The 259,704-nt window shown below is 41.2% G+C and overlaps 1 protein-coding gene across 23 annotated transcripts; it reads right to left on the bottom strand.

Moving 5' to 3' along the window:
* Positions 1-27,380: 27,380 nt before the first annotated feature.
* On the bottom strand, positions 27,381-236,097 carry EPB41L3 (erythrocyte membrane protein band 4.1 like 3). Of its 23 annotated transcripts, none has more exons than XM_045003927.1 (26): positions 162,145-162,296; positions 160,836-160,940; positions 119,072-119,277; positions 110,936-111,133; positions 83,329-83,433; positions 80,898-80,940; positions 76,434-76,509; positions 72,956-73,174; positions 72,571-72,658; positions 68,995-69,147; positions 65,398-65,495; positions 62,287-62,462; positions 58,243-58,460; positions 49,522-49,575; positions 47,188-47,223; positions 46,323-46,514; positions 39,022-39,096; positions 38,513-38,614; positions 36,893-37,618; positions 36,258-36,380; positions 35,368-35,757; positions 33,771-33,905; positions 32,657-32,755; positions 31,603-31,683; positions 31,228-31,345; positions 27,381-29,955 (listed from the first exon to the last, which is right to left on the bottom strand). In XM_045003927.1, exons 3-25 carry the CDS (start codon positions 119,264-119,266, stop codon positions 31,235-31,237), a joined length of 3,693 nt encoding a protein of 1,230 aa, XP_044859862.1. In that variant the 5' UTR covers positions 119,267-119,277; positions 160,836-160,940; positions 162,145-162,296; the 3' UTR covers positions 27,381-29,955; positions 31,228-31,234. The 23 variants fall into 23 exon arrangements, with proteins under 23 accessions (XP_044859862.1, XP_044859871.1, XP_044859881.1 ...); XM_045003936.1 differs by lacking the exon at positions 162,145-162,296 and adding an exon at positions 161,223-161,381 and having other exon boundaries at positions 58,243-58,406; XM_045003946.1 differs by lacking the exon at positions 162,145-162,296 and adding an exon at positions 161,223-161,381 and having other exon boundaries at positions 33,771-33,902.
* Between the last annotated feature and the right edge of the window lie 23,607 nt (positions 236,098-259,704).

Below are 259,704 nucleotides of genomic sequence, written 5' to 3' on the forward strand. Positions count from 1 at the left end.
ATCCACCCATCCACCCCAGGTGGGGGACAAGCTTGAAAACTCATGCTGGCTCTGAGTAGGGAGCTCAGCTGCTGCTGAAACCTGGCCTGGATTCTCAGCTGCTGGATCTGGAGCCCGAACTGTGCTTTGTTCAGAGTTACGGACAACCTCAGTTCCCGAGATGTCCATAACTTTGAGGTTCTATTGCTGTACATGGTATTAAAGGCTGTAGCTAGGGTGACCAGACAGCAAGTGTGAAAAATCAGGACAGGGGGTGGGGGGTAATAGGAGCCTATATAAGAAAAAGACCCAAAAATCAGGACTGTCCCTATAAAATCAGGACATCTGGTCACCCTAGCTGTAGCATGTGGTTGGATACACTAGGAACACAACATGAAATATCCTAACATTAACGAGATTTGGTACAGTGATCATCTGAGAGTCATGCTTATGATATAATTTCTATATCAAATATGTGCAGATATTATACATTAATATGGGCTACCTGGAAGCATCTAAAAATAACATTGGCCAGATCCCAATGGAGCTACACTGACTTCCATGAGCTGAGAATCTGGTCCCATCAATTTATGGTTTGCTTTGTTAATGTCAGAGATACAAATATTTAATTTTAAAATTTTAAATGGAGTATTAGAAAAATAATTTACAGTATGCAGAAAGTCACCCACTGTAGCAATATCATGAATGGTACTTCCTTTGCACTGGTTACTGGTGTACAATTTATTCCAATTTTTCAAAGAGAGAGCTGTACATTAAAATTCTTCATGGCATAGTCATGAAACTTAGAACATAAAAGAGCAGCTTTATAAACAGAACACCTGATCATATTTCAAACAGGTGTTCTGAAATGTTACCTCTCCAGTGGTGGTGGGGGTTATACCACATACATTAATCCACAAATAGGCAAGCTGTGACTATTTCCAAAGCCTAATTTTTATAACAATTCCTTAAAACCAAAAGCAAATATGCAAATTATAACCAAGTGGATATATTTCACACATTCACAGTTATGGGTGCGATTCTCCAGGAGACCAACAGGGGCAGCCCTTACTTAGGTCACTGGTTGTAAGTACTGTATCCATTTATGAAAATGTTGACTATAGAATGTAGATCACAGTATCTCAAGACAATAACACTGCTCTGTGTTTACTTTGATTTTGATTCTGTACCTACATATTGAAGAGAGCACTAATATTTCACGCACTGTGGAGCAGAAGTCAGAAACATATCAGTAGTAATGTTTACTGAGTTTAATAATGTACCACTAGTCACCCAATGTAGCACATAGCTGCTATTTCTATTACCTTTTGATTAATATGTTGCATACTGTTCACAGTATTCATAGTTTGCCATCACAATTACAAGAGCTGCATGGTTCTATGTAGTCAGCTTAGCACGCACATGTGTAGATATTATATCAAACAGGGCTTATTATTCCAATATTCTTTGATAAGCATTACTTATCCTGCAATGGCCCCAAAGTACCTATCAATACGAATTCTTTAAAGGGAAAAAACAAAACCATAAATCTTGGTCATGCAATACGGTTACTTGCCCTGAAATGTGCCATGTGTTGCTTACAGTAGTCCATGAAAACAATAATACAAGTGAGGCTTATTGAGTTCTTATTGGACACTCATCACAGACACTGAATTATTTAACCATGATTTTAGGGCTAAAATGTAGTAATACTATGATAAATGACAGAACTCGAGAACCACAAAACACACATGGTATCCCAATTATACATTGTAATTAGCAATGGTAGGCTACAGTAAGCATGTAGAAACATCAGGCCTGTTCTCGTTTATGCTGGCAGAGTAGGGGGGCCTTAAAGTGTAATTCATGCCCACTTTAAGGCTCCATTACACTACCAGAGTGGTGCTAAGGGACCCAAGCACAAATGAGAATCAAGTGCACTGTTTATTTCTTCCACAATCTCTCAGTCACCCCGACTGAGTCTTGGCATTTTTTGTTCCCCCTTTTTTGCTTGGTGTGTGGATACTGTATGTATCCAATGACAGTGGCTGTATCTTTTCCATCAAATCCCTTGGAAAGTTCTTTATTTCTGCAGCTACCATAATGTAGAGTTTGCTCCCATTTTCTTGGTCACTGAGCTGTAGATGGTCTGGTAGCTGTTTCTTCATTTTAACAGTGTTTCAAGCCAGTAGCACAGGTGGGGATTCAGGGCTCCACCTCCGTGAATTTGTTCAAGGATTTATTGATATTTGTAATTCATTTGTTTTGATTAAAAATCATTTTGTTAAGCAGACTTTGTTAGCCTGACATCTTTTCTAATACTGCGTTTTGCTGCTTTGCTTCAATTTCACAGCAGTGGGTATATTTCTTCTCAACCTCTTCTGGTTTTCCTCCTACCTCTCTAATTGCTTCTTCAAAGTGTCCCTTGAAGGATCCTCCTCATGCGCCCTCCAACTTTCTGCAGGAGTTCCACAGGGCTCTGTCCCTGGTCCCCTTCTCCACCTTATCTCTGAGTAATCTCATCCACAAACACATATTCAACTACCATTTCTATGTTGGCAACTTACAGCTCTACCCTCTACTCCAGATCTGTCTTTTGTCTTAACCAAAAATCTCAGCCTCTTTCCCTGACATCTCCTTGTGGACATCTAGCTGTTGGCTCAAGATCAACATGGCTAAAAAGACAGCTCTTAATCTCTCCCTCCTCCTAAAGTCCTCCCTACTACCTCCTTTCTTGATCATTGTGGACACCACCATCCTGCCAGTCATGCAAGCACATAACCTGAGTGTCATCTTTGACTCAGATCTGTGTCTGTGCTCACATCCAGACTATGTCTAAATCTTACAGATATTTTCTGCATAATCTCTCTAAGATATGGCCTCTCTTATCAAGCGACACAGCCAAAATTCTCATCCAGGCGCTCATCAGGTCATGTCTCAATTACTGCAACATCCTTCTCTCTGGCCTTGACAAATGCAATCTTGCCCTGCTCACACCCATTCAGCGTGCTGCTGCAAACATCATCTTTCTAGCCTGTTGCTGTGACCATGTGATCCGTACTTTGCATCCCCGCACTAGCTCCCCTTCTCTACCACATCAAACATAAACTACTTGTCTTCCCTTTCAAGACCCTTCATGGCATATCCCCACCCTACTATCATCTCTCATTCACTATCAAGATGTCGCCCACTGCCTCTGAGCGGACCATTGTGCCAGCCTCCAGTGCCCATTTGTTAAATTGTCAAACACCTTCATGCTTTCATCCAGGTAGCCCTTCACGTTTAGAAGGAGCTCCTTGCCTGCAAAGCTACCTCATTATCATCCTTCAAACCCTCCCCCAAACTCCCCTTTTCTGGGATGCCTACAAAAAACTTGACAACAGTTAGGCTGCTAGTGTGCTGGTACCACTATCATGCTATTTAATATTGTCTCATTGTTTTCTTGTATACCCTGGTCTATCTGTCTGTGTCCACCTGTTGTCTCGTTCCATACTTAATTATAAATTCAATGGGGCAGAAACCATCTTTTTGTTCTGTGTTTAGACAGCAGTTAGGACAATGGGTCATAGACCAGGGCCCTAAGCACGACAGTAATACAAATGCCTCAACAAATACCTTTGGCCCATCATCATTTCCAGCTTGGGTCAGGCAGTCCCTGCTTCACTTGTAGGTTTTGGGTTGCAGTGAGTGTTAGCAACGCTCTGCTGGGGTGTGCCAGGAATTCTGGAACAGCATCATGTGTTTCAGTTAATTCTGTATTAGTTTCTCCCCCCTCCTGCAGGTTTTCTGACATGTTTCCAGCATAATTATTTCCACAGGATATTGACATAGCACACATGATGTACAACATCTATTTCAATACATTTTCCTGATTTTCCTGAATCTGATACCAGGATTTTCTGGACAGTGTGTTTTCTTTGTTTCTCCTGCGGGGGAAAAAAGAGGCACTGCAGTTCAAAACATATGCATATTTGCCATATGAATTACCGTCACATGCTGGGAACAACCCCTCATCCCAGAACATCTGCTGTCTTATGGTTGTACTTGCTTTGTTTATGTTTGGTGTCTGTATTAATGAGGCAGCCATAATATTGTAGTTCTAATAATTGCTTTGGGCTTTTTTCCAGGTCTGGGGCAGAAAAAATCAGTGTGTCAAAAATATTGGTCTCATAATCTATATTGGTGACACAAGATCATTCTCCAGGAATGCCTTAAATTGAGCAATTTTAAGAGGACTTTGGAGACCACAGGTTGGAAGAGCAAAGCAGACGTTTCCAAGTTGTAACTAGTAGAACTGTTGTTACAAAAGTGTGTACACGTCACTGTTATCAGATGCCTGAAATTATGACTATCCAAAACATATGTAATAATTAAAGTGACTTACTAGAAATATATTTAAGAGGTTAAACTGGGCTTTTTTTTAATGGTCCTATTACATTGTTTACTAACAAATTTTGCTGCTTCCCAAAAAGTTTTATTCAAAAGTCAAAATAAAATCCTTGGCTCCTTCCAACCCAAACAGTAACAATCAGATCTTTACTGCATTTACATTGATCCCTAAGTGGGGTCCTCTCCCTTAACTGTATCTTATGGCTTGTTTTGGTCCCAAACTTTAAGTTCCTTTTGGTGGTACTGATTTGGGCCTTCAGCTCCAGCTCGTCAATGGAACCATCTTTCTCCAAACTAAACCATACCTTTCCTATGAGAAGTCTTTTTACTCTTACCCCTCTAATTGAGGCAGGGGCTGTATTTTCCTCCAGTTCTACCTCCACTGCACACATGTAAGTTAGCAAGGGTACATGCATTCCATCACACATGCGTTTCTCAGTAGTGCTATCCCAGGTAGCTAAAACTCACCATGGTTTCTTCAATTCCCATTGTCTTGTCCCTTGTGTAGTTATTGACAGCGATGGAAAGAGAATGTGAACTGATACCCAGTCAAAATGGTTGGGTTTTTCCACCTACTTGGCACGGGTTTAAGTGACTACATACAGCAAAAGGCAATGATATATCAGGTCCCTGGCTTGTAGAGCAGTTGTGTCCACACAGTGGGCTTCTCTGCTATGATCTGTACACCATTTAACTCTCAAATCAGTCTCGCTGGCTTAAATTTGGCTTTTTAGAGCCATGTCCAGAGGATTTTTGCTGCAAAGCCCACAACTGCTGCTGGACTTGAATGCACTTAAATATGTTTTAGTCATAAGAAATATGCTGTGATTACAGTTATTATAAGAATGTAGAAGCAAGTGTGGCTGTACATCGTTATTCCCAATAAAGGGGGACTCATATCCCTATTTATTTGTGGGTGGAGTCAATTAATTACTTATTGAGTTTTGATTGGCAGGCCATGTGACTGCAACAATTCTGGATTGGTGTAGCTGCTGTGATGAAAGACTTTATGTCAAACTACTAACCACTAATGTTGCATGTTAGATTTGTTTGCTTTGATGAAATGAAAGGCAGGAAATGTAGTGATAGTCTTGCCTAGTTCTTAATGTCCCGCAAAATGAAATTTACACCACATTGAGGTTTAATCCATAGACTCATACACTTAGTGACTTGCAGGTATCGGCAAAGTGTAGCTAGTTTAGCATTCAATGATTGTCATTTATTGCCATTAAACTATTTGTTTCATATTGTTAGTTGTACATTGTGGAGAATGAAGCTATCATCTGTATTTTGTATGAACAGCAAATGCATTTCAGTTTATCTGCTTATTATCCTGCTTGACTGCAAGGAATTGTATCAGAGGGGGATGTTGGGTTGCGGATGGGGGCACAAACAGGAAATGAAACTATGAATAATAAAATAAAGTACAGCTAGAGAGAATACCAAGGGTCCTTGAGGAAACAATGGGGATACAGTTAATTGGGGAATGTCCCTGTCTGGCTCCATCCGGGATAGCCTGGTTTAGTCTCCCCAAACCTAGGGGTTACATTATAAAATTTCATAGGTTCCAAGGCTAGAAGAGACCTTTGTGATCATCTAAAGATCCTGGCCTAGGGACGACGGGTGCATCTGTGCAGCAGCGTCTAGGGAGAAGTCTCTGACAAAGAGAGCAAGAGGATGCTGCAGGGCATTCTCTATCACTCCCAGCCCAGGCATATGGAAGGCTGGACTCAGTAGAATTTACCCAACACAGGCAAGGCATGAATATAGTGTAGGTATGACCCAGGCATAGAGGTCTTCATAGTTTTAACACTTGTCTCCGATTGCTATGTATCTTTTGGTAAACAAATAAATAATGCTTTGTTTTGAAGATGCTGTTTTTCAGTAACTTTAATCAGCTTCTTGTCACAGTTCCTTGGAGTGAAAGGGCTTATGCACGCCAAAATCCATTGGGTCTGTTGTATTAACATGGTTGGGAAACAGCCTAGAGACCCTTGAACTGCTTGGTTCCATCCTTGAAAGATGAAGAAGACCAGGCCTGCCACCTGAAGAGTGCCTTCAAGAGAGACAAGAAAGGGTCTAAAGCACAGCTCACCCTGTAACAGTGACAGAGATTAAATGAGGATCTCAGTTAGCCAGCAAAACTGCAGTGTTTTCACTAATGCTGAATTGCATTGCATTATTAATAGGTGTGCAAGTGCCAAGGAGCAATTAGATGGTAGTATAGAAAGTCACCAGTGATGGAGGCTATAAATATGCATCCAATTTGTATCTATGGCTACACTAATAGCACGTTTTGAAAGACATGGAAGTAGAAGGCTGTCTTGGAAAGCCCCAGAATAGGATTCTAAACATGACTAATCATGAGACTATTAGGAGATTTTATCTAGACAAGTCTTCTATTATTGGCATTTTGAACTTACTCTGAGCAATGATCAAGCAGTACTATGGCAGTTCTAGTAGCTGTAACATTTCATCACATAATAGCTGGGGTAGCTGGCCTCAGTCATTAGTTTTACATTGCACGGTAGCCCTTGCCAATGTATTAGATATAAATATTGCTGGTTCTATCATTTTCCCATGTACACCTGCAGCCATACCAGTGATAGAAGATGTTTCTTTAGGTTACAGCTACTTTCCCCAATGTACTTGATGCTATAGATGGATGGCACAACCCAGTGCGCAGTCTGCCCAGTAACCGAGACATATATCAATAGGAAAAATGTCCAGGGCAAGAAGGTTCTGGGTGTGTGTAACATCATTAGAAATATTCATGCTAATTAATTAGGCTTCCCGTTATGACTCTGATGGGAGCTCTATGCAAGGAGACTGTGCTTTGTGGTCTGCAGGGACACGGTGGCTAATAGGTGAGGAAAGGGTTGTGCACTTCAGCCACTTAGGCTTGGGGCAGCCAGCACAAAACCCCCAGAGCAGGGGATATTCTGAAGCAAGGCTGGGGGTGCAGAGGAGGCAGTGGGCCAAGACAGAGTGTGGCCATGGTTTACAATTCCCCAGAGGCATAAACCATAAAATTATGGCACCAAGAAAATTAAGATACAGCATCCCCATGATAGCCCTAGCTTGTGCTTTGGCCACAGCAGAAATAGCACTAGGGTTGAATCTTGCCAAGGAGTTGAAATTCATCCCTGCAGCAGGCCACCAGAAGCCCCAAGAAACTTTTAATTGCTAGTTTGAGGGCTTGTGTATGATTGAAGATGTGCAGAGCTAGTCTGGTGCTGGCCTTCTGCCAAGAAGTGAATTTCATCCTCACAGCGCTGCTTGTGTAAATAAAGATAACTAGCTGTGCATCAGAACTATGTGCAGCAGATGCATCCTTTGTCTTAGGAAACGCAAGATGGTATTTTTTTCAATAGCACAGTGATCATGTTTAGTTATAATCTGTCTAAATTCTCCTGAGCATGCTGCATCTAGTTGAAGACAGTAGGATGTGTACGCCAGGCTGAGTGTAACAGAACCTTGTGAATGAGGTGGTAATGGTGAATAAGCAAGCTACATGGAATGTTGTGATACATAGCATTTTTCTTTCTGGCAAACGTGATCCTATGCCCCTGCCCATACCAGACTGACACCGGATTCTTCAGTCTGAATTCTAGTTTATTTTAATTTTCAGCTACTGATTTCCCTTACCTTAGAACCCAAAGCCCAGTGTTAAGTCATTTGATGTCAGTGGATGCTTTAAGAATTGTTTGTGATACACCAAGTTATGAAAACAGGAGTAGTATGCAAATTGCCAATGGGATAGCATGGCAATTTGTGCATTAAGTATTTATTATAGAGAGGAAGGGCAGTCCAGTAGTTAGGATGCTACCCTGGGATTTTGCAGACCTGTTCCCAGTTCAATTCCCTATTCTGCCACAGACTTTTTGAGTGACCTTAGGCAAGTCCCTTCCGTCTCTCTGATCCCCGTCTGTAAAATGGGGATAATAGCATTTCCTTACCTCACCGAGGTTTTGTGAGGATAAATACGTTGAAGATTGTGAGGCACTCAGCTACTTTGGTAATAGCAGCTGTACAAGTTCCTAAGACAGGTATTTGTGTTGTGGTAGCACCTAGGGGCCATGGACATGAATCAGGGCACCAGTGTGCCAGGTGCTCTCCAAACACAGAACAAAAAGATCACCTCTGGTCCAAAGAGCTTACAGACTACACACTGTAATCAATGACATGTGGCTGGTGTGTATGGTTGGTAATTGTGAATGCACATAATAGTGATATGATCCGTATCTCTACGTATTTATCTGTAAGCCCTGAGAGAGCAGGGCAGGGAAATGAGCATAAGCTCCGTGAATATTTTTTGTTCAGCAATAAACAATAAGAAGGTATCCATATATTGCAGTCAGTGTATTTTTATAAAGCAAATCCAATTATTTATTGCTTTCATTTGTGCTCTATTCAGCTAGTGTTTCACTGTGAATTTTCACCTACCAGGGCCTTGAGCTTAGGACAATTTGTCCAAATATTATTTTGAAGTATTGTTTGACCAGGTTTGTTTTTAACTGCAGATATTAGCTGGGAGCAATGCTGAGCATGTTTGTGTGACATGAACTAAATGATAACAATGGGTGTGGTATCCAATGCATTAACTGCGGCAGATGGATAAACTAAATGTAGTGCACTGAAGGGGTACTGTGCTATTTATGATCATATGGTTTCAACATGACAGAAAATGATCAGCACCTTAATGTTCTGTCATTGCAGGAGATGTGGAAGAGAAAGTCCATCTGTATTTACTTACACTGTTCTGGTGCCAGTCAACTCTCGCAGAAGCAGCTTATATTTCCCATTGCAAAACATGATGAGTAATAGGAATGAGAAAGTCTGTTTGGGATAATGAGGATGTACTTTCACGGCTTTCACCACTCTGTGACAGAGTGATAGAACCCAGGAAGGCTTACTGACTGGCTGTGTAGTTGAAGAGCCACTTTGCACAACTTTGAGGGGCCGAGAACTCTGCCCTTGAATGAGGATGATACTGTTGATGCAGATAGCTTTGACAAGGAGGACAATGACCTTTCTGAAGATGAGGGTGGACAGTCCCTTGTTCCTTGTGGTTTCTGCCTCTGGCTTCACAGGAGTCTATGAAGAATTGATACTACTTCCTACAACCCAACACTCGTTCAAAGAGCTCATTCTGGGACTTGAACTGGAGCTGTGTGAAGGTCATTTCCACACTCAGCTCCTTCTTACACCTGGGGGAGGAAGGTCTGGATGGCAGCTGAGAACTGCCTGATACCAGCAATATTTCTGAAGAGAATAATCTCCATACCAGACTTGGAGATGACCAGCTCCTTGCACAATGTGTCCCAGAACTCAAAACCGTGAAGGTATCTTTGTGCTCTTCATTATTATGGCTATAATCCCTCTCTCCAGCTTCCCCAAAAATCCCAGTCTCTCTGCAGCAATCGATCCAGGTCTTGACAATCTCTTCATTGTTGTCAATGTATTTCACACAGTCATTGAAGTTCATCTAGTCCAGAAGCTTCTTCTGCATGATGAATTTAAAGACGCTCTGGCTGCTGGATTTGATGGACTCTCTGCAGCAGAAAAAAATCATTCCTGTTTTTCTATCCTGAGTGTCATCATACAGTCCCGCAGGGTAGGTTGCAGACATTGGTTGCAGAAATCAAAGGCCCTCTTCTGGCAGGCATCCTTCTTTTAGTAAAGGTCTCTGAAGGTGGAGCAATACTGAGGTCTCAGCTCCTTCAGGTGATGAAGACATTTGTTCTTTGAAAAGTCTTCATGCATCTTCTGGAAGGCACTGGCAGCCTCCTCTGGATTATGAAGCTTCAGGTCGACTTGGAAGGAAGCACTGGTGTGAAGTTTCCCATGGTCCTCCTGTTGAAGCCTCTCACTGATTATCTACAGCAATTCCCTGCAGTAATCCCCAAATAAGTGGACCTTCTGCCCAAGATGCCTATTCCTCTAGAGACGTAGCAAACTCACTTTACACTAACATTCCTGCATTACAAACTCTATGACCATATTGTACCATGCCAGGTCCAGATACCCCTTCACGTGGAAGGGTTTTCTTTGGTAGCTCAGCTAGCTCCTAGTATGAAGCATTTACTTGACCAGACTCCTTCTGTGCTCCAGGTCCCTATATGGCTGGTGATGGACATCTTTGTGGATTTGGAGCTGGGGTAAGCTCTCCAGTGGCAGCCCTGTTAAGGTTTCCTTCCACATTTTTTGCAAACTCCCATTCCACCTCCTTGGGTTTCAGCAGTATCTTCATCTCTATCCTGTCCTGCATGAGTCTGCCCACCTTCCCTTCAATGGCTTTCATGTACCCAGCCAGCAGATGGTCTAACTTGTGCTGGCCTTTCTGGATATCAATGGCCTCTTCAGACTTGCAGATAGCTCTCCAGCCCACCTGGAGCAGTAGCGTAGCTAGGGGGGGAGCAGCCCCTCCCCACTGAGCATATTCCCCCAAAGTGGCGCCTTTTTAATTTTTACACTTACCCCTGCAGTCCGGATCTTCGTCGGCAGGTCCTTCAGCCGCTCCGGGTCTTCGACGGCAATTTCGGTGGCGGGTCCTTCAGCCACTCTGGGTCTTTGGTGGCAAGTCCTTCAGTCTTCAGCGGCAAGATTTGGGTTTTTCTTTTTTTTTTTCTTCGCTGCTTCGGCGCCTTTTTTATGTGTTTGCTCCCCCTGCTGGTATAACCTGACTACACCACTGACCGGTAATGGGACTGAGGTCATTTGAGGACTGGTTCTGAAGTGTGGTTTCTGCATTGGATGCCCAGAGATGCAGAGGCTGGCTGCTATTGAGTTGTGCCTTCCATTGTATAAGAATCCTTGACTGCTGAGATAATTTTTTTTCCCAAATTGTGTATCCCCTGAGACACATTGTCATTAATCAAGTTCAGTGTAACAGGCTGATAACATTACCTGATGTTTCATGAGAGGTCTTTTCCAACTCAGTAGAGCTGTGAACTTTGTCCTGCTGAGGCACTAGCTGGTTTCTCTTACTCTGCAGTGTTAGATGTCAGCGATCCACAATGATGAAAAGCCCACTCCACACCAGAGAGGACAGTGTCAGCCCTCAATGACTGACTTGTCTTCCTGGTCAAAAGTGAGTATGTAGTTCTATGCAATTTGAGCAAGGAACCAACTTCCATGGGGTTTGCTACCATCATCTGGGCACTAATTAGGTTTTGTTTCTGAAGGGATTGATCTATAATGCATGTGACACAGGCTGTAGGACTTCTGAACAAGTAGGTGTCAATTCATTGATGATGTAATTAATTTATTCCATTACACTAGTAGGTAGCGTATTACATAGTAGTCATTGCATACTGCCTTCATGTATGGTCAAGAAATTGCCAAGGATGATTCTGGCATGAAGAAAGGCAACTTATTTGTCCATTATGGGGAAGCATCATGAAATAATGGATATTCAGTCATGTCTTTGCAGACATATATGTAGTTGATTATTAGCAAAATATGAGGCAACATGACTTCATACAAATTGCAGCAATTGTGTAAGGGGAATCCTCCAAAATTAAATTCCTAGGTTTGCTCAGAAGTCTGATTGGAACTGCAACAAGTTACCAAATCTTTAGGACAGGCATAAATTCTGAAAACTGTATGTATTGGCAACTTGACAGTGGCTTCAAAAGAAAGTTACGCTGACCTTCTTATTTCCCCACAAAGGGATTCAAGCAACCTTTCCATGAATGTACGTTCCTAGTGTAAAGGCACATGGAAAGTCCAGATTAATTTGTCAAGGAAGTAGAAGGAAGGAGAGTGTTGCTGTCCTTACCCCACAGAGTCCACTTATACAGGAGAATGCTAAAAACACTGTACATCAGCACATTACAACTGTCTTGTGACAGTAATGCCAGAGGTATGTGCTTAGCGTTAACCATCTATAAGTTTTCCATATGTAATTATGACTTAAGTGATTGTCTGTCTATTCCAAGGATGACATAAAGGAAGCACTGTTTTGCCTGAAGCTGCACCACAGTCAGTTTCAGTACTGTGCTGCAGGTTAGTATCACTGACAGGTGTTGGCATTGGAGCTATGACCATGGTGCACATGTATGTGTTTCATCAGTAGCTAGGGAACCAGGAGGTGCTAAGTGCTAGTGGGTAGATTAACAACACCCCCTCCCGCTGTGTAACAAGATTTACACTTGTGTGAATTATGTGCCGGCTGTGGTCTAGATCAATGGAATAAATGCCTGTAGAACTAGGCCCCTATTGGCTTAAAAGTCCCTGCAAGAAGGGCACTTAGCTGAGAGAAGCACTACTTGTGCTATTTCCACTCCTTGTGGCAGGGATGAGCATAGTGTTTGGCCTGACTCCTCCTACTGGAAGAGGTTTTGGAGACTCATGGACATTTTGATTTTGTACTTTCACATTTTATTTTTCTTCCCTTCAATGTCAAATCACTTCCTTCGACCCCATTCTACTGGAAGAATTTGGATACTGTGTATATTCATCCTCTGGGTCCTTTCATGTGTTTTATCTAAGCTTTATCTTTGGGACTATCATCACCCTGAGAAATAAGACTGGACCTTATCCTGGAAAAAAACATTCTGTCAGTGCTTAATAATAAATAAATAAATAAATAAATAAATAAAGACTGGCTTAGAATACAAAGTGAACTTTAATCCAGCCATGTTGAAAAGTACAGTACAATTTGTGATTCAGAAGCAACTTTAGAACCAGTAAAATGTTCTAGAGTCCAGACAGAATTTTGGAAAGCAGAATAGTACTGAGGCTGGCACCACTGTTGGGGTATGTTTGTGTGAGTGAATGGAGGAGCTCTTGTATCATTTCCTGCTAAATAGCAGAGCAATTTCTTAAAATAAAATAAAAAAAATCATGGTACATCTTGAGAGGCAGAAGTGTTCTCTGAACATAAAGTGGCTGTTAGCTAAGCTATTGTACTGGAGAAAACAGACCTGATAGAGCTTTCTAAAGATAAAAGTAAAATAGTAATGAGGCTAGAAGTGTTGCTGTCATCTTCAATTATTTTCCTTTAAGACACTCTCTCCAGTATAGCCATTAATCCTAATTATGTGGAATGGTGATTATGTTACAGACTGGAATGAGGGAATCAGACTATAATGGTGAGATCTGAACTCTGGTCCGTGAGATGAAAGGAGAGGGGGTACTGTGGATTACATATAAGCAGATCAGTCTTCTTTCAAACTAGTATTTTTAAATCCTGGAGCCAACAGTCTGAGAAGCATGACTGTGCACTCGAATAGGAGCAGGGAAAGGGAAACAAATCAGATATGAAGAAGCATAAAGGATATTTAACAAAATTACTAAGTGGTTACTATTACTTCCAATAAAATGTACTATTTAGTCTTCAAAATAATGAATACAGTATTTTGTGGTTGCTTGGTAAGAATAAGCAGTGTCACACCTACTGCTTACCTCCACTTAAATCTCTACTTTGAGATGGAACTACAAGATGCATAGGTTGTAATGGTGTCACTAGCTATCCGATAAACTACTTATTCCTAGATTAGAAAGTCTAATCATGTTTTCCACTGGGTTACTGGAAGGAACCTGGAGCAAGCCAGCCACAAATGATAGTTACTCTCCTTCTTGTAACTGTTATTCTTCGAGATGTGTTGTTCACATCCATTCCAATCAGGTGTGTGTGCGCTGCGTGCACAGTCATCGGAAACTTTTTCCCTTAGCAGCTCCCGTTGGGTTTGCTAGGGAGGCCCCTGGAGTGGCACTCTCATGGCGCTCAATATATGACCCTGCCAACATGACTCCCCCTTTAGTTCCTTCTTGCCGGCTACTCCGATAGAAGGAAGGAGGGTGGGTATTGGAATGGACGTGAACAACACATCCCGAAGAGCAACAGTTACAAGAAGGCAAGTAACCGTCTTTTCTTCTTCGAGTGCTTGTTCACGTCGATTCCAGTCAGGTGACTCCCAAGCTCTCCTCCAGGGGTGGGGTAAAAGTTAAGGGATCAGATTGGATTGGAGAACAACCCTGCCGAAAGCTGTGTCCTCTCTAGCATGCTGGGTGATGGCATAGTGGGTGGTAAATGTGTGCATCGAAGACCAGGTTGCCGCTCTGCAAATCTCCTGGATGGGCACCTGGGCCAGGAAAGTGGTGGACGAGGCTTGAGCTCGTGTTGAGTGGGCCGTAATAGCTGGGGCTGGGACCTTGGTGAGTTCGTAGCAGGTACGGATGCAGTCCGCGATCCAGGAAGAAATGCATTGTGAGGAGACCGGAAGCCCCCTCATCTGGTCTGCCACTGCTACAAACAGTTGGTTTGACTTTCTGAAAGGCTTCATACGCTCAATTAGAATGCTAGCGCACGCCGGACATCTAGCGAGTGAAGCCTCTGCTCCTGTGCATTAGCATGTGGCTTGGGATAGAAGAGTGGTAGAAAAATGTCTTGGCCAATGTGCAATTGGGATACCACGTTGGGCAGGAAGGCCAGGTGTGACTTGAGTTGTACTTTGTCCTTATGGAAGACTGTGGAGGGGAAGGGGGTTAGAGGTTAACGCTTTTGACTCTGATATCCTCCTGGCTGATGTGATGGCAATCAGAAATATTACCTTACATGAGAGATACAGTAGGGAGCATGTAGCCAGTGGTACAAATGGGGCCCCCATTAGCCTAGAGAGGACCAGATTGAGATCCCAAGCAGGTACCGGCAGTCGTGACTGTGGATATAGCCTTTCCATACCTTTCAGGAAATGGCCCACCATAGAGTTGGCAAATACTGAGCACCACAACTGCCTGGGTGGAACGCCAAGATGGCCACGAAGTGTACTTTGATGGTTAATCCAGCCAAACCTTTCTGCTTCAGATGCAGTAAATACTTCAGGATGGATGGTCTAGATGCCTGAAGTGGAGGTACACGACTCTGCTCACACCAGCACAAGAATCTTTTCCACTTAGTTAGGTAAGTGGTCCTGGTGGAAGGTTTCTTGCTACCAAGCAGCACCTCCCTCACCAATTCCGTGCATTGGAGCTCCATTGGGTTTAACCATGAAGCTTCCAAGCCATGAGATGGAGGGACTGGAGGTCTGGGTGAAGGAGGTGACTGTGGTCCTGTGTGATCAGGGTGTCCACTGACAGCTCCAGAAGCATGGTGTACCAATGTTGGTGTGGCCATGCAGGTGCTAGCAGAATTACCTCTGCCTTGTCTCTGTGGCACCCTGTGGACGAATGGTATATGCGGGAAGGCATACATTGGACGGTCTCCCCAGGGTAGCATGAATAGTGATGTCCCAAGGCCACTGACCTAGAAGCCCTTGAAGGGGTGCCTTGGCCCTGATGGTAAGCCCAGGGGATCCAGAAGGGCCATTGTGCAATGAGTGGCCACTGTGGCTGCCAGGCCGCTTGCACGTCTCTTCGGCACTTAGCAGATCTATGTCTACTGCGCCTTGAGTAATATGAGTCAGCCTCTGAGTCCGAAGAGCCTGAGGGCAAACAACCACGGTGGTGCCGACAACCTCTGCGCTGGCGGTCAGTGCCATGAAGAGGAGGTCAGGGATTGGTGGGGTAACAATCACGTTGAGGATCAGTGTGCGACATTGCAGTCTATATGATCTTATAAAAATATGCTAATGAGTGAATATAATGTAACTAGAATATGCTTCATGCAAAAAGGTCTCTTGTAAGGTATCATTACAAAGCTTATAATCTACTGAGTGTGATCATCCTATTTGTATAAATGTACCACTCTTGTATCTAAAACTAAAAATATGAACTATAACTCTGAGGTTCTATTGTAATTATGCAAAGTGTGGGCCATTAATGGTGGTTATAACCTTGATAACGCCCATTGCGGACAATTGACCACAAATGGCTCTATTTTACCTGTAAGTCTTCCTGTTGTGATACAGCATGGCCAGAAGGCAGCAGGAGAGGGTTAGAAGGGAGCCTTATTCCCTGTAAGGGGAAGAAAGTTTGCTATAGATTAACTAGAGCACTTGACGCCAATTAGAGCACCTGAAGCCAGTCACATGATAAAAACCCCTGCTTCAATCAGACAGTGTGGGAGTTGGAGCAGAAAGAATTGATGTTGGAGCAGAGAACAGTTTGAAGGGAAGCAGAGAACAGTTTGGAGAAGTGCTGCGGTGGGCTAAGAAGTCCTAGACCCTAGATAAGGGGCACCTGGCTTGTGCAGAGGGAGGCAGGAAGCCCCCCCCACAAGCTGAAGGGCAGGAGAGGGAAGTAGCCCAGGGGAAGGAACCGTCAGTTCAAGTGGTTCACCGTTATCCTCAGGGACCCTGGGCTGGGACCTGGAGTAGAGAGTGGGCCCAGGTCCCTCCCTCTCCACTCCCCTCCTCTAGGACAGTAGTGGGGCAATTAATATTCCAATTTAGGGGCAAGAAATGGCGCCCTGAACCCCCCCCCCAAAGAAGAGAAAGCGCGAGACCCATCATAATAGTGCCAGCAATTTGCCACACGTGGTGTTAGCGGTGGGATTTGCGCGCTGGGGACTTAAACCAGGGTTAGCCAAACCCCTCCCGTCCTTAATATGGACGACGTGGTCACGGCCCTAATACAAGCCACCGCAGCCCAGCAGGAGGCTACCCAGGTCCAAGCAACCGCCCAACAGGAGGTGACTCAGATGCAGCAGGAGACTAATCATCTGATGATGAGTCAGGCTGCCCAGGACCGGGCCCTGCTGAAAGACCTGGTGAACCAGATGAAGGCCCTTATGGAACTGAACCGCAACTGTGAAGGGACCCGGACCATACGGGCCAGCCACTGCCTACAGAAAATGACACGGGAGGATGATGTGGAGGCATACCTCCTGGCTTTTGAAAGAGCAGCCCTGTGGGAGGCCTGGCCCCGAGATCAGTGGTCTGGTATCCTTGCCCCATTCCTGTGTGGGGAGGCCCAGAAGGTCTACTACGATATGGCTGCAGAGACTGCAGCAGATTATCCCCATCTGAAGGCAGAGATCCTAGCCAGATCCAGAGTAATGACGGCACTGCGAGCCCAGAGGTTCCATGAGTGGCAGTATACGGAGGACAAGACACCCCGATCACAACTGTTTGACCTGATCCACCTGACCCGGAAATGGCTGCGCCCTGAGGCCCTCAGCTCTGAGAAGATGATGGAGGTCTTGGTACTGGACCGGTATATGAGGGGGCTACCACCAGGACTCCGGTCTTAGGTTGGCCAGAATGACCCCTCCACCTATGATGAGTTGGTCTCCCTTGTGGAAAGACAGCTGGCAGCCCGTGAACTGTTCCAGACCCCAGGCAGGGAGACACAGCAATCCAGGAAGCCAACCCCAAACCCAAGACCCTGGACTGTCGAGAACTACAGGACAACTGTAACAGGTAGGAAAGACACTGAGGAATGGGCCTAAGGCCAAGAAGGGACCTGGGGGGTTGGGAAGAGAGGTAGGGGGCCGGCCAAATAGCCCCAGGCAGAGGGTGACAACCGGAATAAGGGGGCGGTGTTATGAGTGTGGGGAATTGGGGCATATAGCAGCCCAATGCCCCAACAGGGAAGAACCTATGCAGCGTAATCTGGGGAATTACGGGGATCAATGTGTCCTAATCAGCTTGGTAGGGGTCACAATGACCTCACATGGGTATACAAGATCAGTAAAAATGAATGGTATTAAGACCATAGCATTAATAGATTCTGGGAGTGCTGTCATGCTGGTCTTGGGGAAGTTGGTGGGGCGAGACCAACTAACCCGGGCCAAAAACACAGGGGTAACGTGCATTCATGGCACCGTGAATTTCTACCCCACAGTCCCAGTACGGATTGAGATCCATTGGAATACTACCAGGGTGACTGCAGGGGTTGTCCCCAAGCTCCCCTACCCTGTCTTAATTGGTAGGGACTTCCCCGGGTTTGAGAGCTTACTCCCAGGCAGCAACCCCCAGGCTGAGACAGAGGTGCCTACAGATAGCCTCACCCCAACGTTTGCCGAATTTGCTCCAGAGTTATTCTCATCCCCTGGGAAACCCCGAAAGTCTAGGCGGGAAAGGAGGGCGGATAAAAGATTAGGGACCAGTATTCTAGCAGAGAATCAAAAAACTTCCCTTGTGGGTAGGCAAACCCATTCAGGAGGCCAGGAGATAATTCAGGCCAGGGAGGACTCGGAGGAGGTTCCTAGCCCAAGTAGGAGCAACCCAGGGGGAAGAGTAGAAGTAGGCCCCCTAGAATTAGGTCAGATCGGTACCGCACGTGAGAATTTCGGGCAGGACCAGGCCAATGATCCGCTATATGCGAATGTGAGGGAGGAGGTAGTGGAAGTAAATGGCATACCTGTGGAAGGAAAGATCAAAGGCCCAAGGCCATATTATGTGCTCAAACGCGATCTCTTTTACAGGATAGAGCAAATACGAGGGGAAGAAGTAGAGCAACTCTTAGTCCCACGGAAACACACAAGGGCAATATTAGAGTTAGCTCACACTCATCTATTTGGGGGACATCTAGGAGTAGACAAGTCACTGAACAGAGTCCTAAGAAGGTTTTATTGGCCAGGGATACGTGCAGAAGTCCAGCGCTATTGTGCCTCTTGCCCTGAATGCCAGTTGCATAGCCCCCGACCTTACTTGCGGGCCCCATTAGTACCTTTGCCTATTATTGAAGTCCCTTTCGAGAGGATAGCCATGGACATAGTGGGCCCACTGGAAAGATCGGCACGGGGCCACCGAAACGTACTAGTCATTCTTGACTACGCCACGCTATATCCAGAAGCCATTCCTTTAAGAAACCTCACATCCAAGGCAATAGCAAAAGAACGACTACAGGTTTTTGCCAGAGTGGGCATCCCTAAGGAGATCCTGATAGACCAAGGAACCCCTTTCATGTCAAAATTAATGAAGGACTTGTGTGCCCTTCTCCACATCCGGGCCACATGGACCTCAGTCTACCATCCACAAATAGATGGACTGGTTGAGCGTTTTAATCATACCCTTAAAAGTATGATCCGGAAGGTGGTAGAACAGGATGGAAAAAACTGGGATACCCTTCTACCATATCTAATGTTTGCTATACGGGAAGTCCCCCAGGCGTCCACTGGTTTCTCTCCCTTTGAACTACTATACGGACGCCACCCACGTGGGATATTAGATATCGCCAAGGAAGATTGGGAAGAACAACCCAACCCAGGAAAGAATGTCATTGAGCACGTGACACAGATGAAAGAGCGAATAACTCGAGTAACCCCTATAGTACGAGAACATTTGGAAAAAGCACAAGAGGCCCAGCGGACATATTACAACCGTCGGGCGAAAGTACGGAGATTTCAGCCGGGGGAACAGGTGATGGTGCTAGTGCTGACAGCAGAAAGCAAACTCCTAGCCAGCTGGCATGGACCATATGAGATAGTGGAAGCCATTGGGGAGGTGGACTATAAGGTCAGACAACCAGACCGCCGAAAGCCAGAGCAAATCTACCACGTCAACTTACTGAAGCCCTGGCGTGACCGAGAGACGTGTCTGGCCATTCGAGGAGCTCCACCCCAGACAGATGACCCACAGGGGCAGGTAAAGATATCTCCTGAATTAACCCCAGAACAATGAACAGAGGTCATTGAGATGATCCACTGGAACCAGGATGTGTTCTGTACACAACCGGGCTGTACGACTGGTCCAACATCATATTGTCACCAGCCCTGGAGTAAGGGTGACGATAAGACCGTACCGAATACCGGAAGCTAAAAGGGAAGAAATTAGGATGGAAGTGAAGATGATGCTGGAACTTGGGGTAATTGAAGAATCCCACAGTCAGTGGTCCAGCACCATCGTCCTAGTCCCCAAGCCTGATGGCACCCTGAGGTTTTGCAACAACTTCCGGAAATTGAATGAAGTATCCCAATTCGATGCCTATCTGATACCATGCATTGATGAGCTAGTTGATCAGTTAGGCAAGGCCTGATACCTAACCACTCTGGATCTGACCAAAGGATATTGGCAAATTCCCCTGGCCAAGAATGCCAAGGAAAAGACTGCTTTCTCTACACCCGATGTTTCAATACACTGTCCTCCCTTTCAGACTCCATGGGGCCCCTGCAACATTCCAACGACTTATGGATAAGTTACTGCGACCCCATGCCAAGTATGCCACCACCTATCTAGACGACAGTCATCCATAGCCCTGACTGGGAAACGCACCTAGGAAAAGTAGAAGCAGTGCTAGACGCCCTGTGGAAGGCCGGCCTCACTGCTAACCCTCTCAAGTGCATGATAGGACTAGCTGAGGCCAGATACCTTGGGTATGTAGTAGGGAGAGGTTTGGTGAAATCCCAATGGAACAAAGTGGAGGCAATACAAGGTTGGCCTCGACCAGTCTGCAAAAAGCAAGTCAGAGCATTTCTAGGGATGGTAAGATACTATCGGAGATTCATCCCTCATTTCGCCACAAGAGCAGGGCCATTGACGGATCTGATAAAAGCTCGGGGCCCCGAGATAGTAAAGTGGACCGATATGACAGAAGAAGCATTTGCAGATTTAAGGACAGCCCTATGCTGCCATCCAGTACTCATAGCCCCAGACTTCGAGAAGGAATTCATCCTACAAACAGACGCCTCAGAGGTAGGGCTAGGAGCTGTCCTTTCACAGATTGTAGGGGAGGAGGAACACCCAATCTTGTACCTCAGCCGGAAACTCCTCCCCAAGGAACAAAAGTACACTGTCGTTGAAAAGGAATGTCTGGTGGTAAAATGGGCTTTGGAGACTCTCCGCTACTATCTACTGGGGCGGCGGTTTACGCTCGTGACAGACCACGCCCCGCTCCAGTGGATGCACAGAAACAAGGAGAAGAACGCAAGAGTGACTAGGTGGTTCCTATCCCTGCAGCCCTTCCATTTCCGGGTACAGCATAGGGCTGGAAGCCAACATGGCAACGCTGATGGCCTATCGTGACAACACTGCCTCTCGTCCCAAGTAGCCCAACCCCATGGTGTTGAGTGTGCGGGGGGGAGGGATATGTGATACAGCATGGCCAGAGGGCAGCAGGAGAGGGTTAGAAGGGAGCCTTATTCCCTGTAAGGGGAAGAAAGTTTGCTATAGATTAACTAGAGCACCTGATGCCAATTAGAGCATCTGAAGCCAGTCACATGATAAAAACCCCTGCTTCAATCAGACAGTGTGGGAGTTGGAGCAGAAAGGATTGGTATTGGAGCAGAGCACAGTTTGAAGAGAAGCAGAAGACAGTTTGGAGAAGTGCTGTGGTGAGCTAAGAAGTCCTAGACCCTAGGTAAGGGGCACCTGGCTTGTGCAGAGGGAAGGCAAGAAGCCTCCCCCCCCACAAGCTGAAGGGCAGCAGAGGGAAGTAGCTCAGGGGAAGGAACTGTCAGTTCAAGTGGTTCACCACTATCCTCAGGGCCCCTGGGCTGGGACCTGGAGTAGAGGGTGGGCCCAGGTCCCTCCCTCTCCACTCCTCTACTCTAGGACACTAGTGGGGCAATTAATATTCCAATTTAGGGGCAAGAAATGGCGCCCTGAACCCCCCCCCAAAAGAACAGAAAGCATGAGTTCCATCATAATAGTGCTGGCAATTTGCCACACTGTATACAAGTGGGTAATGAAGTCTTGCAGTGACATATAATCATGTCACCTGAACTGGACTCCATCTTTAACCTGTTGTCTTTCTATTGAGATGGAGGGGCTGGGAACCCAGAGAGGGACAAAGGATTCCCGCCTTATGCAAAAGATATATAAAGGGGTGGAACAGAACAAAGAGGGAGCGGAGCCATCAAGAAGGATCCTCTAGCTACCACCTGAGCTGGAACAAGAGCCATACCAGGGGAAAGAGTTGTGCCCAGGCCTGGAAGGTGTCCAGTCTGAGGAAAAAACTTACTGCAGCATCTCTAAGGGTGAGATTATCTGAATTCAGTTTGATTAGACATAGATTTGCGTGTTTTTATTTTATTTTGCTTGGTGACTTAATTTGTTGTCTGTTACTACTTGGAACCACTTAAAGTCTACTTTCTGTATTTAATAAAATCACTTTTTACTTATTAACTCAGAGTATGTGTTAATACCTGGGTGGGCAAACAGCTGTGCATATCTCTCTATCAGTGTTATAGAGGGCAAACAATTTATGAGTTTACCCTGTATAAACTTATACAGGGTAAAATGCATTTATTTGGGTTTAAACCCCATTGGGACTTGGGCATCTGAGTGTTAAAGACAAGAACATTTCCATTATCTGCTTTCAGGTAAGCGTACAGCTGTATGTGATTCAGACCTGAGTCTGGGTTTGCAGCAGGCTAGCGAGTCTGACTCAAACCAGGCAAGGCACTGAAGTCCTAACCTGACAGGGCAGGAAAGCAGGGGCAGAAATAGACTTGACACATCAGGTGGCAGCTCCCAAGGCGGGTTCTGTGATCCAACCTGTCACAGTGGCGTAGTCAGCAGGATCTGTGCACAGCTGATTGCTTTGAGATACTGGTAGTGATTTTGAGTGAGTTTTAAGTGTGGTGGCTGGAGAACAGACAAAGTGGTTACTGGTTTGTTATTTTCTGTTTGCTTATTTTGGGTAAGGGAAGTAGGGACAGAAAAGGAAGCAAAATAAGTAAGAATGAAGATCAGAAGAAGCTAGAACTACACAAGTTTCAAATTGCCCAGAAAGGCTGAACACTGGGCGCTGGGAAAGTCTCTGTTAACTAAGAAGCCCCTAAACCGAGTGCATCCCAGTTTCAGTGAACTGTAGACAGGTGTGGCCCAACCTCTGTGTCTATGCTGAAGCTGACTGGAGTGTCTAATTTAGCAAGACAGGAGGGGAGGGGATTCTCTGTGATATCCCAGCTCATCGAGTGACGGTCTCAAGGGAAGACAAATGGAAATTGATGTACAATTTGCCCAGGAAAAGGCTGCCCACCAGCCTGGACTTAAAAGACAAAGCTATTAAGACCCAGAAGCATGAACTGGCTGTAATGGAGTGGAAGAGGTGCACAGAGACTTGTATCCTGAGCTGGAAGTTGGGGTCCTGGTGACTGCTAAGGTGGGAAAAAACCTCAAGGACTCTAGCTGGAAGCAAACCTAACCTGAGTGAAGGGGAGGGGGATTTTGCTGGCCAGTGAAAGGTCTGTCATAGCTGGTAGCTATGAGCCTACAGCTGGATCAGGGTCTCTTTCCCTTTTGGGGGATACAGGAGTGTCTGCCCCATAGGGGAGCCCAAAACCATGTGTGCTGGCAAGTGGGTAATGAAGTCTTGCAATGACATGTGTGTGATGGGTTGGATCACAGAACCCCCCTGGGAGCTGCCACCTGATGTGCCAAGACTACTACTACCCCTGCCTTCCCTGCCAGCTTGGGACCCCAGCACCCTGTCTTGCTGAGCCAGACACTCCCATCTGCTCCAACAAAGACCCAGGATCTGAATTACTTGCCCCAAAGCTGCAGGTTTACCTGAAAGCAGCTAACAGACATGTTCTTGTCTTTAACACCCAGATGCCCAAGTCCCAATGGGGTCTAAACCCAAATAAATCTGTTTTACCCTATATAAAGCTTATACAGGGTAAACTCATAAATAGTTTGCCCCCTATAACACGGATAGAGAGATGTACGGTTGTTTGCTCCACCAGGTATTAATACATACTCTGAGTTAATTAATAAGTAAAAAGTATCAGAGGGGTAGCCGTGTTAGTCTGGATCTGTAAAAGCAGCAAAGAGTCTTGTGGCATCCTTTAGACTAACAGACGTTTTGGAGCATGAGCTTTTGTGGGTGAATACCCACTTCGTCGGATGCATCCGACGAAGTGGGTATTCACCCACGAAAGCTCATGCTCCAAAACGTCTGTTAGTCTAAAGGATGCCACAAGACTCTTTGCTGCTTTTAAATAAAAAGTGATTTTATTAAATACAGAAAGTGGGATTTAAGTGGTTCCAAGTAGTAACAGACAGAACAAAGTAAGTCACCAAGCAAAATGGTCCACACTTTGCATAATTACAATAGGCCCTCAGAGTTGTATTTCATATTTCTAGTTTCAGATACAAGAGTGGTAAATTTATACAAATAGGACCACACTCAGTAGATTATAAGCTTTGTAATGATACCTTACAAGAGACCTTTTGCATGAAGCATATTCTAGTTACATTATATTCAATCATTAGCATATTTTTATAAACAAATTGTGGGGCACCAAAGTTGTGGAGCGGTGCTGGGGCCCTGCTCCTTGCTGCAGTGCCAGGGATCTTCGGTGCCAAGGTTCTCTCACGCCAGCATCCTTCCTCGGCATTGATTCATGGACCGACGCTGGGGTGCTCCGCACCAGGCCCTGGCAGTCAGGACGGAGCATGGCTTCCATTGTTTTAAATGGAAGTCACGCTCCTTTCTAGTTCTAGGCTTGAAAGCCTTACAAATGTTGCAGTGCTCAGACTGATGCACCTTCCCTAGACACCTCAGGCATGAGTCGTGGGGATCGCTATTAGGCATAGACTTTCGGCATACACTGTAATACTTAAACCCTTGGGCTTGAGGCATGCCCTGAAGCCCAAGGCAGGGTAAGAGGATAGGAACGATCCCACTCACCAATTTCTATACTAACTATAAACAACAATACACTATCTACTAAAACAAGAAACTGGGTAGGACTAGGTACTAGGCTAAGGGAACACTTGCAAGCAAGCAAAATGCAGTTCCAATGTCGCCACAGACGGTAAGAAGGAACTGAAGGGGGGGGGAGATCAGGTTGGCAGGGTCATATATACGAGGGTGCCACTCCAGGGGGCTCCCTAGCCGACCCTACAGGAGCTGCTAAGGGAAAAAGTTTCCTACAACCATGCACACGGCATGCACACACCAGATTGGAATCAATGTGAGCAAGCACTCGAAGAAGAATCTCTGGTTTCTGAGTGTCACAAACTTTAGTGATAAAGGTGCTTCCTCTGTGCACTCAACTCAAGCAGCATTTGCACCTGGAGAATGATGCCCTCTTTGGGAGTTACTGAATTAATACAATCCCTCATTTTCTTTTTCACATAGAAATTATATGATAGAATGAACCCTCATCTTGGCACTCATATTTAGTAAATATTTGCAACTAAGCCTGGTGGTCCACAGAGCACTTCAAGGTATTCTATGTAGTTTCTTCTGTCACAGTGGAACCCTTTGTCTTATTCAAGCAGCTGTGCTTCTTGCTACTAGCTGCAGTTCAATCCCAAACTCCCAGGGTTTCCAGAGGTTTTGTTTTCATCAGATAAACTCAAAGAAACAAGCATCTCACTGAACAACTGCTTTTTTGTCCCTCTTCTTTGGGAGTTTCTTTGGTATATATTCGGCTGTGGTCAAATTTATGGACACCACCAAAACTGGAGACCTATAAAACATACAGAGGGGCACAATTAAACTGCAAAGGGATCTTGAGAGAGATTAGAGCAGTAAGGGCTGCAGACAACATGAAGAGATTCAATATTAATGAACAAAAAACCTCTGCCCAAAGAGATGCAACCAAGTAGCTTGTTTTCATTATAGCTCCTTAATATTGGCCTGATATATTACACTTTTACTTCACATAACCAGGCACTATAGTTGCTGCAGGGATGACATGGATTCAAAACTGTGAGGTGGGGAGGGAAGGGGTGTCCACAATATGAAAAAGGTTGAGACCACTCTTCCAGTCCAATCCCCCTTATATGGTTTGGGACTTGCTTGCCTTAGATGCTGCCTTTTTTCCTTATGTTTCACTGCAATGGTTGAAATCAGCTAAAGACCTCTCGTTAGTATTAACAGACCTCTGAAGAATGAAGGTATAGGGTCTTTTGTATAGGGTCGCTGATAGTAACCCAGGCTTTGGCAGACTATCAAAGCATGATGCAAGGTAACTTTGATCAAACATTTGGGGGACAGATAGCTCAGTGGTTTGAGCATTGGCTTGCTAAACCCAGGACTGTGAGCTCAATCCTTGAGGGGGCCATTTAGGGATCTGGGGCAAAATCGGTACTTGGTCTTGCTAGTGAAGGCAGGGGACTGGACTCAATGTCCCTTCCAGTTCTCTGAGATAGGTCTATCTCCATATATTATTATTAACTGTGCACTGTTGTTATGGTTCTTTATGACAGGCAAGGGTAATCTGAAGTGTTGTCTACTGCTGGCAGCTTCAATATTTTATATATAACATATGCCATGTGCCCAGATGTTATAACAATGGGTGTATAAACAAAATATTTACAGAAGTTGAAGTAGCACTCAAGTTGAAGAAAGGTTGAGGCATGGGAGTAGGATTCAGAAGATCAGGGTTGAGTTCTGTCCAGATTTCCTGAGCAAGTCATATAGCCCCTCTGTGCATTCAATCTCCATCTATATAATGGGGATACTAATATCTCACCACTAGTGCTTGTGAATTGGGAAGATTCTATGGTTCACGACTACATGGAAAAGCCAATAAATGAAATACTGAAATTCGGATTGTGTCCCACAATCTTTTATGAGATAACAGAGGAAATCGGTATCAGATTTTCCTGAATTACAAGTTGGTTGCAAGACTGAAGCACGGCCTCATTGTCTAATTTATCTGAAAATGTGCTAACAAGGAACAATATCTGAATGAGAGCTGACCAAGTGAATATTTGTCACCCTCCCACCCTTCTTCCAGCTGAACAAATCTTGTCTGTTTGAAGAATATGGGTGAAGACATCGGTTCAGGTTCTGATCTAATTTCCGAATATGGAGGCCTATCAGAAAATTCCTGTAATGCTTGAACTTGCTATTATTACATTAATAAGTAATGTTGACCCTCAAAAAGCTTAAGAAAGATCAATGCTGATTCCTAAGGACAGTATTTGTTTTTAATGATTATCAGATTATTGTATTTATACTTTCTGTATCTAGAATGGTGATACCTGCTACGTTTCTTTTTAACCTACACATCAGGATCCCGTATCTTAATGATGCAGAACAGCCCGTTCAGACAGTGCTGTATTGTCAGGAATTATTATTCCAGCTGTAATGAGTGAGATTTCTCTCTGTATTGGTCTGTGTTAGTAATGGTGCAGGTCTTGTGACAGTTTGTTTGTAGGGACTGTCATACGGCTCAGAGATGGACAAGTGAGAAGAGACTGAGACAAAAGCATCTGGTAGAAACAGGAAAGTGTTCTTTATTTCATGTGGCACAGCATTAGGCAGACAACCCAAGAAACAGTCACTAACAAAAATCAAAACTATTATTCCCAGGAACCATCCCGAGGAATTACCCCAAACAAAGGTCTGCTGCTAACAATGACTGAGATGTCATTGCCGATCCACTCTAATCTTCTCTTACTCTGTACATGCTTAGGCCATACCCTAGCTTTTTAAGGAGACTAACCTCAAAGATACAGTATCTTCAGACAGCATACATACTGTACATAATCACTATAGTACATTTCCCTCAAGCCATGCTACAATATAATGCTAAGGGTAACTCTGGACAGAAGGCAGTATAGTAGCCACTCACATCTCTGAGGTAACATAATGCTGTTTCTTAGCTGACAAGGTAAGGGCCACCTGAGGGAAGATCAATATGGCTTCAGAGTCTATTTTTAAACTCTTGATGCAGAAGCAAGAGCCTGGAATGTAGTCTGCTGAGAAACAGGGTAGATACCTCTTCTCTCTGTAGCTGACGGGGGGAGGAAAGAAATCCTATTCTAGGAAGGAATAGAATTTATAGACACATTCTGTTATATTAGGAAGAGGGTCAGGAAGAGAACTCCAAAAATATGGACATAAGAACACAATCTTTGCATTATTCATTAGGTAATAGGTGAGAGATGACTGATGTGCTAGAAGGGCAGATACATAAAGGGAGGTCTTAAACAACAAAGACATGAAGAATGGCTGATTGAAAACATCATTTTAGAGATACAGAGTAGAGCAGTCAAAACCTCAGGAGATTTCTTTTTAATTATTAACTACAGATTCTTCTCTTGATATATTCTCTTTTCTTTCTTTCTAAATTAAGAAAATAAATACTTGTAACAAATCTGTGGGCCAAATCCTGCCCTCCACTGAAGTCACCTCCATTGAAGTCAATGAGAGGGAGCTCTGTGTACACAAGTTCACTTGTATTTATTTCTTGCATCCTACCAGGGTTTATGGATTGACGGGTGAGTTAGCCTCTACAAATTCATCTTAAATCACCAAGGGAATGCCAGCCAAGTGTGGTCAAGGAGCAAGCAACAGCAAACAGAAAACTAAGGATTCTCTTAAATAGATAATTCATCCATGATTCAGAGCAAATATATAAAAGAAAACAGATCTTGAGCCAATGCTACATTTTCATTATAATTTTGTTAGCCAAACACAAATAATTTCCATTTAACTTAACTGAAACACAGTACACCGCTATAGAAAAAAGAAGCATAATGTTCTTTTTCCTTTGCTAACATCATTTTACCCAAAGGAGTACATTTTCATATTATTATCCCGTAGGCTCCCCTGCAAACTCCAGTTGTCTGCACAGCATACTGTGGTCTATTGTAAGACAGGACACACCTACTATGCAGATGAATAAAGCCTTTGATATCATACAGATATTACTTGGGTTTTGAATATAAAAACACTGGATTCTTTTAGACACAGAACAATACAATTTTGGATGCATTTACCACTTTTATTTCACTATGCAGAAACATACATTCACCATGTGTTGTGACGCAGCTGAGAGTGTAATGGAGACTATATCCCTTCAGTGGATATTATAACGGAATACTAATGAGTTTTCGGTGGATGTTCTGTACATTTTAAGGCTTGGCTCTGAACTAGATCATAAATGGTGCTGACCAGATTCTGAAATGAAACATTTTTTTCTCTGAGAACAAAAGGGAAGTCAATAAAAAAAAATCAACGTTATTTCAGAGTAATAATTTTGTAACACTTTAAACTAAGGAAAATACAGACTTTCTCCAAAATAACTACATATAATTTACAGGGTTAGAACTTCTGAAGGGTGACTGGAAACTTTCTGTCTTTAACTCTGAACAAAGCTGACAAAAAATCTTAAAGTCAAGTAAATGTGCTGAAATCTTTACTACCTCACAAGGTATTAAATCAGGTATGCAAAGCACATTTTGTAAGAATTTAAATATTTTGATAAGGTTAGAGATTCATCTTTTTTTTTAATCAGGCAACAGTAATAAAACCAGATAAAACAAATACAAGATTCAAATTGTTTCCTGAATAAACTGTGTTATTGGCACATCTAATGTGTGATAAAACATTATACATAGTACCTATACAGCTTCTAGCAGTTTAGGGTAATCTTCAGTTACAGTATCCATAAACAAAAGGTTTGCCACCTAACAAATTTTAGTATGTTTAGATTTAATAAAATGTGAAAGGCATGAACTGTTTATGTGTTACATTAGATCACTGTTTATATTGTTTATGAACGTGCAGGTATAGCTGAAAACTTAGATATAATGAAAATTTAAAATGCTGCTTTTCTGTAAATTTATCTTTGCTTCATGCAATATTGTTTTACTGATGTTGATTCAGATTGCTTTATACGGGAAAATATCTCTGCCAGTGTCTTTATTAGCATTTACGACCAATTCTTCGGTACTGAAATTTTCCATGGACAGATACAAGTCAGTCAGGTTAGAACTGAGACTCCATATAGGCTCTGGTATTCCTAAGGGTGTGCATGACTGGATTCGTATGCAAGCTAAATTATTCCTGCAGGAAAGAGAACCGAGTTAATTATTTGAAACAACTGAGTTTCTCTCTCTCTCAAATCAAGGGTGAAAAGGGGCTCATGTTGCATACTTCAGCTGACAACAATATTATAACCACATGATTCCAGTATAAGTAACTGCCAACCTTGGGCCTGATCCAAGGTGCATTGGAAAGACCCCCATTGATTTCAGTGGGCTTTGGATCAGGCCACTTTACTGTTTTCTCTGAATTGATTAGCAGAAGACCATAACTGTTATTGGTGCTCATTCCTTAAGGACTGGCGCCATTTTCCAAAGTAAGTAATAGTGGTCTTACTCACATTTGCTTTAGGCATTCATATTTCCTCATCCAAAGCAGGAAAGTAGTAAACTTTCAAGAGATGCTGCACATCATACTATGTTACTTATACCAAATGCTAGGGAATACATAGTGCTTCAAGAATATGATGCTGCTATCATTTCAGACAAATTAGACAACAGCCTCTTTTTGTGAGTGCATACAGCATTCAAAGCAGCCTATGGATGATGCTGTCATTAAGAGCTCTTGCATAGCAGGTTAGTATGCATGATATGTTTCTGCACATACAGTAAATACAATATTATCAAGATGACTGTTTAGCCAAACTTAGTTGGAAAGCATGCCTTTACTGAAGACAGCTTGACACAAGAAAAGCTGCATTATTATCTCATCCTGAGAAACAATGCCACTTTCAAACACAAAATATCCTTACAAAACACGAGGAAGTCAAGACATCCAAATATTGACACAACAATTAATTTGGGTTTAATAAAAGTAAATTGGACCACAAAGCTTTACAAGTTTGAACTAAAATCCTAAATTGTGCCATATTTGTGCCTAAAATAGGGTAAGTAGCTATAATTATTTCCCTCAGCATTTTAAAAGAAATTAAAATTGTACCTTTAAGAACAAAATGCTTTTGTTCTTAAGTCACATATATAAACAGACAACAGATTTTTGATCGCAGAGTTAGAAATTTTTGGAATACATCAAAGCATGGATGAGTAACATCCAGAGAGCCAACAAAAGCAAATTTCCATTTCTCTAACTGGCACTATTAAACAAAGAAAAATACATAGACCTAAATGTGTATAATTTACATCTGAAGTAAATTCCAGAATTAATACTTGGCTCACATGGTTTTTGAAAATGCCAGTGAGAGAAATAAGGAGTTAGAGGTGAATTATGGAAGGAGAATGTCTTAGCTGCATGCCAGCCCAGTGAGTGCCTAGGAAAATCATCTATTCCTCTTACCTGTGGGTCAATCCTCCCCATCTTCTGGTGTGATTTCTGTCTCTTTATGTACCACTACTTTGGTCACTGACATGTCAGGGTGCTGCTCTTTGGCCTCTTTAATTGCCTGAGCCAGCGCCTAGCCCAAGGAAACCACAGAAGGGCAAAAACAAAAAGGAGGTGGAACATGCATGATCAGTAGCAAGGTGGAGAGATTCATGAGAAATTACACAATTTACAAATGAGGAAAAATGATTAAAATATACTATCATTGATTTAAATACTAATCCAGTTTAAGGCATGCCAGTATGAACAGTGTTTTAAAGCTTAAGGTTAAATATACCCTCTTTGGTAGTTTTCAGTTCAGGGCAGCTTTTTGTAGCTTATATACTCTACCTGATCATGGTCAATATCTGCATCTCCTGTGATGACTATTCGTTTTTCAATTCTTGTCTCTGAAATGCCTCCTTTCACAGTCTAAAAGTGAGAGGAACAAATACAAATAAACACTCATTTAAAAGTGGTGCTGCTTATTCAAAGAAACAGTTCCAGAATCTGAAGATAAATGAGCAGGAACAGTTCACCTAGCAAGAGTTTCAGAAAAGATGGTTATATAGTGCATATATCAGAATGGTTGACATCAACTGCATATCCAACATATGAAAGAAAAGCATGGTTATACAGCATATCTACATGCACAACAGGAGAAACACAAAGCCTCTGCTCCCACTTAAGTCCTATTGTGAGGGCTCTTAAGTGGGGTGTGACCTTGTGTGACTCCTTTGCCCAGAGATGAATTTTACCCAGATAGGCTTAAATTCTGGCCCCAGTAGGTATGTCTGCACAGCAACTAGACACACATAGCTGGCCTGTGCCACCTGGCGCGGGCTTGCGCTGTGGGGCTGTTTTATTGCTGTGTAGACTTCTGGGTTTGGGCTCGAGCCTGAGGTCTGGGACCTCCCATCCCACAGGGTCCTAGAGCCCAGACCCCATCCTGAACAGCAATCAAACTACCCCTCAACCTGAGTCGGCTGGCATGGGCCAGCTGTAGGTCTTCCTTTGCTGTGTAGACATAATCTGTGAAGGTAATGGGAGTTATGCTTAGGGAGAAAAGATGGTCCGGGGGTTGGGGTGCTAGCCTGGGACTTGGAAGACCCAGATTCAATAGCCTGCTCTGCCACAGACTTACTGGGTGACCTTGGGCAAGCCACCTAATCTCTTTGTGCCTCGTGTGTAAAATGGAGATAACAATTGCCTACCTCACAGGGATGTTGTTGTGAGGTGCTCAGACACTACTGCCATAGGGACTACATAAGTATATACACTAGATAGGATTTCACACAGAAAATATTAGCATACATCCATATTCTGAAATAAATATTGATTTATATAGTCAGGTCAAAGTTCTGAAAATACATCTATTCAAGGACTGAACCCCTCATTTTCTTACTTTCGTGATATGTGTAGTAGTTGTAGTACTGGTAGTTTCAGATGTGATGGTCTGTGCACTCATCAACACACCTGGCTCTGAGTCAGCACCAGAATCTGCCTAAATAGCCAAAAGAAAAAAAAATGCCACAAATAGTTCGTGAAAAATGGAGATATTGGCTGAGCTTTCCTGTCTCTAGACTTCTGCATAAAGAATGTGGTTGATGATATAAACTACTTGCTGCTGGGATGTTCCTTTATAGCTGACAGGCTAGTCCATTTGACTGAAACAGCAGCATTTCTATTATGCCTGGTGGTGTTCAAAGTGCTTTGCAAATAGTTCCTATTGTGGCTACTTCTAGAGTGGAATGCAGCAGCTGCTTAACAATAAACATCAACAGTTGGAACATGAAGTGAAGAATTCTACATGCAACTGGAACTGCCTGGAGAATTCAGAGGTAGAAGGTAATTGCTTGAGTTGGTATTTCATCTGAACACCAAAATTAATATCTTATTGTATTAAGAATATCTTAATATTCTTTTTGTAATACCCTTACAAAAAGAATGATGTGGTTCTTTAATGGCCAAGAGTGGTCAGACCCGTGTTAGATGTTATTTCATTACTTACGTTTCTACTTCAGAATTTTGCATCACCTCATAAGTTTACAAGAGTACTTTTGTTTATAATAATAATAGGAGATATACCTATCTCCTAGAACTGGAAGGGACCTTGAAAGGTCATCGAGTCCAGCCCCCTGCCTTCACTAGCAGGACCAAGTACTGATTTTTGCCCCAGATCCCTAAGTGGCCCCCTCAAGCATTGAACTCAACCCTGGGTTTAGCAGGCCAATGCTCAAACCACTGAGCTATCCCTCCCCCACTTGTATGTGTCTCATACTGTTTTTTAAGGATATACATCAAAGTCCTGTAGTCTAAGCAGTGTTCACAAAAGACCGCATACTGGTACAAATAAGAGTGCCTTCAGATAAACATACATATTTATATAGTCCTTCTGTTTAGTATAGACTTACTATGGGTGATATTACTATTTAATACTGTAACATATTTAAAGCAGCTGACAGGTATTTTTTTTAGCCCTTGGTAAATTAGGTCCTGGGTCTTGCAGAGTTTCTTACCTGTGATGATTCATATGTAATGGTTTTTGTTTCTGTATGAACTATGGGAACTTCCTTGGTAGACATTTCAAGCTTCTCCCCACCTGGAGAAACACTGCCAAAGCTGATGGTTTCAGTCTTCACAACTGGTGACTGCTTCAATGGAAAAGTAATTGGAGCATTTATTAAAGCTTTTGGATTTCTCAGAGATGTTTTTTTTGTTGGGGAATGGAAAAAAATAAAATAAATGTGCTCTGCATTACAGGAAGGAAAAAAATGTCAGCATAATGGTCCATACATGTATATATGTTAACAATATTCCAAGGTGTTTTTTATATCTAATGCTAAGTTGTACTTCAAGAAAGTCGACTTTAGAAAAGATGCAAATATTAAAAATTTGCTTATTTTAAAATACAATAGAACAGATTGACATTACAAGTTTATTTTCTTGTAATTACCTCTCTGAAAGAGAAGCAAAACAATATGAAGGTTTTTAACACCTTAGTACAAATAGGTTTAGAAATCCTGTTAATGAAGCTAAAATGAGAAAACTTAGTAGTTTAAAACAAGGTAAATTATTTACAATCGAGACAAACAGAGAAGAATGTATTATTTTCTGTTCCTTTTGGACAAGTGAACTCTATAAATCTTAATGAACTTTCCACAGGCAGTGGACACTGAATCCTTATGATCAGTTACATAAAAGGCATCAGTCTTCAGCACTGCACACTCCTTTAGGTAAAATATACATTGCATGTTGTCCAGGACCGGCCTTACTGGTGGGCGACCTGGGTGATGGCCCAGGGTTCTGTTGTCCAGGGGGATGCCATGCTCAAAAGGAAAGGAGTGGGGCAGGCCTGGGGTGTGAGGCTGCAGAAGGGAGCTCAGGGCAATGAGGAAGAAAACAGCAGGGTCTGGGGGCGATGGAGGGTTGGGGAGCCCAGGTAAGCAGCAGGGGCCAGTGGCGCCAAAATACGAGTTTGGTCAGGGCACCGTTTTCCCTAAGGCCGGCCCTGATGTTGTTGATAATGGAAACCAGCAACAAGCCTCAGAACTGCCATGCAAGAAAGAAATAAGAGGAGAAACAAACTGCCCACTATAAAGATGTGATAATGTAATCTACTACCTGTGTATATTTTATTTAACTCTTCATCAGTGGAGTTAATTTAGTCCAATATTGTATACATTATACCAGTGATAATCAAACCTCAGCGGGTCAGGAACCAAATTAGCAATCATCATTAGCCAAAAGAGCCACAGTAGTGTAAATTCATTGTTTATATATATGTGTGTGTGTGTATATATATATATATATATATACACACACACACACACACACACGCAAGTCTGTGTGTGTCTATAAACATACATATATATATATATATATTTTTTTTTTCCTCACAGCAAAATGATTGACCAAGTATTCTACAATTGGTTAATAATATAGCAAAAATATCCTGATTGGTTAATAATTAAATCACATGGTGTTTTAATATCATGTGCTGCAAAGAGCTGCAGGAGACTCATTAAAGAGCCACATGCAGCTCCCGAGCCTCAGTCTGAGTATCACTGCCTTATACTTCAATGCAGAAAGAACTGATTATTAATAACTAGTTACCTCAAAATGAGGTTTTCTTTCCAATGTATCGGAAACGTGGACTGTTGCACTCTGCTCCTCCTCTTGCTGATGAGAAGCAGCAGCAATTTCTTCCCGCTTGGTTACAGCTTTAGCAGCCTCCTCCCTTTTTTCCTCTTTAGCCCCCTCAGTCACAGCTGAACCCTCCTTTCCTTTCATACTAGAAGCAACAGCAGATACTGCCTGTGCCATAGCATCCAGCTGATCTCCAGCCAATTTAACAGCATCCCCACTTGCATGCACATTCGTCACATATCTCTCCTCGACCAGTACAGTCTCCTGCACAACCTTCTTCACTGAATCCTGATATGGCTGAATCTCTTCCTTCATTTCGCTGACACTTATCTCCTGGCTGGTCTTTGTTTCCGTTTTCTGTAGGGAAATGGATCTAAATGTCAGAAGTGAAAAATAAAACTTAACCCAGTTACTAATGCCAATGTACTGTAAATATAAGTAACAAATGATATTAAAGTTTGCCATTTTGTTTCTCCTGAGTTGCTTAAGTTTTTACTTTAAGGTAATTATTATACAAACACAAAACACACCATGAATCAGCATTTAAAAAGGGGAGAAGAAATGTCATACTATCCTTTTTGTTTGTATCAATGCCCTAGCATTCTAAAAGCAAATAAAATATCCTGTAAAATGACAAAAGAAAAAAAAAAGGAATAGAACTTGATTTTCTTGTGAGGTTTCTAGCTGTGATCTAGCTTAGGAAGTAAAAGGCACACCAAGCATTTGCATTAATATTAACCATGCAGATTCTGAAATATCTATAAGTCAAACACACTTATGTGCAAATATAGGGAACAAAAGAAAAAAAATCAGTAGTGTGCAGTTATAAAACTTAATAGATGGAATCAAATGGCCACCTGAGCCCTGCTATGTGAAGTAGAAGTAACCTCTCCTATGAACTCAGTTGGTTTTCTTGCAGACTCTAATAAACTGAAGATATCTGAACCATCCAAGGTTTTTTCACTGGAGGACTGTTTAGTCTAAGTGGACAAAGAAATGCAGAGTCATACACAAAAGAGAGACAGACACACACACACAGATATGTTAACTGACAAAACTCTAGGCTGAGACAGAGGAGAGAAGGATAAGGTTGCAAGGACACAGACAGGTTGAAAACAGGAAAAGAATGGGAAAATAAATGAGCACAAATCTGTAATGACTATAAGCAGTAATTTAAAAGCATACTTGTTAGCACTGGGATTTTACTGGTTCAAGCAAACCCTTCCCCCCCCCTCCCCCCCCATTACAAGCCCCAGCAGCAATACTACATTTCAGCAACATGGATCTCTAAATAAATTTGAAAAGTTTAAAGCATTATATAATGCCTGCTTTGGACTGTGGTACTGACTTAAATCATGAGAAAAAAAATAAACTGGGTTGGCTATTGTCAACATAAAGCCAAGCAGCAAGGTAGGGTAGTGTGAGGGTATTGCCTGAAAAATGTCATGCTTTAATCTTTAAATTGTGGCACAAAGTCAAAGCCACTTGTTACCACTACTCTTGATGCAGACGACTCAGAAACATAGTGAGCAGTAGCAATGGTAAATGGCTGTTCTCTGGAATATCTCCACTCGGACAGGCTCTTATCTTTCCGACCAAATGCCCCTGCTTTCAGAGCTTCACTGTCAAGGTGTTTTTCAGCTCTGCCAAACTGCAGGCTTCCCAGTGCACCATGAAAATCCTGGTCCATCTTTTGTGCTTTCTTCAAACTTTCCTCTTCAGGACTATGCAACTGAGACTCTGCTTCCTTTATAGGTGTCAAAGATTCGGACAGCTTTCTTTTTGTACTCTGTACATCGGATCCCCTCCTTGCTTTTTCGTCTGTGATGGGCTCTAGAATTTCATATTCAGCCACTACTGGAATGATTTTCACAGATTCTGGCATTCCCCTCTCCATTTTTTGAAATGCTTCTAGTGATGACTGCACTGTTTTCTCTCCCTCTTTAGCTTTACTTGTCATGGTTACAATTTTCCCGGATACAGTGTCATAGGACTTTCCTAAGGTGTACATTTTCTGTTTATTCTCCTCTTTTGATTGTATTTCATTTTCCAAGTCCTCAAAGCTTTGCATTTCAATGGTACTGGATTTTAATATCTCAGGTGGAATGTCACCAGTTTTACTGCGCACAGTCATTACTTTGTATGTCACAATTTTTTTCGATTCACCATCAACTACCTCAGTAGGTATTTTGTCTACAATAACCCAATCCTCAGTGCCCTATATTTGAAATATAAAAGCTACATTAGATTATCCAATTGCTTATTTTTGTTTTAGGAACACTAAAATATTAAAACTTAAGAAATTTGACGTAGCTATTTTGAGAACATGTAATAGCTGTACCAGGCACAGCAGCAATTAAACTTATAAACAGCATCACTGTTTGCAACGTCAAATCTGCAAAAAGTTTCTTTTGTGACCCCCATTTGAGGCCATTTATAATTCACTTTAGGCACAGTCTTACTCTGATAACTTGCAGCTGAGTAGCATTTTAAAAAAATAAAAAACACATCTGACTGGCTGTTTTTGAGTAATCTTGGCTGGCTATAAGCTCATGCACCATAACAATGACCTTTATTTTAAAGAAATAGGGTAAGTTATAAAAATAGGATAATTAGCCCATTCAGTCACCCCCCCACTCCCATGCAAATATTATTTTGTGAAAGTATTTTGAGGTCTCAGGACAGCACATGTTTGTATATGCAGAGTCTTAACTGAGTTTCCTTGCTTTTATGGGAATAAATCAGACTCCCTTAGCATTATTTAAATTTAGCTATGCAGTATATTAAATATCCTGAGTATTGTGGATTTTGTTTGAACATAATGCAAAATATACTAATGCAATGTGCCCGTATACACATACAAGTATGCTACGTGATTTAGTTTCAATTAGGGTGACCAGATAGCAAGTGTGAAAAATCAGGAGTGTGTGTGTGTATAAAATAGGAGCCTATATAAGAAAAAGACCCAAAAATTGGGACTGTCCCTCTAAAATTGGGACATCTGGTCACCCCAGTTTCATTGTACACAGTGTCCAATTATTTATCCCTACAATAGTTTAATTTATTCAACTAAACCAATGCACTGGTTTAAATAAAATTAATTAAAAATAACCTCTAAGGATGATGGAACACTTTTCTGGAAAATGATTTGATGAGAAGTAACAACAGTGCCAGCAGATTCTCCTTCCTGCAGCTTCTTCTCTATCTCCCTTGGCTAATGGAAAAACCAGTAAGAATTCAAACTTCATCATCAAGATAATCTGAATTCACTTGACACCATAAAGGAAATTCATTCTAATGACAACAGTGCCTCATACACTGTAACATTTTCAGTGAGACTTCTGTATTCTGCAAATGCATGCACAGTTAGAGAACTTTCCCCTCCCCCAAATCCATTCACCCAAGGCTGTTAATCACAGGGAAACAAATCTCTAGTAGGTAGACAAAATCTTTGGAGGTACTTGTTCTCCGTCCGCAGCATTCTGCCCACAATAACATACCTACTTGTGGAGCATTTTTTTTTACATAAAGTTGTGGCTTTGAAAAGGAAAACGATAGCAAAAGAGTAACTCTGTGCCAGTCTATTTGATTGCATTTTAAGAAAGTATGTTTTGTTTTTACCTGCGACTCCAGGAATGTAGTACTTCCCTTCTGCAAAAATATAAGTTTTTCAGATTTTTCTCTCTCTTCTTTGGTCTAATGAATAAGAGAGGGCCGGGGAGTAGACAGTTTTAATAACTGAAATGCATTCTTATTCCATACCATATACAAACTTATCTATGTTTCATACATTTCTAATGTACAAGCAAGCCATTCATTGCCAGACTATTTCATGTGAGAAACTAGCAAACAGAATTAAACAGGAATGATTGTAGCAAAGAACTTTCCAAGCAATAATAAATAAATAAATAAAATAAAATAAAAAAAAAAAATCCAGGAGTACCTCTTTGCTCAGGACATACAGGTGAATGAAAGATAGACACTGGGATGGATTTTAAGCAGCAGGCTACAACTTTATTAACTTACAACTGGGTATGGATGGTATATAACCACCCCATCTCATATACCAGACATTTAACGGAGTCTACTGTGGGGTTACAGGGCTCCCACCATATAACCAAAAACAACTTGTTCCACAGGGCCCAGCCCACTTCTGAGTCCTCTCACCCACTCCCCATGACGGGGATAGAGGTTACAAATGGGGGATCTCGGTCTGTGTAAACTTAGGCCTCATTTACCACTGGTAGCTGGCCCTTTTAACCTTTATGCACACTGGACACAGGCTGTAAATTGTGATAAACTAAAGATTCCTAAATAATCCCTTACTAACAGACTTCCAAATCCTATTCTTCTGTTCCTGAACTGTGCCTCCACAATGATGCAAGGAAAGTGAAAAACCCTTTGGAAACTAATCGTTTGGCCCAGTGTGGGGAAAAAATCCTCATCCCCCAAAAGAGTGATTGGTCAGACCCATCCCTTCCTATCCAGCATTCTGGAAACAAAACTCACTGTGGTTACAGCTAAAGGCAGGGAGGGGAGAGCAGATGAAGAGGCAAGAGGCTTGTGAAGTCCAGGGGAAAGTTTAAATTGTTGGGCAGGGTGTGGATGGACCAATCAACTCCCATTCCCCCCACACCCCAAAGCCAGCCAATGGGAGGCAAGAACCTCAGGAGGCGGGACACGGCTTCTGCATCTTTGCACATGGGTTTTACTCCATCCATACCTTCTAGGTGGGGTCCATCCCCTTTTCTGATCCAACCAACATCCCACGATCTCACTTGTTGAGACGGGGGTGGGGACATTTCTCGGGCATGCACTCTCCCCTTCACTTCTAAGGCAATGCATTTTCATGACCAAATATCCCCCGCAGTGTGATGAGGGAGAGAGGGAGTTGTGGAAAAATCCCCATCTACTATAACATCCAGTGTATTATTCTTTATTATCTTTTTTGCAAGTATTATTGCTGAAGTGATAAAAGGGTAATCTTTCAACATTTAATGTGACATGTATTCTATGTTTTAGTCACTTGAGAAGAATATAAATTTTAACAATGAAAAAACAGACAAAATAAGCAACATTTACAAACTATGCATGGAAAGATAACTCACTGAGCTTCAGGAAACAAACAGCTACTACTGGTTGAACCTCACTGACAAAAGCTCTGTGTGTGTTTTTTAAATCACATTTTCCTATTTTTTAAAATGTTAGTCTTTTGCCTATTGTTGTGTGAAACTGACTAATGGACTATACATTTCCTTATAGTAATCTTCGGTGTTACTTTTAACTGTACTAAACAATTCTTAAGTGAGATTTAAGTAGACTGTATCTCTTTGAATTGATTACATTATTTTAAAAAAACAAGTGAAATTGGATGTTATCAAAACTCATCTTAATATATCGTGTTCCAGAGGAACCATGCCATTTATTTAAACACCATACATTTCCAGCACATAGAATTATGTTATTTTGTATCACTCAATGCACTAGAGAGATCAGTGGTACTTAGTCTAAGTAAATGGGGCCATTATGACAATTTACAATACAAATCACAAAAATTAGTAAAAGCAGCAAAGAGTCCTGTGGCATCTTATAGACTAACAGATGTATTGGAGCATGAGCTTGCATCCGGATGACATGCATCCGACGAAGTGGGTATTCACCCACGAAAGCTCATGCTCCAACATCTGTTAGTCTATAAGGTGCCACAGGATTCTTTGCTGCTTTTACAGATCCAGACTAACACGGCTACCCCTCTGAAAAATTAGTAGGTGATACTAAAAACTAATATCTCCCAGTTTCCTGTGTCAGATGTTACCAAATGGGTCAGTAGAGGGCCTAGAAAAATTTTAAGTTAATAATAATTCAAGGACTGATTTGGGGAAGACAAGGGTAACACCTGGGAAATGGTGTGCTGAGCTGAATGAAACTTATTATGGGTCACATTGTGATACCCTGACTCCTGTTGAAAAACCCCATTAAAGTCAGCGGGGCTAACAGTAGAGAAAGATTCTACGCTATCTGAGAAAGAATATTGTAATCTGACCCTATCTGACTGAGAAATAATAATAAAAACGATCTGAGGGAAGACTGTTGTCATGAGACAATTCTCACAGCATCTGAATACTCCTTGACCTTTGTCAATCTGGGTACACTTGTATCTTCTTGTCCCATTTATGCACTGGCTGTGGGTTTCCAAATGGAATCTGAGGTATTGATTTTGATCTATAAATTGCTTGGAACCTGCCTGACACCCACCCACCTCTTTGGGCAATACCTGAGCAGGAATCCTTTTGGTTTATAAGAGAGGTAGGATGCTGAGATGTCATGGTTAGTGAGGGCCCTTCGCCTTTGGAATTCCCCCTCTCACCGTTGGTCCAGAAGAGCCCTCACATCTGTGCATCTTTAGAGCATTTTGCTGAACCTCATCTATTTGGGTGGATTTTGGGGAGAACTGAGGTGCATAATGTTGGTGAAATTGGGTGGCATGTAGGTTTTGAGAGAGTTTAGGTGGTTGGGGGGGAATGGCTGTTTTTGTCGGGAGTTTGTTTGCTACTGCTGGTTTTTTGTCTTATGTATGGGCTTGGGCTTTTATTTTGTTAAAGGTGCCTAGAGTCTCATTGCGTTCAAAACAAAGTAAACAGGGATTTTTAGTTGCTTATACATTTTTATCAAGCCTCTCTCTGTCGTATTTGGGCACATTTATCAAAATGACAACCAAAATGATTTCTATCAAATAGTAGTAAGAAAAAAAGCCATTTCAATAACCACCTCTTCCACTGATAATAAATATCTTCCCAGCCACTGATTTTAAAAAGCCAAGGTAAACAGATGAGTCTTGCACTGTATCCCAGAAGCCTGCCAAACTGAGACTCTGGTATAGTGTGATTTCTAAAGCCAAAGCTGTTCATCATGAATGCTTTGTCATCTGTTCATAGGGATTCATCCCTTGGGGAGGATAGCAAGAGCATTCCAGCTAATTGTAGCTACCATTGATGTACTGACGTAACAGATTACAGTGACTATAAAGATACCGCCCCATTCATGAAGCTGCTATTCTAAGTATAAACTCTGAGGATTTTCTCAATACAAAGGGGACACAATCTGTGCTCTTATATTCATGTAAAACATCAATGAAGAAATTATGTTTTATAGAAGAGGCACTCAGAGATTTAATACATTTAATGTTGCTTGGGCCTGGTCTACACTGGGGGTGGGTTCGATCTAAGGTACGCAACTTCAGCTACGCGAATAGCGTAGCTGAAGTCGAAGTACCTTAGTTCGAATTACTTACCCATCCTCACGGCGCGGGATCGACGTCCACGGCTCCCCCGTCGACTCCGCCACCGCCGTTCGCGGTGGTGGAGTTCCGGAGTCAACGGCAGTGCGTTCGGAGTTCGATATATCGCGTCTAGATGAGACGCGATATATCGAACTCCGAGAAATCGATTGCTACCCGCCGATATGGCGGGTAGTGAAGATGTACCCTTGGTTACCTTTATATGGATTAAACTTTATCTGATGTTAGACAGTGTGATCTCTCTTTGGGAAAAAAGAGTTAGTTTAGGAAATGTAAAGGCAGAGAAGTTACTGCACCACATTGTTAGAAAAAGGGGTTACTACTTACTGCAGAACTGTACATAATTTACTTTGTAAGGCCACACCAAGTTCAGCATGGTACTTAAGCACCTGCATAGTTTTAAACATTTGAGTAGCCCCACATAAATCAATAGGATTATTTGCACGCTTAAAGCTACCAATTGTGCTCTATACTTCCTGAATCAGAGCTTAAATACAGTGTTTAGGAATGATACTTTTTTACTATACTGGAACTGGATTCCTACTATGTAGCTGCATTTTTAGGAGACTCTTCCCTAGGCATCTGTAGAATATCAATCACCACAGTGTCTAAGCACTGCATATATTGGATGCAAATTGAAAGATCCTTAGAATCATCCCTTTCTAATTCCTGGTTTAGGCTTCCTTACAAGTCTGAGATTGTACACAATCCCTGAACGCATTGCCCTGATCTGTATAAGCAGTTCCTTCTAATATTTGGGATCCAGGGCTTTTCTGAGTGAGAGTCTGTTTCTCTCTTCAGGTGTTCCAAGAACTGGAAGCTGAGGAGTGTTTCCAAACATACAAGTGCAAGTTGCTCCATATTTTCCCATTACTGTCTGTGACAGACCCAGACCAGTGGGGTACAGGAGTCTGGTAGCACCGGATGAGTCGTTTTCTGTTCCCTGAGTGACAAAAGCAGGGGCTGCCCTAGAGCAATCAGGAACCAATTAAGACAGGCAGGCTAATTAAGACACCAGGAGCCAATTCAGAACTTACTAGAATCAATTACGGCAGGCAGGCTAATCAGGACACCTGGTTTAAAAAGGACCTCCCACCAGTTAGTGAGGGGGTGTGCAAGGAGCAGGGAGTGAGAAGATGTGCTGCTGGAAGAGTGAAGAGTTCAAGCGCGATCAGGCTTCAGGAGGAAGATCCTGCAGTGAGGATAAAGAAAGTTCTGGGGGGAGACGATGGGGAAGTAGCCCAGGGAGTTGTAGCTGTCACGCAGCTGATACAGGGGACACTGTAGACAGCTGGTATCCATACAGCCCTGGGCTGAAACCCAGTGTAGAGCGTGGGCCTGGGTTCCCCTAAACTCCTGATCGGACACAGGAGGAGTTGACCTGGTCTGTGAGCAACACCAGAAGGGAAGGTCTAATTTGGAAAGGGATCTGGCCTGTCCCTGACCCATGAGGTAGGACACAGAGACGGCGGGGATTGTTCTCCATTTCCCCCACACTGGCCAGTGATGAGATTAGCTGAGTGAACGGCAGGTTTGAGCCTCTATCAGAAGTGGCCAAACTGATGGCTGCCGTGAACCTCTGAGGTTAGCAATTCCGCCAAAAAGTGCAGGACCCATTGTCATGAATATAAGGGGAAGGGTGACCACCTTTCTGTATACAGTGCTATGGGGTCCCTCCCTATGGGGGCCAGAGGCACAAAATCCTCTTACCTGTAAAGGGCTAAGAAGCTCAAGTAACCTGGCTGGCACCTGACCAAAAGGACCAATAAGGGAACAAGATTCCCGCCTTATGCAGAAGATATATGAAGGGGAAAAACAGAACAGATAAACAAAAGCCTCCCCCTCGAGATTTGAAAGTATCTTGTACCCTTTAGATTGCGATTTCCTCAGAACAGAGAATGCCTTTAAGTGCTTGGTAAGCACCTAATGGGAGCGACCTCAAATAAAATACACAGAGGGTAATAGGGTGATAAAGAATAGCCAACATGGATTTGTCAAGAACAAATCATGCCAAACCAACCTCATTTCCTTCTTTGAAAGGGTTACTGGCCTATTGGATGGGGGAGGGGTGGAGGGAGTAGTACATATGCTATATCTTGATTTTAGTAAGGCTTTTGTGACACAGTCCGAAATTACATTCTCATAAGCAAACTCGGGAAATGTGGTCCAGATGAAATTACTATAAGGTGGGTGCACAACTGGTTGAAAAACTGTACCCAGAGAGTAGTTATCAATGGTTCACTGTCAAACTGGGAATGCGTATCCAGTGGTGCATGGCATGGGTCAGTCCAAAGTCCAAAACTATTCAATATTTTCATTAACGACTTGGATAATGGAATGAAGATTGTGCTTATAAAATGTGCAGATGACACCAAACTGGGAGGGGTGCAAGCACTTTGGAGGGCAGGATTAGAATTCATAACAACCCTGACAAATTGGAGAATTGGTCTGAATTCAACAAGATGAAATTCAATAAACTAAGTGCAAAGTACTTCATTTCAGAAGGAAAAAATCACATGCACAACTACAAAATGGGGAATAACTGGTGAGGGGGTAGTCCTGCTGCAAAGGATCTCGGGGTTACAGCGCATCACAAATTGAATATGAGTCACCAACGTGATGCAGTTGCAAAAAAGCCTAAATCATTCTGGGGTTATGTAATGGGGTTTGCAAACTCCATATTGAGCATAGGCAGAAGCTAGAGGCAATCAGGCTGACCACACCCCAGCACAGCTGCTAGAACTGCCAATCATGGAAACATGCACCCAAAGATTGGACCAATAAAGAAAACGAGCCCAGCTATATAGGATGGAGAACAGAGAGAAAGGGGGCAGAAAGGTCTGGGATAGAAGAGGGGCAACAAGTGGCCTCTGAGAAACTGACAAAAGGAGACTGTAGGCCCTGGAATTTAAAGGCTGGTAGACTCAATTTAAGTTAAGAATTTATGGACTGGTCTAATTGCAGATAAATTTAATGGGACCAGTTAGGAAAAAGCTGGGACCCCTAGAGATACTGCACCAAGAGCAGTTGACAGATATAGTAACAGGAGTGTGTATGAAAGACAAAGAAGGTAATTTCCTGCTCTACTTGGTACTGGTGAGGCCTCAGCTGGAGTACTGTGTCCAGTTCAGGGCGCCACACTTTAAGAAAGATGTGGACAAATTGGAGAGAGTCCAGAGGAGAGCAACAAAAATGATAAAAGGTTTAGAAAACCTGACCTACGAGAAAGGTTAAAGAACTGGGAATGTTTAGTCTTGAGAAAAGAAGACTGAGGGAGAGTGGAACCTGATAATAGTCTTCAAATATGTTAAAGGGTTGTTATAAAAAGGACTGTGATCAATTCTTCTCCATGTCCACTGAAGGCAGGACAAAAAGTAATGGACTTTATTTGCAGTACGGGAAGATTAGATCATTTCTAACTCTAAGGGCAGTTAAGTTCTGGTTTCCAAGGGAGGTTGTGGATTCCCCATCATTGGAGGTTTTAAAGAACAGGTTGGACAAACATCAAAGATGGTCTGGGTTTACTTAGTTGTGCCCCAGCACAGAGGGCTGGACTTGATGACTTCTCATGGTCCCTTCCAGCCCTACATTTCTATGATTCTGAGTCTGATGAAAAGGCACTGACCTCTTCAGGCACAAGTGGTTCAATCATAGGAGCTTCCTCCTGTCTTGTAGCAAGTCGAACTGGAGATGTCGAAAGCCTCTTCTCCCATTCGTTAGACACTGTAGTGTCTGTGGAGGTTTCCAAGAAAGTTCGTTTCAGTTCACTTATATTGGTCTGGTGTTTCATCAGGTCTTCTTGATTTTTGTCTAGTTCCTGGATAATATAAAAACAAGGGCATTTTGTAACATTCACCTAAGCTGCCAAAATGTAAAAATCAAAATGTGTAAATTGGTTAGTGAAGAAGGTAGTAAGTATTTTAGGGGATCAGGGATCACGGCACTAACACAACACTCGTGAAAATGTGATATTTTGAAGGATAACTCCACAGAAAATCTAGTTCATGTGAGCAATAAAATACTCCTAAGTTTACCCGTATACACTATAAGCTATACTTGATAAAGAAACTTTGAAAATGTATACACATATATTTATGGAACAAGGTAGAGAAAGCCATCGTAATCTGAGAAAAAATAGCCATTTAATTTATTAGCAGGTGGGAGTACACAATTCATGCATCATAGTGCAGATCCACAGGTTTACCACTAAAACCAACACACATGTACAGTACATGCACTGGTATATACCAATACCAACCTCTAACATAAGATTACTATGTTTGACATACACATTTTCACCCTTTATTCGCTTAATCAGACTATTCTGAAAGAAGTGAAAAGAAAGGGAAAGGTAAGGGACACAATATTTAAAGGATAGAAAATGCTGTTCTATGCATTGCTTCACAAAGACTTGGCAAATAGCATGCTGAGAGATATGAACACTGCGGACACCCACAATTCAGTAACGCACATGGCCTTCCATTCTGTACCTGTGCCTTGAGATCTCCATCTTCCTCTTGATCCGACTGCCAGCATAGGAAAGATTTGAAAACAAAACGTTACCAATGCAAAACAATGTAAGGTGACAAAAGCTGATTTGTACATTTTATAATGCTAAGATCACATTTTCTCTCCACTGAGAGTGTTGGAGAAATGGGTGGACACATTTATCAACCCAACCTTGCATGGTTCTCATATCTCATACAAGAGCCTTCTTTTAAACTTGCTAAATGTGAAAAAAGGATATTAAAACTTCATTTTTCTGTATGTCCGTGTGCTCAAATATTCACAGATCCTCTATCCATTTATGAGCCAGCATTCAGACTTCCTACTGAGATGTAATGTTGTATTATACTTTAATGCTAATAGTAAGAGCTTCAGATCTACATGACACCAAGAGTTTAAAAGTTATAAATAATGGTCTACTAGCAGTCTCCTACAAACTTTGAAGCAAGGTGACAGTGCACAATGCTGCATACAAAGCTGGAACATCATCTAATTCCATAAAATGCTATTTCACTAATTTTATTCATTTGCTCTCTGCCTCTGTGAGTGTTTTTATACACACATTTTAGCTATATTATGTATACATTGTCTCTGGATCCACTTACAGGAACTGTACTCTGGAATGGCATACTCCTTGGGATCCTAAATTTTCTGAAGTGACTGATGATTTCGGTTGCTTCAGTTTGTGAGTGCCCAACTTGAGACATTTGAAAATCAGGCCCTTATTAGCTGCCAGGTGCTCAACGCTTTCTGAAAAATCAGGTCCCTAATAAGACACCATGTTGGGAACTCAAAAGCTCAGGGTTCCAAAATCTCTACCTGTGAAAATTTATCTTAAATGTTTTCAATATATCCTTTCTGTATAGTTAAAAATAAAATTTTAGATGGGAAACAATACAAAATTCTATTTTTTCTACCGGTATCAACATTCATAATGTCTGTTTCATAATAGGTTCTGCTGATTTTTGGGCCACTATTTTCTTGTTGATATTTTTAAATTTACTCTTAATTATTCAAATAATGGGAATGTCAAATACAGAATTTGCAGTTATCACTTAATCAGGGCCGGCTCCAGAGCCCAGCGGGGCAAGCACCCGCCTGGGGCGGCCCCTTCCCGGGGGGGCGGCAGGCTGGGCCGGCGGACCTGCCGCAGTCATGCCTGCGGGAGGTCCACCGGAGACCCGGGATGACCGGACCTGCCGCAGGCATGACTGCGGAGGGGACGCTCGGCCGGCGGCTCCAGTGGACCTCCCACAGGCATGACTGCGGACGGTTCGCTGGTCCCGCGGCTCGGCTGGACCTCCCGCAGGCGTGCCTGCGGCAGCTCAACCGGAGCCGCCGGACCAGCGAACCGCCCGCAGCTGCGGGAGGTCCAGCCGAGCTCCCGCGGCTCGGGGGCGCCTCCCCAGCATGACTGCTTGGGGCGGCCAAATTTGTAGAGCCGCCCCTGCACTTAATTCAAGTCTACTGTATTTACAGGCAAGATCTGATTGCCACTGATATGCTGCATACAGAATATTTCCCTGATGGTAATTTTAATTATCATTTGAAATAGTGATTGGATCATTTTGAAACCCTTTAATAATGTATCTGATAACACTGTGCGGTTTTACCTCATATTGTATCAAATTCAGCCCTGGTGTATGCAGCTGCAACTCCATTAACGCCATAGAAGTTACACCCTCTTCACTGGAGTTGTAATGGGGCTGAATTTTGTGTATTCAGTATACTTACTATATTGTATACATTTTTAGGGTTTTGTTTGTTTATTTGAGGAAGAGGGCTAAGCTATTTATTTTCATCCTCTGAAAATAATACATGTAACAATACATGTATTATAAATGTTACATGTTAAACAGAATTCAAGGCACAGTCTCAGATATGATTGAGGAAACTTGAGTACATTCCAGGAGGATAAAAATTCTCCCAGCAGAAACTTTTGAATATCTGTCTGTTCTCCCTTTTTATACATTTAATTCTCCTTAACATGTTCATTTTAAAAACAAGATAACACAACCTCAGTCAGCATTACAGCCCAGGGAAACAGCATTTGTTCAAGTTATTTTACTACCATCTGTTACCTACACAATACACAAAGCAGTTAAGCCAAATTCCCAAACAGAAACCCAAAATAAAATGACTCTAGAATGGATGTTTGAAACTTAAGGAATCAAATAAACTTTTCAACACACACATATACAGAAAGGTATCTAAACTGCAGCAACAGAGGCACAGAATAGAGCTAATATACAGGATCTGAGAGAGGTGAAGCTACATGCTACATTCTTTGATAACTATATGCTGGTGACTGTACAAACCTCTGTGGCAGTAGTTTCACCATCAGCTGCAGTATCCGTCTGTTCACTGTCCGTCTATTTTGTTGCACAAGTAACCAGGTTCCAAGAGGTAAGCAAGAATAAAGAACAAACCCATATTGTCAGTAAATGCAGGTCACAGCTTGAATTGCTAAGTCTACATCCCTGTGATGTGGCTTTTTAAACCATATATAATTTAAAGCAGCAAAAAAAAAATGCTATATTTAATAAACAGAACAGACTCAGAGGAAGACTCAAGGCATAACGTACACAGTATATGGCTTTACCATAACAGCTTTATTAGCCAAACAAAACCTTACCTGAAAAAATGTTATTTGAATCACAGGTTTTTCCTCTTAAGAAAGCCAGGTGGCTTTTTAAAGAACTAAAACCTTGTAAAAATATATATGATTAACAAACTTTTCCCCCACAACATAAAAATACAGTCCTGTTAATCAATTGTTTATGCTAGTATATATAGTTACGGTGGCGTTTGATTTTGTAGTTAGAGGGGGAAAAGATGATAATTAAAAAATAAAATAAAAAAGCTACTTTAACAGTCACCTGACTTTCAGCCCCTCATCTGTACAGATTTTATTATTGTCCCCACATTTAAACATTACGAGGCTGTCTGCATTACCAAGGAGTTCAAATAAGTATATAGTCATCTACAGTCCACCTATGTCATTTGTATGGCTCACCCCGCATTTCTTAGTGCTAAGATAGAGCTGCCGATATTGTTTCCAATATTAAAAAGGAACAAACTTACCATTTAAAAAAAGAATACAATTTTAAACACTTTTCATTCCAATTAAAAATACTGACCCTTCTCCCCGCAAAAAAAGAAACACCCCAAATCAAACCCAAGTACAAGTGGTAAAAATGAAACAAAGCACAGCATTATGCAGCCTAATGTACCCCTACTTTTTAGGCTGCACACGTAGAACACTGACACGGTCAAGTACCTCTTGGAATAGACAATATGAGTGTCAATAATTTAACACGTCTAGAGTCAAATTTAGGTAACTCCTAATGAGGTGGTTGTTAAAATGTTAATAGGCTTGCAGATCATCAAAATAACGACTTTAAAAGCAAAAATTAAATATCATTAAGTACCATTAAGTCACCTGCCCTTGATATGCATGCACAACTTTCACTGAAATCAATGAGAGTTCTTCAACTGACCAAGGATCATAAATGGTCATAAGACTATATATAAAGTAATAAAAGTCAGGTAATTTATAGTTAAGACAATACTCTTCATCCTTAAGTCTCATCAACATTAAGAGAGAGAAAAAAAGGCAACACAGTTGAAGGTACAGATGGAGGGTCAGACTCAACTCTGAATTTCCTACCTTCTGTCAGTCTGTGACAATTTTAATGTTACCTTAAAGACACTTTTGATACTTCCTTCACTGCCTTTGGCTATCACTCCTTGTTTTAAATCAAGCGTACAGAATGTGCATTATTTATATGCTAGCCAGAACCGATTAAGTCATTTTGGTCTACTGGTAGTGTATATACAATTTTCTAGTAAGTGGGTTTGACTGGACAGGCTACTTTTTTTGTATGAAAGTTTAGTGCCAGAATAAATCATAAATCAAAATACACTGATTATAAACATAGTGTTATAAAAAGATTATGTAAAAGCAGCTGCTAGTAAAGCAGTCATTCATTTTTTATACTAAAAGATCAGACATCATTACAATTTTATAAGCAAAACTGTTTTTGTGTTAAAACAGTAGAACTAAAATCCAATTTACACTTGTAACTTAAAAACATCTGAATAGATGAGTCCAAGTATTTTTTTAAAATAATAAAAAATGTTCTGGGGCCAAGACACTGTAATGCTAAATTTTGGCACAGACTGTTGTTACAACCGTTACGATTTGGAAAGAAAAGGCTATCAAGAATTTTAATCACTAAGGTGTGAATCGTGGAGCTAATGAAATACAAATTCTGCCCTTGGAGAGACAGCCTGACGCCGATGCACGTCTCAGGATAGAATGTGGTTAAAGAAGAGGTTTGATCAGAATACAGTCTGCAGGGGCAGGATACTTATTGTAGCTCTTAAATATGTCATGCACATCATTGGGTACACTACTGTTAGCTAAAAGTACACGTTTATACAGAGAGGTTTTTTCCCCCTATTTCTTCCTTAATGAAACAAATTCTAAATGAAATATAGAAATCAGTATATAACCATGATGGACAAATCTACTAATAAACAAATCTACACCAAGAGACTAAAAGTTGATGTTATTGAACTACTTGTCAAATAAAGATTTGAAGTCATTAAAAAGCAGTGAAATGGAGGTTTAAGAGGCTCAGCAAGGCAGATTTCACTAGGAACAGAGAGTTAAAAGAATGGCTGGTTAAAATTATAGACCAACTGTAGTGCTCTGAATGATATGCAGCTGCTGGCACTATTGGTAGCCTAGGGGATATGAAAGAAAAAAGACAGCTATATTGTGATAAACTTCAGTTGCTTCTCCTCTAATTTGTGACAATAACTGCTGTGATTTGTTTTGCCAATGTAATGCAGACATGCCCAACTTTAAAACATATTAACTTTCATGCAATATTTTGAACAAGAAATACACCCTGGATTAGGCACAAGTCTGTGTAATTTGCCATACAAGTACTGATTCTGGGGTAACCATTATCACAAAAGGACTAAATTGCCAAGTTTATTTTACACATTGTTATGATGATATTCACTTTGACCACTAAGTTTAATACCAAAAGAGGTGCTCATTTCTGAAAGAAGAATACACAAATGGATTATATAAAACACTGCCTTATTATTATTTTTGGCTACACACTCTGCTTCTATAACAGACAATATATTATTATGTTTTTATTATAATAATCATCTGAGTGTAGAGCTATTGTAAGTTGAAATTTAATGCTATCTCAAAGTGAAGACATGAAATGAGACAGTAAAATGGATCTTGGACGCCTTTCATCCTAAATTGCAGTTTTCTTCTTAAAGACTGGAACCAAAAACATCTGAAGAAAATGTTATGGTGCAAACGGATGCAACTCTGGCATTCCATAAAAGGGAATCACAATCCTATGGCCAAATGTTGCTGAAACTCATGGGGCAGATTTTAAAAATCTTTAGATGAACAGAATGTGCATACAATGCAAGTCAGACTAATAATTGCATGTACAAATGGCTAATGGTAATGTATATATGCAATTACCTGATTTGTGTCTGCAAGGATGGTACAACTGTATGCACAAAACAAGCATGTAATTGTGCATCTAAAGATTCTAAAAATCCGACCCCATGCTTTTACTCTGTCAGCATAGAAAGGGTCAGGAGTAAAATAGATACCAATTACTCAGTATCTGTTATACAATCAAGTAGATTCCCTTTCTTCTTCTTCTATGTAATTACATCCAAATTTCTCACCAGAACTACAGATCTTGTTGCCAGGCAAATTGCTTTAGCTGTATTTTGTTATAAGCCATCCAGTTTACTGACAGAAAGCATTAATTTTGGTAGTGCTAATTCAAGGCAGCAAGTGGTAACTAGGACATGCTGCAGTTGCAATTGAAAAACGTACCAATGCAAATTTTCAGTGGAATGCTGCACTGAATGGGATACTAGCTGAATCTAAAGTAGAGACAGGATCAAGCCACAGAGACCAGATCCAGATTTTGACATTCAAAGTTTGGGATATTAGGAACTGGGGATTTTGCTTGGCCTGTTACAAAATTAAAGACCATTTTCAAAATTCTGACTGGTTTGGATTCTGAGCACCCCCAAAATTTGGGATAGTGCCAATTATTAGTTGTTTGATATGTAATTATGCATGCAATTGTACTTAACTACTTGTTATTTAAACAACTCTTCTAAACTGTCTTTAGTAAAAACTAGTATTAACTGGATGAAAAAACCTGATTGGAAGAAAGAGAGTTCAGATATTGTTCTTTAGAGTTGAGTTGTGGCAAATTGTAAGTGTAATTCACTGCACAACAACTGATAAAAGTTTGAACCAAGCTGCTATTTCATTCACAGTGTTGTGCCTAACCCTGGGACCCAAGCTGCACTCCCAACACAAAAAACTCTTACATATCAGCACAGACAGAAATGAGGTTCTGAAAGTAGGACCACTATTGCAGCATTCTAACACTGTTTAGGACTGAAGCACTGAACACAAAAAAGAAGTGTGTTCTATGCCGAGGTACACACCTCTTCCTCTGAACTGTCACTCAGGTCATTGTCAAGTGAGGCACTCAAGGAGGCCGCCTTGGGCTCCAGGTAGCAGAGGCACATAGCCAGAGGAAAGGAGAGAGTGAGAGCATATGGCACTGAGAACGAGGCAGACAGCAGAAAGAAAAATATGAAAAGGAAACAAGGCACGAGGGATGGTGATCGGATGGGAAGGTAATGCTGCACACTTTCAGGCAGGAAGTTGGTTTCAGAGAGGTTAGGGAAGGAAAGGTAGCCATCATCATCCAGGAGAGCAGGAAATGACTCTGGAAGTTGCAAGGAGAAGGAAAACAGTGTTCCGCCGTTACCAGCTTTTTGCTTATAGCTAAAAGCCATGTCTTGTTCAGCAGAGCAAACTCTTCCTTTTCTATCAGAGTCTAAGTCAGACTCACCGTGCATTTGCATAATGTCTTTAGATGACTCATAACTTAATGGGTTTTGAGCATTCTCCTTACATCTCCTACGAAGCTTTGTTGAAGATACAGGGGGACCAGACTGTGAGGTTGATGAGGAATGAAATGAATCAGTGCCAAGCAAAGATGACTGATGAAAGAGAGAGAGCAGCAAACAAGGTGCAGAAGCAAAAGGACAAAAAGAAAACTGTAATTAGTTAATTTTCTTCTGTGTTTATATATACAAAACTTACAAAACAGAATTTTAACACCAAAGCTTTTCACTGAGTTAAATGAGACCAATTCTCACACTGCATGCCAATTATTAGTGATGGAGGGTTTGCAGCTTACAAAAGCAACTTCTTCATTCAACATTTGTCTGTCCAGTCATACTGTAGTACCCGATTTAAATAAAAGTCCTTTAAAAGAACCTTGTCTACGTGCATCTCCAGATGCTGTGGATTCCTATTTATCATAAGTACTTTCAAACATGAAGTACATGGATAACAACCACCTCCCCACCCCCCAAAAAATAAAAACAAAAATCCCTAAACAAAAAAAGGCATTGAAGCAAGGAAAAGAACTTCTAATAACTATTCTGCTTATGACATGTCCTGTAGTCCTTACTCAGTCAAGTCAGTGGGAAACTAGCGTGGGCAAGGACTAGGCAAAAAGTGGGAGATTTTCAAAAGCACAAAAGACATTTAGATGTCTGTCATCTGAGATTTTGAAAATCTCCCCCAAAATGACTGAAAAAATCAAGGCTTTCAATAGTCTTTTCCCAAGTCTCCTCCACGGAATATCTGACAGAATAAAATGTCCCAAAATTAAAGATGATCAAAAATGAAAACTTACTCTGGTTTTGGGAAAAATTACTAGCTCAGCCATTGCCAGTTTCATGGATGGGTAATTCAGCAAAAAAAATCATACTCAGTAGATGAACACAGTGGGACTGATCCTCAGCTAGCTTTACAACAGGTGAAGATCTACTCAGTATATTTAAATTTCTGGTCCCACTTCTGTTTTGTGATTGGGGCCATCAAACCCACAATCAATTTGGCCACATGGAAAGAAACCTCGCCTAATAATCAAATAATAGTTGTAAATAACTTTTCAGAAGGCCCAGGAATGGCCCTCCTCACCAAGGGCTTCACAACTACACAGCGTGACTTCCGTATCTCTTGGAAAGAGGAATTGCATTGGCCTCAAACAGGCCACTAGGTACAGGAGGTTTGGGAGCAGACTGGAGGAGGGGACACAGGATCCTTGGCTATATAGATGCAATGTCCCCAACAGCCCCTCATTGGCTGTGCAAGGGAATACCATTGCAGTCTATGGGCTAGGGTTCTTACTACATGAGCCTTGTGGGTAAGGGCTGAATTACATACAAAGCCAAATTCCTCTGGTTTTGCGCTAGAAGAGTAATTTTTTTTTTACCCTTTATGCACAGGCAAAAAAATGCAGCCAATACTCTTGCTAGAAAGTTCGCTCTACCTATGAAGAAGAGGCACGATTTACTACTCTTTCATTGAGATGCAAGAATGTTAGAAGGGCATTCAACACAATATTTAAAATTTAAACAAATAAAACAAGACAATGGTGTGAGTTGCCACGAGGGAATGCACTCTATTAGTGCGCTGTGAAACTATCACATTCCTTCATAGCCTCTCACTGGCATTCTTAAAAAAAAGGGCCAGTAGATTTATAATGTTTATTTATTTTTAGACACACTGGGTCAAATTCAATATGGCCCATTGTGAATAAATGAAACAGAGAACCAGCTCCATTACTCAAACTGTGACAACTTGAACTGCACCCATTATTACTGTCTTCCTAGACCAGTTTTCTACATTTCACATGCATTTACAGTCTTACATCCTGATCCCAAAATCAGCTCCATGTGGGAACAGGCACCTGCCTGCACAGAGCCAATTGCAAGATAAGGGGCCTTAATGCCATATCCTACTATCACTGGTTACTGTGTGTAAACCTTACTATGTATGTTAGTAACAGGAGCTGGTCCCCTTAAGATGAACATTTACATTAAAAAATTACTGATTTTTCCCATTATTTTCCTTTAGCCTTTAGGTAATGATGCACCCAATTTTATAGCATTCCAGAATTAAAAAAAAAAAAAACCAAGTGAAAAGCATTTTATAAATTTTAGATACTTATGTTTAATATATCATCAATCTTAAACATTATTCAAAATGGATTCCTTTTTTAACTATCTGCCAATAATTTTATGTTCAAGTGCTATGTCCAAGTCCATACCTGTTCTGAAGTGTCCACAGATTAAATCTGGATGCAATTACTTTATTATATGTGATATATGCACACAAACATTTCTTTACAATATGAAGCCAAAAGTCATAATTTGTAAATTCTTCTTCTGCCAGTAATATTTTAATGAATTTATTTACATGCTTGGAGAATTAACATTTAGAATTTCTCCTGGTATACTAGTAAGACCTGCAAGGGTTAATTCAAACTGTAAAATTCCTTATCAGAACAGCTGAAAAACTCTATACAAAAGTTTAGATTTTTTTGAATAAGAATCAAATTGAAAATTGGTCCAGTTGCTTCTTAAGGCCTGAACCATATTCCCATTTAGGTCAACAGCAAAACTCCCATGGTCCTCAATAGAAACCGAACTGGGTCTTTAATAGTATTTTAAAATTGCAGCCCTCTTAACTGATTATTTAAATACAATTTTTATTTTTGAAAAATAAATGATGTATTCTGGGGGTGGGTAAGTAACTTCACAATGTTCTTCTGAAAGTCTCATCAGCAATTTCCAGCTATATGTCTCCTTTGAACTGCAGCTCACCCTCCTGCTTGACTTAAGTTAATAATCCCATAGGGACAGCATTTATTTCCAGTGGATATTTTCTCCCCTCCCCATACATTTGAATTTCAATTTAGTCTTTTCCATTAACAATCCTTCTTAAAAATTACAAAAGGTATTATTTTTTAAAGAGAGCTCTAAAGGGTGATCTCTGTTTTGAGGTACAATTTGCATGTGTACATTTTTTCCCTGAATTTTTGCACCTGCGACTTAATTGCAGGTGTCTGTTTAGGGACTTGAACCTCCAATTCCTTACCTCATTGCAGGCATATCTCAGGTAGTGTGAAATGCAAGCTCTCAGATTTGTATCCATAATTCATTTGTGGGTATAAAATGTGGAGGTGAAATTTTGTGCTTCTAAGCAGGCTGGGCCTCACCTTTTTTTGAAAGTGTGCTCTTTAATATGGAGCATCAAAGTTCAAGAAATGTCCCTTTGCATTATATCCTAGATACAAATATTTCACACACTATTTTTTTCTGATGTAGGAGAACAGGAAGATTGTTTGGCTGCATATTTCCTGATTCTACCTGTTTTTTCTTCAGTGCTAATCTCTGAAGTTCAGCATCTGCTCTGTTTGATTTACTCTTTATCAAGAATAGAGTAAGCTGAATTCCAGAGTTATTGGGAGAGGAGGATGGGATGTAGTGAATGACAGAAATCTATACCAAATGACTAAGGAGTAGAGAAATGCCAGTAAAAATAGGCTTTTCAGTGCAAAACTACATAAAAGGGAAGCCAACATCCTACTAAGCCAGAAAAAAACATGCTACAGTACACTAGCGCCAAACAGTTAGGTGTAGAGAAAATATGCCCATTAAGTATGTGCGAAGGTATGTAATGTGACCAAAAAAAACCCCAAGTGATTCTTCAAATGCTGAACTGTGCAAAAAAACCTGAAAAATATTGTTGCCCGTTGAAAAGTGAATAACAAAATAAATAAATTAAAACAAAAAAGAAAGCGCAAAAGTGTAGTATGTAAATACCACTTTTTAGATCCTCCCTGTTGAAAGCCATATCACACTGACTGCTAAATCAAACTGTTTCTAAACCAAATAGCAGAAAGCAGGAATTAACTTTAAACACATCACCTACTCACTCTCAGAGAGTACATAGCACCATATAAAGTTTTCTTGTTATGCGTTTAATACACATTATCCTTCTTATCTTTACTGAATTTTGCTTCTCTCTCTAATAATTACTGTGGTGCTCCAAGTACTTCACAGCTGGGTGAGTTAAATAGTAAACCTGAAAACATTACCTTCGTGTCATGGCGTATTGCAGAGACTGGAGTGATTTCCTCTCCTTTTTTTTTGCCCTCTTCCTCATCTCTTTCTTCCTCTGCTTTTTTCTCTGGAGTCACAGTGGTTATCAAGTTGGTTTGAGAGATGCCCTTTGTTGTGGCGTACTGGCCAGTACCAACCTCTGCAGCAGACATAGAATCCTTCATGTACATTTCATGGTTTTCATTCACTGATGCTAAAAGCAAATATAATTTAAAGAGATAAAGTCTGAAATAGCTTGTTCTGCAGATCTGAATAAAATTAGAAGCTGGGTTAGTAAAACATTATTTTGCTGAAAACATGAAAATATATTTCAGGTATCCAAAAACATGCATATATACTTAAATAAAAGTGTTATGTGCCTACTTTAAAGGTCTGGGTTGTATAGACATACATACACACATTATTTTTCAGATGTATGTGTATACACACACTACATTCATAATGCATGCATTATGCATTATTTTGAACTGTTAGTAAGCTGTTAAAGTGCTTACCATGATTTAATATCTGAATGAAATTAATGCATTGCCATATTAGTAGATCAGGAATGTAAGAAAAAATAGCTATGACTTCAGCCATGGGTAGAGGAACAAAGGAATTTTTTGAATCTCTGTCACAATATAACTTAATGCAAATCAAACGCATTGTATATAGCTGCACTGCATTACACAAAATGACATTCTGAATGTAACACATGCATAACATCTGAGAAGCAAGAAACAGCTTTTCTCTCTTATTATTATTCAGAATTAAAATCTGACAGTCAAATATTCCCACAACCTCAAAAACAAGATGGCAAAAATAGTGTTCAGGCCCGTGGACTATTTATGTGAGTAAGCCAAACAGGATATGGCTTTTCTCAGTGTTTTAGATCTTAAATGTTCAATAATCTATAAACCTAAATACTTATTAACGATTCCAAAAGAAGTATCAGATTAACAAATAAATACAACTATGTGCCTAGATCCTGCACAGGAATAACTTTATGCATGTAAGCAGTTCCTAATCGAATGGGATTGCTCACACCCATAAGATTACTAGCACATGTGAAAGTTTACACTAGCCCTGATTCTGCAATTTCATGCAATGCTGAATGTTATATTCAGATTTGCATTACATAACAATGTTCATGAAAAAATCTGAATGAATGCCAAAAGACCTCTATTCCCCACCCTACTAAGTCTATCTATGCAAGTTAATGTATTTTAAACCTGGCAGATCCTAATACACTCATAAGAAAGCATTTCAGATTTCTTGTCTCTTAGATGACCTTGGGGGAGGGGGGCTGTTTGGATATTATAAATAAAATAAAATAAAATAAAATAACACAGAAGGGTAATTTGTGCTTGGAGATTCATGCACAGCAGTCAGGTCACTAGTTGCTTGGTAACAAGCATGAAGCATATTAGAATTAGAAGGATCCAAATTAATGAATGATAAGCACCGTTGGCATCCATTTCATGGGGAGAAGGGAGGGATTGTGACTAATATGTTTAAATCACAGATTTCTCCCCTAACCTCAGTAGTCTTCATTATGTATCATCTGTGTAGCATTTCTGATATCCTTTTGTCAGCATTCATTTTTTAAAAATGCAGTCATTTCAAATAAAGCTTCTTAAAAGACTTTTTTCCACAATAAATAAATAAATAAATAAAAAACCAATCATGAATGTGGGGTGAAACAGTACAGCACTAAAAACTGACCAAGCAGTTTAGATTTCTGAACAGCATGCTGGTTTAACCTAAAGGAGAAACAGAACCTTGATTTCCATGAGCTACAGAGAAGGAAAAAGGAGGAGGAAGGAAGTAATATTAGCCTATGCCATATTATCCTTTATATTACATAATCTGAATTAGTTTATGTAAAAAGCTATATTTCATATCATGCTAAGCAGCTATGCTAGACTGGAAATAAGAAACAAATGCTATTTGTTACTCACTGAAGAGAAATGATTCACTTGTGAACTTCTATCATATTCTTATGTCATTTCCACGCAGAAAATTAAATTACAACCTTCATACGAAACCAATAATTCATCTAAATCCTGCAGAAAAACTTTGAATGCTGATTTGCTGCACACATACTGGCAGATGCTAGCAGCCCATGCAAACACTTCTGAACAGCCCCCCAAAGACAAAAGTACTTTGCAGTGATGGGGCTGAGGAATGCAGCCCAGGAAGGATGTTTCCAGGGATATAGCCTCCAAACAATTTTTTTAAACTATTGTACATGCAGTTTAGTGCATCCCATACTCTGTGAAGTGTTCTTCAGAAGGGTCTTCATGAGTCCAGGATAAAAAAGTCATCATTGGCAGGAATGGACTAGGAACATTCCAAGATGGGAAAGACAGCGAGAGTTTTTATCTATGTAAAATCTGACAACAGGTGTATTTTATTGTAACTGTTTTCTATTCAACTTTACATATTTCTGTTCACTATTTTTTTTTTAAATTATGTATTTACCCCAGCCTTCCCCCCTCCTTCTCACGGTCCACCTCTGCATGCGCACTCAGCTCTCTCTCTCACTCTTCCTCCCTCCCAGCTTAACTTCACCCACTCCATGAGGCACTCACTCATCCTTTTTTCTGGCTAGTGCATTTTCAATGTCTCATAAAGGGAAGGGGCATACTAGGCTGGGTGCCTTTCACAGTCTTCAAAAGCTAGGAAATTTGTTCTTCTCCTTCTTTGGCTGGATTAAAAAGCTGATGGAGCAAGGAGATCTTTGCTCTCTCTCTAGATCATCTCTTTTCCTCCTGAGGCCTAGAAAGGAAGCTCTCTGTGCAAGGGATTCTTGCTCTCCAGTGGAGATCAGGTAAACCATAGGAAGCACATGGGAGCTGGGCCTCTGCCTCATCCTGTCTGGATAGCAAGGTGAATGGTAAGGCCCATCTTTGTAGCTGGGAGCCAGGAGGCATCGAGGGGGAGCTGGTCTATGCAGGTTACTGCTGGGAATGCCTGCTGAGATTCTTCATACAGTAGAACTTCAGAGTTACAAACTGACCAGTCAACCACACCCCTCACTTGGAACCAGAAGTACACAATCAGGCAGCAGCCGAGACGGGAAAAAAAAGCAAATACAGTACAGTACTGTGTTAAATCTAAACTATTAAAAAAAGAGAGAAAGCAGCATTTTTCTTCTGCATAGTAAAGTTTAAAAGCTGTATTAAGTCAATGTTCAGTTGTAAACATCTGAAAGAACCATAACGTTTTGTACAGAGTTACAAACACTTCAGAGTTACGAATAACCTCAATTTCCAAGGTGTTCGGAACTCTCAGGTTCTACTGTAACTGAAATCAGCAACATGGAGAAGAAGTCAACAGGGAGCTATTTCTATGTCTTGTCCCATCATACTTTGTGCTCTTTACGCACCAGTAGCCAACAGATGGGCATTGGTTCCAGGATACAGTCAGTGCGCTTGCAAGCAAGGGGGACCTGGCCAGCCCTTTAGTTCAAGAAAATAACTAGCTCATTAGCTTCCTAATCCTGACTTGAGTGCATACAACTGACTGTGGATGGTACGTTCAAAGGCCCTGAGTGACAGAGGAGAACAACTTCTTTTGAAAGCCAGTGGGACTTGGTGACTTGGGAGCCTTTGAAAATCTTGGTGACTTGGGAGTCTAAGTGTCTTAGGATCTTTTGAAAATCTCACCCTGCTTGCTTAACTGGAGAAAGGTGCTCAGTGGTGTGATTATTTAGCATCACATAACATCTGTCCAGAATCAAAACTTTTTAAAATCCGCCTAGATGAACAACCATCCAGAAAAATGTTTGGTTCTCTTGCCACATAAGTATTATGCTACAGACTGTGCAAAGTTACTAAAAGCAGGAGAAGGGCCAATATTTATTTAAATGCTATCTACTTATAATAAAGAATCATGGTGAATATACTTACAGGTCTCATTCAGCAGAAGCTGAAGGGATATGAGATCACAAGAGGTTTATAGCTATTCTCTAGCACGGTCCTTTATGATTATAATTTGTGACAAAACTCCAAGGAAGACAATTAAGAGGATCTTACCCCCATCTAAGCTGCGAGACATAGTATAACGTTTGCTGGAAGAACGCTCAAAGTAAGGTGCAGGACGGTCTATTAGTGCACTGGCTCGTCTGGTTTGGGCTTGTGTTCTTCCACTGTAGCGGAACTTGGAACCCAATGTAAGGAATTTCTTTGGTGGTGCCTCTGGTAACAACAGCCTAATAATACACACAGAACAGTAAAAATATTATTCCACACACAAGGAATTTATTTTGTGGATAAAAAAAAAGTAAAATGTTGTGTATCTTTATCTATCTTAATCTGTGTTCTGTCAACCTCTGTGTAAAGGGAAACATAGAGCATGCCCTCGACATTGGCTAAGTAATTTTGTAATGGTATACAGAAAGGCTGAGTTTTTCACAAAAAGTCTTTATGGGGAAAATCAGGTTATTTAATAAATGAATCTCTTATTAAAATAAAGAGATACACCTCATCACTGTTTTTTTTCTAATCCTCAAAAAGAGAAACAAAGATTCAACATTCTTGCGGACTGTCAGTTATGCTGCTTGAAACCAGGATAAGGCCCTTGCCTAAATTTGAGGTTTTTGTTGATACAGATACATTGGAGACTGGCCATCGATCCCTGCAGTCAGTCCAGATTCCCAATGTACACAAGGCCTACATGCATACAGGTGTTCAAATTTTTGAAGTTGGGGCCCTCTGTACTCTACAATTACACGGCTAGTGGAATTTGCTCTTTCCCCTTCTTACCATGGAGTCGTACTGCAAAAACTAACCTTTCCTTTGGGAGTGGGGGAGGGGAGTAATGTATTTTTACCCCATGTGATTGCAAAGAAAACTTTCCAAATATGAATCAAATGTAATCAACAGGATGGATAAAAATTGATGACTTAAAAAATAAAATAATCAGATTTTTTAATTTAAATTGGAATTTTTACATTTAAATTAAATACAGGTTTATTTTTAAACAATAAATCAATTTTAAAATTAAATTAAAATTCACAACCGATGTTAAAGCCCAAACTTACTGTATTATATTAAAATCATTTACATTAAATACAAAAAATAATATTAAGCAGTACATGTTTGCTGCCAAGTCATAAAGAAAATAAATCCACTGAATTGGTGGAAACCATTGCTAGGCAAGAAGTATCAGCATTCCTTGAAGGGCTAAAACAGCTTGTGACAACAGTAGTCATTTCTGCAGGTGCAGAGAGAATATATTCTTCCAGTTTATTTCACTAGTTCAGTTCAATGATTAGTTCACTCAAAGCTAAGAAACTAACTGGGAGTTGACAAAGCAGGAAGGCTAGTTTTCCTCTTCCATTCAATGAATAAAAACTAGTGATAAGATCTACTAGTTCTAAAATCCTGAAGGATGATGATCAGAAACAATCAGTTCAATTCACTAATTATAGATAATATTTCCTTAGTTTTAAACACAAAACACATTTTGATAAACCTTTTTCTTATGTCTCCAGAACATTTAAGGTGATTTAATTAAAAAAAAATCAAAATGCTGTTTTTGTGCATTTTTATTTGCATTTGAATTTCCATTCAGAATGTGACACAAATCACAAGTAAAAAATTAATCTAGTAAATAAATGCTTCAGTCACCATTTTCTAACAAAATAAAAATGTAGAAAATTAACAAGCCAGATGAATGTAAGTTAAGTTATATAATTGTTTAAATAAATCTATATAGATATAGCATACCCTCCTGGTGAGAAAAAAGAAGTAACAAATTTAGTATTAAGGCTATATATATTTAGTTTCAATTCATTTTCTTTTAATGTTTACCAAACACTAAGAATCAGCCTTTCTTTAGGAAAATAACTAAAAAGTACAAATGCAAAGCACAATTAAAATCAGTAATTTAAATCAAGGTTTCCTGCCTGTTGATTAAATCCAAGTGATTTAAATCAATCTACCCTGCTAACTAGTTCAGCGATATCTGCCAGAGTCTGCAGTCAGCCTCAAATAACAGCTCTCAGAAAAGTGTGAAATGCCCCATTCATTTCAATGGTGTGTTTCCTTAAAATGTAAAGCTGTTAATTTAGGGTGGGATTTTTCAAGAGCACCCAATGGAATTAGATGATTTTCAATGGAAACTGGATGCATTTGGTGCCTTTGAAAATCCCACTTTCATAAGTAAACATTACTAAATATCCCATTGCTTATTACCTTAGGGTAGGTCTATACTTACCTGCCGGGTCGACGCGTAGCGTTCGACTTCTCCGAGTTCGAACTATCGTGTCTAATCTAGACGCGATAGTTCGAACTCCGAACGCGCTCCCGTCGACTCCGGAACTCTACCACTGCAAATGGCGGTGGCGGAGTCGACGGGGGAGCCACGGACTTCGATCCCACGGCATCTGGATGGGTAAGTAACTCGAACTAAGGTAGTTCGACTTCAGCTACGCTATTTGCGTAGCTGAAGTCGCGTACCTTAGTTCGACCCCCCACCCTAGTGTAGACCAGGCCTTAGTAAAAACATCCAGCATGTTTTTCTCCCACTTTCCCAACCTGTCTGTCAGGCATTTTCGGGTGACAAAAGCCTGACTGTATCTTCACAGCTGCTAAATCCCTCAGATGCCCAAGGCACATTAAATAATGAAAATTATGGGATGGATAAAATAAGCTGATTCAAACATCTATATATGTATCCCAAGAATCATGATTGAATTCTGCAGTTTCATATTTAATTCAACCAAAATCTCATTTTTTTACTTTTACTCAAGTCTTCCAAAAAATTTCCAATTGCCACACAAGTTGTGTGTGTGAGAAAGAGAATGGATACAGAAATTATGGACAAACTTCTAATCAGCCCATTAACTGTGGGTTTTAGACAAACATTAGCTGATATCATTGTGCATATGAAATGAAAAATATCAAGTTGGCAATCAAAATCATGTGATATTTTAAGGTCCAGTTAGGACCAGCCACAGTTGGAATAATTTTGGTGAAGCATTACAAATACTTTGTGAACAGTAATCTTTCCAAATATGGTTGCAGTTCAGTGATCAGAGAGGTAATAATTTGATCCCAAGCCATTTGGCTGTATTAGCACAATTGTTGTTCTTTTTGTGGTCACGCTTTATTCTAAACCTTTAGAGAGGAAACCCCACATACCTGAAAAACGTGTGATGTTCAACACATACTTTCCATAAACGCTTTGCAGCACGATGATTTGGCAACTTAAACCCAATAGTGCTTTCAAACTGTTCAAACTAGGTAGAAAGAAAGAAAACCTGAGTAGTGATTGATTTATATAGATTCAAAGGCCAGAAGGGATCACTATCATCATTTAGCCTGACCTCCTACATAACACAGGCCATAGCACTTCCCTGAATTAATTCCTTTTGGAAAACAGAGTGGCTCTTTTACAAAAACATCCAACCTTGATTAAAAAAATTGCCACCACAACCCCGGTAAGTTGTTCCACTGGTTAATTACCCTCACTGTTAAAATTTTTCACCTTATTTCCAAATCTGAATTTGTCTAGCTTCACTTCCTCCCATTCCTTTCTCTGCTAATTTGAAGAGCCCATTATCAAATATTTGTTCCCTGTGTGAGTATTTATAGACTGTAATCAAACCACCCTTTAACCTTCTCTTTGTTACGCTAAACAGATTGAGCTACTTGAGTCTATCGCTATAAAGCATGTTTTCTAATAATAGAATCATAGGACTGGAAGGGACCTTGAGAGGTCATCTAGTCCAGTCCCCTGCACTCATGGCAGGACTAAGTATTATCTAGACCAGTCTCTAATCCACTCCTAAAAGTCTCCAGTGACAGAGATTCCACAGCCTCCCTAGGCAATTTATTCCAGTGCTGAACTACCCTGACAGTTAGGAAGTTTTTCCTAAAGTACAACCTAAACCATCCTTGCTGCAATGTAAGCCCATTACTTCCTGTCCTACCCTCAGAGGTTAACAAGAACAATTTACCACCCTCCTCCTTGTAACAACCTTTTATGTACTTGAAAATGTTATCACGTTCCCCCCGCCCCCAGTCTCCTCTTCTCCAGACTATACAAACCCATTTTTCCCCAATCTCCCCTCATAGGTCATGTTTTCTAGACCTTTAATCATTTTTGTTGCTCTTCTCTAGACTTTCTCCAATTTATCCACTTCTTTCCCAAAATGTGGTGCCCAGAACTGAACACTCCAACTGAGGCCTAATCAGCACAGAGTAGAGAAGAATTACTTCTTATGCCTTGCTTACAACATTCCTGCTAATACATCTATAAAGGGGCACACTCACCTCTCGTGAGCCCCCCGCCCTCCGGCCAAGTGTGTGCCTGTACTCTCTGTGGTGTCTCTTTGATGACTCAGCCCTCCAGCCGAGTCACACACAATCTGTCTGTGTGTTAAAAGCAAAGCAAATCCCTTCCGGGGTACAAGTCCAACAGGGTCTTCTCTCAGTCCGCTCAGTAATGCCTCAGTTTGTCTCTGCTCCGGAATTGGGCGGTGTCCCCGGGCTCCTTCCCTGGAGGCAATGGCTTTGCCCTCTCAAGGCCTTTCTAGCCCCAGCTCTTCAGCTGGGCTACTACAGTTCAGTTTCCCCTCTGGCGTACCTCAGTGTCTAGGCCACTTCCCCCAATGACTAATGGGGAGCTTGGGGGGACTGGGGACAAACCCACTACTCCAGGTCCCAGCCCAGGAACCCTGTAGTTAGTAGCTGTCCCTGTGTCCCTTTATCTCAGGCTTCATTTACACTACAGCTGGGATCGATGCCCGGTGGTCGATTTAGCGGGTCTAGTGAAGATCCACCAATCGATAGCAGACCGCTCTCCAGTCGACCCCTGTACTCTGCCCCTGACAAGAAGAGTACGATAAGTCAACAGGAGAAACCCCCAAGGTGTAGACCCTGCGGCAACTTGACCTAAGGTACATCAATTCCAGCTATGTGAACAGCAGAGCTGGAGTTGTGTAGCGTAGGTCGACTTACCGCAGTAGTGTAGACCTAGCCTAAATTGTGCTACTGCTCTAATTCCATGGGCCACTGTGGCCCCATGTCGTCTTTACCCTTACCTCAGGGCCTTGTCCTGATAGAGTACCTGCAACCAGCTCAGGGCTCCTTCTCACTCTCACTGGCTTCTGGCAGCACTACTTAATCCAAGGTCCTGCAGCTCCCTCAGCCAGCACACACAATGCACACGCCTCCAGTTCTAACAAGGGACTGAACCTCACTGTTGCTCTGTATCTCTTCTTATACTGACCTGCTGGGCCCTGATTGGTTGCTTACCACATAGCCACTCTAGGCAGTCTGGAGAACCTCTCTACTGGCCTTTTCTGGGATGGAGTGTGGCAGGGCCACAAAGACTCCAGCAGGAGCCTAAGGGTCTAGTCCACCCCATCACAATAGCCCAGAATTATGTTTGCTTTTTTTGCAACAGTGTTACACTGCTGACTTATATTTAGCTTGTGATCCACTATGATCCCCAGATCCCTTTCCGCAGTACTCCTTCCTAGGCAGTCACTTCTCATTTTGTATGTGTGCAACTGATTGTTCCTTCCCAAGTGGGATACTTTGCATTTGTCCTTATTGAATTTCATCCTATTTACTTCAGACCATTTCTCCAGTTTGTATAGATACAGTTTCATATTAATTTTCTCTACCTATATCATTTCATTACCTCGTATGTACATACCTGCACATCTCTACAAATATATTCACATACATTCTCCTGATTCCTGTCTTGAAATCCCGGCTTGGGTGACGATGAAATAGTTTGTTAGGACTCCGAATGAGGAGTCAGAGTTTATTGATTAAGATGGCTGCTCTGTGGATTGTAGCACAGAACAGACTTTTAAAGAAAGGGTTTGGGAGATTTAGAAGAAAGAATTATGTGGTTAGTGCCTCTCAACTATTTGTTGCTCTAATGTTTTAACAACTTAACTGCGATGAGAAAACATTTGGATTTTCTGACAGTAGCCTGAGGTGACAGAGAGCCCTCTGAGACTGATTTGGGTTTCAGAGACCACTAGGATTAAGGAGGTATATAGGAAAGGAACTGGAGTTAGTAAATGAGAGTGGGAAGCGTTTGTCTAATCTATCTCTATGGGGTTAAATACCTTCAGAAGAAAATGAGAAGGGCAGGTCACTGAAAGGGTTTGTGGTGGATGCTATGCATCCAATCACACCACCAGAGGGCACTCTTCATACAATAGTTCATAACACCTTCAAGCACTTCAGAAGATGAAGTGCTGTAGATCTGAAACAACTAACATTCTTATATACCAATATTACTGATGGAAAGATATTTTATTCTATTGATTTAGTATTCCAGGATATCTGTAAAGCTCTGAATGCGTGGCCTATGTGCTCCTCTGATTGGAAAGGATGAACAGTTTAAACTATGTATAATCTCTGACCAGCTACAGTGAGAAACACCCCATACATAAGTATATTTACTAATATTTTATCAACATATTATTCACATTCACAAAATATTTGTGACATGGTATATGAGAGTGTTATCTTTAAATGCAACAGGACAAATTCATCCTTCATATTATTTCCTGACCCAGAATGTATTTTAGACATATTTTAAATAAGGGATTTGCCTAATCTTTCCTAAGGGGAAAAAAATTCAATACATCTTAAAAATTTAGATGAGTATTGATACAAACTTGAGAACAATGGCAAACAAACCAGTCCATGAGGTCACAGGGTACTTTGAATACGTTTCTTTTACTAGTATGTGTGTCAGGGTCTGCTTACCTCTCCTGGTCGGATTTTGATGTAGAAATTGTTCCTCTTGTATGAAATTTTCAGAACTTTTGGCCAGGCAAATCTATTTATCCTGAGTCTGTCTCGATATATTAAGAGACCACTGGCACAAACCCCTAACATGATTTCAACTCCTTCAGAATCCTGAAAAAGTAAGCAACATACTTTGTTGATTTCTGCTCTCCTTTTCCAAAGTTCCATAATTTTTATATATCATGTTCTTATTTGAGCTACATATTTGAACTGTGTTAGCAGTGGTGACTCATTAGGTAACCTTAGTTTACTTATTATTCATATCTATACAAACAGCTGTAAGGTGCCATATTTAACAACATCATATACAAAGAAGATGAAAGATTTTACTGAATGTTAAAAACTTCTCTGAAAGACTCCAAAAAGGAAAAGAAGGTAGCATAAGAGGTTTCACTACATTGATAATTGCGTTATTAAACAGTATTACCTCTCTAATGCTATAAGCACAACCATAAGACTGGGAGTGACGAGTGACATTTCTTTACTATCCTTTTTACTATATATCCCTCATCATCATGATTGTTTGTCTTGTGCAGTTTCACATCTAGTTCTTCTCAAGGTTATTCATTTATGTAGTTGCACCTATGCCAATAGTCTTCCTTCCTCATTTCTTTGCCAGCGTAAAAGAATTCGTAAATAGCAAAAAAAAAAGGCAGCATTTAGAATGGAATGGTTCCTTAAAGTCTTTGCTTATGGGGCTTGTGCTGTCACTCATTTTGCCTGAGAAACCAGGCTGCAGTTCACATTTCTCAGGAGTTTAAGGTGTCAAAAGCACCCCTTTAGAAATCTTACACAATAGTCTAAAAAACGTTCTTTGCCATTTACTACCACAGATGCATGCACCTGGAGATTTGTCAAGGATTCATTTTTCATTATATATGTTTCATCTAACTTATTAAGTACCATTGGAAACAAAAAGGTTATCACTTTAAGCTTGGAGACTTTTTTAAAAACTATTTTAAAACAATTTTAAGTTAACAGCAATCTGACAACAGAACTTACAAAACTTTCATACGATGACAGTCATGAAATGAGTGAATTGGTTTCCTTTAGTCTCCTAGCAAATCATCTTTTAAAGATATACTGAAAATCTGGCTGCATTTTAAGGTGAACCAAAAGACAAGAGGCATATTTAATTTAGATGTAAAGGACACACACAATTTGAAAATTCTACTGCAATTCAAAAATTGCTCATGCTAAACTTTCTTAAGGTGAGATATACAGCAAAGAACTAGACAGTGTATAAAATGTACTTCACCATGAATGAGAGATCAATAAGAGACAGAGCAATAATGTGTGTGCGGCCCTCAAAGGGGAATGACGTCTAAATAAAACTAGATTTCAGTGTTGGGATATACTATCCAAAAATCAAATTTAGTGTCTGCAGTGTATTTCAATTTTTCATTTTTCTAAGAACAAAGAAGTGTTTAAACATACTGAGCCAGATTTTCAAAAATAAAGGCTTCAGGCCCATAAGCAAAATGCACACACAATGTCCCAGATGCAAGGAACTATTTCATCTTACCTGTTTAAGAAAAGATTTCTTTCCTGAACTTTAACCTTTGTACCAGTTATACCTGCATTCAGGCCCAGATCCTGCCACCTCCATTCCCCAAGCAGTCCTGCTGATTTAAATGGGAGTACTTGAGGAAGCAGGTTTACTCACATTGAGTAATGAGTGGCAGACTCTGGTTCTTAGTATATGGGTGAAGAGACTACCCAAGGCAGCTCTAAAGAGCAGCAAGGTCGTAGCCACACTGGAGAATACATTACACATACTTGTACAGTTTTGCATATGTAGGCGACTTACATAATTAACATCAAAATATTAATTCTCATTTATAAACACAACTGTCAGTCCAGTTTTCAAGGAGAGTGCTTAATCAAGGAACAGAATAATTAACTTAGTGACTGTTTCCAGCCTTCAGCTCATTGATGCAGCTTTTATTATGATATCTTCTCTAGACAGTAAGCAGCTTTGATATAAATACACATCAATTTTACTGAAAGTTTTGCCCTGATCCTTTTTGTTTTTCATTCTCTGTTAGATAAAACTGGGTAACAAGGTCTTTGTTGCACAGAATAGGTTACTTCAATAGTTGCACTCTTCTAGTTACCAGCATTTCTCCAGCATTACATAATTTTTTTGAGAGAATAACTAGGCCCTATTGCAAAGTAACTAACTTTTGGTATCAAAGACCAAAACAGATTTTGCATAAAAACTCACAAATGTTCTTTGCTGCTCTCCCTCTGAGGGATGGAGGATGTTAAAATGCTACAAAGAAAGGAGTGACATTTTCTATTCCAGTTCTAGCTTTGCTCCAAATGTGCCTCAAGATCTTGAGCATACATGCAAGAGACAAGAAAAGCAACAGCATACCTGCTAGGAGAACGCTGTCCACTGAGCCATAGACAGCGTTTTCATTTTCAGTGTATGCAATTAATAGACTACAAAGGAGTACCTTGAAGTCTGTAATACACACACACAGTTCCTACAAAATGCCTCATGCAAATGGATGAAGGCCCTTTCAAGATCCAAGTAGCATATTTATCTCAGCTGTTGAAAGGTTCTGATGCAGAATGAAAATGGCTCTACAGTAATTTGACCCTTCACAAAAAATGTGGTGCTCTTCCAAAGCTCTGGTCTTCTGTCCAGCATCAATTTGCCAAGGACATTTACTGACTTAACTCTACAGTTGCTGGAATCTATGAATCTTTTTCTGAATAGTGAAACAGAAAAATTAAAAAAACAACCCCCCCACAAGACTACGAAATGACTGGAGATCTCTGATCAACCACACTGAGTGAGTACCTCTTGATCTGTTAATGTACCTAAGCTAGCTGATGATTTTAGAGACAGATTCATCATGGCAGATTGATTCCAAGAGAGTTCCTATTCATTGGGCTAACTGAAACAAATACACTTCTTTCAATGAGAGCTAACCGTCAGTCCCTTTATCACTACCAATCTGATTAAGTTCCAATATGGTTAACAAAGTGCTTCAAAGTACTTTTGCAGTGTTAGAAGTGGTCTGCTTGTCTAGATAAAACACCATAATTGACTTTATTAAATTGGAAAATTCAGCTGAATGAAATAATCTATCATTGTCTGGATGTCTTCTGATAAAAATGCATGCATATTTTTCAAACAAATCCAGTCAATAGCTTTGAGGCTCATTACATTAACTGTTTCTCAGATCACAGCTTTCAAAAAAGATTTGTTTGTTTAATCAGCTAGACAGACTTTTTGAACCATGCGTACCAACAGTTGATGGAACTGGAATCAACTAGTTAAATTCTGCAAAAACTACAAAATGTAGCTGCGTTTACATCATTACACACTAATCACTTTGGGCCTATTTCTGCCACTTTTGCTCACCTTGTAGTTACTTAATCTACAAGTTTTTCCACTGAAATCAGAAAGAAAAATTAAATCAACAGGACCTTGTGAAATAAATTACTAGTCAAGCTGAGAAGGGGTATAGAAATGGGCCCCATAATATGAAACAAAGAGTTTTTAATCATAGTCCAGACCTTGGCATGATGTAGATCCACTCCATACATGGATAGTTTTTTGGCATTCTCCAAGAAATGCATCTCAGCCTCTGCAGGTGTCATTCCCCTGAAGAAAAACAGTCATTACTAGTATCAGTTTTGAGCAAGCATAATATGGAATAAACTTCAGTACATGGGAAACACATTGTCAGAATTTAGCTAGAAGCCATTACACACTTTGCATTGTTATCTTCCATGCTAAAGAACATTTTTTTGCTAGCAAAACAGTCTCACTCCTCCAAAAGACCTGTGCAGAACTGTTAGTTCCCTCAAAATAACATTTTGCAGCAGATTCTAATATTTCACATGGAGGATGTTCAAGCTCCAAAGTTGAGTGGAAGTTGAGTGGAGGTCCACTGCTCACCTGTGGCTCTTGTGCAGCTCAATTACTTTGTCTTCCAATTCTTTAGTATGATTTGGTGCAAACCGGAATTCACTAACATAATCACTTCCATATTCATCAGGATCATAATCTCCAAGTTCCGACTGAACGGTATAGGACCCCAAAAGAGCAAGAGTAACAAAAGAACAAGGCAGCCGTCCAGACACTATGTCATCTCTCAGCTGCAAGCAGAGGTAGTACCTACAAAAAATAAGAGCAAGAGTTTATAGGAGTTCTTCCAGCACTTTTAGAGAAGCGATGTGGTTCAGTCAGTAGTTAAAATTTCTGGGGTCTTTTCCTGAGTCTACCACTGACAGTCCTTGAGCAAAACACCCAATTTATGCCCAAGTTCCTCCATGTGTAAAACTGGGATAAATGCCTGCCTATGTAACAAATGAGTGCTAACTCTTAAATAACTAATCTTTGTAAAGCACTTCGAGATTCATTGATGAAGTAGGCTACTCTCTGTGTTTTATAACTATACTATAAGTCAGCAGTTCTCAAAGTTTTTCTTTCTGAGGCTCCCCAATACGCTATAAAAACTCCCCGGCCCAGCTGTGCTGCAACAATTGTTTTTCTGCATATAAAGACCTGGGCTGGTGTTAGGAGATAGCAAGGAGGGCAATTGCCTGGGGCCCCAAACCACAGGAGGCATCGCAAAGCTAAGTTGCTCAGGCTTCGGTCCATGGCCCCGGGGCTGCAGTCCCACGTGGCAGGGCTTTGGCTTTCTGCCCAGGACCCTAGAGAGTCTAATGCCAGCCATGCTTGGTGGACCCCCTGAAACCTGCTCATGGCCCCACAGGGTTGAGAACCTCTGGTATAAGTTACAGAGAAAATTCCCCATTAGATATTAACTATACTAAGGTATCTACTGTCATTCAGATATCCTGAGCAATTCATCTTATTTGATTTATAATTTTCTCTAATAAGCACTTTAGAAATATCAGTTAATTGATTAGCTAAAAAGCAAAAACAACAAATTACTATTCCCATAAGGGCAACTATGCTGCTAAAAATGATCCCATTAATCATGCAATGTGAGGGCCAGATAGAAGAAACTGAAAATAGTTTCAGAGGAACTAGAAAGGAAGGGGGGTTTAGTGGCTAAGACACAGGACTGGGAGAAAATCATGACCCTACTACAGATTTACAGTGAGACCTTGGACAAATTGCTTAATCCCTGCATCTGAATCCCCATATGTATAATGAGGATCATAAGTCTTCCTTTCTCCCACCCTTTGCCTGTATTGCCTAGTTAGATTGTAAATTCTGAACCAGTGTCTGCCTCTCATATATTTCCATGCAGTGCCTACCATGATGGGGCCCCAATCTCATCTGGGGCTGCTAGATGCTAACATCAAGCAGCAAGTGGTTGAAGGCTCAAATAGCAAGAGTGAGCAGGGTACTAGAGCACGGACTCCAACCCGAGCCCAGAAGTCCACACAGCAGCGAAATGACCCTGCAGCCCTGTGAGCCTGAGTTGGCTGGCATGGGCCAGCTGCAGGTTTTCTTTGCTGTGTAGACATACTCAGAGCAACTCTAGAAGGCACTGGAGGAATAGGCCATGCTGACTCTAATCGTCCTCTGCAGTCCCCTCTTCCTCCTGGGGAAAGAGGGAAGATGCTGTTGCCAACTACTGGCAATTTATTACCACTGACCCGATTTTATCCTGTTACAGCCAATCTCACTATGAAGGAAAAAACCTCAAGCCCTAGCCATTTTCAGTCCTGCCTAGTGGAAAAAAGCCCTCTCTCACTAGTCACCTTTTGGGGAAGAGCAGCCAATCAGGGATGCTACAGGAGGCAGGTAGGCAATGCTTTCTTCTCCCACCGTCCCCCCCAGGAGCAGAGAGGAAACAGGCAATACCATTTGCACAAGGGGGGCCAGGGAGGCGGGAGCAGAGAGACCTCAGCTGCTCATTGTGGGATTGATCCTTTCTCCCCCAACCCACTCCTGTGAAAAGTAATTGGTTCTTCCCACCTCTACTCCTCTCTAATGCTGCTGCACCAGGGCTAGGAATGGGGAGAACCTCCTCCACAGTTACAGGAGGAGCAGCTTTGGAGCAAAGGAGGGTCAGAGTGAAGAACTGTATGGACGGAGTTGATGTGGGTCTGGAGCAAATGTGACGGAAGGGTGGGGGGGCAGAATTAATTGCTGTAGATATGAGGTGGCTAAAATCGCATTTCTCCATCATGATGAGGATGATGTGGGGGAGTTAAAGTCAGAAAATAGCTTAAACATTAAAGAAATGAATGATTTTGGGGCCAATCATGATTTTTTGGGGTCTGACTCATGATTTTGGTGGTTGGCAACAGTGGTGTGAAAAAAAGGGTAGGCTGAATTGGACAAAAGAAAAGTATAAATTGCAAGTGAACAATCTGGTTAAAAACAAAAAGAGGATAGAGGGGAAACTAAGAAGTAGAAGATAGAGGGGGAGAAATAGAATGGGAGAAAAGTTTGTGCAAATAATGGTTTACAGCGGAGCCACAGTTTTATATTTTGTTTGAGGCCCCATAATTCCCTGCAGCTCTGGGCCTTTCTACTTGTGTAAGTGAACATTGCAGCCTGGTGTCTTTTCCAAATCTCACAACAGCCCAGACTGCATGAGACTGGGATGCAGAATGCGTTAGACTGCACTGCATGACTGGGTCAAAAAGTCAGCAGAAGGATGCTGCACCACAGGGACAGCCAGCCAGGGTCACTTAGCCCCCAAAAGGTCCTTCACGGTGAGAAGGGACTACCAGAAATTAGATTAGGCTAGGATCTAGTTCTGGACTTGGTTTTGAGGGTGAACCAAGGATAGGATTCAAATTCAAAGGCATCCTGAGCTGTTCTTGTGAAATTTTGGCACCTCAAATGGCAGAAGTCTCATGAGACCAATTGATGTGAATTCCTGCTACTTTGGGCTGTATCCAAAAATAAAGCTGGGAATTAACCCACTTCTGGGTTTGGATCAACCCTGAACCAAAACCATGGGAACAGGCTTAGAGCTGGGGATTTAAATTTGAAAACACATAATTGAGGGAGAGAGGTAAGTAATGTTTACTTTTGAAATTCTGGTTCATGTTCATGTCTAGTTTGATGATTATAGTTGTATTTGTGTCACACAGTGTCTAGAGGACCCAACAAAACAATAATAGGCAAGCCTAGGTACTGCAATGTTTGTGAACTCTGAAGCTAGAATTAATTCTTCTCATTAGAAATACGTATTGAGAAAGCCTGATTTTGGTATCAGTTTATCAAACGTGAAAATCTTCTAGTTTGGAAGTCAAAACAATGAATAAACCCCCCAACTATTAACCTTTTCTCTACTAATAGAACATCAATTATTTCCCATTAGCTCATAATTAGAAGGCGGCTGATAGTAAAACAAAAACATTCATGCTTCCAGACAGAATGTCACTGTTGTCAAAAATGTGTTTAAAAGCACTTTTGGAAAGGTATTTATCCTTTCAAATACCTGGTAATATCTTCAGACAGCTGGGAAGGATCTGGAGGGTAAAATTTCACATTAAAGGAGAACTGCCAAGCACCACCTGAAAAAAACCCACAGGTTCACTGAAATTGCCTACACAAGTACAAATGAAGATGTTCACACTGTTAGGTTACTAGCAATCTAAAAGATAAATTAGGAAATATTCCAGTCAAATATTCAGTAATGACAGGTTTTATAGTCTTCTTCTTGTATACAATATTTAAAATACCTTCCTACTTCTCACAGTTACAGTTCGAGGCCTACAGTCCTTTTCTTGCATAGTGAACAGTAATTTATTTCTAATGCCCTGAAAATTGAGCAAGAGTCTGTTTACTGAGATTAGATATATTAAAAAGTAGCCTATAGAAATAAAATAAAAAGAAAACAAAACATGGAGATAAGCATTGGAAACACCACAGGCTAAAAATGAAAATGGGCTTTAAATATGTGACCACAATTATGTGCAAAATAGGTAATTCTATTAGTCTATAACCCCCCACTCAGCAGTGTCTGAATGCTGTTTTAGCGCACACACTGTCTCTTTAGCTGGCATAAATTATCATACAGATAAAATTGCAAGGACAAATTTAGAAGCCATTAATAAAAAAAATGGACCCAAATTTTTAACACTAGGTAAATATTACTAATATAGTACTTTAGATAACTCATGTCACAGGCAATAACTTTACACATCTTATGAGACATTTTTAATAGGACCCTACTTTTCAATACTATAGATAAAAAAAATACCAAGAACATTCCAAAAAACTAGGGAAAATTTAAGGGGATAAGGATTCCTAGAAGATAAAACTGATGTCTCATGTTTAATAAATGGCACTGATAAAAAAGCCAAATGCTTGGCTAACTAGCAAGCAAAAAAACAAAACAAAACAAAAAACCATACACACACAACCCCCCACCCCCACACACCTCTGGTGGAGCCTATCAGCAACCAAGATTCTGTTGAATTAATTACATAGCTCTTCACCTATATTACTACTACACCTATATTACTACTACAGAGACCCTATATTACTTGATCACCCCCCTGCACACAACTAATACGTGAGGTGACATTACTGCGGGAATTGAGAAATGGACATCAAGAGAACCTGATGCTTTAAAATATGATAACCTATTAAAATACAGCACTGAACTGAAAAATACACTTTAAAAAAAATGTCCAACACACTTGTTGTATAATGAGGGCTACAGATTCTTTGTGGGCACTATGTGAAATAGGACTCCTCTTTATAAACTCTACAGTGTATCCTTTCATTCTAACACAACTAACAGGTATTTTGCATTGTCTAAATTGTGATGAATGTATGTTTTGAAAGTGTGTCAACTTCTACTACTGGATTTTATGCTGGATAGAAGAAAGGAAGTGTTAATGTTGACTATATTGCACATGCTACTTTTAAATTGCCTTAAAATTCCATATAGTTTTCTTGATCATGTATTTGGGACTGTTTGTTTAGGGCCTACAATGAGATCTGTGTGGTTCATTCCTTGCCTCATGCAGAAGGCCCTGCTGATTTCAGGTCCTTCAGATCTTCAGCTGTACAGATCTCATTGCAGAATCAGGGCCTTAATTTGCTGAATCTATTCGACATCATAGATTGCATATGCTAAAAGAGGTTGAAATTTAATACAGAGAAAGATAGCCCCAAATCCTCTAAAATTTTTGGATACACATCCTCGTTTGAGAAAGAAGGGAGAGAGAAGATCCCCCTGACAAACAAGATATAAATTAAATCCATATTGTGTGCCTCAGGAGTATGATTCTGTAAGAAAAAAAAGTATAACAGGCCTGATTCTCCTCTTGCTTATGCTGGTTTCAATCAAGAATAACTCTATTGAAGTCAATGGTTTTCAACTGGTGTGAGGAGAATCAGACCCAGAAACTCTATAAACAGTGTTGGTCACATTCTTTTCTCAAATACTGGCTTGGATTTCCTCCTGCCTGCAGTGGAACCGAGCACTCTTGAAAGCAGACATTTGTCCTATATTCTCATCAGTATTCAATACGATTATGGTTTTAATCATTCATGAAATAGATAACTTGTAAGATAGTTTTACTATTCCAAAGTTCTTAACAGAATTATCTGAACCAAGCAAATTAACACCATCATCTATGACAACTTTAACTGTTCCCAGTGTCAACTCTAGGACTAGCCTTTTCTGCCCTGGTTAGTCTCTTGCTGTCACAATCTTTCATTGTCTAGCTCTTAGCTAAGACACACGTTAAATACATTGCAATCAACTATATGTAGTTGGACTGCCTTAACTGCATCAACAATCTACATAACTTGTTATCAAAGTCTACAGCACTTTCTTTTCCCGTGATAACTTTTCAGTATCCTATTAACAATTACACAATGGAACACAGATTTCAATTATTTTTCATTGCACTTCATTTTTAGATAGTATATATAATATCTAGGATAGTTTGGAAAAAGTGAAGTTAGAATATTTTTCATAATGATTAAGGGAAATTTTCCACACTAAGTTTAAATTAATCCTTTGAATCTTGAAATGGTAACCTAGTATTTTAGGGCCTGATCCTAGAAACACAAACTACCAGATGTAATTCCTTGTAAATGCTAGGCTGCTGAAAGTGATTATTTATAAGGTGTGTGGAGGAGAATACTGAAGTTTTCTTGCCAAAATAAAATCACATTTATAAACATTACAACAGGTTTCCAAAGAGCTATTGAAGGAAAAGAAAGGTAGGTCACATTTTGAGCCTAGCAGCCTTGACACAGGGTCCCTTCAAAACATTTTTGGATTACTAACACAGCATACAGCTAAATTTAACAACTGAGCCTTTTAAAATATTCACATGAAGCAGAAAATTGATTCTCCTTGTGAAGCAGTAAGTCATCTTAGGAACAAAGTTCAAATTATTGGAGAAATGCAGGAACGAGACAAAGATGTTTTGGGTAGAGGGATATCTGTATTAACACAGTTACGTGTTTTGGTATGTGAGGCCAGCAGTGTTTCCAGATGTGACCCAAATGACAGTAATTCAAAGATATAAATTGTTTTCTTGTGACCCAGGCCCCAAAGATTATATTGCTTAATGCTGAGTTTAGACTTTTCCCTCTCTGTAAATGTCAAGTTGTTTTTAGCAATGAGACATTTATATTTCATGATCCTGACCAACTGATTGATTTTGTTGGAGGGTAAAAAAAAGATGAAGAAAAACATCCAACAATTCTTCTTCTACAGACTCAGAAACAGACCTGAATAAATAATATGAAACTTAACATTTGAGATGGGGCTTAATGATAAAAGTGATGTTTTCTCTTGAAGAGGGAGTGCAATATTCACGGAGATTTCTCCAACTAGCTGCTCCCCTCTATTCCTTCCCCATTCAGTACCAGTCTTTGAGGTTGGAGCTCAGGCCTGCAAGTGATTGGTAGGTTTGCACCCCACTGGTCATTCTAACTGGTAACTCAGGCCCAGGGGGTGAGGGCATTTAAAGAACCACATGTGTGGGTGAGGAATATTCCTGCTCTACAGGCTGCCAGCCAGAGAGCTTCGCTTGCAGTGATCCACCCCTACACACTACATTGGACAGGAATCTCCCACTGAGGCAATATGTTATTATGGCGCAGTTAAGTGGAGTTCAATTGTCTTTGTCCTCCACTCTTTCTGGGTCTCTGTGCCTTACAGCAGGTTAGATAGTCACATTTGGGGTCAGGTCATCCTCCACTTCCCTGCTTGGTCCAGCAGAGTCCTGATATAATTATAAACATGTGTTTTGGTGAAGGCAGATGACATAGGTGGATGGGTAGCAATTTTTTGGATCTTTTAAGGGGGATATTATTTTTAATGTCCGAAAGGCACCCAGAGCACTGGGCGAGATAATAGCAGGTATATGGTGTGGGGCACTTCTAGTGAAGAGTTTAATTTCTCTCAGAAGGAGATGGCCATGGGGTGACACACAGCTTGGAGTGAGTTTGAATCTTTTTTGAGTAACCATTAGTTTGCTTGGTGGATTTATTTGTTGGGCAATAAATTAATAGTTAAGTACCAGGTTAACTTGGTTCATAAATGAAGTTGCATCTGGAGGCCTTAAACCATATGTGTTGTGTCAGTGTGCTTAGTAGGGTCCTACCTGGATGATGATCTCTCAGTAGTTACTGCTGCTTTATATAAAGTCACTTATATTGGCAATATGTTCTCTCAAGCTGGGAAAGTGTGTTAACATGAAACTCTTTTGTATGAGTATGTAGGACTTTTCTCACACCATTATTACATGCAAACAACGTGGAATACCAGGGAAAGCTGCATTTCCAATTTTATACACAGAAATGTAAAGTTATTTTTCAATAAATGTTTTAATTTTGTTCAAAAGTATTTCATATTATCAACACTGCTCTCCATATTAAAACATTTCCCAGATTGCCTCACACAGACACATGATTGATTACAACTTACTTCGGATCTGCTTTTTGATTTCCTTTGCAGGGTCCAACCAGTTCTGAAAAGAAATTTTTTTAAATTTAACTAAAAATACAGTGAAAATTATTTTTAAACATTGATATTAACAGCACTGAAATGAGACAAAGTAACGTTAAATGTGTTCAGTGGCCTTTTAAAAACTCAGCATCAAATGCCACATTTGTTGGCTAAATTAACTTCTTGCTCCATCTCTTTCCTTTGGAATACTGTAGCTACAGCAATTATTTTATGCTAATACATTTCCTTGATTCCTTGAAGGGTTTTGTTATTGTCATAAGAACTTCTTAGATCACAGGAACCTGCAGACTAGGTTAGAACACAGGCATCCTCTAATAGCATGTCCACTGACCTTTCATTAGCACATCAGGAGGCTCTTGTTTGCTTAAACCTTGAAAGGCTGGAGGGACTGAAGAGTCTGGCCCTGCTTAGGTACATAAAGAGGAGGAAGAGGACATGAGCCTCTCTTCTATTTGTGCCTCAGTGCAGGAATCAGGCTTTAATCCATTGAGGAGTTCAGACATTGTCCCTTGCTAGGATTTCTTCCAGTGCTAGCTATCCAAAAGGGGGAGGTGTTCTGTGCAGTGCCATCATCCACACTGACCAGCAGAGCTAGTCAGGTGTATGAGAGAACTGTACAATACAACAGTTGAAAGGATGGGGAACTGCCACTGCAGTGCATGCTCTCTGGCAGTCAAGGCGGAATTGTGGCTGCATCACAATTCTGCTTGGGATATCTTACTGCAGCATAGTATCGCTAACCATTTCAGCAGGCGGCATGGTTTAAAATCCACAGTCTAGTCTGCTTTGTACCTGTTTTTCTCTCTCAGATATTGGGAGGTTATGTCCCTGAACTTCAGCATTGTCTTAACCAATGCAAATTAATATTTAATATGTATATCATTCATAACAAAAGCAGTTTGTTAACCCCCTAGGAAAAATTCCACTTTCTCCAAGGAAAGGTAAACAAATATAGCAAAACCCAAATCAAACAAACCTCAGAACAACCCTTGCACCTTACCCCGCCTTTCCTTAATCAGCTGGCAGCTGCTCAGAATCAATTAGTCTGTACTCCAAAGTATGAGGCTACAAGAGTATAATATGCCACCACAATTAAGATTGCCTCAGGGTTTCTTTTTAAAGCCTTGTTTTCAGATATTTGTAACTCAGGTAACTCAGATGGAAAAATTTGATGTGGATTCTTATAAAGCATAAAGATCTTCAGCCTGGAAGATGTTTTTTCTGTGTTGGGGTGGAGTGGGGGGGAGCGAGAATAGGGGGTGGTGGAAGGATGAACAAGCTGTTTTTACATTGTAAAATTTAAAAACATATGTAGAAATTAAAAATAAACTATTGCTCTGACACTATCATGTACATATGTTTTAAATTAATTATTGACTTATTCTAGACACTTTTGTAAAGTAACTTGAGATCTATAAATTTTGAACATCATTATTATTAGTAATCTGACAGGATTTCTAAATACACACTTATTTTGGCCCCACTTCAGGAAAGCATGACTGTTCAGGAAATAAGTTAAGCACATGCTTACCTTGAGCTTTAACTTAAAGTTAAGTACGCGCTTAAGTGCTTTCTTGAATCAGGATGGAACTAAGCACCTGCTTAATTGCTTTTTGCATTAGTGCCAAAATCCTCATTTTAAAAAATCCATAAATATAGAAAGCAAGGGTTCTCACTAAGAGAGAAAACCACCACATACTTATATGAAAACCTGTTAAAGGACTCTTTTATAATATACATTTTAACCAAGACATATCAAAAGGGAATTAACAAAATACTTTAAAAAAATATTTAGAGGGTCCTTTGATGCGCCTTATCTCGTCCTAACATGTGTACAATGTATATGTTGCATGGATCTTAGATAATTGTATCCCAATACTAATTGAGCAATAATGCTCAGGTAAAGATAACATGAGTCTTGAAAGAGAATTAGCAGCAATAGTGAATTAACTTCTGCCTGTTTGTGTCACAACCTTAACATTAAATAAACTGTTTTTAGAATTAAATATATTTATGAATGTAAATCTGATTTTCAAGGCAGTATTGGAACAAACCATACTAGAAAGGGAAAAGCTACATGATTCACTTCTCTTACATCATAAATAACCAAGGCAAAAGGAAGACAGGAGAACATTGTTCCTGTTCTTGGGAGGCACAAACAATTAAAAAGGAGATGGCATTAAATAAAGACGCATCCTTTGGGAGGTAAAACTAAAACATCAGTTCTGGATTGTAGGTAACTGATCACTGGGAAAAAAAAATCTAATGGCCACATATCTTATCCCATGCAAACTCAAGATCAATGCCAGTTAGCAAGATTCCAGTTCTGTTGATTTTCATTCTACTTCCTTTTAATTCAAGAATACCCTGGCTGATGTGTCTTTTTTACCTTTTGGTTTTCCATGTCTCTGTATGTTAGCCCAAAGTAGTCCTTTTCCAAAAGATTTAGATGTTCACATACTTTGTCAAACAATATTTGACCTCTGGAACGTTTCTATGGAAAACAAAAGAACATTTTCATCAGTTTCAAGGTACAGCAACATTTAAAATAAACCCTCTTTGGTATAATCAAGTTATGAAACCAATATTGATTTATCTTAACCTACAAACCTTTCAAAACCATTGATTTGGAACTGTACAAAATCTGTTGAACTGGGCTAATTTGCCTCCTATAAAAATTCTGGTCTCGATGTGGAGTTAAAAATAAATCAATAGATGTAACATTCAAGGGGTAGCTTAGAAGCTTTCCTCTATCTCACAAATACTGGCACTTAATATATTCTGAGCTTATACTGCACTAGGACTATAGCCTTCTCTATACGCAACAGTAGTAACAAACATTGGCCCAAAATACTCCCTTAAGCAGGTTTGAAACCTGTGGATGATGGAGCAAAGGCATTTGTGTGGATTGGCTCCATGAAGTCCTTCTTTTATGTTTACATACAGGGGCAGGCTGATCCAGCACCCACAGAAGTCAACGGAAAACTCCCATTACCATCACCGGAGCTGGACTGGGTTAGGAAAGTGAAAGCGCAGGATTCTCCAGAATCCCACTGACATTTCTCAGCCCAGACCTCCTCTATGAGAGGATAGCTAGTTTTTGATGCTCATTTAGAACCTGGCTATCTGCTGAGATTGTACCAGTTGTGGTGATGGTTTTGTTATATGGGTATATGCCCCTTATGAAGTACATTGAGTCCAAGAGAGCCATGAGTTTATAGCAACTTTCAAATGCTGTAATTCTGAGCCAGATAAAACTGGTGACCTGGAGGCGAACAGTTTCTATTAATGAACAAACAGCTGAAGTAAAACTGTTACAATAGTGAGTGATATTACAGTTCAACAGCCAACACTACTAGGAGCATGAAACCTAAATCAATCAATTCTAAGGTTGATCAATGCATATTTTATTTACTAATGGGTATTTAAGCTGTATTATGCTGCGTGAGAGCCAGATTCTCTGAGGCACTAAAGTGTCTCCTGTAAACTGTTGAGCACCTGCACTTCCCATTGAGACTAATGGGAGTGATAAATATTCCACATATAGCAGGAGACACTCAGCAAATTTTGGGCTAGATCTTAAGAACTCAAATTATTTCCTACTCTAAGCATAAGGTTTGCAAGGCAAAAGACCCCTTTTTGTGATCTGCCTGTGTGGCAATGCACACTCGTTAGTTATGCCTTGTTATGTTATTTAGTCATATCTAAAGTTCATACTACACAGAATTCAAGCAGCATTCTGACCATCATTTCATCATGTGTTACACATCCCTCAAAGCTAGACCCTTTGCAGAATCTTCTTATATTAAGCATGAATACTTCTGTTTCTTTTATTTTGTGTGTATATATACACACACACACACACACACAATTTTTTAGTTTAACAGATATAAGTGGAACAGTTTCATTATTAGTAAAATTCAACATGTATATAAGCAGAATAGTAATACTCTAGTACTTGTTGACTTTTTTTCATTAAAATAATGAACATGACTAAAGAGCACTGTAGATATTATTTCAGTCTACTTCGTATGACAGTAAATTGTGTTTTGAGTAACATGGAGTAAATTCATTACAGCCTGTCACTCCACAAAAGTTGGCCATTTAAAGTCTCAAACTGTTTTAGATTTAAGTAAATCAAACAAACAAACAAACGCGAATGAAGGCTCTTGTACAATTCACCATCAAGTGTTTGAGAAAACATTTTGGAAATGGTAAGAGTAGCTTGCACATGAACAACAACAAAGTAACAGTTTACACTTACTTGACATTTTCTTCTTAAGATTTCAGAGCACTTAAAGGTAGGAAAAAATTATTCCTGATGGGGAAATGAAATGTTAAAGTGACTTGTCCAAGAACACAAAGGAAATTTGTAGGGCATAGACCACAGGGGCCAGCTCCATAGCTGGTGTAAATTGGAGTAACTCCTTTACTACTATGGAACTATGGCTGCCTATGCCAGCTGAGGATCTAGCCCCAGGGCATTGTACTAGTCACTTGCTTTAAACACTAGATTAAATGAAGTGCTTTGCTATATAGCCACTGTTGCTGTATACTTTCAAACAAATATTTAGTCTATTCCTCCAGCCAACAGATCCACTCTCCTAAAACCCAGAATTCAACAGTTAATAGAAGTTGGCTGTTTTTTTCTTTAAGCTTTATATAGCTTTTTAATTACATCCAAAAGACAGAAACTACTACTGAGACACTGAGAAGAAAGGAAAACAAGACTTTCTAGCAGAAATCTGAAAACTATTTGGTTTGAAACAGTAGACAACAACAACAGGTTTTTCCTCACATTGTTGCTTTACTTTTTAATATCGATCTAAATGACTAGATCTCTGCATGGGAGTAAGTGGTGGATTTAAATCTACAAAAATCTTTGTCTTAAGAAAAATAATACGACACAACTGTTATATTTACATGTATTTGCATTATGACAGCTCAGTGTCCTGTCATTTAAAAGTCATGCAAGCTGTCAAGGCTGATTCCCCACTCTGGCACTTTGAGTGCAGAAGGTGGGGCCCGCAAGGATTCTAAAAATTAATACTGGCCACTCCAGGCTGGTATTAAACTCCCAAGGTTACAGCTTTTCTCTGACCTTGGCTGGGTAGATGCTGCCACCACTCAAGTGCAGAACCCCTTTGAGAGCCCAGGAAGGTGCACTTGGGAGTTCTTTCCTGTGGGGTACCCTCAAGCCCTTTCACCCCCCTTCCGGGGAAGAGCTGAGAAAGAAAAAAAGAAGGAAATCAGCTGTTGCCATCAGCTAATTAAACACCATGTGCATAAACTTGTTAAGACACCAAAATTCAATTCTGTTCTTAAAAAAGGTAAATTGTATTTTCTTTCTTTCTTTCTTTTTTTAATTAATAAATCTGGGAACTCAGGCTATTGCTAGATTTTATAAGAGCAATACAAGGATTAAACATCAAGAATAGTTTTCTTGAGATCCAGCTTAAAGGTTAAAATCAAAACAAAAGCACCTGGGCTTAGCACAGAGGAGTCCACAAGCCATAAAGAAATAAAAGGGATAAACCTAATCTTGTCCTCCTAGACATTCCCTGATCTACTTACATATCTGGGGGTTTAAATGATTAGTTTCTAGGTATGATACTGAGGATATTTCATACCTGACCCCAAGCTTCTTACAGCATTACTGCTGCCCTGTCCCCTCTCCAGCAGGTAGAGCCACCACAGACAGACAAAAGGCGAGTCTTTGTTCAATTTTAAAACGTTCTAGCCTTCTCATTGGCTCTTTTGGCCAGGTGCGCACTCACTTCCTTTTACCTATGCATTGCAGTGAGACTTTTTAACCCTTTAGAGGTAGAGCAATTAGAGAACAGCTACTAGGAGGGATTTTATAGCTACTGGCTGGCTGGGTGTCCATAAAAGGGAGATATCCCCATCTCCTTTCATTTATCACACAAGGTCAAAACTGACGCTGTTTCAGCTGGAGGATCCATGCAGTTGCAGCTTTGACAAATAATACAGAGCAGCTGCAAGTTAAAGTGTTTTAAAGAAGATGTGTGTGAATGGAAGTTGCCTTTAATGTGTAGCTATATTGTATAATAAACATAAAAATAAGGCAGATAAGGTACTGTGAAAGACCAAATGTGATCTCTAATCACTTTTATTATTGAAGTGTCACCCAAAAGCCCTGATCAGGGTCCCACTATGCTCAGTGGGTATAGGTGAAGGTAAGAGCAATAAGTTTGGCTAGCTGTGTGCAAAGTTGGACGGTTCATGTTTTAGCTGTTATAAAATGCCCTTTACTTTCTCTAGCCTTTTTTTTTTCTTCTGTGTAGATACCCTATACCTACTCAGGAAATCTCCACAGCATTGTAACTGCATCGGAACAGAATATGGCAAAATCTGCTTCTTGTTACTCTGGCAGCTGCTAAAAAAGGATGCTGGAGAGTGATATGTACTACTGCAGGGAACCTTCTTATCCCACTGCATCCGATGCAAATCTGTGATGAGGAGGTGGCTAAGGGAGGGGCCTTGCTGGGAGGACATTCCTACTGCCTGTTGGTATTAGGATAGATGAGCTTCATATGTCAAACCCTTCCATTGCCCCTTAGTGCCACAATCAAATCTTAATGAGTCACTGTACATTATCTCACGCTATATGACTGGGTACTTATATGGCCCTTGTTATACAGTATATGAATGAGTTCTGTAAGAGATGCCACCACCTATATCAGAGACCTCCTGCTGCAAACAGCAAGAAAAGAGAAAAGAAGACACATGCTTCCCACCCACAAGGCACAGATTTGCATAACTGTTCATATATTTCCAAAAATTTCTGTATACATTAGGGCTGGCCATAAAACAAGAACTTTGTTTAATAAAAAATGTTGAGCTTTTGAAATCTGTTTTTGTTGAAAACAAGACCTTTCAAACTTTATTTTATTTTATATTTTTTTTTAAAGAAAACACTCCAGAATAGCCAAGGGGTTATGCACTCAACTGGGATGTGGGAGACCCAGGTTCAAACACCTGTCTGATTCAGAGTTGGTACATGAACTTGTGTCTCACACTGCAGGTAACTGCCCTAACCACCAGGCAGGACACACACCTTCTCCCCTCCTCTCTTCCTCCTTGTCCCCCAATACCACGGGCCTGAGAAACCTCTCTGATGAAAACATCATTGTAACAGATACATTTCCATCAAAAGTTTCAGTGTCAACAAGTTGGCATTTTCCACTGGAAAAAAATTCACTGAAAAATTCCCAACCAGTTCTATTATACAAACATCATTAGACATGTGCGCCTTCCCATTTGAAAATTATGCTAATATGGGGAGATAACTGAATATATAGATGGGACATAGTGTTTTAGTTACATGCCATATATCAATGAAACAAATAAATAAATAATACTTCCAGGCCATTATTAATTAATATTATTTTGCAGTGCCCAAAGGTGTGGTAGGCACATTACAGCATAGATAAGACATGGTCCTGCCCCTTAAGAGGGATAACAAACTGGAGGAGAAGAGAGAGGAGGACAGTGAGTACAGCAACAAGATCACAAAGCTTCTCAGTTTATGCCATAATATTTCTAATATGATTCCTATCATCTATTCCCTGGTGACAAGCCTTAAGAAGTAAAGTGATGTGAGAAACAACTGTCTGTTAGTAAGACTCAACTTAATTCTCTCAATGCCAAAAGTGTCAGGCCATTCTCAGCAATCTGTACTGATGTGCTTGGCAGAATCAGAATGAGATCTTAAGTGCGTACACTGGAAAGCCATGGGTCAAAAGAGATATATTCCAATTTCCCTGTCTGCAAAAACATTTGCCCTCTAATCCAAGAGAACACCCTAAACAATTCAAACATAACAGCACCCTCCTCAACAAATTCTCAAACACATTTCAAACATGAATGGGATTAAATGAAACACGTGGCCATTAAAAGTCACTGAGAAAACTATTTGCTTAGAATTACTGTAGTTTGAGTGAGCGAGCGAGTGGAGAGTATGAGAAATCTAGATTTGGATAATATAAAGTAGGGGAGAAGTTGTGGAGTAAAAAGGTAGCTCTTCAGAATTTTAGTGCCAGGTCTATTTCAAAACATACTGCTCTCTGAATTCATAGGAAACCCACAATTCTCACTGACCTGGGAACCAGAACAGGCAGTAACCCAACCGGCTTCTGCAGATCCTACCGTGATAGACAGCCTGCCTCTCCCACTCTGTTCCTTTTTCCTATCCTACTTTAACAATCCCTACCCACCACTTCACCTCCCTTCTACCCAGTCACTCTAGCTTCCCTCCTTACCCCTCTCCAGTTCCCTCTTCTTCCCCTGACTGCTTCTCCTCTTTTTCCCATTGTTTAAGAGCATCCCCAGCTGCCACAACCCACCTGACCCTTCTTCCCTTCCCTGTCCTATGAACAGACTCCCAATCTGGCTCCTCGCCACTGATTTCTTCACCCTCACAATATTGAAAAGAGAGGTTGGAGTGAAGGGACTCAGTATGAAAAATAATGGTTAGTGAAACAAATTTATATTCTCTAGGTACATGTCCACTGGGAGGAAATTATAGAGGTTTGAAATTCTCTTCAGCCTCTCATACCGTAGTATTCATCCAAGCCATTACAAATACACACACACTTCCACTCCTCACATTTCAGCAATAAAATATGAGACTGAAGTAACATATTACTCATCAGACGTGAATGAGAAGCCTGAAAATTAAACACTTCAGCCTAGCATTGTATGGATAACAGGCTTTCTATCAAGCCAATTATTCTCACTTGTTAACAGCAGGGTACAATCCCTGATGTTTCTTAGAGCAGGGAAATAAGGAGGACGTTTTTGTTCACTTATGCATTAAACCCATGAACTACATTGTACTTGACAAGATGAAAGGACATAATAGCAACAGAGTAGAAAAAGCTTTTGTATATTCTTTTGTTCCTTATACATTATGCCATTCTAGTCACCAAAATAAGTATTGTGAATTATTCTCATCAAATTTACACTAGAAAAGCATTTTATTTATTATAAATCTATGAATCAATGACATCAGGGATGAATGTTATTTGTTTAGGGAAAAATCCACCTTGTGCTAGTTTTTTTTCCAGGCAACTGACATAGGGACAGTGAGTACTGAACCTATCAATGAACAGGTGGCCAAGTTAAGACTTCTCAAAAGATAGTTATTCTGAAGTTGAGAGGTACAAGAGGCCCTCAGGAAGATAACCAAACTTTCTGTTCTAGCTGAGAATGCTAGCAATAGTTTGCTGCATCTTGAGGGCAATCAGAGTAAAACCAATTCAGATTCCTTCTAAGAAATCCAAAATACATGGAATCTGATCCTTCAACACGTTTCTCTTTATCCTCTATCTAATCTTCTTCCAGATTCCGGCTTACACCACGGTATTGAATCTATTTCTGGGGGAGTGAAGCATGTTGAGCACCGATTCCAACTAGTTTTTCACTCAACCCTTGTGCTACAGCACCTGGGTTGTCAAACCAAAGATTACTGAATTGGGACAAGATACTGCATCTTAGTGAAAGTGTACTGAGGATGGACAATGAACAGAATGGTCCACCATTGCCTCCAGCAGAAAGAGATGCCATCAGCTTGTTGGTCATGCTGGTGCTGTGAGGACCACAGAAAACCTCTCTTAAAAATTTAGGAGGACTTCGGGTATAATAATGGGACTGATGAGAAGGCAAAAATGTAGTCCGGCAGAAAGCAAATTGGGTGCCTTATCTCAGTTGCACTTAAAAGGTCAGGCTGAGATGGCAGGGAGCTGATTATAGCTTCCTAATTCTGAGGGCCAAGATGTCGCTTTAATTTCTGCCCTGGCATAGGGCCCATGGGACAGGCATGGTATAGCGTAATGTACTCCATCATACTCAACAAGGAGTCTGGTGGCACCTTAAAGACTAACAGATTTATTTGGGCATAAGCTTTCATGGGTAAAAAAGCCCACTTCGTCAGACTAACATGGCTACCCCCTGATACTTTCCATCATGCTCATTTCCATTCCTTCCCAGATACATCTCCTATGGGGTTGGGATGTGTGGCTGGCACTGGACTCGCCTCTACAAGCTTTATCCCAGGGGGAAGTTCCCCTATGTCAGGGGAATTTCCTGCTGGCCATTTGCATCCAGAATCCAGCCCTATACATTCACACATCATTCATATTTGTATCTACATGTGTGTGCATACAGTCACTTACCCTTACTGCTATATACCTGATTGAGTAGTAGAGTGGCAGGCTACCCCCTTCCTCTATTTTTAATTCACTGCTTGATTTACTTTCCCTTTGCAGATGTATCAGACACAGGGTGAGCAGGTTAGGAGCACAACATTCTCATTTTCTTAGAAATTAAAGCTATTACAGCAGCCAAAGTGCCACGTTTTACAGTGAAGCTATTTTTGCATGCAATGATGCAGTCTCATGTGTATACAAAATGCTGAACAAGGAGGACAAAAAGCCACAGCCCACTGCAGCAGGCAAGGAATGTCTGTCTTCTGAAGGCAATTAAAAGTGATCACATTCAGCACAAGTTCTATAGGCAAGGGGAAAAAACAAAGATGGAAAAACATTACAAAAGGCTAGCTATAAATGAATTTATTTTTATCACTGGTGCCCATCTTCTCCCTGTACGATAACTACAGGGCCAGGACAAAACAGAGTTCAAATACACACTTTCTGTTCATTGGCAAAGGAGCACGGCGGTGTAAATAAATACTGTGGCTCTGGGCATTAATTTTAAATTGAAAATGTGTGTGTGTGTCTGTCTCTCTCTCTCTCTCACACACACACGACTGCTGGAAAGTTGCCAATGCAGCCCTTAGAGTCAGAATTAGTACGAGTGACTTTTGGGTTGTTTATTTCAGCACAAAATTGTTATAAAAATTACAGTGGCCATGACCGTTGGAACAAAGACACAGATTAACATCATGCAACACTGGTAGAAATAATTGGATTTTGAATTATTTTGAGGTTATCTGATTCTCATTCCTAATTAGCATTTGCATTTTCCAGTGGATCTTAACAAAATAACTGTGCTTACTCTAATCTTGCATAGTGTAATATGTTTTGGCATGTGAAGGTATAGATCTTTTCCATCTCCTCTCATTCTTTTCAGTGCAGGTCTACTGACCATTTTTTCTTTCACAATGTGCCTTATGGAAAAGGTAATATTTTATCTCAATACTAATTTATAGTTTTAATCAATCCCACTATTTTAATTCGAGTTTTGTCTGAGTAAGGAGGACAGGATTTGGCTCCATAAATTTTGTAGGTTATTTTCTTATACACTTTAGTTTTTGCATTGCAAAAAATCACATGGTAGCCTCTTCACATTCTTTTTGCTAATCAAAGAGAGAAATGGAAAAAGTGTGTGTTGCAATATTGCTGTAGTCCTGTTGGGCCCATAATATTAGATGGGCAAGTTTGGTGAGATATCTTTTATTGGATCAACTTCTGTTGGTGAAAGAGGCAAGCTTTCAAGCTACGCAGAGCTGAGATCGGGAGAAGAGCTGTGTGTGACTGGAAAGCTTGTCTCTTTCACCAACAGAAGTTGGTCCAATAAAAGATATTACCTCACCCACCTTCTCTCTCTCTAGTACACACACACACACACAATCTCCCCAAGGGCCGGAACCAGTGCAGGAAGCAGGTGGTTGGGGCGGCACATTCAGGTCTTCAGCGGCAATTTGGCAGTGGGTCCCTAAGTCCCTCTCGGAGGGAAGGACCGGCTGTCAAATTGCTGCCGAAGAATGAAGCGGCGTGGTAGAGCTGCTGCTGAAGTGCCACCGATCGCAGATTTATCTTATTTTTTTTCTCTTCGCCGCTTGGGGTGGCAAAAAAGCTGGAGCCGACCCTGATCTCCACCATGCTCCACCTTCCACAATTATCCCTGTTGCAGAAACAAGCATAAATCCTTAGCTGGTTGTCAGAGGTACTATGTATTTGCTGTAGCGAGCATTCCCTCCCCTTCCACTTCCCCTAGTGGAAAAATTTTATTCTCTACAGTAGGTCATTCTCTGATTGATTTCCATGACCGTCTAATGGCAATACAATTGCACTCGTTCTTTCCTCAGACATCAGAGGTCTTATACAAAAATTGGGACCAATCCTGAAAAACCCAGTCTTTACTCTCATGATCAGTTATAGTGAAGTCAGTGGAACTAGTCACGTACAGACAAATCTCCAGGATCAGGGTCATTACTTTGGTACTATCTAAGTGACACCCAAATATTTAAAAATTGAAACAATGCTCTCTTTCCCACACGGTAGAAGAACTCTCTCAATTAGTTTACATTTTTGTTTGCTGTGTGTGTGTGTGTGTATATATATATATAGAGAGAGAGAGAGAGAGAGAGAGAGAGAGAGAGAGCGCGAGCGCTATGACAACTGAATTTTTAATTTAGTTTCAAATGCAGTGAAGCCATCAATCATTCATCTCTCTTTGGGAATTAGCTCCATTTTCTAATCAGAGGTGCCTAACTTGTGGTCTTAAATTGGGACCCTAAACGATAACCATGTTAAGAAGAATATTTGTATTTGATTATGAGCTAAAGAGGGGTTCAGTAGGGAAAAAAAGTATGTGAAATTGAGACAAAACCTACTTTTTCCATGTCCTTACTGTTTTTCTATTTTCCCCCCATGTTGGGGAAATCCCCATCAAGAGGTTTGTGGATCATTTCCAGTCCACTTTTATCATCTGAAGAGTGCAAAGGGAACAGAATAGGGCAGAGAATCTGCCCTAAAGCACTGATGGAGCATCTTGACCTTTCTGAAGTAGGTTTAGCCCTCAGGCTGAAAAAGACAGCCCCACGGCTCAAGATCCATCTCTTGTGAAAGTTCTGTCTCCTGCATGTATAAGCTTTCCCCTGTTGGTCAATGTAGCTGTTGAGAGATATTCTGGTCATGGAGGCTTAGTGTGATCTCTCAGATTGCTATGGCCAATGAATCCCATGGAGAGTTTTGAATATTAGGGCAGAGACCCTGAACTGGACTCTGCACTCATGTGTGTTGTATATACACATAGAATGCCTACACAATTCAGCACATCGTTAAAGGAAAACAGTTATTTTCTTACTCCCAATAATGTCTTCAGATTTTCAAATATTAACATTTATTTAAATCAAAAGAGCAAAAGCCAATTTTAACAAACGTGCCCCTTGCCTGACCCTTTGGTTTGCACATGCATGGCTTACAGGTTAAGGCATAGAATTTTTAAAAGCACCAATGTGACTGAACTGTTGAATTTAGGTTCCTAAGTCTCTGAGGTGCTTTCTGAAAATGTTACCTCAGGGGTACCTAAACCCCAAATTTGACATACTTGGAAAATACAGCATTCTGATAGAAATATCCTATGGATTATGTGAAACATTTTATAAATAGCTTACTACTCAGTCACCAAAAAATTAAAATCCAAGAAATCATGCTAATGTTCTACTATAAAGTGGCAAAGCCTACTAAATCAAAATTCAGACTGCCATCTTGCAAAGTTTGAGGCAGTCATGTATACCTTTACACATGAGTAATCAGATTGAAGTATATAAGCACTGAGCCACCTGTCTCTTTCTACTGCAACTGTTGTCCTTTCAGTTTCATAATCAAACAGATATGCAGACTACTGTAAATAAATGTTTATGCAGACATGTGCTTCTCTTGGACCAGCATAAAATTCTAAGATCAGTTTACAACCAGTTAACAGCATGTAAAAAGAACTTTCTGCCAATCTGAGTGAGAGTGAGAGAGAGAGAGAGAATAAACAATCAGCTTTATGGTAGTTAAAAATGAGCATTAACTTGTCAAGTAAATATATTAACTATAGTTATCACTGATTGTGCACTTAAGAATTTTGATGGTAAATCAACTGGTAGATGTTGAAAAGTGCACATCACAATAAAATCTATTCACTGGACAGTATTTAACTGGCTATGAGAAATCACTGAGGACTGGTCAATTCAAAAAGATTTAGTTTAATAAAAATTGTGGGTTTAAAAAAATTAGGTTTTTAGGAGAAATATATATGTATTATTTTTGCACACAGACACTTCCATTTGTTTATTCACTCTAAGTGGATCAGTGTGTGTATATGTATATATATATATAAAAAAACTTAGTGACTAAAATATACATATCTTGAACACTAAAGAATTGCACTACAGAAATTATTTGTTAGAGAAATGTATTTGCTACACTAAAAACTCCACTATATCTCCAGTTACTTCAGTGCTACACATACGGTCAAACTTAAATATTAATTAAATATTACGTTTATAAAAAATAAACCTCTTATTACAGATTGGAAAGTACCATCTTGATGTACAATTAAGGGTGTTCATTTGCTATAATTTAATTCTTCTGTGTACTATGCTACTATAATATACAAGGTCCTTCACATTCATTGTATCTAGCACCTTCCACCACCTTTCCATTCCTGAAAATATCTGTCCTAGATTCTGAAGTGTTTAATTCCAGTATGTATGTCCTATGCTATAGTAACATGTATAGGCCAAATGTCAGTGACATTGTATAACATGACATAGTTTCTATTGGGGACAGCCTTCTTTAATACTGTTTGAGCTCACAATTCTAAAAAGCCAGCACTACAGCACTAATCTCAAAAAAAAACCAAAACCAAAAACAAAAAAAAAAGGATTGCTAAATCCTGCTAAGAAGATTGGTGACCTAGTCCCGATTCTGGAATTGGACCAAATTAGGATCTCTGCCTGCTACATCAGCAGCAGAGATCACACTAGACCTAGCATTATATGAACTCTGACTACATTGGTTTGGGTCACAGAATTTGCATATTTTTGTATAAAATGAGCATCGCAGAATAACTTGTGTATTGTAATCCAAAGCAGCAAAAGGAAATATGTAAATAATAATAAACAACTATTTGAAGAGTATGTGTCTGCACATGGGAGCAGAAACAAGCCATACAGACACATGCATGCCAGCTGCTTAAATGTATAGTAGCCCATCATTTCTACTGTCCAATGTGATAATTATCAAGTACTTGGGCATTCCAAATAACAAATGTATCAGGAGAATATTTCTGAAGCATGAATTAAATATCCAGTATGTTTGTTAGGCTCCTGTATATAATAAATTACAGCATAAAGGAGCTAAATCAGACTTTGTGCATCTGGAGGCTTCTTGATCCAGATAAAACTAGCTACGTACAATGGTCTTGGGGTACAAGGTATTTTTCTGAAATTGTGTGATACTTTTTTTTTAAAAACAACACTAGATACTTCCATAAAAATTCTGCAGTAATTAGGTGGATCTATTGGGTTCAAATGCAGCAGTTGAAGCCTTCCAATTGGCATAATAAAGGTAGACATTTTCCTCATTCCCCATGTTCTTAAATGGCATCAGCAAACTCTCCTCTGTCCTGTGCTGCATGCTACCTTTCATTTGTGATGTCGATCTGTTGCAAGATGATGCAGAGGATTCACTGATGTAAACCTGCCATAAAGACAGTTGATTGTTTCCTGCATTAGAAGATTAATCAAGCACTATATATTGGGCTAGTTTATAGCATCTGTCTGTTGTATTACTGTTAACATTTTTGTTTATTTTCAATAGGAAGAAATCTCCAGTCAATACAAAATGATTAAATGTCTAATCTTGCCATTAGAATTTAATAGCCATGGAGCTATCCCTGACCTACATTGTCACTCGGGGAAAAAAAATCATAATGCAACTAAAGCACAGATAGACACTTTCTGCAATGGGACAGGCGGTGGTGGCATTCAGGTTTTTAGATTTGAGATTCCTCTATAATCATACCATTCACTGCCTGTAGCTATCAAGAAAAATTGCTTGAACTATATATTTTTTAATATTCATTGTTGTTTTTTGGCTGTGTCTATTCTATGAGCATGGGGTGCGAGTCCCAGCTTGCTTATATATACTCACTCTAGCTTGATGAGCATTAGTTTAAATATAAATAGCAGCAGCAGCAGCACAGGCAGTGGTGTCATGGCTTACCAGTGCTGAGTACGTACCCACAGGGTTCCAGTGAGTTTGTGCTTGGCAGGCTAAGCTGAGCCACTGCTACCCATGTTAAAAGCGACTCCACTACCATTTATATTCACCTTAGCACTCATCAAGCTAGTGCAGGTATGTGTATGTGAGCTGGTAAATCACACCTAAGCTCGTAGATACAGCCTTTGTTTGAAAACCCAGAGAATACTGCACTGGGTTTGACTGGAGAGTTACCCAGCTGACACATTAGGACTTTATATAAATATGACAGTTAATGTTTTTAGAAGCTGATACAAATGGGAGTGGGGTTTTTATTTTTTGTTATGGCCTGTTATCACTTAGAACAGTGATTTCCATATAGATGAAAATGGGAGCAATTGACTCCTGAGATGGAGGTTAATGTAGGTTGTTCAGGGGTGAAGGGGAATGGGTAAAAGGACAATTCAGCAACTGAGAGGAGGGTAGGACATGTGCCAGGAGACATCAGGGAGGCTCAGTGGCAGGGTGATTTGGGCAGGTGGCAGGAAAATCAGACGTCTGGGAGGGTTGGATAATGGCTCTTATCAAAGGTCTGGGATGGAATAGCTAGAACAGGAATCAGTATGGAAATGAGTAGATGGTTCAGAAGTAGCAGGAGGCTTTAGCTTCTGGGATTTAGTTACAAGTTAGGTTACTTGGCGGGGGAGAGGAAAGGTTAAACAGGACACTTCAGCTGCTGGGGATAGGTTTGATTATTTATATTACAGTAGTGCTTACAGTTCTCAACCAAGATTGGGTCCCCATTGTGTTAGGTTCTGTACTAACATGTACTAAGAGACCGACAGTCTCTGCCCCAAAGAATTTATAATCTCTGTAGACAAGACACATTTGGAGTGGGAAAGGAATCAGGCACAGAGAGAAGTGATTGTCTAAGGTCAAATAGGCAGTGAGCAACTGAGGCAGGAACCCCAGTCTTTGAACTCCCAGTCAAGTGCCCTATTCACTAGACCACACTGCTTTCCATGTTAAGTAGCTGAAAGGGGTGGTCTGGAGCAAAGTTTATGGAGAAACATACAGTATTAGTCTACAGTGCAATTCACAAATGACAAATCTACAGCTAAGGGTTAACCTGGGCAAAGACCCATGGATAATTTATTTTTAAGGAACAATTTTAGGGACACAAAGCACTGCTGTGGCTTTTAGCCACAATCAGGAGAAGTAACAGAGGCATTTGGGCTTCAGAAGTCACACTGCCTCCTGCAGTGCTCCCTAACACACAGAGGGGATTGTCCTTGCGGCAACATTCTGTCAAGGTGCAGCACATACTCCCCTGTACATCAAGCAAGTTCTGCTGGCTTGTGCAGAGTGAATGGGAAGGAAGGCATCACCCTGCCTTACCCCTACTCCCTTAGCTCTCCAGGAGCTTAGTTTTCCTTGTAGCAAGGAGCAGTTCTCATGCAGAGGACAAAGCAAGACTGCATCTGTAGCTGCCCTTGCACAGGAGATGCAAAGTGATGGTGAAGCAGTCTCTCCTCTTCAAGTCTTACTTAGGGCTATGTACAAGCTGTACCATAAGATCTGGATTTCCACAGTGTGCCACAGACAAAAACATTGTTCAGAGGGTAGCAAGGCTCCCTCCATCCACTCATTTCCAACTTGTTTGTTGAGTGGAAGGAAACAGAGGAAACGGCTGGAAAATACCACAACCCAGCTATTGATTTCTAGAATACTCTGCTTTTGAAATTAAGTATTTATATTCAGAAACAGTAACTTTAGATAAAAAGCCGGCAAAGTTGCATGTGTAACTATATTTATTAAGAGCACACTCAAGCTTGGAAGCCTCCTATCGACATGTGTCAGATAACATAGCCTTAGCTGAATTCCTTGGATAATCTGGATAATTCCTTGGGAGGTAAGGGAAGTACTACACCCATTTGTCAAGTAAAGAAAATAATCTCAATGGGATCTTCTATCCAAAAGTAGTATTACGAGCTGGGTATGGAAAATGCAGAAAAACAAATACAGGTGCCACTAAAGTAAGTGACCAAATTTTCTTTTCCATGCCTCTTAATTGCTTGCAATGGTGGTAAAGGAAAAAGTGAGACTGCATATTGTATACATTTGAAATCTACCCTGTGATAGTCCTTTAGGACTAGATGCCATTTTGACCTTGTCTAGTTCTTCCTGGAAAGGATCTACATACTCCCACTTAAAGAACTTTCTCTCAAAAGGGAAGGAGATGATATATGACTCTGTGATATGTGGGGCACTATTTATCTAGCTTAAGTATGTCTCTCAAATAGGAATTCCACCATGCACTGGTGGAACAAATAATCTGTTTATTCCAGTATACTCCTTTCATTTTAGGATACTATTTTGAGAAATGCCAGGTATCTAATAAATCATGTAACTGGCCAGACACAAATGTCTGAACATAAAACCTCTAATTTCATTTCAAATTAAGCATGAACATTTGATACTGCCTGGGGAACCAGGAGAAACCTCTGGTGTTAAGATGTGGGGTTTTCATTTTTTTCTCATAGAACATTTTTAATAAATACATGGAGTTGACATGTTCTTCCAATTATTACCAAGGAACATCAAGTTGACTGAAAGAACTGGATGAAAGAAAGATTCAGTCCTGGGGAAAAGTGAGGGACAAAACTAACAGTGCTCTTTGAAATATCAGTTATCCAACTCATCTATGGAATATCAAAATATGGCAATAACCCAACTTGCTTTATTTAATGCTGTAGAGACCACAGAAATAGTTACCATGGAAACTTTTGTTTTCCTTTCCTGAAACCCTGTCTGTAGAGCCCTGCAAATCCACGGGTATCCGCTTAATATCCATGGACCATTTTTGCGGACAGCAGCGTGGATGTGGTTACAAATTTTGTATCTGAGCAGGGCGCTGATGGTAAGAGCTGGGCGGGCAGCTGTGAGGAACCATAGCACGGATCCTCCACCTGCCCTGGGCGGGGGGCTGCTTGGGCCCCATGCACAGGGTAGGTGGAGGGGCCGCTGAGTCTCCGCACAGCTGCCCGCCCGGCTCTTTATCGTGGCTGGGCTGCGGTTCCGAGCCACCCCTGCCCCAGTCGGAGCCGGACTGGGGAGAGCTGCACTGGCAGCTGTAGGGCACCTGGGTCCCTCCACTTGCCCTGGGCAGAGAGGTGGGGGGCAGGGACTCTGGGCTGGGGGCTACGTGGGCCCCCCCAGCCAGGGCAGATGGAGGGTCCACACAGTCTCCACACAGCTGCCCGCACGGCTCTTATCGTGGCTCGGCTGTGGCTCCGAGCCGCCCCCCGGCCGGAGCTGGGTCAGGGAGAGCCGTGTAGGCAGCTGTGGAGAGCCTGGGTCTCAGGATGGTAGGGGAGGGGGCTGCTCAGGTGAAGGGTCCGCGGCAGCTCCCCACAGCGACCAACAAAAATTATCTGCGGATTTGCAGAGAGAGCCATGTGGGCAGCTGTGGGGAGCCCGTGCAGATTCGTGGACCCTCCACCTGCCCTGGGCAGGGAGGCCTGAGCAGCCCCTGGGCAGCTCCACAGGTCTCCCTCCTCCCAGGCCAGCCTGGAGCTCAGCCGGGGAGCCGTGGGGAGCTGAAGCAAACCCTCCACCTGCCTGCAGTGCGGGGTGGTGGGCTGAGACCAGCCCCCGGCCGTGTCTTCGCTCCCCCTGGGTTCCCTGCCCGGCCAAGAGCAAGTGGAGGGTCTGTGAATCTGCACAGGCTCCCCACAGCGGCCCACGCAGCTCTCTGCGACTGGGCTCCGGCAGGGGGAGAGGGGAATGCCTCAGAGCCTCAGCCTGGCCCCCAGTGTAGAGCCCTGCAAATCCGCAGATATCTGCAGATCATTTTTGCAGGTTGTGGATTGTGTGTCTGCGCAGGGCTCTACCTGTCTGGTAAAACTCAAAAAGATACAGGACTGAAGATGAAGAATAAATTCTCAGGGGACTCTAACTGCTGAGCCTTTTAAAAATAAAGCAAATATTCTGCCATTTATTTAGACCTAGTAGACTGTAACTTTCTGCTCATTCAAGAAATTGGTTATCCCCTGTCTGTAAATATTCACATGTATAGGTTTACAGCAAAAGCCATGAAGACAGACTACAGTCTGTTTAGGAAGTCATTCCATATTAGACCATCTGTACGGAGTGGTCGATAATTAAAAGATTCCAGGGCATCCAGCTAGGTTGCACCAACCTGTCGAATAGAAAGCTGGAGGAGCTCAGAAGGAAAAACAATATTCATTTTCCTCATTTTTGGAAACCCTGAATCAGAGAATTCACTTTCAATGTTTCAGAGGACCTGAAATCAAGGGATATATTGTCAAAGTGCAGTTCTGGATCTCTTTTGCTATTGGGCTCTTTAAAGTACAGGTCAGGCCTGAGACCAAGAAGTTTACTTAACTGGTTTCTGCACTGCTTGGCTAGAGGATTACATATCTCTAGGATTCTTCTCCTCAGCGGGATTAGTTTGGACTCAAACCCCTGTCCTCGATGTATTCATCAGATCAGGTTTCTGATTCTTTCACAAGTAATCTGAGAAAGAATGGGGGACATCTCGCACTGGGCTTTCTTCTAAGGTGAGAAAGGATTGGTGGAAATAGTACTCAGCGTCTTTTTTTGACCTGACCATATCGTTGAGGTACAATGCATTTAATTTAATTTCTATGATCAATCCTGATATTTACTATGGGATTACATCCAAGGGCAAGAAGCAGTATCACTGGCAGGCTGGTGGTACACACTGCAGGACTACTATGCTGCCTTGTTCAGTGGAGCAGGATGAGACGCCCTGCCAAGTGTCAGACAGCTCACTTGATACTCACACATCTGAGACTGATGCCTGCCCACATTTCACAGATGATGTCATATGTATATTTGAGAGAAAGACTCTTCTCCCATAGAATGCCCTCTGGAATTAGGGCCCAATCCTAAACTGATTGAAGTCACTGGCAACAATTCCACTGATTGCACTGGTATAGGACCAGGTCTTAGAGCAGGCGTAGTCAATTATTTTTTGTCAAGGTCTAAATTTCTTGGTCAAGGTATAGTCAAGATCCAGACTCCAGAGAGAATAATAATTAAAAAAATAGCAACAAAGATAAGAAGTAAATAAAAAGATCTTGGGGGTCCATTCAAAAGCATCTGGCTGTCAGGATTTGGCTCGTGGTCCATCTATTCATTACCCCTGCCTTAGAGGATTAGTTTTGTATTCATAAATCTTGTAATATCTAATACTGTCATTGATCATTTTATGTATTATGAAGCAATTCATTCCAAAGTGATTGAGTCGTCTAACTGTATATATAGATATTAAAAGCATTTAAGCAAAAACTTCGTTCAACATAATCTAAACACAAATGACCAAATTCTCAAACAGGCATAAAACTTGGGTCCCAAATTTTGTAAGCAAAAAACATTTTTAACCTACTGTAAGCTTGTGCACATGAACATTCAAATTTGTCTGAGAACACTGCAGCTGCATGCACAAAAATATATATCTAGATATCAGTTTTGCACTCAGAAATGCAGAAATACTTTCTAAATTGAGCTCATTTATTGAGATAATTTCCATAATAATACATGAAACATTTTATCAAAGCAAATCTTTCACATTCAAAACCTGGGGAACATAAAGTCTAAGACAATTGTACTTTGAGTACTGCTTATTCATAAGTCAAGCTCTTAAACTGTACAGCACTGGATGGATTCCTTTCCTCTTGGGCTGTGATTTTACATTAGAGATGCTGAAAAACAGATTCTTTCTCTTTAGGATGCTTAGTATAGCAGGCTATAGAGCTGATGCAGTAATCTTTCTAAGAAGCATTGTCTGACAAACAAAAATAATTACAATTTTCTTCATCTATAATCTCCCCATTAGAGGTTAAAATTTGTCTCTGTCTCTCCTTCAACTGGATTAGCTCAGGTTTCCCATTTCCACAGAGCAAGTCCTTGAGTTGTGTATCTAACAATACTGAATGAGAGTATTTTCTTTCTTATCCTTCCAACTCAATCTCTAAATGACAAGTTCATGATTTTCATAACTGGCAAGTACTTTAATACTTCACAATTTGAACCACGGACCTGTTCCTTTTCTGCTTCATTTCACTCATCTGTCTGTAATCTCCCTAGAAAGCACAGTAATTCTTGAACTATCTTCAGCCCATTCTAGGTGTCAATCTTCTTCATTTCCTTCTTGAGGCATTTGTGAGATTATTCCTTCTCCCAAGAGTTTATCATCACTTTTGCACCATGTTTGGGACTGGTATTCCACCTCTGTAGTGCTGCTAGTTGTGCTACATACCACATACTTTACATACGTCTGCTCGTGTTCACTGTTATATCAGATTGCATGCTTTCTGTGACTTCTGCTGCAATGCTCTAAGCAACCTTTGTCCTATTTTCCTTCAGCTTCTCTCTTTCTTGTAGTGTATTCCAAGCCAGTGGCCGTTTTGTTTTTGGAAGGGATTTATGTCCTCACATTATCCCTTTTTTTGGTCCTTTCCACCACTTTTTAAAGTCTTCCACAGACCAATAATTCTTTATTGCAGTTTATTTTGTCGGCAGGAGTTGTATTTTCTGAACTATTAGGTGAGGATTTTAATCTTATTGACAATAGGTACACCAAAATATAAGATGGAACTCTCACCATGAGTAGACACCTCAGACGATCCGAGAGGAGGTCTATTGATCGGTGAAGCAGTGACTCTAGAAAGATTGAAATTCCAAGACTTTTTTTTTGCATGGAACTCCTTTACAGGAAACATACAGCATCTCCTAATTTTTTATTTTTATCATTTTGTGTTTTCAATGACAACTGTATTGTATATATAGGAACAATGTATGAATAAAGACTTCTGCTCTTCTAGTAGTAGTTGTTCCTGGGAAGGGACTACAAAGGTATTTGACCATCCAGAGGTGAGGTGGGGGGAGGGAGCACGTTGGGTCACGTGCCCACCAAGTTTTCTGTCAGGGTTTATATTTTTGTTTCTTTTGGGGGTGGGGTGGGTTGGGTTGGGTTCGGTTCAAAATACATGCCCCTCCCCATCTACAGTTACACATAGTCTCTGTGCCCTCAAAAGAAATGCATTCTTAGACATAAGCCAACTGCTACCCTCAGTAGATTCACAATGTAAAAATGCAGTGGAGTTTGTGGCATTGAACCTACTGTTTTATATTTTTCGCAGAACAAAAAGGAGGTTGTGTGACCTATTTTTGTCTGTTTCTGGTTTGGAATGCCTTCATGCCATGAAACATATTCCTGGGCCAGAAAAAAAAAACTCACCACAGACAGGGATGCTGGAGGACCAAAAGAGGAAGTTTTCAGCTGAGTCTTAGAATTTTTTCTCTGTGAATACAAGCCACATTACAGAGACTTTGGGTCTGCCCACTGTTACTCTCAAGGTGAGTTCTTTGCAAATAGGCATTGGAGCACTATCAAAAGAGAGTTTCCTGGCATAATACAAAATACTGGAAGCCTGAGAGAGACAGAAAGGTAAATTAGTAGAAGGTGAAGACTCCTACGTGGTAATGATGGAAGAAGAGGGTGTGACTGATGATACAGAGAATGGCAAGGAGATAATGGATTAGTAAAACCTGTTTCTGATGTGGCTGACTCCATGAGTGTGTGCAATTTTAACTGTCAGTTTATTACCCTGATGAGCACATAATTGATATGCTATAGGATGTGTTCTACCTGAGAGCAATATACTCCTTTAAATAATATTAATATTTAGCATTCATAAGGTGGCTTGTCATCTGTAAAGCACTCGATAACCAACTAATTGATCCTCACAGTCCTCAGAGAGTCAAGTAGTGAAATAATATCATTGTTTCACAGTGTGGGGAATGTAGTTCTTGTACAAGGCCACACAAGGAGTGACTGGCAAAGCTGTAATTGTAACTCAGGACTGGGATTCTAACTTTCTGAGATTTTGCTTCCTCTTGGCCCCTTTTGGGATGGGACATGATGCATTCAACACGATAGCATTGATGGGGTTATTACTACGTGGTGATGCTTCTGCCAACAGCTGGTGGTTTGCCACATTTCACGTTGGCTCACTGCCTTAAAAATTAAAAATAAACACTACACCTTTTGTAAAAGGGAATTAAGTGGACAGAATCACAAGGAACTTCAGCATTTAATCTTTGAGTATATTTTTCTAAAAGAGCATCTGGTTTTTATGGCATTCACATCACATCCATGCATGACTTTTTAGGCCTTTCCCCTTGATCTCTTAATGTTCAGCTTACCAAGATGGAACTAGCATAACTGCGCCCCGGAACATAATAAGTTCTGTCTTTTGGGGCTGTCCTTAAAATGTTGATCAGGCTTTTTGGAGATGTGACAGGTGAGGTATCCCTTATCATCATTATGCTATAGTCTCTTTGGATCAGCCATATAACTCTACTGCTAGTCAGAGCTGCTGCCCAGGAACTTTTCCCTCCACTTCTATTTGAGGCATGGAGTTCTCCTGAGATCTCTTCATTTTCTTTCCTCAGTCTCCCTGGCCAACTAACCCTTCTCGGGAGGTCAGTGTATAGAGTTAAAGAGGCATCATTCCTCTTGGCATGTCGTCATATCTTTTCCTTGTGTAAGCAGAGTCAGGATGAGCCCCACCCTGACATCTGGTGGCAAATTATGGGGAGTGCGGAAAGTGTTGCATTGGTATTTCGGTTATTTGCATGGGCACTCCCACCCCACTTAGCATACCGCAAAGCAGCATGGGATGGTTACTTTCACAGCTGTGGGAGCCCCCAATTTCGTTGTTATTGGGGCAGGAGGAATGAAATGTTGTCACCCTGATTGGGTAAATGGGGAACTACAAAATTGTCTTGTGATGGGGGGTTTCATTGTCAGCTGGATAGCGCTTGCTAGATGGGGCACATGGGTTCCAAAACCCATTGAGAGGAGAGAGGCTGGGGGCCAGTATCTGTACTTGGTGGTGCAGGCTCCTTGTGTGAGCCAGAAGCACCAGTTCCACCTGTGCCTCTCTCCACTGTAGAATGTCAGAGTTAACTTTTGATTCCCTTAAGAATCTAGATGCAGGTTACTGAGCTGAATTCACTGGGGCTTCCCTACTATGAGCTGAAATCACTGAAGAGCTGGACTTGCTGAGCTGAGAGCACTGTGCTAATGAGTGGAGCTGAAATCACTGAAGAGCTGGACTTGCTGAGCTGAGAGCACTGTGCTGATGAGTGGGGGAGCCTGAAGCAATACTGGCAGAGCAGAGTGGAGCAGTTTGTGCAGCCACCGGGTGAGTGGAGCTGAGCAGCTCGTGAGGACGGCTGGAGCGGATCACAGGACAGCTGGTGGACCAGAGCAGCTGGCAGAGTGGAGCAGCCCACAGAGTAAGCGGAGCTGAGCTGTTTGCGGGGACGACTAAGGGAAGCAGAACCCCACGAAGAGGCAGGGCAGCTGGCCCCGAACCACGTAAGGTGCCCCTTTCTACCTAGGCTGGGGAGGGGGACCTCTGCAAAGAGACTCTTGAACTCTGGGCTGCCTGACCCGGGACAGAGACTTTTGAATTGTGGGACTTTTGGGACTGTGGGTGATTTGGGGGGTTGCTGGACTCAAGGGCCCAGAGAGAAGGACACGGCCCAAGTTGCTGGGGTGGGTCTTTGCTCACGGTTTGACCTATGAACTCCAGTTGAGGTATTTTCCAAATTTCATGCTTCTTGTTGTTTATCTTATGTAATTAAACCTTTTCTGCTACACCAAGAGTCTGTGCTTGCGAGAGGGGAAGTATTGCCTCCTTGAGGCGCCCAGGGGTGTGTGTAAGATTTTCCCAGGTCACTGGGTGGGGGCTCGAGCTGGTCTGCATTACGTTGTGGGGAAGGGACCCCTAGGTATTGAACCTGGCCCTTGCTGCTATCGTTTCAGCCTGGCAGAGGGGTTACACTTGCCAGATCAGTTGTGCCAGCAGCGGAACCTTTTGCACAGAGAAATTAGACTCTCCTGGGATCTACCATGCATTCTTGAGTGCTGCACAGTAGCCTGCAGTTGGCTTGAGAAAGCACAAGTTTAATACACAAACATGCTGATAGTTTAATATATTGGTAGGAAGGCCTGTTACAGGACTGCAATGCCAACATTGTCTGTCATGTGCACAAATTCACATGCACAAATGTGCAAAGCAGTGGAACTTTGGTCCTCTCAAATGTGTTTAATTTTGCCTTTCCAGTACCTGAACTGCCATCTGCTTTGGTGAATGCAGTTACACATGTAACAGCTGAAGTGCTATCCACTTAACTTGGATAATTTTTGGACAGACAAAAGCATTTCTGGACTATAGTGAACAGGCGCGGCTCTAGGTATTTTGCCGCCCCAAGCACGGCAGGCAGGCTGCCTTTGGCGGCTTGCCTATGGGAGGTTCCCGGTCCCGTAGATTCAGCGGCACGACTGTGGGAGGTCCGCCGAAGCCGTGGGACCAGCGGACCCTCCGCAGGCATGCCGCCAAAGGCAGCCTGCCTGCCGCCCTCGCGGCGACCGGCAGAGCGCCCCCCGTGGCTTGCCGCCCCAGGCACGCGCTTGGCGTGCTGGTGCCTGGAGCCACCCCTGATAGTGAATATTATGAATAAAGGATATTTTAGTTATCTGAGTTGATAAATCATAGTGCAATTTATATTGGATATTGGACATTTTGTGAAGCAGACATTGAGTAATCATACAGACTTTTAGGAGAGAAATAAGACAGGCAATAAGACAATGACATCTATATGCCAGCATTTTGACACTTCAACTTACATTCAGTACATATTTGGAGAAAGAGTGCAAATTCCTAGAAGAAATTCCTAGAAGAAAACATTATTCATACTATTTTATTTGCATAAATCAGAGTCTAACTTAATAAATTTCTCCTTCTACTTCATCTTATGCCCTCATAAAACTTGTCTTACTCATAATATTTTCATCTATCTAGTGAAATTTGCTTGATTGCACTCCACACAGTGACTTCGATTTTCCACCTAAGTGATTAAGACTTCAGTAAGTTCAACTCTTCCCATTAAAGCAAGAACCTATGTGTGGGTTTCCGCACTATTTTCTGTCAGATAGAAAAACAGGTCCGGAGGTCAAAAAGTAAAGCAACAATCTGAGATTAGTGGTAATATCACAACAGCGTATCACACCAGCTATCTACTGCTAGTCTAGAAAGAAACTGTAGAGTACTCAACCAATGAAACTAAAATGTACTTGACAGCATATTTTTCAAGCTACTATGTATGTAATAAATCACACCTGCTGTTTACAGCTAAGCTCTTGGCACTGCAAAAATACGTTTGCTCCAAATTTTAAAGCGTGGTCATGAATAAAATTCTGAAGTCCTTGCTCAAGCAATGCTCCTCATTGAAATCAATAGTCAAGAGTGAGTGAAAACTGTGTAAGAACTTCAGAATTTGGTCCCACATGCAGCAGCAACCTTCTACCTTTAGAACAGTGGCTCCCAACCTTTTTTGGATTATAGTCCCAAAATTTGTGATGGAGTAATGGCTGCTTCACCATTTAGGGTTCCTCACGTCCTTCCCTGGTGTGGTTGCCACATCTTACCTTCTTCTCCCCACTTCCCCATTTTCTCTTTGGTGCTGTTTTTCCCCAGCCTTTCCCCTCCCTCTACCATCAGAACTTTTTCTTTTCTACATATTTTCCACAGATTTTGCTTTCCATTTTTATTCAATCCCTACTCTTCCCTCTCCCTGCTTCACCTTCTTCCACACTTTTACTATCTCATTTTCCCCTTCCTCTTCTGTACCTGGTGGCTTCTCTTCCCTACCACACACTTCTCAGTTACCAAAAGGATCTATGCTGGGTGGAGGGAGCAAATGGCTCCAGTGTGAAGCCTACGGGTTGCAATGGGAGCACTGACATGGCACATAAAAGGGCAGCCTGCCTGAAGAGTGTGTGCCTATAAAGCTGCTAGCTGATTTCTACTGTTGGGATTTAGGGTAAGTCTACACATTGAGCAGTGAGTGTAAATTCCAGCTCAAGGAGACATACCCGGACTAGCTCTGATCAAGCTAGTGTGCTAAAAATAGAATGCAGTCTTAGCAGCATGAGTGGCGGGAGGGGCTAGCCCACCCTGAGTATGTGACAGGTTTAGACGGTAATGCTAGTGTCAGGAACAGGTACATACCTGGGGCAGCCAGCCTCTCCCTGCCATTCGAGCTGGGGTGGCTACACTCTGTTTATAGAGCACTAGCTCAATCAGGTGCTATGTGAATAACTACAGGACCCGGGAAAGGGGAAGCCCTTGGAGATCAGAGGCTCCCTTTCTTTAATGAGTTTCACTGTCAGTGGTCCAGGCTGAGTGTCACAGATAGTCACATGCATCTAGAACCCCATGCTCCTCAGGGGTGGCTCTAGGCACCAGCAAAGCAAGCAGGTGCTTGGGGCCGCAGCCCGCAGGGATCCAGCCTGGGAGCTGAGAACCAACAAGAAGCCCTGGGAGCTGAGAACCAACAGGGAGCCCTGGGAGTTCCTTGATTAGCCCCCTGCCTATAGACCCAGCCCTGGAGAAGGGTAAGAACTACATTTCCCAGCATTCCCTTGGCAGCTATCAACAGGAAAGGGAGGGGGAGGGAGTATGGTAGCTGAAACCTCACGCTGCAGCTTGCTGTGAATGGAGAGCTCACTGCTACAGCGGGGTGGCACTGTGAATGGGGAACAAGTGTGCCCAAAGAGTAGAAGGCTTTGGCCCAGATATCCCCTTCAGAAGACATCCCCAGACTGGATTATGGATACTGGTGTGACCTCACCTGGCAGCCCCCAAAGGAGGAATTGGGTGGACTAAATGGACAGTGCCTCTCTCTATCTGAAGCCTAGCAAGGGAGGTATGTGGATCCCACTAGAATTTAAAATGAAAAGTAATGGAGGGGAGGCTCTACTAGACCTGGGCAGCTTTTTATACAGTACCAGGCATGGAAGCAGAAATTGACTTTTCCTTTCCAGATTTAGCTAATATTCACAAAGGGAATCTAGCACCTGCCTTCCAGATTTGAACACACTCAAAATTCAGGAGTGCTCAAGCTCAGTTTGGGCAGCTGTTACTTCATTTCTCCCAAATCAAATATACCGATCCACTGTAATTTGCTGTAGAAAAAGTAGGATAAAATTGAGCAAGAAATGCTTCCCAGTGGTTTTTAGGACTGGAATGGCTATTTTCAACAGCCATTGCTTTTTTTTTTTTTTTAGTTTTATTTGTTTAAAAGGAAGACAGTGATATTGCAAATTCCCCATAGAAACAGAGTGGAACAAAAAGAATAATAAAGGCACCTCAACTTTTCCTCATTTATGGAGGACAGTCTTATAATATGCATCCAGATAGCCTCCAATCACACAAGCTGAAAATTGTTCCACTTTACTGCAGTTCTGTAACCACATGGGAACCAATCCTGTCTGTGTTCTGTGCACATCCAAAATTCCTGCTGAATGACCCACCCTGGGAGCAAGTTACCAGTGACCCAGGGCTGGGGTGGAAGGAGGGTGCAGATGTCGGGGGCGGGGAGAGCCCAGGGCTGGGGCGGCAGGGGGAGGTCGGTGGGCACTGGTTGGGGGGAAGGGGGGAGCCCAGAGCTGGGGCAGCACAGGGTTTATGTGGGAGGAGAGCCCAGGGCTGGGGCGGCAGGGGGTGCGGGTGGGGGTGGGGTGAGAGCCCAGGGCTGGGGCGGCAGGGGGGTATGAGGGGGAGCCCAGGGCTTGGGTGGGGGCAGCCACAATTTTTTTTGCTTGGGGTGGCAAAAAACCTAGAGCTGGCCCTGATGCTCCTTCTCCGGAGTGCTTCTATACCCCTCAATGTGGATTAAATCGGAGTTCAGTCCTCAATCTCCTAGAGAAGACATTAGGAGCTGCTTGGCATTTGGCACTTGTGAAAAAACAGACCATTTATTTTTATCTAGATTTAGTCCCCCATTTCTGAAAATCTTCTTGCCCCATGAGTCTACTCGGTTTTTTAGTAGAAGAACTTTTCTCCACAATAGAATGAATTAGGATATACAGGGAACAACACATAAAGCAAAATAGAGGAAATAACAATTTACCTCCACTTCACATCCATATTCAGAGCCATCCAGGAGTATCACTTTGCACTGCATGTTTTTCGGCTTTTTAACAATCTTTAGAGGAGATCTGGAGAGTTTGCTAGACGATGATTTTTGAGAGAGCTTGTCGTCTTCAAACTGCTGGTATTCCAGCTGTTTTGCAGCAGCAGCAGCAAACTCCCGTTCTCTGTCAGTGACCTGTGAAGAGCAAATGGGAAGATTAAGTTTCAATTTCAGATTAAAATAGTGGCTGTACAATGCAGCCATTCAGAATCAAAATGCACAACTGGCTTTCATCTTATGGAGAGACTATTCACCACTAACAGTTACCCAGCTGCAGCATACAAACAAGAACTTCATCTTTATTGTTTGGGAAAGCCTGCCTTAGTCAATAAAACAACTGTGTGTCTTTGTGTAACTGCCACTTTGAAAGATAAATATATGGCTGGGAAAACCCACTGCAGTAGTGTTATTTTGGGCTTATCCCTGGGTCAGCATCTGAGACATCTATAAAGCTGTTATGATGCAATATTGATTGTGGTCCTTTCCCCTGGAACAGATTGTCAGAGCCACTCTAACCTTCATATAGCCACCTTTAATAGTAAATGCATTATATCAGTTGAAGCTCCATTCCAGTAATGGTTACCTCTATAACCAGTTGTGCCCCTGCTAGCCTCCAGACAAAATTTCGACAACAAAAGCATAGTAATACCTAAGGTAAAGTATAAAATATTAATCTTTTAGTCATCTCACTACCATGAAAAAAACCCATCTGATTTGGCTCTGAACAAATTCAATATAATCAGCAGCCAGCAGCACTAAAATTCATCACAATTTAATCCTCTGAGTCTGTTTTCCTTCAGCGCAACAAGCCTTCATGAGACTGGATCAAATCTGTCCAAAAGCTTTAATCTGCTTTCAGACCAAAACAGTCCTGCGTCACACTGGTAGTGCACAAGACTGTACGGCACACACTGCATCACCACAATATTCCACCTAAATGCAGGGATCTTTCCCTGGTGAATCTCCTGGAAAAAGGTCTCCCAAACATTAGTTTCCCTCCTTTATTCTGTTTGAAGGGGAGAGGGCACTTAGGGCTGGATACATGCCAAGTGATCTAAGCCTGCAAATATAGTGCTCAGTTGTGGTTTTGCTACAGCCCCAGGGCAAGGGGCAGAGCATAGCAGTGCTGTCCCAGGAGCAGACGAGGAACCAGACTGTGAGGATAGTCACAATCTGGTCCTGGGTTCCCCCCTTCCTCCAGGCAGGAACTAAAAGGGACCAGCCCTATATCTGGCTCACATTATTTCCCTTCCTGTGCCCATTTAAATACACTGGCTGGTGTACTAGTTACCACGCCTTTGTCTGCTAATTCACACCTCGTCCATATGCAGAGACTGGTCTCTCCGTGGGAGTAAGGCAGTGCCATATGCCTCTTGCTCCCGTGTGGGAACACAGTCAGGGTCACTGTCTGGCCCTCATCTTGGAGCAGAAAGCAAGAAGGAGAGTCAGCCTAGGAAGATATAACAAGGAATAGAGAAGCCTCTTTCAAATCCAGCACATCCTCTTAACAGCAATAAAACATGCTGGGGGCGGGCGGGGGACGACAATGGAAAAGAATCCCTGCTATCTCAGCTGGATCTCCTGTTTTAGCTCAGCCACATATTAGCTGAACGCTTTCTCTTTCAGGCATGTAGGGCCAAGAACCTCAACTGCCCCTGAAGCTAATGAGGATTGACAGCATTTAGTGCGCCATAGGATTAGGGCCTCGTAGAGTAATTAATGTCCACAGTGCCCATGGCGGGTAGACGAAGGAAAGCTTTGGAGAGTGGGGGAGGGGGATAAACATCCCTTAAGAAGGCAGGTAAGTTGCTCAAAAGGAAAGACCAATAACAAAAGCAGAAGAGATTGCTGTTTTAAGAGTAAGAGGCATCTTCAGTCAGAAAGAACTCCCAGACCTCCTCCTTATGGGTTGTTGATTTGTTTCACTGAAACCTGCAACAGACGTTAATGTCTCTACATACGCATACAAGAGGTGGCACTGGTATTATTTTGTTGAACTAATCAAGTAGACCCAAACGAAACTAAATTAAATTTGTCCAAGGTTAGAACCACAAAGGATTTTCTATAATTTGCACAGAGCACAAAAACATGCCAGGAACTATTAGAGAGGGCCCCAAAACTGTGATGACATGTCCATGCATTGAGATGATTTCAAAGTGAATTAAGCCTCCACCTCTTAAAGAAACTTGACATTTTGTTGGTGCCATTATCTAGGGCAAAAGCAACCACTAAGAAGCAACCGCATTCACTAGGTTATTTTGAATTTTGCATGCATAGGTGCATTCTCTCCTGAGCCACATTCTCCTCACGGCCCATTTATGCTGTATTTTTGGAGCATTTCAATGCCACGGCCTGCGATGCCATCAACATCTAATAGAGCAGAAGTTGCTTCAGGGTTGTTGTTGGAACATAATTTTTGCAGTTACAGCATTAGTGATACAGACAGAAAAGCTGAACAGCAGCAGGGCTGTCTTCTGATCATATAATTTGGGCGTTGTTCAAACAATTTACTGCCAGTTCGGGGATTCAGAGTCAGTGAATAAATAAGGGGTTTTGTACTAAAATGTTTTACTTCTGAATCTTTCAGGGGTGGGCATATATATGGTGTTTAGTTTGATACAACCCCATTTCATTTTCATGGGTTTCATTTCAGCTTGTTGGCTTTACAAGCTGAGAGAGGATAGTGTCAAATCCCAGAAATCCTCTGGGTATTGGTCTGGTACAATTGGGGTCTGTTTAAGAAGTCTTTCGCCCTCCAAGAACTTGGTGGATTTACTAAATAGATTAGTTCAGAAGGGAACACAGTTTGGAAATCCCAAAACATACATGTGTAAAGAAGTAGTAACATTTTTTTCCAGTCACTATGAAGTCAGCAGTTCAGTGCTATTCTCTGCAGTGAGAGGGTCATCAACACAGAAGATTAAAAATAATAGTGGAAGACTGGGAGAGAGGACAAGGAAAAGTGAAGCATCTAAGAGAAGACCCACAGCTTTGGGAGACTAATATATGACAGCCACGCAGAGTAATAAAGGAGAAGTCAGAGGGAGAGTCACGTTTTTGTGAGAACCAGGAGATGGAGAGTGTGTGGGAGAGAGATCATGAACTGCAGTTGGTTTGGAAGATTTGTGTTACAGTTGCATTCAGCTGTTGAGAAGGGGCCCTCATAAGCGGGCAATTCAAATAAAAACATGTGAATACTCACATTGCTGTGGTCATTTGAACATGCAATTGCCGTGCTTATGGATCTGTCTGAACATCTGAAGTGCTTATTTCATTAAGGCACACAAACTACAGTGTGCACCACATGCTTCAAAATCAGTTCTAATTTCCTTATTGAAAACAATGTACATACCAAGCTAGAAGTTTTTAAACAAATCCCTTTTAAGATGAGACAGCAAAAATACTTTGGACAGTTTTTCATGTATATTTTTCATACTTGCTTAACTCAAAAACAGCTGAACAGATTTTCTTCAAAGAACACAGGCTTCCTCTTCATTTGCCAGGCCACCCTGCTCTGTCTTCCCCAAGTCCCACCATCTCAAGGAGCCTGTAGGAGCTGCTTTTGCCTCTTCTCCATGCCCAAGCTCCTTCTAAATGGCATGCAGTGAAGGGCTAGTCATCACATCATCACATGACTTTTTGGCCTTAAGTGGTGCCACTGGATTGGGTATATTAAAGGGTCCAGCTACATGGGTATGAACCATTTATAGCACTAGAGGAGGCCAACTATAAAGTTTTTTCTGTCCCTCAGTCAAGATATTGGTGTGATTCTGCTTGAGTTAGTTCAATGTTTTGTTGATGCTGCTTTACAGGGACCTCTTTTGGTTTCTGCTGCCTGCACCAGGTAGACTGAGCAACATCCTTGAGAATGAAAAAATATTTCCCTTCCATGGAAGATTGGGTTTTCTCTCCTTTGGTGCATTGGAAGAATGCTGTACTGGTGGAGCTGCGAGGGATCTGGAATTTTCATACCGTGAGAAATTCCATTTGTTTTTATCCCAAATTGGGATCAAAAGTTGAAGTTGCAAAAATGTTTGTGGAATGAAAATTCTGAAAAATTGTGATTCAGAAATTTAGACACAAAAATCTTTTCAACATTCTCAAAATCTGTTCTAGTTTGGTTTGTTGAAATTACCCAACAACATGTTTTGTTTTGAGTCTTTTCAACATAAAACTGCATTTTCCCACTGTAGCATATTGCTTTATGGGAGCTGCAGTTGAGAAACCCAAAGCCCCAATTTTCCCCTATGGGCCCGGTTGGACTACATCTCCCATGATGCATTCACAGTCATGTGACTCCCATTATGCATCACACACAGCTTGGTCAGAGGGCCATTTTCATTGCATTATGGGAGAGAAAGGGCCTGAACTACAACTCCCATAAAGCAATGCACTGATAAGAAAATGCAATTTAATGTTTTACTGAACTGATTCTAAATTAAAAATGTCAAGGCAGTTCAACAAATTAAGTATTCCAATTTGGGTTGAACCAAATTTCCTGATGAAAAAAATATATTAGCAAAATCAAGATATTCCCACAGAAAATGTTGATTTTTGTGGAAACTACACTGTCCATTGAAAAATCATTCTGATGGAAAATTCCCTAACAAGATCTATTTATTGGTAAGTTGCAAGGTGCCTGGATTTATGGATATATGTGATGGAAACCTGGATTAACTATAGAGGCCATGAGAGTGGGAGAACTGTCATAGCTGGGTTGGTAGAGCCCCTAAAGTGATAGACTTGGGCCAGTAGTCACAAACTGGACAAGAAATGGATAATTTAAACGGACTTCATCTGGTGGTAAGAACATTGTGAGGACAGGAAAGGAGTCAGGGCTTGGTACAAGTCAGGGGACTCCACAGGACAATTTGGGATGTGCAGCTTGAGGATGTCATCTTTTTATCTTGAGTTGGGCAAAAATGGCAAAAAAATTCAAGACCCACAAAGTAGTCTAGAGGATTAGGCAATTATCTTCCCTCAAAAATAATGGAGGGTAAGTGTCAAAAACCAGAATGGTAGATCACTGGGATTTGGGGTTTAATACAGCTTTAAAAACAGTATGGTCATCTCGGCTTTAAGCAAATACAAAGAACATCTTCCTTGGCTTTCCACTTCACAGTTCATTAACTATAAAGGGCCTAACAATTTGTCTTATGTAAATCAAATCAGGGTACCTGAAAGGTGTGTTACTCTTGTATATTACTGCAGCTCCTTTAGCACAGTCATATGAGTATGCTGACCACATTCATATTATCACTGTTATTACTGTGATAGAAAAAAAGCTTAACATTTTTTAATGAGCTGTAGCCCACGAAAGCTTATGCTGAAATAAATTTGTTAGTCTCTAAGGTGCCACAAATACTCCTGTTCTTTTTGTGGTTATTTCTTGTTATGTCTGAGAAAAAGCCCTTGATAAAGGGCCAAGTAAAACCAGAATAATTTCTTCTGTTCCACCCCTACTTTTTTACAACTCATAATTCAGGTTCAATCCCAGTAAATAAGGAACACGAATTTTATTGCAACTGATTGCACCTGGGTATTTTTAGGAACACTACATAATGGAAATCTTTCCTGCAGAAAGCTGCATTTGGAGAGGAGTGCCAGTTCAGTGCTCTAAAAAAAATAGGAAAGCTATGTGTGTGTATATATCTATCTATATAGAGATATATAGATATATATATATACACACACACACACACACACACCTCTCAGCCTTTGTCAAGGCCAAGGTGTATATATATATATATATATAAACTTGACACACTAGACCTATGACTTTTCCATCCATGACTTTTCCATCCAGCTCTGATGCAACACGCTTTCAACCCTTCTGAAACTGGAATCCCTTTTGATAGAGACACTTCAGAGTCACAGAATCTAGCAACAGTGGTCTTTGATGCTGTCCAGCCTCTGCATCAGGCATGAAATACTAATAAATCTGCTGAATAGCTGCACGTCTTAGATTTAGGTAGCTGCTCAGTGTTTAGAGCCCAGCATGTGGACTTTCTTCTCACTACATCACCTGGGGGTACGGCAGAAAGATGGGAGGATTAAATTATTGTACTGGATGGAAAGTGTGTTCATTTTGGGAATGGATTCCAGAGGAGGGGCTCCGCATCAATGTAAAAAATACACAGTACTTTTCTTCCTTAAAAAAAAAAAAAGGAAATGAAACAACTTTTCTTGTGTATGTAATGACAGTAAGGAAAACCATTGTAATTGGGCAATGAAATATATCCTGTCCCAGGGATTCTCTCACAGAACTGGTAATAACGACAGTACAAACGTCCTCACTCTGACTGTCTCTCTCACTTCTGAGACAGAGGAATGAGAAGAAAATAAAGCCCATTGCCCAACCAGTTTTTGCTGAAACTGCCAACAATAGTGCTGATTCATGACAATTTTAATCGTATTTTTTGTGACTTGTCCACTCGGAAATAGTTTATACAGCCATCTCATAGTAATGACTTCTGAAGTCAGACTGGTGACCTAGAGGCAAAAGGTTCCATATTCCTTTACCAATCTACTGAGAAATCCAGCTTTTTAAGAGCCTTCAACTACCCAGAGAATTAAGTAATTAGTGAGAACATGTTATCCCGCCAGTCTCATTGGGGAAGTTGAGACCCAGATGGCAAAAACTGGTGCATAAGTTTGAAGAAGAAGAAAATGAATAGCAAATAGTGAACGTGAGTAGTAACTCTGACATAAGGCGACAGATTTATAACCACATAATCAAATTTTGCACCACATCATTTGCTGGCACAAATGACAGAATTTGGGTGTTCAACTATGCAAATACACTGGGCCAACCAGGCAGACATTAAAATGCTATCATTTGCACTAGAAATTACTTGTGCCTGCAATTTTGCTCTCAAAGTAAATTTGGATGTAACACTGGGGGCACAAATTGAGAAATCTTCAAATCCAAGTGAGAAATCTTCAAATCCACAATACACAACCTGCAAAGAAGCAGTCATAGGTCACTAGGAATGCTTTAAATGTATGTTCGAACTTATAGTTTGTCCAGTTAAAAATAATGTGTCCTCACTTCAAAGGCAATGCCCCAAACTTGTTAAAAGGTTTAATAGTATTAAAAGGTTTAAACTGATTTCTATTCCATACTTCAAAGATGAATGAGATTAGACAAGTGTCATTAACCCTAGGACACTAAGAGCTGTGTTTTCCAGACACCTGAAGCTAATGTAGGGTCTCTTATCTGCTAAAGCTAATTGTTGGCACTCCTGACCTATTGACTAGAAAGGGTGAGATAAAATTTTGATATAATAATTTTTCACAACTATAATGAATGTATAGATGAATAAAAAAGAATAACCATTTAACTCCTCCTCATAGCTAAAACAGTACAGCTTAAAAGTAATTACAGTGCAATTGTTTTTGAATAGTGGTTCTCAAACTTTTGTACTGGTGACCCCTTTCACATAACAAGCTTCTGAGTGCAACTCCCCCTTATAAATATATAAAAAAAGAGTTTTTTAATTTAACATCATTATAAATGCTGGAGGCAAAGCAGGGTTTCAGGTGGAGGTTGACAGCTTGCGACCCGCCATGTAATAACCTTGCAACCCCAAGGGGTCCTGACCCCCAGTTTGAGAACCCCTGTTTTAGAACTATAGTGGTTTAAAAGACCTCAGAGATTTTACATGGGTCACACACAAAACAAGCATCAGTTTTCAGCAGGTGTCAGCATGAAAATAAATCCTATAAACTTTCAGTTTCTAAAATAATATTAGTGTGATCTGATGCAGTGAAACACTGAAGGGTTTTCCCCTCCCTTTAAGGATAACATTGGACTCTGAAATTAAGTGCAGCAGGTAGGAGATCTGACATTAATTCCAAAAGATATTGCTTGACTGTGAACTAAAATATTTTTAAGCCCTAAGGACCAGTCAATCAATATAGCAAAAGCTGCAAAAACTGTCAAACTAATGGAACTTTTTAATTCAGAAAAAAAAATTGTTTTGACTAAACCACAGGCTACCTCCTAGTGATTAGTTAATAAGATAGCATTTAATCAACCACGTTCACCAAACCTAGAAATGGTTCACTTGCCTGCTCTTTTTTCACAGGGGTACTGTGTGCTGCCACAGCAGAGAACTGGTCTATCGCGTTCTGATGTTCCTCACTGAGCTGCTGCTGCTGGTGGTCTTGAGGTTGTGCCCCAGCTGTCCCTTGCTGAGCAGGGGCTTCTTGCTGGTCTTGGTCCTGATCCTTGGATTCAGAGTCTGATCCCGATTCTGTAGTCATGGTTGATTATGCTGTAAAACAAGATGATCAAACCTACTCAATGTTATTCTTGCAGCTTCTGCTATTTTCTCTTTTTCAATTACATTTGAAAATGGAGAAAGACGACCACAAAGTTTTTGTCTCATTGCTTCTGGCCCTGAAAATCTAATAGTGTACAGTGGATCATATTCATTTGTGGCCCGCTCTGTTTGGTTTCTTGGAAAAGCATCTCTTGATGCAGAGGACTAGGACTAATTACATTTATGAATTTTAAGGAGGTTTATGGATCCATAAAGTTTCCCTCTGTATTGTCATTTAATGAACATATTGTAGCACAAGTACATTAATATAATAATAATAATAATCAGATATAATAAATTAATCGTGTGTGTGAAAGCCAATGAGTAAAATTTTCTAGAGCATGCAAATGACAGAGGAGCCCAAGTCCTATTGATTTTCCTAAGCATTTAAGAGCTCCTTAAAGTCAATGGGATACCGGTTCTTTAGTTCCAAGTCACTTTTGAAAAAGGGACTTAGGCACTTTTGCAAATTTTACTCAGTATCTTTAGTGTTAATATTTAACTGCTATAGAGAGATATTGCAGGAAAATTAGCCACTTTGTTGCTATGAGACATGGTTAGCTTTTAATGAAGGTGTTACTATGAGCCAAATTCTGCTCAGTGACCTCAACTAAAGGGTAGAGGGTTATACTTACCCAGGTTCAGTGGATGCACATAAAAATTCATTCTGATTCTAGAGCTATTATTGATTCTAGCACTATTTCACATTTTAAGTTAAAGGAATCTCCCCGAAACCCACAATCTCTCTAAAATCAGTACGAACTTTTTAAGTGCGCTCCCCACAGTCCCACTGCCTTTAATGAAGCTTTACTTGAATGAGTAAGCAGAATTTGGCCCTATATTTTATTCAGCCCCACACGGATATGAGTCAATTATACTTTCATCATTCCCCGCAATACGCCTGAATGTTAAAAAAAAAAAAAACCCACAAACCCAAAACGTTATTACTTTATCCCAAGATCTCTAAACTTTGTGGGGGGTGGGTTTAAAATGGAAACAACAAGAGGCCTCAGTATGAAAAGTGTGGGTTTGAGCTTATTTTCATTCATTCAGTAATAAATCAACATGAAAATATTAGCAAGAAAATATTTCACATTAAAAGAACATATTGTCAGCACAGAGCCTCATACCATAGAGGAACAAAACCCAGATAAACACCGTCACAACCATGCTACATCAAATGAGGATTTGAAAGAACAGATTCTATATTAGCACAAGTGGCACAATGAATAAATCCAACATTATCTTCAATATTTGAACCTTATTAGCCATCACTGTCTTATAGATCTACATCTTGATTTTAAGCTATTTAAAAAAAAATCAGGCTCTTGCCATCTATTTCTGTTCATCAAGTCATAATTTCTTTAACCTGGTAACCATAGTTACTTTCCAATTACAAGCAATTCCACAGAACATAAAGCTGCTTATTAATTTTGTATATGAGTCCACTATCAATTCCTAGATTAAACTAATGATGCTTGCTAGTACAATAAGTTTGGTTATCTCTGTTTGTTTTTTCCATTTTAACAGCTTTATTTTTTTTCCAGACCATTTACTAGGGTTCCATTGTTTTAAATGAAAATGTTCAATATGGTATTTGAAAATATAATTTGACAAGTCATTTGTCTATTGGTTGACATCTTCTATACACTGAAGACCAAATTTTCAAAGGGGCTCTGTTTGTACATGCATAGCTATGTGTGCAATTTTTGTGCACTCTCTTGTGCACACAAAATGAATAAATCAGTAATGCTCAATGTGTTCAACTTTTGTGTAGGGTGTGTATGTAAATTCTTACACTGTATGCAACAAGTGATATGATGCAAAAATTGTGAGAGCAAGTCATTAAGAACACGCAAACTGACACCACACTTTGGAAATCTGTCCTCAAATATTTAATCTATTACCTTATCAGGTATTCATTTAGAAGGACACCATATACTTCTGTATACACTTCTTTCGTGCAGGTATATAAAATGTGTCCTTTAACAGTCTTACTATTTTAACAATACATAAACAAACAGAGAGGAGCAGGAGAGAGAGGAAAAAGAATTGTTGGGGGTCATTTTAAAAGGGCTGATCATGGCTCAGAGTTCAATTCATTAAGCCATTCATTTTTGTTTACTTTAAAAATAAATTGTAAAATAAGGTTAATCTCTTGTTGTTTTGCATTGCCCATCTGTCATAGCAGCGTGTAATGACCTATCCTTCATCTGATGCTACTACTGCCACTATTATAAAGCACTGTGGTTGGCAGTGTTGTTGTAGGTGTGTTGATTCCAGGATATTAGAGAGACAAGGCAGGTGAAGTAATATCTTTTATTGGACCAACTTCTGTCAGTAAGAGAGGCAAGTATTCCAGCCTACATAGAATTCTTCTTCAGGTCAAAACTTGGAAGAACTCAGTGTAAGCTGGAAAACTTGCCTCTCTTACTGACATAAATTGGTCCAATAAAAGATATTACTTCACCGCCTTTTCTCACTATTATAAACCACATTTTTTTAAAAAATACGGTCTCTGAACAGAAAAAATCCTAAAATTTCCTCCCTCTAATTCTACACCTTCTTTTGTACAATTGAGAACATAGATAATAATATCTCACTACTCAAATATTCACTCAACAGCTTCACTAACAAATTACTATTTTTGGATTTTCTAGTTTACAAATATTAATGGATTAGCAACAATCAAAATTAAGTTACAACTACAAAAACCAATGAAAAATTAACTCTCAATAGCATAAAATTATCAAGAGCATTATTTATAAAGAGCATAAATTATATATAATTCACTAAGACTTTTGCTCAAGGGGCCTAATTTTCATATTAGTTACACCAGTGTAAGTCAGAAGCAACTCCTTAAGTTAATGGAATTACTCCTGTTTAAAATGGAATCAATCCACTGTCTTGAGTGTCTTCACTAATATCAGGTCAGATTGTCAGCTGGCAGAAATCAGTGTAGCTCCAAAAAATTAATGGCCCGTGACCTGTCCATGACTTTTACTATATACCCCTGACTAAAACTTGGGGAGGAGGGGAGGTTCTGGGGGTGCTGCAGGTACTCGGGGGGGAAAGGGGCCACAGCCCAGGGGGGCACTGCGAGTGCTCAGGATGGGGGGTTGGTGGGACTGGGGCACACTCCCTACCTGTCTCCTGGGAAGTGGGGACCTCCAGCTCCTAGCACCACTTGCTGCCTCCACTTCGCCCCAAGCCCTGGTTCTGCAGTTCCCATTGGCTGGGAACTGCGGTCAATGGGAGCTGCAGGGGTGGTGCCCGCAGGTGGAGTGCGCACGTGGAGCTAGGAGCTGAGGGAAGGGAGTTCTTCTCGCCCTTCCGGGGAGCTCCCCCCCCCAGATAAGCACTGCCCCAAACCCCAACACCCAGCCCTGAGCCCCTCACACTCCCAAACTCCTGCTGCTGGGGGGTGGGCCCAAAACTGCCCCAGCAGCAGCCGGTGTGGCTGGCCCAGGGGCTGCCCAAGCTCCTCAGGCTGCTCCTAGGCCATCCGCACTGGCCACTGCATAAGATACGGAGGTCACAAAAAGTCAAGGATTCCGAGACTTCTGTGACCTTCGTGACAAACATGGAACCCTTTTTTTTTTTTTTTTTTTAAAGGAAACAGAATAGGAATATTAAAAAGCAAAGATATAATTTAAATGATTTCACTTTTGTTTGTACATAGCAAGAGGAATGTACACACAAACCACATTTGTGGATTGTCAAACATAATGCAATTGGCTGAAATAACTTCTCATCTTCACTTTACTACTCCCTTCTAGCTAATCAATAGGTTTTGGTGCCAAAAATATGACCCTGTGATCTGAACTCATGAAGTCGTAGTACTGGGGAAACAAATCTGAGGAATTAATATATTTAAGACAAAGAGACACTGCATTTGAGTTATTTGAAGTTTTCCCATATTTAGTGCAATCCTGGGGTCATGTTCCTCCTCCTAAACATGAATTGTTTAAAAGCACACTTGATGAAATGGTTAATCAGAAGTCAAGTCAATTTTTAAATAAACAAGTCACTGTTTGATACAAATTGTGTGATATGATTCAATACATAGATTCAGAATGGGTGTCTAATACAATTTTGCCTAAAAATTCTGAACCCAAAGATTCCAAAAATTAAATTCTCACCCCTAATAAAAATGCTATTGCAACTGAATAGGCAAAGGCACCTCCAGTTGAAGTCAATATGCTTACTGAATTATAGGCCTTTACTGTTTTGAAGAATGTAGCAAAGACTGTTCACTTTAATTAAAGATGACTATTTCACACTGAAGTTAAAAAATACTGTATATACCAAGCAATATTATATTTAAAAAACAAAAGTCTAAGCATTTGAAAGTATCAGGATGAACAATAAAGGGAAGGTAATATATATATATTAATGTACACTCACAGGTAAAAATATTTTAACTAAATATACACAAGTGAAATGCCACACACCGAATACGCTAAAAATAATCATAATTCTGTCCTCTGTATGCATCCGCAGCCTCAGTCAATAGACCAGAACTCTTCATACACCTCTCCACTTTAGCCTGCATTTGCACACATGGGCTACAAAACCTTGCAAATCACTCCCCACATCACATATCGCCTATAACTATCCTCCAGTTTACCTAGTCATTGTTAAGTAGAGACACCAAAACCTTATCTCTCACCTTCCGTGTGCAGACCAGAGACTCTACCCTCCTCCTCTCCAATTACTTGTTATGATTAAGACAAAACAGCATATCACCTCATTCTCCATATACTGATCATACTCCTGAGGGCATTGTGTCAAAAAATTAAAAATTCTGCAATTTTTATTTGCCAAATAAATGTGAAGGCTCCAGCATGGCATTGGGGAGCACAGGCCACTCTCTGCACAGAGGCGGGAGATCACTGCACAGCCCCCCCCAACCCCGGACACAGACTCAGAGGTGAAACTGCACCCAATCCCGACACATCGCAAGGACTGGGTCTGCCCCAGAAACACCCATCTCTCCATGCCAGGTGCATGAGGAGTGGGCAGGCAGGCTCAGCAAGGCAGGATCCAAGTACGAAGGGGCTTAGTGCAGGGGGGGATCCAGGTGTGGGTTGAGAGGGTTCTGTGTGAGGCAATCTGGGTGCGGGCGGCTCAGTGGGGGATCCAGGTGCAGGGTGGGGAGGGTGTCTGGATGCACAGGTGCTTGTTGGGGGGTTCTTGGTGCAATGATAATGAGGCACTGCAGGGGGTCCAGGTGAAGGCTGTTGGGGCTCAGTGGGGGGTCTGGGTGTGAGGGGTTCAGTGTGGGGTCCAGATGCTGGGAGAATGTGGCTCAGTGGGGTGGGGATCCAGGTGCGGGTGGCTTGCTGGGGTGGTCTAGGTGCAGGGTAGGGTGACCATATCTCCCCATTTTATAGGGACAGTCCCAATTTTTGGGTCTTTTTCTTATATAGGTTCCTATTACCTCCCACCCCCGTCCCAATTTTTCAAACTTGCTGTCTGTTCACCCTAGTGCAGAGGTAGTGGGGCTCATCAAGGGGGAGTTCTGAGTGCAGGGAGGTGAAGATTGGCAAGAGGGTCTGGGTATGAGGGGTTCTGGTTGCACAGGGGTTGGGCGGATGGGGCAGCAGCTCCCTGTACAAGGATCCCTCCCCCTGCAGCTGAGGAGAAATGGGTGTAGGAAGCGAGGAAGGGGAAGTTGGCAGAGCTTCCTGCAGCTGTGGGAGAAATATGGGGGTGGGTCTGACCCAGCCCCACATGCCATGTAGAGGAAGAGGAAGTCCCATCCTTCCCAGCCCAGCCAGAACTACCCGCTGAGCCCGGCGCCGAGTAAGGAGTCAGGTCTTCCCCAGTCCCGCCTCCTGCACCACCTCTTTGCCGGCTGCCTTGGGCACCCGAAACATACTGCTGGGAAGGGTTGCATGACCAATCTTGTGGCTTCCCCTTGCTTCCCCATGAAAAAAAGTTATTCTTCTGTGGGAAGCAAAGAAATCTGTGGGAGACATAAATTCTGCCCATGCACAGTAGCACAGAATTCCCTTAGGAGTAACAGTTCAGAAACTACCCTGTTTATCATTCTACTGTGAGCCAATGCTCACTCTTCTCTCTACCATACTCCTTCTCCTGACCGAAAAAATCCTATTATACCTTCCCTATTCACATGGTCATTAAGAGTCTCAGACCCTGCCTTCCAGTTATAAAACATAGATCTTTTTTCACCCTATACATGCAGGCCACAAAACTTCGAAATACTCTGTTAATCAAAGCTTGTGGCCAGCATAACCCAAGATTCAATCTAGGTGAAGCATTTAATAAAATTTCATTTATTTTCAATAGCCTCAAAAAAAAATCTGGATACATAAAGTAAAAATAAAGTCAAGTTACAGGAGAAACTGACGCTGAATTCCAAAATAAATAGCAATGTAATAATAAAGCAAACACTGAAACCAACTGTAATTGAATGAACTAAATATAGTCACTAACTATTTCCTGTAATGTACTGATCAATGCTTTATATTTAAAAAACTTCAATGATCTAATTAAGCCCTTTGAGGAAAGTTCTCTTAATTATAATAAATTTCTAAATATTATTATAAATTACTACAGAGTCAGCTTTGCAAGTTGCATAATAAAGCAATGATTCCAATTTTAATATTTATGTTCCAAACAACAAGAGATATATTTGTCTAGGAATGACCTCTGAAAAAGGATGACATTTTTCTAACTTATTTAGGACAATCTTACTACTAAAACCATGTAATATATATAAATATGTAGTGCAGGAGTAGACCATACATGAGATCACTGCCCTTTAAGCATGTTGTGTTCATGTATGTGAAGGACTTAGGGCTGAATACTGGTTCTGCACACACTGATCTGGGGAGAGAAGGACCTCCAGGAAACGTAGAGAAGAACTTATGGTGAGTGTTTAGGACTATAGCGGCTCACACTGCACCTTTCTACCCCACCCTCATCATCTCCTCCATTAAGGCTCTAGAAGGGGCAGGGTTTAAAAAAATCTGTCTCATCTCCCTTCTGATAAGTGGGTTGAAAGTACCATTGCCACTTTGTGTTATGATCTCCCTGGTGCACATCAACAACTCAGTGCTTGGTTTTTCCACGTAGGCTGCCTACTCTCCTGCTGCCTATTGATTCTTGTGTTTGAATTTAGGTCACTAGCATGCTGTGCATTACAGAGTGTCTAAGATCACACCGCCAAATTCATACATTTTTTAAAAAGACAGTAAACAGCAGGAAGCAGTCGGAAACTACTGCATTGGCTCTGCAGGAGATTCTCTAATGAGAGGCAGTTCTCAGCAGGAGTAGAACCAGAATAGTAGCATCCTACACTGCCACAGTGCCTAGACTCTAGGACACGGACGTAAAAGAGGGAGTGGCCAGAGCACAGCATGCATTGGCTATCCCCAGCTAATAAATAATCCCCTTGAGATCACTACCAGTTGGCAAAGGTTAGAACTGCCCCCAGGCTGCTCTAACCTGTCTGGGAGAAAGGCGGAAGGACAAACAGGGAGCCCTAACCAGCTCCCTGACACCACCCATTCTGCTGTAGCAAACAGATCTCACCCACAGCAGAGAATCTGGCCCTGAGTTTTTCCCACCACCTCATAAGATGTATTGCATCATTTCCCTGCCTACCCCCAAATGCTGCAATTTCATTTAGCATTCCAGTTTAAAAGAAATCTACACACCAAAGCTGGCAAACATAAGCATTCCAGAGGGTTCTGAATTTAATTTAACTGTTGAAAACTGCACAGATTATAACAAAGCTATTATGGTTATTTCATTCAGTATAAAAATATCAAAATTCATTTGAAAGACCTGAGAAACTCCTGTTGTTTATAATGGTGTTCCATAAAGCTGCCTATTACTGAGCAGCTTTAATCCACATCTTGTATTGTGCTCTCAATAAGGTATTGTGAGATAGTAAAATAATAGAGTCTGTAGAAAAACAATGGGGGATTGAGCAAGAAAACAGATGTTATTAGGGGGAGGAGAAGGAAGTGAAGGAACCAAGAATATAGGATACAGAAAGTGATCAGGAGACAGTTGAGGAGGAGGGGAATGGGACTAGTAGAAATTGCTGACTTCATCCATTGCTGGTTTCTATTACTACATGTATATAACAAAAATGCATACAGAAGAAATTACAGCTCAACTGCTATTATTACTGTGAATACAAATGAATGATAAATATTTCATCAAGCCATTAAGAAGAGTAGAAAGAGCCACAGAAATGGCATATTATGGTTCTCTGTAGACTAGAGTTTTTGAATATTCAGGTTTAAATTTCCTTGAGATTTTGACCTTTCTGAACAACTACAGAGCCAAGTGTTCATTTATCCTACTTTCATCGCTATGCATCAGCCAATATCTCCAGCCTTATGATTGATGAAGGCTGCAGTGAGCTCTCTATAAAGACCTCAATGGGTACAGATGAGTTTCTGGAAAAAGCTCAAGTTACTGACTCATCACTTTCTTGTGGGGAGGGGGATCATCAGTCCCAAGCCATTGCCTCAATGGTTGCTGTGAAATGCCTTGTTTACAGGGGGGCACATGCACCATTGACCACTTAAAAGCTTCATTTAATGCTTTACAAAACTGAATGTGCTTCAGGCATCAGCTCTTCAGACTTCACTTTTACTTACCTCGACTACAGACAAGAGAATGCATTTAATAAAAAGTTGCACATGAAACAGGGGGTGGATGGCTACAGTGGCCATTCACCCTTCAGGCTAACACACCATACTGAATTAAGTGTTAAAAAGACCAACATTCTACATACCTGCTTTTGTTCATATATAATTATCATACCTCAACACCCACAAGCAAATGACGAGTCCATCATTATATACATTAGAGAATTAGAAATGCAAGAGACTTACTAGAGCAACAAGCCCATCCCAAGCAAGAGCCTTTTCTCCAGACCCCACCCATTTATTTTGCCACCTCAGAGAAATAAAAACTAACTCTATGCAAAACTCTACAAAGTGGAGGGGGAGCCCCACACCTCACATTATACAACATAATTTAGAATTATCTAAATGCCTGCTTTAATTTCCACGGCATCTTAACTAGAATTCAATTTAAAAAACAACTGCTTCTGCTTTACATTATATAGTGACAGTTAAACTATTCATGAAATACCATGCACCATTGCTTTATACACTCATGAATCTATTGTATGATGAGAAAGATGTAGCGTTAGATTCTTATGCCTTTACAGTAAGTGGATAGTTTCCCCATTTTTACTGGTTTTAATATCTCCCCCTACCACCCAGTATCAAAAAAGAAAGGAGAAAAGCGTTTGAAACAGAGAAGATGAAGATTTCAAAATCAGCTGGAAAAATGCAGTATTGTCAGTCCCTACCTTTTCCATCATTTGGCGTTAGTTTATACAAGTAGCTAATGCATTATTTTTGAAAATGGCTCTGAAGTTACGGCTGTAAAGATGATCAGTCCTAACAAAGGCACAAAAATGTTACTGTCCATTTTCATATTCAGTTTCGATAGGTGCCAGTTCAATTTTGTAAACCCATCCAGAATGAAGATTTTTTTTAAATGTAATCAATCATTTAGACTATGAATGTCACAAGGAGACAGCTGGCAGAGCGCATGCATAACGAGGCACTTGGGTGACTACTTTTCCCATGTGTCTTTAGTTATCGTACCAGATCAGTACAGAGTTTCCATCCATATAGAAACTATTAAATTATTTCCAATTTTAACAGCAATTTTCAAGAAGAGTACATGTCATTTTTTGAATGCTGGATTAAAGCAATTGGGCTAAATTCACCAGTGAGGAAACTCCACTGCTCTCGGTGCAGTCATGCACATAAAAAGGATATTCAAATGTCAGTCAGGTCAGACAAAACAAGTTTCAGCAATAGCCCTAGTCTGTGGATTGCAATTAATATTGTCTCATTTCCTCATTCCTCTTAATAGTCAATGTTTAGAGTGTTAAAAGGACAACAGCTTCAGGCCTCCTGGGTAGCACGAGTCTCCCACTGACTTTACTGATGTCAGGATTTCATTCTGGTCCCTTCCCTGAAGTGCTTACAGTATAAGCAGGCAATATACAGGCTCAGGATGGAGTGAAGAAGGGGTGCAACATATGAGCAAAATGAAAAGGTGTGGCTAGGTACAATTCTAGTGCCAATTTTAAGTCTATATTCCTGTTGTTTCCTATTCATCCTCCCGCCCCCAAACAGGCACAGCCCAGGTTTCCCAACTTTGTTCTTTCTCCCCCTACAGACCCTCATATGCTGCCATTACCCACAAGCACGTAAGGACTGAGACAGTAGGAGCATTAATCAATCAGAAGAAACTCTCTAAGGCCTTGATTCTGCTAGGTGACCTGCATGGGCGGACCCCTGCACCCATATGGGGTCCCACTAAAATAAATGGATTTTCATGTGGGTTCTGGGGTCTGCCCACAGAGATCAACTAGGAGGATCAAGGCCTAAAATTTTCCAACTTAATTTTACTAGAGTCTTCTGAATGTTCTACCTATCCCCTCTACGGATTTTCAGCCTCCTGAGAAATTAGGTGGGTTTGACACAGCAGGACAATGTTATTAGGTTTCACCCGGAGTTAAGCAGGCAAAAACCTCCCCTCCCCTTAAAATGGATTATTCACTTCATGGTTCTTAAATCTTAAATGAACCGAACAGTAGAGTAGAATCTCTATGGATAGTAATTCCATGCTCTAATAATAAGAATATAGCAGTAGTGATATATTACCGACCACCTGACCGGGATGGTGATAGTGACAGTGAAATGCTCAGAGAGGTTAGAGAGGCTATACAAATTAAAAGCTCAGTAATAATGGGGGATTTCAACTATCCCCGTATTGACTGGGTACATGTCACCTCCGGACAGGATGCAGACAAAGTTTCTTGACACCTTAAATAACTGCTTCTTGGAGCATCTAGTCCTAGAACCCATAAAAGGAGAGGCAATTCTTGATTTAGTCATAAGTGAAGCACAGGATCTGGTTCAAGAGGTGAATATACTTGGACTGCTTGGCAATAGTGACCATAATATAATTAAATTTAACATCCCTCTGCAGGAGAAATCACCACAGCAGCCCAAAACTGAAACATTTAATTTCAGAAAGGGGAATTACACCAAAATGAGGAGGTTAGTTAAACAGAAATTAAAAGGTCCAGTGCCAAAAGTGAAATCCCTACAAGCTGCATGGAAACTTTTTAAAGACACCATACAAGAGGCTCACTTAAATGTATACCCCAAACTAAAAAACAGTAAGAGAACCAAAAAAGTGCCACCATGGCTAAACAACAAAGTAAAAGAAGCAGTGAGAGGCAAAAAGACATCCTTTAAAAAGTGGAAGTCAAATCCTAGTGAGGTAAATAGAAAGGAGCATAAACTCTGGCAAATGAAATATAAAAATATAATTAGGAAGGCCAAAAAAGAATTTGAAGAACAGCTAGCCAAAGAGACTCAAAAAGTAATAGCAAAAAAATTTTTAAATACATCAGGAGCAGGAAGCCTGCTAAACAATCAGTGGGGCACTGGACAATCAAGATGCTAAAGGAGCACTGAAGGATGATAAGGCCATTGCAGAGATACTAAATGAATTCTTTGCATCTGTCTTCACAGCTGAGGATGTGAGGAAGATTACCAAACCTGAGCCATTCTTTTTAGGTGACAAATCTGAGGAAACATCCCAGATTGAGGTGTCCTTCGAGGAGGTTCTGGAACAAATGAATAAGCTAAACAGTAATAAGTCACCAGGATCAGATGGTATTCACCCGAGAGTTCTGAAGAAACTTAAATGTGAAATTGCAGAACTACTGACTGTCATTTGTAACCTATCATTTAAATCAGCTTCTGAACCAAATGACTGGAGGATAGCTACTGTGATACCAATTTTTAAAAAGGGTTCCAGAGATGATCCCGGCAATTACAGGCTGGTAATCCTGACTTCTGTACCAGGCAAACTGGTTGAAACTATAGTAAAGAACAAAATTGTCGGACACATAGGTGAACATAATTTGTTGGGGAAGAGTCAACATGGTTTTTGTAAAGGGAAATCATGCCTCACCAATCTACTAGAATTCTTTGAGGGGGGTCAACAAGCATGTAGACAAAGGGGATCCAGTGGATATAGTATACTTAGATTTTTCAGAAAGCTTTTGACAAGGTCCCTCACCAAAGGCTCTTAAGCAAAGTAAGCTGTCATGGGATAAGAGGGAAGGCCCTCTCATGAACTGGTAACTGGTTAAAAGATAGGAAACAAAGAGTAGGAATAAATGGTCAGTTTTCAGAATGGAGAGAGGTAAATAGTGGTGTCCCCCAGGGGTCTGTACTGGGACCAATCCTATTCAACATATTCATAAGTGATCTGGAAAAAGGGGTAAACAGTGAGGTGACAAAATTTCCTGTTTGCCAGAAGCTGGGAAAGGGTGACAGGAGATGGATCACTTGATGATTACCTGCTATGTTCATTCCCTCTGGGACACCTGGCATTGGCCATTGTTAGAATACAGGATACTAGGCTAGATGGACCTTTGGTCTGACCCAGTATGGCCATTCTTACATTTATATTTTAATGTATTGGGTGATCATGTTAGCTGGCTCTAAATATAAAGCATTTTCTGTAATGGCAAGTAACAGGCTTTCCAATTTTGAGCTTCACTTACGCAAACCATTGGCTTTTTGAAGTAATTACTACTGCCTCCCCTAAACAAATAAAACCTTATGAGTATAAACAGCCAGAAATTGTGGCATCAGATAGCCATAATTTTATATTTTACCTTTTCTAGGTCTCCTGTGTTCCTTTATGGTTTAATCCCCTGCTACAGATTACAAGAATCCTGTTCATTTGGCAAAGTTAACTGGACCATAATATCCATACTCCAAAATACATTTTTAATAATGGCACTACGAAAACATTCCTTTAGCTCTAACAAGACTACAGTCTGCCAGATGATCAAATTGGGAAATACTGCTGAAATGTGCTTTTGCTGCTGGAAGTATTGCTAAAACTCAAATATGTGCCACAAAACAGCCCATTGATGTGGGGTCAAACATATAACTCCTCCCCATCAACTTCTAAAATGGGCCAGCTGTTAAACAATTTGCTGGATTCAAATTACGTTCTACATATCGTGTGGGAGCAAAAAATTCCATGTACTAAGCAGTCAGAATGGAAATGCATTATTTAGGAGAACATTTATGATGGACCCATGCATATTGCATATTACAGCAATCTCATTTAAAATCCTTGAGCAACTGGGACACCGTCCCAGTTTCACAGAATGGGTTCACTTTTGCTCAGTTACTTCCTGAAGATGCTTTATGGAACACGGAACACAGTATATATGCTATTGGAACATACAATAGTTCTGTTTTAGCTAAGTTTCTACAGATGATCAACTCCACTGTTAAAGAAGACCAAACACCTTGTCTCTTCCCTGATATCCTGAAGCAGGACATTGAAACATTTTCAATAGTAGCTCTGGTACCCAAATGGGTCTTTACAGCTACTTTAAAGGAACAGTTAAAGACTAACACTGGCATCTTATAAAGTTCATCATTGAGAAGCGGATCAATTCAATTCTGAAAATTGCTATTTTTGAAGAGGATGCTTTTGTACTTTTCACTTACAGATCTAAAAAGTGCTCCACCATGAAGAAAGGTTATTATTATTAGCTCAATTTTCCAACCCAATGCCCTATACGCTGGATCACACTACCTCAGATATAGAATACATCTGGCCAAATCTGACTTCTTCCTAGATCTGCTGGAGTAGAAAGAAGTAAATGAGGTTATAATTCAGACATAAATTCATTTTGTTGTCCACGGACTTGAGCCTGTTGATCACAGTCTCCTTTAATCATTTTTAAATGCTAGGGCATCATTTGCTACGGGGGAAGAGGAGCGGTTGGACCCTTTTGTCTTCCACTTTTTGCCCCACCAGACTTTGCAGGATGTAATTCAATATTCTATTTGCTGACCCAAATTTCCCTCCCTATCCTCCTGCCAAATTTTTCTGAAATGACCTCCATTTAAATGGACAACCTAAATTCTGACATTTCCATACTCAGTGAGTGAGTGACCTTGCAACCTCAATAATGTTCTTTTCACATAGTTATTCTCATATGCAATTTCCAATTTTTTTTTAAAGTTAAAACAAATTATTTTAAGTGCAATTGTGGTATGCATCACAGAACCGTCAACTTGAGCCACAGGACTAACTATTATTATTGGCTTGTGGCTGGAGAAGATTTATTACAGGGGACTAGCCAAATCTGGATCTCTTGGCCTTGACATATGTTACTCCCATTAGCAAAGGAGAGCGAATGTCTTCTCAAATGCTTCTATTCTCCAACAAAATATGTTCACAGAGAATGTGGACACAACCAGCCTTTGCTGAGCATTGGCACATGTTGAATCGGCCTCGTATGATTTACATTTCATGTTCAACCCAGGTATCTGTTTGCACTGCATAATTTCAAAACAGTGGGACAGATATACTTGTGCACCAGGACCAGCATCCTCCAGATCAGAGCACAACAGACAAAAGAATTCAGACTATTTCTTCTTCCTTTTTATTTTTGACTCTTTGGTTGGTGGTTTCAGAGAAAAAGAGCTATGAGAATTGTACCAGCTTCCCTCTTAGGGAATGCTTTTCAGATCTGTCTAATAATGTGTTTGTAGTCTAAAAGTTTACCTGTAACAGTCAATTTTTATATCCTAACATGTTACCCAAACTTTTCAGGAATCAAAGAAGAAAGCTGAAACTGCAAAGAATTCTGAGAAGTGCTCCCTTCCAGATCCCAACAAACTTCTCCTAACAGCCATGTTTGGTGGCTAACCAAATGACTGGAAGAAGAAAACAAGGGATTTCACATTTCTTCTTTCCTGCTAACTCTACATACTGCCTTCCAGCAAATCATCTTACTCTTCTGTGGGGGTGGAAACCTTGGCATCTAAGATTCACATGTCTATTGCACCTGAAACTAAAAATGACATAACCTAATTACTCCCTAGATGTCCTCTTCAAAATCACAAATTTCTTACCCAGTCCCACAAAAATGTATACATGTGCTTAATTTTACATACTGTGAAGTCAATGGGAATAGTCACAGTGCTTAAAATTAACCACATATGCACATTTTTGCAGGACCAGGTCACAGAAACTGTACTTAGTCTACACAAGAGTAAAATTCTGTTCCATAAAGAGCACTTTGTTTTTTTTATTCTGCCATTTTTAACCTCTCACTGCTTGCTGAGCTAACCTTAGCTAAAAGGAAAATGTAAAATCCTATTTAGGTTTGCTGGTTGACAATACCAATATAAAATAAGCACATTTTATTTTCTGAGTTGCATACACTGATCTCTCTACAATAAATTTGTTCAATAAACAAAACACAGCAATTTTGTAAGAATACACAGGAGATGCACGACTGTCTCCAAGCACCAGAGACTGATCCAACTTAGTGCCAAGTTAGTGGGCATGCCTTAGTGGAGAAGAAGAATTTTAGTTCAACAGTTTATGTATCCAAACTTCTCTACTTTTTGGAGGACAAATATTTCTACAGATGTATGCAGAGTCAGGATGAGCCCCACCCTGACATCTGGTGGTAAATTATGGGGAGTGCGGAAAGAAGTTTTGGTTATTTGCATTGGCACTCCCACCCCACTTAGCATACCGCAAAGCAGCATGGGATGATTATTTTCACAGCTGTGGGACCCCCAATTTCATTGTTATTGGGGCAGGAGCAATGAAATGTTGTCACCCTGATTGGGTAAATGGGGAACTACAAAATTGTCTTGTGATGGGGGGTTTCATTGTCAGGAGGATAGCGCTTCCTAGACGGGGGACATGGGTTCCAAAACCCATTGGAGAGAGAGGCTGGGGACAGGTATCTGTACTTGGTGGTGCAGGCTCCTTGTGTGAGCCAGAAGCACCAGTTCCACCTATGCTTCTCTCCACTGTGGAATGTCAGAGTTAACTTTTGATTCCCTTAAGAATCTAGATGCAGGTTACTGAGCTGAATTCACTGGTACTGGGGCTCCCCTACTATGAGCTGAAATCACTGAAGAGCTGGACTTGCTGAGCTGAGAGCACTGTGCTAATGAGTGGAGCTGAAATCACTGAAGAGCTGGACTTGCTGAGCTGGACTTGCTGAGCTGAGAGCACTGTGCTGATGAGTGGGGGAGCCTGAAGCAGTACTGGCAGAGCGGAGTGGAGCAGTTTGTGCAGCCACTGGGTGAGTGGAGCTGAGCAGCTCGTGAGGACGGCTGGAGCGGATCACAGGACAGCTGGTGGACCAGAGCAGCTGGCAGAGTGGAGCAGCCCACAGAGTAAGCAGAGCTGAGCTGTTTGCGGGGACGACTAGTGGAAGCAGAACCCCACGAAGAGGCAGGGCAGTTGGCCCCGAACCATGTAAGGTGCCCCTTTCTACCTAGGCTGGGGAGGGGGACCTCTGCAAAGAGACTCTTGAACTCTGGGCTGCCTGACCCGGGACAGAGACTTTTGAATTGTGGGACTTTGGGGACTGTGGGTGATTTAGGGGGGTTGCTGGACTCAAGGGCCCAGAGAGAAGGACACGGCCCAATTTGCTGGGGTGGGTCTTTGCTCACGGTTTGACCTATGAACTCCAGTTGAGGTATTTTCCAAATTTCATGCTTCTTGTTGTTTATCTTATGTAATTAAACCTTTTCTGCTACACCAAGAGTCTGTGCTTGCGAGAGGGGAAGTATTGCCTCCTTGAGGCGCCCAGGGGTATGTGTAAGATTTTCCCAGGTCACTCGGTGGGGGCTCGAGCTGGTCTGCATTACGTTGTGGGGAAGGGACCCCTAGGTATTGAACCTGGCCCTTGCTGCTATCGTTTCAGCCTGGCAGAGGGGTTACACATATATTTTCTGCAGAATTATATTCAGTTAAGTGTGTAGGGCAGAAAGTTTGGGGTCATTTCAACATGCCTTCTATTTACACATTGGTCATGATAATAAGCCCATTGAAGCCAATGGAAAAACTCTCATTGACTTCAATGGAATTTGGATCAGGCCTAACGCAAGATGTCTTGGGGTGGGGGGTGGTAAACTCTCTAGTAATATTTTGGACTGAATTCGTCATCTATATAAATCAGATTTTCCTGCCTAGTTTGTTGATTATATTACTTAGTCGAACAAAGCAGAATATATTAAATATTTCATAACAGAACAACACTGAAGTACTCTCCATCCATGGTTTAAAATGGTAAATTTTGTCAGACAAGACCCAGTTGAAGCAAACTCAAGTAGGTGTGTTCTCTTTTGTTTACCTCTGCTTATTTATTAAAATGTGCTAGTGAATGCAACTACTTAGAAATATTTCCTCCCTCCCCTTCATTTATCAGCCTTCGATCTAACAATGATACAAGAAGTACCTGCCTTAGGCTCTGAGAAGTGTTGGATTAATGAATAATTGTTTGGCCAGTCTGTTGCAGTGCTATACACACTTTTAATATTGGGGGGGGTCAATCTCTCTTTCTTTGTTTTAAGAGCTCCTAGGACATATGGTGACCTGAGTTGCAGCACTGACAGTATCATAATTTATTAATAAATTAGGAGTAAATCCATGTCCATGAGAAAGGCAGAAGATGGTTTATACCATTCACTGGCCTCGATCCCACTCAAGAATATTTAAATATATATTACTGCCTTCTACCTGTCACTTCTTGTAACATGTTTAGATTAACTGAGATGCAATCCAGAATTCAGAGACTACTGCAACATCAGAAAGGGTTCCTGAGAGATGCTATTTGCAACAACAGAGTCTTCAGATTTCCTTAAACATGCTGGCAAAAGTATGCTTTCAACCCTTGTTGAACCAAGGATTAGAATGGCGAACACAGATTAAAACTTCATGTTATTCTGTGCATTTTACACTTCAATATGCTCATTTAAAGTATTGTATGCTAGGTCTCACAACTAAAAAATGCTCAGCCACTGGCTGATTTTTTTCTTTATGCTCACTGGTCCAAGTCTAGTATGTTTCGATTTTATGGGTTCTTAATTTTGTTCTGCTCTGCCAAAGCATTTCTATTAGATGCAGTGTAGGTGATTGCTTTTTAAAAAAAGAATCACATCATTCTGATTACACTCATACAGCATTAGAGCTATGAGGGGACCAAGCACAGTGCAGTTTCATTGCACTGTAGGGGAAGGGTGAGAAGAATTTTGAGAGGCTACATGGGAGGTTGAACTCTGCAGGGTGTGTCAACTCCATAGCAATTTCCTCTTCATCTCCTCACTACAGGAATTTGTGACAAGGAAAAGCAGAGAAGCCATAAACATGGAGCTGAAGGATGTGCCACTAACTAGATCTTTCCACCGCTGTAGGACAGGGGCACAGGAACCTTAGGAAACAGTGCAGCCCCAGCAACTATGGAGTGGCTTGGCTGCTTTTCCTTCTCCTCCATCTCCTCCGTTTCAGCAATTAAATATCTTCAATTGACAGCAGACCCTAAGAAACTATCAGTCAAAAAAAACCAAAAAAAACTTAGTTTATCTGAAAGCGGGTTATCCCCTGCAATTGTCATTTGGATGAGATGCCAGACAACTGGCTGACACACAATTACATGATGCATTCCCATAAACTGGCGCACCAGTTGCTAAACAATGACTGGCATTCTAAGGATTCTTCTAGTGAAAGCTTAGAGAAAAGTTCCCTCAAGCTGTGATTAGCAGATGTTACTGTGGACTTGGGTGTTTAGGAGTTCTTAACAGGAAAAGCAACCAGAATATTTTAGGGATGTAGATAAAGGATTTTTGTATAATCAAACTCCATTAATACTGATAAAACAGGGCACATGACGGAGTCTTTTGCAGCGAGATATCTTCTTATTATTAGAGTCGCTGTTGTAATTCATATGATTTTCCAAGCTTTGGTACATCAGGCAGAGGAAGAAAAGAATCAGATAAAACCCGCACAATCAGCCCATAAGCTGAGAGAGGGAGTTACAAAAAACAAACGAACAAAAAACACACACATCTGAAACACCCTGAACCCTACTTTAAGACTGACTCATGGTATTCTGGATTCCAGGGACAGACTGAGCTGCCAATGCTGAACACCAACTCACTTTATCACTTGACTTCCATTAGTCTTCCTACTGACAAAGAATGTGGGAATGCTTTCCTTAAGTAATAAGGAGGTTAAAGTGTAAAAATTTTCACCATACTCAAGACTGCACTATATTTTCTTTGGATTTTGTTCATTTGCACTTCAGAAAGACAGGAAATTCTGGCGGCAAATTCTTGTCCAGCATTTTAAATACCAAGTGAAGTGTTTTACTTCCATTGCCAGATAGTTTCCCAAGGAACATAAGCACTTTAAGAAAAAAGAGGTGTAAATATTTTTGTCCTTTTCTGTCAAGTGAAAAGTAGTTGCACTAGACTCATAGCCAACAATCACTCACTTCTGCAAAAGAGCTTCAGTTTTGGACGTAGGCCTGAGCTTACAATCCTTCCTCACATGAGTAGTCCCATTGAACACTCATGTGAGTAGTGAATATTTGTGGGAGTAAGGACTGCAGGATCATGAGCCATGTGGCTACACTAGCAAGCAGCTTTGGACTACAAGTTTAACAGACAATATGAAAGATTACAAATGAGCAATACTAAACTAAAACTGTTAATTCTTTTTCAGCAAGTTAGTTGCACTGACGTATCTCTTAGCTATACATTTAATATTAGTCTTCATACTCAAATTCCTCCAGGGATAACTGTTCGAATATCCAGAGACCCGATACGCTACGAAAAGTGTGCTATGTATGTGATTACGTAGGTTCCTTTTTTTTTTTTTTTTTTTTACTTACAATACATTGTCTTGAGATTGCGTATTTTTTTAAATCTCCAAATAAGATCATGTACGAGATATATTACTATTTAATATATTAAAATAATGGCTAGATATTTAAATTAGCTTGTACCCGGGAATGAACTTCCACACCAATGTACCAATGCTTCCACACCATAAGATCTATAATAGAGATGCGGCAGATTTGTTATACTTTTTATTAATTTAATGAAGACAGATTTTAACACACCTGATCTTCTTTGGTAAGTAATAATATCTCTTTAAATGCCATTATTCTCTGAGGTATTTAGAGTAAAAATCCTGATGAAATGAAATTACTACACAGGTACTATAACCACCATGCAAAATTAAATAATCTGGGCATGTTATTGTTCCCCTCCTCCTCCCAAAGCACCAGCAACAGTGATTAGAGCATATCATGAATTAATAATTTGCCAATTTAAAAACAATTCTTCCATTATCCAAGCATAAAAAAATATTGTGATCAACTTATTGTGGACGAACTTGCATTTAAAAAGGAAAATATTTTGAAGGTTCTGGCCAGATCAAATTATTTTATGGAATAATTAACTACCCCACACCCAAGAAAAAAGGCATTAAAGGAATACTGACCCAACCTCAACTATGCAGTGATGCTAGTGGGCACTATTAATAGAAACTGAAGGATTTCCCCATGCCATTTGCTGTCAAGAGCACAAGGATTTGGAATTACCCAATTTTAACCATTAATGCAGATTCCAAGCACAACTGCAATTATAATTAGTGTTTTGATAACCAAACTCAAGGTGCAAAATGCTTATTCTCTAGTTTTTATTTATATCTGGTCATGTGCAAGTGCTGTCATGCAGTTTCATGCTTTATCCTTGAATAGGGAGCAAACCAACACACTTGTTTGTGAAATGAACACATATTTTTCTCCCTTACACATAAGTATTCTCTTGCGTAAGCTCTTAAAATGATTTCATATAAATCAGTTTCATATATCAAGAACCGAATAAGCTGGGGCTTTAAAATGTTTAAAGCCACCATATGTTGGACACTACACTTTATTTTTATTCTACATTCACTTTGCCTCTTTGAGGCCTGCGGCAAACAGCTGTCATTAACATTCACCCCTTCTGCTAACACTTCCCTTAATCCCTGAAGGGCTCCCCAGCCTATAATTAAACTTTCCAGCTGCCACGCTCATAGATGGTACCAATATGCATCACTTGTTTTATAATATTTCCTAAAAAAGCTCTTTTTACTGTTTTTAAGAGCGAGGCACGGGAACCACACCCCTTTTGAGATTCAAGTTTTGTATTAAATGCGCTCATTATCTTCTAAATCAGGTAATCTTTTATTAATGAATTTAATTTAAAAAAGTGGATTTATTAATAGCCTGAGTGCAAAATGGAACTGAAGAATGGTGGATGAAAGTGGGTAAACTCTTCCACATTATGAATGGCAAAATATTCTGAAAAGAACAGTATACCCACAACCATTTCCAAAAATGTTCAGTTTAATTCTAAAGCTCAGACACCAGTATTGCCATGAAGTAGCTCGGGTGTGGAAGGCCATTCTGAATAAATGCAAGCGAAAGACCAAACATCTCGCTTTGCAGCTTTTAATTTGGATTAGGATCATATATATCCAACCACCTGAAGAGACTGCTTTTCACACATCAGTAAATATCCTGTCTTCTGAATAGGGGTGAATAAACTTCATTTTCCTGAATTTGAGCCCATTTGAACATCATGGCTGCAAAATTTTGATTGACTTAAACATTACTCAATTGGCAACTGAAAAAGGAGAGAAAATGCTTGAAATAAAAAGAAAACAAGTACTCTGTTTATATGCCACATATCAACTACGATAACTACTTGTGACAAGTTTCTTTTTGGGTAGGGGGTTTTATGCTATCCTTTGTACAATACCTAGCACAGAAACAGTAGGAATAACATTACACAACTGACAGATAAAAAAGCCAAACTTAGATTAGATGAGCGTCCACAAAATAAAATACGGCTTGAGAGGTTTGCAAAACCTATCACACGCTCTTGCTTCTAATTCATTGTGATGCTGGCAACAAGGCTGTGCAGTAGCTTATTTTCAAACTACAGATCTTGTACTCCATACATTAGAAATCAGGATGGAGCCCTCAGAAGTTTCAGAATACAAACAAGCAACACTGCTCTACTGTTGAAGTGGTACTCTCACAAATGAGAAAAAAAGCTAGATCAAAGTATTCAATTTATCTCTGACGTACTAGGCAAAACTGAAAACCAAAGCATGTTGTGACTTCTAAATGTTTTAAGACAAGACAAGGGAGTAACTGACCTAGAACCTTCATCAACAGGCTAAATAATTGCTTCATGGTAATATTTTATTGGGATTGTTGATGGACATTTGCCAGTCTATTCACAATAAGACTCTATTCACAGTAAGACTGGCAAATGTCCATCAACAATCCCAATAAAACATTACCATGAAGCAATTGTTTAGCCTGTTGATGAACATTCTAGGTCAGTTACTCCCTTGTCTTGTCTTAAAACATTCAGAAGTCACAACATGCTTTGGCTTTAAGTCTTGCCTAGTACGTCACAGATAAAGTGAATACTTTGATCCAGCTTTCATGTTGCTGGAACTACAGAATGCTTTACAATGAGATTAAGGCTGCACCTTTCTTAAACTTATCTGCTATTTAAACAAAGTGGGGGAACCATCACAGGAAAGGAATGTATTAACTTTAAAATTACACTATTGTTGAGGAGGTTGTTGATTTTCTTCTTGAGTATCTCTAAGATGCCTTACCTTCGGACATTCACACAGAAAAGTCTTTTCTAAACATTACATACTAGCTGTTCAGTTTAATAATTACTAGTGCTGGTTGGGAATGTTTCAACAAAATGGTTTTCTGTTGAAAAAAAAAACAACAACTAATGAGACAGTTTTTCAAGTCCCAAATGAAATTTCTGGTAGGTGTGGGAAAGCATGAGTGTGAGAGCACCCATCTAGAACAGCCAATAGCCCAGTGGCTAGAACATAAGAACGGCCGTACTGGGTCAGACCAAAGGTCCATCTAGCCCAGTATCTGTCTACCAACAGTGGCCAATGCCAGGAGCCCCAGAGGGAGTGAACCTAACAGGTAATGATCAAGTGATCTCTCTCCTGCCATCCATCTCCACCCTCTGACAAACAGAGGCTACGGACACCATTCCTTGCCCATCCTGGCTAATAGCCATTAATGGACTTAACCTCCATGAATTTATCCAGTTCTCTTTTAAACCCTGTTATAGTCCTAGCCTTCATAACCTCCTCAGGCAAGGAGTTCCACAAGTTGACTGTGTGCTGCGTGAAGAAGAACGTCCTTTTATTTGTTTTAAACCTGCTGCCCATTAATTTCATTTGGTGGCCCCTAGTTCTTATATTATGGGAACAAGTAAATAACTTTTCCATATTCACTTTCTTCACACCAGTCATGATTTTATATACCTCTATCATATCCCTCCTTAGTCTCCTCTTTTCCAAACTGAAAAGTCCTAGCCTCTTTAATCTCTCCTCATATGGGACCCGTTCCAAACCCCTAATCATTTTAGTTGCCCTTCTCTGAACCTTTTCTAATGCCAGTATATCTTTTTTGAGGTGAGGAGACCACATCTGTACACAGTATTCGAGATGTGGGCGTACCATGGATTTATATAAGGGCAATAATATATTCTCCGTCTTATTCTCTATCCCCTTTTTAATGATTCCTAACATCCTGCTTGGTTTTTTGACTGCCTTTGCACACTGCACAGACGTCTTCAGAGAACTATCCACGACGACTCCAAGATCTTTTTCCTGATTTGTTGTAGCTAAATTAGCCCCCATTATATTGTATGTACAGTTGGAGTTATTTTTTCCAATGTGCATTACTTTACATTTATCCACATTAAATTTCATTTGCCATTTTGTTGCCCAATCACTTAGTTTTGTGAGATCTTTCTCAAGTTCTTCACAGTCTGTTTTGGTCTTAACTATCTTGAGTAGTTTAGTATCATCTTCAAACTTTGCCACCTCACTTTTTACCCCCTTCTCCAGATCATTTATGAATAAGCTGAATAGGATTGGTCCTAGGACTGACCCTTGGGAACACCACTAGTTACCCCTCTCCACTCTGAAAATTTACCATTAATTCCTACCCTTTGTTCCCTGTCTTTTAACCAATTCTCAATCCATGAAAGGATCTTCCCTCTTATCCCATGACAACTTAATTTATGTAAAAGCCTTTGGTGAGGGACCTTGACAAAGGCTTTCTGGAAATCTAAGTACACTATGTCCACCGGATCCCCCTTGTCCACATGTTTGTTGACCCCTTTAAAGAACTCTAATAGGTTAGTAAGACACGATTTCCCTTTACAGAAACTTTTGTCCAACAATTTATGTTCTTCTATGTGTCTGACAATTTTATTCTTTACAATAGTTTCAACTAAATTTACCCAGTACTGATGTTAGACTACCGGTCTGTAATTGCCGGGATCACCTCCAGAGCCCTTTTTAAATATTGGTGTTACATTAGCTACCTTCCAGTCACTGGGTACAGAAGCCAATTTAAAGGACAGGTTACAAACCATAGTTAGTAGTTCCGCAATTTCACATTTGAGTTCTTTCAGAACTCTTGGGTGAATGCCATCTGGTCCCGGTGACTTGTTAATGTTAAGTTTATCAATTAATTCCAAAACCTCCTCTAGTGACATCTCAGTCTATGACAATTCCTCAGATTTGTCACCTACAAAAGCCGGCTCAGGTTTCGGAATCTCCCTGACATCCTCAGCCGTGAACATTGAAGCAAAGAATTCATTTAGTTTCTCCACAATGACTTTATCATCTTCAAGTGCTCCTTTTGTATCTCGATCGTCCGGGGCCCTACTGGTTGTTTAGCAGGCTTCCTGCTTTTGATGTACTTAAACATTTTGTTATTACCTTTGGAGTTTTTGGCTAGCTGTTCTTCAAACTCCTCTTTGGCTTTTCTTATAACATTTTTACACTTAATTTGGCAGTATTTATACTCCTTTCTATTTACCTCACTAGGATTTGACATCCACTTTTTAAAAGATGCTTTTTTATCTCTCACTGCTTCTTTTACATGGTTGTTAAGCCACGGTGGCTCTTTTTTAGTTCTTTTACTGTGGTTTTTAATTTGGGGTATACATTTAAGTTGTGTCTCTATTATGGTGTCTTTGAAAAGTGTCCATGCAGCTTGCAGGGATTTCACTCTAGTCACTATACCTTTTAATTTCTATTTAACTAACCCCCTCATTTTTGCATAGTTCCCCTTTCTGAAGTTAAATGCCACAGTGTTGGGCTGTTGAGGTATTCTTCCCACCACAGGAATGTTCAAAGTTATTATACTATGGTCACTATTTCCAAGCAGTCCTGTTATAGTTACCTCTTGGACCAGCTCCTGTGCTCCACTCAGGACTAAATCGAGAATTGCCTCTCCCCTTGTGGGTTCCTGTATCAGCTGCTCCAAGAAGCAGTCATTTAAACTATCGAGAAATTTTGTCTCCGCATTTCGTCCTGAGGTGACATGTTCCCAGTCAATATGGGGATAATTGAAATCCCCCACTATTACTGAGTTCTTTATTTTGATAGCTTCTCTAATCTCTCTTAGTATTTCATCGTCACTATCATCGTCCAGGTCAGGTGGTCAATAATAGATCCCTAATGTTATATTCTTATTAGAGCATGAAATTATTATCCATAGAGATTCTATGCAACATGTGGATTCACTTAAGATTTTTACTTCATTTGATTCTGCATTTTCTTTCACATACAGTGCCACCCCGCTCCACACACAACCTGTTCTGTCCTTCCGATATATTTTGTACCCCGGAACGATTGTGTCCCACTGACTGTCTTCACTCCACCAAGTGTCTGTGATGCCTATTATAACAATATCTTCCTTTAACAAAAGGCACTCTAGTTCACCCATCTTATTATTTAGACTTCTAGCATTTGTGTACAAGCACTTCAAAAACTTGTCACTGTTTATTTGTCTGCCCTTTTCTGATGTGTCGGATTCTTTATGTGAATGTTTCTTGTCTGATCTGGCCCCTACTTTATCCTCTTCCATCCTCTCCTCCTGACTAAAACCTAGAGAATCTCTATCAACAGACTCTCCTCTAAGAGAAGGCTCTGTCCGATCCACGTGCTCCTCTGCAGTCAGCTTTCCCCCCCATCAACCTTTTTAATGTTAATTGCCAGCAGTCTGGTTCCACTTTGGTTTAGGCGGAGCCCATTGGTTAGGACACTCACCTGAGATGTGGGAGACCAAGTTGAAATCAGGCACAGCAGGGTTTGAACATGTGTTTCCCACACTTCAAGTGAGTGCCCTAACTGCTGGGTTATTGGCTATTCTGGGGTAGGATTCTCTATAATTTTTTTTAAGGTCTTGGTTTCATTCTGCATCAGAATGGAAACCTCAAAATAAAATGTTCATGTAACAATTCTTGTTTTCCAGCCAACTCTAATAATTACACAGAAAACTGTCAGCTAAAATGAGCTAGATATTTTCTGTAGACTCCTAAAGGATTAATAATTCTGTTTCAGCCATGTCAAGTTTTAAAAAATATCACTCCTTGCCAAGGATGATGTACAAGTCATATATGAGTTTTTCCTTGTGGTAGTAGTTTGGAGGGAGGGGGTTAAGGGGGGAAATAATGTATTAGTAATTCTTTCAAAAAACACAGTTGAAAGTCTCCTTCCCTCTATCTCCTTACCTTAAACTGATTTTTTAAAAATCACCTTTGAGCACAGAGAGAGTATGAACTGTTTAAAACGTCAAATGCAAATGCTTTGGAAAGTTATGATGAGGGTTCTGCTACTGTAGCTGCTTAAGGAGTTTACAAGGTACCCTGGCAAAGTCAGCAGAGCTTCTAACCTCTTCCCACCTGAATTCCCAGAGTAAGGACCTTATATGATTCTCAAGTGAAGAGCTTTAGATTGTACTTGTTTCCCTTTTTTATTCATTTTAAATCTCTCGCGCTTTTTGGGGGGCAAGGGGACGGGACCACCCCCGTTCCAACTCCTTAAAAACTCTGGGGGAAAATGTTTAAAAGGTTTTTTTTGTTTTGTTTTGTTTAAGTTAAGATTCCACCATATACAAATTACAGGAAATGAAAGTGGTAATATTCCAATACATCATTAATTGGCTGCATTTCACATGTATTTCCTACTTCTGTTTTCCTCATTATAGATTCAGCCTAAAATATTATCTTTAAATCACCTAACACATGTATCAAACACACAAAATGAGCAACGTAGCCAGGTTAATTTGGTGGTCTAATCTCCAGTTTTTCCATTTCCTGACTTTATGGCTTTCACTGTGCAACTTTAGCAATGCACTAATGCAGGGTTAAATTAAATTTACCCATCTAACTTGAGTTTGCAGTCTGCTCTACTGTTTTGATGTGGTCCTGGTAAATCTGTCCCAGTGTCTAGCACATGATGGGCGCTACCATTATGATTCATTTGTTTCTGGTAACAATACTACCTGTATGTAAAAATCAAATACAAACAACTACTTGGGAAAAAATTGCATTGCTCAGAACCCTCAAGTGGTGGGCCTGGTTATATGATGAGGAGGATAACACACGCCCTTCTCCCATCACTGGCCAATTATAGAACGCCAGACAATTGTGACTTGCCAGGGCAGGGGGTAGTAGGTCACATCTGGACCAGGACTGGGCAAATGAAGCTTGGTTTTTAGAGGCTACAGCAATAGATGAGGATTCTATGTGGAAATTGTGCAAGTGATGTTGCTTTCTCACTTTCCTATGCATTGCAGTCCATGTGCAGACACCACCATGTGCAGGATGCATTGGTTTTGGGCATAGTGGAATGAGAGAAGAAGCTTGCTTTACCTGTTCTCTGAGGGATAGAGAGTGTGCTGTGCCTTAAACATCTGGTGCTTTCCTTGTAATAAACTGCGGAACTGTGTGATAAACTCATCTTTGAATGCCTCACTGTATTTTGCTCACTTATTTTATCTTTCACTGGACTATTTTTAATATTCTAAGCCTCTGCAAAGTTTCAAACAGCTGCCCTCTTTTGCTGGTGAGGAATGGGGCACAAGAATTTGGGATGGTTCTATTACTCACAAGCACTGAAACCATGAGTGACTTAAGTACATCCTCCCATGAGAGCATTAAAAACCATTTATTCCACACCACATCAGATTTTCAGCATATGTTACATATTTTACAGAAATAATATTTTAATAATGTCTGAAGTCATTTTGTATCCCTCTATTTTTAAAGTTAGGTGCCTTTGTTATCAGGTGTCCAACAGTACTGAGTTCACAGAGAAAACAAGTAAAACTTGAAAAAAGCTTACTTAAAATTGCTTTTCTATACATGTCATCACACAATATCAAAATCAGCTCTATAGAAATCTATGAGGGCTAGAAATCTATGAGGGCTAGAAACAAAAGCCCGATATCACTGGACAGTGGGATTCAAGGCCTGATGGGTTGCCAGATATTGGACTTCAAATAGAATGGTCAAGGACTGAATAATGGCCTAGCTAACACCTCTGATGAGTGCTCATGTAATTTTTAAGTAGGAAGCCATTCTGTTCATGCTATCACGCAAACTCATTCATACTCAAGGTTATGTACTCTATAAACTTTTATTTTATTTTTTAAGTTACCATTCATGCACAATAACTACCATTCAATCACTATTTTAGCAGCTTTTTAATTCCAATCTCCTACACCACCGAAATTAATAACGGTTTATCAAATTCTATTTTGCAAAAATCAAATCTGCCCACATCATACCAGTGTGAAAAGCATCCAAAACAGAGAAAGGGAGACTTGCACTCAGCTGAACCAGTTTTGTTGAGAAAATTAGCAGACAATGCATTTCCTTGGCTGAGACCTTGGCTCATTTGCCAAGCTCCATCCCACAGCGTTTTTATTTTTTTACAACTTTATAAGCTGAGAGGACATTATTAAGGAAACATATCCTCAACTCTGGGGTTATGAACAGAGACAACCAGCCCCAGAGCTGCCTAAAAGGAATGTGGCAAGGCATTTTTAATAATCTAAATATATCTATTTAACAGTTTATAACCCCCTGGAAGCTAGAAAATGACATCTGTCTCCTTATTGAAATTTGTATCACCATGGTATGTACACAATGGTTTGTTGCTATAACACTGAATACATACTGGTATCTGTTCTATGAAAAAACACCATAGAAAGAGGTGTTTCAATTCTGGGGAGGAGGGGGAACAAATATTTGCACAGACTTTCGCAAACAGTTACAAAGGCAGGTCAAGTTTGGGGCCAAGCATCTTGAATGAGTTTTTTCAAAGTAATGTGTCAAAATCAGAGTGGAGTATCAGGCATCCTCATTCCTACATGTTGCCTTACCCTTCAGACAGAATAAACACTGACAAGATTACAAAAATGTCAGTGAAAAAAGGAAGGGCAAATAGCAAAGCAGAGTGGAGCAGTACAGCTGCTACTGTTGCGAGAGATTCTCAGAACAATGAGGGAATGCAGGAAATGCACTGCTCTTGTTGACTAGAGGGTAATTAAAGAGAAAGTAGCAGTCAGTAGGGACTGAATGCAACAGGCAAAGAATCTACTTTGATACAGATGTTCTTGTTATGTAGTCTACACTCATCTTTAATCAATGCAGTGGTAGTACACAACTCCCATTAATTAAAAACATTTTAAACGTAATCTACAAGCGAAGCATAGATGCAAAACATGTTTTCAAAACTACCTCACAGGAGCCTTTTAAATATGTAGATATTTCCATAGCAAACCATTTGCTAACGGAACGTTAGAAAGAATTTAAGCATGACTTAAAAAAAAATACCATCCTTATTATTAATCACTTCTATTACCATACCATCTAGGAGCCCTACTCATGGACTAGCACTCTATGGGTATGTCTGTCTATGCTGCGGCAAGGAGCGAGCCTCCCAGCCAGGACAGGCAGACTCATGCTACCAGGGCTTGAGGTAAAAAGAGCAGTGTGGACACGGCTGCAGCGGTGGAGGGTAGCTAGCCCGAGCCTCCACCAGCGCAGCAACATCCACACTGCTATTTTTAGCATACTAGCTTGAGTCTGTCCACCCAGACTGGTAGGCTCGCACTCAGCTGCTGTGTAAACATATTCTAAAGTACTGAGTACTGTACAAACCAAAATCCCTCCACAGTTGCTTAACTCTGCATCTCCCTCTTCATTAATTGGGTGCAGTGAAGAGATGGCATTACCTACTCTGTGATCCCAAACCTGAAAAAAACACCAAGAAACAAAACACAAACAAAACTATAAGCTAGAGTTAAGCTTGCAACTGTCCATCTGTTACTTAATGGGAAAGGCTTTTAAGGAAAGATTTGTTTTCTCAGAAAGCACAAATGTTTGATAGCATGGAAGTTGTATGTAAAGATTCACCTAAAAATAAATAAATTAGGAAGTATGGAAGTACAGAGTTAAGGTAACCTACACAACCTTAATTCTGCCCACCCACTGCTGATCTACCAGCATGCATTTTGATGGAAGAAATAAGGAGTTAAAGAAATTCAGTGGGCAGCTGCAGGTTGTCTTAAATCCACTAAATCTGTGCAAAGTCAGAAACTCCAGTGGGGGCACCTTTCATAACATGAGGAAGCAGCTTTCACTATGTAAAATTCCCTCATAACCTCCAAGGATAGTCAAAGCACCACTTTCATCAAGACCAAACACATTTGGTGTTTCTAGGCCAAATCATTCATGAGTAAGCTACATTTTAGTCACAGGTATTTTTAGTAAAAGTCATGGGCACTAAACAAAAATTCACAGCTCATGACCTGTCTATGACTTTTAATATATATATATCCCTGACTAAAACTGGGGGGGAGGGTGGCGGCTCAGGAGGGCTGCCCTGGGGACCTCGTGGGTGCTGGGGAGGGAGTTGCGGCAGGGATGGGGGTACCACGGGTGGTCGGGGGGGGGGAAATCAAGGCCTGGAGGAGGGCACTGCAGGTGCTCGGGGGCAGGGGGAAGATGGGGCAGGCTCCCTATCCAGCTCCTGGTAAGCGGCAACCTTCATCTCCTAGCTCCACGTGCTACCTACATTCCACCCAAGCCCTGATTCTGCAGCTCCCACAGCCAATGGGAACTGTGAGGGCAGTGCCTACGGGTGGAGGCAGCACATGGAGCTAGGAGATGAGGAAGAGGAGTTCCTGTTGCCCTTCTGGGGAGCCCCCCCCCCAGGTAAGCACAGTCCCGTACCCCAACCCCCAGCCCTGAGCCCCCCACACGCTGCTCAGGCGGCCCCCAGGCCAGGCACACTGGGCTGCTGCAGAAGTCACAGAGGTCATGGAAAGTCACGGAATCCGTGACCTCCATGACAAACACGGAGTCTTATTCATTCTTATTCATGAGTTATGATGGAGACAGAATTAAACATTCGGCACGGATTTAAGAGAAAACATAAATTTCATCATTCTCCATAAAAAATATATTGACTCAATGAAAAATGTGAAAGTCAGCTTTTCTTTCAGTTTTGTGCTTATTGTAAATACACTGAGCAAAGCCTGGGAAAAGTAGAGATGGTGGCATAATCAAGATATTTACTTTAGTGATAAGGTCCTAGAGCCCAGGCATCATCCCGAGCCCAAACATCTACACTGCAGTTGAACAGCCCCTTAGTCCAAATCACCTGGTGCCATCTGTGGGATGTTAACTGCAGTGTAGACATAGCCTCTTGGCTAAGCCTGCAGACCAGACCACTGAGAGCACTCTGTGTGGGGAGGAAAAAAACAAAACACAGGATCTTAGAAGAACGGGAAACCTGTTATTTCAAGGAAGGATCCACAGTTGTTTTGCGTCTTCTTTTCCCTTCTCCACTAGCTGCTCAGTGATCCAGTCTGTGGAAAAGCTCCTTCTCTGAGCTGCATGCAGTATACACAAGCAGGCAAGAGGGCAAAGCATCAACAACCTAGGAAAGAAGAGTCCCACTATCCCCATTAAGAAAATAAGTGAGAATTTTTATCCAGGTATGAGGTTATGCCTGTGAAATGTCAGGTGGATGGTTTAGTTTTGTATGAATTAGGGTCAGTAGGGATGGGTCAAAATCAGGCTGGCTTTAGATGCAACTTTGGAGAGTGCAGTATCTCCCCATATCATCAATATTTAATGATGTGGTATATTCAGTTATGCAGATATATAAGTAGACATGCATTTAATATATGCAGAGAGAGTCTAACTGAATATATTTACATCTCTGCATGAAGTGGGTAGCGGCTGTCTTTTTTTCCTTTCTCAGGGCATCAGGGTTCTCTCAGTGGAGGTCTTTTCTTCCCCAGCACACCACCTCAAAGGATCCGCAAGCAGCATCAGGCCTCACAGCTCTTAATAAACTACAACAGCCAAACCACCCTTCAGCAGCTGAGGCTTTTTTGAAGGCAACAGGACTGCAGGACTGCGACTCAACATAGAATTTAAACCAGTATGAATAGTAGTGCTAAAATGAACTGGAAATCCCTGCCTGTAATTGCAATCTGTTCAGTCTGCGGCAATGGGGAGAATTATCCACACTAATGCTACAACTAAGTGATCAAAAACAACAGTGTGCTGGCACACTATTAAAGGACCCTTTTAATTGCCATGTTTCAAATTCCATTAGTAGTCCTCTAGCAGAAGGCCTGCAAAAGTCTTTAATAAATCATAGAAATCAGAGATGGAAATTAGGTCAACTTTTCCATCCATATCCACCACCCCCACCCCAAGTTTGTTCCCTATATTGTACTGCTGAGTGCTCTGTCTAGTCAACTTTTAAATGATTCAACTGATGGGCTTTCTACTAGCTCCCTAAGGAGACTGTTTACACAGTCCAATAAGTCTCACTGTTAGCACATTTTCCCCTAATTGTCCAGCCTAGTTTTTCCTTTCCTCAATTTCATTATGTTATCCCTATTTATACCCCCTGGATCATCTTAACTCTGCTCTTAATACTACTGCTCAACTAGTCAACTACTGTTCAACTAAAATTGTTGCTCAAAAACATTATTTTGCCACTCCTGTAATCTGCTAAAATTTGCTACTAGTTTTAGGAGAAAAAGGTTTGGTAAAGGAATGAAAAGCTACTAACTAGAGCTGTACTACAATAGTGCTCCAATACATGGAAACAACATTATTGTTCTTTTTTTATATATACAGAGCTCTTCATTTTTGGTTTTTATTTTATTTAATTTTTCCCAGGAATTCATCAGTGTTTATTACAACAACAAAAAGATGAAAATCAGTGGAAAAAATATTAATTTTTCTGGGTAAATATCAGGGTTTATTTTGGTGGACAGAAGGACGGGGGAAAAAGTATTCAGTAGATTAATGCTTTGATTAATGGAATTCAATGTGGTTTGCTACAGAAGTAAAACAGAACTCAATACACAATGCCACCTCTGAGTTTAAAAACAAAAAACCACTCTCTCTCTAATACCCAAATAAAACTTTTAATTTGAATAAACAGTTTACTGTTGTAGACAGAACTATAGGCCTATAAATATTTACATTTAATAATTGGAACACACCATTTGCAGCGCATACACTCAACTTCATCCTTTTCTCCTGTTTCTTTTTAAACTTTTGAATATTTCTTTGAATTGAATATACGTGTTCTGAAACGTATTCTGATACAGATTTTCATTTTCTTCCCATTTTCGTGTGTCAGATCTTTAAACAGTTATCTGCTAACAGCCTGTAATATGCATGTGGTAGGCGTGAGATTCAGCAGTACATTCAGATGCATATGCACTTCAGAGCTTGCATGCCTGCCTGTTTGTTTATTGTGTGTGTCTTCTAGACTAATACATAGCCTTCAACAGGCAGATTTGCATATACACGCAGACTGATGTAGTCTCATAATACATATATCTCATGCAATGTATTGTATTTTCCTAATAAAACAAGTTATTTTTTATATATTTGAATGATACAAAAATAGGGTGAAAATTGGAAAAAACCCAAGAATAATGCTTTTTGTAAAACCCGGGATTTTACAGTAAAAATCAGTTTAAACTGAAAATGAAGGGGCTTATATACGTACTCCAGTGTTGTGCTGGTGTAGCCATTGATTTCAATGGATTTATACTAGTGTAAAATGTAGGAAAAGAAATGGAGCATCAGGCCCAAGATGTAGTATTCAAATATGCGATAACATTGTTAATCTCTTACACTGCAACATGCAATGTTATCGCATATTTGAATACTACATCTTGGGCCTGATGCTCCATTTCTTTTCCTACATTTTACACTAGTATAAATCCATTGAAATCAATGGCTACACCAGCACAACACTGGAGTAACATATTGGTTAATCAAGCCCTGGTACCGAAGACTACTGGCTGAGAGTCAGCTTGGTCTAGTGGATAGAGCACAGGACTAGGAATCAAGAGTTATGGGTTCTAGTCACAGCTGAGTTGGACTGGTGGGGCTCAGGCTAAGGGGTTGTTCAATTGCAGTGTAAATGTCCAAAGCTGGGCCTGAGCCCAGGCTCTAGGACCCTGCAAGGTGGGCGGGTCCCAGACACTGGGCTGCAGCCCAAACATCTACACCACAATTATACAGCCCCACATGCCCGAGACAGCTGGCATAGGCCAGCCAAGGGTGTCTAATGGCAGTGTAGACATACTTTGTCTGTCTTACCTGTTTAGATCAAAAGGTCTTTGCACCAGGGTCTACAAGTCTAATTAGGCCTGACCCAAGTCCACTCAGTGTGAAAGGATCAAGTTATTTCCCAACCCTTTCCGGGAATCTGAGTCAATGCTGCTGCCTCTTGCCTGTGAGTTCGACTCCTCCTCCCTATGGGGTCAGCTCTCCTCCCCGTAGCCTGTGGGGTCAGCACAGTAGCAGTAATGTTCGGCGGAGTGAGGGACGCTGTGACTTTTCCACCCACATGCTCCACTTTACACAAAGTGCAGCAAGGTGGTGGTGGCATGCAGCCTCTGCCACACTGACCTCGGGGGCAGGAGAAGGACAGCGGACCTGACCTGAGACCAAGATGGTCCGGTTGTTTTCCCGCCCCACCCATCCCAGACCTGCACTTGGAGTCAGGTCCCAGTGGGTTCAGGTCAGGTTGAAGGGCTCTACCAGGGACTGCCTCTTACTATGCATACAGTGCCTAGGACACAAGGACTTCCAGTCGAACAGTGAGACAAACAATGAGATATAATAAAATACTATCACTATTCAGACACATCACCTTTTTATATCTGAACTTCCAGTTACGCCTTTTCTTATTTAAGATCACATAAACTCACCCCATACACCCCCATGATGCAGTGTAACAGGTAGTATCTCTGCATAGGAGACAGCCACAACTATAAGGGGTGGTTTGCTTGCAGCTGGTGCTGGCAACTCACTCAACCCTCACCACATCTAGTGAGAGTAGCTGGCGGCGGCGACCACTTAGCGAAAGGCACGTCTGGCCCTCCAAGTGCATGCCAAGGAGTCATGGTCGAACACTTGGCAAATATTAGACCATAGAAACTGAATGAAGATAGAAACCCTCCATTATAAACAGCTATTCGCTAACATGTACATTTATTTCAAATTGACTCCAGACTCTTGGTCAGGAAAAGTACAGAAAGTAATCATACAATAATGGGAGGGGAAGAGAGAGGTTCTCCCTTCTGGGTGAGAGCAGAAGTATTAGCCATTTTTTCTAAATCAGTGCTCCTTGCTATTAACCAACAAAACCATATCAGCATGAAGGAAAAAGGAAGAAAGGAAAGATACAATTAGGTATACAAGGCAATTTTTAAAGTGATCTATTGCTATCAACTTTTGAAAAGTTGAACAGTAATAACTCAACCGAAATGCTAATCTCTCTGATTACTCTACCTAATTAGTAGAATTTACCATCTCCAGAAGCCCTAGGGAAGCTCTCAGTATAACTAACATTCACAGGGCCAAATTCTGATGCCTTTACTTTACTGAATAGTGCCTAGCTCTATAAATAGCCTTATTCATTTCTATGGGACTATTTTCAGAGTTAGGTACTACTCAGCACAAGTGAGGGTGGGGAATCCGGCCCTGAGTCAGTCTAAAACATACTTTTCCTGGGTCTGCAAGAACCTTCTCTTCAGTGTGTTTGCTACAGTCTTTTAACTAACATTTTTTATTGCAACTACTCCACCCGAGGAAACATTCAGGTGTCATTTACAGTTGCGCTGGTTTCATGAGGACCAGACATCACCACCCCCACCAGGGACCAATGACATAAATAATTCCCAATATTGTCACAACTGCATTTTGTGGCTGATTTGCTGCAGGGTTCTGTACCACGTGCTGCCACTGGGAAACTCTTGCAGGGGCTGGACATTTTCCAGCCTATTGAGGCTGCAATACATGTGGTTTCCACAGGGACTTCTTGGCCTGAAGCATGTAGGCTGCACTCAGCAGTCCGAGGAGAAAATGAGCAAGGAATAGGGACTACCTCAGATTGCACACTCATCCTCCTGCTACCTCTGCTCCGGCTTTTCCAGACCCAGCACAAAATATAGGATTTCTGACGGAGGGGGCAAGATGATTAACCTTGGGTGTGAGGCAGGAGTAGGGGTTGCTCTGAGGACTGTCCGACGATGGGAAAGGGTTAAGAGCTGAGGGTGTGGCTCTGAGCTGTGGAGAGGTTAAGTAAGGAGGGTGAGGAGTGTTCCTGAGCCCATAGGGGTTGGGTTGGAGAGGTTCTGACTCAGGAAGGGATGGATTTAGTTGGCATGGTTGATTCTGCAAGGAAGAAGTCACTGGTGAATTAAGTTGTAGGTCAGTTGGTGGTGTGGGGGGAGGAGGGAGTTCATAGGATAAGAGCTAGATTTGAAGGGAAGAGATTGGGAATAGGAGACAACAGTGAAGACTGACAATGATAAATATACTATTATCGTCTATCCTGCTCTTAACTGTGAAGTGCTCCAGTTGGAAATGGAGAATGGGTAGGAGAGAAGAGAAAAGACAGTACCTCTTTTCCTTTTCTCCCTCATCCCCAACAAACACCCCGCCCTGTCTCTGTACCCCCCCCCCACCCATCCACTGACCAGAGCATATCAGTTTTTCCACTTGAAAAATATAATCTCCTTGCAGGGAGATTGTTCCCCATATTCCCACCAGCTATTCTGGGCACCAGCTGCCACTGACCACCTCTTTTAGGGGAAAAAAATGCTGTATTAAGAGCCAAATCTACTTCACAATGTACATATATTGTACTAGGGTAGCCTGTCCAGCTTTTAACTCAGGCTTAACCAGGAACTTCAACTTCATTCCACTCCATTCAAGAGTTTTATAGACCTCCTCTAATGCCACTTATGGATCCAAATACTTGTTTATGCACATAACAGTACACATTCATTTCAATTGTTCTTTTCCCCTAAAATCTTGTATACTGATCACATATGCTTTTAATTTTCTTCTAGCCCTTTTCCCCTCCCCACCAAGTCCCCTTGGGTTCCACATTCTTTTTTAACCCTATAAATGAAAACCTTTTCACAGTGGGATCAGACATCTGGTGGACAATTTTCCCCTCCCTCCCCCAATTTCCTCCCTCCTCTCTCTCTCGCACCCCCCCCCCCCACCTCTCATACACTCTCTTACTACTACTTTGGTTTCTCATCTTGCAAAGGGATTCAAATTTTATGGATTAAGAACTCAATGAAAAATGACTGTTCTTTTTGAAAGCACTCTGCTTTACAGAAAGACAATCTGTTCAGGAGAGGGTGGTGGAAGACCGCGAGGGTTTTAAGTGAAAACAAGTATTTCATATAAGCACCCTACAGACAGGAAACACTCACCAGGCCTCATTTTATTTCTGTAGCACCTTTCATACATTGTATCTCACTGACTGCACCCAAAGCAAGTCACAAGTGATTCAGAAGGCTAAGATATGGAATGTTCATGAAAGCAAGAATTAAATATAATGATTTAGTTCTGGTGGTACCATAGAATAATAAACAATGACCAGGTAAAATGTGAACATTAAATTTTAATTTAGGTTAAAAGACAAAAAGTCAATTATTTGAGTTTATTTATTCAGTTATTTGTAAGGGGAAAAACACTGAATCTGCATGCAGACATTCCACATTATCTTCATATTAACTCAGTTGTCTCAAATACTGTGACCCCATTTCTGGGTTTTTTTCCAGCCATTCGGTTCTGCACATTCCTCCTGAGGTTCCTCTGCACTAATGCCCATAGTGACAACCATTAGTAATGGCAGAGGCAGGAGCAATAAGCCTGCAGGACTTCTCTTACTGAAGGCAGACTGATAGGTTAGCTATTATTTCTTCTCTGCTACCCAAAGCTGTTCCTGCTCCCAGATGTCAAGAGCTTTGGAAGGTCAGCCTCTTTCCTATGACACATCTAGGAGTCTCTCACTAGATAATTGAAGTACTAGGTCCACTGCCAGGGTAAGAAATGGAAGCCCTGCTTAAGGAAATGTTCATGTCCTTTTATGACCCACATATGGACCTTCTGATAATATGGAAAAATCGATATGATTCCTCTTAGTTACAAGCTTGTGGAATCAGGACTATAGCCAGACCTCTTGTTTTCAACAAGTGAACATAGGAATATATATTAAATATCTAATTTCAGAAATTAATCAGTCAACATTTCCCTCATCACCACAAATTGGAAAAAAAAAAAAAGAGGTTAGAAGTTAATTTATTTTCAATGTAAGGGTACGTCTTCACTACCTGCCGGATCGGCGGGTAGCAATTGATTTCTCGGAGTTCGATATATCACGTCTCATCTAGACGCGATATATCGAACCCCGAACGCGCTCCCGTCGACTCCAGAACTCCACCGGAGCGAGTGGCAGTAGCGGAGTCGACGGGGGAGCCGCAGACGTCGATCCCGCGCCGTGAGGACGGGTAAGTAATTCAAGCTAAGGTACTTCGACTTCAGCTACGCTATTCACGTAGCTGAAGTTGCGTACCTTAGATCGACCCCCCCCCCCCTCCAGTGTAGACCAGGCCTTAGACAGTTTTCAGGATTTTTTTTAGCCTGCTCATATCTATGAAGTCTTTAAAAAAGTTTGCTACTGCAGTAAAATGTCTGAGTTATTAACTACCCCTTTCTAAATCTATTTTCATTTAGCATTCTTATCATATTATTCTCCATAATTGTAGACTTTTTTGCGTGTTCTACAGCTTGTGTACCTAGTATAAACAATCCACCTAGAGAAATAACATACCCTATTCAGGAACCCATCGCTCAATTCTCAGTGCAACTGGGAAGTAATCACATTTTTCACAGTTATACTCATATTTATCAGCAATTGATTAAATTAAAGGGAAGTCAAAGCTCTAACAGAACACACTGAAAATTCAAACACTTTTTCGGTAAAGGAATATCTTGCCAGTATAAAATGTGATAAATAGGATCCTGAAACAAAATATACCACAACATTGTCATCTACATTTAAAGAACCACATCCTTCAAAATAAATGTACTTAAATGAATAGCCGCACTGATTTCAATGGACCTACTCAAGGTTAGTCAGGTGTACTTGCAGAATTAGACCTATATTCTGTATTTCAAAGGAAAAAAACGTCATGATTGTAAAAGCAAGTACTTATGAGTATGTTGTCAATGTAGTAACTGATACTGCTGATATACTGTATCTTAGGAACCAAATGTTCTTTTATAACATACTTTAAAAATTCTTTGACTGTTTCTCCTGGTCATATACCACCATTTACTGGTACATGAGAATTACATGAATCAAGTTTAAATATTACCCACTGAATGAATACCCCATTTCAAGTTCTATTTTACTGTTAGTTTAATCAAAATAAATATTTAAAATACAAGGAAGACATTTTACATAAATGTTAACAAGGAATACATCATTTCCAATACACCAAAACATATAATATACCTAATAAAGAAATATATGTTAAATGAATACATTTCCATATACCAAACTGATTGTGAATAGTCACATTATTTATAAAACAATGAAGCCCTCAAACAAACAAAGTCCTCACACAAATACCTGTTAGAGGAAATTTTTGTTCAGCAAAGGTAAGTATTTTGCAGGTTTCCACTATAGATGAAAACCCGCATCTCATCTTGTTTTATTTGTAAATATACACAAACTCTAGATTCACCTCTACTTGTCCCTCTTTTGGAAAAAACAACAAAAAAAACAGCTATGCAGCCTTGCCTTAGGAACTGCAGCACCAGTCTCTCTCATTTGGTAGACACAAAGTTAAAACAAAGATGGTTCAGACAGTCTGATTTTCAGTGCCCCACCCTCATTTCTTTGAGCCACAGTGATGTCATAACACAAGGCAGCGCAATGACTTCATTGCTACAGTTCTCCTTGCTTCTGGGCATGCAACCCCTCTCTTCTTCACGACCACAGCAGTAAATAAAAGGCAGACTCACATCAGATGAGCTCCTATAATGTACCTGTCAAGTTTCCAATAATATTGGCTAACCCTTTAGAAGAAAAACATCACTTGCATCATTAAACATCACTTTAATAAGGGGACGCCACTGTAAGATGAATTAGGTGAAGGGAGATTCAGTGTTGGTTGTACTAGTATATTAAATAAAAATAAAGTATGATATATTAAAAATATTTCACAATGTGTTTAAGCTAATGTTCTCTGGTACTAATCATTCACCACTGCAGTGAACAGGACTGTAGCAGGAACAGAATCACAAGGAGCCTTCCTGTCCTAATGGAATCATACAGAATAAACTTGCAGTCGCTCTTCACTCTAATGTGATCCCTCTCTTTCCATCCCCTATATTATTCCTCATGTGCAAATTTCATCATCACGTTAGAGTGGAGATTTCCGAACCAAGGAGACTGGTATAACATCATGAAGGAAAAAAAATACTGATGCAACAAATTGTCACACAATGATTTTAATCAATTAATTGACACAGGAAGATTAGCTTTGCTTCTTATATTGTACTTAAAGTTATCTTCCATATTTATTTTAAACAAGCCACAATGCACTATATTAACTTAACCAAAGTCTAACAGTAAATTAAGAGAGAAAAAACCTACTTTATTTCTGGATTAATTTAACTGTAAATGGTTCACTGCGTAGGAGATAAGACTACTGTGGAGAGTCACCTTTGACCTGTGATTCTTCAGTTCTTCTCCTTAAAAAAAAAACTTACAAGTCAAGTGAAATAAGTACTTTTGCTTGTTCCTACCTCAAAGTGATGCACAAAATTCAGTTTAGCAAGTGTGTTCCATCTTTGCCTCAAGTATAAATAAGGTTTAGGCCCATATTCAGAAGTAGTATTCAGAGTAATGCTCGTCTTTCAGTACATTCTATTACTTCAATAAAATGACGATACTGCGAGGAAAATAAAGAAACTACAAAAGACTGATTTTACTGACTTTAATTATTATGGAAGTGTAAATTTTCAAGTTAATTGTATATCTGACAAAGTTAAAACAATTAAAAATGCCCGTCTCAGCTATCCCTTTTCTCCACATACTCGGTTCTCAGCTTAATACAGAACCTATTACCAGGAGACTGACTGAGCCACTCCCTCTTCTATTTTTAAATCCCACAAAATACCCTCAAGTTTCCTGTTAAAGCGGATAAAACCAAAAGAATATGAATAATTCTGTAACTACACATGAAAATACTGTAACTGCATGACAGCACTGTAAACTTTCTAGCCCACCTGGTTTATCTTTGCTGTCTAAGCTGCGGTGAAGTTCATGGACACATCTATCTCTGCAACATCTTTAAAGTACACACTTCAACCCAAGGCTAAGAGGATTCACATCTGAAAACACAAGTGCTGAAATTACACGATTGCAAAACTTGTCTGACCCTTTATTTCTCTCCCTCCCCCCATCCCACACATCTGATTAATACCATCTGTTTCCCTGAGCTTTCCCTTTCAGTTGCAAGAACCTCTCTTCCCCAACTTAAGACGCCAGCTCAGTGTGCAGCCGAGAGAAACCGGAGGGAACCTTTTGGAATTGGAAATGTTAAAAACAGGAGCGGAGGCAGCGCTGCCACTGCAGAGGTCCAGAGCTCCAATTTACTATGTAACCACACCCACCGCATTGCAGAAGCCACGGGCTGGAGGGGGTTCGCAGATAACAACAAGCAGTAACTCCGCCGCCACAAGAAGACGCACAAGAAGAGCCTAACCGATTTCAAGAGGACAAAAAGATGGACCGCTAACTCCCAGCCCTCCTCACTCGCAAAAGTATCGCCGCCCCCACATCAGGCTTCACACGATGCACGCAACAACCCCCCTTGACAGCCCGCCAGGTAAACAATGCAGTTGGCGCACCGCTGTGCTCCGCAAGGGGGTGAATGGGGACAACTCTACTGGGGGCTGCCCAGCTTGGGGGCTTTACGGAGGTGCCATTACAAGAGAGCCCAATCCACGCACCCCACTTCCCCCACAGACGCACTGGCGCTGCTGTCCTATTTAAAAGAGAAGTTTCCTCTAGGAACAAAAAAAATCGATGCCTTGTGTAATCACCCCTCATCTCGCCCCCCCCCCCCGCCACCCTCTCCCCTGGCACGCGGTGCCCAGCCCAGGCTTTTCCCAGCGTGTCAGCGGGAAGATCCCAGCACCCAAACAGACACCTCCCCTCCTGCTGACACAACCGCATCAAAGCAACGGGACCATCCGAGCCAGGCCCCGGAATAGCCGCTGGCTGGCGAGCCGCATCGCAGCAGCTGGAGGGCAGGCGGGTCAATGGCTTTTTTTAATCCGAGCGGCTCTCCAGGGGTGCAGAGGGAAGGGGCAAGTGACACCCAGGGGTCGGCACGCAGATCTCGCCCTAGTTTCCCCCGCCCCCCGCCACCAGCCGCTGATCACTTTAAAATGGCTCCTCGAAAGGAGATTTAAAAAAAAATAATAGTAAAAACGCCCCTGGCAGCAGATCCCCCGCCCGCCCCCAGAAGAGAAAACTGCAACCACACTAGCAGCCAGGGGGAAAGCGAAGCGAGGTGCCGGGATAAGGTACCTTGGGCAAACCGGCGCAGCAGCAGCAGCAGCGAGCTGGAGCCCGGGTCTCTGCTGGGTCTAGGTCTGGTTCCAACGCGTCAGAGGGACGTGCAGCAGCAGCAGCAGCAGCAGAGCCGCGGCCACGCGTCAGCAGCAGCAGCCCAGCCCAGGACGAGCCCTCCACAATATCCCAGCAAATCAGGAATGCGGAGACAGGCTCCTTCAAAAAGCCCCTCGCCGCGGAAAACGGGAAAAGCTGGATCCCGCCGGAATCCGCCGGCTTTGGCGCTCAGCAGCCCCGCCCCGTCTACATGGAGAAAGAGGCGCTTCGAGGCTCCGACCCCAAGGGGAACCCCTCGCCCTAATGTATCCCAGTGGAATCCGCCCCTTTCCGTGCAAATACCGCTGCTGGGAGATCAAGTGTAGAGGCTCCGATTTGCGCGCCCGCGCACAAAACACAGACCTAGAGCGTTAAGTATCATTGCACGCCGAGGCAGCGACCAACCTGCAGACTCAACACCTGGATCCTCCTCTCCCCCCTTTCCCTTCCCCTCAAGCCCCCACCGTTCACTGTCTAAAGAGAGACTAGAAAAGCTGCTCCTCACGCACCTTCAGAATCCACCCTGCTACACTGCAGCTCAACAGGATCACAACAAACTCAGACCTAGGCTCTGGAGCCTGACAACTTTCGACCATAAACCAGAAATTGTATCAACAATAGATTATATTTTGCTTCTACTATTCTACCCAAATCTCTAAATTAACACCTGGATCTGGCTAGTTTTTGGGCTGCATTCTTCTAGCTTTACCATCTAACATATGCAGTTTTTCCTAGTACATTAGAATAACCTGGATCACATTTTATCTGACAGGATCCAGATTTGGAATTTTGCAGCACTGCATTTAGAGGCACTGATTTCTGAATTTTTTTGTGGGAGTAGGAACAACTAAATTTGTTCTGTCTTTAGATAGTGGAATGCACAGGTAGGGCCAAAAATAGCTGGATCCAAGAAGATCCTGGTGCCAGCTCTGAGTACTGGCAGTGCTGCTGTGCTAGAATGTAGGGGATCTGTGTGGGGTGTGTGGGGTTGGAGAGTGAGGGGGTTGTGCAGTAGTAGTAGCTAGGTTTATTCTCCATTTAGGCAGTGGAAGTTGAGGGGCTGACGGGGGCCCAAAATGGGGATCTTGCCCCGACCTGAATCATGGCAGGGGAAGAATTTTTTTTTAATTAATTAATAGTGTCTCTGGGACTTGCAAGAGAAAAAGGGTTCTGACAGCATGCAATGGCCATCTAGGTTCTCTGATTAAACAGAACAGCAGACAATATCCAATGTAGAATAATCAGAGAATTCCCTCCCTGCCCTAGATGCAGAACTGCCATTCAGCTGATCTGGCATACAGTAACATGCATAATACAGAGAGATTCTTCAAAGGGAAAATGTGTGCCATCAACTCAAAGAAGACATGCAGTTTAAACAGCAAGAGTTATATATTGTTCTCAACCAGGAACTCAGAAAAATCATTGTGAAATGCAGGGGAAAGTATTTGACAGATAAAATATACACTAGAATTGATGAGATGTGATTTTTAAAATTGTGAGAAAAGGACAATCAGTTTGAATCAAATCTTTGGTCTCTAAAGTGAGGGTGGAGACTTGAGAAGTATCACACATTTAAAAGATGCATAAGATATACTGGGTTAACCTTTTGGAGCTGTTATCATTTCTGTTCTGCAGAAACATGATAACTTTATTTTTAAGCACAGTAAAGCCACTAGAACATCAGCACTTTAGAGTAACCAGTCCATTGATGATACCACTGATGGATTTGCCTCAATCATGATTTACACCAACACTTCTGGATAAATAGCATCTTCTATCTGAGGGCTTGTCCACACTTACTGTGGGATCTACAGCTATCAATGCATCAGCAGTCGATTTAGTGGGTCTAGTGAAGACCCTCTAGATCGACTGCAGATCCCTCTCCCATAGACTCCTGTACTCCACCAGATTGAGAAGAGTAAGGTGAGTCGACGGGAGAGCATCTCCAGTCGACATCGCGTAATGTGGACCCCGCGGTAAGTAGATCTAAGCTACGTCAATTTTAGTTACACTATAAATTGCATAGCTTAGATCAAATTTCCCCTGTAGGGTAGACAAGGCCTGAGGAACTCAGAGGGCTTTATGTATATTGATGTAGCCTTACAGCACTTGGGGGAGGATGATATTAATGACCGCATTTTAGAAATGAGAAATCTTAGCAACAGAGAGCTTAAGTGGCCATCGACTTTGGATGTGAAACTTGAGAGTCCTGGGCCTGAGTTTCAAAGCTTTTAAGCACTCACAGTTCCAGTGGAAGACAAAGGATACTTCAAATGCTCAGTATCTCTGAAGATCAGGCCTAAGGAGTCTCAAATCAAACCCAAAAGCTAAACACCTCCCCACCCCAAAGGACTGTGCCACTTTTGAAAACATTGGTCTTTGTGATTTTCCCAAGGCCCTCACAAAAAGGTCTCCACCAGAACTGGCTGGAAAGCAGAATTTCCTTTCTTCCAAAAAATTCAAGTTTTTGCAAAATATTTAATCCTGAACGGGGCCAGCCAGTCTGCCTCCCTGCCTGGTTTTCCTCAAAAGTTTTGATGGAATAGTCATATTTCTGCAGAATGTTTCAATTCCATCAGCTCAGCATTTTCTAACAGAAAATTGTTCTGTTGAAAAGTTTTCAACCGGCTCTAGTACTCTCTTACCACCCAGTCATAAATCATGACTAAGGTTGCGAGTTTGTCACTGAGGTCTGTGACCACCATGATTTCTGCAGCAGCTGGTGCGGCTAGCCCAGGGACCACCTGAGCAGCTAAGGCAGCCCCTGAGCCAGCTGCACAGGCTGCTGCTGGGGCATTCTTGGGCCGCCGTGCCCCCAGCAGCAGCAGGGGTTTGGGTGTGGGAGGGGGCTCAGGGCTGGGGCATGGGAGGGGGCTGGATGGTGCTTACCTCAGGGGGCTCCCCGGAAACAGCAACATGCCCCTCCCTCAGCTTCACGTGCCGCCTCTGCCCATAGGCACCACCCCTACAGCTCCCACTGGTCATAATTCCTGGCCAATGGGAGCTGCGGAGCTGATGCAGAGGCAGTACGCAGAACTGTCCCGCTGAACCTCCGCCTAAGGGGGAGAAATGAGGAACCAGGTAGGGAGCCTGCCAGCTCCACCAGTCACCTCCCCAAGCACAGTGGCGCCCCTAGGCTGCCTCCTCCCCCAAAGAACCCGCAGCGCCCCTGGGCCATCCTCACTGCCCAAGATTTAGTCAGGGTTATACAGTACAAGTCATGGACTGGTCACGGGGCCATTAATTTTTGTTTACCGCCCATGACCTGTCCATGACTTTTACTAAAAATACCTGTGACTAAAACGTAGCCTTAATCATGAATAACTCCATTGTAGTGATTGAAGTTACAGCAGTGTTCAATTATGAGAGAGAAGAATCAGACCCAAGGTCTAGACAGCACTAGGAAGAGACCACAGATCACTCCTTTCACCTCCGGAGACTGTCTTCAAATCTAGGTATTCAGGGCTGTTGTAGCTATGTTGTTCCCAAGATATTAGATAGACACAAGGTGGGTGAGGTAATATCTTTTTCTGGATCAACTGCTGTTGATGAGAGAGACAAGCTTTCAAGCTACACAGAGTTCTTCTTCAGGTCACCTGGACCTGAAGAGAAGCTCCGTGTAAGCTCAAAAACTTGCCTCTCTCATCAACAGAAGTTGGTCCAATATGATATTATCTCACCCATTTTGTCTTTAAAATGTAGGTGTCACTAGTAAATGAAAATTAGTTGCATAGTTTTATGTTAGCATCTGTTTGTCTCCAATAACCACTACAATTTGGTAAAATTAGTCACAGTTGGCAATTTCCGCTCAAAAGGAGATCCATGCTTTGAAGTGCGTTATGCAAAGAAGTTCCTCCCTTATCCTGCAAATATTTAAGCATGTGCATAATTTTATGATGTGTCGTCGTCACACTGATGGTTAAGTTATGCACATGCTGGTTTTCAGGATCAGGATCAGCAACGTAGTACCCAAATGTACTACGTATGGCTCTCACCAGTACCATGGTCTCTCTCTTTCATAGAGCACTATCAAAACCAAACAACAAAGTATACTTTTGCAATTCTTTACCATGATACAGTTACATGACTATTTAACTTTTTTCTTAAATAGTAAATTTTCCCATTGAACAATTAATTAGTTTAGGAAAACTGAAAGTACTATAAGAGTATTAGTAAGCCATTTTCAGTAAATACCACTTTGAATTACAGGTGTAGACAGTCTGACGATTTCAGGTTCACTTTGATTTTATTCCCATATTTTCAGTTTTTTAAAAGCAAGCTTCTGCTCATGACTCATGCAGCTTAGCCTTCTGCATGGCAATGAAATAAAATTCAAATAATTAAGAATGATCACTGTGCGACAATGAATGAAAGTAAGACTTCTGGAAGTTAGAAGGAGCCATCTAATACTTCCTTCCTTCTCTATGCAAATATAAAACCTACACATCTATATTAAGCCAATATTATAGTTATGATAAATATTGTAAGACAGTAAAGTTCAAGGTGAGATGTGCACTCTGGATATCAAATTCCCTCCTCAAGTTCACCTCAATACATACGGCTACAAAATGTAAGGAATGCAAAAACAACATACACCATGTTAGCCAAACAAAATTACAACAACAAACAGATCTGTTATGATGAAGATTATGCCATAAATTGTATCTTTTCTCACAAGGCTCATGTTGGCATATAACAGATATACATGCCATGAGTCATTGGAAGAACTGGTAATAGAACTCAACAGTTATTGTCTCCCAGTGCTATATATCACTAAATGGTATAGTTCACCATTGATTGTATCAGGATGTGCTCCTAGCATAGGGGCAGCCAGGGGGTTCTGCACCAAACACCGCCCTCACAGCTCCCATTGGCTAGGAACTCCTGTTCTTTTTGCAGATACAGACTAACACGGCTGCTACTCTGAAACATCTCAGTTTTGGTGATTCAATAGGTCAAATTTACCCCTCATATACATTTATTGACTTCAGTGGAGTTATACAAGGGACACATGAAATTGTCTGAAATTGGTCTTCCCTTCCCACCCAGAGCCAAAACCATCCTTTTAAGATTACTGAGGGAACAAGCAGTAAGTCTGTCCCCAGAGCTATTGCATTTAAAGTGCTGAGTAAGGATTCTCTTACTGTAATTAATTCAGCATTGCCCTTTGTCATTTTCATACCTGTAGCAACTTGCTGACTGAGATAATTTAAAAGATTATTTAGACATGTAACTATTATCTACTGGTTCACTTCTTTAGTCTCTTTAGAATCAAGGCAATCAGGACAGTGTAAGACCCTACGTTCTCCCTGGGACTCTATTACCCCAGAGAGAGGCAGAACTAAATTGGTGATCTGGCTAGAGGGCCTTGGCAGACCATCACAGAGGTAGTAATTACCAGTTAGACACTGGAGGCAGGCCAAGTGGGAAGCAAATGATCTAACACTAGGCAACACTGCCCGTGAGCCCAGCCAGTAACACTCCAATGGACTTCACTTGGCCCTAAATCAACACAATGTGAGCAGTTTACAGTAGGCTTCATATACCCAGTCTTTGTTTAAATTCTGTAAAAACTTAGGGCTGGTCTATACTACCGCTTAAGTCAATGTAACTTACGTTGCTCAGCGGTGTGAAAAAGATACCCCCCAAGCAACATAAGTTACATCAACCTAAACACTGTCCACACCAGTGCTATGTTGGCGGGAGATGCTCTCCCTGCCAACACAGCTTCCACCTCTCACAGAGGTGGAGTAATTATGCCGACGGGAGAGTGCTCTTCCGTCAGCCTAGAGCATCTTCACCAGCTGCACCAATGTAGTGCTTTCGTGTAGACTTGCCCTTAGACACCTAATTTTACTCATATTAACAGTCCCCAGGACATCAGTGGGACTGCTCAAATCAATAACATTACTTGCATTCCTAAGTATTTGCATGATCAGGTTCACAGGATATAATCCAGCTCCTACTGAAATCAACTGAAAGACTCCCATTGGCTATAATAGCAGTTCCACTGGGCCCTAGTTTGTTATGTTTGTAGCATCTTAGTCCCTCTCAAGAAGCATTGTCTCTTACATTCATACTATTCCTTCAATTCAATTTGCAGTTTGTTTCACTTTCAAATTCACATTAACTGACAGGAAGGAATGCAAGTGGTATGCAAGGAACAGTTCAAACATAAAAATGAGTCAAGTGGAACGCAGCAAAACACATCATTCTTTTCAGCTTAGCTAATTTACTTTTCCCCTCACCATCTATCCTCATGTTTGGTGAGGAAGGACAAATAAACAGACACTGACCAGGCTCAAGTGTAACTCTCTAGATCTCATTTCATAAAATACATGTCAATGTCCTAGAATTGTGAGATACGGAAAAGCAGCACACTCAAAGAACAGTCTTCTCATCAAGAAGAATGTTAGGAATCTCTGGGGCAGGGATCATGTTTTCAGTCTGTTTGTACAGTGGATAGAACAACGGGGCCCTGGTCTATGACTGAGGCACCTAGGAGCTACTGCAATACAAATAAATAATAAAAACTAGGGCTGATGATTAATCCCAGTTAACTCATGGGATTAACTAAAAAAAATTAATCATGATTTAAAAATTATTTGCAATTAATTGCACTTTTAATCGCATTGTTAAACAATAGAATACCAATTGAAATTTTATTAAATATTTTGGATGTTTTTCTACATTTTCAATTATATTGATTTCAATTACAACACAATACAAAGTGTACAGTGCACACTTTATATTATTTTTATTACAAATATTTGCACTGTAAAAATCAAACAAAAGAAATAGTTTTTCAATTCACCTCATACAAGCACTTTAGTGCAATCTCTATCATGAAAGTGCAACTTATAAATGTAGATTTTTTTTGGTTACAGATCTGCACTCAATCAAAACTTTAGAGCCTATAAGTCCACTCAGTCCTACTTCTTGTTCAGCCAATCACCAAGACAAACAAGTTTGTTACATTTACGGGCGATAATGCTGCCCGCTTCTTATTTACAACGTCACCTGAAAATGAGAACAGGCATTTGCATGGCGCTTTTGTAGCCAGCATTGCAAGGTAGTCACGTGCCAGATATACTAAACATTTGTATGCCCCTTCATGCTTTGGCCACCATTCCAGAAGAAATGCTTCAATGCTGATGACACTCATTAAAAAATAACGCGTTAATTAAATTTGTGACTGAACTCCTTGGGGGAGATCTGTATGTCTCTTGCTCTGTTTTACCCACATTCTGCCATAAATTTCATGTTATAGCAGTCTCAGATGATGACCCAGTACGTTGTTCATTTAAGAACACATTCACTGCAGATTTGACAAAATGCAAAGAAGGTATCAATGTGAGATTTCTAAAGATAGCTACAGCACTTGACCCAAGGTTTAAGAATCTGAAGTGCCTTCCAAAATCTGAGAGGGACGAGGTGCGGAGCATGCTTTCAGGTCTTAAATGAGCAACACTTCGATGCGGAAACTACAGAACCCAAACCACTAAAAAAGAATATCAACCTTCTGCTGTTCTGCTGGTGGCATTTAACTCAGATGATGAAAATGAATATGCATCGGTCTGTACTGCTTTGGATCGTTACCAAGCAGAACCCATCATCAGCATGGATGCATAGCCTCTGGAATGGTGGTTGAAGCATGAATGGACATATGAATATTTAGCGCATCTGGCATGTAAATATCTTGTGATACTGGCTACAACAGTGCCATGTGAACGCCTGTTCTCACTTTCAGGTGATATTGTACACAAGAAGCGGGCAGCATTATCTCCTGCAAATGTAAACAAATTTGTTTTCGAGCGATTGGCTGAACAAGAAGTAGGACTGAGTGGACTTGTAAGCGCTAAAGTTTTGCATTATTTTATTTTTGAAAGCAGTTATTTTTTGTAACTATATAATTCTACATTTGTAAGTTCAACTTTCATGATAAAGAGATTGCACTACAGTACTTGTATGAGTACTATTTATTTAGTTTTTTTACAGTGCAAGTATTTGTAATACAAATATAACGTGAACAGTGTACAGTTTGTATTCTGTCGTAATTGAAATCAAAATATTTGAAAATGTATAAATATTTTTGGATGTTTTCTACATGGTTTATTGTTTAAAAATATGATTAATCATGGGATTAATCACAATTCATTTTTTTAATCGTGATTAATTTTTAATCGCTTGACAGCCCTAAATAAAAACAGATTCAATACATCAGACAGGTTCTTTTGTAACTGAAATACAGCTAGCGCTTAACCCTATTCATGGTCATGATATTTAAGGGGTTTTGTCATTACTCCAAGAGAAGAAAGAGTATTTTAAGCTTCTCCCTCCTCCTCAAAAGCTTAAACTGCAGTTCAAAAACTCATGTTCTCATTAGTTACAATTATTTTAATAATTTTGTGTGTCCTATGTATCTATAAAGACTTGAGTCCCAACACCCATAACCTCTCAAAACTTTAAAAACAAAACAAAAACCTCTTTATGCTTTGCTAATAAATGACAGTGACAAACAGCTTCCTATAAAGCAAAGTTTTAATTTACAACAGTTCTCCAACTAGTAGTCTAGATAAATTCAGTACCATGGTTTGTTTATTTATCAAAATGCCAGGTATAGGTCTGTCTGTACCTAAACATTTGACTGACTGATTTTGGGAGAGTAACAGATATAATACAATGTTGCCAAACAACAGCTGAAAACTCTAAGTATCCAAATGGCATCTCTGTCTCTTACATTTATTCCATCTTCCCTTGCCCTCTATATGCCCTACCAGGGGCTGCTCATTAGCCCAGGCCAGCAAGGCACAGCCTAACCAAGAATTCCCCAAAGCTACAAAATACATTTTACATATTCTTTATTTAATTGATAAATATGAACAGATTTAAGGACAAACTATGCTTTGATCTGAATGTTACAACTCACTCTCTCCAGCAGCAAAATGCAATGCCAGGAAGTTTGAAGAATGTAGTGCTGTATGAGGCTCAGATCTTGGTACAGCTAATTATGCCTCAAGAAGCTGCCTTGTTACCGTGGCAATTTACCAACCCCGGAGTCTCTTTATCAGGGAATTGCTGTGGTAACCACTGCTTGGTGAGGCCACAACAAGATTGTAGCAGTTAAGCCCAGGCTGCAAGAGGTTTACAGAGGGTAAGGTTGGGGCTGCACCTTCCCAGCCCCTTCCTTGGTCTCCCTCATGCTTTGCACCTGATGCCAGCCTGGGTTGCAATGGCAGCTGCAGTTCCCCAGCCCACCTGCTGCTGCTTCACTAGAAACAAGGTACACTTTTAAATTACACAGTGGGTGGGGGTGGAAATAGCTATTTTGTGATTTGTGCCTTATCTGTCAAAAAAAGTCACAAGCTGCCTAATGCTAGGTAGCATTAGGCAAACTTGAACTGCAGATGGCCTTTCAAGAATATGCTCTCCTAACATTTGCAACAGGTGTCCTAAATCTCAAATACTGTCTGCACTTTATGTCCCTTTTTAACAGGGAAAACAACTTTCCATGCTTGAAGTGCCTTAGGTTGAAATCAGAATCTAAACACCACTAACTTGCAATGTGCATTCCATCTTTCTAGCTATACCGCTGGAAATTTAAAGGGACAGTAGCACTTATTGCCTTTCCACCCCATCGCACAATATTGCGGACACAGGCCTTGATGCAGCAAGATGCTTAAGCACATGTGTAACTTAGTCAACGGGATTACATACGCTTAAAGTTTAAACATATGCTTAAGTGCCTTGCTAGATTGGGGTCACATACATGTAATTAAAAAGCATTAACTTCTGAAAAAAACTTATGAACAGAGTATTGAGTTTGGGGGAAGACACATGGAAATAGATGTTCCTCTTATTTGAGCTTTTTTGCGCACAGGTATGATTCCACTGACTTCCGTGGAGCTACTTCTAATAACAGCAGTGCCAGAAGTCCATTATTTTCAAAGCTTTTACATATTCTTAAAATCAGAGTTAGATCCTGTGTATATTGCAAAATGGAATCTTGTTTTTAACAGTGTTTTGCATTACAACCAGTGCTGTAACCAAATTCCCCCAAATGGTTTCATCAGTAGGACAGATAAGACCATTGTCTCCTCAGACTGAGCATTTATCAAGTGATTGCACTTATCAGATTCTCTTGCTGTCAGGCAGCTTGACCCATAAAGTTACTTGGAGGAAACAAGAAATTGCTGCCTTCTCTTGTAGCAAAGTGTCAACAGAATGTCAGTGTATCTAACAAAAGAAATTAGAATTCACAACTATTTAACAGGTTTCAGAGTAGCAGCCCTGTTAGTCTGTATCCGCAAAAAAAACAGGAGTACTTGTGGCACCTTAAAGACTAACAAATTTATTGTAGCATGAGCTTTCGTGAGCTAAAGCTCACTTCTTCGGATGCATAGAATGGAACACACAGACAGGAGATATTTATACATACAGAGAACATGAAAAGGTGGAAGTATGCATACCAACAGGCAGAGTCTAATCAATTGAGATGAGCTATCATTAGCAGGAGGAAAAAAACTTTTTGAAGTGATAATTAAGATGGCCCATAGAAGGTGTGAGGAGAACTTAACATAGGGAAATAGATTCAATTGGTGTAATGACCCAACCATTCCCAGTCTTTATTTAGACCACAGTTAATGGTATCTAGTTTGCATATTAATTCAAGTTCAGCAGTCTCTCTTTGGAGTCTGTTTTTGAAGTTTTTTTGTTGCAAAATTGCCACCTTCAAGTCTGTCACTGAGTGGTTAGGAAGGTTGAAGTGTTCTCCCACTGGTTTTTGAATGTTATGATTCCTGATGTCAGATTTGTGTCCATTTATTCTTTTGCGTAGAGACTGTCCGGTTTGGCCAATGTACATGGCAGAGGGGCATTGCTGGCACATGATGGCATATATCACGTTGGTAGATGTGCAGGTGTACGAGCCCCTGATGGTCTGTCTGATGTGATTAGGTCCTGTGATGGTGTCACTTGAATGGATATGTGGACAGAGCTGGCATCGGGCTTTATTGCAAGGATAGGTTCCTGGGTTAGTGTTTATGTTGTATGGTGTGCGGTTGCTGGTGAGTATTTGCTTCAGGTTGGGAGGCTGTCTATAAGCAAGGACTGGCCTGTCTCCCAAGATCTGTGAGAGTGAGGGATCATCTTTAAGGATAGGTTGTAAATCTTTGATGATGCGCTGGAGAGGTTTTAGTTGGGGGCTGTAGGTGATGGCTAGTGGTGTTCTGTTATTTTCTTTTTTAGGCCTGTCCTGTAGTAGGTGGCTTCTGGGTACTCTTCTGGCTCTGTCAATCTGTTTTTTCACTTCAGCAGGTGGGTATTGTAGGTTTAAGAATGCTTGATAGAGATCTTGTAGGTGTTTATCTCAGACAGATACACCTATCCTTGCAATAAAGCCCGATGCCAGCTCTGTCCACATATCCATTCAAGTGACACCATCACAGGACCTAATCACATCAGACAGACCATCAGGGGCTCGTACACCTGCACATCTACCAACGTGATATATGCCATCATGTGCCAGCAATGCCCCTCTGCCATGTACATTGGCCAAACCGGACAGTCTCTACGCAAAAGAATAAATGGACACAAATCTGACATCAGGAATCATAACATTCAAAAACCAGTGGGAGAACACTTCAACCTTCCTAACCACTCAGTGACAGACTTGAAGGTGGCAATTTTGCAACAAAAAAACTTCAAAAACAGACTCCAAAGAGAGACTGCTGAACTTGAATTAATATGCAAACTAGATACCATTAACTGTGGTCTAAATAAAGACTGGGAATGGTTGGGTCATTACACCAATTGAATCTATTTCCCTATGTTAAGTTCTCCTCACACCTTCTATGGGCCATCTTAATTATCACTTCAAAAAGTTTTTTTTCCTCCTGCTAATGATAGCTCATCTCAATTGATTAGACTCTGCCTGTTGGTATGCATACTTCCACCTTTTCATGTTCTCTGTATGTATAAATATCTCCTGTCTGTGTGTTCCATTCTATGCATCCGAAGAAGTGAGCTTTAGCTCACGAAAGCTCATGCTACAATAAATTTGTTAGTCTTTAAGGTGCCACAAGTACTCCTGTTTTTTTTACAACTATTTAATTAACTCTTAAAGTGCCAAATACAGAAAAAAAACTGGTAAACACTAGGAGTACTTGTGGCACCTTAGAGACTAACAAATTTATTTCAGCATAAGCTTTTGTGGGCTACAGCTCACTTCTTCAGATGCACAGAATGGAACACACAGACAGGAGATATTTATACATGCAGAGAACATGAAAAGGTGGAAATATGCATACCAACTGGAAGAGTCTAATCAACTGAGATGAGCTATCATCAGCAGGAGAAAAAAAAATTTTGAAGCGACAATTGAGATGACCCATAGAAGGTGTGAGGAGAACTTAACATAGGGAAATAGATTCAATTAGTGTAATGACCCAACCATTCCCAGTCTCTGTTTAAACCTAAGTTAATTGTATTTAATTTGCATATTAATTCGAGTTCAGCAGTCTCTCTTTGGAGTCTGTTTTTGAAGTTTTCATCTTATGCTTATGCTGAAATAAATTTGTTAGTCTCTAAGGTGCCACAAGTACTCCTGTTCTTTTTGTGGATACAGACTAGCACGGCTGCTACACTGAAACCTGTGGTAAACACTGTGAAAGATGCTTTTTATTTCAAACTTTTTATATCCTGCTAAGAGAAAATATGAACTGCAGAAATCAAACTTACTTTTTGTGATAGAGCTCAATGCTGCAAGTCAGACTATCAGAATTTCCATGCCCTGAATTCATTTGGTCTACATTTACTAGAAAATACACTCATTCACTTCACCTGGCTGGCAGCAAAATACCATTTCATCTTTGTTTCCAAATGCACTTTAGGAGTTTCACTTTTATTTTCTCTTTGTATCTTTCCGTGCAGAAGATAATCTATAGTTTTAACAATTATGCTAAGTGACAGAAATAAAGCAGGGACACAGATGAGCAAGACGTGAGCTAGGATTAAGAAAATAGCTTTCAGAGTAAGACCCCCAAATGCTCCCCAACAGAGAAACAACAAAAGCCAATGTGACTATCTGATTCAATTTTAAGTAACCTTAGCTATGGAGCATCTCCATTGGAGAGATCACTGAGGGCAGTAGGAGACCTGAGGGCTAACAGCGGGGATCTAACAATGCAGGTACAACTGAATAACTATTGCGCAAATCTTAGTTTAAGGAATAAATTATTCTTCATATGGTTTTTTTTGTGGTGAAGGCGGATATCTGTTCCTCAGAAAAATATTGGTAAAAAAATGATTTTTATATCTTCTTGTATCTTAGTAAATAATAGCAGACTGAAAACTTTTTTCTTAACACTATGTTTAAATATTTAGTGTAAGATATTTGCACCCATTGTTCAATTTTTATGATGTATAAAGATGGTGTCAAGGAGTTTCCTCCCCTGTTTTGTATTAGGAATACCAGTAAGACGGGTTGGATCACAGAAACCCCCTTGGGAAACTGCCAACTGATGTGCCAAGACGACTACTTTCCCTGCCAGCTTGGGACTCCAGCACGCTGTCTTGTTAAGCCAGACACGACAGTTTGCTCCAACACAGACCCAGGGTCTGAACCACGTGCCCCAAAGCTGCAGGCTTAACTGAAAGCAACTTAAGAAGTGTTCCTTCTTAAACACTCAGATGCCCAACTCCCAATGGGGTCTAAACCCAAATAAATTGTTTTACCCTGTATAAAGCTTATACAGGGTAAACTCAAATTGTTCACCCTCTATAACACTGATAGAGAGATATGCACAGCTGTTTGCCTGCCCCCCCTTCCCCCAGGTATTAATACATACTCTGGATTAATAAGTAAAAGTGATTTTATGTAATACAGAAAGTAGGATTTAAGTGGTTCTAAGTAGTAACAGACAGAACAAAGTGAATTACCCAGCAAAATAAAATAAAACATGCAAATCTAGGCCTAGTACAATAATAAAACTGAATACAGATAAAATCTCACCTTCAGAGATGTTTCAAGAAGTTTCTTTCACAGACTGGACACCTTCCTAGTCTGGGCACAATCCTTTCCCCTGGTACAGCCCTTGTTCAGCTCAGCTAGAGGATTTCTCATGATGGCTTCCCCCTTTTTTCTGTTCCACCCACTTATATATTTTTTGCATAAGGTGGGAATCCTTTGTCCCTCTGAGTTCCCACCCCTCCTTCTCGATGGAAAAACACCAGGTTAAAGATGGATTCTAGGTCAGGTGACATGATCACATGTCACTGTAAGACCCCAAGCCTTCATTCCTCTCAGCCTGACTCACATGGGAGGCCTGCCTGCAAACAGAGCCATCCACAATCAATTGTCCTGGTTGATGGGAGCCATCAAGATTCCAAACTACCATTAATGGCCCACACTTCGCATAATTACAATAGGCCCTCGGAGTTATATTTCATATTTCTAGTTTCAGATACAAGAATGGTACAGAATGGTAGATTATAAGCTTTGTAATGATACCTTACAAGAGACCTTTTGCATGAAGCATATTTTAGTTACATTATATTCACACTCATCAGCATACTTTCATAAAATCACAGAGTGCAACGTCACAACCAGGACCAGTCATCTCTTTTCCTGGAAGATCCTGGTAAAACTTTGAAGGACCTGGAATGTGACAGTACCAATGCATGATAAAACCTGAACTGTAGCTCCAACTGAATGGAGAGGGGATGTGGAGTCTTATGCTAGCAAGAGCTCCAGATCAGGTTTCCACATCCAGCTGTGAGGTCACATTCCAGGTCCTCCTTCAAAGATTGCTAAAGTCATCCAGAAGGAAAAGGCAAGTTGGAAGGCAATCCTTATATATCCTAAAGCAAATCTCAAAAATTGGTCTTTCAGTTCATCACTAAAAAATTGTATTACTAGTATCATGTAAGAATAGCAATGGCGCAGTCTGGAAAATAATTTTAGAACTTAAACAAAAATATGCCATTTGAGTGGGATAAAATATTCTCTTCAACTTACTTATATAACTTACTTTAGCTCTCAGTGTTATAGATGGGCTTGGAAGGATTTTTATTGGTAAATGGCCAGTTTCACTATACACCTTAAATTGGAAAAATATTTCCATCAATTTTATTAAATTTTACAGATGAGCAAAGAAAGAAAAATTACTTCCTGAGTACTTACTAAAGTTAAGGATATTTACTTTGTATATTTTGGCACGTGATGCTGACAGTTTGTGTGTTAACATTTAAAGCTTTAACTTTGTCTCAACATCTTTCATTAAATAATTGTCTGATTCTCCTTCAAGCCCATAATTTCCAGCACCTGGGAAAATTTAAATCAATAAAAAAAATGCTTAAAATAGTGAAATCTATTGAAATTATAAAAAAATCTAATTCTGCCCAGCCTATTATCGAGAACAAGACTATTAATATAGTGAAATACCTGTTACATTTGGTAATTATCAATTCCTGCTTCAGAGTGGAATATACATTGGAAAAGTTGTTTCGCGGAAAACTGCTTGCTTGCATAGCTGCTTCTTTCCACCATGCTCTGCTGAAGCCAGCAGTCCTTCACTTTTATGCTCTCTCTCTCTCTGAATACTAAATTAGCAAGACAATTTTAAGTTGAAGTGAAAGGGTGATGAACAATTTTTATATAAACTCCTATTAGTTTCTTGTTTATAGCTGTTGGTTCCAATTCTCAGAAGCTGTAACAAGGGGTTATTAAGTAACAGTTAAAGATAAAAGGGATTACAAAAAGGTCTGTTCATCTCAATAGGATGTTGAAACAGAATTTGAAGATAATATTTTGTAGTACTGGAACAGATACTAGTGCTTCATGGAAACCAGATTGCTGTTGAAACTAGTACCCTCAAAATTGGGATCACAGCAAGTGAATTATTTAGCCATATATAGTAACCCCCTACTTAATGTCCTCTCGCTTAACGTTGTTTGGATCTTACATCCCTGCTCTATTACAGAACATGCTCATTTAAAGTTGTGCAATGCTCCACTATAACGTTGTTTAGCTGCCTGCTTTGTCCACAGCTGGCAGCCCCCCTATCGGCTCCCCTATGCCCCTCCCCTGCAAGTGCCTCCCACCCGCTAGCGGACCCTGCAGATCCACACCTTCCCCCTGCTCCCCTCCCTTGCCCGCGGCAATCAGCTTGTTTGCAGCATTCAGGAGGAAGGTGGGGGAGGGAGGGGGGAGGAGTGAGGATGTGGCATGCGGAGTAAAGGAGGAGGAGGTGGAGCAGGGGGGGAGAAGAGGCGGGTTAAGGGTGGGAGCTTGGGAGAAGGGGTGGAGTGGGTAGGCTGAGAGTTGAGCCCCCTGCCCCTGGTGCTTGCACAATAGGGGAAGCTGCCGCTGCTGCTGCGCAATGTGCTTCTCCTAGCCTCTGGCACCTTCAGCCTCCTTGCAGGTAAGCATCTTGCTTTGCTTATTTAAAACTATCGTATCAAATATTTAATGTATTTTGATTGCTAGCACTAATCAAGATATTTTTATCTTGAAACAATTCTTCACAAGAAAAAAAACGAAATCCACATTTCTGAACAGCAGAGAAGTTTTCTTCTTTTTTTTGAAGATCTTGTTTCTCTGTTTCTTGCTCAAGAAGAGCCTAATCAAAGTCTAATGAAGGTAATAGGAATTCTGGATAATCTAACTCATGTCAGCAATCAAAGTGATGTCTAATATTTGACACCCAATAACTTTACATAAGCAAATAAGACCCTTCCTCCCACAAATGGAACAAGTCAAATCTCGAAAACTCAGTGGGTGAAATCCTGGCCTCATTTAAGTTAACAGGAGTTTCATCAGAGACGTCAATAGGTCCAGGATTTCACCGGATACAAATTAGGTCAGTATTTAACCCTGCAAGTTTACATGTAGCAGGAATATGAACACCACGTACAAATTCCAAAAATGGAAGCATTTTAACAACTGGACATTTGTGTATGTGTAAAAACACACAACATACCATGAAATAAACTTCACTGGTTTTTATGCTTTTATCCTCTACTTCCATTCTGTCCACTAGACCATCTTTTAGCTATACTAACATTGGTCGCTGAACAGTTTTTAAACAATCACCATCTTTATTTTTTCAAATAAATGAAAAGAGCATACACATAGAAATGACCATATTGTGAAGTAATGATTATGAATATTAAAATAAATTTGGAATGAACTTCATGACATACCATCATGTTATATGTAATATGCAGTTTTAAAATTAAATCTTAAAGCTGTTCAGTATGTGAAAACTACACACACACACACACACAGTTACTGCATGCAAACTAGTGAAATTATGTGCTTAATACATGCAAGTACTGCATGTGCCTAGCGGTACGCGTGCAAGTAAAGCCCAGTTAAGTTGCTAACATAATTTGCATGTGTAAATCCCCAGAGTAGGTGCACAGTTGCACACAATTAATTTTCAATGTGCTTCATAGTTAACAGAATATCTGTGCAGCTAAAACCAATCTTGTGTCTGCACTGTAGTGAATACCATAATCCAGACCATTAATAAATTGTTATTCCTGTAACACTTGCACAGGCAAACATATCATGAATACACTTCTCTGGGTAACACATTTTATTACATTTCAGCTTGAAAGTATTTATTTTCAGTGCTAAATGGAAACAAGTGTCCACTGAATTATCACTGACACCACCACATCTTTATTTTGCTGTTAGAATTAAAAAAAAAGATTGAAAAAAGGTGTAAAGTTGTCCTCTAGGGCAAGAATTTTGATATTTAGAATGCCTAGAAGCCATTATTATAGTCTATTCATTTCATTCTACAGTCAGGGGACTATTGTATTCATCATGTAGAAACACATCACCACAGCCACCAAGTAAAATCTTTTCCTCTCTAGCCCCTAGTATCTCTCTCTCTCATATACACACACACTTTTGAAAAGGTAGCGGATAAATGCTTCTCTCTATGTCAAGTTTTATTTGATCAGTTGTTTATATATGTTTTAATTAGTTATCTCAACTATTCTATAACTGGAACTATTTGGTAAAATGCAGTGATTTCCAGTTTTCAATGTAGAAATACATAAGTATTGTTATTCATTTGTTTGTGATGGCACCTAGGGACTCCAGACAACAAGTGAGATTAACAATATTTCAAAAAAAAAGTTATGTTGAAGCTTACATGTAACTTTCAAATTGGTGTATGTAGAACAAGTGGTATCTTGGCATGAGTTCAATAAGCCATGGACAAACATAGCAGAAAGGGAAGAAGATAGCAGCACTCTAAAAATAAAAAGAAGTCACAGTTCCATGAACAGGAACCAATGTGTGAATAAAGCCACTTTACATGTGGAGGAAATATATATTTAGTACTGACAAGATAGAAGAGGCTTGTGCACCTCCCTCCCTTGTTAACAGAGCTGACTTATTTGTCTATGAAAAAGATCAACTTTTGTTTAAAAACAAGATTCTAGCCCTTAAGTGTAAAGTGATTGCTAGGGTTGAGAGGAATAAGCAGTATGGTCCTGCTTGTGTAACAGTGACTGGAGGAGAAGGGGAAATAAAGATACCCACCCCCACACTTTATACAAAATTACACACACAAAAGCTATAGGCATTCTGAATTCGGGCTTCCTAACTTCGGAGTGCTTGACTTCACAGCCTTACCATTTCATGTAATTTTCTATGAGCTGACAGCAGAGGAATGGTGAGACTCAAGAATCTTGGGTTCCATTCCAGGCACTGGAGGTGAGAGTGCTCTAGTGCGCACAGATCTTCTGTCCATTTGCCCCAAGTCTGACCCCTTCTACTCCATCCCCTTCATCTTGTCCCTATCCCTATTCCTGTCCAGGCTCTTCCCCACCTTTGGCTCTTTATCCCAGTCTCCACTCCTCAGACGTGTCATCTCAATCCCAATCTCCTTGCCCAGCCAGTTCTAGTAGCCTCATCCAGGCTTGCAGTCCAAGTCCTAATCTCCACTCAACTCCTCCTACACATTTTCTGTATCTCCCTGTGACGTTAACACTCCATTTTCTTTATGGAAATATGCTTATAATATGGATATGACATAACATGTACTTTATGCAAGATGGCGCATGTAAGTGATCATTGGAAAGGTTATGATTTACTGAATGTGATTATCCAGTTTGTATGCATGTAGCATTTCTGTATATAAAGTTAGGAATATGGACTTTGTAACAATTACAACAGGGTGTGTATTGGGAAGATACCCACCAGAGGACAGGCCATCAGACAGGAACAATAAGATTGTGAAGATACTAATCTCTCCCCCTCCTGGGAGGTGTCCTAGGAGGTAACTATGACACTACTAGGCCAAGTGGTCTGGTCACCTGGTACTAAACATTATCTTGGACTTCTTGTAACTTTCCACTAAAAGGGAAGGAAGGGGGTCATGTTTGGGAAACAAGGGATTCCTGCCTTATGTAACTCTTATTTAAGGGTCGGGAGGAAGGCAAATGGGACTCTCCTCTTTTGCCTACCCAAGAAGAAGGACTGCTGAAAGAACCTGAAGGGACAAAGGAGCTAACCTGAAGAGAAAGGCAGGGGTAAGTCCAGACTGAGACAGGGTCCAGTCTGTAAGAAGAAACAACTGGAATTGTGAGCTACAGCAACTCTACATCCCATCTTCTACTACTAGAGATTCCATCTTTTCTAAAATAAAAATTAGAGTGGGAGGTCTATCATTTTCATCTACACGTACTGCTACTAGGTTCTGATGCTGCGATGCTAACCGTCATTTTAGGCTGTGTCTACACTTTTAATTAAATTTGTAACCATCGAGAGACATGGTTGGCTCTACACATGGTTTTGTGTCTACACACATTAAGATTACTAACTCGCAGCACACAATATTAGTTGCTAGTGACCCAGCCTGTCATATGGTTATCTTCCTGTAATCAGGTCATAACACTTATTTTGCTCTTTAGACAAACCCCTGAACTATGGCTGCATATCTAGTTTGGCAATCCTCCTTCCTCTAAGTTCTTTGTGCAATCCCAGAGTACATTGCCCGATGTGCTGCTGGTTCTGCTTTGTGTGCATGTCATGCAAGTATCCTATACTTGCCCAGTTTTCTCAGAATACACCAACAGCTAGACAGTAAGGTAGATGTGGAAGATGGCTGATACACACTGTTGTACTGTGAAAAAAGCTGCTGGTTGCATGCAGTTCAACTATGTTTGTTGTAACTGGGTTGGATGAGAGGGTCAAACTAGTTACATAACACAGTTGTACTAATGGAGCCGGAATCTCAACTGGTGTAAATTAGCATAGCTGCATGCTGAGAATCTGGCCCATAGTGTGAATGGGCCCTAGCTGCCTTCTGCAACAGGCTTTGTCGTCTAGGCTGACAGTCACTGAATGAAACCTTGTTCTCAGATTTAAAAACAAAATTATTAAACTAGATCATTAAATTATGTTCCATTAGCAACTAAGACATTTACAATTGCATTTTTGTTTTTTGAGCCTTCAATTTGATTTTGTCAAGATTGCTTCATCATTCCAATTTCTAAAGTAAATGACAGTGAAAGGTTGTACAAAGGGTAGCAAGAGCAGAGACAGACTAATGACTTTCTAGGCAATCCATTTTTAAACTAAAACAAAGGTCTCTAGACGTCTCAGCCTGAGGTTCCTCAGTGGCTTCGTATTCACAGAGCACAAGCACATTCTCTCAAGTCAAAACTCAGAGCCCCAGGGGATGTCACTATCAAGCAGCTTTACACATAAGTTGTTGAGGAACCTCAGTGAGGTGCAATTTGATACGCAGCCCAGGAAAGCTGCCAGCAAAAGTGAAAAAACAGAAAGCAAATCAAGTTGGAAGTAAATTCTGAATTCCTCACCGGGGTAACAGAAGAACGGAAAAGAGACAGGGTAGCTGACTCACAGCTAGTAAGGGATCATTGGCTTTAAATCCCTTTTCACACAGAATCAGATCACATCTGGAACCTATAGTTTAGTCTTCCGCAACATTAAATATTTACTTTTGAAACCTTAAACATGACACAATTAGACTGTGCTCTATGAAGGATAGCCCATGGTTTCAAATAATGGCAGCTGTATAAGAGAAACCTTAAAAACAAATCAATGTCCCACAGAAAGGTGTCAATGTAGCCTATCAAGTTTGACCTATGTAACTGGTCACACATCTATTTCAGGATGTTTTTGGTTGCCTAATATCAACCAGTATCATTCCATATATTTTCTCATATATAATTTTATGGTTTCCATCTACAATTGGGAAGAAGAGTGCAACGGTTTATTTCGGATGCAGTAAATTAGATTAGTTTGGTCTCAAAATGAGATTACTGCAATGCAGTTTAAATGGAGTCACACCTTAAGGCCAGTCAGGAATAGAAGGTGGCACAGAACGCAGCTGCCCAATTATTAAGTGGAGTTTCTTGCTAGCATACATCTGCGTTAGTGGCTGGCATTGCGTAAGTACATAACTGGGATGTGTGAGGATGAGGAAAGGGTAACGAGGGTGCACGTACAAGATAGATGTGGGGATGTGGAGGGTAGGATAAAGTCATGGTCCTACCCCCTTCAACTGTCCCACCAGAACTGCCCTGAAGCACACATGTTTTCAAAGGGTGTCAGAGCTTTTGCTCCAGTATGTGCTCCCCTAGAACCCTGGGGAATTCTGCCTGGGTGAGCTAGAATTCCTCCAAAGACTAAAGTTGTTGTGTGGTAGGGGTGTGACAAAATACATTTCAAAAGAACTAGGATCTGGACCCTGTCCTCAGCACCCTTTCAGTCCCCCAATACTAAAAGTAATGTTTTATCTGGGTGTGGGAAGAAATAGTAAAGACTTCGATTTTTACATATGCATGTTTTTCCTCCTATCTGGTATTATGTGTGATTGATATAAAGGTGTTGTATTGTGACACTGATTAATTGAATTCTGAATTTAATTCAGGTCTTGGGATGGGTATTTCTACTTGTACACTTATATAGTAGAATAATTATGTCCACTCCGTACTAGAAATGGTCTGTGCCTCAGCAAAAGAGACAAGATAGGGCAAGGCACATCCGCAGTGCATTAGCTACCACTGTGGAGGATGCTATTTGAAAAAGGAGAGATTTAGGTAGCTAGAATATTTGGTTAAAGTGTCATAAGGAAAGAATCCCATCAACTACCGATGTGGGGGGGGAGGGACAAAAAACTATTCCAGCTACAGTTACTGTCAACAGCCAAGAAAGCTACTGATAATCTGTATTCTGCTCTCCTATAGGAAAGTGGTCTTTCCCCTTGCAAGCTTTGAATTTCCAAACGTAGCCTCAGTACACCGTGTTTGTACAGTGCCTAGCACGACAGGGTCCTGGTCCATGACTGGGGCTCTTAGGCACTACCACAACTAAACTAAATAGAAGGATAAACAAAAATAGATCTGCAACTAGGGTCCTTGATTTCAAAAGGGCTAACTTAAAAAAATTAAGGCAATTAGGTAAGTGCACTGGACGGAAGACCTCAAGGATTTGAATGTGGAGGAAGCTTGGAATTATTTTAAGTCAAAGTTGCAAAAACTAGCTGAAGCCTGCAACCCATCAAAGGGAAAAATTCATAGGAAAAGGTTGCAGACCAAACTGGAAGAGCAAGCATCTCAAACAGGTGATTAAGAGAAAGCAGAAAGCCTACAAGGGATGGAAGATGGAATGAAGCAAAAAGAAATGCTATCTCTTGGAACTCTAAAAGCATAGGGATAAAGTGAGAACTACCAAAAGCTAAGCAGAGATGGACCTTGTAAAGGGAATTAAAACCAATAGTAGAAGGTTCTATAGCCATATACATAAAAAGAAAACAAGAAAAGAAGTGGGACCGCGAAGCACTAAGGATGGGGTGGAGATTAAAGATACTCTAGGCATGGCCCAACACCTAAAGAAATACTTTGCCTCAGTTTTTAATGAGGCTAATGAATAGCGAGTAGTTGCATAGTGACTAATGGGAACAAGGTTATGGATGTAGAAATTACTAGATCCAAGGTAGAAAGCAAACTCAAACAGCTTAATGGGAGATTATCTGGGCCCCTCGAAATAGTCCATCCAAGAATATTATAGGAACTGGCACATGAAATTGCAAGCTCAATAGCAAAGATTTTTAATCAATCTGTAAACTTGTGGGGGGTCATAGTCTATGATTGGAGAATTGCTAATATAGTTCCTATTTTTAAGAAAGGGAAAAGAAGTGATCCAGAAAGCTACAGGCCTGTTATTTTGACCTCAATTGTATGCATTAAACAAATTTTGAAAGAGAAAGTAATTAAGGACCTAGAGGTTAACAGGAATTGGAATAAAATACAATATAGTTTTACAAAAGATAAATTGTGACAGACCAACCCGATCTTCTTCTTTAAGATAACTGATTTTTTAGACAAAGGAAATTCAGTAGATCTTGTGTACCTGAATTTCAAGATGGCATTTGATATAGTTCCATATGGGAAATTATTAGTTAAATTGGAGATGATGGGGATTAATATAAGACTTGAAAGGTGGATAAGGAACTGGTTAAAAAGGAGACTACAATGAGTCATACTGAAAAGTGAACTGTCAAGCTGGAGGAAGGTTACCAGTGGAGTTCCTCAGGCATTAGTCTTGGGACCAATCTTATTTAACATTTTTATTACTGACCTTGGCACAAAAAGTGGGAGTGTGCTAATAAAATTTGCTGATGACACAAAAAGTTGGGAGGTATTGCCAGTACAGGAGAAGGACCAGAATATCATACAAGAAGATCTGGGCAAACTTGTATACTGGAGTAATACAAATGGGATGAAATTTAGTAATGCAAAGTCAGACATTTAGAGACTAAACAAAATGTTTGCTATAAGGTGGGGATGTATCAGTTGGAAGTGACACAGGAGGAGACAGACCTGAGTGTATTGGCTGATCACAGGAGTACTATGAGCCACCAATGTGATGCAGCCGAGAAAAAGGCTAATGCAGTTCTAGGATGCATCAGGTGAGGTATTTCCAGTACAGACAGGAAAGTGTTGGTACCATTATACAAGGTACTGGTGAGACCTAATCTGGAATATTGTGTACAACTGTGGTCTCCCATGTTTAGGGAAGATTAACTCAAACTAGAACAGGTGCAGAGAAGGACTACTAGGATGATCCAAGGAATGGGAACCCTACCTTATAAAGAGAAGACTCAAAGAGCTTGGCTTGTTTAGCCTAATAAAAAGAAGGCTGAGGGGAAGAGATGATTGCTCTCTATAAATACATGAGAGAGGTAAATATCAAGGAGAGAGAAGTGTTTAAGTTAAGAACCAATGTGGACTCAAAAACAAATGGATATAAACTGGCTATCAACAAGTTTCGGCTTGAAATTAGGCAAAGGTTTCTAATGGTCAGAGGAGTGAAGTTCTGGAACAGGCTTCCAAAGGGAGCAGTAGGGGGCAAAAAAACCTAACTGGCTTTAAGACTGAGCTTGATAAGTTTATGGAGGGGACGGTATGATGAGACTGCGTACAGTGGCATGTAGCCGATCTGAAACTGCTAGGAGCAAATATCTCCAATGGCTGGTGATAGGATGCTAGATGGGGAGGGTTCTGAGTTACTACAGAGAATTCTTTCCCAGATGTCTGGCAGGAGGGTCTTCCCACATGCTCAGGGTCTAACTGATCACCATATTTGGGGCTGGGAAGGAATTTTCTCCCAGATCAAATTGGCAGAAACTCTGGGGGTGCAGGGGGTTGCCTCTCTCAGCAGCATGAGGATGGGTCACTTGCAGTTTAAACGAGTGTAAATGGTGGATTCTCTGCAATGTTAAGTCTTTAAATCATGATTTGAGGACTTCAGTAACTCAGCCAGAGGGTAGGGGTCTATTACAGGACTGGATAGATGAGGTTCTGTGGCTTGCAATGTGCAGGAGGTCAGACTAGATGATCATGGTGGTTCCTTCTGATCTTGAAGTCAGAGAACTGGATTCAAAAGAGAATTAAATGTTTGTGGTCGTTAGGTCCATCAATGGCTATTTTCCAAGATGGTCAGGGATGCAAACCTAGGCTCTGGGGGTCCCTAAACCTCCAATTGCCAGAAACTGGCTCACTTGATAATTGCCCTAGTCTGTTTATTCCCTCTAAAGCATCTGGCACTGGCCACTGTCAGATGGACCATTGGTCTGACCCAGTACGGTTGTTCTTGTGTTGCTGCAAACAAAGCAGGGTGAATTGATTTATATCGCCAACTTTCTATCATGATTTAAATCAGCAAGCAAGAAACCTTGATTTAATTAATTAATTTTAATTATGTTTTGTATTTGAACTTTAGTTATTTTCCTAAAGAAAGGTTGATTCTCATTGGTCAATAAGCATTAAAACATATTGATTTGCAACCAAATATAGTCTTTATACTAAATGTGGTGCTTTTTTTTTTTGTTACACACTAGAGGTATACACAACATCTGTACACATTTGTTTAAGCAATTACATAGTTTAATTCAAATTCTTAATTTTTAAATTTTTATTATGCTAGAAAATGGCAAACTATACATTTCTAATTAACTAGATGATTATTTTTTACTTGTGATTTGTATCAAGCTCTACTTGGATGGAAATTCAAATTCAATTAAATGCACAAAATCAGCATTTTAAAATGCTTTTTATTAGTTACATAAAGCTTTCTTAAACGTGGATACATACAGAAGTTTGTCAAACATGTTTTGCATTTAAAAACCTAATTGATTTATTAGACAAAGAAAGTAGTTATTGCACTGAAGTAATTATTTCTGGGTACCATGTTGTTCAAGATTGTAAAACTAGTTGATCTCACCTTCTCACTACTAGGTATTTATTCTTAGATTGAAAAAAGCAGAAAAGTGTGTTTTCCTCTTCCAGTTTCCCTCTTCCAGTTTCCCTTAGTTTCTTAACTTTGAATGAATTAATCATTGAACTGAACTAGTTAAAGCAACTGAAATGAAAAAAATATTCTCTCTGAACATGCAGAAGAGGCTACTGCTGCCAAGAGCTAGTTTAGCACTTCAAGGAACTCTGGTTTCAAGTGCTTAGTCAGTGACTTTCACTGGTCCAATTGTTTCACATTCTTTAAAACTTAGCAGCAAACATGTACTGCTTAATATTATATTTTTATTTAATTTAAATTTTATTTCAATTTAATTTTTGATAGTTTAGGCTTTACATAGATTGTCAATTTCAAATGGGTTATTTAAAAAATAAACCTGTATTTATTTTAAATTTAAAATCCATTTTAAAATCATTTTTATCCATCCTGCAATAAAGCTGAAGGGGGAGAAATATCCCAATCCATTCAGACGAGCCAGCAATCACAAAATGTACTGATGTCTGATTATACTAATATATTCACCTAAAGGGAGATGAGTGTAAGAATCTGAACAAGAAAAATGCAAGTGATTAGTAGATTAGAGGGACAGAAAAAGAAACTTTTTTTTGAAGTCACAGAGTTGTTAAATAGTCACTGTAGCAGTATTTTTAAATTCTACACATAAGCTACAATAATGTGAACATCTTGGTCTTAACCAACTAGCTGTCAAAGAGTGATTGATTAGTTGTCCTGTAGGGAACAGTTAAACCAAACTGCAGCACCAATCAAATTTGAGGCAATTCTAAATGACAATTTTTAATTCATCCCATAGTAGAGCTAAGGGGCTTCATCAGAATTTATGTTTCAATGTAATTAGGCAAAATCGGTTTCCTCTACGTAACATGAACAGCTGTGTGCTGCTTTGCCATGTGCTAAATCCAAGATTAAATTTGGGATTCTTGCTCCCTTGATTGCCAAAGCAGACTAAACACAACAGAAGCAGGAAGACAGGGAGAAGAGTGAACAACTTTGACAGCATATCTTCTAAGAAGGCCCATGGAACATAACCAATGGATGCCACTGGTTTGCTCTTCTGCAATGACATATCTTTGCATATGGCCACAAACTGCTGGTGGTGGGACATGCAAATTATTTTAATATTCTTTAATGTTCCGTTTTCACCCGTCCATACGTTACTCTCCAAGATCATCAGTACATAAACTATTAAATGAATACGGAGCCGAATTCTCTGCTGGTATAAACAAGTGCAACTCCACTGACTGCAATATTTTGGACCACTATTTTTAAAGGAGAGTGTGATGGGGTATATAAACTCCACATTGGAACTGAAAGGAATAAGAAGCAGTTCTGGGCCCAAGCTGACTTCAACCCCTTGCACCTGCAGATCCTGCTCCAGGTAGAGAAGGAACTTAAAAAGGGAACCAGACTGCTCATACAGGACATACAGGATAGGAAGGTAATCCCTTCCTGTCAGTGAAGGCTTCTGCAGTTCCCTTTTTCAAGAGATTTCAGGATAGGCCTATCAGCTGATCCCAGATGGGCTAAAGGTTTAGTTATTTTCTTTTTTGCCATCTTATCCTGGACTTTGAGACTCTGGGGAGAGATGAATGGTAGGAAGTGACCCAACCTCGAGAAAGTCCAGGGCATCTGATATTGTTGCTTCTGATAGGGCACTGGGCCAGAGCCTACTGAAGTGGGAGGGCCCAAGCTCCCCTAACAGCTACCCTGGTTGCACAGAGGCATAAATCTCCTTTCCACAGCCCACTCTCAGAAGTAAGGAGAGGATCGAGACATTGGAAACCCCAAGGCAAGGGCAAGCCAGCTACAGGGGTTAGGAGATGGATTTAAGACCTTCATTGCTGTAAGGATGTGGGGCTTTATATATTATCTATTTCTTTGAACTCTGTTATCCCAGAAGGGGGTGAACAAATTGGTGACCTGGCCTGAGGCAGGTTGTCAGAGTGTTGGAATCGTTACTGGCCAGAGGCACCAGTGACCAGGCAAAGTGGGAGGTCCAGCAACCTAACCACTAGACACCAACACCAGTAAGCCCAGGCCTTGTCACAGAGGGCTACACATAGGAAAAATACTAGTGCAGGAAGAGGGGAAAGTAACTAAGGAGAGCTGCAAACTTCAACCACCCCTGTGAAACACTCAAACAGGGGAAACTGAATGCTATACTAATTGTATATTTACAGCAAAATGTTATACTAGGGGGTTCATATATTTTGAAACTACCAGAAATTCTCAATAATATCTGCAAAGTATTTTAAATTAAAACAGCTTCACGGCTTGTGTAATACAACACACTACTGGAACTTATTTGCCATTTCTAAACCCTTCTTTTCTTGATTCCTTAGTGATGTCCAACACCACTAAATAGTAACTGCCCAGTTCACTGTCGATTTAGCAGCTACTGTATTTCATGTCTGCCAAATAGAACAGGGGTATTATACTTCTGCTTAGGTAATTGCCAAAATGCTTGCTTAGTGGGAGTGTGTTTTATTTAGTTTCTGGGACAGGAGGAGGAGAAAAAAAAAGAAAGGAGGGAGTGAAAAGCCTCTCTAATCCCTCTACTGAATTTTGCATCAGGTTGACTGGGTAAGGTGGGAGGAAGGAAATTTAAACATTAAATAATGCCACTGTTTCTTTAACCATCAATCATAGACAATCTCCAGTTCCCCATGTAGAATACGAAGGTACAGCAATGTTCTTTTTGTTGTAACAAAATCCAAGACACACACAAACGGGAAACTGAACAAATGTACTAGAGAATTGAAAACAGCAAAACTGACTATATACAAACTGCTTTTAACTGCACAAAATAAGCACACTGAACAAATAGAGAATTATTTTTGAATTATGTGCTAATCATTTTCAGTTAAACAGATCTAAGGTATTAGTTGTTATACTAGGTAGCAAGTTATCACACAGAAGTGTGACAGTTGTTTTGATGGTATTTCTTTACTCTATTGTGCTATAAAGACATGTATAGAATTTATGTTTATATGCTTGTCTGCAGTCTCTAAAACCAGGATTCATAATGGATATCCTGACATGTATTTTTTTAAAGTGAAACAGTGCATCCATATGACTAACAGCATTTCAGATATAACATACATTAAAAATCCTACAACGTAGGAGCTGAACAGCCAGTCCACTAGAAATGACTTCATTAAATAAAAATGGAAAAATATGAAAAAAGAGCATGATAAAATAAAAAATGGCTTAAACAGGCAAAACAATGTTGATTTAAAGTTATTTTAACATATTTTAATAGCAGCAATCATTTCTATAATAAAGTTTTCAAAAATCCAGGGGGAGAGTGGATTATCTTTCACTCATGCAGCTGCTTTTGACTTCCTCTATTACCTTCCACATAGCCCTCACTTGAGGGCTAAATAAAAACAGAAGGTGGAATCACTCCTCCCACAATGAAACCCAAAGGAGAAGTCTCCATGAGGAACCTCTCACAGAGTTCCTCCTGGAAGGTTACTGTCAAAAGAAGAAGGGTTTACACATCTGTGAAACAGGCTATAAGACCTACCCAGACATAAGTTGTGTGGATCCTGGGAAATCTTTCATAAGACTGGGCCATATATGCAGAGGCTCTATCCCCCATTACAGTTCTGGCTCCTGGTGCCACCAGAGGTGCTGGAACAATTTTTATACTGGGGATGCTGAGAGCCATTGAACCAAACTTTAAACCTTGTATATAATGGAAACCACTTCAAGCCAGGGGGTGCTGCAGCACCCCCTGCACCTCTAGTTCCAGCACCTACTGCTCTCACCCCAAGTGCCTGCTAAATGAGAATCCCTAACACAGAGGGACTTGAAGGAAAAGAGGATACACCCCAGGCGATACTACTATGCTGGAGAAAAAAGGCAATCTTCAAAGCCATGGAAGTCCCTCACACTTGGAAACCCAATTCTCATCCACTCTTCATCAACTCTTTCTATAGAGATCCCTGGATTCAAAGACAATCCTCCCTGAGGCCTGGAGGATTTGAAGATGACACAGAAAGCAGATTTTTTTTTAAATTCCCTCCCGTGTAGACAGGTTCCCCTCTGTATGTTGTTCTAGGGGGCAAAACCGCACCTCCTCACCTTGAGATATGATCTTAAGATTTGGTTACTGCCCCCTAAGACCAACAATCATACCCTCCTGGACCCAGAAATCTATAATTATTTATTATTTGTATTACTGTAGCACCAAGCACCCTAGTCCTGAACAAGGATCTCATTGTGCTAGGTGATATACAAAGAGAACAAAAAGAAAAAGATGACCTTATAATGATCTTTGCAGCAGCATTCTGAATGGATGAGTAAAGCAAGATTGCATGTGTTAAGGCCAGAGAAAAAGATGTTGCAATAACTGAGATGTGAGGTGAGAACTTCGATGTGTGGATGGATAGGAAAGGCCACTGTGATGCTGGCAGACCAGGTGCCAGCTCATGCAAAGGCCCAGGCCTTCACTGAACTCTGACAAATGCATAGCTGGAAACTAGTCCCGTTTACCTGTGAGTAAGTATAGTTAAAATAGATATTAGTGTTATAAGACTATGTTTAGACTTTATGGAATACTTGTAGGATGCTGCAGGTATTAATCTTGCTTATAATATAACTTTATACTATGGGATACAAATATCAAGTGTTTGCATTGTAAACTTCTGTTGTGTAACATCCCAAAGAGGAAAAGCAGCATTAATTAAGGTAAAGTGCTCATCCTGCACACAAGATGGGCAAAGGAGTCATTAGTAGCATCAAAGGACGGAGACCTTGTTGACTGCATTCCTCACTCCCTGCAGGAAGGGGAGACCTGCACATGAACTCACCCCATCAGCTTGGATTCTGGGGTGACAGAGATAAAAATCTCTGACAAGGAGATTTCTTGGCATTGGTCAGCCCTAAAGGATAAGAGCAGAGCTGCTTATTATAGAAGCTTATATTATCTTTTAAAATCTAAGACTGTAACTCATTAGTGTTTGTATGTTTCCCATTTTAACCTTCGAAATAACTAATTTCTTTTCTTAAGTTAATAATTTTTTTAGTTTATACAGGATTGGCTACAGGCATTGTCTTTGGTTTGAGATCTGAGTACATCTGACCTGGGGTAAGTGACTGGTCCCCTTAGGACTGGGAATAACCTGAACGTTGTGATTTTTGGTGTAAAGTGACTGACGCATGGCTAGAAAGGGTTAAACATCCTGCAAAATAAATAACCCCCAAAAGAGATGTAGGGAGATAATGTTTGTGTTTTTGTGTATTTACATATGTATGAGTAGGGTTGACAATGTAGTCAACAGTCCCTGTACATGCTGTATTCTGATAATTCAGAGGTTAAAAAAAAATCCTATCATCATTTAAATGAATTGGAAACACAGGATATTTCTGTATTCATCTCTTTGAAATGTATAGCAAATCTGTGACTGGTGGAGGAACAAGCAAATTGCCTTATGTTAATTCTATAGCGAAGTACTGGTGATGGACCTCCTTCAAAGTCATGCTAATAACCTTCTGAACTCCCAACTCGTCAAAAGACATGAAATTGTATAAAAGATCTTTGGGTCCTGATTCTGTCATCTCAGATTTGCTTAGGCTTCATCAGGGGAAGTTTGACTCACAAGACTGAGGTTCCAGTTATGCTGGTATGCCCTGAATAGGATATTTGGCTTTTGAACTATAACCTATGAACTATTTCTGAAAAGGAATCTTTGCAACTACAAAGCTCACCATCTATGCTATGAATCTGAAATTCAATTAATTGAACTCATGTGTGTATGTATATTGATCTTTTAACCATACTCTGTTTTTTTAATAAATTTTAATTTAGTTAATAAGAATTGGCTGTAGCGTGTATTTGGGTAAGATCTGAAACATTAATTAACCTGGGAGATAACATGTCTGATCCCTTGGGATTGGTAGAACTTTTTATTTTATATGATGAAATAAGATTTTTCAGAAGTCATCATATTTGACTTAGGTACCTGGATAGAGGCCTGAGGCTGGATCATTTTAAGGGAACTGTGTTGTTTGGACTTCTTAGTAACCAGTGAGGTAATAAAGCAGCTGTTTTATGCTGGCTTGGTAAATAAGTATTGGAATATCAACCAGCTTTTGGGGTATTGTCTGCCCCATTCTTTGCAGTTCATCCTAATTGAGTGACCAAAGCTGGCTCCCCACTAGGACCCCCATCACAGTGACCATCTATCTATCACATAGTCCAGTTTGCCTGGGTGGCAAGACAGAAGGAGACTGTCTGTGCCTCCATGGGAAAGCACTAGATCAGTTTTAGGAGTTCACGAGTTGTGTTATCGAGTTGGTGAAATCTAATTACAGGCCATACAGCCAGTTTGGGGTTTTTGCCCGGCTTTTTTGACAGTCTACCCTGAGGTTGGCACTCAGGGTCGTGACCCACTCCAAAGAGTGTAACAGCCATATCCTAGAGATGCTATGCAAAAAGAATTGGCAAGATTTAGATATAGCCTGGAAAGAAGTCCAAATCCAGTATGGGCTGGATGGTGATGGTGTCCACAGTGATCAAGAAATGAGATAGCAGGTAGGGTTTGCGGGAGGGTGGATTAAGAGCTCTTTTAGCCACGTTCAGCTTGAGCTGACAGCTGGACATGCACAAGCAGATGTTAGAGAGACAGGCCAAGATTTTTAGCTTGAGCAGAAAGACTGGTGTGGAGTAGAGAGAGACATCTGTGAATCAATAGCATAGAGATGGTAGTTGAATTTGTCTGTGGATGAGACTACCCAGAGATAAAAGCATACAGAGAATAGAAGGGGACCAAGGACAGAGCCCCAACGGAAAGCTGAGGAGGACAAGGAGTCTCCTTCTCAGGAGGCACTGAAGATGCAGTTAGAGAAGTGGAAAGAGAACAAAAGGTTCACAGTCAAGCCAAGGCAGGGCAAGATTTTCATGAGAAGGCTCAACAATGTCAAAGAAGGATGGGTCAAGAAGGACGGGGGTGGAGTTCTGAACTTTGGCTAGGAAGAGGTCCTTTCTGAGAGCCATTTCAGTGGTGAGCAAGGGGAAGAAGCTGCATTAGGGAGGATTGAGGCAGGAACTGGAAAACAGGAATGTCAGATTGTGATTGTAAGTGCATTCAGTGATCTTAGAGATGAAAAGAAATTTGAGAGGCAGGGGGGGTCAAAGCTTTTTTTTTTTTTAAATAAAGATTGAAGTGACTTAAGCATGGTTGTGCTTGTGAAGGGGAAGAACCAGAGCAGAATGAGAGGTTAAGGAGAAGAGTAAGGACGGGGTTGAGAGTGGGCATGAGGGAGATCAGGAGATGGGATGGGGTCACAGAGGCAAAGGAAGAGAGAAGAGGAGAAACTCGCGTGTCTGTGATGGGGAAAAGGCAGTGAGAGCTGTAGGAGGGGAAGGAGGAAAGGAAAGCAAATCAGGAGGAGGATGAAGATCATATTTTTTTCCAGTTTTTTCTTGGAAGAAATCAGTGAGATCCTATGCTGGAAGAGAAGCAGAGGCAGGATGATAGGAGGGTTTGAGGAGTGAATTAGAGGCAGCTGGGATTGAGGACATGGGAGTCAACTAAACTGAAAAAGAGATGCTTAGCTAGGAAGATGGCAGAACTGAACAAGGAGAGAACAAATTTGTAGTGAAGGAAGTCAGCCTGATCATGGGATTTTTACCGGAGACAGATTGTAGCATATTATAACCAGGGCCATTACTCCATGCTTTAAGAGTACTTACAAAACCCCACTTTATAGTCAAAAAAGGGAATTGGGATAGCAGGAGTAAGTGAAGGTTGAAAGAGTTATGCTTAGTGAATAAAAAGCTTTTTGTCATGATTCATGACATTTATACAGTACAGCAGTAAATTTCTTGGACTCAGTAAAAATGTGATTATTGTTGCAATGCAAACATCCTTATAATGAACTAATGATTAATTTATCTAAGCTGTTACATATAAGCAGCAATAACTACTTGTACCATATTCTACTCCAGAGATTTGGGCATACAATGTTCTATTAATAATTTAAAATTTGGAGAGATTTATTATTGTAAAGAATATATTAAAGGTGAAATATAATGATACAGCAAACATCCGATAATTCATTTCTGCCCTGGAATAGGGCACAAAACTAAATTTATTTAAGTGAAATGCAGATCTCTTCCAATAAATTAAGAAAGTACAATGTATAATTAAAATATTGAACTTCCTATGCAACATTTCCCATCTCCCACAAGACAAAACAACCCATATGTCTGCAATATTGGCAAAAAGGGATAAAACTAAATTTCATTACTGGAGAAGTATCTTTTCCAAAGGTTACATGGTGAAAATTGTCTTCAGAGACCACTCAAGGGACCAACAAAAGCTATTAACTGACTGAAGTGGTCTTCTAGTAAAAGTGGAGAAGAATTGTACTCAGTGCATATGGGATGCTTGGGGATGGCCTCTTAAGGGACAAGCCTCACAAGGAAAGTCTCTCATACAGGTTTCACTATACTGAAGGATGAGCAAACCATTTAAAAACTTGTGCCATATGGATCAATTCATAGGTTTGTTTGGTTTTTTTAAAGACCAGAAGGGACTATTATGATCATCTAGTTTGATCTCCAGTATAAACAAACGCCATATGACTTACCTAATTCCTATTTGAATTAGAGCACATCTTTTTAGAAAAACATCCAATCTTGTTTTTAAAGTTTCCAGTGATGGGTCATCTGCAAACTATTAGTGATAATTTTGTGTTTTCTTTAAGTCCTTCATTAACAATTTTTTTTTAAATAGCATAGGCCCAAGTTCCAATCCCTGTGGGACCCCCCACTAGAAATATCTATGAGATAGTATCAATAATTGCAAGACTAGGAGTATGAGGAGGCCAGTTGTGGTAGTATGGGTAATTTTTTTTTTTTTTAAAGAGGATACTTATCCTGCATCAGTATTCTGTAATGACTTGCTTCATAACTTAAGTTTTATGTTTGTTTGGCATGTAGTTTATCAAAATAAAAAATGCTAACATTTCTTCTTATATACTTTATAGGTTGATCAAGTGTTTCAGAATCAGGTTCTTAGGAGATGGAGTTGAGCCTTGATTATTCAAAAAGTTACGTATCTGCTTAGCTATAAGCAATGCATAGCCCCTTCGGTTTCAGTGGGAATATTCCAATGCTCAAAGTTAAGCAGGTGCATACTGTTTGCAGGCTTGGTGCCTTAATTTAACCCTTAATTGTACAAGAGTCTCTAACTTCTACTTTCTCTCCTGATTTCGTTCCCTTCAGTATACCCCCTTACATGATTACTTTTCAAAGAAAAGCCTGGATCTGTAACCGGAAGGATTTTTGTGTGCTTGTTTCAACCAAAATAGCATTTTTGTAATAGAAATATTACCACTAAACACTTTAACAAACAGTTGGAAGTGTATCGTAACATCAGGAAAACTAAATTTTGAAATAAGTAAATTGTATTTCTAAATTGATAGTGTATGTGAAAATACATTGCTCCACCTGAAACTAGTGCTTTAATATGCCACAGTCAATTAATTTACCAGACCATTTCCTTTAGTCAAGTAACTAAAAAGAGAGGTTTTCAACAATAAGAAATTATTGAATCAAGTCTTCAAATTAAGACCTTTTTAAATGATGCCCCACAGAAGAACTCCTTCATAGAGTTGCACACTATCAAGTATTTAGGACCCCACACGTTCTTTGAGAGAAAACTCCTGTGCATCTGATCTCAGGGCTGTTGTGATTTTCACAAATCTGAAGGAAAAAAATGCACTGATTTTCCCCCCTGAAGAAAGTTAAACACTCAAAGTCAATAAAAGAATCCTACAGAAGTCAAAGAGACTGCTCCGGAATTAAGCTGATACTGAAGGGCCGATGGAAGGCCCAGAACAAGACAAATTATCACCACGCCGTGTCACCAAAATGTAGATATCTAAAATGTCTCACTTGCAGTATCAATATCAGCAGTACGTTGCTTTTCTAGTCAACACACAAAGTTCATTCAATGGCACTTTCAATCTTGAAGAATCCAAAGAAACTGATGTACTGCATATTCTTCTTCTTTTTAAATCTCACTAACTCTTGAAAATATTTACATTTACATTTTATTTTAAAAGAATTGAGAGTTTACATCATTTTTTGTCAACACCTTATTTCCATCAACTTCAGGCATGGTAAGTCAAGAGTTCATACATTAATGTTTGGTAATTACTGATCACTAAGAGCTGGCCAAAAAGTGAAATGAATTTTGTGAAGAAAGTTTAAATATTTTTGATTGAATTAAATTTTGACTCACACTTTTGCCATATTGACCAGCAGTTTTCACATTTACCATGGTTATGAGAAACCATCTCATACTGAGTTCAACACTGAAAACTAAAAGTAGGATAGCCAGCTTTATACAGAATTGTTATCAGTTTCTCTGCTCACCTTCCAGAAATCTCTGATCCAGATTCTCAGCAATGGTAAACCAGCTAGCTCCATGAAGTCAATGTCCCTACTTTGATACACCCAGCTGAGAATCTCGCCATGTAGATTCTAGCAAGCCCCCAGTAGTTCATAACTGTGCCCACTCTGCTCACTTCAACATCCAGTGTCAGTCAAGTCCTCCTGCTAGCCTTACACCTCTTTCCAATTACCATTGACTCCACCAATTCATGTTCTGTCTAGGTTTCTAGATAGGAAATAAGAAAATTGTAAAGCTAATAGGCATATAAAGTACCACAGTGTTCTCCTAACTATTCCAACAAATTCAAAGGGAAGTAAAATGTTTATTCACAAATAAAGATTAGGTTCTAATTTTTCTAGTATCAAAAAAATGTTCAGGTATATGTCATGCTTATTTAAATAAGATTACCAGACTAAATTATGCTGGATTGTGTAAAACAGTAAAACCACTGGTTTTTCCACAACCCAGCATGATTTAGTCTGATATTTAAACAAAAAACAGCCCAGCAATCACTGCATGTGTATTATTCTTATTTAGGAAAAATTGCTACAAGCTATACTTGTTTCATGGACAAAAACAGTTGCTGTTGGGTCAAGGTGTCTTTCTATATAATGTTATCTGCACAATGTATTTTCGGCTTCTTTGCCTTACAAACTATTATAGATGGAAGGTGATATTCTCGTTTTTCATAACATAATGAGCCTCTAATGTTTTTAATAGCGGTAATTTGACTTAAGCATGCTGTTCTGGATTTTGATATTAGGTTATACAATTTATGTCTCTAGGACAAGGCAATTTCATTTATTTCCCCTTCAGAAGGTAGCCTTAGTAACTAACCTTTTAAAATTGTTTTTCCCATAATGAATAAATGAAGCTAAATGGCACTTGTCAGCACTGAAGAGCTAGATACAAACCCAGAGTGAATGCAAAGAACACAGATTGGATTGAGCCAACAAAACACTTACAGCTAACCTCTTCTTTATTAGCCTTAGCAATTTTTAAATTAGATTCAGTAATATGGTTCCAATGTGAGGTGGTAGTGGCCAGCCAGAGAAGAAATTATAACAATTACAACAGGCAAATAAATGCCTACCAAATAAATAACTAAAAATTGAATTTTAAAAAAATCATTTAAACAGCTATAAAAAGGAAGAAAAGTGCTTCATAATGAGGAATTTTAGACAATACTGGACCATTCTATTATTATCCCAAATTTTCTGCAAGCACAATAAGAATGCAGTATGGTGGCAACCTGCTATATAACCAACAACTCTTTCTCTGATACACTCCAAAAATAAATAAATTTAAGCAACAAAAACAATCTGTTCATCAGAGGATGGAGATGGATGGCAGGAGAGAGATCACTAATCTCACCCACTTTTGGTAATAAAGCTAACTCTCTTTACTGTAGAACAGCATGTGTCTATTTGCTGGCATTAGACTTCTACAGCATACATCTCTAACGTTGCCTTACATGATGGTGTAGACTCAACGGGTTAGCGGCCGCTCTGAACAATCCTTAAAGTGAAGACATTACATTCTTGTTTTTAGAATCAGGAAATTGAGAAACAAAGGAGAAAAAACTGACCACTGATTAGGTGTCATTTTCAAACAAAAACAAAAACAAACTGTGTGCATGTATTACAACCTAATGATGATACTTCTAGCATACAGGGTTAGAAATCCATTCTAATGTGATAGGGTGTTCAGACCATCAAAGACTGCCTTCACAAATGCAAGAAATGTAGATCTAATTAAGGCACTTATCTTAACACCAATAATCTAGTTATTTGATGTAGTGCATTTTTTTCCCTTCATCCTCCCCCCCACCCCCAAAAAAACCCAACCAAAAACAAACAAAAAAAGACAGTGTAATTCTCTGATTAGCTGATATAAACTGCCTACCTTTATTAATTACTTAAACAATTTGGTATACATTCCTGCCACCTATACTGTAAAGAAATTCTGACTGGACTGAAGTTAGAGTGAAATAGTTCTCTCAAACAATTTTTATCATCAGGTCATCCCTTTTATTTTAAAGTTGTCCATACCCGAAATACCCCTCTTTTTCTTCTAGGCTAAATAAGTCAAGACTACATTTTCTTCATAACCTCAACCACCTGATTCATCTTGTTCTGTTGTCTACTGCACTGTCATCTCAGCAATTACTGTCCTACAATAGGGTGACCAGTATTTGCACAGAAAGCTCCTAATATGATTTTCTTCTGGCAAAATAATAATTTCAAATTCCCAAAACTTGTTTTGCTTTTCTTGTTAAAGTAAACAGTTTATGGCAGCAATTATTTTGAAAATTGTTCCACTTTTTTTCCAGATTATCTTCTAGATTACCTTTTCCCAGGAGAGACTGATTTGGTGTTTGTCTATTACTTTACACTTCAACACTGAACAATTCTTATACAGAACATAAATCACAATACATCATTCTTTTAAATTTTCCATTTTGTTTTTACTTCATTTTCAATTTAGCATTCAATTTTCTAAATTTAGCCTCTTTCAAAATGTTACCTTCCTCATAGCCTTTTCTGTACCAAGGTAAACAAACTAAACCCCCAACAAAGACCTTTGTAGGGTCACTTATTAACTCTATTAATCCTAAACTGCTCCAGAACTACCATTTTTATCACCACCAATTGTTGGAAATATTTTTATTATTGTACCTTATGCTTTTAATAGACTGATAATGAAGATGTATATGACTACTGAAAATGTTAGGCCCATTTATTCTACTAGTATCCACTACAATAGCTGATTCCTGCAACACCTCACTACAGGTCTTAAGAGGTGTTAAGTCCTTCTGGACTGTGATAAATTTGAACCTTCAAATAATTTGTGCCAATAGTCCCTATGTAAGTTGTTTTGTGGGCAGAGTGCTCTATGCATCAATTCAATTTTACTCACATTCTAAAAGAGAGGGGAAAAAAACACCCACTATGTCTTACAAGTAGTTTTTAGATGGGCATCATGAACTCAAGTTTCATCCAAAATGTAGATTACAGAAACCCAATTTTTTAATGAATTTAAGTCTAACAAATAAGTTTCCATGTTTTTGTTTTGAAATTCCAGTGGAAACTGCTGCTTCTAAATAAACAATTCCCCAGAAGTGCTAAGAAGCTTAAAGTGAAACAAATTGCATTCATTTTAATTGTTCAAGCAAGGAGAAATGCAAAAAGTAAGCACCACAAACAGCCAAAAAGAAAACTGGATTTACAAACATTTTATTTTTAGTAATTTAAACACATTATTAGTAACAAAGAAATGCATTTGCTTACAAAATTTAGGACCCAATGCCAATGAAAATTTTGGGCCTCAAGCTCCCTTTTGGGAGTGAAGGGTTATCTTGTGAAGGAGCGGGGAAACCAATTTTACACTTGTAATATTTCCTCCTAACATGGAATTGTTTGAATGATGACAAACTATGGAAAAAATCATTTAAAATTCATTTTTTTTAACTGCAATTTCATTTTTTTTTTACCATCTCTACCAATTACGAAGGCCAAGACTACGCCTTGTTGTATTAAGGAAACTCACAGAATTTTGTGGACATTATTCCTTTGGGAGTGATGGCATGAGGTTGCCTTCCCCACCATCTGATGCAGCAGAGCTTTAGGTCTCCAGATTGAACTTGGGTGGGTCTTCCAGAGGCACTTAACCTCACAACTAGTGCAGATGCAATCCCCACTCCAGCTTTCCTAGGACTGGCTTCTTGAAGCCAGGCTTCTTGCCATTGTCCCTGAATCCTTGCCCTCTTGGAGAGGCCCCACAGAGTGGAGCGAGATGCAAACAAGAGTTAATAATGAATTAATCTTTTCCTCCTATCCCTGGTCATGGCTTAACTATACTCTCTCCTTGTGTGTGGATTCGATGCTCCATCAAGGGGGTTCCACAAGTTCTGGGGAAGTGGGTGGGCAGAGAGAGGAAGGAAAGGTGGGAATTATGCTTCAGAGAAACAGCCTACCCTACATTCTTCCTTCCTCCTGCCCCCCACTGCAGACACGGAGCTGTGGTGTTTTTTCCCCCCTCCATGGAGTCAGGAGGTACAATCTGGAGCTTAGTTTGAACCGTACAAATTCAAACTTAGTGCAATTTAACTTAGTGCTGAGCACGCTGAGCCACCACCACAGCTACTAACTTACTATTTTAAAATGGGCACCGTACCCAACACACATTTCAGTAGAAAACATAATGTGAACAATCTGGTGTCTAAATGTTTGCTGTTTAAGCACAGACAGGCTTAAGCTGGAAAATCTGTAAACTTTGAATGTTTTACAGATGAAATAAGAACCAGCCTTTTGCCAAAGATACAGGACCAGATCTTGGACCCCGTTCTCCAATCACTCCTGTAGCACAAAACAGGCAAAAAAGTGTTTTAACAGACCACTTGGGGATTCCCACCCCAATGTAGGGAGGTATGTCTCATATGCTGATGTAATACAGGAAGTTATCCATCTGGAAATCGTTTGATCAGAGACCATCTGATCACTCATTTGAGCCTCATAGGATACAAACGAATGAAGTGATGCTAAGTTCTTAGGAAGCTTAGTTCTATCTAGGTAGAACACTAAGCATAATTTCACATCCAGTGAGTGACGATGCTGTTCGTCCACACTGGAATGTGGTTTAGGAAAGAACACTGAAAAGTAAATCATTTGGTTAAGGTGAAACTGTGAAACTATTGAGTCATGTAGTTTGTAAAAAAACAATATGCCAAGGATAGGCTGAAGTGAAGCATGGTGTATTGATAGTGGTTGCCTGCCATAAAAAAACCTTAAGTCTCCCATGGCTCAGGAGAATTGCCATCCTGAAGGTCTATGGCAGTAAACCAGTCATTGTGATTCAATTGTAAGGAGGATAGTTGCTAGAGTAGACCATATGGAACATCACATATTTGCTGAGGCCATGGAGACCAAGAATAGAATCACAGAACCTGAAGGGACCTCGAGAGGTCATCTAGTCCAGTCCCCTGCACTCAAGGCAGGACTAAGTATTATCTAGACCATCCCTGACATGTTTGTCCAACTGGCTTTTAAAAATCCCCAATGATGGAGATTCCACAACCTCCCTAGGCAATTTATTCCAGTGCTTAACTATCCGAACAGTTATTAAATTATCTGCAAGAGACGGTCAGTCTGGAGTGACTCAGGAAGAATAACCTCTGATTACACTTGTAATAGAGGCAGCTCAGGGATAGAAACCACAGCCGGAATCAGCAATCCTGCCCAGGACTCCCAAAGAGTGGGATTTCCCAGACCAAGGCACATGCCAAGGATTCCATGGAGACAACTAGGAATAGGGGTGAGGCATTAGTGGCCAGTAGGTAGCAGGCCAAGGACCCATATCCTTACTGCAGGAATGGTGCCAATCCCAGTACCAATGGTGATGCAAGGGAACAATCCCTCTCCCTGATAAAAGAAGCACTGACTCTTGAGGTAGGAGCCACTCTTCATGGCTCCAAAGTGGGAGCAGGCAATCTGAGGAGGTCCCTGGTGCCAAAGTGGGCCTCATGATCTGCTCTCAGAAGCGCTGTTTCAGATGCAAGTGTCTAGCCACTTCTTAAATGGACTTGCAAAGCGAGCACTTTTCCTTAATGTGCCCTTCTCCTGGGCACTACAAACAGAGTGAGTGAGGTCACTATTGGGGATAGCAACTCCACATGTTTAAACCCCGGTGAGGGCATTATCCGGGGCAATGAACTATCTAGCCTAACTACTGTAACTAAACATAAGGGGTACCATGGAGCTACACTAACTATATACAATAAATTAAATTCCCAGAAAAGAATGAGGAAAAAAAAAGGACGTGTGAGGTAAATCTCACACTGAATGCTTGAACTCTAGTCACAGGTGGTGAGAAGGAACTGGGGGGGGGGGGGCGGCGGGCAGTGGTCAGGGCAGCACTAACCTTAAAAAGCCAGCAGAGGGGCCACAGGGCTCAAGTGCCAACCCTTTGAGCACTGCTTAGCAAAGTTCTCTGGCTTTGGTGTGCTGGGCCATCATGCACCTGAGTGGAATACACATCTGCAACCACTCAAAGACTAACTATAAATTGCTCTTACTAAAAAATTATGGTGTAATTAAGAAATATAGGCAGAACTCATGTGTGTTAATCAACAGGTATCGTATATAGTAAAAATATTTTGTTGATTCAATATTAATCCAGACAAACTGTCTCACATTTATTGCCTTTTTAAAAGAACTCTAATTAGTTTTTCAGCATCAGATTTTAATCAACTATCATGCTGTCTTCTAATATGCCACATCAGAAAAAACATATGGCAATCAACTGCAAAATATCTAGGAACATATTACCATGCTGTTTTAATTTCTTTTTAAAATGCTTGCCTGCCATTGTATATAACAGGAATTGTATAGAACAGGATTATTATATTTTCTCTGTGAAAGATTATAACCATTTCAGTATTACAGGTCATCATCATTAGTATACTAACTGTACCTATAAACTTCCTAGTTTAGATAACCATTACTGAAAACTATACCCATCTCAACTTGCTTGTGTGTCCTTTAACTATGTAACAAGGGCATTCAGGAAAACATATTTGAGAAATTTAATCCTATAATTTAAACACTAGGTGGAGCCCACTTCCCAAAACTGAGAATGAAAACTATCCTTACAATATCTTCTTATAAGCCTATTGCAATAGCTGGTTATGAATAAACATGACAAAAAAAAAATCAAACATCTGTGGCAATCATCATTACAGCCAAAATATATACTAGACAATTATATCTCTGAATAAAAATCACTGGTTTTAACACTGGGCAGTAGTAAAAATGGATTATTTAGAAGAATGTGAATTTTCTAAAAACATTTTATATTAGTTTGAAAAGAAAAGAACTACAGTAGTTTGGTAAACTAGAAACAGTGACTTAAAGTGCCATATGACAAACAATGTATTGAGATGGATGGAGGAGTAAAATCAATTAGTCAGGTATCTCTTTGACATACAAATGTATTGACTCAGACTACGTTAGTATTTTCCTATCTATAAAATAGCTTAAATCTAACTGAATTTTGCTTAGCTTTCACTAGTTGTAATCAGAAAACTAAAATATTTTGGGATGCCTTTGATAAAATGCAGTTCACTGAACACAACACACCCTATGATTAGCTATGGTAAATGAGCTTTGGTGTTAAAAATAGGATGCAACAGCACAACACCTCTGTACAGACATTCTGGAGAGTGTGAGAGAAAGAGGGGGGAAAAAACCTTCTAAGATACAATATCTAACTTGGTAATCACTCACAGCTACTGGATAAATCCAAACAGTTATCTGAGGCTGCATCACAAAAGACTGCAACTTCTGCAGTATTTCAGCTAGACTGTTGTCTAACCTGTCTCAAAAGGCAAAGTTCAGATACAACTCAGAAGAAGGCAACCCTTGCCCATTTCTCAGATTGATAAAGGACATGTCAGCTAATATCTATCAGCTCAGGGGACAATAAAAGTAGTTTAAGGCCTTAAAACCTAGGCTATACAAAGTTCAATTTTGCTGACAGCTGAACTATTGTGGATTATTTTAACCTTTGAACAGTACAGGCCATTGGCCTCACTTAACTCATTTCCAACAAAGCTATGAATATGGGCTAATCAAGGTTAAGATAGAGCTAAGTGCCTTCATGCTTCATTACAAAAAACTTCATTTTGTTCATAATCAGTGATTTGTTCTGATCACACTAAATTAATCACAGAAGCTATATTTTGTGGTGGTCATTTGCCTTAGTACTTTTCATAAGTGACCTGGCAGGACAGGTCTTGCCAGAGGACATTACTACTAATCCAAATTCACTGTTGGATCCTAAATACAATTTCCAGAAGCAGAAGTGAAGTATGTACAGGGAGGGGCTCAGCCATCAAAGAAATATCCTGCTTATTCATTATTCGGTTAAAAGATTTGTACAGTATGTTTTCTTTATATCACATCCTGGATGAGAAAAAAGGACCATAAATAATATATGGCTTGTAACTATTACATTAGCTACTTAGTGCTGATTGTTTGAAACAAGCTGAAGGGTATTATGTGAAGGATTTACTGCTAGCAGACTATGCCTTCTATTTAAATCTTCAAAAAAAAAGTTTCTCACAAACAATGGTCCTGATCCTACAAAGCCATCTGGGTAGGTGGACCTTTAACTGCATCTGGATTGCTTTGCAGCACAAGGGCTCATGGACCTAAACCCTGCTCCCTTCAAAGACAACGGGATTTTTGTCATTAGCTTCAATAAGGATATAGTTGGTTACAATGCTAAAACTTCTAAATTATTTTTTATTCTGTCCCAACAGTAGCACTATTATGCTACATGTATTTTTAATTCATACATTAATTAAAAAAATATTCAGCCTGCCCAAGTGGGAGTAAAACAAATATGTTTCGCAAGTACTTAAAATATACAGTTTAATTTTTATTTTCAAAGCAAATGAAAATAACTTGCACTTATACTCATGTGTGGCCTGATTCAAAGCCCACTGACAACAGTGGAATGACTATTTCAATGGGCTTTGGATCAGGCGCTAGATTCAATAGAGCAATTACTTTATTAGCACCAAAATTACCTCACTGACCTTATGAATCAATTGTTTCCTCATTTTGCTGATAGTTAAAATACAGGTCATAAGGGCATTCTTCCCCTTCTCTAAACAGTAATTTTTAACTACTTCCTTATCAACATCTTCCTGTTGAAGTATAATTTAGAAACCTTTGCCACAGTAATTTTCTCTGCTTAATTTTCTTTACAGCGAAGCCTTTGTGTGTCAGACTAAGTACTTGTTCATCAGCACTATTATCCAGGCAACAACTGAAAATGAACAGCTATGGTAAAAAAAATACAAAGCCTCTGCATATATATAAAAGAAATTAAAAATAAAAGGCAAATTCTTCAGCTTGATCTGCCTGCATAGTATATGAGGTTAACAGAAAAGTGAACATTAAGACACAATTGTTCCTTAAATACAACTCTGAGGACAGTCACTGTACACAGCCATACTCAAGACTCAAGTGGAGAAGAAACCTCAGGGTTTTAGCTTCTCATAGGGGATGATGAGAATATTATGGTCATTGTGCTTTCAGCCTCTGGAAACGGACAGGGCTGCCCAGAGTATTCAGGGGGCCGGAGGCAAAGCAATTTCAGGGGCCCCTTCCATTAAAAAAAGTTGCAATACTATAGAATACTATATTCTCATGGGGGCCCCTGTGGGGCCTGGGGCAAATTGCCCCCCCCCCCGGGCGGCCCTGGAAATGGAAGTGTATAGCAAATACTGTGTTTGTGACCTCCACTGTTGGCCGCAGTTGGTCATGATCAGGTCACAACAGGACAAGCATAGAGAATTCAGCTGCTATGTGGGTGGGAGCAGATGGGATAATGGTAGAAAAAGGAGGCATAGAATAAAGTGGTGGGTCAAAGCCTCTGAAATCTCATTTGGAGTTGTTAAATCTATATTCTAATCACTGTCTTGGGGACACCCCACCAACCTCCTCCACCCATTTGTTGGGTTATATGAAGCAAAGGAAAAGCTACTTGTAAATTATCCTAGGCCCCGTCACAAAACAAAACAAAATCTGTTTAATTCAAGCAGTTAAAAAAAAAAACAAAAAAAAAACAAAAAAAAAGAGAGATGGACTATTTAACATGTTTCTAACAAATGCAGTATCCTCAGGCTTTCTATTCTTTCCAGTGGTAGCTGAATTCAAAGCATTTGGAGGAATGGCTCCGTTTGGATAGGTCACCTTCCTAAGGTTTGGATGCTTATTCAGAGTTTATACGAGTTGCTAGGAAGTCTCTTCCCCTCCAGATTCCAACTTTGCACCTTACAACGTGCAAACATAGGCGGCAGGTTTGTATAATTTTTGGTGGGGCCCAAAATGGTGGTGCCCCCCCGCTCCCGCCCTGTAAGCCGATATAAAATGAAGCTATAACGCGTCAGTGCCACAAGATTACAAGGGTCAATTAAAAGTGGAACGTCAGAAGCAGCACTTGCCTACTTCAATATACAGTATTATATTTTGTTGCACTTGTTGTGATGAAGTGGGAATGTTAATATTTTCTCTGAATACTGTGTGGGTGCCTCAGTTTCCCTTGCAAGATGCCAACTGAAGGTGTTGGGGACAAAGAGATCAGGTGGCCTCCTTGTCCGGAAGAGACACAGAGGCCAGAGGAGGGAGTGTCAGTTTGGAGCTGGCTGGGGAAATGGGGAGAGACCCAGAACTTGGTTCTGGGCTCCCCACCCCCTAAGATAGACCTGACAGAGGGGTTCTGTTTTCTGTACCAACAAGCTCTGTTTAAACTGTGTTCCCGTCATCTCATAGACTCATAGACTTTAAGGTCAGAAGGGACCATTATGATCATCTAGTCTGACCTCCTGCACAATACAGCCCACAGAATCTCACCCACCCACTCCTGTAACAAACCTCTAACCTATGTCTTAGTTATTGAAGTCCTCAAATCGTGGTTTAAAGACCTCAAGGTGCAGAGAATCCTCCAGCAAGTGACCAGTGCCCCATGCTGCAGAGGAAGGCAACAAACCTCCAGGACCTCTGCCAATCTGCCCTGGAAGAAAATTCCTTCCCGACCCCAAATATGGTGATCAGTTAAACCCTGAGCATGTGGGCAAGACTCACCAGCCAGCACCCAAGAAAGAATTCTCTGTAGTAACTCAGATCTCATCCCAGACCATTGGGCATATTTACCTGCAAACCTTCTGTTTTACTGTCTGGCTGAGAGTCACATCTGACTGCAGAGTTGGGGTGCAGGGACCTCTGGTTGCCCCAGGACCCGCCTGGGCAGACTGTGGAAAGTGCATGATGTGGAAGGGCAAGCTGAATGCTCTGAGGTCAGACCCAGGAAGGTGTAAGCTTCTTGCCCTGGAGACAGTATGCTCCGAGAGAGGAGGCTCCCCCAGAGTCCTGACTGGCTTTGTATGGAGTTGTTCCAAAGCATCACAGCATCCGCTTCCACACCATGCACTTCCCAGAAGTCCGCACAGGCACTGACACTCCCTTCTCTGGCCTTTGTCTCTTTTCCAGGCATTAGGAGGCCACCCGATCTCTCTGTTTTCCAACACCTTCAGTTGGCATCTTGCAGGGGAAACTGATTTGGGAGAAATGAAGTAAAAGCTGCCCAAACGGAGCTTGAATTTTGAGGTGTTCAAATCTGGAAGGCAGGTGCTGGGGGTGGGAGAGGGCTGTGGGCTCCATGGGGGAGCATGGCAGCAACTGTCTGGAGCTGCACGGAGCCAGACACGCTGGTCTGAGTGGCACAGTAAGCAGTTTGGGGGTTGGAGAAGGGGTAGGAGGTTCCGGGGGGCAGTCAAGGGACAAGGAGCAGCGGGGGTTGGATGGGGCGGAGGTTCGGAGGGGCAGTCAGGGGACAGGCAGCAATTGGATAGGCATGGGACCCCACCCAACTTCCCCCCCAGGACCCCACCCCCTACCTGTCCCCTGATAAGCCCCCTGGACTCCCATGCCTATCCAATTGCTGCCTGTCCCCTGACTGCCCCTCTGAACCTCTGCCCCATCCAACCCCCCCTGCTCCTTGTCCCTCCTTTTACAACCTGTGCTCCGGTTGATTCCAAACAACCGCCAACTCACACATTTTCTATGAAGTCACCAACACCCTTTTCCTCCCAAAACAATCTGCATCTTACATTTGCTTAGGTTCAAAGTTTTCAAATGTAACTAGCAATTCTCCATGCCTAACCTGAGACACCTTAAAGAAGCCCAGTGTTCAGAAAGTGCTGAGAATCCACCATTTAAAAATGCCTTATAAAGGCATTTCAGTTAGGCACAAAAAACAAACCACCACCACCAAAAAACCCTCTTGTATCCTCGTTACTATAGCTGGTTTGACTACAGCTTTCACATCAGATAACCTAGGATTCTCTTCAAGCTCAGACTGCCAAGAATTCTTTGACCACAAGAAAGCAAGGAGCATATAAGATTTCAAGGCAGCAGCTGAATGAGTAAAGGCTGCCAGGTGTGCCAATAGTTTGGCATGGATTTTGTGGTATATCACATTTCTGTTGTGAGAGAGTGCTTAAAGTGAACTTTATTCAGAACCACTAACGAACCATGCTGTTACCAGACATACAACACTCCCCTGCCACTTAGCTTGTTTACCAAGCCTCGGGCTCTTCTAATTGTTACATTTTTGTAATAAATGTATTGTATTTTGGTGACATTCAAATATAACCAGATTGCTTTTTCTCAGCCCCAGATATAATCAAAACTACAACAATGAAAACTAGGTGAAACAAAGTTTGTCCATTTTAATCATCATTAGTTATAACAGTATGAGGAAGCACCTCTGCCCCACAAAACAAAGTATTAAATGTTGCACCTGTATATGCAGCATATGAATGGTCAGTTATACTTTTACATTGTAAAATATTAACTAAGGTAGCCTAAAAGTAAAATGAAATACCTGCTGAAGTTTGGTAGTGAACAATATATTTCAATAGTTCTTAGACTTGAGAATTTATTAGTATGTATAGCAGAGAAAATATGCAACATATTCCTGGGCACAGGAGTCATTACTCTCTGAAGTTGATGAAGGCTTCTTAGCACATCAAAGAAGGGGAATCTGAAGCAGCTCATTTACAGAGCCCACTGCTACTCAGTTATGAAATTACTTTGCATCAGTCATGCAGAAGGCCACTTAACTGCATTTTTAGCTACATTTCTGAGGAATAACAGGTATCCATGAGAAGAAGTAGCAGTGCAACGTATGTTCACCCAGCATGAAACAACATATGGAAAATGATTAAGGTCATTACACTCCAGGACCCTGAACTCATATTACTGCCTTAAGACAAAAAGCTCTGCAGCATGAGCACAGGGTCAATAAAAAGGGATTAAGAGGCATTACCCTGGAAAGGTACAACAAAAAATAAATTTGTCAATTTTTATTAGGAAATTCTATAAAAAGCCATGTTTGTCTTCTCCAAATGGGGTTCTTGTCCTTCACTCTCCTGCCCCCAGGCCAGCAGGGGTGGGGAGTCCATGGATGGAACTGGTTTAGTCAGTGAAAAGGGGGAGTGACAAGTCGGGGTTCTGTAATGGTTCTGAGCAATCCCCTCTAGCTGATGAGCTCTGATAGAAGCCACAACTAACCTCTTCTATTTTATTAGAAGTAGCCCAGATAATCTCCCTCTGCTTCTAAGACCTAGGCATCTGAAGAGGGGATGGGAGAGAGATCTTTGGTGCATATCAGATAGAAATCAATGAGAAAGGGCGTTAATTTACAAATAACTAAATCCAACTACAATACATCAAAGAGCGGCTAATGACAAAGTCTGTGCACATTTAACAGAGAATTAAAACATCAGAACAGAAGCATTTCCACACTACTTGCATTTTAGTGGGAAATCTAGAAGATCCCACTTTTGAATTTTTGGTTGTTTTATGGCTCTAATTCAGGGTAAGCACATGCTTATAGAATCATGGGACTGGAAGGGACCACAAGAGATCATCTAGTCCAGTCCCCTGCACTGATGGCAGGATTAAATATTATCTAGACCATCCCTGACAGGTGTTTTTCTAACCTGCTCTTAAAAATCTCCAATGATGGAGATTCCACAACTTCCCTAGGCAATTTATTCCAGTGCTTAACTAAACTACCCAGACAGTTATGAAGTTTCTCCTAATGTCCAACCTAAATTGTCATTGCTGCAATTTAAGCCCATTGCTTCTTGTCCGATCTTCAGAGGGTAAGAGTACAATTTTTCTCCTCCCTCCTCCTTGTAACGACCTTTTATGTACTTGAAAACTGTTATGCCGCCTCTCAGTCTTCTCTTCTCCAGACTAAACAAACCAAATTTTTCAATCTTCCCTCATAGGTCATGTTTCCTAGACCTTTAATCATTTTTGTTGCTCTTCTCTGTGTTTTCTCCAATTTGTCCACATCTTTCCTGAAATGTGAGGTCTAGAACTGGACACAATACTCCAGTTGAGGCCTAATCAGCACTGAGTAGAGCCAAAGAATTACTTCTCATGTCTTGCTTATACGATTCCTGCTAATACATACCAGAATGATGTTTGCCTTTCTTGCAACAGTGTTATACTGTTGACTCATATTTAGCTTGTGATCCACTATAACCTCCAGATACCTTTCTGCAGTACTCCTTCCTAGGCAGTCATTTCCCATTTTGTATGTGTGCAACTGATCGTTCCTTCCTAAGTGGAGTGCTTTGCATTTGGCCATATTGAATTTCATCCTATTTACTTCAGACCATTTCTCTCGTTTGTCCAGACTATTTTGAATTAAAATCCTATCCTCCAAAATCACTTGCATCCCCTCTCAGCTTGGTATCATCCACAAACTTTATGTGTATTCTCTATGCCTTTATCTAAATCATTGATGATGCTCATCTCTGTTCAGATCTGAGATGCTTTCCTGAATTGTGCCCACTAGTTATAAAACTCAATCTGTTAGCCCTAAATGAATGATTCATGATGTTGTGTCACAATGTCTATCAAAATAAGAGTCACATTGATAATTCCAAGAGTTATGTTTAAAGCTTTCTAAAACAGAAAAACATTTTGAGTTAAGTTTTTCAAAGAGGCAACCTTACTCCTATAACAATTCTGAGTGAATATTAAGAATTCCAAACATGTTTCTGGAATGGGTCTCTTGGCTGATATGGTTGCAACAAATGGTTTTATCTGCAGCAGTCTAACCACCTTTAACTGAAAATCCAGAATGCTAGATATGCTAGCCTCATCTGCAGAGAGAAATCAGTTACCTTGGCATTGGTATTCTACCCTCAATTTGTGTGAAGAACATGGAGTAGCTATGCTGCATTACTTTTAAACAACCTCACAGAGACTAGCTGGGTTGGAAATCCTTTACATACACAAGAATGTGGTACAGTATTTAATGCAAACAAGTCAACAACATTATATACCTCTTCTAGGGATTCATGCCACAAGGAACAGTGTTATTATGAGAAAATGAATTGATTTGCACCATATATTTCTGAAAAGTCACACAATGAATTAATTTTTTCTTTGAATGGTTTACAGAAGCAATAGTATAAGCCTAGGAAACCTTAGGTGCAATCAATTGTTTGTAAGCTTCATAGAATAGTTTAGAAAATATTTTCATGTCAACAATTACACAACAGTGATAAATACTAAAGCTCATTAAAAAAATCATCATTTAGAATTAATCCTCTTAATGTTATCTTCCACATCTCTGCCAATATCAAAACAGAGCTTACGGGAAAAAATAGACCCAACCCACATAAACATCAGATTCAATAAAAGTTGCATCTTGCTTCTACACTCATGCAGTTTTTTGGGGCCCACAAACTAGAGCTCTCATTAAATCCAATCCAAGTTTACTAATGCTATTTTCCTTCCACTGAGAAGAGAAAAAAAAATCAATGACTTTAAGATGATTCTAAGACTCACCCCAAAATTATCCACATTCCATGTGCCAGAGTTTCATCCAGTGTATCAGGTTCATGTTGCAGTCAGTCATAACAATTGGTAAAAACAGAAAAGAAAAAGAAAAGCAATTTAGTAATTCAATAACAATGTCATTGTTTTATGTAAAAAACAAACATTAAATTAGAAACCATTCTGTAATGTAAACCAACAATTGACTAACTGGATTGAACACAGAAAAATTCTCTCCATAAAATAATCCAGTCCCAAAGAAACATGATGGCATAGTTTAGCACTGAAAAAAATTAAGGTTTAGTAGTGGTCTGTCAAAGATGACATCATAATGAGGCTTTAGAAGAATAATGTATCTTTTACTTGTATTCTTTTCATTTGATAATTCTAGGCAGCAAAGACTGCATCTACACGGTGCATAGAAAAGGAATGCCATTTTCACAGATAATACACATACCTAACTCAGCGGGGAATTTAGAGTTAGTGGGGCCCTGTGCTCAGCTTCATTTTTGGGGCCCCCCCTTGGGACCCAGCCAAGAAAAAGAACATTCTCTCTTATCTCTCCCCCGCCCCTGTTTTTCATTCTTTTTTTCTTCATCCTCCTCCTATAAGTAATAGGAAGTAAATGAAAATAAAGTGAGGTACCTTGATTGTTTTTGTAGTCTAACTTATTTTTCCACAGACCACTTGAAAATCACTGGGGGTCTCGGCAGCCCACTTAATGATCTTTCCAAATATTGTTTACAATAGGTAGCTAATGCTACAAAGCGCTTTGGATAAGAGCACTTTATAAATAGAAATGTAAAAACAATGTTGGGATGCCGGGTCTGGCCAGGACTTAGGGTGGGAGAGGGGATTCAGGGCTGGGGGTGCAGGGCCTGGGAGGAAGTTAGGTTGCAGGAGCAGGCTGGGGGCTGGAGTGCAGGTCTGGCCAGGAGTTAGGGTGTGAGAGGTGGCTCAGGGCTGGGGCAGGGGGTTAGGGTGTGGAGAGCTTATCTGGGGCAGTTCCCGTTTTGTGCGAGGGGTGCAGGTGGGGATGTGGGGGAAGGTACAGGAGTCAGGGTGGGCAGGGGGCTGGAGGTGTGGGGGGATGCAGGAGTCAGGGCTGGGAGTGTGTGACGGGGGTGCAGGAGTCAGGGATGCCAGGTGGCTGGGTGTGTGAGAGGGGGTGCAGGAGTCAGGGTGTGTGAGGGGGGTGAAGGACTCAGGACTGGAGGTGCAGGGTCTGGGAGTTAGGGTGCAGGAGCGGACTGGGGGTTGAGGTGCAGGGTCTGGCCAGGAGTTAGGATGCAGGAGGGGGCTCAGGGTTGGGGCAGGAGATTGGGGTATGGAGCGCTTACCTGGGGTAGCTCCCATTTGGTGCAATGGATGCAGGTGGGCGGGGGGGTTCAGGAGATCCCATTTGGTGCTCAGGTGAGGAAAGGGATGGGGGGGTGGAGGAGTCAGGGCATGGGGTTTGGTGGGGCTGGGTATGTGTCAGAGGTGCAGGAGTCAGGGCTGGGGGTATAGGTGGGGGTGCTCCCAGCCCCCTGCCCTGAGTAGCTCACAGTGGGGGGGTATGTGTATGGGTAGAGGGAGTGTAGGGGCCCCACCTTTGCTCAGCCCTGCCCCGATTCTACCCCCTTCCCCAAGGCCCCGCCCCTGCCTCTTCTCCCCCTCCCTCCCAGAGCAACCTGAGCACTGGCAAACAGCTGTTTGGGTGGGGGGGGAGGAAGCGCTGGGGAGGAGGGGTGGGAATGCAGCACACTCGCTGGAGGAGGCAGGGAGGAGATGGGGAAGCGGGGAGCTTGTCTACTGGTGGGTGCAGAGCCTGCAGCAGGAGCCCCAGGAGCCAGCAGGACCAAGCTTCTGCCCCCGCAGCTGCCTGGCCCTGGGCCCCCCTGTTGTTGGGGGGCCCCATGCCAGGGCACCCTGTGTTTTACTGTAAATCCGCCTCTGAGCTAGCCCCTTGAATACTGAGATATACTATTTATTAGGACAGAATTAAACAGACCTAGGACCACACCAAATGGTAATTTTCAGGATCCTATCTCTTGTGAACTGATTTACTGGGGGCTAGCAATATATGCAAAAGCTTTGCGCAACTGAAAGCCACTGGATTTCACCCACTCCTTATCTATAAGAAGTTATCACATCCATCCTGAATGTTGGTAATTTCAACAGTTATGTGGTAACCAGAGTCAAAATAATGCAGGGTTTCCATTGACTGGAGCGGTCAAAAAGTACTTGTATGGCCAAAAAAATCATCCAGAGAAGTCTTTCCCATTAAAGCTTACCCTACCCCATCAATGATTTTGTAGATCGATAGAGCTCTTGTATTCAGGGAAGTATAATTTCACTCTCAGCTCCAGCTAGCAAGTTGCCTAATAGAATGCACCTGCAGTATTTAAGAAAAATAAATTTAAAATATATCCTGAAATAGTTAACTAGCATGCATTTTGTTTTTTAATTTGGGGGATGGAATTATTTTGAGACACTGTACAAATTTCTAGATGCATCTCTGACTAACCAGAATATTTTGTGTGTATATAACAGCAGAGCAAAGTCTGTATTCCTAGATGAATTCCAGAAACAATCAGATTATCTAAGAGAGAATTAGAGATACTAAGTGCAGAGTTACTATGCCAGATAAAGAAAACATGGACTCTAATGGAAAGGAGGAGGACAAGAAACACTAGCTTTATTATACTAATGATTTGATCACCACAGTTTGCCTGTACCACAAGAAACTGCCAATACTGAAAATGAGCCAAAAAGATAAAGTTTGTCTAATCTGTTGTCAGAGATTTGTAATAATCTTCCCGGCCTGCCCAAATTCTTCAAATCAAGGGCTAGTCTACACAGCAGCACTTTAGTGTGGTCGCGGCACAGCGCTGGGCGAGAGCGCCCAGTGCTCTAAAAAAACCACTTCCATGAGGGGCGCGGCTCCCAGCGTTGGTGCATTGTCTACATTGGCACTTTACAGCACTGAAACTTGCTGCGCTCAGGGGTGTGTTTTTAAGTGTCAAGTTTAAAGCACTATAATAGGCCGCATTGTCTCTATATTGGGCTGGGATCTAATCAGATCTCACAAGATAAGCAGAATCTGACATGATCAGTGTTTATGTGTCCAGAGGACTCAAAGCACTGCAAAAAGCAGAACTGGCAATGCAAAAGGTGGTACTTTTTCCCTCTGACTTGGTGCTGAAATAATGTCCTTAATGGGCCAACAGGGGGAAAATAATCTACTGGCTCTAAGGAGACTGTGACCAGGAGACTGGGGGAGGGATAGCTCAGTGGTTTGAGCATTGGCCTGCTAAACCCAGGGTTGTGAGTTCAATCCTTGAGGGGGCCACTTAGGGATCTGGGGCAAAAATTGGTCCTGCTAGTGAAGGCAGAGGGCTGGACTCGATGACCTTTCAAGGTCCCTTCCAGTTCTAGGAGATTGGCATATCTCCACATATTACTATTACAAACATCACTAATACTCAAACACTCCTATGGATGGCAGTTGCTGAGTCACTTTTCATCACCTCCCCCCTCCCGTACCTCCAACGGCTACTACTATGGAAGTAAAGAATATTGGTGTATACCAGGGTGGGGCAAACTATGGCCCAGGGGCCATATCCAGCCCTCGAGCTCCCACCGGGGAGTGGGGTCTGGGGCTTGCCTCGCTTCGCACGGCTCTCAGAAGCAGTGGCATGTCCCCACTCTGGCTCCTATGCATAGAGGTAGCCAAGGCGCTCAGCACGCTGCCCCCACAGCTCCCATTGGCTGGGAACCACAGCCAATGGGAGCTGCAGGAGCGGCACCTGCGGACAGGGCAGCACACAGAGCCACCTGGCCACGCCTCCACGTAGAAGCCAGAGGAGGGACGTGCCACTGCTTTTCGGAGCTGTTTGAGGTAAGTGCCGCTCTGTACCCCAAATCCCTGATCCAGCCATGATCCCCCTTCCAACCCCCACAAACCCCTCAGTCCCAGCCCAGAGCACCCTCCTGCACCCTCAACCCCCCATCCCCACCCCAGAGCTCTCACTCCCAGCCAGAGCCCTCACCCCAATCCCCAATTTCGTGAGTATTCATGGCCCGCCATACAATTTCCATACCCAGATGTGGCCCTCAAGCCAAAAAGTTTGCCGCCGCCCCCCCGGTGTATATAATGGTGAGCGAAAAGAGACAAGTTACAAGAAGCAAACAGATAGCATATTGATTCATTGTTTTGACCACTTCAAGCAAATGTTTTACCGCAACTCCTTTTGTACTCCCTATACCACTTGCATCCATCCACTACTTTGGCCTTGCCCATGACACTTTGCAAAAAGAGGTGTCAGTTTAGTGTCTTGGCTGTAGGCCAATTTGACTAAAATACAGATTAGTACATTTTACCTACCTGGATTGCCTATGCATTTTTAACTTGAAACTGTGTTTGTCATTTCTGTTCCTAAAACTCTGTTATAAAACTGCCACATTTCATCCCACAAGTAAATACATTTAGCTGGTGGCTGAAATGAAGCAAAGCACTTTGAAGTAAAATGATATATAAATTGTAATAGATTACTACTAATCTGCCACAGGATTTGTAACATCAAGAACCAGAATTACTACCAGATTCTTGAACCATAGATTATATTATGAAATGAGGCCATCATATTTGTATTCAATAGACAATGGTTAGTCAGTCACACACACATGTATGTTTCACCTTGTTCATCAGTGATTTCTTTCACAATAACTATGTAACGGTCAGACACAACCCATTTTACTAGAGCCAGAAGAATTCTGGGCTGTTGCAGCAACAAGATTTTCTCTAACATCAGGTGTTATGAGCAAGTCATTCTGTCTACATTTGAACACAACCTTAGCTATATCTTCACAAACAGCTTCAGCATAATAGGCATAATAAGTAAAAGCTCTTTACATCTACATTCTAGTTTGTATGCGACCATGAGCTAATGTTAAATGTTTTACTTTCCAATCCAATAAGTATTAAAGAGAGGAATGTGAAGAAAACATTGCTCAATCCATGTTTTAAGGACATAATTGAAATCTATCACCAAAAGTTGTAATGTGCCTGTGTCATGAACAGTGGTGCAGAAGCAATTTTTATACTATGTGTGTTCCAAGCAGAAACCATGTATTTGGTTATTATTACTTTAAGTCAGTGGGTGCAGCCACACACACCCCAGCACACCAGTCATGAACCCAGGGCAAGTGACCCAAATAAAGAGTTCAACCTGCTCATGGGCTACTACATTTTTAACATCAGGCTTATATTTTTTCAGGTGCAATTTTGAACTCAGTTTGGACCCACAAGAGAATGACTAGGAAAAGCATGAATGAACTGTAGATGCAAAACTATGGCCACAGTTTGTGGCAAGTACAAAACTGTGAATTCCCATTCATGTCTATAATGAAAAGGCTACAAGTGTCAGTACATACTATTATATTGGAAATAGAACTAAGAGGTAGCCAACTGTGGCAAGAATTACTGTTTGTCTGAAGTATGTACTTCAGTGCCACTGGCTGCACTGCAACAGACTAAAAATGAAAGACCCTGATTGCTCACACCTCATTTTCTTAAAAATATAGGTTTGTTCCAGTAGTTTATGCTCCCAGAAGAAGTGACAAGACAAGTAGTTCACTATTTTCCCCCAAAGCAATGAGTGTGAGAGATCTCCCACATTTACCTTCCTTGCTTTCCACCCATAAAAATAAAATTAGCAAATACTCTCAACTGTGTTCCCCCCGCACTCCCTGCCCCCTCCACACACAAACTTAATTGAGAATATATTTGCCAACTTGCTAGCCAACAAATTTTCTTGGAGAATGCAGCAGGGCGAAGGAGGAAGCAGTATTGCCAACTTTCAGAATTCTGCTGATGGTCTTGTGAACTTTTTTGTGAAAGATTTCTCATTAACTTCTGATTTCTACATTCAAGCTTGTGACATTCTGCCCCTATCCAGAATGGCTACTATCTACCACTACTGTCCATAGGACTGAAGCAACAGGCTGTGCTCAGCAAGCATTATCATCTCCTCTCAGCCTAAGCAAGTGAAAGCAAGACTCCCCCCTGCAAAAATGGTGGCCATTTAATCACTCTGGGAAGGCCAGATAGGTGACAGGAGAATGCAGAGGTGCAGATAAGTGGATGTGTTAGTAAAATGATCAGGAAAACTGAGTCAAGAAAACATGGGGAAGCAGCAGCTGACAGAGTGGTGCAGGGAAAGCGCATAGGTGGTGGGAGGGATGCAGGGAGATGTGGTAGGGCAGAGAAGGAGAATGTGAGGAGAAATGGAGGGAAATAGAGGGGGCAAGTGACTTTGGGGAAGCATGGAGGGAGAATATCTGAGGGGTAGACACCTATCTTATTTAAGTAGAGATGGAAAGGGATAGAATAGCAACTTCCCACACCCTAGGGGATAGGAGAGGCTACATGGAGTCCCCACATAGTGAGCAGAGAAGCCTGCATTTCTGAGTATATAACAGGGGTTGGCAACCTTTCAGAAGCGGTGTGCCGAATCTTCATTTATTCACTCTAATTTAAGGTTTTGCGTGCCAGTCACACATTTTAACATTTTTAGAATGTCTCTTTCTATAAGTCTATAATATATAACTAAACTATTGTTGTATGTAAAGTAAATAAAGTTTTAAAAATATTTAAGAAGCTTCATCTAAAATTAAATTAAAATGCAGAGCCCCCCAGACTGGTGGCCAGGACCCAGGCAGTGTGAGTGCCACTGAAAATCAGCTTCCGTGCCACCTTCGGCACACATGCCATAGGTTGCCTACCCCTGGTATATAAGGTTCAGTTTTGAACCTGAGATGATCACACACACATTTTGTATAGGCAGCTTCCCACTAAAATAAATACATTTAAAAAAAATCAGAAAGCATGTGAAAAAGAGATGTATTTTTTTAAAATTTCAAATCTGAGCCATCTCATGATTTTTGGATGCTGAGTGTTGTAAATATTGCAGAAGCGATAGAAAGTGGGTCACTACTACATTTTCTGCTGCACATACCCTAAATCAAGCAGCTAGCATGTGGTAAGAAGGAGATACATTAGACTACGTCTACAAAGCAATTAAGACTTTTTTTTTTAATTCTCACGCTCTCCTTATGTACTCTCTCCCCACCCTCACCCTCTCCATTTGTGCAAGACAACGGTTATGAAGCTGAAAGTGTTGGTTCAGCTCCAGGCAGCAATTTTAGGGTCAATTGCTTCTTCACCAGACGCTGAAATCACAGTTTTCCCGGGCATTAAATTAGCTGTGAAGGTTTCAGAGGATAGTGGATTTTTATTTCCTATTTTCAGTGTGGACCCTCTACTCACAACCCACATAAGAATCTTTTTTAGTCGGAAATATCTATTTTGTTTCTATGCTGGGGTCTGATTCCAATTTGCAGTCTTCATGATATAGTGCAAGAGTACTACTTGTTGCATTTCCACCCAGCCTATTTGGTGGTAAGAATTGTAACTCATACATCACGCCACAAATCCTAAATAAAAGAGTAAGTATTCAAAGTGTTGTGCAAAATTTCAGCCATTTATTTCACACTTAAATGTTTTTAGCTGCAAGACATACATGCATGTATGTATGATTCATCTTGGATCCATCCTAACCCATGGGTAGGAGTAATAAAGACATGAAATGAATCATACACCACTAAAATGCAAGAATGCCAGTCTAACACATAGTTAATACAGTACACACACAGACACACAGAGTATTAACTATCAGACTCAATTTGGTCAGCTGCCAATGAGGAAAACAATCAAACTGCACTGCACATCTTTCAGTAATATTATACTGAAAAATACAAAGTAACTACAAGGCCCTGATCCTGAAACTTGTTTCACATGGGGACTAGGGTCCAGTTGCAGGATCTGCCATTACATATTCCTATATTTTGAGAGAAAAGGAAGATAATGGAAATCTTTATTATTGTTGATGATTTTAGATTTACTTTTATTGTCTGAGCTGCCAAAGAATGGCAAGCTTCACTATAGAACATGTTAATAATTTACTGTCATAGCTAAATTAGTAAAGACAACTTCAGAATATTAAAATAAATGAAAAAGCTTTATGCAAACAAACTTTCCTTGCCAAATAACATTAACGTTTTCTGTATGTGGTGAATCTTTAGCAAATGTAAATTTTAAATAAAGTGCTAAGCAATGTCAGAATAGGATGCCAATGCCTTGAAAAGAAACCAGGAAGATAAGAACAGCCATACTGGGTGAGACCAAAGGTCCATCTAGCCCAGTATCCTGTCTTCTGACAGTGCCCAATGCTAGGTGCCCCAGAGGGAATAAACAGAACAAGTAATCATCAAGTGATCTATCCCCTGTAGCCCATTCCCAGCTTCTGGCAAACAGAGGCTAGGGAAACCAACCCTACCCCTCCTGACTAATAGCCATTCATAGACCAATCCTCCATGAACTTATCTAGTTCTTTTTTGAACCCTGTTATAGTCTTTACCTTCAGAACATACTCTGGCAAGAAGTTCCACAGGTTAACTGTGCATTATGTGAAAAAAAATACTTCCTTCTCTTTGCTTAAAACCTTCTGCCTATTCATTTCATTTGGTGACCCCTAGTTCTCACGTTATGAGGAGTAAACAACACTTCCTTATTTACTTTCTCCACACCAGTCATGATTTTATAGACCACAATCATAACCCGCCCCCCACTTAGTCATCTCTTTTCCAACCTGAAAAGTCCCAGTCTTATTAATCTCTCCTCATATGGAAGACATTCCGTACCCTTAATAATTTGTTGCCCTTTTGTGTGCCTTTTCCAATTCCAATATATCTTTTTGAGATGAGGCGACCACATGTGCACACAGTATTCAAGAGATTAAATAAAGGCAAAATGATATTTTCTGTCTTATTATCTATCCCCTTCTTATAGGAGTGTAAATAGTAGTTAAAAAAAGTAACCGTGTAACAATTAAAATTTTATCGGTTACACGGCTAAACATTTAACTGGGGAACTAGAGGTGCGGGGGTACTGCAGCATCACCCCTCCATTTTATGCGGGGTCCCAGCTGCTGGCCACCACCCCCAGGGGGAAAGCGGAGTCCTGTGCTCTGTCGGCAGCGGAGTTTAATCGTTAACCGAAACCGATAAGTCTGATGCTTATCGGTTAACCGTTTACATCCCTACTTCCTTAATGATTCAAACATTCTGTTCGCTTTTTTGACTGCTACTGCACATCGAGTGGATGTTTTCATAGAATGATCCACAATGACTCCAAGATCTCTTTCTTTAGTGGTAACAGCTAATTTAGACACCATCATTTTATATGTATAGTTGGGATTAGGTTTTCCAACATGCATTACTTTGCATTTATCAACACTGAATTTCATCTACCATTTGGTTGCCCAGTCACCCAGTTTTGAGAGATCCTTTTGTAACTCTTTGCAGTCTGCCTGGGACTTAACTATCTCGAGCAGTTTTGTATCATCTGCAAATTTTGCCACCTCGTTGTTTACCCGTTTCCAGATCATTTATGAATATGTTGAATAGGACTGGTCCCAGTACAGACCCCTGGGGACACCACTATTTACCTCTCTCCAGTCTGAAAATTGACCATTTATTCCTACCCTTTGTTTCCTAGCTTCCAGTTACCAATCCATGAGAGGACCTACCCTCTTATACCATGACAGCTTACTTTGCTTAAGAGCCTTTGGTGAGGGACCTTGTCAAAAGCTTTCTGAAAAATCTAAGTACACTATATCCACGGGAACCTCTTTGTCCACATGCTTGATCACCCCCTCAAAGAATTCTAGTAGATTGGTGAGGCATGATTTCCCTTTACAAAAACCATGTTGACTATTTCCCAACAAATTATGTTCATCTATATGTCTGACAATTTTGTTCTTTACTATAGTTTCAACCAGTTTGCCTGGTACTAAAGTCAGAATTACCAGCCTGTAATTGCTGGGATCACCTCTGGAGCCCTTTTTAAAAATTGGCATCACATTAGCTATCCTCCAGTCATTTGGTTCAGAAGCTGATTTAAATGATAGCTTATAAACAACAGTTAGTAGTTCTGCAATTTCACATTTTAGTTCCTTCAGAACTCTCGGGTGAATACCATCTGGTCCTAGTGACTTACTGTTTAGTTTATCAATTTGTTCCAAAACCTCCTCTAAGGACACCTCACTCTGTGACAGTTCCTCAGATTTGTCACCTAAAAAGAATGGCTCAGGTTTGGGAATTTCCCTCACATCCTCAGCCGTGAAGACCAATGCAACAAATTCATTTAGTTTCTCCACAATGACCTTGAGTGCTCCCTTAGCATCTTGATGGTCCAGTGATCCCACTGGTTGTTTAGCAGGCTTCCTGCTTCTGATGTACTTCAAAAAAATTGCTATTTCTTTTTGAGTCTTTGACTGGCTGTTCTTCAAATTCTTTTTTTGCCTTTCTAATTATATTTTTACACTTCATTTGCCAGAGTTTATGCTCCTTTCTATTTTCCTCACTATGATTTAACTTCCATTTTTTAAAGGATGCCTGTTTGCCTTTGCTTCTTTTACTTTGTTGGTTTTCTTATTATGTTTTTTAATTTGTTATGGAGTGTTCTGGATATTCAAAATGTGACACAGCAGGCTGTACATAATGTAATGCTTGGTTTACCGTTCTCAAATTATACCTCAGTGCTCCAAGAGAAGTCTTCAGAGCTTGATATTAGACTATCCACCTCAGTTCATATATTTGATATTTATCGGAACATTATGTAGCATAAGTGGAGGTACTCACCCAATTACATTGTCCTTCAATAAAACAAATGCAACACTGAATAAAATACTGATAGAGGAAATTTTGGGATTATCTGCAGCTAAAAATTTCAAACCCAAATGTACTGTTTTAGTCTACAGCCACACTATCTCAGGCTGGAAGGTCATCAGATCTCACAAGCTAAGCAGGATTGCTTCTGGATGGTATTTGGCAGACCCTCCCAAAGATACCCCAGGTGGTGGTGTGTGTAAGATCCAGTAGGATCTTACCACTGAGTCAGCACTCAGACAATACTCCAGCACTACGTTAGGTGGCACTGTGCAATCAAAGGGCTCATCTTTCTGACAGAATTTAAACCAATGCTCCAGTTGTCATTAAACTCTGCAAGAACAGAGGTGTTAGCCTTAGTGCCCAGGCCAAATGTTAGCTTAGGTCATGATATTCTGCCTGCATACATTTCCCCTACAGTTTCAATATTATTCCTCAGTTCTTGTCTTAAGCTGCTGCGTATTGTTGCGGTGCGCTCTGAGGCTACTGCTGCATTCCTTTCCAGAGATGACAGCATTTCAGTAGATGAAGTGATTCCTGCATACAATTTATAAAGTACTCTGAAGTATTTTTGAATGAAAGAAATATACTGTATAAAATGTAAGATAATAAATTTAAAAAACAGAGCTGTCATCAGGCTTTAGCACACCAAACTAATGTTTAGTTAGTCTTAATAACCTGGGGCTTCTGAAGGTGTGCATAAATGGTCAGAAAGCAAACTCTTCCTAGACTATTAGCAAGATGAAGGCTGTCTCAAATGACTGAAGCAGTGGTGATTTTCCTTAGATTTAAAATGGAATCTGATTTCATCTCTAATTTAGAGGTCATGATAATTTGTGAATTCTCAATATACCCATTCTTCAAATAGGTACTGCCACTAGTAAACAAAAACAAAAAATCCCCCCCACCACCTAAATGCACCATCCATCTCTATACTCTCTTTAGAGAATCAGTTTAGAAGCATCAATCTAAAAATGTCAGTTCTGTGTGCAGCATTTCCATTCCAAGTACAAGAACACCATACGTCAGATTGGAAGATTCCTTTTTAAGGTCGTTCCATGTTCCAGTAAGTTTGTTATGAAGTTCTGGAATGGCAGATAAGGTTATCTTAGATAACAAAGTGCCTTCATAAGCTTGTTCTAGGCAGCAGTGTGCAGCCAATGTTTGAACAAGGGGCTCCTACAAAATTTTCCCTCTTAGAGTCTGTAATAAATCTCATGCTGGAGGATATGTCATTGCAGCAAGGATGGGGGAGTATTGTGGAAATCAATTAATCTGTTTTCCTATTTTCCTCTCATAATTACAACCAAGGAAAAATGAGACCATTTGGCAAACAAGCTTATATTAAGTGCACTTGCTGGAAGTGGTCATACTTCGTTCCTGAAAAACAAAATGGAATGCACAGTATTTATAGAATAGTACAGTGCTCAGCTTGTGTGATCTGACATCGGAATGCCAGGTGGGAAGTCGGAGGAAAAAGGGGAACAGTCCATAGAAAAATGTTCTTAAACACCTGATATTTGCATTCTGATGAAATCCAAAGATAAAGACGTTTGTTCTACAGAAGTACTTTTGAAAAAAAATTTATTACAAAACCAAAAAGTTTTGCATGTTAAAAAATCTCAGTGCTAGAGTGGGCATCATTTTCAGATCAAGAGCAGCAATGCCTGAGCTAAAGTATCCATACAAGAGTAGAGAGGAACTATACATGAAGAGGAGTTAATCATACATTGGAAGTATATGGTATTTGTATTACTATGAAAGATGCATGTATCTGCTCAAAAGGATGAGCAAGTGTTAGATTTTCCATGTAAGAGAAATGGAAGCTGATCCATAATCAACTTAAAAAAAAAAAGGCCCGGGCTTTCCTTTTTAAAAAAAAGGATACAGACTATTACCACTTCCATTAGGAGAGTAGCCCCAACTCTACAGAGATACATAGTGGCATCTAGGGATTCTTCTTTTTCCATTATGCTCCCAGAGGCAAAAGCTTGCCGCCAGACACACAAGTGCCAATATCAGATATTAAAATAGCCCTTACAAATCAAATAACGGTGGAAAAGCATTTTGAATAACACTTGAGTCCTACAGTTTGTCAGGAAAAGTTAGAAAAATGGCTTCCCAATGCTGAACTGTACACAAAATTCAGAGTTCTAAATGCTCATATTATTGTATTGAGTCCTACAATATCTTTCACAACTCGCATATATTTCAAAATGCTTCTAAAAGTCAGCACTGTCCCTAAAAACTCATTCCTGACGCAGTGGAAGTGAAGATTTTCAGAATCATGTTGTTCATTCTATTTATCCATTCATATTACTATGTATGTATCTTATTTTCATGTTAGGCCATTTCCAATATTTATACCGGGTAATTAGAATTTAACATTGAGTATAAATATATTTCGTAAGAAAAAAAGGCAGAGAAATAGGCAAAAAAAATCAGTAAGCATATAGCTGTCATCTAATCCTGAAGACTGCATCCACCCTGCCAGTTTAACCCACAAAGCTTGCAGCTCATTAGGAAATGCAACACTTGTAGTCTTCTCAAAAGCTGAAGTCCTCCAAATTAGCTTAAATATGCAGTAAATAAATAAGATAAATAATTTAAAATTTAAATAATTTCTAGACAATAATTTAAAATTGTGTTCCTCAGTGCCTTGTAGTCCTGGGTCCGAGCCACCTGTACAGTGCGGGCTCTTTTTATCAGTCAAGAAGAATGCATGTGGTAATATCAGCATCATGCACCCAGGCAATGAGTTGTTTGTATAATGCTGCTAAAACCTCCAGCAAGCTCCTGTCACTAAGAAAATCCACCTTGAATCTGCTGATTCAGTGTGTAACTTTGTACTCTGATCTCTGCTAGTCATCAGTGCGCTACAACCCCACGCCTGTGGCTATTTAAGGCTCGCCGTGTGTCTGGAAACGACAACTTTCAGCAGATTCCCCTTTAAATGCATCTGAACGACCCGCGCCTCCTTTTAACCACAATGAAATGAAACCGCCCAGCCACTAATAGCTCGATAAGTGTCATCATCTCAGCAACGCGCTCGGACAATCAGTAAGTCCATTAGCTTAGGCAACGTGCCCAGTGTAGGTTACAGGAACCCTACAAGATCGCTGTCTTCCCAAGGAGGAAAGAGCACAAACGCTCTCGCAAACAGTCCGATCCCAAAGCGATTTTACTAAAGAAGAACGTTAATTGCTGCTGAGTTTACGGAGGGAGCCTTTAGCACCCCCCCTCCTCCAGCCACCCTATGCTAATAATAGCTGGAGATGTAAATAGCCTCCTACAATCCCCTACGTTATATCCACAAACGCCTTCCGTGGTTCTTTCAATTAGGACACATTATATAAACGGGGGAGCGGCATTCCCCAGAGCCAAGGGATTGCAAAGAAGACCCTTACAGCAGTAGACAGTTGCTGAATGATAAGGTTTCCCACCGCACAGCCATGACTGGCAGCATGCAGAACGCTACAGCCTAATCTTCTGCAAAGCATCAGAGCCTTCAAAATAAGAGCGCACAAGCTTCCAGAGCAGGATCTTGGGAGCGGTGAAGTCAATGACCAAACAAACTACCATTGGCTCCACCGGAGCAAACTTGCGCTTGGCTGGAACCCGCTCCCGCGGAAGCCTCTGGGAGCTTCCCCAGGGTGGAGTTCAGTGGGAGCAGGATCAGGCCCCTCTCACCTTTGCGCTTTGGAAGCGGAGAAGGGAGTCAAAGAGGGGAAGGAGGATCGCGCTCCGCGCCCGTCACACCCCGCAACAACTGACAGCATTGGGGAGAAGCAGAAAGCAAGCGCGCTTGCAGCTCAACTCCTACTGATAGTGAAGAGACAAGCCCCAAAGCAATTCGAAACTACCTTATTAGCGGGGGAGCGAGAGAAAAGCCGGGGTTTGCACAGAAGGAAAAATCAAAGCAATGAAAGCAGGCGGCTGCTGAGAGCTGCAGGTTAACCGCTTAGAGCCCAGCTTAGAGGATCACGCTGCTCCTGCAGCCCCGTGCCCGAGAGAAGACGCACTTCGCAGAGCCGCTCTGCTGCATGTCAGCCCGTTGCCACTGCAGTCTAGAGTGCGTGAGACGTTACACCCGCTCCGAGCAGCTGGTTTAACCTATGGCTCCGCAGGCACAGGGCAACGCACGGGCAGATATTCCATGGGCAGGGATGAAGTCCGCGCCTGGTATCCCCGCAGCTGAACAGACCGGGGAAGGCAGGCAGCCGGCAGGGAAGCAGAAGCAGCCGACGTCCACCAGCCTTTCCCACTGACCTCAAGCCAAGGACAGCAGAGCGGGTCCTTCTGCGCATCGTTATCCGGCGCTGGCCGGGGCTCGCAGAAACAACCGGGGCTCGCCAGGGCAAGGAGCAGGCGAAAGGGGGGGAGAAACTGAGGCACCTCACCTGAGCGCTCCGAGGGAACAGCTCCTCCCGCCGCTCCGGACGATGCGCCCCTTTCTCCAGGACAAGGGGCCCAGGGGAGCCCCAGCCGCGGCTCAGCACGCGGGAGGAGGCGCGCGCGCTCTCCCGCCGCCCCGGGCTGCTTGGACGCGCTCTGCACCCAACGCGGCGGGAACCGGAGAGAGCGGAGCTGCGGCGGCACCAACTTCCCACCTGCAGCGCTCGCCGGGCGGAGAGTCGGCCCCGCCCGAGCCTGTCACGCCGGCCCGGCCCCGCCCCGCTCGCCCACCGCGCCTCCCCATTGGTGCGCCCTCCGCTCCCAGCCCTCCCTCCCCGCTGTGCGCAGCCCGCGCCCAACCTGTGCTGCCGCCGCTCTCTGCAGCAGAGGTGTTGGGATGTGGGTGAGCGCGGGGTTCGGGGAATTGCTGCTTGCATGACTCACGGCTCCGCCCAGGCAGCCAAAGAGGAATTAATTTGCAAACATGGATGGGATGGGAGAGGGTGTGGACAGAGGGTCCTGATCTCATTTACACTGGTGTAACCCTGAGGCGCTGTTCTGCATTTACACCCAGGTGCAGGGCCCATGCTAGCCCATTGGGGACCCTAAGCAGGAATATTTTGGAAGACCCTCCCCTGCACACAACACATACTAAATTAATAGGGGGTCCTCTGGAGCTGCTTGGGGCCCTAAGCAATTGCACAGTCTGCTTAAGAAGCCTAATGCCAGCCCTCCCCATGTGAAATCAGCATCTAGTTCCAGGCTGCTCAGAACTTTACAGCTCTGAGGATTTTTGGACTAATTGTATCATATTAGGAAAATGATGGGGACACTTCCCCTCACTCCTCCCATCCCTTTTCTCATAATGTTCTGAAGTACAGAGTGGCCAGGCCTGTTTTAATTTGGTCGGCTAGACAGGACCTTCTAGAAAAATCATATTAGAGGACTGGAGGCTATATAAACTTTCCCTCCCACACCTTTCCAGAAATTGTAAAAGATATGCATGGAAATGCAGTGACAGATTTCCAAGCATCATTTTTCTCTCTACAAGGAGTAGAAAACAGAAAGGGAAAACAATACCAGAGCTATTGCATCATCTAGTGCCATCTTCCTCAGCTAAGCATGTTAGGGACCAATCTCAGCAGTAATGATAGAAATGATCTGATCTTGGCCTCTGCAGCATAACATAAAATAGTTTAATACAATTAGTAATGTTGTAGAGAGAAAATAATGATTCATACAGTAAACAGGGATCCAGTAACTGACCCAGGGAAGTCACCTTTCAACTGTTAATAGGGAGGACTGGTGCTATGTAACTGGGCTTTGGATTTAGTGGGAAAATGTATGGCTTGAAAATCCCAGCTTTATCCCCTATCTCCCCCCCTTCCCTCAGCAGTCCTGCTAAAGCCCTTCTTTGTCCAAATTATGGGTAGTTCTAGTTGCACAAAAGCACACTGAGGTTAGGAGGAGGAGGAGGATAGAATGGAAGAGGTCAGGGAGAGAAAAGAGGACACAACTGTAACCATGCAGCCCTTGAGTCTGAGGGCAGCTTAGGGTCCACAAATATTTGTTAAAAAAAACCAACCAAACAAAAAACCTTACTAGATTCTACAGCAACCACCCAGAACAGAGTCATTCTAATGTTCTGGATCAGTAATAATGTAGCTCCCTTTTATAAGAGTAGGTCGGTAAGATCCAAATTGTTCCTCACTCTACAGAGCTGCATGAGGTAGGGGAATAGTCATGAGTCACTTCCTCCGGTCTGGGCAAAATCAGAATCACTGCATTCAGGAAGCACAAGGATGGTGCAGTGCTTGTATCCATGGTGGTACTAGCCTTTTAAAGGGGTAGAGGAAATGCCTTCCACCTTCCCTCATGGAGCACCAGCCAGTAGAGGGGAGCACCCACTGCAGCCTTTCAGAGTTTGTAGCAGCAGCTGCACTCTAGCTCCTGGAAACATTAGGTCTGTCTCAGGTATGCCTACAAAAGCTCCTGCTGCAGCTTTGGCTTTCAATTCCCCTACTACAGAGGCTGTTGCTTAAAACTGTATGTAACTCTAAGGTGCAGAGGATGCATACGCTGGAGATCATTGAATAAGGGGAGGGTAGCTAGCCAAGTACCAGTGGCAAAGACTTAGGAACCATTGCTCTATAGGGCAAGACTGTTGTTTCATGATAAGCTAAGAAAGATGTCCTTAGGCTGGCTCAGCCAGGTTATCTTGATCTCAAATGTAGTTATGTGTCAAGAAAGGCTGCTGGTTGTCTGCATTTTTTTTCCTAGGCAGCTACATATAATTAACTTTGTGAAATGTCCCAGTTTGGAGTCTGACATAATGGATTAAGAAGAGCCAGAGAGAAAGAATTTAGCAAATAGCTGGGTAATAGCAATGCCTTCTTTCTTTCTGTTGCTTGGCAGAATTTACATGGAAACTAATGTTACAGTTCTACACTGGGATGCACAAACATGGACCCTACATACACACAAGGGTCCATGTTTGTGCATCCCACTGTAGAACTGTAACATTAGGCCTCTGCAGAAGGTCTCAGCAGCAGGACTGGGACCTAAGAGAATAAACCAGTTTACATTCCCAGACTGAGGTCAGGCCTAGGTTCTCAGATACTGTGGTGATGAGCCAGGTATAAATATCTAGATGAGATTAATGTGCATGATTTTAAAGTCAGTTTGCATTTCCTTTCTGACTACCAGACAATTGGCTGGTTGGCGGCTTTGGTGTCTCATTTGGCTGAACAATAGGATTTTTCTTTTCCTCAGCTGCTTCATAGTAGACAGAAACCAGAATAAGCATAGGGAGCCTTCAGGTACTATGACACACAGCAGCTGTATTGAGAGAGATGGGGGAGCCTACAACAGATTAGAGAACTAGACCCAGGGTCTTCTGCTGGCATAAATCAGCCTAGCCCCATTAGTTTAAACACAGCTGTGCAGATTTACACTCGCTTCAGTGGGGAGGACATGCAGATACATCAGAGTAGCAGGAGCAGTTTAGGCCTGTGGTGAAGGAAGTAGCCAGGGGCCTTTAACTGGGAAGATCTGAAAGAATTAAGAGAACTGTTGTACAGAGGAGACTAGAAGCAGGAAGAGGGCTATCAGGGAAAGCAGTTGTTATGTAAGTACTACTAGGAGAAGCTGGCTTTAGGGAACTGTAGGGTAATAGTCTGATAAAATTTATTGGAAAAAAGGCTGACTCATGCTGGTGTGGGAAAAAGGCCTCTGCAGTCACAGTTATGGAGGCATTAAAGACCCTAATAGTGAGGAGTTCTAAAAATATTCATTGGAATGGTCAGGATGCTTGCTAAGAGAAATCTGAATTTTTGTGCTTTTAGTTTTGCCAAGACATTGTACTCCTCAGGAACTGAGTGTATTTAAGGGCAGGTAAAAAAAAATTATGTTCACCAGCAACAGTGTGGCACCGACCTCTCACGAATGTCTATTCAAGTCAGGTGGGCCTGCAGTCTTCAAATAGTCCTGGCCCTGATATTGGAGCATACCCCCAGAGCTTCCTCCCTGGAGGCAATGGTTCTGCTCTCTTGATCTACTCTGGCCTCAACTCTCCAGCTGGGCCACTAAGTAGTTCGGTTCCCCTTTTGAGGGGGTTTAATCACTGTACAATTATAGGCCAGTTCCCCAATGGCCTATGGGGGACCCGGGTGCAACCACTACTGCAGGAACCCTAAGAATGACAGCTACACACTTCCTTTAACGAAACCGTTTTCAGTTCCCTGGGCCACTTCCCCAGTGCTTCACCCTTACCTCAAGGCTCATCTAAATTCAGGCCCAGCAGCCAGCCAGTACTGAGCTGTCCATGGTGCTGCAGTTACCATTGGCCAGTCAGGAGCACCATTTCTACTCTTCTAGCTCTGGCAAGGAACTGACTGTTTCTTGTGCTGCAGCTCCTTTTATATGGCCCTTCTGGGCCTCATTGGCTTCTCCCTGAATGTACCTATGGACTACTAGACACCTTAACCAGTGCCAGTTCTGCTAGTCCCTTTTCTTAGCTCACTTCAACTTTGTCCTGGGTGATAGCTCACAATGAGAAATGGGAAGGTAGATGCCCTATTCCTCAAAGACGAATATCTCAGACCTAGTGAAGAGCCCTCCGCCATCATGCTCAAGGTATCCAACTTCATAAATAGGATGTGACATTGCACTCCATATGATTTTATGAAAATATGCTAATGAGTGTGAATATAATGTAACTGGAATATGCTTCATGCAAAAGGTCTCTTGTATCATTACAAAGCTTATAATCTACTGAGTGTGGTCATCCAATTTGTATAAATGTACCATTCTTGTATCTGAAACTAGAAGTATGAAATATAACTCTGAGGTCCTATTGTAATTATGCAAAGTGTGGGACATTAATGGTGGTTTGGAATCTTGATGGCTCCCATCAACTAGGACAATTGGTTGTAAATGGCTGTTTACTTGCAAGCCTTCCTGTGAGTCAGACAGGAAAGAATGAAGGCTTGGGGTCTCCGAGGACATGTGACCATCTCACCTGGTACTGGAATCCATCTTAAACCTGGTGCTTTTCCATTCAGAAAGAGGAGTGGGTACCCAGAGAGACAAAAGATTCCTGCCTTGTGCCAAAGCTATATAAGAGGGTGGAACAGAACAAAGGAGGCTGCAGTTATGAGAAATCCCCTAGCTACCACCTGAGTTGGAACAAGGACTGGACCAGGGGAAAGGATTGAGTCAAGAGTAGGAAGGAGTCCAGTCTGTGAAAGAAGCTTATTGGAACATCTCTGAGGGTGAGATTTCATCTGTATTCCATTTCCTACTGTATTAGGCTTAGACTTGTGTGTTTTATTTTATTTTGCTTGGTAACTTACTTTGTTCTGTCTGTTATTACTTTAAACAACTTAAATCCTACTTGTTATACTTAATAAACTCACTTTTGTTTATTAATTAACCCAGAGTAAGCAATTAATACCTGGAGGGGGGCAAACAGAGAGATATGCACAGCTATCAGCGTTAGAGGGCAGACAGTTTATGAGTTTACCCTGTATAAGCTTTATACAGAGCAAAACAGATTTATTTGGGGTTTGGATCCCATTGGAAACTGGGTGTCTGGGTGCTAGAGACAGAAGCACTTCTTAGGCTGTTTTCAGTTAAGTCTGCAGATTTTGGGGGAAATGATTCAGACCTGGTCTGTTTTTGCAGCAAGCTAGCATGTCTGGCTCAACAAGACAGGGTACTGAAGTCCCAAGCTGGCAGGGAAAACGGGCTCAGAGGTAGTCTCAGCACATCAGATGGCAGTCCCAAAGGGATCTCTGTGACCGAACCTGTCACAGGATGATTGACAGAAGTCTGACATTCTCCATCTGCTTCCTGATGCACATTTACTAACCCAAAACCACCAGACCTTGAACAATGCAGGTGCCCAACCCAACTCAGAGTTCTGAAAGTTCAGAGTTCTCAGAACAGCCTTGTTGCAGTGTATGCACACCGTGTCCCCCTTTCGGGGTGGGGCAGGGTTGTGACACCACTGCCATTACAGTCTCCCCAACAGCCTTGAGGCCATAAATGGCCGGAGTCACTTCCAGCAGGCCTTGTGTTTAGGGCAGTGCAGCCTAGCGGCCAGTCAGTTACAGCGGCCCTTATGTTCAGGGCAGCGTGGCCTAGTGGCCAGAGTCAATTCCAGCAGCCCTCGCATACAGGACAGTGTGGTCTAGTGGCTAGAGTCAATACACCTGCCCTCAGGCACAGGGCAACATGGCCTAGCGGCCAGGGTACATATAATAGCCCTCTGGTACGAGGTAATGCAGCGCAAAGGCCAGTGTCAATGTAGCAGCCTTCAGGTACAAGGCAGTGTGACCCAATGGCCAGAGTCAATATCACAGCCCTTAGGCATGGGGCAGTGAGGCCCAATGGCCAGCATCTGGGGGAGGAGAAAGGGGCTGCCACTGGGGGGTGGTGGCCCAGGTAGGGAGGCCAGGGCCCACCCAGCTCCACTGGGCCTTATCCCAGGGCCCTGACAGTGGCAGAGTGGTCCACCACTGGGTCACCGGGGACTCCCACTGAAACATGCTGATCTCACTCGAGTGGGAGATACCACTCGCGCAACCCCCTTGGGTCACTTCCTACCGCATTTCCAGGCATTGTAGTCCATTGAGCATCAGGGTTCCCAGGCTCCTCAGCGCAGGTGATTCCCTGTGTCTCCATCAGCTGCAGCCCTCTGGTCTGGCTCTCAGGGTCTCCAGTTCCCGCAGGCAAAGGCTAAGGCTGTGATGGCTCTTCATCTGGATCCTTTGCCCCAGGTCCTTCCCTGTCAACCTAGAATGAGCTGGGCTACTCCCTTTTATATTGACACAGTAGGTGGAGCACGCCCAGCGCAGTCTGAGGGGAGGGACTTCTGCTGCACATAGTGTGGCATTAACCCCCTCTTGTCCAGTGCGGGGTATACACACCCTGTCACAAGCCTCCTCTCTCAAGGGTTCTATTTATGTTCTGGAGGTACAACCTAGGCTTCAGGCATTGAAACTATGCCACAATTTGCTATTTGCAGGCCATTTTGGCCAATTCAAGACTTTGAATCTAGTATCGAGGAGCTTCTGTTGGCCAGTCCTACAAGCTTACATCAAGGATTAGGTCCTGTGACCTCATACCAAGAAGCCAGAATCAAAAATGCTAGGTGTCCTCCAGCCTCTGCACAGGCCTTGGCAGCTTTGGTCTATTATATCAGTGGACTTCATTGTAGAACTGCCATACTCTTGGGGACACTCAATCTTGATTGGTGTCAACTTTCTAACAAAGATGGTACACTTGATCCTGTGCCCTGCTGTTCCTACTGCATGGAAGGCTGCTCGGCTCTTCCTAGAAAGGATCTTCCACTACCACGGTTACTGACAGGCATTGTGTTGGATGGGGATCCAAGTTTGTCTTCCGATTCTTGTAGAAATTTCTCAGACTCTTTAGCATCAAATCCCTCAACTTATCCACCTACTAACAGGCAAACAGAGAGTCACTGCTCCAACAGTTGATGATCTTTGCTGCTTTCCAAGTTACCACGAGGACAACTGGCTCTTCCTGCTGGGCCAAATTCACAGATTCAACCCCTGCCTCAACCCAGAAAGCCTGTTCTTTGCAAACTCTTGTTTGCACCTCTGCTTCCAAACAGATTTACCCATGAGTTCCTCAGTACAGCTGCTGCAGATTTAGCCTCCCAGCTACACTGGGAGCTCAGAGAACACTTGCAGTCTGCCCAAAAAGCCTTATAAAACACCATGCAAACCAAGACTATTAGGCTGGCCCCTGATCTGTCCGTAGAGAGCAAGGTGTGGCTCTCTGCCCAGGACCTTAAATCGAGCTGCCCAGTCACAAAATTAGACTACCAATACATAGGCCCTTTCAAGATTTTAGAACAGGTAAAGCCAGTGGCCTTCAGGTTACAGCTGCCTGAATCCTTGAAGATCCACCCCTCTTTCACATGTCACTTTTAAAGCCCTACACTGACACCCAAACCACTCCAGTCTGCCGCTGCCACCCATACAGTCCAGAGGCAGGAAGAGTACCTGGCCCACTGAATCTTTGACTCTCGGTGAATTAGGGGAAGGACCCAGTACCTGGTATACTGGGAAGGCTACAGTACAGATGAACAGCCTTTGGAACCAGTAGAGAACATCCACACTGCAGACCTATTGCTAGAATTCTATTGGAAGTACCCCCAGAAACTGGTACCTGAGGTAACCTCAGAGGGCAATACTGTCAGGAATCAGGGCCTGTAGAGCCAGTCTCTGAGCACCCTAATGAGCACAGCTGGCCTGCAGTAGGCTGTCTGAGTGGCAACATTGCCTGATTTGGTGGGAAGAGTCAGCAGACCAGCTCTTAAAGCCCAGAAGCTGTAGCAGTTTGGAAGCTGCTGAAAGTATTCACCCATGGCTGCAATAGCTCCTGCTCCTGTCTTGGATCCAACCCTGATCCTGCCTTCCCTCACTTCAAGTAACCCAGCTCTGACCCTCAGCTCCAATTCCTGGCTTGTGACTCTTTGTCCAACCACTAGGAGTGACTCCTGCTCTAAACACTAGGCATGACTGCCCGCATCCTAGTCTCTGAGAAGTAAGTACCCTGGGGTCAGATGGGGTTGGACTTGGACACTTGGCCCAAGCTGGTGCCTATGCCACTGCAGCCACACTGATATTTTTAGTGTGCAAGCTTTAGTGGAGCTAGTGCATGTCTGCCTTCACTTGGAAGCACCCTCCCACCTGCTGTGTAGATGTACTTTAAGATTAGAATCTCAAGCACTCAATGTTAGGAAATGCTAGAATTAGGGTTGCCCCACTGTGTGTATACATTGTGATATAGGCTTTAATTACATGATCATATACTTCTTTTCTACAGGACCCTTGCCTCATTCAGTGCACAAGACTGCCAGTGCTGAATATGCAGTATGTAGCCCCATGCCTTGTCTACTGCACACTATTCAAATAATCTGAATAGAGGATTATTAATTTCTTAATTAAATTTTCTATGGAGCTCATCGCTGTAGTATCTGAATGCTTCACACACACTATTTTTTCCTTCACAAAGCCCCTATTAACTGAATGGATGGTATTATCTCCATTCCACATATGGGGAACAGATGCACAAAGATTAAGGTGAAATGTACAGTATGCACTAATTTTACGTGCCCAATTTGAGACACCCAAGGACAGATTTTTTCAGAGTATTTAGCATTATAGAGTTTACATATTGAATTCACTGCTCTTATTGACATCAGATGCAGCTGTGAGTGCTCAGCATGACTGCAAGTCAGACCCCAAGATCTCCAGTTGAGAACCTAGAAAATGAAGAGCACACGATTAGTGACCATCTCTGAAAAAAGTTTGGTTTAAGTAATGTGCCTAGCATCACACACAAAAGAATCCGGTTTTCCAGGGCAGCATTCAACTACACTACCATCCTACTATCCTTTCCCCACCCCCTTGCAATTCCCTGCCTCTTTCTCTATGTACCTTCCAACTTCTGCAACATATGAGACTGGTGTCCAACAGACAAATATCAGCTAACTGCTTGGGTCAAAAGAGGTAATAATATATAATGTACCTTGAAAGTTGCTTTGTAGAGGATAGTGCATGAACAGTCTGATCAGCCTTGGAGATGTGAGAGGTTTGAGCATGCTCATTGAGGGTGAAATCTTGAGAGTTTAACTCTAGCAAGTTTCTACTGAGCATGTGCAAATGCTATTTCTCAGAGGCTTATTTCCCAAATTTGGATGCATTTTCACAGAATTAGCAAAAGGCACATCACTGCCACAAAGGTCATCCCCCTGCCAACTATCAAGTCCTTAGACAAAGCATGGGGGCACTAGAGTGTCTCAAAGAATTGGTCAAATTTTTCTGTCATTGAAAAATACTGTATATTTTTAAAGGTAATAATTGGAGATATACCAATCTCCTAGAACTGGAAGGGACCTTGAAAGGTTATCTAGTCCAGTCCCTCTGCCTTCTCTAGCAGGACCAATTTTTGCCCCAGATCCCTAAGTGGCCTCCTCAAAGATTGAACTCACAACCCTGGGTTTAGCAGGCCAATGCTCAAACCACTGAGCTATCCCTCCTCCCCTTCTTCTCAGAATCAGCTGGACTGATTTGGTAGAAACTTTCCAAAAACCATTCTGGCTGAAGCTGAGCTAGAATGGATAATTTCAACCCAAACACTTATAACTTTCTTAAAATCTAAGAAACTGAAAAAGGTTCTTATAATGGGAAATGTCAGTCAACCTTTATAAGAGGTATGCTACCAGGCATCCCATAATACTAATATTAGTTATTTTTTGCTAGTTGTGTTTGTAGTTCCAGTGGTTTAGTTCAGTGGCTGAATCCAGTTGGGGAGACGTGAATGTCGATAACCCCCAGCACGGCAGGGAAGAGAGATTGCAGAGGAAGTTTCATCCTTAATAATTGCTGAAGGAAAAGCTGGAGCATTGTGGGATTACACTGGGAGGAATAGCTGCATCAATACAGTTGCAAATGCTGGATTCCTATTGTAGTAGCACTGAAACAGAATTAAACCAATACGAGCAAAGGCATTTTTGAGACTTTGACAGAGATGGGGCAACCATAAGAGCACTAACAATTCATCTGCAATATTCACAGAATTTCTGCATGTGGACATAAAGGGCCTGATTCTTGACACTGGTGTAAATCTGGAATGACTGCAGGGAAATCAATGTGGTTACAAAAGTACGAAACCAGTATAAATGAGATGAGAATCTGGCTGAAATGTTTTGCCAGCATTAGAAGGCTTTAGAAATGATGTGGGCCACAGCAGTACTATCTGACTGGTCTCATATATAATTGAATCTCGGTGTTTCATTTACAAACAAATTTGTCTTCACCAAAAGAGGGATATCACATTTACTGCACAAGAGTTTTCAGTACAGAAAGTCCTTTCTGTACTCTCTAGGCTACAATCTCCCCTAGGATAATAGCTGGTGATATGCATCAAGGGGCAGATAATGCCAGGTATGAGTAACATGGAGACCTGCCATTGCAGCACAAATCCTCTTTCCCTTACCCTGCAAATCTGCTCCTGAAAAATCTGAATGCCTTAGATTAAAAAGCCATAGAAAGAAGTTTGTCTAAATCCTCTATTTTCAGCTAGGGAGCCTTGCAGTATGTTTGGTAAATTTTAAGCAATAGTGTGTTAGAATGTTCCAACCATCAGAGATTGCTTCTGAATCAAGGACCAGGATTATTTTAGATCTGATTTTTCCAAAGCTATTATTTTTTGTAATGTCATACATGCCTGATACTTTCAAAAAACTGTTAGACAGGGTCTCTGCCTCAAGAATTTACAGCCCAAGGGTTGATCCTATGCCGACTTAAGTCAATGTGGGTTTTGACATTGATTGCCCTCTTGCACTGGATTACAAAGCTTGATAGCATTTTTCTTGTAAAACCCAAATAAGAATAAGCTATAAGGGAGGACCAACACTGATTAGTTTAATCCATTACCTGGCCTGTTATGACAAAGTAGAGAGATTTCATCCCTCTATCCCTCCCATACCCACCTCTGAAACAGAGTAGTTACTTTTATTCAAAAGTGTGTTTTTCAGATTTGCAGACAGCACAAGCACTACCTACAAAACATTGTGACAAACTTCTATCCTTGACTCCATGGGTCCTGCATTTCCTGGAAGATTTTGCTAGCCTCAGAGGCTCACTGTGACCCTCCACATAGCCCTTCTCTCTCTAGAGAGAAGGGTCACAGCTTACTGAGCCATTTTCAACATAAGTCAACAACAGAGGTGAGGAGAAGAAATCCTCCCTCACACAGTCTCTGTTGTCTCCCAGTCTCAGTGATTAATCAGGGAGGGAAGAGGGGGAGCCCAAGCCCACCCACTACTCCAGGCTCCAGCCCAGGGACCCTAAAATTAGCTGCTATGGTAGCTGCCTTTTTGGAAATAGGACATGTACAATTCCCTGGGCCACTTCCCCACAGCAGCCCCCACTCAATAGCTCCTTCACCATTACCTCAGGGCCTCCTTCCTTCCTTCCTTGCACCTGCTATGGCTTCATGCTGCTTCATTCCTCCAACAACATAACTCTCTTCTATAGCTCCTGACACCCACAACTCACAGACTGACTGGGAGGCTTTTAACTAGCTCCAACCAGAACCTTGATTGGCTTCAGGTGTCCCAATCAATCTAGCTCGCTCCACTGCCTTCTAGAAGGATCTTAATTTGCCCCAGGTGTCTTGCTTAACCTGGAGCAACTGCCATTTGGTTACCATGATACCAGGGATTTGTTTAGCCTGGGGCTAACATACCTGTTCCTCACTACTTTACTGTAGCCATCTGGCCTTGCCCCATAACAACATATATAAAGTTTGTGCAAAATTCATTTCAGTCTTGACAAGGAAACTGACTGGTTAATCTGATAGGTCTGTTGTAGTTCTGACTTCTGTGATTACATACTTACATTACATGCTGCTTTCTGTTCTAAAATCGCACGCTATGTTTTCACCCAATGGAATGGAATTTTCCCCAATGTGGTTCTTTCACTATGTCACAATGTTCTTTTTTTTTTCCCCATGAGGCTATAAATTTCCATGAGAATCTCACTGTTCTGAAACATATAAATTCAGATTAGCAAAATGTACTGGAAATGTTTTAAATTGCTACAAAACTGGGGCCTCATCTTGTGATATGCTGAGGTCTCAACTTCCACAACTTGCCCCCTGAGACAACAGTAAAAACTACACTTACATCTGATTTCACAGTAGACCTCCCTTATCCACCTCACTAGTTTACACATTAAACAGCAGTCTCTCCCCATTTCTCAAAGATGAACAACAGAATATTATACTGAAGTCTCATATTACTAAGACTTATTGACTGACAAACTATGCAGTTCATTATTAGTATATCATGAAATGTATTAAGCTATGCTACACCTGTTAAATACATGAACAGAGTAAATTGAGTTTAGAAGGACAAGGGAGAAGCGATGGATGTGATATACCTAGACTTTAGTAAGGCATTTGATATTAGTCTCACATGATATTTTTATCAATAAACTAGGCAAATACAACTTAGATGGGGCTACTATAAGGTGGGTGCATAACTGGCTGGATAACCATACTCAGAGAGTAGTTATTAATGATTCCCAATCCTGCTGGAAAGGTATAACAAGTGGGGTTCTGCAGGGGTCTGTTTTGGGACTGGCTCTGTTCAATATCTTCATCAACGACTTAGATATTGGCATAGAAAGTACGCTTATTAAGTTTGCAGATGATACCAAGCTGGGAGGAATTGCAACTGCTTTGGAGGATAGGGTCATAATTCAAAATGATCTGGACAAATTGGAGAAATGGTCTGAGGTAAACAGGATGAAGTTTAATTAAGACAAATGCAAAGTGCTCCACTTAGGAAGGAACAATCAGTTTCACACATACAGAATGGGAAGTGACTGTCTAGGAAGGAATATGGCAGAAAGGGATCTAGGGGTTATAGTGGACAACAAACTAAATATGAGCCAACAGTGTGATGCTGTAGCAAAAAAAGCAAACATGATTCTGGGATGCATTAACAGGTGTGCTGTGAGCAAGACACAAGTCATTCTTCCACTCTAGTCTGCGCTGGTTAGGCCTCAACTGGAATATTGTGTCCAGTTCTGGGCACTGCATTTCAAGAAAGATGTGAAGAAATTGGAGAGGGTCCAGAAAAGAGCAACAAGAATGATTAAAGGTCTAGAGAACGTGACCTATGAAGGAAGGCTGAAAGAATTGGGTTTGTTTAGTTTGGAAAAGAGAAGACTGAGAGGGGACATTATAGCAGTTTTCAGGTATCTAAAAGGGTGTCATCAGGAGGAGGGAGAAACTCTTTCATCTTAGCCTCTAAGGATAGAACAAGAAGCAATGGGCTTAAACTGCAGCAAGGGAGGTTTAGGTTGGACATTAGGAAAAAGTTCCTAAGTGTCAGGGAGGTTAAACACTGGAATAAATTGCCTAGGGAGGTTGCGGAATCTCTGGAGATATTTAAGAGTAGGTTAGATAAATGTCTATCAGGGATGATCTAGACAGTATTTGGTCCTGCCGTGAGGGCAGGGAACTGTACTTGATGACCTCTCGAGGTCCCTTCCAGACCTACACTCTATGAATCTATAAGAACTGTCAATAACTGATTTCTCAATTTGCTGACAGTTCCAAAGAAAAAAATTGGCTTAGGTCAAACTGAAGGTTTTTTGGTGAATCAAAAGATCAGAAAATGTTTCAGGTTGAAGGAAGTGTTTTGTTTTGGATAGGTAGAATAAAAGCAAAGGAAATGAAGAGCTAGGTTCACAAAACAGAGGAGCAGTGAGTGGAACTCGGGTCTTCCACCCCCTCCCCTAGGGCATTTCCTAAACACTGGGCTACACCGTCTCTCTCTGGCCCAATAACTATTCAAAACAGAACAGCTTCAATAGGAAAGAATGAGAGCACTCGATCCTAGAACACCCAAAGCCTGGGATTTAGAGCACTCAGCTGGGAATATAGGGGAATTGTGTTCAAGTCCCTACCTTAGACCTGAGTCTCCCATATCCCAGGGAATGCCCTAGTCACTGGGATAAAGATTCAGAGGCCCTCCCCCTCTGCTTTTTGGTGTGTGAATCCAGCCTGGAAAAAAACCACCCAATGCCAAAACAGGACATTTCATTAATTGCAAAATGGCTCATTTTGACATCTCCAAAGATTTTTCTTTTTAACCAAAACAGTTTATCAAAACTGACATACTCATGAAATGGTTCAGTCAACCCAAATCTGTATTTTTCACTGAAAAAATTGCCATTCCAAAATTTCCCCCTGAGTCTAATTGAATTATGCATCATCATTATACTATGTGTATATTAATTTACTTGCTAACCTGTAAGCTTGAGTAATTCACAGTGGGTCTCCCAATCAGCAGGGAAATTATAGATGGTCTATTGTGCGTTTGTTTTAAATAAAGAGATTTATATATGAAGTGTGAGATGATGAGAATGTTGTCTCCTCAATACAAAAATATGCACTGTTAATGTTATACAGCCATGTTTTTGATCAAACAAATTAAGGTATTTACAAGTGAAATCGCACTACCACAGATTAAGCAGTCTGCCTTGTAATGGATCAGCAGTCCAAACCAAAGCTACTGTCCAAACCAGACAAACCCAATATGTATCCTTAATACAATTAAATTACAAATCCAGGGACTCTTTGTTGTATTATACTGTTGTGCTGGAGTGTTGGTGGCTGTCAGCAAGCAAGTTGTTGACGTATGAACAATCACAGTCCTCACTGGAGTGTACTGGCAGGGGTGCTGGAACAATTTGTATAGTGCAGGTGCTGAGGGCCATTGAACCAAACTGTAAACCCTCTATATAAAATGGAAACCACTTCAAGCCAAGGGGGTGCGGCAGCACCGCCCACCCCCTAGTTCCAGCACCTATGTGTACCGGGCATGCTAGCCATCTATTAATCAGGCTAAATGAGGGAGAAATTAAATGCCCCTTAGTTTAGTGACAGCTGAAACAATAAAAGCCACTTCCCAAGACACAGGCTACCATGTTTAGACCTGAGTAGAAGATGAGCCATGTGGCCCAAGGATTTTCTCTGCGGACCGATTTCAAATTCAGGGACTAGTTGCACTGATTTGGTTGCAGCTGTGTCCAACTGTGTTTGAAAAGAAACAAGAAGTGAGCAGGCAGTGAGAGAAGCTGCATGAGTGTAACCCTGAGAGGTAGCTGATAGAGCACGTTTTGGACAAAGGACTGCTGGAAAGGCCTTCCTGCAAATTGTGAGCATGGAAACTGCCTCCAGTTGTTTGTTCCTACTATGTTCAGGGAAACAGGACTTTATGGACATTCTGTGTAATGAAAAAGGATTTTACCAAAGAAATACCTCACTGTTATAAATGTCTCCACCTAATAGACACAAACCCAGCAAGGGCTCAAATATTCGCTAACTGCTCAGCCAAGGGGAAATATCAAAGTGCAATGTCATATAACCCACAATAATCCTCATATCATAACTCTTAAACTATGTTTCCATAAATTCCAAAAGGAGTAACCCCCGCCCAATCAACCATCACTCATCCCCTCCATCACAAAAGGCTAAGAGGATAGATTATCTTTATAGCCTTACTCCGAGTTTGTGTTGGCATCTCATTTTGTTTCACAAAGATATGGAACCATGCCTTTCTTTATGTACAAATAATTCTTCTTCTTGCATCCGAAGAAGTGGGTATTCACCCACGAAAGCTCATGCTGCAAAACGTCTGTTAGTCTATAAGGTGCCACAGGATTCTTTGCTGCTTTTACAGATCCAGACTAACACGGCTACCCCTCTGATACTCTTCTTCTCATGTCCTTGTCACAAACTAGATGTTTTTCCAGAATGATGCACAAGCAATGGTTCTTTCCATCTCTGTAGTGTAGTCCTCCTTTGTACAGGTGTCCCCAAAGGGTTGGCAAACAAGCAGGTGCTCCATAGTCTGCACTTCACCGCACTTGCATATATTCATGTCATTAGAGTAGCCCCATTTGATCATATAGTCTTTGATCTGCCAGTTTGTGTGTGTAGGTGGTTCAGGCATTGCCATGTCGACCATCTGTATTGGCCCCTCCAGGAAGGTCCTCCTGAGGCTTCAGATTTATTTCAGTGCATCTGACTGCACATATAGTCTTTCATTCCATAACCTCAGTTGTGCCTTACCAGCTGCTATAGTCAAAGGCAAAACACTTCTGCAATTTAAGGCATTTGATTACTCCTGTGTGACCATATAATGTTTTGGATCTTCCATCTGCCATGATCTTTCCCATTGGCTTCCTGCCTTCCTCCTGATATCAAGTGGTGCAATGCCTGCCAGTAAGTATCGGCTTTCCTTTGGTGTTGGCTTTAGGCATCCTGTTATTCTGCAACAACTGTTGTTTAGAACAGGGTCTAATTTCTTAGCATGGACAGATTGTTCCCACACTGGACATGCATACTCTGCTCTGGAGTAGCACAAGGCAATAGCAGTGGTTCACAAAGTAACTGGATTGGTTCCCCACTTTGAGGTTACCAGCTTTTGGAGGATGTTGTTATGGGTGATAACTTTCCCTTTCATCTTCTCTACATGTACTTTGAAGAAAAGGGTCTGGTCAAATGTCACCCTGAGGTAGACAGGGTTCAGATGATTAGCTAGTGGGATTCCATCCCTGGTGATGTTTAATTTCTGCTTGGCATCTTGATGGTGTCGGTGAAAGGCCATCACTTGTGTCTTGGTCAGGTTGGCATGAAGCTGGTTCTTATTGTAATAAGTCGAGAGGTTGCTCAGTGAACATTTCAGTCTATTCTTGACAGTGGCAAGGTCCTTCTCCTGTGAAGTGATGCATAGATTGGCATATATAAGCTCCTTGTATTGCTCTGTATGGGCTGGCCATTGGTCATATATGTTGAAGAGGATTGGGCTAACACACTGCCCTGTGGGAGGCCATTTAGTTATTGTCTCCAATGGCTCTGTTTCTTGCACAGTTCTATATAAGTGTCTGTTCTCCAAAAGAGATTGGATGAGCTGCACTGGGTGGTAGTTGTGCATCATATTGTAGATTTTGGCAAGCAAGTTTTGATGGTTGACTGTATTGTATGCTGCTGGTAGATCTACGAACACAGCGCCCATTATCATCCCTCACTTGAATCCATCTTCAATATGGTGGATGATATTTAATATTTGGCCAGTACAGTACTTTCCTGGTCTAAATCCGGCTTGTTCTGGTATTAGATGCTGTTTGATATGAGCTGAGAGGCGACTGAGAATGAGGAGTTTATAAAGATGTGTTACAGAATATGCATACCAAGCATTGGACAAGAGAGAGCTAAACGCATGCCATAGGTGGCGGAAGTCCTGCCTGTCAGAACCATGGCGGGTATCCTCCAACTGCTGCCTCAGTATAAAAGGGAGCAGCCCAGCTCATTCTAGGCTGACCGCCAGAGGGGAAGGACCTTTGGTGGAGGCTCCAGCTGAAGAGCCATCACAGCCCTTGCCTGCAGGAACCTGAGATCCTGAGAGTCGGAGCCCCAGGGAATCATTTGCGCTGAGAAGCCCGGTGACCCTGATGCCCCATGGACTGCAGCTTCTGGAAGCATGGTAGGAAGTGGCCCAGGGAGGGTGAGTGAGTGGTATCTCCCACCCGAGTGAGGTAAGCGTGTTTCCATGGGATTTCCAGCTGACCCAGTGGCAGACCACTCCACCACTGTTAGCCCCCCGGGTTCTGACTTCTAGGCTGTTATATTGACTGTGGCCACTAGGCTGCACTGCCCTGAATGTAAGGGCCACTGTAATTGACTCTGGCCACTAGACCATGCTGCCCTGGATGCAAAGGCCACTAATTGACTTTGGCCACTAGGCCATACTTCCCTGTGTCGGTGGATTGTTATATTGACTCTGGTCACTAGGTCGTGCTACCTTCAATGTAAGGGCAGTTGTAATTGACTCTGGCCATTGAGATGCACTGCCCTGACCTCAAGGGCCACTGTATTTTCACTGGCCTCTGGGCCATGCTGCTTTCAGCCTAAACACTGCCAGGAAGACTGTAACCATGGTGGTATCACAACCCCGCCATGCCCCAAAGGAGGATGGGGTGTACATACCATGTGACAAGTGTGTCATAGAAGTGATATTGGCCTGAAGTTTTTTTGGGTCAGAGGCATCCTTCCCTGGATTCAATAGAGCTATTACATGGGCTTGTCACCGTAATTTAGGTATTCTAAGGGTTGATGAGCAATTGTTAAAAAAGTACAATACCCATAAATTAGTTGCAGGACCAAAATGCTTAATCTGCTCCATGCATATGTTGAGTCCAGGTGCTTTGCTGTTCTTCAAGTGACTTATTCTGGCATTGAGTTAGTCTATTGCGTATGGTGCACTGAAATGATTTTCTTCCAGATCAGTTAGCTGTCTAATTAATATTTTAGACTTCTCGTTCAGAGCTTTCACACTGAGCAGAAGCTGGTGTGTCACCTGATTGTCTGTGATATTGCTCTACTTTCTTTGAATCATTATTCAATTTGTAAATGGTCAGCCATACCTTCCTACTAGTGTGGGTCATGTCTATTCCTTCCATTTCTGTTGCCTTTCTTCTTGAAGCTTGTTAGAGTTGTCCCTGCCACAACAGTGTCTTCTCAAAAAGGGTCTCTTTGGAACATTTGTTGATATTTTTTATATTCAGCTGCTAGCACGGGAGTGAAGCCTAGCATGTGCTTAGTTTTATATCCTTGAGGTATATACTTCATGGAGGTGTTGTGCAGTGCGATTCACAAAGAGATTGTAATTCTCAGAGGCTGGATCAATGCCAGTCATTTTTTGTCAAGGTATTCAGGGAAGCCTCTCCAATTTGCTTTCTTGAAATTGAAGCATCTATGCATTGATATCAGATTTGGAGTTATGGCTGCTGTTTCACTGATTGCAATTGGTCTGTGTTGTATATGCGGGCTGGGTTCCAACATCTTTTTTTCACATAACTTCTTTGTTGCTCTCAACAAAGGCGAGGTCTGGATTATATCTTCCCTTCCATCGGGAGCTATTAAAGGACCCAGAGAGGTTTGAATCATAGATCGGATTTAGATTTATGCCTCGGTCCACATCTTGACCAAGTCATGATTCTCATTGTTTTCGCTATAGCCCCATGTGATGCTACAGCTATTGAAGTCACCAGTGATCACGTGTGCTTTGTTGTGATCTTGGTTTCCTGATCTCAAAGGCAAATCGCTTCTCTGGGAGCTTATATACAGATGTTATGAAGATATTGTCCATATTGACAGTCAAGACTGATACCCTTTTGCTCCATCATAGATGTTGTTGTGTTGACGATGAGCTCTGGTTTCACAAAGATAGCGCTGCCATTTTCTCATGTTTCCTTTTGATGGAAAATCTCATCCCAGGAATCCATGGCCTATTGTTGGAGAAATAACGAAGCAACATCTAATTTGTGTTAATAACTATTTCAGCCGCTTCAATAGCTTCATCCTGATGAATTTCTTAAGATTAGACTGGTCTGATTTCTCTGAATGCATTAGGCTTATACACCTGTTATTTCAATGCAGACAGTAGTTTGTGCCATTGTCTCCCATTTCTTTGTGTTCTTCAAAGCATGCAGTCATAACAGCTTTTTTAAATGGAAAAATATTAGTCAACTATCCCTTAGATTGTTCTCCAGGTAAGTTTTCATGGCTGAATGGTCTGTGGCATGAAAAGGAACATTTGCTGACACACAATTCTCAGTTGACATCAGCAGTTCAGTCTCTCATATTCCTGTTGAACTGAGAATTTGTAGTAATGTGTAATTTTACATGGACCACTGATTTTTCTGTTGCCAGCTGCTCATCTTTAAATATGATGCCATTTGTGTACGTAGGTATCCAGATGTTTGTCACAGCTTGATTTCCTGGAGCAGTCTACAGCAATGCTGCAATGAAGGGAAAATGTGTCATCCCCAATGACATGACAAATATCTTCAGGATATTATGCTATTGCAGAAGCAATGCTTCATTATAAGCTCATCTTTTCAACCTTTTACAAAATTTTACTCTTTGAGTTGAAGTTTCTCGCGCAGCCCAAAGACTATTTTAATTTTGCATGTTTAAATGACCATTTTTGACCATATAAAAATTATATTAAAATATTTTTGCATGTAAGTTTTTACTTGAAGAACAAAACTTTATTTTTTAAGTTTCTAATGCTTAATTAAACACCAGTGAAGTAACGGAAGATTTCCATGAACTTAGGAGAGAACAGAAGTAGGCCCTAAGTCCTCAGTGAGAACAAAGGCCTTATGACTAAGGCTACATTTTAGTCACAGGTATTTTTAGTAAAAGTCACGACAGGTCATGGGCCTGTGACCTGTCCATAACTTTCAATAAAAATATCAGTGAATAAAACTTAGGGGAAAGGGCTGCCTGGGGGGCCCCGCAGGTGCTGGAGGAGGGCAGCCCGGCTGCTGGGGGGGGGTGCAGGGGCAGCAGTGCATGGCCCGGGACTCCCGCTGGTGCTGGGGTCGGGGATTAGCGGGGCCAGCAGGCTCCCTACCTTGCTCCGCACCTCCCCACGCAGCAGCAGCAGAGTTTGAGTGTGGGAGGGGGCAGGTGGTTGGGGCATGGGATGGGATGAGTTGGGCTCTGGCTTCGCAGCTCCCATTGGCTGGCCACGCCTCTGCCTAGCAGCTGAGCAAAGGGGACATCGATGCTTTCGGGGAGCCCCCTAGGTAAGCGCCACCCAGAGCTCGCCTCACCCCACCCCTTGCCCCAACCCCCTCGCACACCCAAACTTTACTTCTGCTGGGGTGGGGGTGGTTTGAGACTGCCCCAGCTGTGGCTGGTGCACCCTGGTGCAGGGGCTGCCTGAGCTGCCCCTGAGCCAGGCTCACCAGCTGCTGCAGAAGTCACAGAGGTCACAGAAAGTCACGGAATCTGTGACTTCCATGATCTCCATGACAAACCTGCAGCCTTACTTATGACTAAAGAAATTTGGTTTAGAAAGAATGACTTTGTAAGTGTTTGAACATTGCATACTGTTCATTCTTGATTCATGAATTTCCACTTCATTTTTTAGCAGTAGGTCATGTTGTGGACATCTGTTATATCTATAACAGCAAATGTTGTGCCTCTTTTTCAGCACTGGTGCACTAGCTGTGATGCTAGAAATGAAGCAGGAAGTCAGTCACTTTGAGCACCAGGTCCAGAAGCCTTTGATAGAGCAGAGCATAGGACGTAGACCCCAATCTTGTACCATTGAAGTCACTGGAAGATTTGCCATTGAGCACAGGGTGAGGAGAATCAGTGTGCTGAAAATGCCTAAGTCCAGTGAGTATATGTGACAGGTTCTAAATCTGCTAACGCAGACAAGCCCATAATTATACACCCTCACATACATGCATTTATCTGGGGAGCCATATACAGAAATAAATGAAGCTGTTTTTAGTTTACTATGAGATCCCATTTACTTAAGAATGCATCTTACCTACATGCTTACTGCAGCTTCTTTTTCTCCTCAAAAGCAAACCAAGAAATATAATGGGAAGAAAAAGAATCTTAAGGTATCTAAAAGTCAAGAAATTCAAAGGTAAGTGTTGCATAGCAGCTGTAACTTGACCACATTGTAAATGCAGTATCTATGCAATTATTTTTATTATTGTTAGAATTACAGCAATTTAGGTTATTGTATTTGTTTTTACAGTTTTACAGTTCATGAATCTAGAGTCACTGTGAAAGATACATTGTATATTTTGAAAATTATTAATTTGGAGACCATATATAACATAAAATAAAACATATTGGAGGTGCAAAAGGAAGCCACTGGTCTATTACCTGATCTAACTGAGCATTTATACTGGGCTCTTTATATCTGAACACCCTACAGATTCCAAGCTCCAAAAGGGAATGATAAAACCTCCTGACAGCTAAAGGAGATTCTCTTAAAATAAGTGAATACCTATATGTAGAAGAGTGGACTCACTACTGCCAGCCACCCCCTTCTGGTTAGGCATGGTATAGCTCTCTTCATCTAATGCCCCCTACAGATAACTGCTCCAGCCCTTCTCTGGTCACCCTGTTCTCATGACTCAGTCCTCCAGACAGGTTACTAATAGTTTCCCCCAACCTCTGCTGCCCCTTCCTGATTTAATTCCCACCAACAATATAGTCCAATGTCCTTACATCAGGTCTTTAGCCCCAACTCAGGGCCCCATGACTCCAGGCTTTAAAGGGTCCATATCTCCTTATGTCAGGGGACTTCATACCACCATCCTCAGTGTATGATAGGGGAACCCAGGCCATCTTTCTCTTTTGGGTTCCAGCCCAGGAACTCTATAGTGAGCAGCCAAGGACTGTCCATTCAGACCCATCCTCTACTACCTCCTTGGGCTTTTTCCTGCCTCAGCCTTTCAGCAGGCCTTTCCCACAGTCTGTTCTTGGGAGCATTGTGTATCTTCATTCTTCTCAGGCTCCACAGCCTCTCAAGATTCACCCTTCTTCAGGCCCAGACTCACAGCATTGCCTCCAGAATCCTCCAACAAATTCCAGTGGCAGATATAAACTTACACCAAATTCTGCCCTCCTCAGGCTTTACCTTATCCCCTGCTCCAGTCCTCATTTGAACACCTTCCAAGACTCTCTCCCTTTAGGTCCAGATCCTGCCCTTTTATCAGAACTCCCCACTGGAACTTGTTCCATGTCTCTGCTGAGCCTTACCAGAGCATCTTCTTAGGCAAGACTTCCAAGCCTTGATATTCACCCCTTCTTGTCAACTATTGGGAATGGGCCACATCCTGATTGATTTGGCCTCATTAGCACTGACCCACCACTTGGTAAGGCAGCTCCCATCTTTTCATGTGCTGTATATTTATATCTGTCTACTATATTTCACTCCATGCAGCTGATGAAGTGGGTTATAGCCCACAAAAGCTTATGCCCAAATAAATGTGTTAGTCTCTAAGGTGCCACAAAGACTCCTAGTTGTTTTTGCTGATACACACTAACACGGCTACCACTCTGAAACCAAGGCCCACATACTTTCTCCTTCCACCCAACCTGAAGATTTTCCTTTCTAGTAACCACTTAGCTCCTCCTTAGCTGGGTCTCATCCTAAATTGGTCCTGGTCCATCCTCCAGGTGCAACTGGGTGCACTAATTGAGTTCCTCAGTTCCCCTTAATCATTCAGTGCCGATGTGGAGTTTACATCCTATTGTGGTATCATTAAAAAGAGAATGGGCAAGACTAATTTTCTTGGCATCAGTGATAGAAGAAATGTGATAATTCTTTAGTATGGAAATATGTCTGAGTCCACAATTTTAATTTCAAAGAAAAATAACACAAATGATTAAAACAGGATCCTAAATAGGTCTTTCACTTATTGTAAAAGCAGAAAGGTTATTAATGTTCATTAGGTCCTTGTCTGAGATACAAACAACTTCAAATCAGCTTGAGTATTAAGTAGACCCCACAAATAAAATGTAGGTCATGAACAAATGAAAAGTAATACCGATTAGGTTCAAATATTACACTTTAGCATATTTGGCTACTGCAGCAGTTTTCAATTTTTTTGAGCTGAGCCTCCCCTTTGATTTACAATTTTTGGTTGTAAACAGGCTGTGTGGTGCACTGAGGCGAGTCAGAGGGTGGAGATGGCAAGTATCCCTGAGTTCTGCCATGCGTTGCTAGTCTGAGCCACCTGGTATTGCTGGCGCAAATGTTCCTCCATGCTGCCCCCAACAAGAGGGCATGCCTCACCATTTGAAAACCTCTGGGCTACTGCCATAAATTTTATCGAATGGCAGACACTAAAATCAGCACCCCTTCAGGTCAGGTGTGTCTGCAGTCTTTAAATAGCCTTATGTAAGCTGTTGGTCGGGGCTCAACCCTCCGGCTGGCGGGAGGGGAGCCACACCGACTCGCTCTTTGTCCCCTCTAACTGGTGGGACGGCAAGAATCAGGGTAGCACTGTCTCACATCTCAAGCCCTCTGGAGCAGGGGCTGAACAACAATCAGTCTCAGTACCTTCAGGCCCTCTGGATCAGGGGGCTGAATGGCAGTTCAATACAAGTCCAGGCCCTCTGGAGCAGGGGGCTGGATAACAGCAATCAGTCTCAATATAGATCCAGGCCCTCTGGAGCAGGGGGGCTGGGTAACAGCAATCAGTCTCAATATAAGTCCAGGCCCTCTGGAGCAGGGGGGCTGGGTAACAGCAATCAGTCTCAATATACGTCCAGGCCCTCTGGAGCAGGGGGCTGGATAACAGCAATCAGTCTCAATATAAGTCCAGGCCCTCTGGAGCAGGGGGGCTGGGTAACAGCAATCAGTCTCAATATAGGTCCAGGTTCAGACCCTCAGGCAGGGGCCGCACAAGGCACACAGTCAATCAGGGTAAGCCCAGGCCCTCAATCAGGGCGGGGCAGCACAATAGCAGTTCTACGCCCAGATCCTTACAGCAGGAGCTGGGCAATACCAATAGTTCAATACAAACCCAGGCCCTTTGGTCAGGGCGGGGCAACACACAATAGTCCACAGGGCTCCGGCCCTGGTGTCAGGAGCTGAGCGATGACAACAACTCAGACTAGTGCAGGCCTCTCTGTCTGCGCTGGGGTGAGGGGGAGACTGCCACCCATGAGTGGGGTGGCAGGGGGGACACAGGCCCACCCACTCCACTGTGTCCCAGCCTGGGGCCCTATTAGCGGCTAGCACTGCCGCTGGTCAGTGGGGTCCTGACCAAAACACACTGACATGGGTACCTCGGTGCCTATAGCCTGACAGGGGTCGGCTATCCCCGGGCTACATTCCATATCCCCCTCTATAGGTACCTGCTCCTCGGTCGCCATGGGTTCGGGCCAGTCCACCGTCATGGGGTCTGCAGGACCAGGGCTTGGGGGCAAGTCAGGCAACTCCTGCTGGCAGTCCGACCAGGCTGGCTCCGGTGGTTCCTCCAGATAACAGCAGGGCGGAAGCGGTTCCTCCTCGTACCGGGCGCGGGGAAGTCCTAGCGGCTGCTCCGGGATCCGATCCCGGGGAAGTTCCGCGGGTTCCTCATCGTACCGGGCGCGGGGTAGTGGGGGCCAGTCTGGATCGCCGCCTCGGGTCCTAGAGGGCTCCCAGTCTGGAGCCCCCACCGGCACGTCTGCTCCCGGCGGTGGCTGGCTCCCGACTGAGCTTTGGCGTCCTCCTTTTCTACTTCCTGTCCCGCCCCTTGACTTCCGGGGGGCGGGGACAGGAAGTGGTGACTCAGCCCACTTGGGCGTCTGGGAGGGGGCTCCCTCTGCTGGGCAGGAGGGGAGCCACACCGACTCGCTACACCTTAGCATCAGGCTTCCTTCTTGGAGGCAAGGGTTTCACCCTCTTGGTCTATTCTGGCCTCTGCGTAGTTCAGTTCCCCTTCTGGGGTTTATCACTATCCAATTGTAGGCCAGTTCCCCAGTGACCTATGGAAAGGACCCACTATTCCAGGTCCCCTAAGAATAGCTGTCACATGCTACCATGTTCCTTTAACTACACTGCTTTTAGTTCCCTGGGCCACTTACCCTTGGCCCCAGCCTTCGCCAAAGCTTCACGCTTGACCTCATAGCTCATCTAACGTCAGGCCCAGCAGCCAGCTAGGAACGTTTCCTCATTTCCTCAGTGTGTGCCAGCACGGAGCTGTCCATGGTGCTGCAGTTCCCATTGGCCTGTCAGGAGTATCAGCTGCGCTCCTCTTCCTCCAGCAAGGAACTGACTGTTTCTGGCTCTGCAGCTCCTTTTATATGGCCCTCCTGGGTGCTTTTCCTGAAGCCACTGTAGGCTGCTTGGAGGACTCCTCAGTTCCTTAAATGGCCCCTCAAGGATTGAACTCACAACCGTGGGTTTGGCAGGCCAATGCTCAAGCCACTGAGCTATCCCTTCTCCTCTACTGCTCCTTTTCTGGGACAGGTATGGCAGGAGACTGAAGCCCCCAGCAAGGGGCCTCTGGGCCTAGTCACCCCATCACAGATATTCATTCAGTTCTTCTTCAACACAGAGATCATCTTTATTAATCTTTTGAGTATCTAGAAAATCATTCCATAACTGAAGTAGTAAAATAAATAGATTTTTAAAAATCTTACTAATGTGAGGTTTAACTCAAAGTGGTAGAGAATCTTTAACCAAAAGATATAAACTCAGTGAGTTAATTAGTCATTTTTAAAAACTTTGGCCCACAGAGAGCAGATATTAAGTGAGAAGGTGCCATTTGTTACTCATTTCTTTTAGAACTTGAATATGCATGTAAAGACTGAGTGTAAAATTAACTAAGTTATAGTTAAAGAAAAATTGAGTGTAAGTCCCTCATCTAGAGTGACCATACATCCCATTTCAGCTGGGACAGTCCCTTTTTTAAACCCTGTCCCTGCCATCCTGACTTCTTTTTGGCAAAAGTGGGCATTTGTTCCATTTGCTATTGCCAACTGATCAAGGGGGGTATGGAGGAACGTGCAGGGGTGAGCGGCGATGCCAGCCCCACATAGGGGGAGGCAGGGCTCCAGTGGGGGCAGACAGGGCTCGAGCGAGCACCGACACCAGCCCAAGCCTTTGGGAAATATGTATGGGGAGGAGGGCTTGGGCGAACAACTCAGGCCAGCCCTGCAGGAGCGGGGAGGGCTGGGGCCAGCCCCATGTGGTGTCCTATTTTTCCTTTGGGAAATATGGTCGCTGTACCCTCATCCTGCAATTTATCCTTTGCGGGCAAACGTCTGCACATACATGGAACATAACATCAATGGGGCAGCAGTCTGACGAAGCACAAAGAGTTGCAGGATGGGGACTGAACTTGTTAATAGAGGAATCATGTCTGCTCATACTCATGAAATTGAAGCTAGACCAATACAGCAAGAAATAAGATGCACATTTTTAACAGTGAGAATTGTTAACTGTTGGAATAATTTACCAAGGTGAATTGTCAATCCCTGGCAATTTTTAAATCAAGATTGGATGTTTTTCTAAAATATATCCTCTAGTTCAAACAGGAATTAATTCAGGGAAGTTCTATGGCTTGTGTTATGCAGGAGGTCAGACTGCATATTCACAATGTTTACTTCTGGCTTCACAATCTATGAGTGGGCTCATTACAGACATATATTTTCTTTAAATATTCAAATTCTCAATATATTTTCATATACATATTGTTTATATGAAAACCATGACATATTTGTGCAACTTAGTATCTTTAATTTAGTATCTTAGTATTTTTATCCCAGTATACTTTATCTTGGGACATTGTGTATATTACCTATGTATCTATCTATGTAACAACTGTTACCGCTTCTTTTGCCAATCTCTTTTTTCACACATTCAATTAATCTCTGTGTTAAAAATCTTTCTGAGGTGCTTTCAACCAAACCTTAACTTTTGCACACTGCGTACCACATCCTTGGCTGGTGTAAATTGGCATTTGATAGAGCTGGCTCTATTCAGGCAATGAGACACCATTCTTAAAGGTGTCATCAACACTTTCTGCAGGAAGGTTGATTGTGCATTGTACAAGTTTCTGTTCCATTACTCGGTCTGTATGTGTGCCAATTTGGAGGACATACTGTACTTTCAAAAGTAACAGAGTGCTTGGAATTGTCACTTAGCTTTTGAAATGTTTCATATTATTGGTGATTGAATAGAACCCAATTACAGAATTTGCACATTTTTTTCTTATTTATTATAATATTTTTAATGTGCTTTGAGATCTTCTGATGAAATTGCACAGTGCTTTAGGCCCTAATTCAGGAAAGCCTCCTCTTCAATAAAGCACACTTAAGCACATGCTTTAAGTGCTTTCATGTACATGAATGAACTTAGACACACGTTCAAATGCTTTCTTGCATTAGGGCCTAAACATCTTACTTTCATTCCTATGGTAAAACTAATAATTTCTGGTAACCATAGTATTATTTGACCATTCCAATTACATATATAATAGGACAGAAACAAAATGGTTAACAGATCCTGATTGCCAAATGGCATTATTTTGAAAGGCAAGCATTGTAGAAACAATTCAGTCACCATGATGGAGATGGTGAACCCCATTTCTTCTCTTGCCATAGTTGTTCTTCTCATACTGTTAAGAAGAGTTTATGACACTATGGATTATTCTTACCATAAAATGATTTTTTCCCTAAAACAAATGCAGAAACTTCCGTTCATTCCATGTAGACACAAGAGACCTAGAGAAATGGCACTGTTTTTGTCCAATATCCTTTAAAAATTGAGTTTCCAAACTACAATCAAATTATTATAAGATTATTTTGTCAGGAAGTTACAAGAATTTTACAGTAGAAGTACTAGTAGAAGACCAACCTACTACTTTTGAAACAGATTACTTTCACTATGAAATACGTTTCCTGAAAGATGGAAACACTTTTGACTGTACTCTGAAATGAAAAAAAATCTATAACTGTCATCTGCACAACCCCTCATTCCTAATGCATCTAGGAACAGTGAAGGCACAATTCAAAATAAAAGATTTCATAGAATAAGCCAAACATTCTCAACTTCAGAATTTTACACTGAAGGTACAAGATTTGTTCACACAGTCCTACAGAGATGTCTATGGTAAATGTTCTTGAAAGACAATACAAACTATCAATTTTTATCTGCCTCTCAATTTAAAATCATATTCTCCCTTGCCTAGAAAGCATTATCATTACAGAATGAATATCTTGGGATTGGAAGTGTTATCCTTTTCATCTTGTTTATAAAATTTCAAGCCATCTACTGTAGCTCCTAAAATAGACTTCAAACTTTGATTCAGATTGCAAGTTGCTGAGGCAGTTGATATAAAATGTTAATGATTCAATTCAGACTTAATGTAGGTGGGTACAATTCCAATGAGCTCAATGGCATTTAACCCATTTACACTAAATCTAAATATGGGCCTATTAAATAGTTTTTCTTTCAAAGAATTATAAAGGAACTCCAGTGTTTGAGTGTAAAGAGGTCCAGTTTAATTTGTATGTTTTAAAATTAGATCTCAGGATTTCTCTAACCTTGGTCTTGATCACATGGCAAATTAAAAGTTCTCCTATACGCTTCAAAATTTATCATCCAGTATAAGATCCGTCTCACATAAGGGAGAAAAATTCTAGGATCTCAAATGAGCATTATGGATACAGAGGCAAACAAACATTTTTCTAAACGTATGTGATTCCAGTAAAGCTGAAAACTATATCTGCTCTGCTCAAAAAGCAGGTGTCACTGTCTAATCTCCTTACCTGCCTGTAACAGTTGCCAGCATAGTAATGACGGTCAGATTTAGCTTGTGTCTGAAGATCTATACTGAACAGAAATAGAAAGAAGGCCATTTCCAATCACTAGGTTGATTGGATAGGTGAAAATGATGATCCCATAGCATTTGATATTAAATGAAAATAAATACACAGGAAATAAGCTTGAGGTGTGTTGGTTAGTTGTTTAGATACATACAGTAGGACATGCCACATTTCTGTTATCTGGTACAAGTACTCATGTTTATGAAGTCAAATTTGCTTATTGTCAATATTCTTCAATATTTACTTTCAAAATGCTGTTTCCATGTAAATTCCTGTTCTTGAACTTATTTACTAGACTGTCTGAGAAAGAAAGCACAGAAGCAAGAACAAACCAGCTGAGAAACAAATTTATTTACAAAGTCTAAGAAATAGTCACTGATGTTTTTTTTGTAGCTTTTTGAAGGTTGCCCCTTTAAACAACCATTTCCTCTCACTAAACACACCTTGAATCAGTTTAAGGCCCTGATCCTGCAGACTTCAATGAAACTCCACACTGGCCAAAAGATCTTCCTGGACAGATTTATTTGCAGTATTAGGGCATAAGAGATGTGCACACAAGTCTGCTACTTTGGAGTCAACACTTTTGGCTCTTTGCTGAAATAAGTTACCCAGCAAACATCATAACCACTCTAATTTCTACAACTGTGAGCATTTTTCATCTGAGTCACTTGTTGATAATCTTTGGTTTTTGTTTTGTTGGAAGAGACAAAATTAGAGAAAATAGGAATTCCTTGATAAGAAGCTGAACAAAATCACATTGCAATAACAAATGGGAAGAAGTAGAAACACATCAATTGTGCGTTTTGGTTAATAAGGCTTTAGAAGGAGGAAATTGTTGGTATTTGACTATTTTAGAACATAAATTGTATCAGACCTTGGATTATTTTCTCTGTGATAACTGGATGGATTTCACACTTTCAGTGAAAACAGTTTTCAAAAGTGAAAAATCACATTACTTATGCAAACTCTTGAGCTAAGCTAAGGACTTTTGAAAGAGTCTTCACAACCTTTCACTTGAGCAAAGACCTCTACAATTGATTTTATATTGTTATTGAAGAATAAGAAATGTTTCCTTTGAAGTCACTTATCAAACAATAAGCCATTAGCTTGTTTTCCTTGTGGAGGGGAAGAGGCCAAATAAATTACTTTTATTGTAGGTCAAATGTCAGAAGTACTCAGCGGTTTGGATACAATTGTTAAGTGGTTCAGTGGATCTATAGTACTGTACTTTCCATTGCTGATGGTTTTTGAAATCTTGCCTCATCAGAGTGCATTTATACAACTCAATTACTTATGCATTTCTACAATTAATCTTTTTTATTCCTACATAGGAAAAGCTCTTCACTATAGCATCAGAGGGCAGAATGGGACTTTTTAA

The sequence above is a fragment of the Mauremys mutica genome, chromosome 2 (assembly GCF_020497125.1).
Source record: "Mauremys mutica isolate MM-2020 ecotype Southern chromosome 2, ASM2049712v1, whole genome shotgun sequence".
NCBI classification, from domain to species: Eukaryota; Metazoa; Chordata; order Testudines; family Geoemydidae; genus Mauremys; species Mauremys mutica.

Bases quoted from the DNA above. Each gene is read 5' to 3' on its own strand.
- EPB41L3 (XM_045003923.1), bottom strand. From the start codon at position 235,191: ATGGACTACAATGCCTGGAAATGCG. The intron at 58,461-62,286 runs GTAAGATCCTCT...ATTTGCTTTTAG, and splicing joins GTCTCGCAGCTTAGATGGGG to CATCAGTGAATGAAAACCAT. The intron at 46,515-47,187 runs GTACAGAATGGA...TATATTATCCAG, and splicing joins ATGGAGATCTCAAGGCACAG to GAACTAGACAAAAATCAAGA.